The sequence below is a fragment of the Falco peregrinus genome, chromosome 10 (assembly GCF_023634155.1).
Source record: "Falco peregrinus isolate bFalPer1 chromosome 10, bFalPer1.pri, whole genome shotgun sequence".
NCBI lineage: Eukaryota > Metazoa > Chordata > Aves > Falconiformes > Falconidae > Falco > Falco peregrinus.
In genome coordinates, this window is record NC_073730.1 from 17,026,412 (window position 1) to 17,275,000 (window position 248,589).

The 248,589-nt window shown below is 40.1% G+C and overlaps 3 protein-coding genes and 2 long non-coding RNA genes across 17 annotated transcripts in view; 3 read left to right on the top strand and 2 right to left on the bottom strand.

Moving 5' to 3' along the window:
- Positions 1 to 47,054: 47,054 nt before the first annotated feature.
- Positions 47,055 to 66,791, bottom strand: CDC7 (cell division cycle 7). 2 transcript variants are annotated; one of them, XM_055815595.1, is made up of 12 exons: positions 66,710 to 66,791; positions 64,210 to 64,315; positions 60,466 to 60,549; positions 58,447 to 58,582; positions 57,701 to 57,794; positions 57,476 to 57,618; positions 55,368 to 55,614; positions 54,690 to 54,785; positions 53,673 to 53,851; positions 52,335 to 52,417; positions 49,239 to 49,388; positions 47,055 to 48,238 (listed from the first exon to the last, which is right to left on the bottom strand). In XM_055815595.1, the coding sequence occupies exons 2-12, from the start codon at positions 64,301 to 64,303 to the stop codon at positions 47,862 to 47,864; spliced, it is 1,683 nt and encodes a 560-aa protein (XP_055671570.1). In that variant the 5' UTR covers positions 64,304 to 64,315; positions 66,710 to 66,791; the 3' UTR covers positions 47,055 to 47,861. The 2 variants fall into 2 exon arrangements, with proteins under 2 accessions (XP_055671570.1, XP_055671569.1); XM_055815594.1 differs by having other exon boundaries at positions 60,466 to 60,552.
- Positions 66,792 to 92,183: 25,392 nt separating this feature from the next.
- On the top strand, positions 92,184 to 130,373 carry HFM1 (helicase for meiosis 1). The gene is made up of 38 exons (XM_027788299.2): positions 92,184 to 92,251; positions 92,680 to 92,778; positions 93,168 to 93,289; positions 94,729 to 95,050; positions 95,938 to 96,203; positions 97,734 to 97,781; positions 99,522 to 99,592; positions 101,721 to 101,853; positions 104,082 to 104,233; positions 104,585 to 104,662; positions 104,801 to 104,962; positions 105,406 to 105,606; positions 105,690 to 105,778; positions 106,629 to 106,672; positions 106,757 to 106,858; positions 108,926 to 109,071; positions 110,549 to 110,643; positions 111,456 to 111,589; positions 112,515 to 112,562; positions 113,103 to 113,183; positions 113,786 to 113,877; positions 114,560 to 114,666; positions 114,759 to 114,806; positions 115,017 to 115,114; positions 115,199 to 115,330; positions 118,174 to 118,259; positions 119,259 to 119,342; positions 120,367 to 120,524; positions 121,218 to 121,321; positions 123,393 to 123,488; positions 123,916 to 124,034; positions 124,880 to 124,962; positions 125,119 to 125,228; positions 128,343 to 128,441; positions 128,902 to 128,962; positions 129,241 to 129,340; positions 129,735 to 129,892; positions 130,176 to 130,373. Exons 2-38 carry the CDS (start codon positions 92,708 to 92,710, stop codon positions 130,240 to 130,242), a joined length of 4,167 nt encoding a protein of 1,388 aa, XP_027644100.2. The 5' UTR covers positions 92,184 to 92,251; positions 92,680 to 92,707; the 3' UTR covers positions 130,243 to 130,373.
- Positions 129,886 to 144,507, bottom strand: LOC129785274 (uncharacterized). The gene is made up of 3 exons (XR_008749064.1): positions 143,310 to 144,507; positions 137,432 to 137,531; positions 129,886 to 130,236 (listed from the first exon to the last, which is right to left on the bottom strand). It is a non-coding gene; the product is annotated as an uncharacterized LOC129785274 (long non-coding RNA).
- ZNF644 (zinc finger protein 644) lies at positions 142,327 to 223,628 on the top strand. Of its 12 annotated transcripts, XM_055815695.1 has the most exons (11): positions 142,637 to 142,794; positions 145,507 to 145,652; positions 190,857 to 190,908; positions 203,468 to 203,540; positions 204,682 to 206,731; positions 207,173 to 207,728; positions 207,926 to 208,531; positions 211,074 to 211,196; positions 216,851 to 217,006; positions 218,400 to 218,502; positions 219,026 to 223,628. In XM_055815695.1, exons 5-11 carry the CDS (start codon positions 204,713 to 204,715, stop codon positions 219,216 to 219,218), a joined length of 3,756 nt encoding a protein of 1,251 aa, XP_055671670.1. In that variant the 5' UTR covers positions 142,637 to 142,794; positions 145,507 to 145,652; positions 190,857 to 190,908; positions 203,468 to 203,540; positions 204,682 to 204,712; the 3' UTR covers positions 219,219 to 223,628. The 12 variants fall into 12 exon arrangements, with proteins under 12 accessions (XP_055671667.1, XP_055671669.1, XP_055671663.1 ...); XM_055815692.1 differs by lacking the exons at positions 211,074 to 211,196; positions 216,851 to 217,006 and adding exons at positions 147,915 to 147,997; positions 151,321 to 151,404 and having other exon boundaries at positions 142,327 to 142,794; positions 204,682 to 207,728; XM_055815696.1 differs by lacking the exon at positions 211,074 to 211,196 and having other exon boundaries at positions 142,642 to 142,794.
- A 16,918-nt stretch (positions 223,629 to 240,546) lies between these two features.
- Positions 240,547 to 248,589, top strand: part of LOC114012466 (uncharacterized) — a 14,400-nt gene continuing 6,357 nt past the window's right edge. The window contains exons 1-3 of the long non-coding RNA XR_008749082.1: positions 240,547 to 240,888; positions 242,527 to 242,688; positions 248,115 to 248,348. This is a non-coding gene — a long non-coding RNA (uncharacterized LOC114012466). The remainder of the gene's footprint in view (positions 240,889 to 242,526; positions 242,689 to 248,114; positions 248,349 to 248,589) is intronic.

Here is a 248,589-nt window from a genome sequence, read left to right on the forward strand (position 1 = left end):
GCAGATAGTTTGGCCGTGTATCAGCAGGGCAAGGATTTGGGTGTTTACTATCCTGCTTACTGCTTTGTTTCCTCTATTTCATGTGCAAAATGTTCTGTGTGGGCATGCTGCAGCCATATTTCCCTGGGTTATTCAGAGGCTGTGGTTAACTCACAGAGGAGTTCCCTAAGGAAAGGGATCTGAAATGTTCGATGGTCACTTTTAAGTATCAAGAATCCCTCAGTTCAGAAAAGACTATTAATTAGAAGCAATCGTAAGCCTGCATGTTGCCTATAACTTACTTACAAATCACAGAGGTGCAATAGATTAATTGCTTCATAACAACCATATTTCAGTTTCTGCATTAAGACCATTTTTTTTTTCTTTTGGAAGTGAGCTCTGTAGAGCTGACTCTCAGTGTAAAGCTAGTGGAGCTGTTCTTCACCTTCACCTTTAAGGATCTGTATTTTGACTGAAACATGTGGAAGCATGATCAGTGTTTCACAGGAGGAATTAATTTTAAAATGCAATTGTTAGGCAACAACTTGTGGTATATTTGTGTGGGTTTTAGACATTAAGAAATAAGAGTCTTGCTGTATTACAGAGTAAGCATCAGTGTTGCGCATGTTTGTTTCTTCAGGCATTTGTGAGTGAAGCAAAGATTTTGGAGAGTCAGAAACCACCAGCTGCCAGTTTCAGGAAAAACAGTTGTCCAGAGCTCTTCTAATTGAAACTGAATTAAATTTATCACAGCTTTTCCTCCAAGGCAATATAAAAGGAAAAGGAGATGATATTTTGATAAATTTTCACAACTATCACTTTGTAATTGTAAAGCCAGATATTTATGAGCTGGAAGTCTGTTTGCAGCTTGGCTTTTGTCATGTATTCCCAGATTTCCGGCCCTAGACCTGGCCTTGCGAACCTGTGTGCATTTACACTGTTTGAATGCTTTGTATGAGAAAGATCAAATTACACCACTTCACCTACCCGGAGAAGGTTATGGCTTAAATTACATTTTTATAGTCTCTCATTTGCTAGAAGCCTTCAGGGACTCGCTGCGACGTGGCCAGGAGGTGATGTGCCCCGCAATGGCCCATCCCGCCTGCCTGGCACACAGCGCTGTGCTGCAGCTTTGCTGTGTTCAGGAAAAGCGTAAAGAGGAGTTGCTTCATGGATAGTTGAGGAAGAAGAGCAGCACAAACATGTTACTCTCGCGCTTTCTTAAAGTGAGATTTCCCCCCCTCCCCCCCCCCCTCCAATTATTTTGGCACATATATCTGAAGAATTGGTTAAAAAATATTTGGGTGGAGTCTCCTTTTCGCTCTGCTATTACTGCTGCTTGTAAACTGCCAGCTCCAGTAAAGAACATACCGTACTGACAAAAAATTAACCCAGTATTTAAAAAATCAGAATATTGAGTGTTAAGCAGAGAAAGCTGATGGTATTTAAAGATGCTTTAAGTGGCTCAGCAAACTCACTGTTCTGTTGACCATGTAGATTTTTTATGGTATACCTGCTAAAATCAAAGTGCCATCCCTGCAAGTGTGACTGGTCTTCCCAGTTCCCCAGGCATTTAACTTCCAGATTTGCTTTGTAAATACGGTGAAAACATAAAAAAAGTTCTCGTCTGTCTTTTTAGTGCAAGCAGGCATATCCCATGGGATTGTGAGAGCTCGGGATGTAGGGAAAGTCTTTGCTCTATGCAATATTTTTATTAGTCTGTCATCCTCAAAGTGATTAGTAACATTAGCTGTTAAGAAGGGAAAATAAACAGGAAAATTTAAGAGGATCATACAAGCAGGGCATTTGCAGCAGGAATATAGAGGTTTTTGCAAAAATTGATTGCTAAAGTATGTCGTAGAAAATTTAAATCACTGAAATGAAATAACATGAAGGAAGCAGTTAGGAAGCATCTGGAAACGGGAGGCTGAAGATGATGGCCACGCTCCGGCCCGAAAGGAGCTGGTGGGCTGCCAGGGCTGCCGTGTGCCCCCGCTCGGCGCCGCATGTCACCCGCCACTGGCAGCTGCCACTCGTGAGGCCTCGGGCACCAGCAAACCAAGTAGGATTGTTACTGACAAGACTTGTGGTACGGATGTCGGGGTACAATAAAGACATTGGGGTGGCAAAAACAGACTTTTGCAGACAAATAAGAGTTTTGTGTCAGCTGAGTGGTACGCTTTGGCTTTTGCTTCAGGAAGAAGAGCTGAGGGTTAGATGGCATGCGCTGGCATTGCAAGGAGGAGAACCGGTAAAGCACCAGGCCTGCCTCCTGGGGAGCTCCTCCACCACTAAAAACTGTGCGCAGGGGTTCAAAATAAAAATCTCCATCGTGTCTGAGCAAGCTTCTGCTTTTGCCTGTGCAGCTGGCGCAGGAGCAGGCGCAGGCAGGCAGACAGGCAGCCTCGCCGTGGGTCAGGGCTTCTCAGGCAGGCTCAAAATGGCGGCATGGGGCTCAGCGCTGGCCCGAGAAGGTTTTGCAGTGGAGCTCAGGCAAACTGGGGGGAGGTGGCAGCCGGCGGGTGGATGCCAGGGGGACAGCTGAGGGGCGCGTGGCCGCATTTGGTAGTGGTTTTTCAGGAGAGGCAGGTGTTCAGGTATAGATTTGAAAGTGGACAGCCATGACAGTCCGTGTACACCCAGTGGGAGCGTGTGAGGTAAAAAGTGGTGCTGTTGTGAACCTTTTTTGGTTAAATACTGCTGTTGCTGAAAGATGCATGTGGGTTTTGATGGGGAGGGAGGGTGGCTCACAGTTGTAGCCCGATAGTTAAATTGCCATCTAACTGAGCTGCTGTGTGGGGAGTGGTGAAGGCCCCTGTGCCCTGCAGGACAGTGGGTGGCACCTGCAGGGTCGGGGGCTCTGGTCACAAAACAGACCTGTCCTCGCTCTTGTTTTAAGTGGAAGGAGACCCAAAGGTGGCGTTTGGATCCCAGTCCTCTGATGAAACGTGTCAAACCCTCTCTCTCTTAGAGCTGTACAACACGCTTGTCAGGTAGCTCCAGTGCACCAGGCGGCACAGAAAAAGCAGACTGCTGCAAGTGCAAGATGATGAAGGGTGCTGAGGATGTGGAGGATGGTCAGTAGAGAGAGACAGGAGCAGGTGTAGGATGACAAACGCCTACATAAAGAAGGTGGTGGGGATATATATCTATTTTACATAGACTAAGCTGGCGGTGCCCTCAGTCTGATGATGCAGGGAGGCAATGTTCGTAATTAAGGATGGAAAAAGGAGCGAATCCATGATGAGGTTATTGTCAAGTTGTTTGACAGAGAAAGTTGGATCAACACTGTGATTACAAGTATTGTAGCATGAGAAGCAGAGTGTGCTGGTTTTGTCCAGGGAGAACTGAGGGATGATTACACTGGAAAGCGTGTACCCTGCTGACATGCTTTGTACCATTACAAAGCCAGAGTAAGTACACTCATGTTTTTACTGGCAGTACTTAGTTAATTTTTCTGTGACTTCCCTCAAATGTGTATCCCTGAAGGGAGTCATGTTTTACTCGATGTTAGACAACAAGGGTCTGTCATAAACCAAGAGGCTTTTGCTAGGCCAGCTGCCTGGCCCTTCTCCTGTCCCCATGGGCCATGGGATGCACAGGATGATCTGCTCTGCAGACAAGGAGTGATTTCTCCAGGGTGGGTTGTGCCCGTCACCTGCATCATGGGATAACCTACCAAGGAGGCCACAGTTATATCAGGAACTTCAGAAATCTGGCCCTGGCAAGGTGCTGTGTACAGTTAATTTTGTTTTCTGGTTTAATGGTTGAAGTAGGGTTATGCCAAGCTAGTTCCAGAAGATTTCTCTGTTGCTTGCTTTTGTAAACTTTCATTTATGGCATTGCTCTTTCATTCAAAGGTAAAATATGGAAAGCTTAAATAAAAATTTACATCATAGGCTAATACAAGGTGTTGAAAGTCAGACCACATACTTCTAGAGTGCATACGTCTTAGTCAACATCTGGTTAAACAACTGCGTACCAAGAATAAATTTGCTATTGTCTCTTTTAGAAGCTGTTAAGAAATCTTAATTACTGTGTTTATTTGAGTAATGACAAATAGTATGGTTACATGGCCCCAGCTAATTTTTATGGCTTTCCTGTGCTTTTATTGAGCAAAGACAAAACTGTGATATCAAAAAGCTGGGTAGTCATGCATTTATGTTTTTAAATATAAATGCACACAGATGTACAAATACACATCATTTCATCTAGTAGTGGGAAAAGTCAAGAAGGGAAAGTGCCAGTGTGTGTGTTAGAGGACAAATGCACATGGACATGAATAGTGCAGAAAGCATCTAGAGTATGCAAGCCTGTACTGCTGCTAACAAGCATTTTGCATCTGGAAGATATGACTCAATTGTGCGCTCTTTCAACATCTTCAAGGTCTGGATTCTCTTTGCTCGGTTCAGGCAGTTAGGGGAGCCATCAGACTGGAGGCAGTCAGTCCCTGAGGCTAACTTGGCACACCTTGCCTGTCTCCTGTATAGGCACTGGGGAGATCCTAGAGCAATTCCTCTCCTAACTGAGCACCTGCAGTTGGCCGGCATGAATCTGAATGTCCATCTTCTCTAGACAGTGTTGCTCAGGCTGGGGAGCAGTTCTTAGAAAAATCATGTAGTTGAATAGGAATGAACTCATAAATTCTCAGAGCTCATGTGTGCTGGTGGTGCCAGTGCAGGAATACAATGAACTCAAACTGTCAGAGCTTATGTGTGCTGGTGGTGCTAGTGCAGGAATATGATGATGTAAATTCATTTTGACACAATCAGTGAAAGTAACAGTTACATGGAAGGAGGCTAGAGGAGATCAGGGTCACTGCCATGCAGGTATGCAGCTTCTCCCTCTAGGTGGGATAACTCAAATGTTGCCCTCTGCCTACAAACCTTCAAGATTTTTCACACAGCATGGAAAGAAACCAACATGTGTACAACTGGAGGCACTTGCCAGCATCCAGGCTCAGTGCCATATTTGAAGAAAAAAAGTTTGCTGTTATTCAGAATCCATGATTCATTTTTAGAGCAAACTAAGGGTTGGATTCTCAGCTGGTATAAATTTGCTCCTTTAACATCAGTCAGTCTGTTTACACCAGCAGAGCATCTCTCAAGTGTATAAGCTATTCTCTAGCACTGAATAACAGAAATATGATCTGGCAAGCAGCCAGTTTGAATATCTGCCAGGGTATGTCAGATCCAAACATGATTCCTTGAACCCCAGCTCTTCCCTCCTGCTTTAGACTTTTATTGAAAACAGGATCTATTCCCTAGTCTCTCAAGTCGTACTTCTTGCAACTTGAGTTCAGCATGCTACCCGCTTTCTCCAAACATCAGAATTTTACTCCGCAGCTGTAAAGCCTTTCCTCAACCTAACCATCATTAGAAGCTCTTTATTTCCAACTGAAGTTCTGACAACTGCGGTGCTGGTCCTCCTGTTTGCATTTAAATCAAGAAGGCTCACTTTTCAAATCAGTCAGTGCAAAATGCCATACTCATTTTTAAAAAATGTATGTGTTCTGAGCAGGACATGGAAGGTAGCAATGCACTAGGGTGATTCTAGCTTCAATGAATTGTGTAGGTTTCAATATAAGAGCCTCCAAAGAAGGTTGAAGCAGGCATTCTGGGCAGCGCACATGCAAACATATTAATAATATGTTAATTAGTCACCAAGATCCTCTACAGCAAAGCCCATAGGCTCTATCTGACACTGCAAAGCCCTTTGTGGTTCTGTACCTGATCACAGCACACAGAGGGTGACAGCTGAGATCTCTTCACTCATGGAGTGGTTGTGGGCTTGCTCAGACAAGTGCACCAATGATATGTTTGACATGTTGTCTTTGTGGGGCAATGTCACTCTCAGAGGGAAATGCTGCTGATGTGCAGAGCACTGGGCCGTGTTTCCCAGGCACTGTCACTTCTGAATTTTTGAAGCCAAATGGCTTCCAGGCTGCCGATGGGCTCGCTCCTGACAAGGGTGACAGCTGTCAATGAGCCAGTGCTGCTCTTGTGTCTCTTTTCTAAGCAACATTTGGTTAGTCTTCCAAGAAAAACGCTAGCGGTTAGTCATATGTGAGTCAGCTGTAACTATCCCACCCATTATAAACCCTATTCACTTTGCTTGTTTCCAGATGTTTTTAACTGGCCACTATTTTACAGCATGTCCATGCTCTGGCCAGGACTAGGCTAGTTAGCACTGCATGTGACAAAGCCCACTTACCAGTGAGGCTTAAAAGCTGTTTCATTGATCCAAGTTTTCAGGAAGGTTTCTTTCTCATTTCCCTTGAGCTCATTGCTATTCCTGCACTGAGTGCTGTTCATTCACACTTCGAGCATGCTTTTTGGACAAAGCAAGCACATCTCTAGCGTGGCACTTTTGCCTTTGTCTTCTGGAAGTGAGTTTGTAAGTTAAGTGACCTCACTGAAGACAAAGACGTAGCATGTGGTGTTTGATCTCTTCAGTATTAAAGATTTTTTTTTTCCAGAGAACAGTCTGCAAACAACATATAGACTGCAATTTGCATTCAAGGATCATCAAATCCCTTGGAATAGCAATTCAAATAGTAAAATCACACTGCTCTTAGACAAGCTGGGGGTGGGGGGTGGAGTTATATGGGTGAAGTACTAAGTTGGTTATGTTGAACTCTTTGGGGAAGATTTTAAGTTTGTGGAAAGACATTACTGTCCAGTTCTGTAAATACAGACCCATGAAGCTGTTGCACAGTGATAAAATAATTAATCAGCCATCAAACTTAAAGAAACCACATGTATGATGAGCTATGCTTTCAACACATTCTGTGATTCATTGTCCAGGACTAAGATATTGCAGGGATGTTCTGAGAACTTCTTATCTTTCCTAGGACTGACTGCCATAGAGGTACACACTACATGACCTCTTACAAAAGGCTTATACAATGTGTGATTCAAACTGAGATGTGACCAAGTCTTTTATGGGAAATCTTGCATTTTCCCTGAAACTTTTGCTTTATTTTCCTGAAGACTTCTAGTGCTAAAATTAAGCCTATTTTAAACTGCTTTACTGAATTACGTCACACAACTTTATGGCTCTGGCAGTGAACTCAGATACATACTGGCAGCCAGTTGAGGAAATTTCACACCTTTGTTTTATTCTTCTAAAGTACTTGATAACTTCATGTGGATGTCATTGGGATAGTAAAAACACACTCTTGGAAGGGTTGCCCATTTCTTTTTTCTTGAGGAAGATTGGTCAATCAAAGCTAGCGTATAAATCTTGTAAAAACATCACGTTTTACTCTCCATAACACAGTAATAAGAACGTTTCACTGGTTATGTTAATTAAGAAAAACATTTCTCTGTGGTGGTGGTTTTTCTTTGGTGTTCCTATCAGGCCAAAGCAAACAGGCAAATGCCAGAGAACTGAAACTGTATTGCCTACTAGTATGTCAGTAGTATCTAATACTACAGGTCTGTTTTCCAATCAAGGCACGTGGGGTTTTGTCTATAAATTGTTGGAACACTAGTGGGAATTCCCCATGTAAATCTCTCACTAGCAGATCAGTTGAACAATTGGCTCTTCATGTTGATCTTTATGCATCTTCCTCCTCTCACAGTTTTAGTTCATTTGGGGGGGTAAAAAAAAAAAAAAAAAAAAAAAGCAGCCTTTGCTTATTTCCTTTCTTTTTAAATCCTAGAAGAAACAAATAGGCCTTAGCAGCCTATTTCTTGTTAGGTTTTTCTATCTCTGCATACTCCAGGTACTGCAACACAGTGGAATTGCCTTTAGAATAAAAGGTTCACACATTGGAAATTAGACACAGAAAAGATCTGTTTAGGCCACCCTGCCTGCATGTCTGAGACATCTGGAGGTCTGCTGCAGATCTTATAGCAGAGAATTAGGGCTGATTTCTGTAAACCTGAGTGGGTCAGGTTCTGGTACCCAGGCACAGGAAACTCAGAGCAGATCTTGATAGGTCTAAATCCAGGGCATTAGGGATGTATTATTACATTGTTTGACGTGTATACAATCTACTTGAAGCACTTTGGGGGCAGCTCTTATATGCTCTGTTTCATTTAGGTATTTGTTCTGAAGAATGACATTCCCTGGCCAAAATGCCATTCAAGAAAGACAGCCTTGTACTTCCTATGGAGCGATGTAAACCACTCTGTGAGGCACAGCGCAGTGGAGAACCCGGCTCTGCCAGTAACACTGCCAAGGCTTTTAACTTTTCTCTGCCTCACTTTTGCATGAGGCTTTCACATCCACTTCAACATATCTGAGAGCTGAGATTCTAGTGGGGGAGGCCTCTGTAAGTGTTTTCTAACTTTTCTTGCTGAAAGGCACATTTTGCCAGGTGCAAAAAAAATGTAGTCCTTTACTATATTTTTAAAACATTACCTCAAGAAAATTTCCCTAAAATTTTGAAGTATGGATTTCTTGTTCCCATTGTTAATTTGTTTTCCCCATGCTATCTGCAAAAGTAAAACAGTCAAATACTCAGTACTGCTTCCTGTTGCAAATAACATCATGAATTAGAAATAAATGAAGCATTTTTATCAATAATAACAGGTATGTCCATGAAGAAGTGGAACTCAGGAGATGCTATTTTATAGGCACAATCCCTTTATTGACAAAGCTGACTTTTTAAAATACTGTTCACTTGAAAATACATAAGCTACATTAAAGGATAGTACATAGGATCTAAGTGGCTGTTCCTCTTTTCTGCTCCCAGTTATCATCTGGTGTGTCTACAGTATGGTGCATCTGTCACAACACACAGAACTTGTGGAAGAGTTAATCTGCATGAGTATTAAATGTCAAGCTGTAAACTAAACACTCCCAGCAATGGGAGGCATCATGAAGGGATTCATGTGGTAAGGAAACATTGTTGTCCAGGGTGAACTTGAAACAACCGTGTTTTGTTGACACCATATTTCAAAACTAATTGCATGTTCTGAGCTTACTTTGGCTCTAAGCAATGAATGCCATGACCTATATTATTTAATAAGCTTTTCACTCTTGTGTAGAGGAATGTTCTGTAGGTGATGGACGTAGAAATACCCCAGTTTAATAAAGTTGATTTCTAGATTAGGAGAATTAATCTAATAAACATCATAGGTGATTAAAGGATGTTGAAATACACTGGATCCCACACTTCCACCAAGGCTAGTTTATTTTAAAATTCCTTGTGCTGAAAGGATGAATGTTATATCACAGCTGGGTGAATCACACCATCCAACGAGAGTCAGTACCAAGTGCCCTCCTATTTATAGACCTGTGTGACCACAGCCAGTGCCTCTGATGTGGCTGAGGATCAGAACTGCTCTTCCTAGCTCCCAGGCTGAGGCTGCCCACCAGGTTGGGAGCTGGTATACCTCAGTCTGATCCTAACCTCTGTCTACTCTGTAATTTGGAAAAAAGTTTTCCTTTTTGTACCACTGTTTTCTTTGCTCAATCTTTGTCTGCCGTAAGTCTGAATGTTAGGCAGCAAGACCTGCCTTTCCCTTTGTGGGGCTTTGCACTGTGGTGCTGTCATCTTGCTAGGAATGGCAGACATCCTGGCCCCTCGGGATTTGTTGGACTCCTGACCACCATCCCCTGTTGCTGTAACAGGCTGGAGTGTCCTGTGGCAACTGTATTGCTCCTGCTCTGGGACATCTTCCTCCATCTCTAGCCAGACATATCCAACCCACAGAAAGGGCTCCTTCCATAGCCTGTCTTCTCCATTTGGAATTGTTCTTACTATTCACTCAGACTGGAGAGCAAGCACATTCAATAAACAAGAATGCTTGATCATGAAAAAGCCACAGACAGTAGTTTTACTGGGGGTGTGTGCTTTATTCATGATGATTTCTTTGAAATTAGGATGAGAAATTGGAAGAAGTGGCAAGAGGCAGCTAAAACTGTTCTGGAGATTTCTTGGAAACACAGATTGCTTTTTGAGACATTTCTTTTGTGTGATCTGATTAGTGTATGCTGGGTGCATTACAGAGGTGACTCACTCATTGCTTGGGTTCAGGGAGGTGAAAGAGAAACAAGTGAAGTTGTCTGTATCCTAGCAGAAAGCTTTGAGTTTTCTTTAGTAAACTGTCTCCCATTTTAACTTTTCAGAGTTACTCTATTGTCAGCCTAGTGATGCTTCTACTTGCAGAGGAAGACATCTCCCATCTGTGCAGCCAGCAAGGGAGATGAGTAAATAGCAAAAGAAGGATAGGTGAAGAGCAAAAAGGTTAATTAAAATCAGAACTTCCAATATATTGCAATCCATGGCTGTTTGGGTTGTATAAGTACTTTCCTACTATGTATTCATCCAGATATTATCCAAACAGAAATCCATCTAGTCAGTTAAATCAATAGGCACAAAAGTATGGTTCATGGGTTTTTTATTACAGTTAACTCTCTCATACTGAGCATGCACTAATATTCATGTTCCTACTAGAGTATCTGTTTACACAGAAAATCATGTTCATAAGCCTTAGTTTAATTTTGACCATGACAGTAAGAGCTATTGCCCACAGAAATCTACCAGGTACAGAAATCTGTATATGGAGATAGGATACTCTGCAGAAGGGAGACCACTTGTTTGAACAGTGACTTTGGTGAAATAGGATTATACAAAATCATTCTAATGCTTCTCCTGCCTCATCAGGTCAGGTCATTGAATTGACTTGAGGTTTCCGTCCCAAAAGTAGTGTTTTGGCTTTAAATGACTTGAACTGGATTTCTCCTATGTGCCTTCTGTTGCTGTTACAGGTAGCACAGCTTATTTCCCCAGCTCAGCGGAAGGGTTTGGTAAATGAACATCAGTGGGTCAACTGCCTACACCTGCCACCAGGCTCCTGGGTGTGTGGGCAGTGTGTCCCAGGTGGGGCTGTTACCTGGTACAGGATCGACATGGAAGGAACCTGCTCTAAGCTTAGCAGGTAAGTGTAAGGTATTATTACATTTACTGTAATTTAGAAAAATTAATGTGCTGGATTTTTATTTTTGAAACAGGCCTTTGAACATAAAATTGCAGAGGTACAGTAAATATGAACCCTACAGTGATTTTGCATGTAAAGCTATATCTAAGGGGGGGGGGGGGCAGTCCTTGAACTGTCTTTGTTTTACTTTTGTCAGAAATAACGTATTAAGGCTACTTTGAAAGGCTGTGTGGACAGATCTTGCAGATGCTGAAATGGAGGGATTGCTTTAGCTAACATATGGAAAATATTTACAGATCTTACACAGTGGTGATATATAAGAGTAAACAGAATGTCAGATAAGCACTGCATTCCTTTATTTTCACTTAAGACCTTAAGACTGAGGAAAAAAATATATGCCTCTTTGTTAGCAGGGAGAAAGGAATGGCTCAATGTTGGAGGGCTAACTGATCTGGGGAAAAATGTGCATGTTAAGCAAAGTGAAATATCAGCTTTAAAATCCTTAATAAATTCAGATCTCAGGATGTGTCCTCTGAAGTCTGTGGAAAAATGGACTTTTGTGGAGCGGCAGCTTGACTTATGCCTCAATTTTCTGTCCACTTCCATTTAACTTGCAATTAAAAATGAAAACATTACAATGGCTTTCATCCTGCTCACAGTGGCAGCGGTGTGTGTCGGTGCAGGCTGGGGAGAGGGGCAAGCCAGCCGCTGGGGCAAGTTAAAGCTTCTCTTTCCTTGGCCAACAAGGTAATACCAAAGGATTTCTTATGGAAGCAAAAGTCTGGGAGACTGAAAGCACCAGGGTCTCACTGTGTGGCAGCCCGGAAGAGGGAGCAGACCATGGCGTGCAACACTGAGCAGTGCATCCGGCTCTTGTCCCTCGTAGTTGTGAGCTGGAGGCAAGACTCGGATACTGAGCTCAGCTTCCCTGAGCTGAGCCCAGCTTTTCGAGCTTAGGTTCCATTTTCCTGTGGTTTTATACTATTTCAGTGTCTGTATTCATGCTGTAATGTGAAATCTCTATTTTCCTGCTCCCAAAGCTCCTAGGGATTCCCTGAGAGCATTGCACAGCACTGTGCCCTAGGGCCTGAGCAGTGACTGGGACCCAAATACCCCGGGGTCATTGCTCAGGAGGAGAAAGGCAGAAGGACGCTGACAGCCCGAATGGGATGCAGCACAGCTGGTGCTGACTGTACGCTGCCGTCCAGTCCGGCAGCCAAAGCGATTCCAACAAGCTTACAAATGCAGGCTTGAGTTACCAGAGTTTTGCTGTAGATTTATTAGTATGGAGCGGGGTCCTATGCAAATGGTTTCTCATCTACCTCAAGTTGGCAGAAGGCTGGACAGGTGATGCTTTTTTTTATTTAAAGGCATAAAAGATACCTGGCTTTCTAACGGAGGCAATGTTGCTAATATATAGGAAATTCAATACATTGCTAACTCAGTGAGGAAAAAATGCACCTTTGAATAAATGTGTTACTAAACCTGACATCTAAGAAATGTTGGCTTGTGTAAAATATTGGTGGTTTGAAACAATGACATTTTAAAAAGTTGCTGACCTAAGAATTTTTCTTTGACTTTTACTGTTGTTTCTTTTGGATATGCTTAGTTGTTTATCTAAGTAACTCTGGTCTTTGAGGTTTCAAGAAAAAAGGTAAATAGAGGAAAGAAAGTAATACAAAAAGCAAATACAAATAGCTTCTGCTATAACAACTACACTTCTTTAATTTTGCCACTCTGAAAATATATTAAAATGTATTGATTCAGTAAACTTTTCCATGTTTCTAAAAAGGGCAGGATCGAGAATACTGATCCATACCAAAACACTTAGGGAGTACCTAAGATTTGTTAGTTTTGGCACAGGCCGGCAGAGGCAGTCTAATGTCATCATGTTTGAAAAAGGAGGACAGTGGCAAAGGGTGATTCAAGTGCAGTGTAAACTTGGTTAATTTACAACATGATGTTGGTTTTAATAAAAAACAGGGGAATTGGTACACAGTGCTGGCAGAAAGTCTGAGGCAAAATCAGATTTAGCTGTAGATACCAACAAGGAAGCATAGCCAACGATTTCCATTGCTACATTTATTTACTGCTGCTTAAGCTTGTTAAGATGACTAAATCTGCATGTTGAGGTTGGGTTTTTTGTTTTGCTTGTTTTGTGGTTTTTTTAAAGGCCAGTCTGTAACTGTGTCTGAGGAACTTTTTATGTGACTGTGATGTCCTGGTCTGCTCTAAGTTCCACTGACAAACATGCACTGGATCACTTGCTGTTCAGTGCTCACTCACGTCAGTGTTGGGTCCAAAAAGAACCAGCTGTGAATGCATCTGAGCTGTCTCTGATACAACTCCAAGTCTGGAAAAACTAATTCCTCCCTCTCTATGCAGACGGTGTTGTGCAATGGCCTGAGCTCACTAAATACTTCAGTTGTACAATGGAAAGTAACCTAGGTACAGCATCTGCTTTAATGGCAACTGGTGTGTTGAAGTAGTAGATGTTTGGGGTTTGTTTTGGGGGTATTTTTTTGCAACCTACACTCTGTTTCTACCAACTAATTTTTTACATTGATGGAGTTGCAAGAGATTGGTACAACCACACCATCTTGGCCACTATTTCCACACTCCTTTGCCTGCTAAGCAGACCTGAGAGGCATTGTATTATGGCAGACCTCCAGCAATCAGGTTAATTCTATTAGTGCTGTACACACAAAACCAATGTTGTGGAGTTTCTGTTATCTGCTTACAAACTGCTTTGAGGAAACATTTTATGAGACAGATTTCCTAAATACGTTAAATGGTACCATGAACTACGGTAGTTAATTATTAAACCATATGTAAAATCAAATGATAAAGCAAGAAAAACAACCCAGGCACTTTGGTATATGGTTTCGTAATGTTTCCTGAAAGTGGTGAGCTTGGCTAGGAAGATTTCTACTGTCATCCCTGTCCTGTTTTACCCCCTGTATCCCTTGGCTCTGTAGTGCTCTTGCAGGTGGTGTTTGTTGCAAAATGCATCTAACCCCGAAGGAATCTTGATTGCTACTTCTCAACATACAATATGCTATTGGTGCCAACTGGTCTCTAGTTCTGCTTTTGGAGTTAAAGTTTGCCATATTTTTTCTTCAAGAGGTTTTTGCCAGCTGCCTTAATTATTTTAGTGTTTACAGGTCTGCAGTTGTTGACAGCATTGACAGTATTGTTTGTTCTCTTTCCTTCTGCAAGTAGTCTAATGTTGCACAGAAACACCGTCTCACCCACTTTCCTGTTTTAGGACTTCAGGAAGCAGTGTAGCGTTCCTGGGCTGTTTATTCTCTGGTGTCCTACACTGTGCACTTTTTTGCACAGCCTACCCTTCCCTCTGTCAGCTTTTGGGTGCCCCACTCCACCTGTGCTGCTAACCCTAGGAGTTCTTGTTTACCATAACACTAATCCCAGACGTTGGCTGATCCGTATAGAATAATGCCCAGTTATGGCCCAGGCAAATATGCCAGCAGTTAATTTTTTGTGTGGCTGAACTATTCTTTTGGTTGCCCCTTTGCATTCTGGCCCTGCCCTGAGCTGTGTCTCTCTCCTAACCCTACATGTGGTTTGAACCTTAACCTGTGACCACCAGGCATGGCCTGGAGGCTTTGGCTGAAATCCTTGCGCAGCCCACCACTTGCTTTGGCAGCCTTTTTTAATCCCTCAGCAGCTGGGGCTATTCTGTCAAGGTAATATGCCAGTTAGGTGGTGATTATCCAGCCCTGATTACATCACGTACCCAAGAACAAGTACATTAGAAAGAAAACATAAGATAAGACAAGAAATGCCTCTTCTCCAAGCCTATCCTATTTGGCAGCCAGACAGCTTCTATACTGGTCTGTACCAAGGCTTGACAGAGCCTCTACCAAAACCTCCTGGCCATGGTCCCAGTTTGTGTTGTTCTCAGACACAGGGCACACAGCCTCTCTGACAGGGCAGTTCGGTATGTCCTTTCTCCAAGGCCACCGTTTCAGAAGGTCTGGATAACTATAATATTTCAGGACTGTGATTCTGTGTTCAACAACTCCATTTTAAAGGCAGCCTTGCATAAATGTTTACTAACCCAAAGCTTTCAGCAAGGGACAGAATCGCTGTTAAGCCCATGGAAATACACTAACGAATGTAATGCTGACCAAATGTCTAGTACATCGTACCACATTTTTGAGAGTAATCACAAGGTAAAATACTCATTCTTTGGCAAGGGGAGATCTCAATTAGGAGGTGCCAAAGGAATTCACAAAGCTTTGGAAAGCTGTACGTATCCCTTCCTCTAGGGAAAGGGGGAACTCAAACGTTATTGCCTTAACCATTTACAGCTGAAAATGAAAGCTGGATACCCATTAGGGACACAAGAATTTCAACAGTTTTGTTGCCACAGTTAGCACTCTGTGGAACATTGATTCTGAAGCCATTTAGCTTGTCCTCAGGAGTCTGTTTTGTAATTTATATTGGAGGGTTTGCATTTTATAATTAATTGGAATTTGCAAGATTCTTATGTGTGCCAATTTATAAAAATCAAAGCTAGGGTATTAAGATTTTCAGATCTCTGCTGTGCTAACACAGATAAGAGAAGGGTGTATTCAACAGTCCGGTCACTGTTAACTCAAGGACAAGTAGACCACACTACTTGGCCTTGGACAAGGCAGCCAAGATCATATAAGATATGGAAGGTCATTAACAGCAACTTCTCCTTGAGCATCTCTGAGATAACAACTGTTAGAAACAAATGCTGATGTGAGAGAGTGCATTTTGTTCAGCAATTTTCCCTGGCTTATCATACTATTAGTATTATTGTTTGGTATTTAAAGAATCTTCCCTTACATCTGGTGGTGTGGTCAGTGTAAGCACAGGTGCATTGCAGAATAGCAGTGTCTAAAGCAGCAGTGTCTGAACCTTCACGACATTCCTGTTGGCAATGAAATTTGTTCTACCTTGGCAAATAAAGTGGATCACAGGTCTGAGACTCCTTACATATGTTGTACAGTACCCTATTCATCCCCTTTGGTGCGGTGGATTGGGGAGATTCAAAATGCACTCTCTGCTGCAACTCCAGGGAAGAGTTGTCATTTTCTGTGTTGGTGGGTTAGCCAAAACCAGGACCAAAAACTGGTGGAAATTAATTAGCCCAGATAACTAGGGAAGGCAAGTTCTTTTGTTTGAATTTGTTGTGAGCCTTTGTTATTAATAAGATGGCACCAATTCCCTCTGATTTGTTTGTCCCTAGCTGCTTTCCTCAGGTATTCCCACTCTTAATCAGGCTTATTTCCCCGCACTTCCAGATTTATTTTCTGCTAACCTGTCTGTCTTTTTTTACACACACGCACACTCTCGCTCTCTCTCTTTTTTTTTTTTCCTTTCTTCCCACAGCACCCCCTTGCCCTCATGACCAATTGGATATGGCATGCAGTTAATGCTACATGTCAGGTCTTCCAATCACATCTATTAAAATCTTGTGACTAAGTTGGGAGATCAAGCACTGAAGGTTGCTGAAGCTTTGTGGTACCATGTTCACAGCACGAAGCTCAGGCAGAGCATGCTGCTCTAGGTACTTACCCTTCTTCTCTAGCAGGTTTTGAAGCCTGTGCCATAGTCTATGCTAGGAAAGGGAAGTTACTGTTATCCATGCTAGCTGGCTTAAACTTGGCGTGGATTTCTGGTCTATCTGCATAGCAGTTACTATAGAATTAGCCAAGGTTTCTCTGCAAGGACAGCTACAAACTCAAGTTATTATTTTTAATGAAATCTGAGGTTTTTATTAAATAAATCCCCAGGACAAAATTGAAGAGTGGTTATAAAATCACAATAGTTGCCAACATGGACTTAAAACAAAACCTTAATCAGTCTCTTCCCTCTCCCCACCCCACCTCTTCATACAGCAGAAAGTAAAGCGGGGTGCCATTTCAGCTCTGGGGGGTTTCTGTCCATCAAAAAGCTTTTTGAAGAGGAGGTCTCCCCTACTTTCTCTTTCAAAGCAATTTGAAAACAGTCCACAATATTTCCAAAGTCAGATCTCCAGGACAGCACACAATTTAATATGCCAGCTCTGTTTATGACAGTCACTAATTTGCTCCTTTGCTGATTTATATCCTACTTGAGTGAGTAACGGCTTGTACACAAATTGATTGGCAGGCTGCTAGCTGTCCTTAACCTCTCATGTTACTGAGGATGCTGGATTTTTAGCGATGCTGGGAAGCAGTACAAGTTAGGCAGGAACTGGTATTTCATCATGTTGCTATGGTGGTATGAGCTTGCTGACACAGTCTGTGATGATGGATCCGGACAGTTGGCCGTGGAGAAAGTCTCGCCTGTTTAAGGACTAACATAATGAGAGGAAAGATAGCTGTCACGCCTCCAGACCGTTTCTGTATAAGAGAAACAGACCACTGGACTGTTTTGCTAGTTAGGGTGGAAAGTGTGTTTGGTTTATGTCTCATATAAATAATAAAAGTAATAAAAAGACACAAATGCCTTGCCACAAAAGAAGTGGTCAGGAACAAGTCGAAGAGAAAAACAAATAGCTGACCAAAGCACGTTAACCACTCAGACTGAAATCTGACTTCAGCCTGCAATAAAAGGCTTTATTAGCCTCTACACTTGATGTACCTAGTTGATTTAAGCACCTAAGTTTTTTTCCTGCTTCTGGCAAAACAAGAACCCATGAGGATAATTGTGTTCAGAAATGTTGTTAGCTGGGGAGGAGGAGAAGGGTGCCGGGACTCCTCTGCTTGTTTGGTCTTGCCCCTGCCCAGGAGACCAGTCAGTGCTTGCTCTGTTAGGAGACACTGGCAGGAGTGTGTGTTTCCTTGGCAGAAATACAACTTGCTCTATTTACCAAAAAAAAAAAGTACACAATGTCCTTTTTTCCTCAAACACTGGAAATAAGTATAATGGTGTTTTCTTGCTCAGAAATCCAAGACTGCCTTCCAGCAAGTGCCATGCCTGGGTCCCAGCCCCCAGCTCCAAGTGCCACCGGCTGGGCTGGGGCTCTGGCTGCCTCTGTGGTGTGGGCTCCCACGGCTGCAGCCCACCACTGCCCTGGCCTTGTGTTTGCGCTCTGTCTCCAGGGGAACTGCTGAAGCCAAAAGTTCAGGTTCAAATAGTCCAAGTCTTGCCATCTATCAGCCTATATCCTGGGCAGCGGCTTCTGGTGTCTGTTTCTATGAAACACAGAGCCATTAAATTGCTCGTTTATTTAGCTGGAATGCAGTTTTCTGATGTCGCACAGGTATGTGAAAGCTGTTGTCATCTCCTCATATTATCCTTTCGCTTTCATGGAAGATTTGTGTTGGCAATGGTCAACTTTGTGTTTATGAGGACCAATTCGTATTTAGGTGATGCTTTTTTTAAATGTTGTTTTTCTGCCTGTGCATTGTTCACGAAGGTCTGCCTTATTCAATGCTGGAAAAAACACTGTAGACATCTTCTGCTGATATAAGCTGCTATTAGCAGAAGCCTATCAAATAGATCAGCAGACAACAGGGGTTCTTAAGTGCCTAGGAAAGATTGTCATACTTATTCTACATATTTTAGTCATTACTACATTTCTGACCTTTATTAGATGATTACTTCACATGAAAAAACTTGCAGACCAGCTGTGCAGCACCAGTGTGGCACGTAGGGTCTGTTTGAACACTGCCACCATGTTTAGAGGGACAGGAAGGCAGAGGGGAGTACAGCGGAGCCGTTTGCTCTAGGATAAAACCCATTAAAACTAAAATCCTATCATTTATAAGCATTTGGTTGTGAAAGAAGCTACATGGGTTATTCCTGGGAAGGAGTGAATTTTTGGTCTGCAAAGAGAAGCAAACAATTTTCAAATCCCTTGGCCTGATCCATAATGTGCCAGTTGGGTGACACTGCAGGGTCACCACTGGCTGCGGATGCTCATGGAGAGAAAGCTGAGGCTGAGCAGACTACCAGGATTTGTCTGAGGACATTTTTTCCAGATACCAGGAACTATAATCTTTCCTGGCTTCCTTGAAATGCTGAGTCTAAAATAAGTGCAGTAGATGGAAAAAACTGAAGGAGAACATACAAACAATGGATCAAATGGATTGGAGGCACAAATTTTCACATTTCAGGATTCCTTCAAAAATGCAAGATTACATTAAAGATGTAGAAGATGACACATTAAGAAAAGCAAGATACAAAATTCTGTGTGATATATATTACCCCCAAAGTAAACACACAGCCCTTTCAAGAGCAAAATCATTTTTTCTGAATACAGTAAATTTTTCAGGATAGAATGAACAATTTTCAAAGTCTGAGGGAAGCAACAGTTCTGTGATTTGTAAGACAGGGCCAGCACAGGATGGCACAGCCTGCTCGCTAGGACAGAGCTTCCCAGGACATGTCTTAAGCCGCTGCTCAATTAGCTGTTGCAGTCTTTCCAGGAATTTCTATGTGGAATTTTTATAACGCATATTTTTGCAGTTTATACTATAGTTAAATAGGCAATTTTAATAACTTGCAATTACAATAACTTATTATACAGTTATATTCAGGTTTATGTTATAAAACTTTCAATGGCTGGGATACTGTTTGCAGAGGAAGTGCTGCCTCCCTGGAGGTCAGCAGCGGTGTTTGAGCTACAGTTCCCTGACACAAGCATGAGGGAACTGCCAGTGGGATCTTGTCATACCGAGTGTGAGGTGCTCTCTTCGGGAACGCGCTGCTCCAAGAGCCTGCTGGATGCTGGACATGTTAGTTCCCTGGGCGCCCTGCAAAGGCCATCTTCTCCCTTCTCTGCATAGCGTCTTGGAGGGTGTGTGCTGAGGTGGATATATTCATGCTGTAATTCTTACTTCTGTGGGATACATGTCCAGAGTACTGCACAGGCGCCTCCAGTTGCATCCTAAAAATTTGAAAAGCTACTAAAATAAAAAACGGGAAAAACTTAAACTCTACAATATCTCAGAGGAGCCTATTTAAGCAAAAATGTTCTAACTGAAGTGGGGCCTGGGAATGCACGAGCTGTTGAGTCACCTTCCACCCTGACATTCCTTCTTTCACTCTTACCGCAGCATGTTTCTCTCACATGTGGAGGCACACTGTCAGCGCTTCATTGTAATTAGCTTGCTAGTGCTGGGAATGGCTCTTAACGAGCCAGCTCGATGCTGCCTGGGTCTCAGGAGTGCAACTGGCAGCGAGGAGTTGAGCTCAATAGATGCAAAGATGTGGAGATTGCAGTAAAGTGTGAACTTCGCATAAATAATCACGTAGATCTATGTAGATGCATATGTTCTGGATAATGATTCATGCTAGAAGTTTAATTTGAAGTGAACAGGAAAGGAGAGAATTATCAGTGGCTTAAAACTAATAGTTGCCACACTCTCATTTCCCTATGGATGTTGCATAGAGCTTGAAAAGTTGGTTCCTGTTGCATGTTACTGTTCCCTCCTTTATTCAGTATTCTTCTGTGTAGTTTTATTGTATCTTTATTTATAGGCCTGTTTTTTGTCTGAGATGTTAATTGAAACCTTTTTGATAAACAAGACGTGTGCATGTTAAGTGGGGAGGCTGTAGACTCAGAAGGGCTACTGTGAGTTTTAAACAGAGTGGACGAGGGCCACTGCGGCCCCCTGACTGTAAAGCCCTGAGGGGTAGGGACTGTGTTGCGCATGTAAGGCAGCTCTCTTGGGGAATCTGATGTTTGCTTAAATTGATTTTTGAATGTTTCTAGGGAAAGAGAGTGTTTGACAGTATGAGACCAGCAGACTGCGTCGAGGAGAAATTAAGGGACACTTCCTCCCTTCTTTTTAAAACAAAGAAAATTTATCTTCAAAAGTAAAATCAACCTCTGGATGCAGGGGTATGCCCCATGGGACTGCATATTCTCTGCTCCCTTTGGCTGTACTGAGATGTCCAAAATGTTAACGGGTTCATAGTTTTATGTTGCTAATGCTAATGAGAACTGACAGAATGCAACATTTCTCTCGCTGAAAGCCTCTTTTAATAGCTTTGCACAAAGCTCTCTAAAGTCAGTGGAAATGTTCCAGCTGACCTCAGTGGGCACTGAATCAGATAATACATCACATCTGTCTTAGTCACCTGTAGATGTACATAAATAACATGCTGTAGAAGATGCTAAAACTGTGTAGCATGGTTCAGGAGTTTTGCAAAATCTATAAGATCTTCCTTGTAAGCACCAGAACACAATGCAGTCCTTTTAAAAAATAAAATAAAACCCAAACCCACCCAAAAAAGAAAGAAACCTAACGCCCCCAGAAAAACCAAAATCAAACACAAACACACACACCCTAAACCCAGAAAAAAACACAAAAATCCCCACCTGGAGGACTAAGCTACTGAAGCAAATCCTGAAGGTCTGCTTTGAAGAAACACTCTCTCTTAATATGTGACAGTTGTCCAAAAGCAGTCCAAAGGAGTTCTGTGATGTTAAAAGAAAGCAGAAATTCCTGTTGTAATAAAGCATACTCCAGAAGCCTGTGCACCACTGTATTTGGAAAAAACAGGTATATTAGCAAATAGATTACAATTGCTTTATAGACTTGTTCTCTTTAGTGTTCTGAAGTCCTCTCTCTGGGTAATAAAACCTCTTGTCAGTACAGATACGTAACTCCTGTTAATGTTAGAGAGTGGATGTTACTACTTACTGGCATAGGATTTAGCTTTATTTGTTCCTGACTAGCTCTCAAGTATGAGCATTTTGTCAGTAAACTTAAAATGCTGGATAAATTTGTTCTTCTCCAGCAGTAGTAGAAGTACCATGAAATGTGGTAGCTGTACCTCAGTGTTTTCATGTGTTAGTTTAATAGTGTGTGTATGTTTATATATACTGACACATGTGTGCAAAAATATAACTAATTTTTAAGTCCGAGCCAAGCAGCAGTTTATAAAACTCTTGTCCGGGTTGTCTATAGGTAGTTTAAGATTAATTTTAAGAATCATAACCTTTCTAAAATGGATACTACTTTTAGTACAGTGCAAAGAACGGTGTTACTTTTTATTTTGTGGCCAAGAAAGGTAAAAAGGGACTGGTCTGGTGGTTTTCTTCTCCTCCAGCATTCACTCTTTAAAACATTGTGCTTGAATTTAAAATTTTTTTTTTTTTTTTCAGTATCTTTAACGTTATTTCAGACCTATGGTGCAGAGATCCCATTTCATAAGATGCCTGTGACTATCACCTTATGAAATCCTTGTTAGAATGATGTCATCAGTCATCATTACAGATATCTTTTGAACTTTTTGAGGTTACTCTGCTGATTCTGGCAGATAAGGAGGCTGAGGGGGCAGAGGAGCAGCAGCAGCCCTGTTCTTTCAGCAGGAACTGAGCTCCTTTCCTGCTTATTAGTTGTGATAGCCACTTGCTTCAGACTTGTTTTCCTTCCACATGCTGCTGATCTTGTAAGACCTTTCTCTCCAGTGCTGAAGATACCCACTGACAACTTAGTCTCTTTAAAACCTCTTTGCATTCTTTTTCTGTGCTTCAGTGGAAAACTTCACCAAATTAATGACAAGTTCATTTTCAGAAACAAGCACATTTTACTTTCAAGCTTCTGTTGGGGGAGACTGAGAGTTCATATTTTCTTCAGCTGTTATGGTTGACTTTTGAATCTTTTTCCTAGAAGGTTTGATTTATTTCTGTTGTCAGAAATTCACATATTCAGAGATCTGGTAGTATGTACAAATATTTACAGATAGCATCAATAGTCTGGAGTAATGTCCTGATAAATAGCCCTCTTCACAGCAATTAGCAGGGTATCCAGGAAGAACCGAAACTACAAAAGGGTTTGCTAGCACAAGCAACAAGAGACAAATAGCCTAATCAGTGGAGATGGCTAATCTCCCTCATGATTTTGAATTTGCTTTCTCCATCTTTTATCATCTTATTTGTCTACATTACTGGAGATAAGTGTCATCTAAACCAATTTCTTTACTTCTGACAGAGCTTTTTGCAGAGCAATTGCTTATACCTTCTGGATTAGATCAGCTCAGGGTTTGAGGAGAAATTCACATTTCATGTCTCACCCCCTGTTTCAGGAGCTTTCAATATGATAGAATGGACATTTGTATGTACCTGATGAGGCTGCTTCTCTCCACAGCTAAACAAGTATGCACTTCTGCACATTGCAGCTTCTCCACAAGAAAGAAACAGGATTACTCTAAAGAAACTACCTTTGTTTCTGTCAGGAAAAACAATAGCATTGGCAAGATTTCATAGCCTAAACCAGATCCTCTTTCCTCACCTCTTGGAAGTCATCGGCTGCAGAAAACAGCATGGCCTCTGGATCAGTCCCTGTGGAGCTTGGGTCGTGGCAACACTGATCCTTTCATCAGATGAAAGACTCAGCTGCTGCGACTGGGGCAAACCTGCCCTTGTACTAGTGCCTGACCTTGTGCCAGGACTGGTGTTCATGTACATGACTGTCTGGCAAACCAGACCAGAGGCATGCACACAAATGAAAACTAAACTTTTGGGGGGAGAAGGAATAAGAAGAAAAAGTTAATTTTCAGCCAGATCAACTCCCTGATTTGTCTCATGGTTGCACTGTCTTTGCTAATGGTAAAGGAAGAGGAGAATGTAACATTGGCTCTTTTGAAAGCAGCCCATACTTGGGTCAGCATCAGGCAAGTGTAAAACCGCTGCCCCATCTGTACAACTGTCACTTTTGGCAGGATAATCAGAAGCACAGTTCTGTGTGAAGAGAACTGTGCTTCTGCAGCTTTTGGTTTGCAATTTTAAGCATCTGGCTTAGTCAAAAACAGTGAATGAAAAGTTGTCCTGTCATTAGTTGTAACTATGAAGAGCATGTAGTATGGAAATCATGCAAGATACTGATATTCAAAACAGCCTCAGATCTAAGGAACTAACATGCTCTGAGGCCATAGCTGTATTCTGATCGGGTTAGAGTATGTCCATAAAACACATGAAATGCCACAAACACTGCTTGATTACTGAGTGCAGCTTTTAAGGCTTTGCCCATTTACCTCCCCGGAGATTAAGTTATGAACAGATACTAACAAGAGCCTGACTGCTGCAACCTGAATGAGTCCTAAAAATATACCATCTCTTTCTAGGAACTGTAATGAGCTTCCCAAACAGGCTTCCTAAAATCAGGTAGATCAGTTTGTCAGGAGGAGGAAAGTGCCTGGCATATGGAGATGACTGGTTATTAAAGTCTACATACATTGTTATTTATCTGGCGGCTTCTAAGTCTGTTGTAGCATGGTAGACTTAACTTCTATAGACAGAGCCATGTTAGTCCGCTCCTTTTCCTTCTTTCCAAATGCTCCTTTGTTTGTTTCTTCCTTTGAGAAAGTCCATTTCAAGTTACTCTAATCCTTTTGACCTCCAATACGCCTGGACCATCAGTTTTAATTGTCTCACGGGCACTCAAGTGACTATACCTGTCCTCCCCTAACCTAGTTATAAAATAAATATCCCAGTAACTGTAAACACCGAGTATTCATAAATGATTGCAGAGCAGCTCCAATCCATCACGACAGGATCATGATAAGGCTCCAGCTTGTCTACGTGAACTGTGTTGTAGCAGAGTTTCTTGATTACACTGTGTCTGCAATCTGAATCAACCCTAGCATGATTTATGAAATTTTGTGATGTGGTTGCCACTGTATGCTCTGAAGTAGAAGCCACATTAGTACCTTGCTAGCATGAAACATGAACACATTTCATTTCATGGATGGCTCTTGTTGGAGCATAATACCTTCTGACCAAGTTCTTCTAGATATGCTGTATGTGGAGGGTTTAATGTTCATTACCAGTTTTACTTATCTGAAGTTATTTGACTTTACAAGTCATCCAAAAATCAATTGTAAAGCTAATCCTGTATTTCTCATGCATCCGTACCTTTGTGTGCAAAGAATGTATAATTGAGTTTCCATTTTTACAAAGAGAAGCGCTCTACAGAAGTCAATTTCAAATTCCTTCAGAAAAGTTAAGCTAAAAATGTTAATGGCTGGGGTGGTGCATTGTAACCGTGACTAATATCAGAGAGCAAAATGGTGCTGCATGGTAGGAGCTAGAGTTTATCTGTAAATGCTGCATGCAGCTGCTGCTCTCTGAGTAGTACAGTATACCCAGGTACTACTGGCTGGTAAACCCTAGAAGCCAGCAAGCGGATGACTGCAGGATGCACAGTAGTGTCTTACTGCCTTGTGTCTCTGCAGCACCAGTGCCAAGCTCTCCTTTGATTTTGATATGTACAAGTCACTTTGAGATGCTACATTAGGTAGCATGCCATGGGGACAAGGTGCTCTTCAGTGTCTGAGCAGAGAACAGAAGTCACAGCTTCTAAAAAGCTTTCAAAGATCAAAAAATAGTCTCTAAAGCAAGCTTTGGCATGGGGGTTCAAAAATGCATCTAGTGATCGAACAAGAAGTGACCATGCTGTTCTCCATCACAACTTAGTGGTAAGTTGCCGAGAGTGATTTCAGCTTTAAGATGTTTGTATAAAAGTTTTTTCAAAGAACCCTGGTCACTTATCTTGGCAAATCCAGTCTTAACCAAGCTATGAAAAATATTACTTAACATAAAGATATGAAAAAATTATTTGTGTAGTTAAACCGAAATGTGAAAGATTAAGTTATGGCAAATAACCATGTTAAATGAGGGTCAGGTTGCTCTCTTAATCAAATAACTTTGCCAAATATTTACTAAAATAGGACAGACCTTTGTAAGAGTATAAATAGTTTGTTAGTTAGTTAAATAAAAGATCCTTACAAACCTTATTTGGTATGATTCTTTGATAGTGTTTATGAGGTGGTTTTTAATAACAGGATTTTCATTGTGATTTTTCACTAGTAGAAAAGAAGTAACTTCTTTTTTCCTGGCAAAGTGGATTTTCCCTATAAAAATTTGATAGAAAGCATACTACTTAGTAAATTACGAGACATGTTAGAAACACTCCACATATGAACTTTACCACTACATATATATTTAATTAGAAAGGATGTTGCCGTTTGTGGGATTTGACTAGATATTTTGTTTTGTACAGCATCTTGTAATCAGCAAGTTCTGAATCCCAGATAAGAAAGTACTTAAAAACGCAGGGAGGAGGGGGAATGTTCTGGAAGAGAAAGATTGCAGTCTTTTGCCCAAACATGTTCTTCGTGCAAGCTTGTATTTTGCAGAACAGAGTATGTCCAGAACAGAGATGACAGAAATTTTTGAAAGGTAGTTTTAGAGAATATACCTGAAATAATGTAACATGAATATTGAGAGCAAATGTGCACATTTTCAGTCTCCCTGATCTTGTGAAGGTGACAGTACTTGTATTCATGGCTTGCTCAGTCCTGTTGTATACAATTCTCAGCACTCCTTTAAAACAGAAAAGGCTAAAAAGGAGTTAGAAAACACAAATAACTCTCTCACAGTGTAGAAGTTCTACATAAGGAAATCTAAGCACATGTGAAGTGAAAAGTAAAGTGTAATTACTTGGACATGTCTTAGTACGTGGGAAAGAGCAGTAGTATTTGTTTAGGTCTCAGTGCCATGGATGTTAACACTCTGTATCCAACGTAATTACAAAGGGAGTGGGAAAGTGGTAAACGTTACCAAGTATGAATGGATGGGGTTCAGAAAGCATCCCTGATGAACAGGTTCGGCAATGATGTTTCCCCAGAAGGTTAACCTGAATCTTCTCCTTGGTTGTCTGCTGTCTAGTATATATCAAGATTTAGCAACTGTAAGGCCATGATCCATCTTGGCTGAGGGGAGGGTTACTTACGACAGAAAATGTCACATGAAAATGTTGGGTTGTGTTGGAGAGAGATTAAAACAGACACTCAGCAATATTTTCAGACAGTCTGTGTATGAAAGGCAATTTGGCCTGAAATCTTGAAGGCTGAACTGTCTGGCTGAAGATTTGAAAATAATACTATGTCTGTGTAAGTTATACTGCCATTTTTAGGATTCTGATTGTGCAATCTGTAGTTGGGATGGTGAGTGTTTATGTAGGTCATTTCTTTGGCTTTGGTGGGAGCGGTTGTGGGAATAAGATTTATCAACACCCCCAACTTCCACTTTCTAGTTTTCCTATTTTTGTCCAACCTTGCTCAAAGCATCTATAGGAAGTAGATGCATATTGTACTGAGGCATAGATCACGAGCGCAGGCACATTCATTTCTTCCGTGATGTGAAAATGGCTTACTCTGAAGGGACTTTGACACAGGACTCCATAGCAAATACTGGAAGTATTGGAAGTGACATAGTCCAAGAAAGGATTGAGCCTGGTGCCCTCCAGGCAAGGTCAGAAAGCCAACCGGAGTCACAGCTGCCAGCCACCAGAAGCTAGAACCATGAAAAAAAATTGGTGGCTGCTCGCTTTATTTTACAAAGACTCCATCCTGAGTTCTGCCTGTCTGCACATCATAAGGAGTAACAGGATATAAAATTATTTTCAGCTGAAAACCAAAAAGATCACTGATAAGGCCATAAAAAATGTGGAGTATGCTGCATTCCTAAAAAGACTTGCAGTCACCCAATAGGAAAATGAAAGCAGCTAAGAGCTAGACTGCCATCTAACTCTAAGCATAATCTCCTGTAATACCATTTTAAAAGTCTGGAAGTCTTCCAGCTATGTGATCAGATGATTTGAGTCCAAATGATACCTAAGCAAGTGAGGCAATAAAGACATTAAGCATAGATGAAGCAACTAAAAACATGTCAAACAACTGAAAAAGGACCAGTAGAAATAGAAACAAACATAAGGGGTACAAAACCATAGCAACAGTCAGTGTTGCTGGCTACAATAAGCTTGTATTAACTGGAAATAGAACTAAGTAATGCAAGGGATTGGAGAATAAAAGATAAAGGCAGTTTCAGTATTTTCTGTTGTAAACCATGCCATTTATGGAGGGATACAGCAGAAAGCAGTGCAGTTTAAACAAGCAGTGCAAAAAGATGGGAATAGATAATTCTGTGAATGAGATACATTTTACATTTAAAACTGCAATGAAAGAAAATACAAAGCGTTAGCAGTTTGTGCTTAACACAGAAAATACTGCTGATGCAGGCAGATCGCACAGGATCTTGCCTGTGCAAATGCCTGCAGCACAATCAATCATGATTAAATGGCAATCTTTAATTGGTGACACTGTTTATATGAAAGGCGATTCCAGTGCTAAAGCCGTGTGAAATAAAATGGCAAAGTGAAATGCCTTTTTAGTAGGAGAAAGGAGAGACAAGCAATAGTAAGAAACTTACAATACTTGAAAAATTAGGAAAAAAAACTGAAAACAGGCAACAGGAAAGAAAGCGAACAGCAAGACTGTGCAATTCTGTTAATGTGTTTCAAGGGCTTGGGAGTTTGCCAGTACTATGTACTATATGGCTCTACTTCAGCAGATTTTAAAGCATGAACGTGCCTTATACCTGTAAGTATTCTCAAAGACTTGAGGTTATGCATGTGGAAATCCAGCTGGTCACTGATGTAATGCTTCAGGCTTTCTGCTCACAGGTTTCCTAGCACGCTCATGGGTGGATTTCTTGCTGTCTTATGCTGTGCTTGTACATATGCTACAGATGGTCCCCTTGTGGGCAGCAAATTTGGGTCTCTCTTCTATCTATGGGCCAGCTATTAACAAATCTTAGAGGTTTCTACCCTTAGGCAGATTTGGTAGAAAAGGTCAAAAGTGGTTTTGTGTGGGGGTAAACAAGTGATAGATGAACCAACAGTACTATCACCAAAACCTCCTTACTGTAGTAGACCAGACTAAAAAGCGAAGCCTACTAATTAATGCAAGGAGAAATGTATCAGTTGTTTAACTGAAGGGTGTGTTGACTTGAGTGAAAGAACATGTTGGACGGGGAAATGAACGGCTGGGACTTACTTGATTGTAACACTCAAAGTGCCAGACAATAGCGTCAGAATTTCTGCAAAGCTGAGAAATTCTCAAGAGAGCATGCTCATCTGCTGACTTGAATGAAATAGTGGGAAGAATAGCATCAGCCAAATGACTTTAATCTAGGTTTGCTTCAGCAAATACTATTTGATGAAGCAAATTCCAGAATATTCACTATAAATAAACTATTTGGACAGTGTTGATTCCTGTCTTCTATTAGTACTCTGCACCCAGTGTTCCGCTGGACACAAATACAAATATATGATGGACACACAATATGTTTTGACAAAAAATTGCAAAACCACACCAAACCAGCATGCTAAAACCCATGTTCTCTCTTTGGAAATGAGAGAGCACGCACCTTTTTTTGTTGGTTTTGCGTTTGGTTTTTTGTTTTGTTTTGGGTTTTTTTTTTAATTGATTGAAATCACAGTTACTGGGGAAGTACAGAGATGGGAAAGCCTGAAACAAACAGGAAAATGTAGAGCAATTCTTAGGCATGCTAGTGCCTTACAATGGAGGAGATGCTTCTTGCATATTTACTTTTATGTGGAAATCCTTACTTTATAACCTAGGTAAAACTGTTTTGCTATCTTTTCAAAGATGAGAATGGATGGGAAAGTGAGCTGCTTTTAAACCACTCTGGCAATGTTGTTATATTATCTGAAAGTCGAACTGTTAATCATCTATTTCTGATCTGAACTTCAGCACCAACACAGTTGCAGTTGTAGTACCAGCAAAAGAAAAATTTCCAGCAAGACATGACTTTGAAAGTATTGAGCAGAGCAGAAGAGATTATCTGTATTTTAAAAAAATACAAACAAATCTGTAGAACTGTGGTAGATATGTGTACTTTATATATACATGAGCTGGGATTTTTATGTGCCCTTTTCAGTGGCTATCTATTATCCATTAATTTGGATTAAATGAACTTGAAAGTATAGCATGATACTTTTGCTTTTCTAATAAAGCCAATTAGAAAAAAATCCCAGCTCTCCCATGCCCTAGTCCCTTCACCCCCCTGCACTCTCCTTATAGTTCACTATCCCTTTCATTGCATTCTTGCAATTGCTGTTGCAATTTTGTGCTGATCTCTCTCTCTGAAGCGATACGCCAAAGTTTCTAAAACAGTGGGGAGCTCCTTTGTTTCAATGATTCATTTTGCAGTAAGGTCGAAAAAGAAGCTGTGCCAGCATGACAGAAAGGGGGAGAAGGAGAGTAGGTGGTGTTCCTCTGGGTCCTGTTAAACCAAGGATGTTTCTGGAGGAAAGGTATTATTGTTGCATCCTTCAGGCATTGCGTCTCAAGTGTTGGAAGTCTGTAGATTAGCATCACAATCTAGAAGGTAAAGGTAATAAAACCTACAACTGCTCATACCATGATTTTTCTTTTTTAAGTGATCCTACCCATTTGAGGAAACTCACTAGAAGCCGTGTGCTGTGTTCTGGCCATAGGGATCTATGGCATTTCTCCCTAGGACATAGAGATTAGCCTTCAATTGCTACTTGAGTTAAGTTTTAACTTGAAACTGAACTGCTGTTGGGGACGCTGAATAGCTCAATCGAATCTATGCAGCAAAGAAATTAAGAGATTGGTCACGCCAGTTTGCCAGGAGGCTATTGCCCTATATGTAATTCAGAAATTGCAAAGAGGAACTTCTGAATTATGAAACTATGTGCAGTTATAGAAATACATTAATAGCAGCAACAGCAGAAGGCACAAGTGAGTCAATGTTGGAGTCAGCATTGCCCCACAAAGCTAGGAACTGATAGCTGAAACACTGTGTTGTTGCTTTGTACTTCGGATCGAAAATGTACTGTCAGGCAATACTGTTCTGTGCTGGCTGGATGGCTACGTGCTCTGACATGGCCAAACCCTGAATGTCTTGTTCAAAGAAAGGCTTTTATTCAGAAAATCCTTGTTTACGAAGACTCTATCATCTAAGAGGAGATGGCTTGCATATGGGAGACTGTACCTAGCCCAGGAAACCTGGACCGAACGGCAGGTTCGGTGGCCTAAGCCTGGGGATGAGACAGTGCTTTGCAGTGTTCGGACAGTGGTCCTGGCTTTTTGCGTCTTTGAAGTCTTCTGGTTATGTGACACCTTCAGGGATAGGAGGCTTCTGTGATGAATATGCATGTGTTGTATACATCCCATAGATGGAGTAAAGTAGCCTAGTCACTGAGGGGAATGGGGAAGCAGAGACTTTCTCCCATGGTAGCTACTGGCATGTAGAAGTGGGCAAAATGGGTTCCCTAATGTGTGCTGGTATCTTATTTGATGTAGATCAAAACAGTTTTAATTACAGTAGCAAAGGAGATAGCTAATCTGTAGAGCTTTCACTCTGATCTGATGATCTCTGCATGTTTCTTCTGCAGCCTGGACTTCTTTTGTTGCTGTTGTTTTTTTATAAAAGCATGGTCTGTGCTTTAAAAATGGACTTTAAATGATTGCTAAAGTTAAATTAGGAATAAAAGCTTGTTCTGTGTCTGCCTCAATGCCCAATGAAGTAAAGATATTCAAAAGCCTACAAGCCCAGATTCTAGTTTTTAATATCTATATTATTATTATTATGTTTAAATTTAGAAACACCAAGTACTGAAAAAATACTAGGTTTCTATGTTCTTTTCCTGCACAAAAACACCCATCATTCTCTCTGTAGTACAACATCAATTTCCATCAGGGCAACCATTGACAGGAACAAAAAATAAGTATGGCCAAGTATTTCCCACTGCCTCCACCCATTAAGGAGGTTGTTGGATAGATTTGATTTAACCTGCATGCAGATGGAAGCAGAATACTGAGTTTTGGTTTATCCTCCTTTTCATTGGTGTCTCAAAGAAATAGACTTCTTAAACTCAGAAAATCTATTTGTTTCCAGCTTCAGAAGCACAAGAAAAGGTCTAGAGAAGTACAAATCTCCCTCTCTCATTTTTCTTTGTGAAGACAGTAAATATAGACCTTTTCATTTAGTATTTCAAATTTTTGAATGCTAATTATTCTAAAAATAAATTAAATTCAGTCAATGAAAGTGTATATTTTGATCTTTTAAGCATGTTAACTAAGATCTCAAAGTGGATATAATGTTGAACCCAAACCATACTTTCTGACTTAGACAAACCCAATTTTGACATATCAAAGTTGGCTTTGAGTTTGGGATTTTTTTCTTTGTTGCTTTTTGGGGTTTTTTGATCAGGACATTTTTCAAAAACAGCTCATCCCTATGAGGAATTTTTGATAAATCAGGATTTTTTTTTCTTCTGAAATGAAAGCTTCCTGCTGAGGCATTCCCCAAAACTTCTCACTTCCAGGTTTTGGACTAGGGACTTAAACTATCCTTAATCTTACCAAACATCTATTTGACAGAACGCATCCTCAAAAGAATGTCACAAAATGAAATTAAGGAGATTTAACTGAAGTAGTCCATTAAAAAATTCTTTGATTAAGGGATAAATTTTCAGTGCTAAGGAAGATCAGCCTTGAGGTTTTGCAGCTATTCAATGGAAATCTTAGTATGATTCAAACAGATTTGGGTTAAATGCCAGACATATAACAGCTGTGTTGCTGGAAAATTGGGATATCTTATTTTCAATATTTTAAGGCAAAAGAAATGTTAAAAAAAATCTGCTATGCTTCAGAATGATCTCATGTGAACAATCCCATTATCTGCAGGGGAACGAGGACTATTTAACTGTTGCTAGATCTTGCCTTTAACTGGTGATATATTTATATTCTTCATTCAGGAAGAAAAAAATGGAGAAAATCCTGAATGCTGGAGAATATACTTGATGTTACTTTGGTCCCTTAAAAACACAAATTATCAACAGAGAAAAACAGAGCTGTCAAAAATCTGAGAGGGTTTGATTTCTAACTTTAGCATAACCAACAGCTCTAGCTTTTAGTTAGGGTTTTTTAAACGAATAAAACACATGGGGAGTGGTGGGCAGAGGAGCTCGTGTCTCTGGGAGGAGCTCAGGCAGGAGTCCCAAGGTGGTGGCTCCTGTGCCAAGTTAGAGGGAAGCAGCAGAGGAGTGGATGTGAGCTACAAGGGTCAGCGTGCTACATTTTGCTGACAGCAAAGGGGTGACTCCTTGAAGAAAGGACGGAATGTAAGAATGTTAAGTGTTAATCATCAACTCATCATCAGTGCTCAGCAGTGATGTTGTATCTACCAGTAACCTGCTGAGTGACAGAGTGGTGAAACCCTCCCACAATGAAGAAAAGAACACACCTTGATACTGCTACAAACACCTCAGCTGTGAGGAGCAGGTTTGGGTGCTAGCTCTCAGGGAAAGCCAGCCCTGCTGGGAGAGGCGGAAATTAAGAGGGTCACTAACACATGCTTACTAAATAACAGTTTGAGACAAGCAACACTGGTGGTAACTCAAGCACTCACTTGGGTATGAGATGGGATGGAATTCAAAGAGCAATGGGATTCAGGAGATCTGATCTCCTGGGAACAGCAGGTGTGTGGATTCTGCCACCAACACTATAGGAACTAGCTTTGCAGCGATGTTTGTATGGGTTAGACACTTCTATTCTGTCTTCTGTACTAGCTAAACTTACAAGAGCTTACTATTCTTGCAACTTTGCTTGTAAAATTTGTTCAAAACTATCCAACTAGCCTCCCCCTTCCAGAGTACCCAAAGGCGGAGATAATCCTGCCTTAAGTGGCCAGTATGAAACTTATCATCTCTGTTTTACTCAAGCTTTCATGCAAAAAGTGAACCACATGGATTGGGCTGGAGGAGAAGACTTTTTTCTACATTTCCACTGAGAAATGTAGCTGTTCATGTTTTGGTGCAGCAGTTCAGCCCAGTTCCTTCAGGGGCAGGAGATTTGCAAACGTTTCACGTATCTGAATTTAGCATGTTGAATCCTCTATGGAGTCTCTTTTGGCTTATAATGTGCTCCATTTCCACAGTGCTCCTGGGTGTTGGGAGAGAGCAGGTATCTTGCCCAGGTCAATGGGCCTGTCCTAACCCAGGACTCTAGGGCTGAGCAGCCTGTTCTGCAGCAACATCTCCTGGTGCTTAGAAACGTTTTGGGTGCTTGAACCCAGAGCCTGAGAACGAAACACCATCTCTCTTTAGGTAGATGCCAACACTCCCACTTGCCTTTCATTGCTCAGAGCAGCCACCTGATTAGAAGTGAGGCAGCTTGGAAGTATTTGGGGCATGGAGAAGCTGAGATAGGAGTTAGGAGAAGAGAAGGAACAGGGCAGGCTGACTCTTCTGAGTCATGTTCAGTTGGTGTCCTGCTCTTGTACGTTGTGGTGCTGCCCAGTGACTCACAGGTGATTTGACCACAGTGACCACTTACTCATACATGCAGTATGGTGTGCTGACCTACTTTGAAAGACTTGATTTCAGCTGAGTCTGGCTCTGCAGATCCGGCAGTAGGCTTGCATTGAGGCCTGCCTTATTTTCCTTTCCCAGACTAACTCTTTAGTGGAATAATTACTGTACAAACTCCAAAGCCCAGCGAGCTGCTCCACATTCCAGCTTCACAGGAAGTAAAATCTGAGCTTGCCAAGTTTGCTCACTCATCTGCGGCCTCTCGGCATCCCAAATTCCTGCGCCCGTTAGCAGGGGGTTACGTAACAGGCGCATGCTGGGTCTGTGACTTTTTTTTTTTTTTTTTAAATACAGAAAACCAGAAATGAATGAGTGTGATGTGGCAGGAAGCAGCTTGCATGAACGGCACAAATGGAGATCGAAAGATGACAGTAATATGTTTTCAATACTAAGTTAAAGCAATGAAACACTCGCTTGAGCAGCAACTCTGAGGTCCCTGAGGATGGCTTTAAAAGGTATAAATGAAGTAAATCTCAAAAATTGCATGGTCAATTTATTTGACAGCATGAGCTTAAATTACCCTAACAGCTGGCTTTAAAACTGTTCTCTTAAAGAGAGAGAAGTGTTGAGGCAGCTGTCTGTCTTTTTGGAAACACAATGATAAAAGCAATGGGGTTACAATAGTAACCTTCTCCTGCAAGGAGACAAGCAATTAAGGTTTGAACCACTGTGTCGGGGTCCCGAGTGCACCACCAGCTCTAACCAGCCTCCCTTAGGGCTGTGCTTTAGCCCAAGCTTTGTAAGCGTGCCTGTCTCCAGCCCTGGCCCTGCCTCCTGGATGGTTCTTGGGTCTCTGTTGTGGCCTTGTCTCCAGCTCTGTGTCCTTTTGCTACTGACTGGACCCTCTGCATAGACCCTGGACCCAGTTTATATCCCTTTTGCTTTATCAGGGGCTGCCAATGTGCCCACACTCAGCTCTGCCTGTCCTGTTCACATGCTGCAAGATTGTGTCTTGTCAGTGAGGGGGCTGCCTGCACTGGGGTCACTGTGGCTCCTGGCTCACATGTCCCTTCACGGAGCAGCCCTTCTTGTGCTGCTCCCTGCCATGCTACTCTTTACTGGCCTTCAGAGGGTGTTTCCTTGCTGCAGAACCGCAGCCGATGCTCATGCCGGGAGGTACCAGACAGCTGGCACACAGCAATACATATCAGCAGTGTGTCTGCTGAACTCTCCTATGCTTCATCGAACTGCTACAGAAGCTGGTAAAAATCAAATTAATCCTGAGCAGGATTGTGCCATTCATACATCTCAAGGGGTAACAAAACTTCTCAAGGTGTCTGGCTGCACATGTACTCAGACTAAGCTGATTGCCAACACATTTCCTGACCTCCCTTTCTAGGTCGTATCTTTTTCCCATGTACTGGGGGCACTGATTGCTTCTTGGGATGAGCTCAGACTTTTGTTTAAGAGATTTCCTGTTGTTGTGGGGACCAGAGCAGGGACGATGCTTTGTTTCTTCAGTGTTCTTCTTATGGTGTGTTACCAGGTTTTGGGGTTCTTCGCTGCAAGTCTGAACTTTGCTGATTTTTGTTGAGAAGTATTTTGTAGCCTGTGATGGTATTTGGAGTCCTTTGGGGCTCAATAGCTGTCATGCAGATATCTTAGACTTGAGCAAACAGAACTCTTAAACAAGATGTCTTGGTTTTCCCCAAAAAAAAGAGATGATACAAAGAGGAAGCTGTTTTCTTGATCTCTGATGGGTAGGGTTGGAACAGTTGTGATCTCCTCTGCTAGAATGCAAAATACAGTTCCTGCCTGCTTTTTCTGGCCTGAACAACCTACTAAATAATAAAACTACAAAAACAAACAAACAAAAAAAACCCAACCTGGCAAGCAAGCAGGACAGAGTAGGATCCTGCCTCTACCCCTGCTGCAGTGGAGGGTGAGGTTCATGGTGTGGGTGCTAAAGAGCAGGCTGTGCTCTACTAAAACCTGGGGTCTGTGCATGTTCCCTTCCCTCATACTGGCTGGCCATGAATGGCTCTGCCCCAGAAGGCAAGACCCTCCCCTGGCAGAGCCCACCTGAGCCTGGGTAAGTCCATGCGTACCTGTCAAGGTTGTGCTCATCTGTCATAACCAGGCTAACCCTACCTGAACCAAGACCTGCAGCTCCAGCAGCACAGAAATAGCTGGGCTTCACCTGGTTGGAAATAACCAAATATTATCTAAAATCAAACCTGTATTTTGAAAGGAATGTGTAGTAAAATCTCACTAAAAACCAGTGAATTCTGAACTGAGGTGTGAGGGGGTCCTTTCTACAGATTAACTAGAAAGGGGAAGGGGAACAGTGTGCCTGTCCTGCAGGATTAGAATCAAAATACAAAAAAGATGGAGGGAAATTGGGTCATAATTAATTTACCAGGACGCTATAGCCTTCATTTCGCTGTGCTACAGTAATAACTAAATGAAAATCCAGGTTGTGTCTGAGCACATGAAAAAATAAACAGTTCCTGTGTATTTCAGAGAATGAATTTCACGTTGCTGTGGTTCCCAGTGGTTCCTCAGTTTACTTGGAGGTGGTCATTATCAGGATAGTACATTCTTTAAAGATGAACTGAACTTGTTTTCGTTTTGAAATGACATACTTCTATCACCGTCTAACACCCTAAGCAAGACACTTTGTAAACTTTTCTTCTATTACAGTTTTATAATGACAAAAACAGAGTAAAATGTATGTATGAAATGTAGAAGGCCACAAAGTACTGCCTGTATCTTTTGGGGGTCAATTCTATGGTTCCTCTGAAAGGATTGTTAACCTGATGCTAGAGAATTCTGGTCCCTCAAGCAGTGCCCCATCTGAGAGATCACTTAGAAAGCGATGACTCTTTAGGGATGAGAAAAAGTCTTAAGCACTTCTAGTACTGTTTATTATTATGAAAGCTAATGGAAAAATCAGATTTGGGAAATATATTATGCAGATTCTGTGCTACTAGAAATCCAGCAATTTTATAAAGAATTTTAATCCTTTCTGCTACAGATCTTCTGTCCCTTTCCTTGTGCTTCACTGTGGGCTCTCTCTGTGTAGAGGTGGTGGTATTTGTGTAAAAACCCATGCAGAGCTTTGGTCCTTTGTGCTGGCCTGACCAGGCAGGTACAGCAAATGCTTACACAGGCTGTTGATAATTTTTAGATCTGATTTTAAAATAATGTGTAGAGTATTTAATAGAAGGAATTTCATAAACAATATAATTTTAAAAATATTTTCTAAATTTCATAAGTTTTTTTGCTGTTGAGATTTTTTTTTAAACTATAAATGAAAATGTTTCCTGGTACACTTAAGTGCTTCATATTGCATTTGTTTCTGTCTGGGGCATGTTCCTATTGTTCAGATTGCTTATACTTACGTGTGTGCACTCATCTCCACAATGGATGATCTTTTGTGTGGCTGAGGTTTTGGGGGAACCAGTCTTTTTGAGAGAGCTCAACCAGGTAGGAGAGGAAGAATTTGCACATAACACTGCAACTCTCATATGTGAAAGGAGTAAATTAGTTTAACCTTTTAAGAGAAAGGCTTAGGCTTTCTTCCATGGATTCCTCTTAAATGTATCATTTAACTTGCTTCTTCACTGTATGCTTCAGAAGCTAAGAAGGACTAGAAAATTTTGGGGGTTTTTTTGTTGGTTTTTTTTTAATTTGTGGCAAGACTTTGAGCATCTTGTGAACCTCTTACCTCTTCCTCCCAACTGGCATGTGCATCTGCAGCTTTTTGAAAAAGAAAACTGTAAGAAAGAGGTATTTTCAGTGTAACTTGACTAGCAAGTCAGTTGCTGTGTGTCTGGAGCACTAGCAAAGGATCTGTGTGCCAGTTTGTCTTCCTAGTCAATAACTTTTTACAGGAGTGCGCTCATTTATTCAGACTGCTTACGTACCTCTGGCATAGATATTTTTTTTTTTTAACTAGCAGATCTTGCAATCTATTTCACAACCTCCCTTGTCTTCTATATGTGTTGCTTGCCAACTGTAATTAATGGACTAAGTTTTATAGGCAATGCATGAGCATGTTCTCTATATATGTCCTAATTCTGGCAAAAGTTGCATTACCCAGGCCTCATTATGAACTATATTTCTGTATGAAATCGTATTGTGGGTGTGTACCGAGCAGGCTGTTGAGATGGCTGTTGGAAACTTATCTTTAAAGCTTTATGGCAAGCCAGAGTATTTTGAAACTTGGCATACTGCTTTTGGAGTGGGTGCAGTTCATTTAGTTAAATCTGGGTCTGTCTCCTGCTCTCTTTTTATAGTCCAGGTTCCCTAGGGTAGAGGGAAGTACCTAACTGCAAATCGGTCTTGCCAAGTACTTGGCAACTACAGCTTCCCCCCACAATGGAGTTTGTCTCCAAAGCAGATAACATCCATTTGAAATAACCTGATGCTTTAGGCTAGAAGAGGGCAAAGAGTTTTGAAGAATAGTTTAGAGATTAAACTCAAGTATTTGTAACATCCATATTCATTTTAGACACTGTGGACACCATACTTTTTTAACACATCAGTAGCTGAAATGAGTGTCTTGTAAAAGCCTTAGCTCTGTATTTTTCACCTTCTCTTGCATTTTCATCCTTGCCGCTATTGGTTTAATGAGGCATTTTAGGATATTTGAGTCAATAATCAGCATATGAGAACCTTTTGTACTAATGTAGCACACCAATATATACATATTTCATTTTCGAGAAACTTACATGCTTTATTTGAATCAACTAGATTGCTAGAGTTTGAGAAATACTTTTATGGCTTTGTGTATGTTATCTGGCATTTGAGTGAGTTTGAAGTATGTGCATACCAAGGAGCACATATCAGTAGAGCAGAGGTACCAGCAGAATTAAGGGCCTGCAGTTGCTGCTAGGCAGTCCTGTAAATCTGCAATACTGCAGAGTCAGCACAGGCCCCACTCGAGCAGAAACCTAAACATCTGTTTGACTTTAGGCATGTGCTTAAGCTTCTTTGACATGAACTGCTAAGTAAGGGGGGTGGTTTTGTTTTTAATCACTATTTTGAGTGCTTTACTTCACAAGGTTATGCTTAGGAAGCACTTTTCAAGCAGGATGGAGTTCATTCCCTAGCTTCAGCCTGCCTTTGCATAGCGAGGCAAGACGTAGTCATGCAGTCCCAAAATTTCTCTCTTCCTTTTCTTTCTCACCATATGCCAGGTTTGCCGAGGGGGGAACCTTGGGTGCCCCAGGCTAAGATTGCTGTAGCTTGTTCAGGTAGTGTAAGTCTCCAATCTGGAGAATCAAGGCATGGTGACTGCAGGGCTGCTGGGTGCACACTTGCCCCAGGATACAAATAGCTTGGAAAATGCTTAGCATTCTCATTTCACTTTCAGATGGGGTGGTGTGTTCAGTAATAGTTCTGTGTGTAAGCTGACCAGTATTTGTGTATTTGTACAATTATCTGAAGGACTGCGGCTGTGAAAACTTACAGTAGGCTTGTTCCTTTTACTCCTCCAAGCTATGAAAAAAACCTGCTCATCCTTTTGGATTGAATTCCATTAAACTCCCATTTAATTTTGTTACTGCTCTTTCTGTGTGTTTCCCCTTCATCTATTTTCTTCTGCTTTTTGCCTGTGAGACTGTTTCCATAAAGTCTATATATTTGTGTACGTAAATTCTGTATATTATTCTATAGTACAGTTCCAAATTAAAATTGCAGTTGTCCTAGGTCTTATGATAGCAGAGTCAAAGAGAACCTCTCGAGAACTGTAGCTGAAAATGCTTGGAGAAAATTATATTCTTGCCCTGACACTGATGTGATATCTGAAAAGCTACTAGCAAGGTAGCACTAGTCTGTTGAAGCCTTTTGGTTGAGCTCGGTTGTCCCAGACAGTGGAAACTGTTGCTTTGTCTCACCCAAATGAAGAAACATTTGGAGGCCTCTTCTGACTCTTTGGTCACCAGCAAGTTTGGAAGAGTTGTTGAAGGTCCCTCCTGTGCTTAGATCTGGTATACTGAATTACCTGTTGTAAATGTGATAAACTCATTTTGGGGAAGTGGAATGTAGAAGTCAAAGGAGTGGGGTGGGAGGGAAACACCTTTTGCTTATTGCTATTAGAAAGTCTTAGTTGTGAACCAAGGAAAATAAGGCTTAAGAAAAAATGGTGTTTCTGTTAACAGACCAACAGGAAGATCTCCCTCCATCTGAGTGGGAGGATGGTAATGACTTGTTACAGTTTGTTTGATGGGAATTGGAATTTATTGTGGTATCTGGTAGCATCCATCTTTCAGTTCTTTGTCTGTTTTGATAAGGAAAAAATCCTGGGCTGCTGTATCCAGCTCCATTCCTCCTGATAAATAAGCTGCATATCTTTAAAAGCCATCTGTTACCCTCTGTTTGTCAGTTTTATAAACTAGAAAAGATTAGCGGGAAGAGAAAGGGAGGGTTGCTGCCTGCGCTGTGCGCGGGGCCCGATGGCGTCAGGGAGGCAGCCGCTCCCGCTGAGCGGGCAGGGGGGCAGGGGGGGGCACCCCACCCAGGCACTTCCCCGCTGCTGCCTCCCCACCTGCAGCTCCTGCCCCAAAACCCTGCGTGCGTGGCTCCAGGCGCGATGAAATGCTCACGCCTGGCACTGTGATGCCCTGTGGTCGGGGTAGCTGCTGGAGCTGATCTGGGCCAATGTGAACTGCTGAAGAGTGACTTCTTCTGCTGGGCTGTAATTGGTGCCCTGGAGGAGCTGCCTGCCTGGTAACCAGCACCTCCAGAACCCGCGGCCAGGCCCATGAGCTGCCCCTGCCCCCAGCACTGAAACTAGCAGAGGTAGCTTAGCACTACATCCCCGCTTTGCTTCATCCCTTCCTTAGCAGGCTTCCAGAAAGCAATGGGCATGGGATGCCTCCATCCAGGCACATCAAGCCAAGAGAATGAGCACAGCCTTCTAGAGCTGACCTACCCCAGCCTCAGCACCTGACGGTGCTTTTTGAAACACGCATGCACACACGAATGAGGCCATGAGGTCATCTCAGGGCACTGCTGATGGGACTTGTCCTGTTCTCTGCGATCTGAGCGCTCCCTTTCCACTGTCTATAATGATTGCAGGTGTGTTTCTTGTTGTGTTGCCTGAATTTTTCTTTTGACCTTTTATTTAATGTAGTCCCAGTTTTTACAGAAGCCTTTTTCATCATTTCCAGTAAAATCATGAGGAGGAATTATTTTCCAAACTCCAGGTTGTTGCACTGGAAGATACAAAATAGACCTGCTAAGATTAACCCAAACAACATGCACTTGGCTGAATCATGGCATTGAATCTCTCCCCTGGATATTTTGAGACTTCTTTGAACATTGCAGATTAGCATTTCACTTTAGGCTAATACTAGCAATAGGGGATGAGTGACATTAATATTTGAAAGTTGAGTGGTAAATCTAATTTTCAGGTTTGCACACCAAAGCTCAGCATGACATAGAGATGTTGTAGCTACAATTTAAACGTTTGCATTTCATGGCCCTGACATACAAATATTACAGGGTTAAAACCAGTGAGTTGTCAGCACAGTGGTATGGCTACCACCTTTGAATAATTAGTACACGATAGAGCAAAACAATATGATCCCACAAAGTGTGATTATGGTCAGTCAGCATTTGAAAAATAATTGGTAATTTTAAGTTTTTACCTCAGTTTTTACTGGGAGGCTGTAGGCAGAGGGAAGCATGTCCAGATTACACTCTCATCTCCAGGGATCAATATGTAGTCCTAAAGGTGGTGGGAGAGCAGGAGCTGTGGGGTTCAGCAGCAATCAGCTGAAGTGGCACAGTAACGTCCTACCACATCCATTAGGACCCAAAATGGCTAGAAGCAGTAGGTTTTATTAATCAGTTTTATGTGCTCTATGAAATTTGTAGGTGGTGAATCTTCATGGGAGTGTTTCAAAGAAAAGCCCTAGATTAAGTCTCATTTTATAAGCTCTGAAAGAAGGCCAGGGAATGCAGTTCTGGAGCACTGTTGGTCCAGTATATTTTCATCCATGTCCAAAATAATTTACCAAGGATTCTGCAGCCCTTGTTTTGCTGGCTGTTAGGAGATTTACCATATCTAATGCATCAAATTAATTGAATCATTGTTTTTTAGCAAATGAAAAGCAATGCAATCAGGAGATAACTCCAACCTCCCTCCCCTCCCAGAACCGGCTGCCTGTAAGTGAATATTCCAGAATACTGTGATTTTTACAAAGACAAGTGGGGTAAATACCTATAAATTCAAACTACATACTGTTTTTTCATGAAGCAACTGTAATGAACGTGACTCAAATTACAGAGCTAGTTGCAAGCAGACGCGCAATGGAAAACATATGGCAGATTGCACATGTGAAGGATCCCAGCAGGCGATAACTGCTTTGCTATAAGCTGTGTGCACAACAGTTCTGTGCTGTGATGAACTGTGCATGGTAAACTACCCTAGTTCAGCCCACTGAACAAAAAGCACTAAAGGAACAAAAAGGTCCCTGATCTGAGGCTTGTACCCCCCCGCAGTAAGTCAGCTATCATAGTCCCCTCACCTCTGGGGTGCAGCCCCAGGAGTAGCTAAGGCATCTCTTGGGAGCGGGCTGGCAATCAGAAGGCAGAATAATTGGGGGGGAGTTTTGAAAGCAACTTCGAAACAAATTTTGTAGCAGAATACCAATCTGGTGGAGGAAAAAGACACTGATCTGTTTACAGAAGCAAGAAAAAGGCTGGCTACAGCATTTTGTGTCCTCTCAGTTCAGTGTTACTGTCTCACTTCAGCACTTTCCTCCAGTGCAAGTCAGACGTGCGTAGACCTGTAGTAGAAACTTCAGCAGAAGTTAGACTTCCTCTTTCATTTGAAATTGGTATGCCCAGATCAGATAAGACTCCAGAAAAGACAAATTAAATGCTACAGAAAACTCTAGAATTTTTTACCTACACCACCAAGTCCAAGTGAGTGGTACTGGTAAGGAAACAGGGATCATCGAAACAAGCAAATGGGCAGCAGAACAGAAGCAGTACTCGAGAGGACTTGTAGGACACTTGGAAATGGAAATAAGTGGTGGTTTGCATTTAATGTACAGTAATATTCAAAGCAGCAAAAGAATCATTAAGGACAAATGCCTTCTAGCAACACAGAGTGTTGATCCTGATCTAGTAGGATTTGGGGGGGGAGGTGCTGAGAGAAAACAGGCATGGAAAGTATGAGAGAGATTTTATCAATAAGCTGCCTTCTGCTAGACATGACCTGTGGCATTCATTACACCGAATTATATAACCTTTCTTCATAAAAAGTTAATTTTCTTCAAATATTCCAACTGTTAGCTACACCCCTATCTCTTCACATTAAGAAGTAAAACTGATTATGCATTATTTGTTACAAGTAATTTGTTTATGCCATATAAAATAAATTGATGGAATGGATACTTTAGGTAGAACGCTTCTTGGCACTAGTATTTTTGCAACAAAGGCGTAATTAGGGCTTAGATTAAAATCTGCCTCTTCTGAAAACCGTGGAAGAACTTTGTGCAAGAAAGCAAACAACATGTAACAAAACCACCCTCTTCCCTGCCATGTCCCCAAGGAGGATTTCAGTCTTTCCAGAAATGCAATGACCAATACTCTGGGGATATTCAGGAATGCTTATAGTGGTTAGTTTTTAACATGATACAATAAAGCATTGTATAGGGATAATATTCCTGCAGCACCAAAGGACACAAAAGTAAAAAGGGCCGAGTCATGGAGAGGCAGAATTAAGAATACAACAGGCACATTTGAAAACCTTGGTTACCTGGGTTATGCTGTACCTTCCTGATGCAACATACCCGATTTACTGGAACCTCACCTCAGTGGTACCTGAATTTTTTTGTTACCAGAGTAATAAAACTCTATATGCTGGCCTTTGTAAGCATATGATCAAAAAGAGTATCCGTTTTCCACCCACTGTGTGCAGGCTGCCAATTTAAATATTTACTAGCCCTTGAACTGGCCAGCCAGGAACACAGCAGCAGAAAGGGGTATGAACTGCATACATACTACCACCAAACTGGTACATGTTCTGTTTTCTGGAAAAAGTACAAGAAGAATTTGAAGTGAACATGCTGTGGCTCCACTAATAGAAAAATTCACTATGTGTTTTTTAAAAAAAAATATACAAAAACCAGAAAACACCAACCCCCAAAAGACCCATTTACAACTATGCTGCATTAAGAATATTGCTTGAGTAATGTCTCAGAGAATTGTCCTTGCTATAAGCCTACCCACTAAGATATATTGTTTCATTATAGAATAGGCATTCATGAAGCCATTAAGTATTAATTTCCTTTAAAATGCTGCTGTTCTATTAAATGCCTTCAATGGTTAGTCATTTTGTCCCTATAGCCAAAGTGTCTTTGAAATGCAGTGATAAATTGAACAAATGGGAGAAAGCTGGCTTTTTACTTGTGTTTTCTTGTGCGCTCTGTCTTCAGGAGGTACAAAAATTTCAGGTGTGCCCTGCTAAACGCACTTTCTTTAACATGTCTTCTAATTCAGAAGACCATACCTCTTCATCACCAACAAATATCTGAAGCAAGCTCCAAAGATATTTTTTCTTTGTGTTTTGCTGACTAGTAGAATGTTATGGTCCAGAAAGATGCTAGGAAAATAAATCATCTTTGTAAGGGCAGAATTTTTTTGCTTGGCAGTCATATTCAAAATAAGATATTCACTAGCCAGAACAGATTACAAAGCCCACCATGAATTTGATGAGCGTTTTATTGTGCAAAACCACAATGAAGTGATTGCTAGGTTAGCCGTGTCACAGGCACCCTGGAATTAAAATCTTCATGTTCTACCTAAGGTCCAACATAGCTCCTGACCGTAGGAACTTGGCTGGATATTGGGCAGTTATGGAAACACTTTAGGATCCCATCACACTTCGTGGCCTCAAGAGGCCATGCAAGGATTCAGAGGAGCCTTTTGCACCTGCACAGGAAGCCTTGGCTGCATATTGGTTCCACGTTGCTTTTACTTTCTGGAGAGCAGAGAGTATTAAACTCTAGATAAGGCAAGTACATAAAATAAGCAGGATACTGAATATTCTGACAGAATATTGATGTCCCATTTACTTTCTTATCCACATAGCAATTTGCTTTGAATAAACACCTCATTGAGTCCAATCTTAAAAGTGATAGGACTACAAAACTGAATAGAATTTAGAATTTCATTTATCCCTGATTATTAGTATTATCCAAGAAAAACTGTTGCTGTTTTGCAGGTGTTTCCTCAGGTACTCTTAATAAGATGCCATCCTGTTTTCTAATTATCATTTACAACCAGGAAAAATATGAACTTAATGCCACAATTTCCTCACCTAGTCTGGCTTGGTAGTGAGAATTAGCTAGTCTTCCTTATACTAGATACACAGATGTAGTTAGATTTGTTCTCAGGATTCTGGCTATCAGTTTCTCTGCCATTTTTTGTTTCTTTCCCATTTATTAATATCCTTGTCACAGCATGGTGTCCAGAACTTTACAGTAATCCAGCTGCAGCCTCACAACCGCTGAACATGTGTTGCAGCAATGTCATTTCTGTGCAGTCTCTTCTAATTGCAGCTCTCATGGTAGGAGTTTCACATTCAGTTTACAAACATCTCAAATCATGTAATTAAACTTTAAAGGAATATTGGTATTTGGCTGTTACCTACGACTTTAAGAGATACTTAGAACCACAGAAAAGCAGAAAACTCAGTGGCAACCACTGCTCAGGTCCAGTGTTTTCTCAATATTTTACTTAGTTTCCCCTCTCATTTTTTTCCCCCTCAGTATGAGCCCATTTTATTTGACATTTTACTTGTTTTCATTCTTTTGTAGAGTGCTACAAAAAGTACTTCATAAGCATATGCTTGTTCAAACACATGTTCACTTTAACCTTCTCCTACAAGAAAATTCTCCAGGTTTTAAAAAAATAGCTATCTCGAAGGAGTAACAATGTGTTCTTCTAGCTTGTCATGGACTATATTGAGCTTAGAACTGTTCCTGTACAGAGTTTTATTTACACTTAATGTTTTGGTAAAAACACCATTAGCAATGGTTTTCCTCTTTGGGCTATTAAACTTATGCAGTGGTTAATTGTCGTAGTGCCTGCTGCAAGGAGCTGCTCACTGCTGTGGTTAGCAGGAAAGCTTGAAAAGCTGAAGTAGTTCAGAAAGTTCACAATAGATGGCTGACACATTTTTGCTTGTTGTCAGCTAGTGCTCTCATAAGACCATAGCGTAAGTGGACGTAGGAGGAAACAATACATCTGCAGACACTGGCAGACAGCATTGCTTGCCAAATTTGGCCACAGTTCCTTTAGATAAATAATTTCTCAGTGACATGCTGTGTTGAAATTATATAAACAGCAAAAATTACTAAGACCTGGGCCCTAGGGTTTTGTGGGTTTCAAGGATTTCTGCAATCAATATTCTGACATCTGCAAATATTTTTCTCTAACAGCTGATGCCAGGAACAGAGCAACATTACCACCACTTTCTATGTATTCAAGCTTTTTAATATATTGATAAAATGTCTTTTCAGCCCCAGCCCTGGTCAGGACCTTTGTATTATCATGACTACCAGCTCATACGAGAAGGCTTATACAAAAGTTATCAAAGCAGCAATCTTTTCTCAGAACTGCTTGTAGCCTCTTACAGCAACAACTCCATTAGCATTTCAAGAAATGTACATGGAAAAACACTGTATTAAGTTTCAGTCTCCAGAATTATCAAGGGTTTTAACTTCTGTTGAACATAACGTACATTTACATTCAATGTGCAAAGGGTTAGAGGTTATTAAGGTTGTTTTTCCTACTCAGACCAGACAATAGCTAGCTTCTAACTCTGTGGTAAGACTTCCTTGATAATTAAGATACTTCTACTATGACAGTCATATATACTAGAGCTATCTGAGAAATGTTTTCCATCACCGAGGAATTTATGCAGGAAGCAAATGTGCATAATTCTTCGTGAACAGAAACATCCCACAGGAAAACCTTACCTGACTAATTTTTGTAGAAGCACCTCTAGACAATCTTCTGAAGTTATAAAAACAAATCTTTTATTTAACAGATACTCTTTAAAAAAAAAATCAGTTTCCATAACAGCAATCAAACTTCTGCATGTCACACAAGATATTCTTAAGGCAGTAGTTAGTGAATAGTGACAGTTACCCATGGCACTGGGGAAACATAGGCTATGCAAAATGTGTAACTGCATTTATTACTGTTGCATAAGTAGGAAAGACCAGACAGGAATAAAAAAAGTGCTTTTGAAACAGCTATACTTTTCTTTTGATGATATAAGCTCTAGCACCTGGCCCCTCCTCTAGCAACGCTCCCAAAGTAATACTGGTCTCTGAAAATAGCCTGAACTAAATTAACACACTTTGTTCTATTTTCAGTCCCCCATGTACTCATCAGGAACATACCCAACTATGGAAAAAAAGTCTCTCAAGCACTTTCTTATTTCAGTCGTACCTTAAGGCAAACTTGTAAATTTTAAGGGAATATCTCAAGAAATATGCATACAGCTTGTGAAACTCTTTCTTTGTAGTTTTTGATCAAAGCTAACCTTCTCAGAGAACAGGTATGCACAGCAATAACCCCTCAGAAGTGTATTAGGGTAAGTCCATGCTAGCAATGTTTATGTAATTTTTACATCTGCAAGTATTTCTTTAAACTGACATTTTCAGTCCAACTGTACAAGAAAAAATTTCAGTAGTTCCGTGCAGTGTGACGGTATTTCAATGAGTGTAAATGTTGATGGCAACAAGGTACAACTACCTCAGTACCTGATTCTCACATAAAACATATGAAAGCAATAATAGAATATGGTATATTCTCAGTGTCTCATGTCTTTAAAAAAAGGATGCAGCAAAGCCTCTTTTGCAGTTATTCTTGTTGCAGGGTTTAAGTCTAGTAGCTTATCAAGTAGGTCATAGGCTTCATCAGGAACCTGATCCCATCCTTTCATGTCTGTTGCCTTCATTTCCAAAGCACCATCACCTTCCTGAAAGCTCTTTAAGTGCTGAATTTTTTTCCCAAGTGTCTCAGGAGCACATGAGTTGTCTACTGTAACCGGCAAAGCTGCGTCATTTACAGACTGGCTGGGCACTTCACTCTCGGATCTCTCACAGCTGCTATTTGTTCCTCTCAGCCTCTCACAGAGGGTTCTTAAGTTTTGTGCAGGGACAACTTGAGTACACAGAATTGATTTACCTAGAAAAAAAAATTTACAGTAAGTGACATTATACTTTCTATTCAACTGTAACTTCTAAGTTTGTCTCAGAGAAACTTCATGTCCTGGAAGTGTAACCAGCATTAAAAAAAACCAACAAAGCAAGCCTATCAAACACCAAATGCAACCCCTGCGGCTCCTCCACACCAGCTGTGTTTTACAGCAGTAGCCCCAGCAAGTCAGAAGGACAATAGTCTCAGTTCTGCTCAGAACAAATCTGTTTGAGTTTGTTCATGAAGTTAAGTAGTGACAGGTTGTCACCCCTCCACACACACCATCTCTTTGCATTTCACTGTGATTTTAACAGAACTGAAGAAAATTATATACCCTGATTTTTACACCTTTGGAGAATGAAGACTGATGCTGTCAGTTACACTTCCAGGTAGCAAGTGCTGCAGCATTTGGCCGGTGAACAATTAGGGGAATGCTTATTTCATGGGTTTGTGTTCTGTGGTGGTGGTGGTTTTGTTTTTCAAACCAGCCTTCTGTTGTTTTTGGGGGTTTCTTTGGGTTTTTTTGTTGTTTTTTCTTTACTAGCCCTTCTGGCTGGGGTGGGAGTGGCAGCTTAGGGAGCAAGATTTACATCATTTAACTATTAAGTCATACTGACTTAAGCCTCCAGAGCAAATTTTGCAGAAATAGAAACACTGCCTCAAGAATTCTAACCAAATGCCAGTAGAAAACATTTAGTTGGTATATTTCACCTCAAGTGGCCCTGACTTAGTGAAAGGAAGTTGACAGGTTGGGAAACCTACAGCACAAACTATAAAACATAAAAAATACAAAACTTTCTTAAAACTCTGTATATATAGACTAATACTTTTACTGTTTTATATGCAAAAAGTGTGATTTACATCCAAAATTACTCCAAAACCTAAATTTTATATATATTTTAAAAAATCATAGATTGTAAGTCACTGCACTGAACAGCAGACCAAGCATACATTTTTCCCCTTTTCCTCATAATTAAGTTTTGCATACCAAAAGTTTTAGCAGCCTGAATGGTTTCTCTGGATCCACGAACTGTCATGATTTGTGCCAAAGCAGTTAAATCATCACTTGCTTTGTAAAATGGATACCGTTCACTGAGCAGGGAAAGGAATATGATTCCCGCAGACCACATGTCAATTGCTGCAATTGAAAGAAAACTTAGTAATAACTAAATGCATGACTTAATCACAAACAAAATCACAACTTTCTTTAAGAAGAAATTATGACCTGAAAAGTTTCTATCAGAATAAGTTATGTTCTGAAGTACTGACTTTGGTCACATAGATAACACTTCAGCAAACAGTGGAAATTACTATAATTAGACTGAAGAATAATTTCCTGCTTTGATGCAGAAGGAGTGTTTAAGCTTTTCCATAGAATTTCTCATATGAGTAATTCCATTAACTTGCTAAACTTAAAGTGTACCAAAACAATGTCTGAGGTTGTTATAATCAGGAAGATGAGAGGGGGCGAAGAACTGGCTAGTTTTGATACTTGTTTGCTTCATATAAAGAAAACCTGATACAAGGATCATAAATAAATAAAAAAAATCACAAATAAATGCAAATCAAATTTTTCTGGGACTGAAGGTGCCATAGATAGATAGGCAGTTCTAAAACCTTTATCTTACTATGAACTTTGTTCCTCTCCAATATGAAATCACTTGACAAGACAGCCAGTTTAAGAACTGTAATAGTTAGAAGTTATTCATCACTTTCATTGCGTTATGAAGAGTACAGAGAGTACTCTGGGGAGAGACGCCAAAGCATGATGGAAACTTTAATACTGAAAGTTATGAGAATACCTGTCTGCCATAATTTTTTGGCTCACTAAGGTGTACATTTTGAGAGATGGCAAGGAAAGTGAAGGAGAGAGTTTGAAGAATTCTCAAACTTTAAAGAGAAAAATTGACAGTTGGGAAATAAACCCATAGTTTACTTTTTTTGATTAAAAAAGTAGTAAAATAGGCAGTAATTAATTTGGACAGTTTAGTTAGAAACACTATTAGCACACAAATTTGGGGAAAAAAAGTAATAAGCTGGCTTCAGTTGCAAAACCAGATTTTAAGTCTTTCATTAAAAAAAAAAAGTCGAAGTTAATCATTTGGCACAATTTACAGTGGAAAAATTTTATATCATCTTCATAGTTTCTGTAAAAAAGTTTTCGTATTACTGTATCGCTGTTGAAAAGATCATACTGTCTGTTTGAGGTGTCATGCATCATCCTGACCATGTGGTTGGGAAAGCTGGAGTCATCAAGGTCAGGACCTTTAAAAAAAGTTTAATTACTTAACTCTTGCTGAAATTAATATACATTATATATCTGAATGGCTAATAAATCCTAGTCCTACAATTCTGGTAGGGCCAGGACCATCAGCAGACTGCAAGATCCTGTGCAATGGCATCAAGATCATGATTCCTGGCTATGCTTTTGTCTAGTGCTATCCAACTAGCGAGGCAGACCAAGGAAAGGGAAGCAGAGGGACAAACCAAGTTAAAGTGTAACTGGACCTGTGATGTGACCTGTGATACTGCTGATGTATCACATCAGCTTGGGAGTTTAGGGAGTTTATTCCCTGCACTGTGAACCTGGGTCAGGTGCACTAAGGTAGCTCTGGATAGTCAGCTGGATCCAGCTGGTAACTTGGTCTCAGCACAGACACCAGACCTAGTAGTAAGACTGGCAGGAATACAAGGTGACTGCAGCAGTCCCAGATGGACATCGACAAGAAGATACATTAGTTCAAATGCAACAATCTCATCAACATTAGTATTAGTCTATCCAGTTCTAATTAAGACCTTTGTTGAAATACTCCAGGAGCTCAGCACCACTGACTCAGTACTTCTAGGGCTGTCTGTGCCACACCTAGAGGTTTCCAGATTTACCCTTATTTTCTGTAATCCTCCTCTCCATTACCCTAGAGAATGAAAATCATCTAAAAGCATATTTAACACCAACATGTGTCCAAGCTTTCCTAGGTATGTCTTCTCTCTGCCTAAATTCTGTCTAGACAGATTCAGAGATTGTCTAAACTTGTCCTGGATTTCTGGATGTCTTCTAGCCCATAAAGCTGGCTGTTACAGCATAGGCACAGTAACTCCAAACAGGCTGCCATACACCTTGAAATCCCAGTTATACCACAGTAGAGATGTTGTTTCAAATAACATTAAACTATCTAGGGATAAGCTGATCAAATATATTGTTAAATCTGAGTGTGTACACACAACTAAGTACTGAAAATTGACTATTTTCTCAAAAGCTATTCAGCAAAAAAGTGGTGAAGAACTTATTTTAAATCCAATTTTTGAGGACATTTTTATTTATCCCCTTTTTTCATAAGTCAAAATTCCTGGTCATACACCAAATGTTTAACTTTGCTTTTACTGGTCCTCCATTCCCCAGGGTAGGCACAACCTCTCCCATCCTATTGCATCAGCTAATGCATTAACCATTCCTCTGCTCTGCCCTCATATTTACCCCGACTCCTGAAACTTACTACTTCAATATTTTTAACCCTGAAAAATTAAAAATGCATTAAGATAAAATCATGACACTCACAGACCAGCTATTTCAAGCACTAGCAAAAAAGGAAAAACTCTGTTAAGTATTGATCAACACTTTCAAAAACGTATTTGCAATTCTACCACTAAATATATGCCTCCTATGACAGCAAACTATGTGACATTCTGTCTAGAAAAATCTAAAGTATGTCCCCTCCCCAAGATTTATTCAAAATTTTACTTGAATAAATAAGCCAATAAGACAAGAAAATTGACAAAAATGACGGCTTCACTTTCTTTTAACACACACTGTATTCAACTCCTGCATACGGCACTATCCCTCAAATGAAATTAATAAAGACATATTCAAATTTCAAACACAGGGAAAATATCCCTAACTTGGTTTTACTCTGAATAGTAAAATTTTAATTAAAATCAGGAAATGCTTGTTAAGTCTTTGAAGGGATAATAAAATGAATTTCACATCTAAACAAAAATTCTCCCATAAAAAAGACAACATAATACACATAAATGAGAAGGGTCAAAAAGTGAAGAAAGCCTTTAGTTTCAGTCTGTTGTGCAGTACCTGTGGTCTGAGTGGGGCACTTTGTTAATACTTCTGGTGCTCTAAATCCAGGTGTCCCTGCTCTGGGAGCAACTTGCTGACACCTTATAGCAAGAGACAAACATGTTTAGAATATAAAAGTTGATAATAATTTCTAATAATAAGTTCTAATAATAATAATAATGCTTAGTATTATTTTTAGAATATACTTGTGAGAGTTGTGTAAACAGCCTTAACCCTGCCTTATTCAAGTTTTATGTAAGTGTAAAGCATCTTATAATTATCTAGCATGAAATTATGTTGCACAAGGTAACAGCCTTGCTATATTATCTATTGTATTATTATATTTTATTATCTAGCATAAAGTAATACCCCAGAAATACTTACTGCATACTTCACTCAATTACCTTTTTTAGTTTCAAACAACAGCAGCATCACTTTTGCTAAAGGCTTGTTTTTACAGGAAACTGTAAAGTTGAGAGTCATTAACCAAAGGCAAAAAATGCACCAGATTCTTAAAACGTGGATGCTCTGGCTTTGTATTAGTCCACAGCAAACTAATGTTCACTATTTCTGAGTGTTGAAAAGAATTTAATTTTCATTATTAACTAAGAGGTATGGGATTATCATTATACAAAAAAAAAATTCCAGAGCTTTCTTGTGTGGCTTAAAGTGCCTTCCTTCTATGGGCCACTTATCTTTTGAGTTTGGCAAATTACTTATGTTTCATTTTTCTTAAATGAAGTTGACATCACCATATTTTGACAGGCTGGAAAGAGAGGGACCCCACAGTTCCATGACTATGCCTAGAAAGCAGAATTCTCTGCATTACTCTGTGTTCCTTAATGTGTCAATAAATGGCAATAGTAGATTACAGCTGCAAAGGGATGGAGTTGAACTGTGTTAAGATTCTCTGGCCTGTCTGTTATTGAAACTTCAACATTATTTTTCAAATGAACAAATACAAAACAGTCATGTTTCCTTTTTATTCCACATTTCATGATTTCCAGAATCCAAACCTGGCCTAATTTAGGCCTATTAGATAACTACTAATGACAGATTGATGTATTGCCATCTTTAAGTGTTGTAATTAACTAAGTAATCTTCTACAACACATGTAGATAATTAAAAACAACAGAAATTCATTAACATTGAATCTTGCTGCAGAGAGCAGTGAACCAATTATTTCATGAATTCCATGAATTATTCTTGTTTAAAAAGAGCATACTCAGCATTTTAAGGGTTGCACAGAATAAATGCTATTTTTCACCTACTAAATCAGCTGTCCAGTAAATCTAAGTTTCTGACCTTGCCTGACAGCATAGCAGACAATTTTACAACTTTATCAAAGCTAATTACCTTGAAAGGCAAACACTGCAAACTCTGTCCGTTGCATAACAGTCACAGGTCAGGTTTGAGGGACAACCACTGGCAGCTCTCCTGGCTGCCCCATTGCTCACTGTTTTGGTAGAAATAGTCTTCTTCTTTGTTACTAACTTCCTAGATGAAACATCTATCACCTTTGATTGTTTTATGAGCTGCAACATAGATATTTTAGAGAAGGTGACATATTTAAGAAGCTTCCCTTTACATATAGATAGGCCAGTTCCTAAAATACTCAGACTGAACAAGTGCTCATGAGCAAAAAGCTGCTATTTTAGAACAGAAGACAGCAAACCTTTAACATTATCACCTCTATAAAACAGACACTGGAGCTTTCTAAATACCCTGATCTTCTCCCCTTCCCCTCTGGAAAACATACTTCAGTGTTTACTAAAAAACAATATACCTTAGATATTCTGAAGCTACAAGACAAGTATTTTTCAAGTTAGTATAACGTTTCAAGAAATCTTTTGGTTCAACGTGAGAATAAAAAAAAAGGTGTATGAAATGCCACAGCAACACACAGGTACTAAGTCTAATTCTACAATAAAACGATTGCTGTTGGCCAAACGCCTTAATGTAGCTGGGGCTTCCCCCTTGTCATATTAAATACTAAGCACAAAAAATACAGAAAAATATTTATTACAAGTTTTATCTCCAGTTTCAACTGCAAAGAAAAAAAAAAAAAAAGACATTTCACAAGCTAAGTGTATCTTTGTTGCACAGATACACATGTAGGAAAAAGATTTATTTAGCATACAACCAAGATCAGCTAGGGAGACAGCTACATAACCCGTTCTTTTAAGAGTTTAAAAAGGGACCAAAACAGAAATGAAAAATTCTTTGAGCCTTTCAGCAAAAACACACTTAATCTGCTCAAAAACTTCTAGTCCCAAATCATCCTGGAGTAGTGTCCAGTCTTACAGAACAACCAGTTCTGTAATTTTTCAAATATGTAAAAGATTGCTCTTACTGATGAGTCATACTTCTTACTTTTGTACTTGAGTTCTCCTGGTATGTAGAACTATAGACATTGAAATTCCTCTCCCCAAAGACAGAGCGCTGGGCAGAATGGTGCACAGAATCCTCCTACAATACCAACAAAAAGGACAATAAAGATCCTACCTAACACAGTCAGCTGGATACTGACAGTTCAAAAAAAAAATTGTGAAGTGACAGAAAACAAGAACAGCTGCATGCTAAGTCATTTTCAGGCATCAGTTTACCATGGATGAAGAAGAGACTGTCTAGACAGAACAGCAAACATGCTTACAAAACAAATCACACCTCAGAAGTGCCCCAAGACAATCCGAACATCATCTCTACTGCATTTGTTATGCAAGTAAGTAAACAAACATACATTAATAATTATTGGCTTGGGAAGGAGTTCCATGGTAATGTCACTTAAAAAAAGATTTAAGGCTGTCTAAATAGTAACCCATGCTAGGGTTTTATACAGCCTTCGGCACTGTATTGTATCCAACAGATAATGAATGATGCCAATAGGGGTACATAAAATTAGCCACTTTGATATGAAAGCTGTGATCCTGTGCATGCATCAGGGCCCTGCAAGACACCCACGCACAGCTTTTGTTCCAGTATTACATCTCCCCCTGTTGGATGAAGTAATACATTAAACATAAAACAGTATTAATGAAAAAGACTGAGAACCTTTCCTCCTCCTGCTTGTTTACTCTGTATTTTTGGAAGTGAGCTGGACCTTTTATCAGCTGCTTTCGAGGCTGACTGTTGAGCCTCTTTAGGTCCTGCGACACTGACAGAAACCCCGTTTCCCAAAGCTATGGTGGGATTATTTTGCGGGCAACTTCCCTGCTGGTCTTCAGAATGGGCTGTTTTGAGAAGTTCAATTTTTGTATCAGGGGTTCCTTGTGCCAAACCAAAATCTACCAAGGCATACCTGAAAGAGACAAATCTAGAATCAGGAGTCACAAAGTATCCATCAATCAGTTCAACTTACTATTCATTAATTGCTTACTTATGTATCTTTCACATTTAACTCAATATGTTGCTTATCTGTACTGTTGCCAGCGTCACAGCCCTATTTTCCTCCTCCTCCTCCTCTTGTCCCATCTTACTTACCCCCCAATGTGTTTACCCTATACTCATCTTATTTCACTGTTTATTGTCCCAAAACCTTCTCAAGTGCATACTTTCGCCAATGGTTAAAAAAATATTCCCAGCAATTCCTTTCTGGGGTTCTTCTAATCCTACAGGTCCAAACCTTCACCCAGTGGTCAAGTACAAGTGACTTGACCCTTGCAGGATTCCCATGGGCAGAGCACAAATGTAGCAACAAAGACAGACAAGCCTAACAATGCTGAGAGTTTTGCCAGACTTCAAGCAATACTATTGGAATTTACTTAGTCTTCAAACAGGTAAGACTACATTAGCTCACGCTTCAGATCTGTCTTTAAAAGAATGATCTTTTTGCTACAGCCAGTACAGAGCCAATCCACCTGTCTCTGGGTCTCAAACTCAGCTCCACAGCCTCCACACCCAGAGCAGCAATCAAGGTTCAAAAATACTGAAAGAGCAAAACAACAATACAAATTCATTTTGACAAATTGAAAAAAAAACCCAAATACCAAAACCACACCACCAGTATTTCTCAAATTTTTAAGCTGCTTGTTTGGCAAAATATAATCAAATCTCCCCTACAAACTTCCAGTGAATAGTATCATTTAGTTTGGAAAAGACCGTTAAGACAACCAAGTCCAACTGTTAACCCAGCACTGCCAAGTCCCACTAAACCATCTCCCTGAGCAGGACATCTATGCGTCTTTTAAACACCCCGAGGGATGGTGACTCAACTGCTTCCCCGGGCAGCCTGTTCCAATGCTTGACCACCCTTTCTGTCAAAAAAACAAAGTTTTCCTAATACCCAGTCTAAACCTCCCCTGGTCCAACTTGCAACTGTTTCTCTTGTCCCATCCCTCATTACTTGGGTGAAGAGACCGACACCCACCTCACTACAACCTCTTTGGAGGCAGTTGTAGAAAGCAGTAAGATCCCCCCTGAGCCTCCTTTTCTCCAGGCTGAACACCCCCAGTTCCCTCAGCCGCTCCTCATAAGACTTGTGCTCCAGACCCTTCCCCAGCTTTGTTGTTCTCTGGACACGCTCCAGCACCTCAGTGTCTCAGCTGCGCCTAGCACACCACTCACCCATACAGCCATAGGGCTGCCAGCACCGAAACTGTACCTTACTCTACCCATTTCAGCTCTTTACAAAAAAGCGGTACCTCACTTTTTACAGTCTTTAAACATTATAACTTGCAGGCAAAAAACCCAGCCCTACTAGTTATAAAGGTGAATTCAATGTAAGGCGAGAACAGCCCAAATCCAGCGATCTTTTCTGTATCAAGTTTTACTCTATGCACAAGTAAAAATTTACAAGTATCAGTTTATGCACCACAAGTCACTATTAAATTTCTTATTTAAAAAATACTGACTTTTATTTTTCCCATTCTTATTCAAAAATATAGTTCTTTTACTCAATAGTAAAATCTTCATATTTTTTTTCAGGTACTTGTCACCCTATGAGGCAGATATTATATTGTATGGAAAACCAAAATTCTTTCCCTCCTCAAATCCCTAAACACAGAAATACAAAAACCCAAATCTTCTTTAGCTTTATTACTTAAGCACATGTTATGCAGATGGAAGGGAAAAAAAAAAATCTAAAAATCTAATTTGACTCTGTTCTGCCAAGGCACGCCCCCCCAGATGAGATCACCGTGCAGTCAGCTGCACAGACTTACTCTTTTAGCTGCCTGTTGTAGAGGAAGTTACTGGGCTTGACGTCACGGTGAACAATACCAAAGTGATGAATGCGCCTCAACGCTTTAAACAGATTAAACATGTATTCCCTCACTTCTTCAAAGGAAAGAGAATTCAAGATGTCCTGAAAGATTATTTGGATACTGTAATTAGGTAACTGTTTTTAATTAAAAAGTTCTACTACACATAAAAAGTCTGGGACTCACCAAGAAGGATTCATGTTCCAGATAAGGCATAACAATAACCACATGATCATTTTTCCTAAAGCAGTATTTAACTCCCATAACGTTATCTTGTCCCCTAGACGAAAAGTAACGTAACTGAATAAAGAGCAGAAGATTGATGCTTATTTTCCTTTATTTCTTAAAAACTTCAGTCAGGCTTTTCTTTCATAATCTGATTTATATTTTGACAGTAGGCTTATCAGCGGTCAGTAATTATGTTGTTGCCACTCACTGCTATGTTCCATCTGAGTTCCGCAATTTGCAATGAGCGCTCCACAGATTGTGGGGCCGTGGCTTGTAGTTACTGCTGTAATTAAATGTAGGACCTAACCTTCATGATACCGATTACTATAAGAAGGTACTATTCAGCACACCTGGCAATGAGAATTCATTCTTAAAACCACATTTTCTGACGAAGAGATTATTTTTTCACTTTCATTATTTGCATTTCAGAACTGGAATTTTTATCATAGAGATACATCATATAACTTCTCAGATGGAAAATGCAGAACCATCCACAAACTGAGACTAGCGGAAAAGGGCATCCATTACAGGTAAGACACTCCATTTCCTATTTGCTCTTGATAAAAAGAATACACATTTCTGTGGTTAGAAAAAAAAAGCAGACGAAGTGTCAAAACTTTAAATAAATAAATAAAAAACAGTGAGAACAATGAACAATGTTCAGCAGTTTAGTCAAGACAACCATAATTTTTTTGTTTATGTACCCTGCTACTGTGAGGCACTGAAGTTCAGCAGCAATTCGCAGAGGGTGGCTGGTTGGAAGCAAGTGTTTCAGAGCCATTTTTTCCTCATGTCCTGTCTGTAGTTGTGCTGTGGCCAAGTAAACAGAACTAAAAGTACCTGTAAAGAAGGGAGGAAAGCACTGTCTTCAGCATTTTTAATTAGGTCAATTCAGATTTTTAAAGTAGTGATCTTACTGTTCACAATGCTGCAGTACACTTGATACTACATCAAAAGCAGATTCTGGAAGAGAAAAATGCAGTTCCTTTTTTCTGCTACTCAAGTCAGTGGTCTTGTATACAAGTTTTTTATGTCAGTAAAAAATGCAAATGTAACACTGTCTAACTTGCCTGGGACACAGAGCTCTCTCTGAATGCAGATCTCCTATCTTTGATTTGCTTTCTTGTTTAGGTAGCTTGCTTTCATCTGACATATAACTCTTCTCTCCCTACAATGTAAGTGGGCTATATAATGCTAATCTGGAAAGCGCTGCCTTTACTATTCAACACACTTCTGAAATTGCTTTATTTCTCTTAATTCTGCTACCTTATCTACAAAGTAAGACTTCTCACGTGATATGTAACTTTACTATTTGTCTGCCCAGAGCATTACTACATAGACAGAACACGAAAGATTCATTTGAAAAAGGGAGCATGCAGACTATATGATACACTTAACCCACCCACCTCAATTTAAGGGTATTATAATATACTTCTTGGGGGTTAATTTATCCTAATGATCCAAAATACCTGAACATACAAGTTGAAGCATTCTTCCATATGAATAAACAGTGCAAATCACTTTTGACTACATTTTAAGTGTTGCATTTGCATCATGCTAATTCAGCAGTCTGTAAGTGCGCCTACATACATCAAAATGGCAGCAAAACCACTAAATACTTCTTGCAGTCATAACAACAACAAAAAAATCTAGAGTCCCATACATTCAGTAGAATTTATTATAGCAACAAAGGGTTACCAAGTTCACCTAAGACATTATTTTTGGTGGTGAGAACTGCTAAAGCAGAAGTGTCTCCAGAGTGGAATCCCAAGTTGGAGCTTGTTTTCTCAATGCTGCAGAACTGCAAGTGGCCTTTTTTAAAAGTGTTGGTTGCTCCCATGAGCAAAATCAGAGTGCTATTCCTAACCAGCAATTCTGTTTAATTACACTATCTCTTTTTATAACAGGCAGAACTCCTTTTTGTTTTTAAAATTGTGTATTGCTGTCGTAAATGGAGCTGGGATTTTGGGGAGGGCTTTTTTTTTTTTTGAGACAAAAACTTTTAGCCATCTAGCCTGCCATCACAGGTATTCCACCACAGAACAGCCATAAAACAATCAGCTTCTCATCAACACCTTTGTTTAAAAGTGTGGAACGTCACAAAGCATTTCAGAGATCAAACCTTTTTGTGCACCAAAAAGTGCTGAAATCCTACACTCAGAAGTACCTAAGAATCTATTTATAGTCACATCTAACATTTATTGAGGGTATCTGTTGAAGGTAAGGTATATACAAGTGTTCTAGAATGTGATACCGTGTGTCTTAATTTATGTTTTTTTAATAATATAGCTATAATCGTTCAGTTTCCTCCTCCAATTCTGCCCACCCAGTTTCAGTGGGAACAAAGCCAACTTAAGGAACACCAGTTAAATATGTCAAAATGCAGCTGCATATAAATAGATTCCTTGTGTAAAAGAGAAACAGAATGGAGTGTTAAGACCTATTTACTTGAATCTACCTCAAAAATTTTTAGTTGTCAAAACTGGAATGCTAGTTTTTGAAAGGCTTTCATATACCAGATCTTCAATGATTTATCTTGAAAAGGCCCCTAATTAACAAACCTATAAGCTCAAAAACATACCAGAATTCCTACAGAGACCAAGCAGTAAATCCAAAAGGCATCTGGCTTAAATTGCATATATTGTGATCTTAGGATTTATACCTTTTAAGTTAGAAATACCAAAAGAAATCCAAGTCTAAGCACACTAAAATAAAACATTTACCTTCTCCAATTTTTTCCTTAATTTTGAACACATTCACAAGCTGTGGCACTGCTTCATAAAGCTTTTCTATATCCTTTTTTATTCCTGCTGTGGAAAGAATGGGGAAAATGTTAGGAATTTTATTGCTTGATACAATATCTGACCTATATTTGAGATCACTAATCACACTTCATAGGACTATGAATTCACATAAACACAGGACAAAACAGCAGACTGGTAGCTATCCCTGCTGCCATTACCATCTGCAAATTTGATATTATTGTTCTTCATCACACTCCCTCATAAGCTGCAGCATTTAATTATTTTTTTTTTTTACTTATCTGCCACTTAGCAGCTCCTGAGAGGGTAAAAAAGTCTTCTGGGTAGTAAAATATCAGATTACAGCTGACTGATAAATGTTTTCATGAGATTTGTGTTGTCAATTTCATAAGACACAACTATAATAGTTGTTTCTGTAAGCACAGGAGCATATCCATTGGATACAAGTCAAAAATGTAGGAAACTATTTTTTTAAAAGATCAATAATGCAATCTTTCACACTATTACTTAAAACAGTAAACAACAAAAATGTTTGCTCTGCATTTAAGTCGCTGCACTTTGTGCTGTGATCACTAGATGGCATGACAAGGATGTTGTACTGTATTATTTTTTAAAAAATTACAGCTTTCCATTCAGTTTATGAATCCTTGTAGTTTAAGTGCTCTCTGTACTCTATGTGAGAACTCTGTTTGAAGCTATGAAGTGTGTAGAGTCTGTGACTAATTTCTGTAAAGCAGGGGTGAAGAATATTTTATTAGAAGAACTAAGGACAAAGTGGTATTTGGAAAGTCAATCAAATAGAAGAAAAAAGTATAAGTTTTTCAGCCTAAAAATAAATAATAAATTAAATTTAACATAAATATACCAATTGTATTGCATACATAAAAATACACTATGTTTTACCACGACAGTAAGTCATATGCAATGAGAATTATTTTCAAAATATCACCAATATGCTAGAAAAAGTATGGATTAGCATCCATCCCCAACCTTTTATGTTAGCTCACTTTATACAGCAACAAAATCTGAAGTCTGCCTAAAGAACACTTTCTTCCTGGTAAAAGCTCAATAAATTAGTTGGCAATTCAAGGTACCGCTAACTTTTGGTTATAGAGGTGTTTTTTATTTAAAAAAATTATTAGAAACCAACATACTAAAAATACTTTTGAGAACTGAAGCCTGCTGCCTCTCTTACTACCCATTTACTTATTTTTTTTCCTTTAAATTGCCCCCTCTGTTTCTCCAAGTTATTTTGTTTTAAGTCATTTCAGGGGCAATATTTCAGGATCTATGCTACACACCAAAACCACTAACATTCTTTTAGGATACATTTGATCAACAAATACAAGTAAAAGGTTAATCAGTTTTGCTAGAAATCATATTTTAAAACTTTAAAAATATCCTAGGATAAAAATGAACACATTTGTACTAATAGTCAAGATGTACAGGACCCTGTGTCTAATAATCCCCGAAGAGGCTAAAGAAAATCGGTCAACTGTACAGTTATTCTGGTTATTCCCCAATTTTACAGAGCCAGATTAAGTTAAACACCTTAAAAAGTAAGAAATTGAAAATTTGAGCAATCAGCTCATTTTCCTGTCATTATAGTAAAAATTTGTGTTAAAAATAACACTAAAAATTTGAGAAGTTACTACATAATGTTTTTAATTGATAGCATTCATATCACCCATGTGCTCAGAACTTTAAGAAATTTACCTATGATTGCTGTAATTCTTGTTGTTTTGTCACTAAAGAATTGATGATAAAAAGAAAGTGGTATTGCCAGCTACTTTGCACAGCAGTTTTGACTTTTTTACGCAAATGCTCATGCTAAGACATTCAGGAAAGCTTTCTGAAATCTTCACAAAATACAGGAAGGGGAAAGGCTGGCATTTGCACCATGTTCCATTTTTCCCAGGAATACTCAAAGATGTTAAGAGATGAAACCTCGCAACAGAATTATGAAGAACTTAATATTGAAATGTTATTGCATCACTGAAAGACATAGGCATTTCCCCTCAGGAAGATAATCCTGCTATTGGGTTCCGAAACATCCTGCATAAACATCATCCCAAGAGGTCAGCAGCCACAGGACAGAGCTAGAAAATTGTTTTCAACAGTCATATAGTTTTAACAGGCCCTGTTAAGCAACATTGTTTAGAAAACTAGAATGTTTAGTTTGGTATCTAACCTGTTTTGTTCCAATACTTGCATTTTGCTCTGACTTCTGAAGAGAGTTGCTTAAGCTTCAGGTTTTATTGAAAAAAAAAAATATATATACACATACTGACAGTAACTTTACAACATCAAATTTGCACTGGAATTTCTCCACTGAAGTTGCTCAGTTAGGGAAAAAAAGGACTTTGGCAAAAAGAAACATCCTAACAAGGATGCAAAAGACACATCTTTTTAAGACTTTGGAAAATGACAAATTTCTACTACAAAACCATATCAGGTTTTGGGTTTTTTTGTTCCACCAAGCTAACATTCCTAAGGCAGATACTAGCAGTCATGAAAAGCTCTCTCAATACCTGCTCTAGAGAACAGAATCTTTCAAATACTGTTTTGCCTGACACTGAATTCAGGCTCCTGCCTGGACAAAGTTCACAGCTGTCGGAGCACTAACAGCTGGGTGACCCAGGCTGCAGATCTGAGGGCAGAGCAGTGCCTACCAAGGGGACAGAGAGCGTTTAGTAATTCAGCACAGCTTCTTGTACGACAGATCCCAAAGAGGGCCAGAAACAGCCAGTGACTGTCCTTGTTGAGAGACAGCAATATAAACATAATCTGTTTTCCTCCTGGAGGTCTGAATCCCCAGGTGGGTATAGAGAACACAGCCATAGTACTGACAGCGTATAGTAACATAACAATATCCAACATTTTCTGTGAGCAGATTTTAAAGTAATTTTTTTACTTCCTAGAATGAAAAGCATTTGTAAAGCAAGACGATTAAACGTTGTTCTGCATCACTCTATATAATTTTGGACACGAATGTGCAGGGGACTAATAGAGCACGATCTACTTCTAGGAAAATCAGTATCCATTAATATATATAAGCTGACTGACCATCCACAGTTACTGAGCAAGCATTGTACAGAAGGTCCAGGTTGAAGTATGTTCACAAAGAGACCCAAAAACGAGCAACAAAACCACTATAAGAACACATGTTCTTAGCTCAGCTTCTCTGGTAAGAGCAAGGAGACTGTTTTCATGCGCACTGACACGTGAAGATATTGAAGGATAAACTGGTGATTATAACAAATATATAATTTCTAAAATATTTATTTTATAAAATTATTATATTATATACATTTTTATTATAGCAAAGTTATTATATATATTTTTATATATAAACATATAGCAAGATTATAGCAAAAAATATAATTGACTTGTCTGGTCAGAGAATGTTATTCTCAAGGACTGCCTTTTTTGAATTCTGGTATCTTCTTATAACATATTCTGTACTAAATAAAGGGTAGGATTAGCAAACTCTGAAAAACTACTGCTGCTTAAGTTTTGCAATGCACAAAAACGAGGAATAAACTTAAAATCAAAAGCCACCTCAAATGTTTTCATTTCATTATTTCTTTATACAGTAGGATCGTATACAGAAAGGCTTACAGCTGATTCTGAAACTTTCTGAAGCGATGAAGAAGCATGTCAGCAACAAAAGGTAAAGTTAGCAATCCCTATTTTAGCACATACCTGAAAGCTTGCTGTTCTGCTCATGCTTCCCACAGAAGTCTTCAGCCTGATGAGGGTGCTGTTCATCATAGTGAGACTTCAACACTGTCTCCATCACAAAACAAACCTGAAATAAAAAAAACCCCAAGACTCTGAGGACTAGTTCTGGACATCTGGGGGAACAAGCATATCCAGTAAGACACTTCCTGGCCCTGCACTCAGTTTCTGTGATGAGATTTAGGGAATCTGAGGTGAGGAGTTCCTCTTCCTACCTAAAACAACAAAGTGTCACCCCTCATCCCAGAGCAAAACTAAACCGGTAAACCCACTCTATCTCTGGCAAGAGGAAAAAAGGGGGAAGGGAATGAAGACTGCAGGATAAGCTTAGACACAAGTGATTTTCTTTCATCTCTTGTGTGTTTCCTCATTCACATTAAAGCATTAAATTTTCCCTGAAGTTTGCTTTGAAAAGCCAGGAACTGATGCACGCAGAAATAGCTGTATTGCGTACTACAACACCTGTACAAAGACAGAAAACCTGAAAGAAATTGTAAGGGGCAGGGGGGGGGGGGTGTCTTCTCAATATAGGAGATTTCTCTTTCTTCTAGGCAAGATCAACAAAAGGCATAATTATTTGTTGCCCTCCACCCACGACAAGAAATAATAGTACATGCTTCTTCTGAAATGCCTCTTCCCAAATCTTGGAAACGCTAAATAAAACTGTAAATTAGTAAAGTATACTCATATTGTACAATCAAAAAACCCTGATAATCCTATTTCTTGTGGAAATGAAAGGCAGGGAGACCCAGGGCAGGATAACCAGTGATAAGTGAGCCTGGAATCACCACCTCTTACAGTCACCCAACACTGGTTCCATTCAAAGATCTTCCTTGCTTGTAACTTTGGCAAGCCTTCGAAGTTCTGGCTAAACTTTTCCACACAGGAGAAACATAATCTGAAAAACTTCAAGTGAAAGGATTCATCTGTTTCAGCACTGGAGCTAGAAATATATTTTGCCCCCAAAGAATTCAAGCTACTTTTAGTCTGTCATCCTCATGCAACAGAACAGGAACAGGCAACAGCCTCTTTATTTTTTTTCTTTTAAGGGAGCTTTGCTGGAGTGTGATTTGGAAACTAATTGAATGAGATTAGAGATATTCCTAGTCCCTTAGAGGGAGAACTCCCTCTGGTAACGCTAAGTAGGCTGATAAACCTGTTCCAAACCTGAAATAACATGGCCTTATTAACAAAATTAGGAGGGCAAATTAACGCAGACATCCCCCACCGTTCGCCATGGCCTACTTGCTCTGCTTCAGCCCCACGCCAGCTCCAGCTCTAGGCTCTTCCAACTCAAGGCTGGCCACACCTTGTTTGGGAAAATAAAATTAACATTTCTGTCTGCTCGTAAATGGCATGGGAAGATGCTCATGGCTCGCTGGCCATGAGGGGGGTGAAAGGGGCTCAATAACTTGGGGTACTGTTTCCATTCATTTATGTTGAATACACAAGCTGCTATCTGCAGAACTGAGTACCTTGAATTTTTGAGTATGTTTAAAAATGGTTTACCAATTTGGAAGTGGCCTCAACAGTTATAAAGTAGAGCATCAAACAAAGCTTGATTCAGTTGGATATTTAGTTTTCACATTAAAGCATGCTCAAAAGACATCAGTAGAGATAAATTAAGAGGAAGACCAAAATGACCCAACGTTTCAGCTGAACTTTCTGGCAGTGAAATCCAATTTAAAAAAAAACCCAAACACACAAACAAGAAGAACATGAACATCCTCCAGAATATCAAAGTAAAGAAAAAAATTTAAAAAAAAAAGACCAAGAGCAGACAGCAACAGATTCAAACAGCCCACAGTTTCAGGGTCTTCCCAGTCGGGTGCGTGAGTCTCGCACGCAGGAGTTAGCGGCACTGCTGCGGGACCGCAGCTAACGCGGCGCTGCCGGCCCCGCACGGCCCCCGCAGCGGGACCCGCGGGGAGCTCGGCGCGCCGAGGGCAGGGCTGGCCGCGCTGCCTGCGCGCCGGCACGTACGGAGAGCGGCTGCCGCGGCCGGGTGGCCTCGCAGCGAGCCGGTGCGCTGCGGGCACACGGCACAGCGTCCCGGACAGGGGCGAGCGGCGCACCGAACCCGCGCACCCGCCGGCAGTGCGGGGCCGAGGGGGGCGCTGGCACCCGGCCGCCTCCGCAGGGCGGCCCCGCCAACAACCCGCACGGCGGCGCGGCTCAACCGCGGAACGGCGGCGCTGCCGGCCGGCGGGAGCGGAGCGGGCCCGCCCCGCCGCCAGGGGCCGCCCCTCAGCGCCCCGCCGCCGCGCCGGGTGCCCACGGCCAGGCCGCCCCCGCGGGGCCTCCCCACGGACGAGCAGGCCGCGCCGCGCCGGGCCGGGCCGGGCCGCCCTCGTCCCGCGGAGGGGCAGCGCGGCGGGACGCCCCGGGGCACCCCCGGCCGCGGCACGGGAGGGGGTGAGGGGGCCGCGGGCGGGCACGGCCGGGGACTCGCGCGGGGACTCACGCGGGACGCGGGCTGCCGCGCGGCGCCGCGGTTTTGCCTGCTGCCGCCTTTCGCCGACCGGCTCCCCGCCACCAATCCCGGCCCTCGGCGGAAGCCGCGGCCCCGGCCAATGGGGCCGTCGGCCGGAGGAGCGAGCGCTGCTATTGGCCGGCCGGCGCGGGGAGGCCCGCCCAGAGCGGCGGGCGCGGGGCGTTCGGCGGGGCCGGCTGCGGCCGGGGGGGGCGCGGCGTGGGCTGCGGGCCGGGCCGGGCTGGGCCGGGCCATTGGCCCTTAAAGCGCGTCGTGCGGGGGCGGGCGCCGCTGGGCCGGGCGATGCGAGGCCGCTGGGGTCGCAGCCCCGGGCGGGGTGGCGCTGGGGCCCGCGGGGCGGCCCGTCGCTGTCCCCGGGGTCGCAGGCGCCACGCTGCCGTGTCACCCGGGGGCGCGGCAAAAGGCACCGCGCGGAGCAAAGGTAAAACCGAACCCGCGTCTCGGCTCTGTCAGCGCCGCAGCGCGGCCCAGCCGTGAGCAGGCCTGGGGAAGGAGAGCACCGGGGTTGTGGCCTGCTCCTGTTTAAAGCAGTTGGTCTTTACCGGAGCCAGCGCAGTTGCATGTTTGTAAATAAAATAATTCAGTGCTTTTAGTCTGTTATCCATTTTGGTCATTACTTCTTTCTTATTTTAAGATAAAGTTGCTCTTGTTAAAGACTAGCTGTCCTGCATTTGGTAACGCACAGATCTCTGTTCACTAGAATACGAACTGTAACGCGCCGGGTTTTTGCGTACTTCACACAGAGCCCCAGCTGCATCCCGAGCCCCAGCTGCATCCCTTGGCTAATGCCAGCCACGCCCGGGGTGGCCAGAGTTCCTGAGGCAATGTGGTGACTTGTCTGTTGCCTTACAATAAGCTGCGTTTTGGTTAAAAGCAGAAACGGGTTCTGCCCCTCCTTGCTGACTCCTGTTGGTTCCTCACTCTGCTCAGAGGGCGGCTGCAGAAACCGGCTGCTGAGCCGCCTTGGTGTTTTGGGGAGGGGGGTGCTCTGATGTGCAGTGGGTTTTTTCCCAACAGTTCTAGTTTGCACTTTCTGTTTAGAGCTCTAACAAGCCAGTGCACCACCTTGAGAATTAGCTAAATACACTGACTCTCGATAATTTCAGTTAAGGGTGACAGTATTTGAAAGCAGATTATAGCAAACATGAATTAAGAACAAATTCTGTTCTCTCTTTAATCCGTGTAATCGTACAGAAGTTAGAAGGGCAGCATAAAGATTCTTGAGTGCATGCTTGTCCTAGCGCTAACGACAGGCAGTGTCGTTCTGTATTAACCTCTCGGGACAATCTTATCTGCAGTCATTTCTGAACACTTTATTGAACCATGAATTGCTTTTTCAAATTAATAGTTGCAAAATAGCTGGTGATTATTTATGGGTTGCATCTTTAGCTCTGCTGCCTCCTGACCAGGCCAGGGCTTCAAGCAGCCTCCTCGGCCTCCCTGCCTTGGAGTTGTCATCACATGGAATACCGAATAACCAGCGTTTCTATACAGCTCCCACTGCTGGCGTTTATATCCGCCAGTTATATCCATCCCACCCTTCTCCCTGTCACTCAGGTTGCATTCATAGGCATCGAGAAATCAGTTTCATTATATCTGCTGATCTAGACACTGTCTAGCTGGTTTTTCTTTCCCCGTAATATCTCAATTTATATTGGTTCCAACACCTAAAATCATTTTCATTTAGACCCAGGTCATTTATTTACTTTGATCACTTGTTCCTCTCCATTTCCTCCTTTTCTATTGATCCAAACATGTTGTGCTCTATTGTGCTGTCTTCCCAGTGACTGGGGTTCTCCATCACGTCAAATTGACATTTATTTGTTCTCATGAGCATAACTACCCTTGTAACGTAATCCAATATTGTCTCTTATTTTATGGTCCTACTCTTTTTAGTCTTACCAGAAATGCCAGCCTTGATGCTCGCCTTCATTTATCTCTCTAAAAAAGGCTTTTTACCTTCTCACTTCTCCTTTGCTTAAGCAGGAAGTTCAGTCAAATTGGCTCTGACTCTCCTTATATAAATATCTTCTCAAAAGTCACCTCTTCATCAATGTCTTTCTTCATGTAGACCTTCACAGGAGAGTGACAGATTATGTGTACCGTTTCCACCATTATTTCCTCAGTACTTGCTTAGGTATCTCTAGCTTATTTTCACTTTATTCAGAATGAGTGTAGACTAGGTAAAGGCACAGCTTCTGCTTTGCTTCTGCACAGCTGCTGCGCCTTCGCTACAGCATGAGACACTCCTTTTCCATCGGCTTGGGTAAGCAAAAGCCCCTTCTTCGCTGTCGGGGCAGAGAAAGCTCCATCTTCTCATTCAGGGCTGAGCTTCCCGTTCTAACAATGCACCAAGGTAAGAACTTCTCAGAAGGAAAGAGAAGAAACTATACACAAACAAAGCAGCATGCCTAATGCTCCGCAAGCTAAACTGCTGCGCTGCCTTCCCTCGTGCCTTTATCCCTAGGCTGGATCTGAAGGATGAGAAGCCAAATGGCAAACCAGGCCCATGCAGAATGTTCCTTAACGGCTGACAAGCAATTGCCGATGCCCACCTCTGGGAGCTTGCCAGGAACGGATCCAAACATTGCTGTGTGATTGCATCCACTGCTGCCAGAATCAGCAGCTGAATCAAACTTTTTGTATCTGCTGACAGATCTAAAAGAATCCGTGCTGACACCAGAGTACATCTATTAACCTCTTCCTAGGTCAAGTAAACTGGCAGAAGTCTCCCTGTGTTTGTACTGTCCTTCAGCCTTGAAAAAAAGACAAGCGAGATCCAGGAAGATGATTGATGAACGTATCCAGCACAGCGGTAGGAGATCCTTACATCCCCCTGCTGCCAAGAACATCTGCTCATAAATTAGAAACTTAGAAATCAGAAACTACTTAGAAATGAAGAAATAAAGGTGCTGGTTATTGCCCTGGCAGTATTTAAAAAACATAGACATATACCTATACATAGAAAATTCCATTTTAATGACAGCATAGACTGTTAAATGTATTATCAGTCTCCATTAGCCTAAATGCCACATGCTTTCCAACTTTTAATTCCTCTTTTTGTTAGGCAATACAATTTTATGGCAAAAATTTGCTCTCTTTAGCACCAAGTTGAGATAAATCTCTTCATGCTATTGTGCCCTTTAGGAATACTGTCAAATTCAATCATTCAGGACTCATGAGTCTTGCACTAACATGAAGAGATTGATTTGAAAACCATGGGGCTAAAGTCCTTTTTTCTGTTTTTCATTTTCCATTTCCATACCTTAACCATTTTACAGGAAAGCTGAGATTGCCAGCTTTGCTTTCACATGCAAATGAGTACTTCTCGATGATGTGCAGCCCTAGAATAAGCACTCGGATGTGGCAGTGACTGTCTCTGCCAGTATTTTCTCATCAGTGATATCTAAAATCTCAAGAATTATTGTGGTGTCAGAAAACGGACCAGAATATAGCGGCCTCTATAGCCTATTTAAAGGGAGTTAAAAATAGATACAAAAATGACCTCGGGCAAAGATGCAGAGGAATTCTTGACCTTTTATAAACTGGGTCTCATTCAAACAAAGTACGTTTTAATAAAATCAATAGAAGACTTATACCTAAGAATAAGGAATGCAGGCTCTCCTACACAATAGAGAAAGTTTGAAAAGGACTGATGAGTCAGCTGATGAGTTTGCTGTAGCAAAAAGGGTTCGTGCAAACCTTGACTTACAGAGTGCAGAAGTTAATGGCGTCAGTTTTTACCTGTATGTGCAACATGCCGAGGATGATTGAGGCATGATGTGCACAGTTCTGATGCTCACATTGCAAGATGGATGCTGGAAAAAGGGTGTATAGAGAAGAGCTACAAAATGATCTGAAGTCAGAGAAAATGCCGTGCAACTGAATAACTAAAAATCTTAACCTATCCACCGGATCAAAAAGATTGAAAGGTGGGTTGGTAACAGTGTATACAATGCACAAGAAAAAAACAAGTGAATATAAGGGTCACTTGAATCTAGCAAAGAGTGAAATAAGAAGGGGTAATACCTAGTAGCTGAAATCAAGCAAATTAAAACAGTGCAGTCTTCAGTACCTAGTTCAGTACCACTGACAATAAATAGTCCTTGGAACAAACGGTGAGGGGCTGTGGTTGATTTCTTGGCTCTTGATGTCTTCAGACTGAGACTCAGTGCCTTCCTGGAACACACAGGCTAGCCAAACACAGGCGGTGTTGCATTCAAGTACAGCAGGCAGTTCAGCGTTAAATACAGTTGCCTGTAATTTTCAGGAGGTCAGACTGTATACTCCCCTAGTCCCTCTAATTCTAGACTTCATAAATACATTCCTATGCTTTATAAACTCTCCAAAACCTCTCTAATAATTATTTTCCTCTTACTGCTCCAGGTTTAGCTCTCCTTTCCATGTACGCCTTTTCGTATTTGACTATCCTGTCCCACTTGCACAGCACTGTAGACAGAAAAAGATAATTGACAGTGATGGGGAGATGATGGCACCCACTTCTTCTTCCAGCTGCCGAGACTGGTCAGAGGAGTTTCTTAAGCGGTGCCCCTGGCCCTTGCCTTTACTTGTCCTCCAGGAGAATGCACTTCGTCTGGCCCAGCTCTCTGTAGCCAGTCTGGGGTTGAGCTTCAGAGACTTTTTCAGCCTTTAGAAGAAATCGAAATAGACAAAATCACAGCTTTCCTCAGCAGCAGCAATTCGGTTAAAGTTCATTTAAATGTTCTTATATTTGCTGCAGCTTTGGGGATTGCTTACAGCCAAACAGGAATATTGGGCTTGGCCAAACCGGTACCCACGTAACTGAAGGGAGAACTGGCATCTTACGCGTATTAGCCGAGTGCTTTTCCTTTCCCCACGTTGTATATTGTCTTTACTTGGAGCATCTGTTTGAACGTAGAGCTACAGTTTTTGTTATTGTTCTCTATATGTTACCAACACACAAGGTTTTTTCTCATGGTTAAATAAGAGATTCTGTTCTCCTAATAGATACGTAGATAACACCGTGCTTTTGCTCCACTATCTGACACAAGGCTGAATCTGGTAACCTCACTTACTGAATAATTGTGTTGTCATTGGGAATACTCACACATGTAAAATGAGCAGGACTTGGCCCTTTGGTCATATTTTTCTAATAAAAGATAAAATGAGATTTTTAGGAAACTGCAACTTATGACCATAATATTTATGAGGCTGTCAGGACTGCACTGTAAAAATTCATATTATTTAATTCTTCACTCTGACACTAAAGCATCTTTTCATTTATATGCAAATAAGAATATACTCTACTGCTGTTTCTTCACTGAAGAAGCTGTTTGAATTATTCACATTTTATTAATAAAGCTTCATAAATAAGTATTTTTTTCTACTCAATTGGTAGTGGCCAGGGGAGAGAATCTATTTATCAGACTTGGTTATTATGAGCCTCATAACAAAATATGAAGATTTATGGAGTACATAATTAGACGTTATGTGAGTGTAATGGAAACATTGGGTTATCCAGATGAAATACTCTTTCCTTTATGCATTTCTCCTTGATAGAGGCACTTTCTGGAAAACAGACTAAACCCATCCCCATCACTAAGTTCCAAGAACTGCCTGTGAAAGGAACAGAGCAATTTCATACATTTTTTGATCACACACACTGAAATAAGTTTGAATAATGAAAAGATGCCTAAGGAAGACTATAAGGAATGCCAGGGAGAAGCCCACAGGGAAAATGCTATGCCTCCTCTGGGCGGAGGTGCTGGTCTGCAGGCTGAGGATTAACTGCCTGAATAGGCAGTACAATCCACAGCTTGAAACTGCCTGGCCTTGAAACCATCATTTAAGTGTCCAGCACTTGTCCCCTTCAGGTGCAGATCATAGAGTACTCCTGTGGTGGACTCAGTTCTACCTGTTCTGTGAAAGACACTGCTGATGGGGCTGAGCCCTGGCACTGAAGCCTGGTTCAGGACAGCCAGGTCTGCCACCTCCCCAGGGACGCCCCAATACTCTCCTCAGGCAAGGCATCAGCTTTTTCATGTGTGCAGCACGGAGACTTTAGGCACCCAGGTATTTTCTTCAGCAAAAATCAGAGCAAGCCATAGAGACTAAAGTGGCTAAAAGAAGTTTCTGTAAATTGCTTTGTCTGAGTTAGGTCCGTATATTGCAGTTAAGGTAGGCGCTTTTTGAAATACTGAATTCTCCCTGTGGAGCTGAAGTATGACACATATAGAGCAATACACTCATGAGATGTCCAGTGCTATTGCACAATAGCACTTGGCTGCCTATAGATAACTTAAAACAACGAAAATTTAAGGGAAAAACACTGGATGTGAAATACCTGCTGAGCATTATAAATCAGCCCGCAGGGGTTTATTACTGTATGCTGTAATCCAAGCAGAATTTTAATCTCACCCACAGTACCTCTGACATTCACCACACCAAAATGACTGTAAATCAGAAGTAGTCAAGTACATTCTTGGACAGAGAGCTGAAGAAGTTTTGTGGGGAAAGTTGCTGACTTGTATTTTGGCGTTGTCAATTGGGTATGGACTGACGGTTAGTGTGTCTCTTGAAGCACATCATGTGGAAGTCTCTCAACATCTCGAAGTTATCAAGACTAAGAAATTAGCCCGTAATTGTATACATGATTGTTCTTGAACCAATTTTTTTGCATGTGAAGTAAGAGTCTGTGAGCCACTTTATTGGGCTTCATCCAGCTAAGCACTGAAGTGTGTACATAACTTTAAACACATACAACATTCTTGAAGACACTGAACTGGGTTGTGTGCTGCTGTTAACAGCACATGCTGGATGGATAGGCATGTGTGTGCTCGGAAGAGCAGCAGGGAGCATTCCTCAATAACAGCTTGCAGCTACTTTGAAGGATCCTGGTTTGGTCGACAGAATCAGGGAGGCAAGGATGTTCCGAAAATTTTCAGCTCTGCATAGTCATTATGGACCTAATGCTGGTCAGAGCAAAATGTAATCACGTATGTTAATTCTGTGCCATTTTACACACAAGCAGGTTTTTAGAATTACAAAACTCCTCATTAAAAATCCCACTTTTTGTGCTAGTTTGTACAACCAGAGATTTTATTTTCATATTTTTTTTTAACATTGAGTAAGTCCTGAAAGTACTACACCTAAACTACTCACTGCATTATATTTTTTAAGAAGAACCAATATTGTAGCTCTGTAGCTTTCATTTCTGGAGTTTAATTTTGAAAGAAATCATTACACTAAGCTTTTTTCTGGAGGCTCTTTAGTCTTTTGCATGTTGAATGCAAGCTAAAAACAGAATGCTGTCATTCCTTTAATATTTGCTTAATATTAAAACTTAATAATTGCTGACTATTCACAATATTATTCACAATTATTCACAATAAGCGGAGTCAAAACAGGAAGTAAACCAAGTATAAATATCTGTTTTGCTGGGATGTCTGTGCCAGCATTGTAGCCAAGAATAACAAATTTTTAAGTCTACAGACATTTGGTATGCCAACAAATTTCTCTTTGAAATTAGACTCAAATTCTAGCCCCTGGGGCTTTTTATGAAGCTTTATTTACAAAAAAAGAGTAGTAAAAGGAGCAGAAAAAATTATTGAAGCACATGCTAATTTTGATATGTTTGATCCCCCACAGCTGAAAATCGAAAAAAAACCAGCTTGTATATAATCTAGAAAGTAAACTTGTAGACTATTTGCAATATTCTAGTAAGACTAGTATTAAAAGTACAGGTGAGTTCAGAAAATGTGCATAAGGTATTCTTCAATTACATATTTTCACCCAGAGAATTCAGTAAATACTGAATTTGGAGGCATGAGCTGTCACTTGCACATTGCATCATTTTGTGGGCCTGAGTGGAAGGGATAAGTTACTGATCCAAAAACTCGTAAGCAGTTCCTTCCTCCCCACTGCTGGCAGAGGACAGATGTTAATCTTTGCTACTGAAATGAATGGAAATTTCACTCCTAGGTCTCCAAAGGGAAGAAAACCAGGCATACGAATACAATGATTCTGTTTCCGTCTTTTTTTTGGAAGTGGTTACGTACATTCAGACTTGCCAGGGCCCTGGGGGCACTGATCAGGCTGGATCAGCCCCACCTGGGGCCTCTCCCCACCCTGCCCAGGACCCTGTTTCAGCCCAGACGGGGGTTATCACTTTGTTCTTTGGTGATGCTGTAGCAGTGCTGGCTTCCAGTTCCCTGCAGCCCTGCCTGGTCACAGCCCAGCCTTGGGCTGTCCTTGGCTTCCCCCTGCCCAGCTCCCTGGCTGGTGAGGTCCTGCCCACCCTAGGGGCTCCCTCCCAGCACTAAGAGCTGCTAGTCTTTGGTGTGCCCTGACAAGAATATGATTGTAGCTGGGTTTTACTAAGGAAGAAATCCAGCGCTCCTCTCAGCTCTGTGTTACTTCTCCATTACAGGATGTACCGCAGAGACTTTCCATGAAAGCCTTCCAGGCAGGTAGGTCTTGACCTGCCTGTCTCCAGCCTGGCAGCTCACTTTGCATGTAACTGTATGTGCTTCTGGTTCAAACTCCCAGGCTCTTTGTCCAAAGGCAGCAAATACAACAATTTAAATCAGGGTCCATATATCCTAGTCCAGGCAACTAAGTAAACTGGTTTTTAGGCTCTCCCAGCCCAACAGTAAATCATAACAATTACTTAGTCTGAGTTGTGATATACTTGTGGTTTGCTTCTGTTGCCACTTCGGGTTTTTCCTTGGGGCAGCAATACTAAAATCTGAGAAAAGCAATTAATTTCTTGCAATCTGCTCAGAGGTATGACTACTTTCAGAATAAGTCAGCTGTCTCCAATACTATTGAAGTGCCTACCAGCTACAGAAAGGATAATAGTTATTGAACTTGGATAGATTTTTTTTTTCACTAAGAGGAGAGGATAAGATGCCTTGGAAAGGCATTATTTAAAGTGTGTACTGGTGCATTGCAGAGCTTGTTCTGTATTAAATTTCAAGGATTAATTCTCTTGTGAGTAGTTTGCTGCAACTTGGCCAATTCATTTATTTTTAAAGAAAACTGTCTATGGCTTTTTTCTGCCTTTTTTTTTTTTTTCTTTACTCTCAGCTACAGGTAGTGAAATGAAAACTAGCTTCATTGTTATGATATGAAAAATGACAATGAACTGACTTTTCTAATTACATGAAAAGGTGATAACTTCTGTGAGCTGGTAGAGGAAAGTATTGAAGTTTACTGTGGCTTCCATCCTGCGTGACAGGCACAGCTCTGTGTCAGGACACAGTAGAAAGCCCTTCTCAGGAGCACAGTGATATGGTGGTGTGAGAAGGCTGTTCTGTTTCTCCTCCCTGCATGAGAAAGCATACCATGTTTCTAGTCTGTTGTGGCCTCTGGCAAATAAGTGGGAGCCATGCTTTCCTTGTTAGCAAGTTACATGTTCTGGCATATGAGACAAGTCCTCTCCAGATGGATGAGGTACACTACCAAGTAGTACATGGCTGCGTCTGGAACAGGCAGGACAGCCATTTAAAATCATTTTTGAGCCCTGAAATGCCATAATTATCTAATGTTGTGCTAAGCATAGAAACTAATCGCGAATACTTCGTTATGTCACATTGCTTTGCCTATATCTGATTGCCTGCTTTCTGCCATAGTATGTTTTTGCAGGGTGGCATGTAGTACATCAGTTTTTCCAGAAGTCCACCCCCACACCTTCTTTGGAGTTTGTGGATCTCTTTCGTATCCTCTGTGAGGAAATATTTCAGTGCTGTAATTTGGCGTGGGCATGCTCCAAGTAGAGGGTTTGGCTGCACATGAGCTTTCCAGGGCAAAGTTTTGATGATTATGTTCTGATTTTTATTTTTGTTCTTCATTCTCTGGTATGCAAACCACAGGACCATATGGCACAGCTACAGAAATGTGTGAGCTGATTATGCAACTGCTTCCTACTATAGCTACAGAATATGGAAATAATGAGTTAAATGGATAAAAACCAGTGTCACCATTCAAAAAAGCAGCAAGCCCCAAACACTGTCTCTGAAAACTGAAATACTGTTGTCCAACAGACATTTCTAAAATATCTACTGTTAAGAAGACTACTGAAAATCAAATTCATGAGTAAAACAGGAAGGTACTCCAGTTATATTACCTAACTGGAAATGGACTTGTTACTAGCATCCCTGGAAGGGGAATGAGGGAGGCAATGGTGGCTGCTCATACCTTGTCCACAGGAGTTGTCAGCTACCTAGTGGCTAGCATATGTGCTCAACAGACATGAAGTGTTGAGATGTTACTGGTTTTGGTACAAATGTGGTAGTAAACTGCCACTTGCATAAGTCTGTGGCACTCTGGGTGTTGTTCACTGTCACAGCAATCTCATCTATTCTCTCTTTTGTCCCTCTGTTAACAAGTTTGTAGCAAAATAAAAGGAATCACTCAAACAGGTATTATCATATGAAGTTTAAAAAACAAATGAGAAAGCAGTAGGATCGGATGAAGGATTGAGGAAAGTGGGGTTTTTGCTCCTAAGTTGCTTTTGCTGTCTGAAGTCTTATAAACAATGCCGGTAAAACTGTAACAAAAGACAGAATGGAGAATGGTGCTAAGCGGGGTGGGTGTGTGTGTGTGTGTGTGTGGATGTGCAGCAGAACTCACAGGAACATTACAGCTTTACTTTGGACTTGCTGAGGAAAGCTGAGAAGTCTTCATGTTTGTCCTAGTTACGAGGATCTTTAAGCTGTTGTGAAAGCATACAACTTAGCAGGGTGTCTTCCTTCAGAGATTTATGAGTAAGGGAAAATAAGGCAACTCTTATGCCCCTATCCCCTCTGAACACTGCCTTTCATGCTAGAAGAGAGGCTGAGAGGTTACACCATTGCAATCACTGTTGTATTCAGTATTCTTGTAGCTATAGGCTTTGTGTCCTAACCATCCCCTCTTAACTCTGAAAACCCAATATTGTCTTGTTTTTGTCCAAAATATACCCTTTGGACATAGGGGTATTCTGTGTCATAGATGGTCTTTTTATCCCAGGGCACTCTTGCATAGCACTGACCCATGGGACCTTACTCTCCACTGACTTTTATCTGCATTTGTATAGATACAACACAAAGCTGTGTGTAACACTGTCCTACCTGATAGCATTTGGTACCCACACAACTCTGATAAAAGTTAGTTATTTCCTAAGGAGAGGTAGACTGGAAAGTCAAGCCTTTAGATGAAAAGGTAGTCTGGAGAAAATCCATGGAGGAAAACTAGGGAAATGTTTTTTAACAGATCCTGAAATCAATGAAGACATGGTACGAATAGCTGAAGCTGAAAATGGTCATATTTTTACATTAAAATTTGCCTTCAGTGGATTAATTTTAATGTTTCTGCTGGGTATTTGTATTGAGAACCATTAAGGTCAAAATACAAGCATTTCAAATTAGGAAAGCAAACAGCTTCAATGATAGCTTTAATCAGATTTCTTAATGGGAGATTTCAGTGAGGATGAAATTATGGTAGAAAAATAGATGACTAAAGCAATGAGAGCAGTAATACACAGCCACAGGAGATACAGGGAGAGGAAGAAAGCCAGGGTCAAAGATGAAGTCAGCATCACAGACGACAGGCAACCATTAGGTCAGAATGGAGCAAAACAAAAGAGAATGAGCAATGCATGTATAATATATGTGATAGGCAAGGCCAAATTCTGCCTGAGCTTACATCAGTACAACTTCATTGGCTGAATCCTCTTAACACAATGTCACTTTCAATATGATCTAACAACATGCATGCAGGCTTTTATTTAAATCAATGCACAAGGCTAAATTTTCCACTCTCTTATGCTGTTTCTAGGTAATTGTAATTTCACTGTTCCACTGTTGCTACCATTATGGTACTTTAGATGCTGCTGAATTTCTTCTCCTGCGTATCTTCTATGAGTAAAGGTTACTGTTTCACATTGGTGTTCTGCTTTAGCAAGATTAAATTCTTCAGATTTAAAGATTATTTAGGAAAGCATGGTACTGCACACTATTGTTTGACAGTATACTCTTACGCACATTTTAAAACTATGAATTCTGTGTATGTTCTATCCATCAATGCTCATTTAAAAGTAATTGGGTTTTTTACAGTGTTAGTAGTCACATCTTCCATATTTTGGCATCAGGGGTGTGAAAAGCTGTGATGAAGGAGAATCAACTCCCAGAATCAATAAGCACGAAAACTGACTTTGCTTGAAACAGTTTTCTTATCATATCTTTTATACTTGTAGCATTTATATTATTTTTTTTAAGTTCTCACAGTTATTTCAGTCTAACACCTGGTGTTCCGTATAAGCAAAACTGGGCCCACTTATCTGCTACTATAGTTTGTGCATGCACACAAATCTTTACTACTCTAAAACTAGAAGAAACTACAGGTACTTGTTTTTAAACTCTAGCTCTTTTATTCTTGTTGTTTGGCAGAAAACCCCTACAGATGATTTTATGAACAGCCAAACACAACCAGCAAGCTTTTCTAAGCCCACCCCTCCCATGTGACTGGTGTAGCTTCAGTCTTTGCCCCTACTCATGACCCACAGGAAACTTTTCCTCTAACTTCTACAGTTTAAAATAAAAACCTAAAAAATTTAACTCTCTAAAAGTTTCCAACCCCCTGCCCTAAAACTGCAGGCTTTAGCTACTCTTTTACTAAATTTTATCTTAGTTTAGCATTACAGACAAGACTGTATTTACTCCTTGTTTGTATTAGTGTAAAAGAGGTAGAATTAACCACTCAGTTCATCGATTAACAAAGAGTAGCAGTGGTACCTTCTGGTTGTTTTCCATGTGCCTACCACACTTTTGGCTCTGAAGAGCTACCAACATAAGAACAAAGAACCACAGTTCATAAGAAGAGTGTTCCATACCCCCACGCAGAAGAAGAAAGCAATACATACAAAGAAAACTGTGTGGTACCCTGCATGGCAGCATCCCTGACAGAGAGATGCCAGCGTCCCAGCGGGCTGAGGGAAGCACTTTGGAGCTCCCAGAAGACAGCAGCGCTGAGGCCCCCCCAACCAAAGCAATCTGTCAAAGAAAGAAATTTTATACTGAAAGGAAAGTAATACATATATCACTTAAGGCATCTAGCTTAAAATATTAAAAAGGAGGACAGAACTATGGAAAGGGGGTTTCTTTTAGAAAATTGCCTGTGGACTGTATTTTAATGTTCTGAAGCTGTTCCCTCAAGCTATTTTACACAATACCCAGTTTTCTCAAGTTTCAGAAGTACTAATGATTCGATGGATGCAGAATCACAGAAAGCTCCTGAACTCATCTTATGCTCCCTTCCACTGCCTTGAAGTCCTATTTCCAGCAAGTGTATCAGAACTACAGAGCATTGCAAAGAGGCAAAAATCCCTCTGCAGTGTTAACTGTTACCTTTTTTGAAAGGAATTAATTTTAAATCAGAGAAATTGGATGTGTATGATTGAAATATTTTGTCTTTTTTTTCCTGAGAACTGGTAAATTATTAACCTAGAAGCTTGCTTTAATGCTACAATTATAGTGATGAAATGCAGCATCATCTTTTGTGTTTAATATTGGGGGTTTTCCTCTCTTTTCCAATATTTCTGTCACTATTTCTTGTGGATTTTAATGTTTAAAATAGCAGTTACTTGACATATCATGGATATCAAATAGAAAATTTTAAGTAGCAAGCCCGTCTCCCCAGTTTAATGTGAGTATAGTGCTTTTTATTCCTTTCCAACATATGGTCAACTGTTCCTTCTATAATGTCAAAATCTAACATAAATTTGCATGAAATTATATTTTTCAACTAAATGTGACTTCAGATACATGCTGCATACTGTCTAGCTGTATAAAGTCATCGTGGTAAAGATGGCTTGTTTTTATGACAACAGCAAATAATGTTGCCAAGATTTCTGCTATTAAAATAGAACTAGGGAAAACGTAGACAACACAAAAATATAACTGAAACTTTAAAAAAAAAAGGAAATTCTGTACCTACAAAATCTCATTTTAATGTATTTTTCTACAAGACTGTCCTGAATGAATTAGAAATATACTGAAATGTTGAAGCAAAGCCATGTTCTGCTGAAATTTCACCATAAGAAGAATATTTCACATGGAGATACCACTTTTGCCCAAGGTTTTGATGGAAAGTCTCAAAACAACTGGATATTCTCAAAAGGAAGCAGTCTGAGGTATTAGAATTTTACCAGGATGAAAACTATTTTTCAACCAGCTCCAAGAGGAAATGCCATCCTTATTCTTTCATTTCACTGTTTTAATTCCTGCATCATATTAATGGTGACCATGGAATTTCGCTAGCTTTCACTTATCTGTCCTCTGTCATCAATGAAAACTGTTCTCTTGGTCTGGAGAATAGACTCGATTCTATCCTACTTCACCACACCTTCCGAAATGGTCTTTAACAGAAAGATGACAGCTTTAACAAATTAAAGCACAGTGTTATTAAGCTAAATTTCTCAAGCATCGCTTTGAATCTGTACCAAATTGTCCAGGTGTAAAGGCAAAGCAAACCAAACCGCCTACCACAGTATCGTATCTCTTAAAATCTTACACTGCTCCTACTGTGATGATAATGCCTGTGGGCTTCCCAAAAATCAGCAAAGGAATCACTAGTTATAACAATTAAAAATAAATCTATACTTTACTACCAGAGAAGTGAGGCAGCAGTTACTAGGAAATTAGTCTGCATCCCTGAAATTCCTTGTATTTCAGTGGAACATTGCACAACTGTTTAACTGGCAGGAATAATGGTTAACATGCTTATTTTGGGCTGGACACGTAGCAGTGGTGGTCTCAAAGTGGGAGTTTTGCTCATCCCTTCTTCCCTAAGATAATTGCTGTAGGTTAGTTTTTGCTTTTAGAGCTGTACATTCTAGTCCATGTATGTGCTTGTTTTTCTAGGTTTCCAGTGTATGATGGTCTGTATTTAGTGCTGGAGGTATGTTTCATGCTCTCAATGTCAGTTAGGAAGGACCAGGTGACACCCAACCTGTATTTTTAACCCTTGAAGTACACACAACACACACCCCATGAGCTAATGGCAAAGCAGAAAGTGTCTGTGAAAGACCACTGTGAATTTCTTTTAGTCTTCGTGACACAGATGACAAGAATCTGTAGGAATGGCCCTGTCTTTAAAGCTTGGAATGTGTTTGGGGAAATAAAAACTTACTTTTGAAACATGAAATACCTGTGAGTAATTGGGACCAGATCTTTCTTTGGGAACTGACCAAGGCAGGTGCTATTGAAGTTGGGAAGTCAGAATCCAGATGCCCCTTCCAGAAGTCTCAGCCACTCTCTGAGCCCTTCCCTATGCTTCTTCCTGTCCCCCCCTCCCCACTTTCTTTTGCTGAGTAAATCTTCTCCACCAAGCTGATGTCTACTGTTTTATTGCACAGTTGTTACTGTGGTGATAGGTCTCAGCTCCATCATGATAACTGCCTGGTGTCTCTGCTTTCCTTTGGCATCTGGAAAGCAGTGGTTAGACCCACCTGGCAGAGCTCTTGGCTGCAGCGTGCTGACTGGCAGCACAACAAATAATGGGCTCTACAACTGCATGAACATTCAGCTTGTGTCTTAATACTTTAGTGCATTTCTTTTGCTCACAATTTTTTTTTAATTACTATTATTTATAATGAATACTGTGAGTTTAAGTTAATTCTGAAGGTCTGTAGACCTATATTCTGTACCTCATGGGCTGGTGATTAAGATTCTTCCTCTTATGTATATTGTCGCTGGGAAGAATAGCTTGGCACTGTGATATTTTATCTTTTTTTTTTAGAGATTTATCCTAACACTGTTTTCCCTGGTACTTCTGCTTTTGCCACTTTTATTGCCCAAGGAAATGTTTCTGCCTCAAATCCCTCCACTTCCACAGTGTATGCACAGATTGTGAATATAGGCCAAAGGTCAGACTTTGGAGAAAACAAAAGGGTGGAGAGAAAAGGAAAACTTACAGGTCTCAAAAAGGGGTGACTTGGTGAAATTTAATGTTTTTTTACATGAAGGTGCTCATGCTGGAGCTTCTTATTGCCTCCCTGGTTTTACAACTCTGTTTTCTAGAAAAAAAGCCAAAAGAAAAACAAAAACTAAACCAAGGAGATGGGATTTATTTTTGTATATAAGTTTAATTAAAATACTGTCTGACTATCGAGAATGTTACCCATCAGCAACTTCTCAAGAAACAAAATAACACTTCTCTTCACAAATAAATGAATTTTTTTCACACCAGGTATTTTGTAGTCAGCTTATGAAGACCAAATGTTGAAGTCATTTGCCTACGTGTTGCAATTCTAGCTTGTTTTACAGAAAAATACTTCTTTGTACTCATTTAAGGACCTTATTGAATGCTAATAAACACTTGAAACCCACACTTTCTAACATTTAGTGATGCTGCAGCAACAGTTTAGGTTAACCTAATCTTATTAATTTTTTTGTAAGTTAGTATGATTTGCAAAAACATTCTGTTAAGGCACAAGTTTATAATCCTTAGTTTCTTTCATACTAAATTAAACAGTTTTCAAAGTTACATAAAATCCATTCCTGCAATTCAGTGTTATTGGAATGTGAACAAATTACATTTTCCACTTTTAAATATTGACTTGACCTTTTGGCTCTCCTTGCAAATGTGATCCAGACATTGCTGATGTCACTAGAAGTACTTTGCTTGCTTATAGTGGGTATTTGGCTGGATTCCTTTCCATGAATTAGATATTTGGACAAGAGTGCACATGACTGTAATCTCTTGTAACCTAGAGGAATGCAATGATCTGGTGGTGGTGGGGTGTTTCCCAGCTCCTGGGTTATTTTTCCTGAGCCATACAGTCATGTTGGCACATATGCACTCTTTCTACATAAGGTTTAATTATTCTATACCATTTCTAATGGATTTTCCCTGAAAGAGCTGAGACAGGCCTGCCCCACAAAACCCAATAATTGAGTAACGAGTTTTCACTCAGAAAGTGGGAGATGCAGATTGAAATAACTTCATAGAAAGGGAAGGGATCTTAAGTGAATGCTGTAACTATAACACTGTTTGGAAAAATGAGAAAGGAGAAGCCTACCATACTTTATAGTGATTTGTTAGATTCTGTAAGTTCCCAAGTCTTGCCCAGAATTACACAGGAAGCCAAGGGTTTCAACTTTTCACAGGACGGTCCAGTAAAAAGCACATATACCACATTCCAGCAGAAGACAGACAAAACTCAAAGCATTATGGCATCCTGAGTTCTTCTGTAGATACAGTCCACTGACCATTCCATCTTTTCTTCATGTACTTGAATGCATGTGTTCTCTTCTGAGTATCTCATAAGAAGTTAACCAGTAAGTCTATACGGTCTGAATTAATACATGAAAGGGCTGATTAGTAAATAGCTGGACTAAATATGCAAATTGCAAAGTTTTCTTCATGGCTTTATAGAGGAAGATATTTTAAAAACTTTATCAATATGTCAGCCTGCATTTCTCTGTGAAATCTTGAAACTGCTTTCATCTATGTTGTAAACACATCAACAAGTATGTAGAATGTCTTGACTTTGAAATGCTGTCACCTACTTTCTGTATCGTTGTCAGTAGTCAGCTTGTTAAAAAAGTGTTTCATATCTAACTCTGTTTCTTTTGGTAGTGTCGACATGTTGCATTTTCCAACTGTGTTCCTTGCTGCCTCTTCCATTTTCATCAAAAATTCTGTGACAGAAATTTTTCTCTTTCTTTGCAACATGTTGATATCTTGGGTTCTCCACTGTCACCAAAGCAGCTGTACTATTTTGAGGATAAGTTAAGTCTCTGTAAACCATCCAGCATTTTGTGCCAAAGTGCAGTGGGATTTTGAACTCAAATGTTGTTGTGATGGTGAGAAGTCCCCAAGCTTCAGTCATTGCCTTTACTACTTAGTTTGGAAATTTCCCAGAACATGTTCAATCCAACACAATACCTACTCCTGACATCCTCTGCAATGTGGAGTCCACAGTTTGCTTGGAACAAACCTACCTGGTGATGGACCACTTCTTAAATGTGAGTGTACTCAGGCTTTCTATTCTGCTGCTTCTCATGTAACCTTCTGTTTTGTTTTGGGTTTTGTTTTCAGAAGATATGTAGCAACTGGTACAATTGCCTCAAGTCCCAACTTTTTGTCCCAGCTGAAAGCTATGCATCTGTACAAGTTTTGCATTGCAGATTGTAAGACACTCACTGTTTTCAAGTTTTAAATTATGCTTTTTTCACAAGGATTTTCAGTCCAAAAATATAACACTGCTGAAGTTTAGAGATACAAATTTGGTTAAATTGGAAAAATATTCTGTTCAAATGCCTTCAGGACTTGTGCAATAAAATTTCATAGATCTGTAAGTGAAGGTTAGTGAACCCAAGAACTATGATGAAGTACTCGGCATAATAGATACTTTGATCATAGAATCATTGAGGTTGGAAAGGACCTTTAAGAACATCAAGTCCAACTGTTAACCCAGCACTGCCAAGTTCACCACTAAACCATGTCCCCAAGCACCACATCTATATGTCTTTTAAACACCTCCAGGGATGGTGACTCAACCACTTCCATGGGCAGCCTGTTCCAATGCTCAACACCCCTTTCAGTGAAGAATTTTTTTGTAATATCCAATCTAAACCTCCCCTGGTGCAACCTGAGGCCATTTCCTCTTGTTCTATTATTAGATACTGGTAGATGCAACAAGATGTTGACATTCCAGTACACCCAAGAATGATACAACAGTACAGTTTCCTCACACCTTTCAAAGGCCCACATCATGTTAAGATCCTAGATCGATATGGTCCAAGTGCTGTAAAACACAAACACATTTTCCTGGTATCTGATACGGAGTCAGGAGGGTTGGCTTATGTCCCTTCTGTCATCTGCAAGGGTATGTAATACTGCTGGACTTGTACTTCCTGTTGTTTATTACTTGCAATGCAACAACATCCTAAAGCTCCACTCAGGATTAGACCACGCTTTGTTAGCTGTGTACAGGAGACAGTTCTGCACTTAACCTTTTTATGATGCAATCAATAAATACTATTATATTATCAAGCATCACATTATTTAAGATCCTAAGGCTCAAGGCAATGTTCTTTATGATCATAAAAGTTAGAATAGGTAAGTATGGGAGAAAATACAAACTGTGAGGAATGTACGCTTTCTACCTTACCACAAGGAGAATAAATTTCGTTTCTGAAGAAAAATCACTGCATGAACTTTTTTCCCCTCTATTAGTTTCCTGATAGAGTAAACTTTTTACCCCCACACCCCCCTCTTTCACATTCCTGATAACTAACATATCATAAAGAAACATTTTCTAGTTACGGTATGTTTCAAAACCAGGTTGACATGAACCAGAGATCAAACAAAATCTGTATACATGGACCTACTTTGAAAAAGCTAAGGATCTGTAGGGTATTCAGATCATATAGTCTACAGAAATTTAATTGGCATATTGTTGCTGTTTAACTTAAAATGCACAGCATAGCTACAGTAGAGAAGATTATTAGAAATAACTGAGTAAGCAGGCTGTCATCCTAAGAAAGACAGTTTAAAATTATCACAATTATCTCTAGTATACATATGTGCCTTAGCCCTGACTACATCAAGCCATTAACCACATTGGCTGGACCCCATTCACTTCATGTGTGAACCACACTGCTGCTTTAAACACTGTTTATGTGGCTGAGTTGCTTTATTCCATCTTAATCAACATGAATTTTGTAATTAGGATGGGACCAGGGAAGGAAGAAAGGAAGTGAGGAAGATGAGCTTTTCTAGAAATCTTTGGACGAGCATTTCAAAGAGGACAATAGCTAAAATATTTGCTGCTTTTTTTTTTTTTTTTTTACTTGACAAAAAATGTAATGGACACAAAATCAAGAAAATAAATTCCCTTGAGGAAGAATCAGACATGCAGAAGTTAAGTGGCCGTAGTGTTACGCAAAGAATCAAGATCTCTGTACTTCTCAACTGCTCTTTAAACCATTGTCTGCCAAAATAAAAAAAAAACAAACCACCCAACATTTCAACAGATATAAACTCTCTTGGTGAATGCAAATGCTGTGTGTGAAACAAAATATATTCTAAAAATTCATCTTATATCAGACCTGTATTTTGAAAACTCACAAATTTTCTTCTGTCCCTTGAATGTGGACAAATACCCATTCCCTTCCTACCTTTAAAAAATTACATTGTTGGAACTGACATGATGAAAACAGCTGAGTTATTTTCCAAAACAGTAGTTCCAGAAATAACTTTCAGGTTTACTTGTCATTTACACAAAAGCAGATTCCATGGACACTGTAACAGTGACAGATACTTTATGTTTTGCTTTTAAGGGAAGCAGTAATGACTTGCCTCCTATGAGGTACACTCCAAAGGAGCAGTTATCACAACAGCATTAATCTCATTTTCTTTCCTTCTGCATATGTCTCATTTTATCAACTGAGCCTATGGTTTAAACATACAAGAATTAAGTATCAGCTACGTGAACTGTAAAATCTACACTCAATAATATATTATCTCCTTTGTCTATGTGCAAAATTGCTAATGCCTCTAGTATGACACAAATATATTTTTTTTATACACGATGAGATTTATTCAGGATGGAGTTGTAAATTTGGCATGTGCTCATTTTGTTAACCTGGAGCAAGAGGCTAATATTATACATAATGAAAATAGTCCTTGGTGGTCAGTCTGTGCTTGAGGGGTTCAGTGGGAGGAGTTCATCTCTTAAAAGAAAAAAATGTACGGGTAAGAAATTGAAAAAGGAAACAAAGGTAAAAAACTACAGAAAAGAACATTTTCCCCACTTCACCATCAAAAAAACCCAAAAACCAACAAAACCCACATTAAAAACACTTTGCTTTAGCCACATAAAAATCAAAGTTCAAGAGCTTAACTTCCTAGGAAAGCATACGTTAGGGCACAGCAAGAGCAGGCTGCTTGCTGCAGCCCTGGGGAGCAGTGCCTTGTATCAGGTCTGGGAGATCCCCTCCGGCAGACACGCAGAGCAGTATTGCCAGGCCCCAGTGGGAGCTGTGTTTAGCTCTCTTAAGACCCAATCTTGCAAACACTTATGCACATGAGTAATTTCAGCTGCCACAAATCAAGTTATTCACCTGTTTTAAGTTTGTGCAAGGGTGGTGCAGCATCAGGCCCCCATTTGTAAATGCTGGCCAACGGGATAAAATGGAAGAAACTCCCCTTTTCTTTTTCTTGTCTAAGCAACCTGTGTTTTTATTTCCCAGCTGTGACTGGGAAAGCTTACAGCTGCAAATATTTTTTAAATTATTGAATTTTACAATTTCTTTATTAAAGGAATCACTGCAACCCTCTCAAGTATATGGTAAAACTCATACAGTTCAGGGGTTATCTGTGTTTTTAAGACCTTCTATAATTTCATAGTGATTTCTGTTACCAGGTTTTTAGAAACCAATGGTTTTGCCACGTCTCTGAAATTGTGGATGAAGCCAAACAAAGGAAACTGAGAGAAGACACCGACCACTGTCATCCCACTTACATCTTGATACTTTTCTGCATTTAATTTGTTTGTAGATGATATGTTCAATTTGTAAGTTCTGGAGAAAACTGAATCTTCTAACAGCTTTGTATTTAGTAAGTGTGAGTATTATTCTGTTATCATATGGATCACTGACCAATGTCTGGTGTTCGTGATTTTTCTAGTTGCATTGCTCCAGAACATGCAGGTTTATGACTTAGTATGTGATCTCCACGAGCTGGAAAGACTCAAAACATATGGCAGATCAGATGTTAGGCTTGGGGAAAATCAAAAATTAAACTGTCTCAGAGCAGCTGAGAGACTGCTTTGCTATATATTTTATGTGATTTGTGTGTGTGTTGAAGGCAATGTCACCTAGGGAAAGGATTTGAAGAAAAAAATAGCTTTAAAAAATGAACTGTTTGTATTATGGCTTTAAACATTAAAGTCTGGTCAGCTAAAAGCAGATGTTGTGAACTAAGATGGAAACTTGCCTGAGGCCAGAATCGAAGAAGGCATTCTCTAATAGTAAGAAGTAAAAATGCCTTCTGGTTTCAGAATTCATTGTAAGCAAAAAATGAATGCTTATTGTATGCTTATAAGCACAAACATTTCCTCACTTTTATTCAAATTACTGAATAATATTGGTGGCTTTGGAATTTAATTTCAGACAATGGGTTCATTAGCAATTGTATTCTAAGCTCTTTATCGTAAAATCTTTTGTTAGTCTGTGCTGGCCAAGATCCTGTCATGTTGGAAGTAGGAATGAAGGCTTCTTACCCTTGGCTGTCTGCCCAGTAATTAGATGGGGAGGTGGATGAAAGCATCTAAACATGTGGTGTAAATTTTGGAATTTTGTAATTTGACACATTTCTGATGCCAGTCTTTTTAAGGTAAGAATAATAAAGGAGAGACCTTACATACACAGAATTGTAAAAACAAGCATAACCTTTACTTTATGGTTTTAACTGACCTAGGCTTGCATCGTGTGAGAGAACACACTGACATTATGGAAATATACAATGTCTAAGAATTTGAAATGGAAAGTTAAAAATTAATCAGTATTTTCAAGAAAGAAAAACAAAAAAGTTGATTAAATAAAAATTATTTATGTTAAAATCAATCAACATTTGAGAAAATCTTCTGTCTCCTTTTCATCTATTTATGTATGAAGAAATACATATTTACAGTAGCTGCCTCTATAGTATTTGTTGAATGGCATGAAGCTTTGAACCAGCTTAAAATTTAGTTTTTCTGAGACAGTTCTGCGATTTATTTTCAATTTACTAGTTCAAAAGCTATGCTCTAATGGCAAGTCCAGAATCATAAGTTGCAGTCTTTGTGGGGAAAAAAATGGCAACCTACTACTGCATTTTACAAATCCTTTACATGATACTGTTTCAGTTCATATAAATAGAGATGGCTTTGTTGCTGTGGTTCAGCAAGAAGAAAAAAAAAATATGATTTTCAGAAATCCACTAGAAAATTTATAAGGATCGATATTTTAAATGTATTTATTTCATCCTGTAGGAACCCTTTTGATAACTGAGTTATGTAGTGCAGGAATCGGGCACCTTTCCTGATTTGTAGCGGGGTAAATGTGAGTGAAGACTTTTCAACAGAGAACAGTAATTCCCAACAAATCCATGTTTGGACAAGTTCTAGATCTGGCACCAGTGGAACCCCTCCACATTCCATTTTTTTACAGAGAAGGTTGCCCCTTGGATTCCCACTGGAGCCAGGATCCGTGACTGTGGGTGCTCTGTCAGGTGTGAGGCCAGGCCGCACCTCAGCGCCACGGCAGCTGTCGCCGAGCGCCGGCCTCCATTCCCGCCGGCTGGGCCGGCCCGGCTGAGGGGCGCTGGTGGCGCCGCCCCTCGGCCCCGCCGTTGCCGCCATTTTGCTCGCTGGTGGCGGGAAGCGCTCTTGGGCAGGTGGGAGCGGCGCTTCGGGTTCTACTTCCACAGTCGTGGGAGGAGGACGAGTGAGGGAGCCCGGCTGCCAGCGGAGCCTTAGGGGCTCGCATGAGTAGGAAAGGAGTGCTGTAAGGGGTGGGGGGTGTGTGGGTGGGGGTGTGTGCACCCTCAGCCCCTTCAGGCACCTGGGTCACAGCTGGGAGCCAGCAGTTGCTGTTTGGGTCGGCACCCCTGAAGGTTGCAACCTTCATTTTGAGGTCCCTGGAGGGGGCACTGAGTAAAATGCTGAGGTCTGAGGAAAGGGTTTGGTTTTAGGAGGGAAGTGAAGAGCAAAGGGGCTTCAAAACTAAGCAAACCCCCTTGTGGCCTGCAGCGTTTGTAGTAAGTCTGTCGTAAGTCTGTCGTAAGCTGTTTCTTAAAGCAGATACATCAGACATCTTTGCTTACAGGAGGTGATAAACATGTCTTTGTAAGTGTGAATTAGTGGTCTGAACTGCTCCAGCAAGCACCTACTCATCTCCCTCATTCTGCCATCTTTAACATGCATTTCCCTTGTGCTATCAAACAGCATTGAGAGTATGGAAAAGACCCTTTGATTCCTTTTCATCTTGGTGACATGTTTTGTCCTATTTTTACAATTATTTTTTTCTTCCTTTAAAAGTCTGAGAGACTTTTCAATATTTCTTGGTTGGGGATTTTGAGGGGGACAGCCCACCCAACGGCCAGCAAGCAGGTGGATGAATGCAGGACCACATAAAGGAGTGTTGTGTCATGGTTTTCTGGTCTTTTAGAATAACCATGTCATCTCCTATTGTTATTTACTTTATCAAGCAACTGGACTTAATGGAGCCAGTCAAAGAATAAGTGGCATATAGAAAGCAGGGGCCTGAAGGGCCTGGGAGGTTAAACTGTGTATAACAAAGACTGCTCAGGGATGGGAATTGTAAATCCATATTTACTTAAATAGAAGTTGCATAATCATAGATTGACAGTTCCTCACCTGAAGTATGGAAACCATTTCATGCTGGTGTGCAGTGTTGGCAGCTCCTTGGAGCTGATGGAGAGGTGGTTATTCAGCTGGATAAGCACTTAACATAGATAATTACTACTTGAATAGTAACAACTTGATAGTACTCCTGACAGATGCTTTCTGCTGCCACACTGATACCCAAAGCTGAGAACTCCTGCTTTGCATTACTGACATTAAAAGCACGTGAAAGCATGATGGCAAAATTAACCAGTTTTGTTATATTTATATATATATATGTTATATATAGTGTGATTTCTAAATTCTAGATTTATTAGTGTGAAGGGAAAAGTGGCAGAACCTGGTGGTGGGGGAGTGGCAGAAATTGGAAGAAGTGGTGTTGTAGACCTACTCTGAGAAGTGGTGTAAAAGGGGCATTGATGGATTTCTTGTTTGAAGTTCTAAAACCTGTCTTTTCACTGTTCACAGACAGTTAGTTTTGATTACATGCTCTATATTCTGCCAGTATTGTGAAATGTTTTCTGTTTTAAATTTGAAACATTTATTTGGAATATTTGAAGTTTTGTAGCTTCTGTGGAAGAAAAATATTTTTAACATTTTTGATTCACAGCTGACTATACAGTAAATAAGTAAACCTGACTCCTATTTGCAAAGCACTCTAAACCATATATTTATTTATTTTTAATGTTACTAATGAGATGCTAGAGAACAAAAGAAGTGTCACCTTTGGTTTATCTCTAGGAAATAAGTTAGCTTTGTTTTGTTATTTTATCACCACATTTGACCTTTATTGAGTTTTATAAACTCTGTTGAAGTTGATTTGGTATTTTGCCATTTGTTTCAGTGTATCTAAGATTTTTGACTCATAAAATCCTTTCTGTGGTATTCTTTTAGTGAGATCTTTGCTTTTTAAAGTTGTCTTTAAGCAAAATTAAGAGCTATGAAACTTACCAACACAACACATAAAGAAAACATGTCTAATGCCTAGATTGGTGCTAAATGGAAAACATTTAAATTAACAGGAGTATTTTTAAAAGTGGTGTATATGATGAATAATTTACATACTGTCTCTGGTCCTGATGTTTCAGAACAAACCTGTTAAAGAGTTGGGTCCATATTCCAGTTACCCAATCCAGGTAAGCAATTTGTATGTAGGTTAAAAAAAAATAAATCTGATTTGCTTGTAAATGAAAGTAATCATTGGGGTTTTTCTAGATACATAGACTGCAGTTGTATAAAAGAATCTTAACATTATTCTTAGAAACTGAATATCCAGCTTTATCTGGATCTTCATTCTTACCCATTTTTTCCCTCTTGATATGATACGGTAACGTAAAGGTTGTTTAAAGTGCTGTCCTATAGGATTTTTTGATCATAAGTAACAGGAACCAAATTTTATCAGGAAAAGTATTCTCTGTTTGAAGAAGAATTAAGGATGCAGTTAAGAGCTGCAAAAGGAAAAAAATCTAGAAATTAAGTATTGTCACTTATAAGTCCTTTATTGCTTATACAGGTTCAATTCCAGTAATTTCAGTTTCACAGTTCCTTCTGCTGCCTTTTGCAGATTAAGATACTTCACATCTGATCTAAAAATGTTCAACTCTGCAGACATGGTCTTTTCATTGGATAATTTATTTTATGAAAGACCAGATACAAGACAAAGGTAAATCTTTATTGTTAAATATATATATAATTGTTTTTTAAGTTTTTCCACACTCTGAATCATTTTACAGCAGAATTTTTTTTTAACTCCCTTTTTTATCCACCAATAGAAATGTGGGGCTAGAAATTTCCAGGTTTCTAACCCATACTTTGAAATGTGTTTGCAAGCACAATGGAGTTTGAATGATGCAGGTGTATCTTAGGGCTATTAGAAATACGTGTTAGCAGAAGTTTTGCCCCTTAAATTTTCTGTGAACACACAAATTAAAAAAATAAGAATACCTTTTAGCAAGAGAAACAGTAGGTTATTTATGATTACTGATTTTGAGCTGGTTGTTGTGGAGGGTGCTTAAAGAAGACTTCTACCTTACATTTTTGTGTTTAAAATAGGTATCTAGAAAATGAAGAGCCTAAGATTTGGTCTATTGCACCTGCTCCAGCTATTGCTGAAATTCCAGCTGCAGAGGACTTACAGAGGGAACTGGAAAGAAATACAGCCAACACTCATACGGGTAAAATATTACAGAATAGAATCATTTCAGTTGGAAAAAAACTTTAAGGTCATCAAGTCCAACTGTAAACCTAACACTGCCAAGTCCCACTGAACCATAATATTTGACATTCATTTTGAATGGTTTAACAAATAATTAGCATGACGGATGATTCCTTCTCTCTCTTTTAATGCTGTGAAATATGAAATATTCTAGCTATGCAAATATAGACAAAGCATGTATATTAGTTGAGAGTGATGGTCTTACATATGTTTGGAGTATTAGCAGTCCTCTTTAGGCATATACAGGCTACACAGAGGGCAAGGTAAGAAGTATGATCAAAATTTCAGCTACTCCACATTGTTCCACGAAGAATCATAACACAGTGGGAAGCAGCTGTATGAGCATAATGCAAGACATGGATCTGATGACCTGTCTCTCACCCAAGGACCAGAGAGTTTATATGAACATAACTTTCTTCTTCCCTTTTGGGGCTTTTTTCAAAATGCTATTCAAGAGGCCAAATTTGAGTCTGGCCATTGATTGCTGCTAAATGGAGCATTCCTTCCACCTAGACATTCAGGATGACCTTAAGGAAATTTATTATAAAGAGTTCGGTTGCTTTATCTCTGCCCACTAGATGTCTGCATTTCTTAGCTGCTGTGCTGATTTATGACTTTTTTTTTCAGGAATTGTATTGTTAAGACAAAAGGGTTTTTTTCTACTTTGTGCAAGAGCAATTCCATTAAGAACTACCCATTCAAATAAGCTTTCTGGTGTTTGTAGAATTAGGACTGTTGGGGTTATGTCACAAACAGGCCATTGTGATTTTAAGTTTCTAAATGGATAAGACTGAAATTAATAGGCTGCAGAATAGAGCTGTTCTGTAATCTTATTGCATTCAATTCCTTATTTCTGGTCTTGCCTTCCTTTTGCTGACAGCAATGCTTGTATGGTCAGCCAGATCAGGACACCCATCCTACTGTGAACTAACCCTGCAAAATGTGATAATTAAGCAAGATGAATATGAAACCAGCCTGTCACTGACATCATTACAGATTTTGACTGTTAATATCACAGGGTTTATCTCACAGTTGTTTGTAGTAGGAACTTTAAGCTTGGTCACTGTATAATTTTTTTAAACCACAGTCTTTATTTTGGGACAGGGTGAAGAGTTTCTGTCTTACAAACTAGTTTGTAGTTCTGAGGAATAGTTTTGCTCCATTACTTTGTGTAGGAAGCATAGAAGGTGACCCATTTTTTCAAACTTTAAATTGACAACAGATGCATTGCATTCATCAGCATGAGTCATACACTGAAGTTCTTGCAATAAGATGGAGATATCAGCTCATATAATATATGTGAATTGGGCTTATTCAGTGTGGAAGATCTTTAATAAAACTACTAATAATAGGAATATGAATATTAGTATAAATTATAATAAACTGATGTTTTTCTAGGAGGGAGAAAGCACCAGAAGTTTATACAACAATGTAAGAGTAACAGTGAGGAAGTAAATGAGAAATCACCAGCACCTGCTGATTTTGGCATAGCCTCTGAAAAAGAAGTGCTCCAATTAAGTTTAGGAGAAAGAGAGAAAATTAGTTTTCAGCATGAAAGTCTGAACATGGTTTCATCGTTTCTCTCTCCTGATGAAGATAAATCTAAAACAAGAATAAGGGTTTCTCAGCATCCTGGTGCAAATTTTTCACAAAACAAAATATTAAGTAATTTTCCAGAAAACAGTGATGATGAGAGTGTGCATTCCACATTAAGAAAAAGGTACATGTCTAGTCAAATGTGATAATTTATCAAGAATTATATTACTATCATTATTATTATTTATATATTATTATAAATTATCATTATGTATAATTATTATACAATTATTATATGTACAACATTATATATTATTGCTATTATCAGAATCGTATTATTATTTTAGCTATACATTAGATACATTTGTTAAAGGCAGTTTTGGATCCTTCAGTTGAAGGTACTTTAACAGGGCTTCAGATGCTAAGTCTTTTCAATGTAAGCAAAAAAGATGTTTCTTTTTGGCAATATTTTAGTGCTGTAATTAAATGTGTCCTAAGTTCAGCCTCTTTTATGAGAAAAGTAAGGATGAGGTTTGTTGCTTTAATTTTGAAGAAATTGTTAGGTAACAAAGGTTTTTCAAAATACTGTTTTGAGTTCTTAAACCACATGGTAACAAGCAAGAAGGCTAAGATCATTTGCTCTTCAGAGCAGAGGTCAGCCAGCCAGGAATACCTTGAGCAGTTCACAGCTTGATTTCAGCGCTGCCTGGGATGAGAGGTTTTAAAGATCAACTCCTCTTCTATGCCCAACTCTTCTCATTCTTCAGAACCTCTGTTTCTCTACTGATTTTAGTTATGCAGAGATTGACAGTTAATCTGCTGTTGGGATTCAGAGCCCGCCTAGACAGGCAGTTTATTCTTTCAGGTTCTTCCTGGAATGAAAGTGAAGTTAAAATGTATCTTGAAAGGAGTTCTTCACCTAGAAGAGTGTCAGCTCAAATGACATTAGATACTTTTCTTATGATTGTATCTTACTAGTTGTGCTTATAATATAAGCATACCTATTTTTCAAATATTAGAGAAACTGTGTAACACTGCAACAAATTAATGGAAGTCCTGGATCTTTTGCAGCTTATTTAAAATGTCTGGTTGTATGTACAAAAATACAGAATTTAAAGATCGTTCTATTGATGTGAAAGAAATTGATACTTACTTACATACAAGTGAAGGCATGGAAAAAGCGAGGCAAGAAGGGTTATGGAGAAATAATCATCATGCTCCAATAACTAAGGATTCAGATTTTACTCTGCATAGGCTAAATGATGGGGACATTGCATCTCAAAATGGAATTAAAATGAAATCATTTTCTAATGCTTCAGAGATTCTGGATATGACAGGTAATTATTATTACTCTATTTCAAGAAAAATAGCCCACTGTCTGTCTTTTGTATATCATAAAAATTGATATCCATGATCTGAGGTAGAGTGAGGAACATTTTCCCACCAGCTCAAGGTGAGATAATTTGCTAAACCTGATAGAAGATATTGCCATTCTGTGAAACTTAATTGCACTGTTGTTTAGTATGAGCTGGGTAAACAGTTTATGAAGAAGAGTCACATTTTCAAAAGTGCAAAGTCTTGTAAACCTTTTTTAAAATGTCACTTCAAATCAGTCCCCTAAACAATTTGAGAAAGAGCAGCCTTGTCTCTTCATGTGGTAAGTAGTCTTGTCTTCATTTGAAACCAGAAATTGAAAATATGATTTGTGATTTGTGATGTGGCTCATACATCTGTAGAAATAGATTTTAAATAGGAAAATGCTGAAAAATGGAGGAAAGTGGTGAGAATTTTGATGAATGATAAAATACTTGTTTTATAAATTATTTTTTGTTTTTAATAATTTTTGGACACGTGGTTTATTTCTAGATTTAAGCTTTATGGGACAGGGACTCGTTGCATCTGTGGAATGTGCCTTCTGTACCTGGCTAACTGGCACAGAAACATGGAACAGAAAAATAGTTCTAGCAGAAAATTGTAAGGCAGAGCTGTGGCTTAGGATGGGATTTGAAGGCTGGTCAGGAATGAAAACATGATTCCTGTATGATTAGCTTCTGAGCAACAGTGACTACATTTGTGGATGAGGGAAGAGCAGTGGATGTCACTTACTCTGCCTTCAGCAAGGCTTTTCATGGAATCATAGAATGGTTGAGAAACAGTGTCTTCCATAACACTCTTTTATCCAGTGTAGGACATTAAGAATGGATGGACAACTGCATGGGTAGAAAAATGATCGGATGGTTAGGCTCAGAGAGTGGTGGTTGTTAATGGGTCACACTCTGCCCACATGCCTGCCACAAATGGAGTACTGCACGGGGATCCTGGAGGAGGGGGCTGCCAGGGTTCACATGAAATTCAGCAGGAATTAATGCAAGGTCCTGCCCCAGGGAAGGAGGAACCCCTGGGGTTCCCCTGGGCTGGACTGACTGGGGGCAGCTCTGCAGAAGTGCCTGGGGTCTGGTGAACAGCTCTCTGAACGTGAGCAAGCAGTGTGTCCCAGCAGCAATGAAGGCTGACACCATCCTGGGCTTTGTTGACAGCCAGGAAGCTGAGGGAAGTGATTATCCCCTTCTTGGCACTTTGGAGACCACTTCTAGATACTACATCGAGTGGTACTGTACCAGAGGCTCAAAGCAAGTCATATTTAAACTGGAGTGAGTTCAGCAAAGGGCCACCAAGATGGTCCTTTCAAATTATGAGCTTATGACCTCCCTGTCCTAGCCTGTCAGCTCCTTCTATATCACCTGGACTTTGCTATAGCCTTGCAGCTTCCCCACAGAACACATAGCTTGGGGTCAGGAACATATTTTTTATGGTGATTGGTTGAAAACATACCTGGTTTTATAAATTTACTACTTTTATTTCTTTAGGAACTACAGGAAGAAAACTGGAAATTTTGAGGAGTGTTACAGAAATACGTATCCTTGTATTTGCTGTATCTGATTTACTGATTTTATTACAATACTTTCACATTTACAAAATTACAACACTTAATTTGTAGCCATAGGTACTCATGCATTTTGCTGTAGTAGTTTTGATTTATAACGTAATGCTGGGAATCAAATGACAAATAGGTGTTTACCCTTTGGACGTCCAAAGCTAAAATGAAAATGGGACAACTAATAGATCATTCATTGCTAAGCAAATGTATTCTTATTTCAAACATTCAAATTCTCAAAACTATTTTTAAAATGTGAAGTTTTTAGTTTGCATAATAGATATTTCAGGCAAGATTTTATGTGCAAACACACACATATTCTTATACACCTTAAATGAAGGAAAAGTGAATTATTATTTAGTCTTATTAGGAAAACTGAGTATTACTTTTTGTCCCATTTTCTCGGGAGAAAATAAACTTCACATATTCCTTATAGGTCTATATTTAGTGTATACAGTGTATTTCCATTCTTTAAGCAGATTTTACAATAATTTTCCTTCTTCTTGGCTCTGCCTTGAATCCATAACAAAATTAACATAACATCTATTTCTGTCAATATTAATATTTTTTTTGCTTTTTGTACACTGTCTTTTCAATATTTTGTTTCTAGTAACCTCTCAAATGGTAGGTTAAATATCAGGAAGAGGAAATGCCTAAATTTAGGCAACTTAAATTAATGTGAATAGCTTTAAGACGTGTAATACTTTCCAAAATGAGTAATAACTCAGTTGTTCTGAATTTGCCAATTACAGATGGTCTTCTGCATTTTGAAAATAGATTATTTATTTGGAGAGGGAATTCTAGAGAAGTTTTTTTTTTAACAATCCATATTTTCTTTAGTCTAATATTACTTGCTTATCTTTACTCATATTTTAGTGTTTATATGTAACTACTTCTCTTTCTTGTTTTACTCCTTTTTCTTTTTCTCTTTATTTAGTCTGTTAATGTAACATCAGTCTGAGGCCTCAGCAGTTCACTGTACTTGTTACTGTTATGCCTGACCGTGTGTACCGCCTCAGCCTGATCAGGTGGTTACAGTTAGTCTGCTTGTGTGGCTTCAGTGCAAGTCCAGACAAGTTTCAACTCACTCATTTGGATTTGTAATGTAACAATACTCTCTTTTCCTCTTACCTGTATTTTAGATAAGAATATTGTTGCCTGAAGAATACACAATATTAGCAATTGAAAATATTTTTAAAACCACTGTCAGCACTAATAAATTTTAGGTGAATTTCTTTGCTGTTGTTATGACTGGCCATACAATATTATGCTATTTAGGTTGTGTTATAATACAAATATAATGTGACCATTGACACTTTAGGTATGCTAACAGCAGTGCTCTGCTTGCTCTTGTATCTGCTTTACAGTATAGAATAAAGCTTTTGTCCCTTGCAGTTTCGCATTTCATAATTGTATGCCATTCCATGAAGCCTGTGCCAGGGATGAGATTCTTGATTATTGGTGTAATCCTAAGACCTCTTAAATAGGTAGTGGGGTTTTTTTGTGAAGTGGAATATATGTCACACCAAGAATCTAAATAAAGCTACTAAATCATTGAATAGGTTACTTTTTGATAATTTCTTACAAGCCTGTATCAGTAAAAGATTGTTGCATATGTTTTAAGTTTGCATTTAAATTACAAGAAAGAGATGCACTTAAATTTCTAAAATAAATTTTATAATTTTCACTCAATTGTTTTACTTTCCTTAATGCTATCAAGCAACCCAATTTAGAAGTATCTTTAAGGAGTTCCCATATTTTAACTATGCACAGTCTAAAGCTTTGGATGATGTAAGTATGAAACATTAGCTGCAGCTGCAAGTAATACTTTGTAGACAAATTTAAATGGTACCTTGAGATTCAGAACTAAAAAGGGGTTAGAAAACTAGTATATCTAGAACCTCTGCCTGGAATAGTTGAGCAGGGTTGAACTTAACTTAAGGAGGAGAGACCTGAAGAACTTGTAAAAATGTTTTTCTTGTGTTTAGTACTTTTGTGTGGAGATATGAATTGCAGGTGTATTTATGTGTACAGATTAGTAATATTTTTTTAAGAAAAACAGAACTTTAGAGAATATTGTCCTTTTGGAGAAGGTATACTTGCCTATGCCCTTTTTATCAGCTATCTCTTTCTTTAAAAACTGAAACTTACTTTGAAAGCAACCAGTTTAGGAAGATTGTATTACAGGTTCTGCTGCAGAGAGGAGATACAGGTTCCATCAGACTTCCAACACAGCATTTGAAATTTTTATTGAGCTCTAGGGGAAATCCCAGTGTCATTCACAAACATTTCTAAGCATGTTTTTTAAGCTACTTCTGATGTTGCAAATGTTTTTGTTTGAATTTCTTCTCTTTATAAAACATTATTCAGGAGATATTTTAAGAATGGTGTTTATATGAGCAGAATAATCTAATATTTAAATTATATGGGGAGCTGTATGTTTGCTTTTTTCCCTTACTTTTTTAGTTTTATGCATAGATTTGGTGTATTATTACTTCCAAACTGGTGTTTATTTTCTGATGATTACATCATATTGGCCTGTAAAATAATCTTATGTGACGCTTTGCTCCTAGACTAATGGAAAACCACAGCTGTAAGCAAGATTTACTTGCATGAAAGTTGCAAAAACAGGGTTCTGAAGGCAATAGTTTGTAAAAAAAATGTTTTTGAATTATTCATGTATTCACATTCCTTAATTCCTGGTACCTTACAAACCTTATGTGTTTGTAAGGTACCAGGAAGGACAAGGTTTGCTTATCACTCATGTATAAGACATGACATGTTGTTGAATATTAAGAGAAATCAGCATATTAAAAAGATAATGGTCTTGTGCATTTTTTTTTATTGGTTAAGCTTGCAAAATTAAACTTGGTAGTAAGTCTCTTGATTCTAAGAAATGAGTTGTAAGCATTTGACTTTGTAGAACTTCCCTGGTTGAATCACAGTGAATGTTGCAAAGGATTATTTAACAAAAATCAGGGAAAATTTTGTATTCCATGCAGCATTCATCTTTCACTGATGTTTTGTGAGCATTGGAAAACTCAGAATGGTAGGTGAAGAACATGGGTAATTTCTGCAACTGTTCAGCAGTACTGTCAGTGTCAGTCATTGCTATAGTTAGTTATAAATCAAGTACTAGATAATTCCTGTTCATCCTTGTGAGCTCCTAGCAGTTATAGAATAGTTTTAAAGCATTAAGAGCTAGAAGGAAAGAAAAAAAGAATGAGAATAGTAGAATCCATGAGGAGTTGGGAGGGAAGGAAGGAGGTGAGGCTGCACAGAGCGTGCTGCATGGAGGGAGAGTTGGTAGCACTACGGAGAAGAAGGAGGGCAGAGTCAACCTGGTCAGAGGGAAATGAGGGAACCTGACATGGACATACCTCACTTCTGAGATGGTGGGGGAAGGAAGGAAGGAAGGAAGCATAGTCATACAAAACCTACTTTTGTCATTATTGAAAATATTCTATTAAACTTAGATATTTTCAACAATGGTGGAATTTTAAATGCTGATTGAATTACAGAAGGAAAACCAATTGCACTTTGAATATGAGCACAAAATACCTTTTTCTCATGAGCCTATGTTCAGTTGCAGTTGGACATTGGCAGTGATTCTGTATTATTGTCATCTAAGGCTAGATAACTGATTCTTTTGCTTGCAGAATGGTAGACTTCATTACGTAATAACTTTAGATGTACATTCTCTCATTTACATTTCTGTGGCAGATGTGTAGCAGAGGATATTCTTTCTCTTGCTGTAACTTAAAAGTTCACATGCAATACAAAAATTTTTAGATAATTACTTACATCAATGTAATAGTAATTTCCTTGTGTTGTTTTCCTCTAGATAACGCTTTTGGAATATATGAATAGGTACAATGGATAGCAGTGTTATATTTACTACTTTGCAATTCTTTCCTAGCTTCTTTATACAGATAGGAATTTTGTGATTTGTGCTCCGACTGGCTCTGGAAAAACTGTAATGTTTGAGCTAGCTATTACCAGATTACTCATGGGAGCCCCACTGCCTTGGTTTAACATTAAAGTTGTTTACAGTAAGTATTATGCAACTTCAAACATTTTGGTGACAGCAGTATAAAATATTCTGTAAATATGGAGATCTGGAATGAGTGATTTAATAATATTGAAATTAAATATGTTAAGAAATTGTGACCTACCTCATTCTTTTAGAAGTTGTTTCTTTTAGGGTTTGTTTATTCATGATACCATTGTAACTATGTTTGGTATTTAACAGCACTGTGTAATTGAGTGTTCAGCATTACCTATACAAGTAAAAATTTTAAAAATCTTGTCAAGAGCTTGTCCTCTAAGAAGACATGAAAAGGAAGAAGAAAGCAAAGGAAACTAAAACAAATTCTTAGTGGCAGCGCCAGAAATCTTGCAGTATCTTTTGCATGCCTATCTGTTGCTCTGACATGAGGATCAAATTTTCCACTAACCTGGTAGTTTTATGCTGTTACATTCTGTCTACTAGTTCAGAGGCAACAGAACTGTGATCTTTGTAAGTTTAATTGATCTGTATAGGTACTAATGAAAATACTTGAAGATAGTCACAACAATTACACTTTTTCTTTCCTTCTTGGAGAAATGAGTTCATATCATGTAAATCAGATTAAATTTTTTCCCAGTTTTTATTAATTCATGCTGTGATTTATTTGTCAGTCTTACTATTAATGATTGATCTTTACATATACAAAAGTTTCAGCCTAATTATTTTTTCTATTTTTTAATTCCAAAGTGTTCAAATTCTTACAATAAAGCTAGTGTTGATTTAGCGTTTACTGTATATTGTAAACAGATTTTTATGAACAGGCATGTATAATTTCTATGTCAGTGGATTGAGGTGGAGCATTTCAGTGTACTGTAATGTTTTTGTTTGCATTGGTAGAATTGATACAAATTGGCTGGTTGAAACGTTCAGTCAGGAAGCAGTTATTAGATCTGCTGACTTTTCCAGGTTCAACAGCGATGGAGGAGACATGTCAGTTTTCTGCATGTCAGAACAGAGGTGTCAGTCAGATTATGTACTGTTGGAGTGTGATCTGGTATCTGATTTATCAGTCGTCCAATGTATGTGAATTAGTTTGCAGTAGTAGTGTACATCAGAGTTGTTTCCCATAGCTTTAACAGAAGCTAAGGATTGGTGACAAGTTCTGGGAGCAACCACTAGCTTCTTGCATTCTTGCATAGCAAAAGACAATTACTTTTGCAATTTTGTGAGTTACTTGCTGGTAGCTTAATCAGTTTTCTGGAGCAGTGATTTCCCCTGCTTTATAGGCCACTGATACGCTTATGAGATTTTTATACCTCTTCCAGAAATAGAAACTGGTTCTTTAAAACCCTTCATCTTACAGATCACTTGTCAGCTGATATGCAGAAATGGTTTGTATTCCAGTGGCTCTAACTAGTCTAGAATGTAATCACTGTCAAGATCTATTTTATTAGTACTGCTTTTGGATCATGTGTAGATCACTTCTTTCACTTAAATCACTGCATTCTCCTCATAGATTACCTATCCAATATAGACTTACATGTGTTGCTACTATCAGTCTTTGTAAAGAATTACTTCTGATTTCTAGGAATCAACCTCCATCTGCAAAAGTATAGTATATATCCTCAGGGAGGAAAAAAAAATAAGAAACAGATTGTTTTGGGAGTCTGTTTATGAGGACCAGCATCAGAAATGCTACCTGCTGCATTAGCTGCTACCTGCTGTTCGCTGCTTGTTATGACCCTGACTACACTTAACTATACATTTGGTTTAGATAGATTTTTATTTCTTCTGGCATTCTGTTTCCTGCATGTGGATGGTTTTTCATTTATAACCCTTTTTTCTCTGAATACAGAGTGCTCAAATAATTCAGAACTGGAAAAAGGTATGATATTCCATTAGAAAAGATGTATTTCCTGTCGTTTATTCTGTCCGTGAGAAAACCTTTGATAGCTGAATGATTGTTTCCATGTGGGATTGAGGAAAAAATCAGGATTAAGAGAGGGCATAAATAACCCCAATTAAAGGGTTCTGCTTCTGATTGCTGATAGGGAAGAACAGGGACCCAAAGCTCAACATGGATCTGTGCACGTGGAATAGGATAATAAGGATGATAATATCTGTTACAAATTTTATGCTTTGGGGAGCAAAGCTGAAAATTAGGGAAATTAAATCCAGGAAGACATCTTAAAAATGTATGCAGTTAGCATCTTTAGCAAAACAGTTGAAGATTTGGTTTACCTGATATAACTCTGTTTTTTGTATTTTTAGTGGCTCCAATAAAAGCTCTATGCAGTCAGCGTTTTGATGATTGGAAAGAAAAATTTGGACCTATAGGACTCAGCTGCAAGGAAATAACAGGAGATACAATGATGGATGATTTATTTGAAATACATCACGCTCACATTATTATCACTACACCTGTAGGTTTCAATCACAATTCTTACAGAAACCTAGAATAAGCAGACATTAGCAGTCTGCTAATTGTATGCTACTAGGACTGCTCCTTTTTTTGCTAATAAGTAGTAATTTTATGATCGCTATGCTTGCCTGCACACTGCTATGCATACTATTAGGCCACATAAAGAACAGTTAGTAATATAACAATGTGCCAGATGAAACATACATGGCATTGGCTTGAATTAATTTAACTTATTTTGCTTAAAGTTTTATTAAAGTTTAGGCATGTCTGCTTGTTCCGTACTTCTGGCATATGTTGGCCTTTAAAATATCTTTCGCTTTCTGTTGTTTTATTGTGGTGGTTTTTCTCCCAGGAAAAATGGGATAGCATGACTAGAAGATGGAGAGACAACTCTATAGTCCAGCTTGTACGACTGTTTCTCATTGATGAGGTAAGAAAATTAATATTTTATACGTACAGGTTTTGTTCTTGAAGATAAAAGGAAACTTAAAAAATATAACATTCATTTAACACATGTATAGATTGTAACTGGAGAAATATTTAGCAAATCTTTTAAAATTCCTAATAGGTGCACGTTATAAAGGATGAAAGTCGTGGTGCAACGTTAGAAGTTGTAGTCAGTCGGATGAAGACTCTTCAGTCTTCTCTTTGTCATCTTATAGAGAAACATGACACTATTCCTCCCTTGAGATTTGTAGCAGTTTCTGCAACAATCCCAAACGCTGAAGATGTAAGAGTTACATTTTAACTGTATTTTAATCAATGTAGTTGTATTTTATACAATTTACCTGGAGTTACAAATTTAGGTTGATAACAAAGTTGGCATTTTTAAGCTGTCAGCTGGAGACGGCTGTGAGGTTGATGTTCATATAACAAAGGACCTACAACCATATGGAGCTATCAACCAAGTGTGGACATGATTCAGTTTTAGACTTCTGTCTGTGGTATTTGTCTCAAAGTACAAATCACAACAGACTTGAGATTTCAGTCTGAATGATATTGGTCCTGTAGAAAGCAGAACTTCACCTGTGATTTTAATGATAAAAGCAATGTCAAATATGTTAATAGTTTACATGTGACAAAAGCTAACTTATTATTTTGTGATGCAGTTAGAACAGAGCATGATTAAAAGCAGAAAATTGTCATTTCTATTCCATTTCTTCTTTTTTAAAGATTGCAGAATGGCTTTCAGATACCAAGATGCCTGCTGTATGTCTGAAAATAGATGAGGATCAACGACCAGTGAAGCTACGCAAAATTGTTCTTGGCTTTCCTTGCAGTGACAATCAGACAGAATTCAAATTTGACTTAACTCTTAACTACAAGATAGCTAGTATTATACAAGCCTACTCGGAACAAAAACCAGCACTTGTGGTACCACAGCTTTTTTTAATCACATTTGAAGTTCTTTCTTTCTTAAGAGTGTTGATTAAAAAAAATAAAATCTTTTCTTACAGTTTTGTGCCACAAGAAAAGGAGTACAGCAGGCCGCTTCTGTTCTTGCAAAAGATGCTAAATTTCTACTGAGTATAGAACAGAAACAAAGGTATTTTTACATCCAAGTTGTTCTAGCAGAGGAGTGTCTGCAACAAAGTCATCATCATAGTTAACATTCTTTTTGGTAAACTGGTTCTGCTTTTGAGAAGCTTTATTTACTTCTCAGATTTTTAGGGTACTTTTCACAAGCATAAGTTGTTTCTAAAAGCTGCTTTCTAAACATACAAATGTTTATTCCTATGGTCCTATAAGGCCTTATAGTGTAAAGATTAAGCATATGAGTAGTTGAATTGGATGTGGTCTTACTAGTGTTTTAAGTTAAGCCATTAGAAGTCTTTGCATTATCAGATACCTTTAATAAATACAGCCCTAACCCATGTTAATTATAATTTACTTCAGGGTTGCCCAGTCATGGCAGCTGCAGAAGCTATTTCCTGATTTTGGACCTCAAACACAGTCTTTGCCTTATGTGAACAACCTGTCTAGATTTTAGGTCCTGACATGGAAAGATGACTGGGCTGGAAAGGCTGCAACAGCTACCCCAGAGAGTCAGTTTGTTCCCTTTGTGAAGATGGGAAAGGTGATGGTTGAAAATATCCAAAGAATATATATTTTTAAAATTATTTTACAACTATGTCCTTTTGATAGTCTAACACATAGTTGAAAACTAAGAACATCCTTAAAAATCACAAATACAGTAGAACGATGGGAAAGTGTGTAAAAAATGTACATGTCAAGGCATGCATCTTACAATCTTCCCTGAGGTAATTGTGTATCTAGTTTCCCATGAAGCTTTGTTTTCGCATTTTAAAAACATACTTGCATTTTTTTATATTCCACTTACATTAGTGAATCTGTTTTGTGATTTTGAAGTTTTGGGGGTTTTTTGTGTTGCACAGATTACAGAAGTCTGCAAATGCATTGAAAGATTCCAGACTGAGAGGTAAATATAACATCTCTGCTCTGTGAGTGAATACATGCTTGAGTAAACCTAGTCAAGTGATGAATGTAATTATTTCGTTATCAGATCTTTTAATGTATGGTGTGGCTTATCATCATGCGGGTATGGAGATATCTGACAGAAAAATAATTGAAGGAGCTTTTACTGTAGGAGACTTACCAGTACTTTGTAAGTAAATTCAACTTTGAAAGTTAGAATGTTGTTGACATATGCTGAAAAGACTGCAGTTTCAAAGTGGTAATATTCTATGATTCTATAGTTTGTTTAACCTTTGGAATTACTTTTTGAAATCCAGATGAAGATGTGTTTGTGTTTCACATGCACTTTTACCCTGTGAGTGTACTTACACACTATTACTAAAGACCATAGAACTTCTTTTCAGCATACGTGGAGGTCATAATCCCTCATATGTCTGTACAGGTCTGGCCACATCCATTTCCTTTTCATACCTCTGAGCCATCCTGTTGAGGTGGAACTCTTCTAGTGTGTCTTTCCTCAGAGTTCACGTGACGTTTTCTTTGTTTGTGTGCTTTGCAGCAGGGCTTCTTAGATGGGTGGAATATTATTTTCAAACTCCCATGCAAGGTGTTTTGACTGATGGGGAGGTTCCTAAGAAGTATTTCATTTTGTGTTACCTGAAATGAGAAAGTGTCTGAGACATAATGGGCTCATCTCATCCAGGCTTTCTTTTTCTGTAAAAAGATTCAGACCCTATGGGGAGAATTGTTTGTGTGATTCGTGTACAGCACTGAAAGATTAATGGATTTTTTGTCTTTCCTGTATAGTGGTTGTGGCTCACTGTGAAAACTTAAGGTAGATACCCTTACTGTGTTCTGGTAACCTTGCTAGACTCGCAGGGTCCGTGGTATTAAAAAGTCTGTGCATCCCTGCAATCTACTGTACTTTGGCTGCATGGTGCACTGTGAACAGCTTTGCCAACTGCAGTGCCTTTTCTGAAATCTCGGGAGACTGTGGTTCTTTGCAAAAATAACTTTGAGACCCTGTGCCACAGCTGAACACAATGTGAACATACATATGAACTACCACTGAAAGAATACAAAGTTGCTTATTGGTACTTAAGTCCTTTGAAATTTATAGTTTGTATGAATATTTCAGAATCATCTGAGATACTAGAATTACACGCTAGAATTCTACAGCTGAGGGGGGAATAAAAGACTATGGGGCATATTCCACTTTCTAGGTCTGTGAGTATGATGGGGGTAGGGTTTTAACACACCTTTCACAGATACTGCAAAGGGGGAAAATTCTTTGGTCTTGAAATACAGTGTATGTATACCCACTGTGTGTGTATGTGTATACATATGGACTGAAGCTCTGATTGTGCTCGTAAGTAACCTTTCTTCGCAACATTTTTATGGTTAGATCATTTTGCTTTGACAAATTTCCCATTTTGCATACCATCACAATATGAAAAACAGTAATATTCTCAGAAAATGGTGTGGATATGCCTTTAGTTTAGGTTGGATTCTTCTTTCCTGATGTACCTATGGTTACTTATTTCAGTTACCCTTTCATTTCAAAAAAGAACTGGAAAATCATTAATACTTTGTTTTCCTAGTGGAATAGTTGGCTTTTATAGCTGGCTTTCCATGTTCAATTCCTGCCACCCCATATATTCCTTAGAGAAAGTAAATTAGAAAACATGAGTGTGAGATAATTTGCCACAAATTTGACTGGTGTTTTCCATGTGAGAGTATGCATTGGTAAGGTATTGTGACAGTATTGGTGGTGATTCTAGTTTGGTACCATGGATATAAACAATGGATGACTTAAAAAATAAATAAATAAATCTATCTTAAAGGTATTGATCACTACAAAGCAAGATGAAGTCATGGCTATATTCAAATATCTATCCATGAAGAAACATGAATAATGTTTCTCAGTGTGTGTCTGTTAAATTGAAGACGGATTGGATTCTGGTTAATATCCAAATGTTAAGGAATGTTTAAATAAAAATATCTGGCATGTAATTTGTTAAATAACACTTGATAATAAATGAATACTGGTGATCAATCAGATACACAGGAATTATAATGCAAATGTATGTCTGTAATCTACATCTAATTCTTTGTGGTGCAGAACACCCACTGACTTCACTAGAAAATAAGAGCTTTTGGGAATCAAGAGTTAGTCACTTATTTGCTACTTATTTAGTGTCTGCCAGACATTTTGATGGTGTTCATCTTGCAATCGATATACTTTAATCTAATGTAGTTACTACTAGCACCTTAGCTATGGGAGTCAATCTACCTGCACATCTGGTGGTTATAAAATCCACAATGCATTATGTTGGAGGAGTGTTCCAAGAGTACAGTGAAACTGATATTCTGCAAATGATTGGAAGAGCAGGAAGGCCTCAAGTAAGTTAATGCTATATTATATTGACACTATCTATAGGCAGATCAGTAGAAACTATTATTGGCAAAGAAACTACACCAACAATTTTACTGCGGTATTTGATTTTTTTAAAGGGTTGTAATTAATAGTTAAATGACTTCTGGGTAACCTCTTGATTGACAAAGAAATGTTTGCTTTTGTATTGTCCATTAAAAAGTACTTCTTTGCTTTGCTGTGGAAAAAGATCTAAAGTTTACATTTGGCATACATAATGAATGTGGATTAGAGAAAAAGTAGGAAGTTGGCACACAACTTATAAACTGCATGATAAAAATTCTGGGATATTGAATAGTATAGAGAGCTATGTGCTTTTGTCCTCATAACATCAGAACAAATAACTTCTAAGTTAGAAGTGGAGTAGAGGGGGAGGGTCAGAAATACTATCTCCAAAAAACTATAATTCATTGTGCTTCCACATGAGGTTGCTGATGCCAAGAATGCTATGTATTAACAAGGCTTTAGACATTTATTTGCTTGTAAAAAGGAAGAGGGGGATTTAAAAATGGCTATTTTAATGATACCTCTTTAAAGTCTCCAAATAATTTATGTTAAATCTTAACACTTTAAAGTCTTCTAATTTTTAGATATGCAGATAAAGCCTAATATGGGAGATAGCTTACTTAACATCTGTCTCCAGAGGCTGCTTACGTTAGCCACTGTGGTGTCTTGCGTATATGACAGTATTTTATCTTGACCTAAGATCTAAAGTAGTGCAGAAATTCAATATTTGTAACTTCCTTAACTGATTTGGGTTTTTTTGCTAGAAACTGTAATTCAGAAAGATTTTAAAAGTTGTGACTCAGAATCCTAAGCCACTTTAACTTACTGAGTCAAGAACTGCAATTACCAAGATCTGCCTTTCAGTATTACATACACTAATCTGATCTTAAAAAATGCAAAAGTCAGGAAACTTCTTGTACGAAAACCAATAAATCAGTCTAACTATTTTTTCCATTACAAAAAAAAAAAACAAAGTGAGGTGACTTGAGAGTAGATGATGAAAAAATTTATTATAAAAGGCTTGACTGTTCTTTCAAGACTTTCTAATGTTTGGGGATTAGTAAAGAGAATTCATGTCAGTAAATTATTTTCTGTAGTTGTGCTTAGGAATCCTTTCCTTAGCTGTGGATCTTGTAAAGAGGTCAATAACAGTTCAGATTTGTGCTATTTCTCAATATGTCTCTATGTGCATTATTAGCACATATAGGCTGGTGCACTGTCCTGTCTGCCAGCAGTGGCAGGAATCACGGATCCTGCTTGCTGCCCAAATGAATTAGAACTTGCAATTAAGTTAGAGAGGCCTTGGCATTCAACAGCCATTTCAACAAGGATTTTAAGAAAACAGTTTTAATGGTTCCAACAGATAAGTGATGCATATTCAACTGCAATTTTTTTGGTAAGAGCTAGAGAGCAATTTTTGTTTGTGGTTTTAATTTTCAGTTTGACACTACAGCTACAGCAGTTATTATGACTCGCTGGAGTACAAGGGAGAAGTATATACAGATGTTAAATGGTGCTGATATAATAGAGAGCAGGTAACAAAACATTTTTGTAACACTATATAGATGTTAGCAATGTTTCATAGTTTCTACAGAATGTGGTTTTTTCAGGTGATTTGGGGGGTTTTTTTGGTCTGTTTAAAAGAAATTTAAAGAAAATCAAATCAAGCTCTTCAGAAGTTAACAACCACTGGTTTATCCGCTAAAAACATCTTTAGAACATCTTAAACAGAACAAACAAAAAAGAAACAAAAAAAAAGTTGTAGATTCCTGCTAGAGAACTGAAGAAACTGAAATAGTATATATTGTGAAGACAAAAATCAAGAATTGAACCCAGATTGTATCTCTGAATTTTCAGATGATAGAATCCTAAAAATACCAGAATACAGAATTCACTTCATGTGAACAGAATATCGAGAGAAATATGTAGGAAAGTTAGTACATTAAATGGTTAACCAGAAAATTTTGCTCATGCAATTTTGTTAAGGTTTAATTTTTCAAATATATTTAAGATATCAACATTGTGCTGTAACTTTTAAATGTAGGTAGCTTTGTTTTTGAAATAATTGTGAAACTTCGCAGTAGACAGGTTTTTTTGGTTTTGCTTGCTGCACCTTAAGCCATAATAAACAAATTACATTGTTGATTATTTACATATTCTTTACTGTTTTCTAATGATTTCACTGATTAAAGTTGACAGTAAAAAAAACATTAAAAAATAAAAATTGTTGTGATTTTGGGTGAAGGGGGAGGGGTTTGTTTTGATTTGTTTTTTTCCCAAACAGTAGTTTTAGCACTTCTTGTCCTACTGATAGGTAAATACGTTTACCTTTTTTTTTTTTTCTTAGTTTGCACAAGCATCTTGTTGAGCACTTAAATGCAGAAATAGTGCTACATACTGTCACAGATGTCACTGTAGCTTTGAAATGGATACGATCAACATTCTTGTACATTAGATCCTTAAAAAATCCAGCTTATTATGGTTTGTTGTTTTTTTCTTTTTAATTGATCTAAATTACAATACTGGGTTGTGTTAGATCCATATTATTTCTTTCATTTTCTTATGGTCTATTGTTTTGTAAGGAGTTGAAAACAAGATGTGTGATATGGCCTGTAACATTTTTAGGAGCAACAGTTTCAGTTGCTTTAATATAAGTAATAGGAGTTTCAGCATAGTATAATATTTAAAAACTATGAAGAAGCCATTTACAGCTTCATAATGATTTATTTCTTTTGATCTTAGTACACTGGACCATGTATTAATGCAGTATCAAGCCATACTGTACTTTTCAGCATGAATACGTAATCTGCTGCTATGAAAAAAAAATAGTCTAATATTTCATAGTTTTTCTAAAACAAATATTCAATAATCTTAATGCTGGTGTCTTCAGTTTGTCTTACCCAGAACAGCCTTTCAGTCCCCAACCCTGACCATAACTTGGTTCCTGGCTACTTGCTCTGCACCCGATTATGAAGTCATTGGTCGCTTGCTGGAGACTTTTTTTTTTAAGGATTTGTAGATGGGACTGGAACATAGGACATCTAGTACTTGAATGGATGTTACATCATTTTAGGTGGCTTCCTATATTCTAAAATAGGAAAACTCTACATGTGAAGTTGCTCACTGATATTTGTGCAACTTTTAGGACTCTGATATTTTACATAGGGGAATATCTGCAGCTTTTACCTTTGCACATCAGTTCTAACAGTCACTCACTGATACATAGATACTTACATTATGTAAGGATTTTGACTTGTTCCCAATGTAATAAATCCTTACAAATTTTTGCCTTTGGGGTATCTGTCTGGCTCCCAGAAAATCAGCAGATCAGTTTTGATGGGTAATGATATTGAGGAGGAAGTATGTCATTGTATTAGGTTAAAAAGCCTTTCATCTTTTCATGAAGGTTTTTCATCTGGTTTGGATAAAATTGGAATTGAAGCAAAATTACAAGGTAAGTGGCTTTTAAGCTTTTTTTCAATAAAATGTTATGGTTTAGGGCAGGTTCACCCATTAATTTCAATAGATCCATTCACAGAACAAATGTAATTTACTATGTTGTGCTGTTGATTTTATTTAATTATTAATAGTTTTGAAACACTATCAATACATTTTGGCTGGTGGAAAACTTTTCCTTGTATAGAGGAAAAAAACTAAATGCCTTTATCTACCTCATTGCCATATACATACTTAGAAATAGGGAGCAGAGCACTTTAATTGTGATGCTTGTCATTCTTCCTAATTTTCCTTTGATTGATTTCATTTGCTTTCATTAATTTCTGTTACTATACTTGCAAAAACCTATACTTTTCAAGGCAGAAGTTAACCTCCAACTTTAATAGAAGTAGGATCACATTCTTAAACTCTTGCTTCAGTTCACTGGAATTACTTGGGTATACATTCATTGCAATCTGATGGTGATGTTTCTGACTTGTACATTGATAAGGTTTTTTTGTTTGTACTAAAAATGCATATGTTGTCAAATTGTTGACAGAACTGTGTTTGAAGAACTTAAATGATTTGTCATCTTTTGATTTGATCAGGATGGATGAAGCAAATAATTTCAAACCAACAGGTAACACTTAAATGAACTAATTTTCAGAAGTGACGTTGAGGTAGTAGTGAACTACAAAGGGTCATAGGAGTATACATTAACAGGAGTACACACATATAGTAGAGAGTAGAATCTGAGAGACTGTTTGACTAGAATATATGAGCAAGTTTCTTTAACAATTCATGGAAGTTCATTTGTTTAATATTGATCCATGAATAGATCTTCTCTTGTTGCTGGAAATTTTGTTGTGGTTTAGGAGAAAATTACAGAATGTTACCACAGGATCATTGGATGTGACACAGGGCAATGAAGGACACATTTTATCACTAACTCCTTTTCCCTACAATCCTCTGCTAGAGGTGGTTGGCTTCTCAGCAACCACAGTTCAGCCTGGCATATTCGTATGAATTTATCTCTATTGGAGAAAACTGTAACTGATGCATGTTTCTTTCTGGCACTCTATGATGGGGTTAGTCTTATCCATCAGACAGCTGGGGGCAATAACGTGCTGAGTCAGTGGTGGTAAATCTCATAGAGCCCTGTAATAAGAAAATTAATTTGATTTTGCGACTTAAAAAAAATACTTGGCATATTTTTTTTTAAGTTATATTCTTCTTTTACAGAGACTGGAAGATTAATGGCCTGGTATTATATTGCATTTGATACAGTGAAACAATTTTTCACAATGAAAGGAACAGAGACATTAAATGAATTGGTAATGTTAACTTTTTCAAGAAAATTTACATATGTTCAATTGATTTTGAACATATTCAAAGATAAGAAGCAGAAGTTCTTATTTCCTTTAAAGAGCTCAGGCTTTGTTTATATAAAGTTTTGGAGAATACATCTAATTAAATGTCACATGGAGTATTTTTGAGGCTTTGTACTTTCAGATCTTTTCATTTCCAACTCTTTCTCCCCTCACTAACCTTGCTTATAAAGATGTAAAGTTACTGAAGCTGTTTTGTCTATGTATTAAAAACTACTGGTTTGTGGTTCAGTAGTTATTTCTTATTGCAAAAACCAGCTACATGGAGAGCAGATTTTACTTTTAAAGGAATGTTATTGTCTTTATGTTTTAAGTAATTTTCCTCTGTCAGATAACAGGTTGTTACTGCCACTGTTAAGTCAGAAAAGACTTTTTTTTTTTTTTCAAACAAATACCATGGTAGAACAGATTGGCCATGAAAAAAAGGAATGCCTGTTCTCCTATGGCTATCTTTGTTACTGAAGTATGAAGAAAGTGCAATACATAACAGATAGTAAAAACAATTTATATTTGTCTTGTACGCCATGAAGTGTTAGCAGTGTGGTTGATTTAAAAAAAAAAAAAAAGTTGGAAGTGGAAGAAAAAGTGGCAAAGAAAAACAATTAATAAAAAGGTTAAATTGTTACAGATTACAATGATCTCCAAATGCACAGAATTTCTGGATGTCAAGTTAAGAATAAATGAAAAGAAAATACTGAACACTTTGAATAAGGACAAGGACAAAATAACTATCAGGTATAAAAAAAATAAATACATTGAAAAAGGAAAGTATCTTTTTAGCTATAAATAAAATGAATAGCAGAAAATATGTATATTTTTGTGTATAGGTTTCCATTGGTGGGGAAGATAAAAACAAGAGAAATGAAAATAAACTGGTAAGTATTAGATTGTGTTGTTACTTTTTATTGAAAAGCTGTCATTTTATGGCTGTTGGAGTCCCTGCTAAAATTTGTACTGTTTTATAGATCAGACCTTGTATTTCATTGTTTCTATTCAGAATTTTATTTTGTTTTCCAGTAGAAGCTTTTATGTTATTATACTTTTCTCACAGTATGGCTTGTATACCAAAAAAAATTTTTTTTCAGTCTTATTCAGGCTCAGCTAGGATGTATTCCCATTCAAGACTTTACTTTGACACAAGATACTGGCAGAATATTTAGAAATGGCTTAAGAGTTACTCGATGTATGGTAAAATTTAATACTTTTTGTTCTTATAATAACAAGCTACATTTTATTTGATTAATACAAGTCAACCTTATTTTTACAGGGTTATCTGACTTTTTGGCATCATGTAAGGACAACTTTTCTGCTTTATTAAACTCTGTGATTTTAGCAAAGTGTTTCAGGTGCAAACTGTGGGAAAATTCACTTCATGTGTCTAAACAATTGGAAAAAATCGGTAGGTACTAGTCAGAAATTAGAAAGGTGTAATCTGATAGAGAATCAAAACTCATAACTAGCCTAGTAATTTCTAGGATGTCTGCTTCCATAATTAAATGGGTTTCCTAATTATGCATTTGCCACAGTGAAGTACCACAGTTATCAGAGTAGTCTGTCCTGATAAAAGATAAAAGTAATCAATTTAATAATTTTCTTCAGGCTTTCAAAGTATTTCACAGTTGTTCTTTTTTCGTAATGTTCATCTCAGTATCTTGGGCATATTCCACATTTGTGTGATTGCACGTCTCTGACTAGGCTATGCCTTCCTTTCCAAACAGCTGTCACTGTAGGTCCTGTTACTCATATCTATGAAAGCTCTTTAACTTGCATTGACGTGGATAGGAATCATGAAATAGAAATAAATTTACTGTGCATGGAGTTGTTATACACGAGGATCACAAGTTTCTAATTATCATCTTCCTTTTACTGTATCCTGTTACTGAATGAACTTCTAGCTGGAAATACAGACTTGTCATAATTACTTGAAAAGAAGTTGAGAAATTTTGGAGTCCTCTGTATTCCAAAAATGTAGTTATACTTGTTTGAGATAAGAGTATAGCTTCCTGCTTTGATGTCTGGTCTGATCATACCTTCATGCTTTCAGAATTCACTGCAATGTTCTCTGTATTTCTTTAAAGACACATCTGCTCTGTATGGAACTTTATAATACAGAGGTCTGAAAGTTTGAGAATACCTAAACCAGAGGATCCATATGGTGCAGTACATTACAGCCTTGCCAGCTCAGCTCAGAAGCTGTATTGCTTCATTCATGTGGATTCAGAGCAAGGGACAGGGCTTGTTAGCTTGTGCACAGCACAGTACAATGTGGTGGGAACCCATTTCCACTGCTGGATCTGTGCCAGCGTGCACACGGTCAGCTGAGGGATCTACTTTATTTTCAGCATTTCTAGGGGGTTAGGATAAGTGAGATAGACATGGCATTTGCAGTATAGACAAATCGTTTCCTGTATGTTATATTCAATAGAATAAAGTCAGGTTTAATTTTTCACTAATGGAAGTGCTATAGATACACATCTCTTTTTTTATTTTTTTTTCTTATGCTGTTGTTGCTTTTGCAGCATATATTACAAAGAATTACTAACTTTAAAAGTTCCATTTGTTCCACCCACAGACTTCTTTTGAACTGTCTGCTGGCAGTTCACTCTCTTTTCCTGAATCACATGTTGCACTGATGCCTCTTCTTGACCTCCATGATGCTATGGCTGCTAAGCCTATTCTATGTCTTTGTGAAGTTAAGTGAATTGTTTAAGCTCACAGAAATTTACTGATACCATGTAATGTATTCAGAAGTCCCAATTTTTTAAACTTTTATCTCAGTATGTTGGTTTTTTAATTTTTTAAAAAAAAGCCTTTAGTGATCAGTATTTCCTTTATAAGATTGACTGTTCTTTAACTGACATTTGTCCTTAACTGAGATTGAGGATTCAGTTGAATTCTTACTGCATTTCTACAACTATCTCAATTTTTTACTCTTGTCCAGTAATGATGCTTCCTCTTGTTGCTGTATGATATGCTTGATTGTCATTTCTTATTCTGGCACACAGGATAATGATCAGTTGCTGTACAGGATTTTACCACCTTTACTACTTTTTCAGTTTGATTTCCACCTCTGTTTTTTTCTTGTTCAGAAATAGATAAAGACAAAGAGAAAAAAAATCTTATTCATATTGTCTTCGCTTGGTGGAAACCCTTCTGCCATTTTAGGAATTATGGCAAAAGAACCAGTCTGCAGTTTCACTTACAAAGAAACAAGGCACCAACCTTAACTAGAGTAGCTGTGGAAGTAGTATGTGAGAATCTTCAGTCTTCAGATTGTTTGCAGAGCTTTTGCAAAGGAGAGGGGTGATGGCAGAAGATGCTTTTCCTAAGTCAACCCCAAAAGATGTTCAAATATACATAAAAGGACAAAAGATCATCTGTTTCTCTAAATTATTAATTCTTGAGTTGGAATGAGTAAGATTGCTTTAGTGTCTTCCAAGAAGCAACCCATGAGTCTTTTGAGAGGTTTTCCACTTAATTTTCAGATCTGTTTTACTGTTTCTACATAATTATGTGTGAAGAATCCACATGAGTATTGGTACTGTCTTTTGTCTACAATTTTTGCAATTATTGTAGTAGTCTGTAGTTCCAGTTAAGGGAAACACCCTTTCATACGCTGTGATGACAAAGTCTCACTGGAAGTTTGAAAGAACTGGGAATCATGAAGAGGAATAAGATTGTATGTGGAATTCTCTGCCAGTCTACTTTTGTGGCAGATAGGGCATAGGAAAATTTTTTGCTAAATCTGCAGACTCCTAGAAAATTATAATAAATATTTTTTGAGGGAATTTCACTATTAGCTTGCTCACAACACATTGAGATCCTTGTGACTTGAACATACTTACAGTTTCTTAGGTAGGGAAAAAAATTCTGAATGTTGTGTAACTTGATTTTTCCATCATGTATATGCAGAACACGTTTCTTGACTTTTGTAGAAAGTGATCTAAAATCTGTTTTACTCTAGAAAATGTAACTAAAAATTTTCAGTATTGAAATACCAAATGTTTTCATGTTTGATTTGTATTGCATTTCTTTTTCTCTTTGCTAATGGATAAGTGAAATTAAATAATATTAAATATTTCATCAACTGAACAGAAATTTAGTGATTTGCTTTGCAGAAGTCTGGGACAAACATACTGCAGAATGATTTCTGCTTTGGTTTTACCTGTTATAATGCAGTTGAGAATAATTTGAGGTTAGTGATTGTCATTTAAAAGCATAAAAAACTTAAATTTTTCACAGGTGTATCACTGTCAAACATTATGGTAAACGCTGGGCTGACATCATTTAAGAAAATAGAAGACATAAATGCGAGGGAACTTGAATTGGTAATCTATTATATAATATAATATACTATTTAGTAAGGAAAATATTGATTATTAATAGTGTTACCAGTAAAAGCAGCATTGTTAATATAGGTCTGCTATATGATTGTCAGCAAAATTGAGTGGTTTAAGTCATTTATTCATTTATACTAGTAAATTTAAAAAAGTATGTGGCTACTGCTATTTTTCCTTGAAAATGTGTGTGATGTTTTGTTCTAGCAAATTTTATGTGGATGATTTCACTGATTTGGCTGGTTTTGGAAAGCAGTTGCTTAAGTATGTAGAATTTCATCATTAACATGCTTTGAAACAAAGGGCAATATGCATTTCCCTTTTAGGACTTAGAAAAAAATTAAAAAGGCAATATGTATTTATAGTTTCTCTTAATGTATGTTAATGATAACAATCCTGAATTTCCATTATTGCTAGTTTTAGTTACAGATAGTAATAGAATAAAATTCTTCTGAATCATCTATAATGCACTTCTTATTTTAGGGAAGTTAGCTTTTACCCCAGGATAAAATCTTTGGCTCTTGGTTCCTTTTCTGAGGAAACTTTTTCCTGTGTTCTGGAAGATATAGTGGATTTCTAAAGGAAACTGATTTTACTTGGGTTTTTCTGTTTTGGCTTTAGGAATTTGATTTCTGTTTTCTGCCTCCTTTTGCATTTTTCCTGTCATTAATTTTATTTTTGTTAGTTTTGATTGAAGCTAGGGCAACATGGAAAAGCCACCTCATATAAAACTTGAGTAGTCAGGTTTTGAGGTCATTGGATAGTTCGGTGGCCGTTACCTGAACAGAAGTGGTAGCAATATGAAAAAGTATTGGAATTTTCTTTTGGTTATGTTGCTGTTCTGGACATCTCTAACAGTAAAGAACCAGGAGTGATAAGGGCTTTTGTTGATAGTATCATTAGTACAATGGCTTTGGTTCCTTAGATTTACATTTCTGTTGGCATCTCTGATCAGCTGGATGTTTCAGAAACAAAAATAAATCTTTGCAGATTTTAAACAGACATCCTCCTTTTGGAAACCAGATAAAAGAATCTGTTTTGCACCTTCCAAAATATGAACTGGACATTGAACAGGTAAATGTTTTTTTATTTATTTTATGTTTTTATGCTGATATTTTGAAATGAAAGAGCAAATACTAACTATAAGAAATTTTGAGCCTTCACTGATAGAAGATCACACAATATTTGTTGCCTCCTTCCACCTTAGTGTGTATAACCAAACTTCTAAACACTGAAGGAGAGCCTTGGAATAGACATTTCCTATAACACAATAGTGTGTCTCTCATTAATAGCGGTTTATGTTACAGATGTAAACCAGTATATTCCACATTCTAGCTTTGTATGTGAGTCTAAGAGGTCTGGTCTATCTTGAATATAAACAAATACTAGGGACAGAAAAACGTCCATATAAAACTTACTGAAGAAGCATGAAGTCATGTTTATCTTCTACATCACACTTAGGAATATAGAGAAACAGTAAATTATGACATTAACCTAGCTGGTGCCCTTTGAAAAGAAGGGTGCAATTCCATATGCAATCAGGAGCTTTGAGGTTCAGGTATGCATTTTGTCTTTAAACAGGTCACATAGCCACCGTACCTCTCTGAAATGCAAAATCTGAAAAATAGCCTTAAAGTGTCTCATGAAGTTTGTATAAATAAAGACACCTTTGAAGTTAAAAACTCATTAAATGTGTGAAATTGTGTTATAGCACAATATATATCTATTTTAGATCTCTAAAGTTATTCTCAGAAGAAAGTTTTAACAATTATAAATGTCTTACAGAGGAATGTTGGGATGCCAAAATATACCTTGTTCTCTTCTTACATCGTTTTCTTTGCATTTAACAGAGGATGATTTTTCCAAAGGCTTAATGTAGAATGCCTTTTATTTTCAATACTTTTTCAAATGTAGGATATTCAGTTATGGACAAGTTTTTCTGAGACACTACTATACAGTAATAACAAAAATTGTATCACAGATTGAAATTGAATTGAGCTTTTGTGCTTGTATCAACAGTTAGGAATTTATGGAAGGGCGTATATTTTACTTTGCATATTTTATTAGTTATGTCATCTTCTGTATAATTTTTTCCTAGCTTCCAAAATACAGTGATACATTGGCTGAAATCTTAGTAACTGTCAAATTAACAAACTATGAGCAGCTACAGACAAAGAGAACCGCAACAGACTTTCATTATGTTACGTTGGTCATAGGAGATGCTGACAACCGAGTCATTTTTAATCAGAAAATTATGTATGTATGATCAGGTTTTTTGCCTCACATTTCTTAAGGGTATTGACTTTTAATCCTTTCTGTGACTTGCAGTTTTTGCAATAATTTCTACTGATGACAAATGGTACAAAATTATTCTTTATCCTATAGTATTTTCTAGTCACTGTTGTCATTTAAAATGCTGCACAAGATTCAGACACCTGCAAAACATGCCAGTGTGCTTGTCAGTAGAGTGTACATCTTTGTACAACACTGATGTCATATTATAGAAGTCATAATAATTTCCACATAAATGCAGAACAAGTAAAATACCTGTTAAAAAGATAGATTCTCAAGTTGCTACTTACTCTTATTGGCTATATTTCTTTAACTATATCATATTGTCAATTTTTTTTTCACTCAGAGATGGAATTAAATTCTCCAGTTGGCTAAGATACTCTTTGAGCAAACAGGAAAGGAGAAACAAAATCTTTTCCAACTGTGTGACCTTTACGTGAGTTCTGGCCAAAGTCTGGCACTCTTGGCAGAACTGAAACTGATCTGCAGGATCCTGGCTCTCTGATGGCCATAAATCATATATTATTGGAAGGTTATTCTTAGGCCACTTATCAAACAAGAACTAAAACCAAATAAAAGCTCTTTCACTTGGTTACAGGTGCCATAGCATACAGTCTTGTGTTCATTGTCTGTGTCTAACAAAACTTTACATTACAGGGATTCTGTGCTGCTGAAAACTGGAAATTGGACAAAGAAAATTGAAGTGAAAAGAGCTCTTAAATCAGAGGACATTAGTATAAATTTAATTAGTTCTGATTATGGTAGGTTGATGGGTATGCTTATAATTTTAAAACAAATACAGTAAAATTTTGAATAAATTGTTAGAAGACTATATCAGGATGAAAATATAATAAAATTAACTGATCTGGAAACAAAACTATATTACATGTTTTTTTACTGACTTGAGTATTATCTAGAAGTCCTAATTGCATCTGTTTCATTTACTAGCATATTAATGAACTGGGAAACATCAAAACTGCTACTAGGAGATAGTATCTTTCTTTGTTGATGCAGATTAGAATTTTCTTTTGCCCTTCACCTTCAAGTTGAATTAACTTTCAGTAGTGATAACCTATTGATAGGTTATTTATGCTGGGAAGAGCTGTCTTTGTGAATGGTTAGGTTTTGCATTGCGATAAAAAAGTATTAGATATGGATTCATCTCTACTACTAGCAAGAAATTTCTACAATGGAAAATTTTGTGCCTTAACATGTGTAGATTTAAACATTGGTCCCCTCAGTGTCAATTTCCATTGAATTGGAACTATAGCAGCAGATGAGGAGAGACAGTGGTGACCTTGAAACATAGAACTTTGAAATACAATTTGAAAATAGACTGGCTGTATTACAGGTGGGGCATGATGACAGAATTTAAAGAAGATTGCTGTGTGCTAGATTAACTGAAGTGTATTTGCTGCTTTCATGATAAACATTGAATATTAAGACTATTGCAATAATCAAGTCTGGAATAATCTGTATTCCTATGGCTAAACTTGTGGCTCAGGAAAAAGGAGTTTTTCTAACCAAATAAAGATGAAGAAAAAATAGTCCTTTTTTTACTACTTAGCTGTCTACATGTTGTACTGAGTTCATTAAAACTCAAAACAACAGTTAATTTCTCTGAAATTGGTAACAGTGAAGTTAGATTAAAAGCAGGTCTCCTTAGTCTCTACTTATTTTAAAATCTGATTCTGTTTCAAACTTGAAGGAAATCTCTCATTTTTAAAAAGCCTGTGTGGTTTTCCAGCAATATTTGCCTAATAAAAGACAAAAATACTATTTTATAAATGGTCTCTTATAGCCTGATATGAATCTTAATTAGAACTAGAACCATTATTAGCATCCAGCTTCAAAAGAACTATCAACATACTCAACTTTGCCTGTGCAGAGCTGGTGATACTCTTTTAACACAGACTGTAGTACAATTTTAAAGTTAAAATTACATCAACAGTGCAAAACCATAGATAAATGTAGTTTTAAAACAATACAGAAAAATTGTGTTCGAGGGCCTAATTTTATTACTCATCTGGTAACCATGTCTTTAATTCTGAATGTTTGGATTCATTAATCTCTGTCATAAAGAATCTGTTCATATGATAGTGTGCTTTCAATGCTACATTATCTTAACAAATTTCCATGATCTTTTAATAACAGTTATACTTTCTTAAACTCTTTAAAAAAACTGAAGGTAATCAGTAGTTTAGAAACAGTTAGTAGCAATTCTAAATATGTTTCTCTTTTTTCAAAGTTGGCCTTGATATACAGCAAGCATATAAAGCCTTTTACTTAACACCAGAAAAAGTGGGAAGTAAAGTGATTACAAATCAAAAACTGAAAGCTGAGTCTTCACTTGATATGTATTGTGGTTCACCACAAAGTCTGCCAGCAGCAAAAGTAGATTCAGGTAAATGATCAGATCAGAACATCTGGTTAATAACAAAGTCAACAGAAAATTGAATTTTGCTTTCAGTAGAGAGCTAGGTCTTTATTTATCCATACTGGTTTTATCTCAAGTATAATAAATACGATGATGCTGCTTCCGCTTGTCAAGTACTGCAGTGCAGTTCTTTGATGAATTTGAAATTAAGAAAAATTGTGGATGTTTGGTATCTAATATTACTGTTTGAATTTGAGCATGTCATAGTGCCTCTTTTTCAATAGCATTGATTAATTTCTTTCAAATTACATTGTTTGAGCAGCCCAAAGTTTTGTTGAAGGCAACAAAATTCTAGTGACCCAGATTACTTCTAGCCCATCTTTTACTGCATGAAGTACTCCCTCAACAATACACATGAAATAAAAAGTGAGCATTTATGTATTATGCTTATCTAGGAGACAGATCTAAACAAGGGATTACTTACAAGAAATATGGAAACAGAGAATGCAACCATCGCTGTAAAAATAAAGATGCATGTGGACATGACTGCTGTGAGTTTCATTAAATCTACTATTTCTATTACTTTTAGACGAATATAATTTAGAATAGCTTAATTTACACCAGTAGCTACATTAACAGAAGCAATGTAAGCCAGAGAGTCTGGCCTGCATTGTTGCTACGATACAGTCATAAAAGCAGTAATAAAAAGCTTTTTCAAAAACACTTTTATGGGCACTAAAATGATCAATAATATTTTTCAGAACCTCTAGCATATGATTTAAGATCAATGTCAAAGAGCAAATGTTACACTTTTATATAAATATTTGTGCATTAAATCTTTTAATTAGTGTGTTAAATCTTTTAGGATCTTTGAATAGAAGATACTAAGCTTGATGGCAAAGTTTCCATTGATCTGGAAAGATTTAGGATTTATCCTTTCTAAGCTAAACTGAAGATTATTTTAATTCCATTTCTCAGGTAAAACTGGAGTACCTCAAAGGTCTGAGACAAACGGAGATTCAAAGTTTTCTTTGTACCTAGCTGATTTAAGGAGCAGAAACTCAATTTCATCTGTACCCCCAGTAAAACGGTTAAAGGTTCGTTTGAGTACAGTCAGCCGTTGAATAGACTTATTTTAATCTGTTATGTATTTGTACACATTGTTTGCAGAGATAGTTATATAACTAAATATGAACATCCAAGTTTGTCTTTTCTGTGTGGAATGCAAAAAGGAAAGAAGTACAAAAGTAAAGGTCTGTGAATCTTTTGAGAGGTTCTGTTGCTGTTTGGAGCACTTCCAACGGTCCACTTCTGTGCATGTGCTCTTCAGTTTTACTTTTATGGCATTGGATAGATTGTGGTGGGTGAGGTACAGAGGCATCATTGGAAGGTACTGTACTGTGACTTGGTTTTGGCAAAGTATGACCCAAATGAAAACAAATAGTGGTATTTATCAGAGTAATGCTACTAAGAGATCTTTTTGCATTGACAGGTAGATCCAATTCTTTATAAAAAACCCAACCATGTTAGCTTTTAACCTCTGAAAGATTCCATGGATTATACTTTATCCCTTTGAATCTAGTACTAAAATAGCTCTTTCTGCAGCAAGAATGGCAGTTGAGATGTTGGAATGTTTTATTTCCTCCTCACAGTTTTGTTTGCTTGTTTGTTTGCAATAAAGAATGATTTAGCCTATAGCTGATACAGATGAGAGTGATAACCAGTCTCACTTTGCCAGGGTTCTTGAAGAACTCCACTAGAAGCATGTAATTCAAGCCTCTTTAACTGATTACATTAGATATGCAGACCTAAGAAAGATTTTCTATGTGATCTTTAAAAATTATGCTAACTGATACAGTATAAATTATGTCATTAAGACTGTTAAAAAAATTGTTTTCAATATGTTTATATCTTACCAGTTACAATAATCTGCTTTCTTTAGATGCAGATGTTAAATCAAGCTCAAAATGTGGATCTCCAGCAATTTGTTTTTACACCTAAATCTTTGTTGCCAGCATTGCCAAGGTACTGAATAACATAAGTAATAAAAAAGAAATCTGTCTTATTTTAGGTAGTATGTGAAGTTGTAACAACTAAAAACTGTTTTCTGAACAAAATTATTTTGCAACTTTCTGCAACTGTTTTACTGACATGTCACTGATTTTATTTTATTTTTAATAGGTCTAGCAATAAACAGTCATCTTCTTCACCTTCAGTGGACCAGGTAGATAATGTTAATAACTTAGGAGTACCTCAGCAACAACTGCAATCCTGGAATTATGGAAAGATTAGTAAGTTATTGCTAATGTTTGAAATTATGATTTTCACTATTTTGATTTGAATATACTTGTAAGCTCAAACTGGCTGAAATCGCTACAGCAACAAGTGTAGCATTATAGAACACTGAATGTGTAGGGAAATGTAGTGGCCTTAATTGGCTTTCTTTCTGGTGTTGGTAAGAATTTCTAATGTAGATCTAAGCATCTAAAAGTACCTTTAAATAAAACATTAATGACTGAATCAAAAATAGCAGGGTCCAAATCTACAAATACTTCCTGAAAGGTATGACTGTAATGTATTTCCACTGAATCCACTTGTAATGCAGGGGATTATACATATAATTATATCTATACATTTTCTTATTTTTCTTTTCTGCTGGAAGAAGTTAGTGAAACATGAGCTGTTGTTTGGTAGTCGATAAAATGTGACCGTTCAGTAACTGAGTTCATAACTAGCAAAACATCTCCGTCTGGAAGCAAATTTCCTCTTTCTGTTTCTTTTCCACTGGAAAGGCCACAAATGTTTTTACATTTGGTGTTAAATGATCAGTCTTCATTATCAGTATATAAATATGATGTTCTCCTGCCGGTATTACTTTGCTATTTTATTTGTTGACAACAGATTGATGTGAATAATGTTTTGTTTAATTTGGCTAATAAGTAGCAGTTCTGATGTTAGGTCATACTCAGACATAGAAGGAACACTGAGCTGAAATGAATTGAAACATTACCTTGTTCATATCTCCTTAAGTGTTGTCAGCTATACTGTGTAATTTTAACATCTTTATCAGTGATGTGAACAGTGGGATTGAGTGCACCCTCAGTGCACCAAGCTGTGTGGTGCGGTCAACATGCTGGAGGGAAGTGTTGCCTCCCAGAGGGACCTTAACAGGTTTGAGAGGTGGGCCTGTGCGAACCTCATGAAGTTCAACAAGGCCAAACGCAAGGTCCTGCACATGGGGTAGGGCAACCCCAAGCACAAATACAGGCTGGGCAGAAAATGGATTGAGAGCAGCCCTCAGGAGAAGGACTTGGGGTGTTGGTGGACAAGAAGCCCAAGATGACCCAGCAATGTGCATTTGCAGCCCAGAAAGCCAACCATATCCTGAGCCGCATCAAAAGAAGCATGATCAGCTGGTCAAGGGAGGTGATTTTCCCCCTCTACTCTGCTCTCGTGACACCCACCTGGAGTACTGCATTCAGTTCTGGGGCCTTCAGCTTAAGGAGGACATGGACCTGTTGGCACGAGTCCATAGGAGGGCCACAAAGATGGTCAGAGGGCTGGAGCTTCTCTGCTATGAAGATAGGCTGAGAGAGTTGGGCTTGTTCAGCCTGGAGAAGAGAAGGCTGAGGAGACCTTACAGCTGCCTCCCAGTACCTAATGGGGGCCTACAGGAAAGCTGGAGAGGGACTTTTTACAGGGGCATGTGGAGACAGGACAAGGGGGAATGGCTTCAAACTGAAAGAGGGTAGGTTTAGATTAGATACAAGGAAGAAATTCTTCACTATGAGGGTGGTGAGGCACTAGAACAGTTTGCCCAGAGAAACTGTGGATGCCTCATCTCTGGAAGCGTTCGAGGCCAGGCTGGATGGGGCTTTGAGTGACCTGGCTGAGTGGAAGGTGTCCCTGCCCATGGTAGGGGAGTTGGAACTAGATGATCTTTAAGGTCCCTTCCAACCCAAACTGTTCTATGATTCTATAATTTCATTTTTACTTAATATTTTGACGATGACATTGTAATCCTATTCCTTTAATGCTTCATATTTTCCTGCTGTAGTTGCTATGTAGTCTTAAGATGGAAGACCATAGCATAGCCATACCATCAGTTGCTGGTGGGGGTGCAGGGAGGGGAGCAGGCAGTTAGTGTGTGATACGATTGTGTTAAAAGAGTAAAGTCATGGGAAGACAGATAGATGTTCCAGTGTACCAGTATAGCTGTAGTCTGTGCTCAAGCATGTCTTGAGGCAAATCATACAGGATGAAGAGGACATAGCAGATACTGCTAATTAAAAAACATCTCCATTGAACAGTAGCAGAAAAGGTAACCCAGGACATATTGATTGGGCTGGCTGCATTTAAAAAAATGCACCAAATATAGTTCTAATGAAGGCATCAGTTTATATGATTTTTATAGCATTAACTGCATCTGTAATATGGTATCTTGCCATTCCATAAAAAAAGTAGGTACTTAAGAATATACTGTGAAATTGTAGTCACCTAAACCTATAATTTATTTAAAATCTGTATGTCTGTGACATAATGCGCCATGCTGACTGTGCACATCCAAAATTACAGTAGCAGTACCTTCCTGATGTTGCCAGTGTCTGTGGAACGGGATTTTTGATTTGAGCCTGTCCTCCTCCCCCTCTGTTGAAAGGGAAACCTGGATCTCTTAGGAAAACCTGGGTTTCTTAGGCGTATTAGAGCCATGAAAACAGAATGAAGATTACAGCACTGTCTGATGCTGGAGGATAGTATGGCAGAAGGCAGATAGGAAAAAAATAGCAGAGAAAATTGTATTGATGATGAAAAAAGAGAATAGAACAAACAAATGGGAAAGAAAGAGAGTAAGAGAGGAAACAGGAAAGCAGTCTTTGCACCAGAAAAAAAGTATTTAAAAACATTAACTATCACATTTTAATTAAGAATTCTAACAACAATGCTTAAAAATGTGTTTGTCATGATTAGTTCTTAGGCATTAGATGTACAGGAAGAAGACAGCGTTCAGAGTGTTTTGGAAAACTGGAGAGAAGAAAGGACTGAACCAGAAGTATTAAATTTGGATCAAACAATGCTTCTGACAAAGGCAAAGAATGACATTGCAGTGATTTTTATAAGGCCTGTTTTTCTAGAATCTACATTGAGACTACCTTTTCTCAAAATAACGCTGAGGAAAAAGTGCATATGTGACAATCCTCTTTTCAATAGATTAAACAATTGGTTATAAAAGAGAAAAGTTTTTGTTGTGCTTGTCTATTACAAATGTGTTGCAGCTTTCTCTTGGAAACATTCAGTGTTTGTGAGTGAGAAGAAGCAAGAAACAATGGCATAAAAAAAAATAAAAGCTTAAAAATCTTTAATGTATAACTTGATGGATACTCATGAAAGCAGATGTTGTTTTTCAGATGGTTTGCATGTGGACTTTGAACTGAGAGATGATGTTTGGGATGATATTGATGACGAGAAATTAGTATTTGCTAGCAATTTTGCCAGTAGAGAATTAGGTAAGGTTATTTTAACAGAATTCTTTGTTTCCTATGTACAAATTATTTTACAGGCTATTCTTTGAGAATAATTCATTACAGTATGCAATGAATAGAACTACCTGAAATTTTTTGGTTAATTGACTTGACCCCCAGATTTATTACTCTACCTTGAATGTCAGTTATATTGAGGCAAATCTAATATGGAAGGGAGAGTTGAGAAAGTCATACTTAAGAATTTTTTGATGGCCTACAACTGCATATTTGTTATGTTATCTGACTTCTTATCTCTGCTTATGTTTACATTAGTCCAAAACCCACAGAAGAAATATTTCATCTGTTAAAGATATTTGAATAACTTTCAAACTATTATTTATCATATAATGTAAAATATTTACAAGGGGTTTCAGCTGTTTTGTGACTCAGTTTTTAAAAATTTCATTCTTATATGAACATGGAAATACCTGCCTTCAAATTCCAGATAAGTGTGAACCACTTTGGCAGTATACGGGAAGCAAAGCCACAAATGACATTTCAAAAGAGTAAGCATTATATAATTTATTACAGTTTTGTTCAGTTAAAAATACTGTCTGTATTTCACATGCATCTGTATAATTAAATGTATAGAAGGTTGTTCACTCACAAAAGTGAGTGAAATTTCAACTTTTAAAAGGTATGAATTGTTGAATGTTTTGTTGTTTGGTTGTTGGAGTTTTTTTATTTAAATGTGGTGGGAAATAAAAAGAAAATCCTGAACTGGATAATAAATCATTGTGCACATCTTTAAAAATACTTAAATTATTCAACTTGATATTTTCAGTTCATGCATATTACAAGATGAAACCAATATTCAGAACTCTGTTGTTTCTGTGGTTAGTAGCACATCAGAAGTGAATTTATCTGTACAGAGTAGAAATATGGTGAGTAAAAATATTTTTATAAGAGGTTTTCCTATAGTTAGAGTATTGCATGTGTAAATATATTTACTATATCTGACTTATGAATCAGTTTGGACATACTGCATTTCTGAACCTTTCTGTGTCATCCAAACACACATGTGTCCTGTGTTCAGTGTGATATTCATGATATGAAGAACTAGGACTTGAATTTACTTTATATAGCATGACTTCAAAACTATTTACTAAATCTGATTGTGATTCTGCAAGTCATCCAGTATATAATTATATTTATTATGTGATTAATCCTTGTCAAATATCATAATATCAATATAAATATCTGTATTGCATACTACAACAATCTGACAGTTCCTTTTTGTTAGTTAATCATATAAGCTTTTTAACATTTACATTGCAGTTCACTTTTCAAGAAAAAAAGCATTCAAATCCTTCTCAAGAGCTGAAAAATGTACAGTGTTCTTCAGTCTCAAAATTAATCTCAGATTCTTCTAAATCCACTAGGAAAGAGGATTTTTTTTTTTTTACAGAACAACAGGAAAAAGAAGTGGATCCAAGGTAATAAAAAGTTATGTATGTTTTCCTGTTGCCTCAGTGTTTTAGTGCTTAGTCCTTCATGGAACACAGATCTTTAAGTGATGTGTTAATTTATAATATTAATTTTAGAAGACCAATTTTCACAAAAATAGTATCAATTAACTTTTCTTAGAAAGGAAAACACTTTAAAATTATTTTGTTTGTCATGGTGTCTCTTGGCTATACTTTGTACAGTGTTCCTGATCTCATAGGTTTTGATGTATTATACCTAATTTAATTTTTTAATTTGTTTAATCTTCAGTAGATATCTTCTTGATGATGAAATCAATGATGTTGAGCCCTTTCTTGGAATATTTGATGACCTTCTGTAAAACATATAAACAAAATTCATTGTAAGTGCTGGGGGCGGGGAAAGAGTTACAGTCATCTTTAAAGAGTGAAGCCTTCAAATCCAGTTAAGAGAATTTAATTTCTGTTGTACACTTACTTACCTGTAGCTGGCTTGTGCATAGAGTAGATAACATATCTAGAATTCTATAAAATAGTCATAAATTTTGTTATTATCTTATTTTGAAAAGTACTTAAATATTTAGTTGTTGACCTTGCTGTTTTCAGGATTACAAAGAAAAATATTGGAGTGTGTCAAAGGAGAATAGATCTCAAATTTAAGGTGTTTTTATAAATAAAGTAAAAATCACATAAGGGAAAGTAAGCTATTTATTACATGCCCTGTTCCACAAGTATTCTTTAAATGAATGAAAGACTCTTTCCACAGAATTTCTTAATGCTTTTTGGTTTTGTCTTTCAGTTTTCTAATGCTGTTTTTTTCATAGCACTGATTCAGTAAAATAATAAAATTTACAAGTAGAAGTCATAGAATGGTAAGTTATCCTAGACTATATTCCTTTTGACCGTGCTTTCAACTCATTAATGAAAAAGGGCAACTTCCTTCAAGTAAATGTGTTTCCAGACTCTCAATAAACCAGGTGTAAAATGTCTATAAACAGTATTCTAAACTTGTGTTTGGCTGTTCACTTTGACACCCAAGGTCATAAAATGGACATTTTTGCATCCTAGTACAGATTTAGGCAACCAAGCATTGTATTTGGGTATCTTCTTGTAGCTCTAGTGTTTGAACAGTAGACCTTGCAAGTTCAGTGTTTAGAAAAATACATAATGTTGCCTAAAATCCAAGGGAATGTTAGTTTTTACTGATAATTATTCAAAATGTGTGGAATTAAAGTGTTAAAATTACACATGGAACCTTAGTGGTCTGTTCTTGCAATACTGTGGTGCAACAAAATGCAACCATGTTTTGCTGCACCACCTGGTTGTATTTTTCTCAGCTAATAACAATGTACTTGACTCCAGTGTTTCCATACACTTTTGACTTTCTGGTTAACTCTTTCTCCATATGAAAGAATGGCCTAGCACAAGCAGCCTCAATACTCAACACTCAATATTTTTTTGACTGTGCAAATTCTAGCAGGCCCAAACTTATAGCTCATTTTGCTGTACCTCAAATATTTCACTGCATCTGATAGTAGTACATCAGATAGCTTTTTGTCTCAATTTTTTTTTAAACTTCCAAACTGAGGTAACTCAGAATACTATACTGTTATTTAGCCAAGCAGTTCTAGTCATGTACATCCTAGTCACCTTCCAGTTCTGTGTCAGGGTGAGACGCAAGAGTGTCAGTGTCAGTTTAGGTGCCCCAGAGAATTTTCCCTTGGCTCCCTCTACCATGCCAGAAGAGCATTGGTCTCCCACATGGAGATGTTCCAGGTGCTCTAGGGCACCCAAATTGGTACTTGATGCTGATGTTTAAGCACCTGACTCTCTCCCTACTGCTTGAAATACACAATTTTTTTCAAATTTATAGTTCATATTTACATAGAATTCTTTAATTGCCTTTTTATCCTGCCTTGCCCTGGGGTTTTAGCTTGCAACAACTACTTGAGCTGTTCCTCAGTTTCTTCAAGTTTGACAAAAGCTTTTACGCAGCATCACAAAGCTGAGCTTCAAATGTGGAAAACAGGGGAGGAAGGAGACAATTAATATATTTTTGTGATTATATAATTTATATAATTTGTATAATCTCATGATTATACAACTACACCTTTCCAAAACCTCGCTTATCTGCTGGTTGCTCAGGCCTTGCCTGCAAACCGGGAATGCTTTAATGGCAGGTGCTGCACTTTTTCCTGCTAGTCTGCATGAAGCTCCTTCTAAAGGTTCTGAACTGTGAGGTAGTGACCATAGTGGAAGTTGACTGTGTTTAGGTCTTCATAGAAATTAATAAGGTAAGCTTCTATATATTTTTCTGTACTAAGTATCTTTGGAGGATATAATTTGGTCCTATTTCGCCACTGAAGGTGTGTTTCCATTTTTCTCTGAAATGTTTTGGTGGTTTATATGATGTCTAGAAAGTAATTTACATTATTGCCATTTTTGTTTCATTTTTTTGTATAGTCTAAATATAACCACTTGGTTTTGGTTAGTTTATAGGAGTAGGTTTATGTTTAGATTGCTATAGATAATTGTCCTTGCAGGTAGCTATTTTATTTTATTTTTCTCTCAGTTTTCCCCTGTGAAGGAGTTCAGTAGTTATTACTTGGTTTCTGCAAGATTCAGGCTGATTAATTTTCTGATACCATATTCAGATTTTTTCCTTTTGATTTTTAAAAGGCTTAATTTCCAATTTGATCCATAGTCACAACACATGATAATAAATGCATTTCAGTACTTTCTAGACTATTAAGAATACTTAGCAGATGGTTTATAAGATGGTTTTCTGTGTTTTTCACAAGAAATAGGCATCCTGTATCATCCCTGGAAAATTACAAAATTGTGCTGTTGCTGCTGACAGCATTTCACAGATTTCAGAATATAAATCCTTCAGTACTGCAATGCCTTTGTAGTAATACTGAACCTCTGGTACAAAAACATTTTTCTAGAGATAAGTGCTTAATTTGGCATTGTTGTTTTGCTTCATTATTCATATTAGCTCTATGACTTTTTAAAGTCTAAATCACTTTCAGAAAACCAGTTCGGAAGTACTTACATGCTGAAGCGTTCTCTGTCTTGGGAGAAGGAATGACTTCTTGTGTGGTGACATTTGTTATTGTTCCATTTTTCAAATCATAGTAATTGAAGGATCAAAAGTGATAACCATAGTAGGTCTCCATGGCAATAATTAATTGCAGATACACAGTGACTATACTTCAAAAAGAATACAGGCAGAAAGAGCAAATTGACTGCAGAATTAGAAAAACCTAGTAAAATCTGAATTATTTCTTTTGAGTTAAGCTTCAAAATTGAGGTAATTAGAATTAGTATACTACCGCTATGTTTAGCCTGGCAGCCCCAGTCATGTACATCCTAGTCACACCCCACTTCCGTGTCATGGTAAGATTTAAGAATGTAGAACTTGCATCCTGCCCATCACCATCTTCTGATTTCTGTGGACAATCAGATGGCTCCCAGGAAGGAACGGTGATGTTTCTACAGAGATGGTTTATGTGAATGACCAGAGGACCAAAATCCCTGGTCATGCCCCAAGAGGTAAGTATAGACATAGCTATGAAGAGCTGTAATTTTAGTCGTTTAACTGAATCACCTTAAGTGATTAAACCTAGTTTACTTGGACTCCCTGTGTAGTCACTAGAAATAGGCAGACACTGTCAGATGATTCAGAAGGTAAGGGGGCTGAATTGCTCTTTGATGGAACTCACCAAATTGCCTATGATTAAAGTGACCACATGCAGTTATTATGGAGAGGCTGGTGTACTGTAACTTCACAGCCAGGCTCGCTGAATATTGCCTTTCTTGTGCACATGAGACACCTGAGTTCTTTTATCCACGTAAGGATCCAGCTTTCCTAAGTTGAACAGTCTTATTTCTGCACAGCAAAAGATGGCTGTGCTCTCCTAATGTTACTGCATGCAGCTTCCTTTCAGGTGCTGCCCAGAGAAAACAGATTAATTAAATTCAACAGGATAACAACAGACAATTTCACTAAGCTACTACCAATAGATAAAATACAGACTAAAATACATAAAAACATTGTTAAAAGTCTGAAAGGATCCTTGGTTTTAATTCTGCATAGAGTTGTAACATTAAATGAGTGGCTTCAGTTTGAATCAGTGGGATTGTGTAAGTAATTCATTGTTAAAAGTCTGAAAGGATCCTTGGTTTTAATTCTGCATAGAGTTGTAACATTAAATGAGTGGCTTCAGTTTGAATCAGTGGGATTGTGTAAGTAATTCTTTGGGGATACAGAAGAATGCCACAGAGTTTAGTCTGGGGATGATTCTATAAAATTTACATTATAAAAATACTGTTTCCCATAATGGAGTAGTGAAAGAAAATTCAATGTGACAAGAAGTCAGATTTTACTATCTTACTTGCCTGATTCTCCATAATAAAATACATGCTCATACCTGCTTTTAATTTAACTTCAACTTCCTTATATGCTTCCTTGTCCTATCACATATATTGGTTTCAAAATATAAACTGAGGTCAACCGTATCTGTGCCTGAAGAAAATGCAATACACACTCAAAAACCATGATCTTCAAAAATTGTTAGCAGGAAAATAAGTATAGTGTTTAAACATGTTGCCAGACATGTTTGTGTATAAGGTACATTTATAGCATATAGAATACTGTAAATGTATATTTATTGTAAAATTTAAAATTACATAATATTTAAAATTACATAATTTTAGTTGTACGCAACATTTGTCATAATTTTAATTATGTAGACTTTTTTCATGTATTTGAAGACTTTAATGAGTAATTGTTAAAATAATAACGGCAGTTGCGACAAGTCAGACCCTTGTTATTGGGGTGTATTTTTACTTTGATACGCCTTCACAGAATAGTTATGCGAGGTAAAAAAGTTAGTGCTTTTAAAGGCAGTCAGTATAATAATGAGTGAACAGAAGTCACCGTATGGAACCAAAATGTACCTGCAAAACAGTTAAACCCAGTCATTTTGTAGACCACAAATGATAGGTCTCTAAGCCATTGTCACAACAGAATCTGTGGCATCTCTTCTAAACAAAAGGGTATCTTGCATTACATCTTTGTCACTCCTGCTTTCTATATAGATGCAAGAAAGCAGTATCATGTCAGGTGTTTTACTGACAGAATCTTTAAATGATATCCATGAAATGAGATCCATTAATGCCTCGGGGGGGTTTCTAGCTCCCTTGCTTAATAAGGAAATAGAAAAGAAGGTAATAGTGAGGTAAAATTTACTTCCTGCAGAGGACTAACACTACATTGAGTTTACTGAAGCTTTACATGACAATAAACTGAGCCACATACAGTGTGCTGATAGTTTACAGTGATCAAGTTCAGCTTGACTGAAGAAAATCAGATGGAAAAAGGGCAGTGGTTTTTTGGCTGCCACTGTTCAGCTGAAGTAAGAGCCACCCCAGGTGAACCATGTTTATTTGTTCTTTAAACATGTATGAGACAAAACTGTATCTGTCCAAGCCCTCGCTTTTCTCCCAGTGTTAGTAACTCTTGGTCTCTGTGTGCTCTCAACTGGTATTTCAGATGGAGTGGGCTGGGGTAAGGAGTGCATCTTCCTAAGTGGTAGGGGCCCTTCTGTCCTTATCGTTACGTGGTGCTGACCACTGTTGCTTTTGCCTGTGGTGGTGGAGTGACTGGAAAAGCCGTGCTACTGTTAACTTGCAGTCCTGCACTACGTGTCCTGTTCTTAACAAGAGGTCCCCATCCAGACAGTTTATACCAGTTAGGGAGAGTTGTTGCCCAATTAGCTTTAGTATGCTGTCTACCATGCTAAAACACTACATTTTCATTCTGGTCTTGTGGGATGCAAAAGATGTTCCTGGGTCTGTCCTCCTGTGGTTTTTAAATGGATTGTTTCCATGTGCCAGGACTTGAGGGGCACATCTGATTGCTGGTGTGTGAAAATGTTACACATTTTGCAGAAACGCAGTAGGTTATACTGGGTGGACATACTTTATATAAAGATGTATGCTCTTTCAAATATAATGAAAGTACATAGATACAATAACAAGGAATTTCTTCCTGTATTTAACATATACTATGTACAGCTGGCATGTAGTGACAATACAGACTGTCCTTTTGATAGATGCTACATGGCAATTTCTATGTTTTAGATAGGTGAGCATAGGGAAAAAAGCAAAACATTTTATTTTGAAGACTGTAAGGGTATTTTGTTTATATAAATAAAACAATGTTTCTTTTGCAACTGTGAAACTTCCTATTAAGGGATGCATATAACTTTCAAAACAAAAAGATGCTTGTAACTGTAAATGGCTATGATATATTTGCTGCTCCCCCACCCATTTAGAGGCAAAACCTATTTATGAGGCTTTATTAAGTGCAAATAATTCCCACGGCTTCAGCACAAAAGAAACAGCTGCAGAATATAGTCTGATTTGCATATAAATGACATGATTTCTGCTCAGAAAGAGATATTGAAAAATATATGTTTCTACAGCGAAAACCTGATAGTCACACATATTAAGGTCAGCTTATGTAACTTTTTTTTAAGCTGCTGCATGTTGATACCTGATCCCACTTTCAGCTAGATTCAGGCTCTATCAGTTGTGCCTACTATGAAATTGTGAATTTCTTCTTTTGAACTAATTAAGCTGTCATTTGTAGAAATAGACTCCAAAACATTTATCTCAACAGTTTACACACTTAAAAGTGCTCAGAATATTTATTGATACAAGTGGACAACGCCAAACTTGGCACTTTTAACTTGGCACTTTTCCTTATCTTCAGTCCTGTTAATTAGCAATGCAAGGGAATTCCTATTGTTTGGGTAAGACAGAAGAAGTCCTGCTAATTTGCTCTAGTCACTTTAATAAATGTTAGGATATAGTTAAAGCAGACACAACAATATTACTTTTTCTGTCCCAAATAGTTTCCTCAGGTAGTGTCTTCTATTAAAGATAAGTCTGTGCTTCTAAAATTTCTGCCTGACATAGGCCACCACTGCTTAGCCAAAACAAAAAAAGCAAGCATTTCAAAGCTAAAGCTATATATGCCATTTTATCCCAGATGTTCCAGCTCACTGCACAAATTCTCTGAAATATATTTATTTCAGTAAAAGTATAACTCTAGATGATTTTGATAATGAACTGTCCTCAATATAGTAATCTAATTGCAGAATTTGGATGTTAGGCTACTCGGCATGGCTTCGGCACCAATACTGATCCAGAGGTTAGGCATCAGCAAAGCCAGGCTCTGCAGAACAGACCCCTACCACTCGCAGGCAAGCCGGCAGAGCAACCCTGGATCCCTGAGGAATACCACTGAGAAGTCAGCTAGCATGAGAGAAAGCGAACACAGTGTTCCAGTGTGGACTAGCCACTTCCCGCCCTGAAGGGCCGTGACAGTGAGTTTGCAATGGAGTGTTTACTGACAGGCTTCTGCTGCTGCCTAGATATAGCCCAACATAAAAGATGTTGGAAAGCCAGGCAGTAAGGGGTTCGGAAAAGACCTGCCAAGCCTTGGTTTTCAAATCCTTGCTTGGCAAAGGCCTTACTGACCTGAATGCCGTTGCCAGAAGCCGTAGGTTGTCCACTCGGAGAGATTGATTGGCCGCAGTGAATTGTCACGAGTCTGAATGCCTCTTGGAGTGGCTTGATACTGTTTAGTAAAGAAAAAGTGAAAGTAGTGCTGTCTAGAAACTTAGACGTGCAGGTCAAAACTTTTTAGCAATTTCTTTTAGTTTATAAAGGCTATTGATTTAACTGAATGAAAATGAGGTATTAGAGTTTATTACTAGGGTTCTGAATTACTTTTTTTTTTTTTTTTTGGTTGTGGTGTAATGTTTTAACTTGTCCAGACTTGTTAGATTACTGGGTGCAGGAAATAAACTTCTTTTATCTCAGGGCTCCATTCTTGTGTCATACATGTTATGCCTAGAGGAGTTTTTTTTCTGCCAGCTGGGAATTTCTACTCAAAGGATAGTCACCCAGCAGCTGGATCATTAATATTTTCAGTATCTCATGAATTATAAAGATTTTAAGCTCTGAGGTCAGTTGGGTGGTTTCTGAAAATACATAGATTTAAAATAGATAGATTTAAAGGAAGCATTCACCAAAGCATTCAATAGATGTAAAAGGAGCACTGAACATATTATCGAATAATTTTAATTCAAAAGTATGGCGGTAGAAGTCATTAAGTAAGTGTGGGCCAAGAAACAGATGTGCTTATCTTGTGATACACCACAGATGTGCATTGCAGAGACTGGAGGCTTGCTCAGCGAGGAAAAGAGCCGGTATTAGGAAGATAAGAGGTACAAGTGGATCTCCCTCCCGCTCTTCCTCTCGGGTGCGATTGTCTCAGGCAACCATATTAGCAGAAGCTTAGACGCATTCTTAGCTTCTGGAACAGATTTACCAAAGTGACAGTGCATACTGAGGATGATAGTAATAAAATGGGCAGTGTGTTCTGGAAGAAAATAAAGTTGGCAGCTTGCAATGGTGGAAAATGGCTTCGGATAAGCATGTGGTTCAATAGAAATTAGTCTCTGTCCATAGACTTCATAGCAGCCAATCAGAACTGCTTTTTCAGTTCAAGCAGTTAATAATACCCCAGCTCTGCAGCTTAAGGGATACAATTTTCAAAATTATTGTAGTGTGGGACCGATAAATTTCAGCACAAAGAAGGCAGTATTCCATATAATTTATTTTAGATTTCCATCTAGGGTATGTTCTGACACTCCACATGAAAGTCAAATTGTCCATGTAAAATGGTTTTCAGGTGATAAGTTGACCCCTGGGGTTTTAGTAAAATAATAGATTCAGAATTCTATCTGACTCTCCAATCTATAAAAGCTAGTTATCAGCTGTTTGAAGGATTTGATAAGAAGGAGGGGGAAAAAAAGAGCTTTTGTATAGTGACATTTTTCTCATTAATGGGGACAATGTTAGAATCACAAACTCCTTCTGGATTTGGTAGTAAATACTCTGCTGACATGTGTTTTGGGAGGTGGTGGTTCTGTGTGAGGAGTGTATGTGTCTAATCCTCTGTGATATGCATACGGAACAAGAAGTATTTCTAATAGACAAGCACAGCCCTTCAAAAGAAGGGCGTTTACTGTGCCACCATCTGGCCGTCATTTTTATGCATTCTATCACCAGAGCCTAGCTCTGCAGAAGTTTTGCTGGAGAGTGACTGAAAACACTAGAAGAGTAACAACATAAACATTTTTCCTTCTAGCACTCTTCAGTATTTAAATGTAGCGCAAAACCAATGGTAACCTGACAAGAAATGAGGTATTCGTTTAAGTTCCTGTCTGAGCACTCTTACAGGACCTGCTGTAATGTTTTTTCTAGTTGGCTATTTAATTTAATTGTATTTTCTTGAGAGTATTTACACGGACTTCCGAGTGTACCGTGTGGCTTCACTGTCAGTTTAAGCAGATCCAAAGTTGGGTAGAGGCTTTGTTGCATTTTGTTTTAATAGATGGGTGTGCCTGCATGTATATGCGCATGCAGCACTAGTGAGTAACAGGGGAAAGGTGACAGTAAGATGGACTAGTCATAGTAGTCTACTAGACAGTAGAAGCTTGCCTAATAAAATGCTAAAAGTGTGTTTACGTTTAGTGTAGGTGCACATCCCTTTGAATTTTGAGCAGAGAAAATACCTCCTGCTTTTTAAAATCGACTATGCTCAAGAAAACGTGACTTTTTCTAGTCTGTGTAAATGAACAAGATTGTCTCAAAGAAAAACCCAAGTCCCTCTTCAGCTGTTCCTCATGGTAACCACTGTCTTGGATTTTCCCTGCTTCTGTCTGTGCTGAACATTTAGTTCACTGCAGAAGTACTGCCTGTCATATTCTGTTGCTGGGACTTTTGCAGGGCATGAAGAAGGCTGTGGGGAGGGCACCTGTTTTCCTCCTGCATTCTGGGTGACTGGGGGAAGAGGCAGCTGTCTCCTCCTCTGAGAGGCACTGAGCAGTGCTCAGGCGTGGGGACATCGGCACCCTCACGTTGGGTAGAGAAAGGAAATACAGCGAGCCAAGATCTTGTAAGCAACATTGAGGAGCTGGGATTTTGCTTGCAGGATAGAGACAAGCTTTAGAAGTGACAGGAGAAATGAGAGTTCCCTAGAGCAGGCTGAGTGGTGCCTGTGGTGCTCTGTGAACCATTTGGAAATTTTCAGATTGGAAGTAAGACTGGAAAAAAAGATACACCTCTGCAGTGACACAATGAGAAGAATAATTTTCAAGCTTTTTTATTTAATCTAGCTCTCCAACAGATCAGACTTCTTATGAGTAAAGAATAATTACGTCCTGCTATTCTAATAACACCTTTTAGAAATCTGGATTCTGCAGGTGTGCTTCTCAGAAGGAAAAGCTTCTACCTAAAAACAGCTGCTAATTCAGGGTCCCTGCGGACAGGATCAAAAAGAGCTAATTATTCTTAAGCCTGGTCTTTTTCTGGTTTTATTTGGTTGGTTGATTTTAGCTTTACAGAGATAATTAGGTGCTGGTACTGCAAGTGGGTAAGTTGTAACCGATGTGGGACAACCCTGTCCACTCACCTGTATGAACTCCTGCTCGCTCAGGTGCACGAGCTCTACCGAGCTCCGCTGGAGTGTGCACAGAAGTGTCTGTCGTGTTCTTAAAGTGCTTTTCTTCTGGAAGAGCAGATCTGAGGACCAGAAGAGTTTACAAGTAACTCTGACTTCTGCTACTGACTGGATTTAATAGGCATTAAGGCTTTCCAAAGTAGCTCTTATGTTCTTTGGGCTGTTTGTCACTGTGAGACTGATAGTAAAATGTGTCATCCAATTGCAAGGTTTCAGGTGGTGGCATGGAAACATTTACCTGTCCATTGCAGGCCACACCTTTTGCTTACTTGAAGCCCTGTGAGAAATTGTTTCCTTTCCTGGGGTGGTATGATGCACAGAAGTAAGTAAGTATTTATCTGTATTCCTTCATACCCTTCATACCTTTGGGAAGCGCTAGGCTGTCACAGTGTCAGGTGCTGTAGCTGTGTAAGTGTTCACTGAAAAACCTGTGACTGCAGCCATAGGCAGAGCTGGTGTTAGACATGGAAACACTGTGATGCTTGGGAGGAGAGTCCCCAGGCTCTGGATCAGGGAAGGCACACAGAGCAGCCACATGTCCAGCGTCAGCCTCCTCAGAGCGGCTTGCCCTGGGACAAGGACAACAAGCCATTCCTCCAGCAGGGTAAGAATACAAGAAAGCCTCTCATAGATGTGTTTTTATGAACAAGTCCCTCGCATAACTTTTAATGGGGCATCTGGCCTAAGATTTTTAATTCAGTTCATCTTGTAACTAAAAAAACACAGAAGGAAAAAATAGTGGACAAAGTATTGCCTTCTTCAGTGGCCCACCTTTAGGAGCCATCTGTTGTCTATATGAAGCGCTGAGACTTCTGGAGCAATGTAGGCATGTTGAGTTAGGGACATTGCTCACCTTCATTGCCTGTATTTCGCCCTGTCTCTCCTATGGACAAACTTTATGCAGATGCCACATTTTCTACTGCAAGACAAGGTCGTGCTGACTGGCCAGATGTTTTTGGACATTAGTATGGCTGGAACGTGGTTGTGAAGACACGGGAACCTCACCAGTAGTGAAAGTACTCACAGAGTAATTCTGTGTTAAGCATGTTCTGGCAGAAAAGCTTGTTGGTGCTGCTGAGCTCCGCTCCTGCCCTGTGCCAGCCGGATTTCTGTAGGCTTGTGGTGCGAAATCAGTTAAAACAAATGCGTAATCTCCAGCCCCCCACTCCCCTTAGCCCCCTGCCACCTTTGAGAAGCTTCTCTTGTATCACTTGGTAATGCTGTTATTGCTAGAAAAAAGTGCATGTGTGCAAAGCAGACTAAAATGCCATCTTCCGTGGTTGTATTTCACTCATCCTTAAATTGGTTAATAGCCTTTGTTTCACATATACGACAAGTGAACTACATAACATTAAGAAAACAGATGCTATTGGTGGCTATTGGCGTATTTTCAGTTGTATTTTTTGTCTGTAGCTTAACTCACCAAGGCCTAGCTCTGCTTGTTAGCTTTAGAGGAGGTTGAGAGTGCTTGGGATGCTCCAGGATTCCATCCCAGCTCCACAGCTCTCCACACCGCCTGGGAGCTGCGTGGGGTTTTGTAGCTCTGGTGCAAGAGCTGGGACAAGAGCAGCGCTGTGCTCGCATTGCCAGTTACTACGTAAATACATGGGGGAATGGGGAACAAGCAGAATGGGTGATATATATCCGATATAATACGAGCGCTGGCTGGCATCTGGGAACAGCTGTGCCTTCCCGCTGACTCTGGCAAGAGATTTCACAACATATTTCTTTAAAAAAAGGTCACCGAGGAACACAGTCCCCAGGATGCACCGCACACTCGGTGCTTCAGCGCGTCTCCCACACGGCCCCGCACGGGCCGCTTCCCCCTCGCCGTGGCGCTGGCAGCCGCCGCCCCGGGGCACCTCGGGGACCGACCGACCGCCCCGCAGAGCCGCGGCGCGGAGCCAGCCCGCGCGCCGGTGTCCCCAGGCGCTGCCGGGCCCTCGGCGGCCGCTGGGCCACGTCTCGGGGTTCGGTAGTCGCCGCCCGGAGCGGGGGGGCGGGCGCGGCCTCCCCCGCTCAGGGTCCGGCGGCGGCCGGGCCTGGCGCTGCCCGCTCGGCTGCGGCGGGGCGTTGGCGCGGCGCCCCCTTCGCTGCCCCCCCTTCGCGCGGCCGTCGCCATGGAGACGGGCGGGCCCGGCCTGGCGCGCGGCGGGCGGGGCGCGGCGGCAGCCATCTTGCCCGCCGCCTGCCAGCGGGCCCTCGGCCCGGCGGGGGCGGCCTGTCAGTCCCGCCCTGGGGTTAAATTAGGCGATGGCGCTCGCGTCTTGCCGTGCGCTCCAGCTTGGTGTTAAGTAGTACCGAGTGCAAGGTGAGTGAGGTACTGCAAAAACCGAACCATGGCGTATTGCACTGTGTGTGTCCAAAGCCCTCTCGAGGCACCTCATGATGAGGGGCAGAGCGCGCGGGGGAAGGGGTGCCACGGCGGCTAGGCCGCAGCGACCCCGAGCCGCCGCCTACCCAGGCCTCTGAGGGACCAGCTGGCTGGGCGCGCAGCCGGCCTTAGACAGGTTTTTGTGGATGTAAAAGAGGTGTCTGCCAATACTGAACACTGGTATGAAAATGTAATTTAAAAGCCAAGGCACCAACTTTGCCGTAGCACTGGCGAGAGCTGTAATTTTAAATGGGGGGGCAAGCCTAAGTAACAAAATGGCCACTTACTGTGGGCTTGAAATGTGTTTCAACAAAATTATTAAGTAAGGGACAGATGTGCTGCAGAGGGAAGGTTTAACACACCATCCTCTCGAGTTTTTCCAGATGAGGGAGTTGTGCGACCCACCTCGGAGCTGGAGTTCCCTGATGACTTTTTCGCTTTGTCATTCTTACCGATCGGGTGCAAGCCGAGCCAGCCAGGAGGCGAGGGCCACCATTTTGTCACCTTCTTCCCAGCTGCTGCACTAGTCGGTGCTGCTGCACAGAGCCGTCTTTGTGTGTGTTTCCTCCCTGCGCAGAGCCCATCTGTGTGCCTGCCTGCACCCAGCCAGCTGATCGTCCTTTATCGTGTGGAAAAGGCAAAAAGGAAAAGTGCCTTTTCTTTAATGCAGAAATAGGTTATGTGACTTTTTTGGGGGGGTCTCAGAATTTACTATCTCCTGAAAAGGAAACTGCATGCCCAAAGAAGCTCTTGGGCTGACCTCCTATCTCTACGTGTGCAGCCCCAGTTGGATGCCGGTGGGGGGAAGGGAGCAGTGGTGAGACTGCTTTGCTCTGCTCTGTCCTGTCCTGACCTTGCTGGGTTTGGCTCTGCAGCTGGGGGCGGGTGGCCCATGGTGACTCAGCCTGGGGAAGGCTTGGGTGCCCCTGCGGTTGTGGGGGGGGGGCTGCACACAGACCCTTCCCTACAGGAGAGCTGGGTCAGCATGTGGACTGGTGTCTATCTTCACATTCCCTTTCAGAATTCATAAGATGTTAACTTTCAAAAGGGAGGTCCCCCTTGCGCAGTTATGTCAGTGATTTTTGGTTTTCAGCTATCCATGCATGAAAAATGGCTGTAGGAACTGTATACTCCCATGTATGAGTAATGACTACATGGGAGCACGGACTACAGTAGTTTTGCACTGAGACTGCTGCAGTTTACATGCTCTCTTTGGGAACGTTATGAAATGTTTTTAAATGCTGGTGCATGTTAATGCATTGATTTCAGTCAGGTTTTTTTTTGTCCCTTTTGGATTTGTTCAACTTAACAGCTAGCATGTCTCATGTTTGCTCTAAGATACGCCTAGCAAATTAGGCAAATTAAAAAATGCATGCAAAATATGGTGCTACGCACATGTATCAGGTTTGCTATTTATTAATAGACTCCAATTTCCATATGATAGCCTGTTTTTTTTTTTTAACTTTGGCTCAATGGAGAGTTTATGCCAATTACATGTAGTTTAACAGCTTTGAAATCTGTTTTTTGCTTTTTTTTTTAATGCATAAAGGCATGGATTCTGTTTCAGGTTTTAATTAAACTCTGCACTGACTTTAAAGATTCTATTGTCCTTTTCATTTAAATAGGACTTTTGTTAGATGTTTAACAAGACCACAGTGGGGTAATAAATCTAAGCAATTGTCCTTATTAGGAGTAGATTATCCTCAAGAGATGGAAAGTCACAGAAGTAACTAAAACCATTTGTAGAGACTGAACTAAGGCTTTTTCTTCCTGAACATTAAACAGACTTGCGAATGACTTGCTTGGGCGCTCAAATTAAATTAAATGATATGTTGTTTATTTTTCACATTTTCAGTGTAGGCTATTTGCATTTACTTAAACTTTGAGTTTCATTGAGCAGAATTCACTCCTGGGTTAGGATCTTTACTTTCAGTATACAAGCTGTAAGTGAAACTCAGTATACCCTGCAATTTATTTTGTTAGTAACCCTTGTAACACTTGCAGTTCACAGGACCCGCTGACCTAGTGAGTGTGTTCTTAATTCATTTTATGTGCCACAGTAGATGAGTCCTGACTGAAGAATTAGTCTCGCATTTGTCCCACACCTCAGCCAAGCAGAAGAACTGCAGAACATGTAGCAGTGTGCAGCTTGGCCAAAGATCTGGACTAAGATGCGTGTTTTTTGTCAGAGAAAACTTGCCACAGAACCAACAGTTCTGCCTGTTTGGCCTTTGGGTGTTTACACACTGCTAGGAGGTGAAAGGGGATTTGACTCTAATGGTTCTTTTTGTTTCAGCTGTTTGCTTCATTTGAGTGCATTTTCCATTCTGTAGGTGCTCAGGCCTTGCTCTGTTGCTGATTTTATTCATAGGTTGGCTTTTGATGGGACATCTTTACACACAGTCAAACCCTTAATTCGTGCCGTAAGTTCAATTCCCAACTTTGTTACACACATTGTAGTACATTTTTTTTAAGCCTCCAGGTATTTGGAAGCTCTGTTTTGTGGTGCCAGGTTCGAGACACTCATTTATAGGACTTCGTTCTACCCAGAAACCAACAGGCAAAGGCAGAATAAGACGCGTTGTGAGACAGGCGGGTCTTTTTCACTGGCTTCAGTTCCTGTGCTGACTGAGCTGCTGCCCTCTGCAGAGCACACTGCAGGAAGCTGGACTCCAGGGACACAGCTGCACGTGACCCACCCACGTCCGCCTCCACCGGGAAGGAGCCCACAGCCCTGCTCAGCAGATGAAGACAAACCCTTGGTTGCTGCAGCTGCACCAGCTTTCAGCCACCAGGTATTTAATGTCTTGAAGCTCTCCTGTCCGTGGGCTCCTCTATCCCTGTCCTGCAGGCCGGCGACTCTGTAGAGGCAAGTACTGTCAGCCCCCAGTCTGCTTCTGCTCCCCACATGGTACTCTGCTATATTTCTCTATTATGAGACTTGACCTCAGCTTTTCTTGTCTTCTAAGTGACCCTGTAGTGATACTTCGGGGCAGAACAAATTGTAGTTGAGGAACATAGCTCATGAATTTTAATTTCTTAAATAGACAGTTGCTACATATTCTAGACAAAAGTGCAGATTTTGAGTTGTCTTCTGCTTTCCACATTACTCAAATGGCAAGGATTTGGGGGCATGGTAAGTCACAGAGGGAGGTGGAAAATCTGGTGCAAAGTGAGATAATGTTCTTCAGCACCATGGCTTCTCTGTGCCTTCATAGGAAACTCAGAAAAATAGGAGGTGCTGAGAGCAGATAAGTCACCTGGTTGCTGCTCTGCTTTTGGTATAAAGCCAGGGGAAAGCAGGGGGAGGAAATGCACACCCTGGCTTTTAGGGTCAGATTGCAACTCTTCCTTCCTCCCAATGCAGTGCACATTCATAGAGTGGCAAACCAAGCCGGAGTCCTGCTACTGACTCAATATGACTCAGTGCGCAAGATTATGAAGTGGCTAAGAATGCTCAGCCTTTGGGACAGATTCTGTGGAAATTAAGTGATTCTCCATCCCGTATTGTGTGGCAATTAGGCCTGATTTAGGCAATGCTGTATCTCAGACAAAATCCATGGGGCATAGTTTTGCTCCAGATTCCCATCAGCATGCGGGATTTTTCTTCTGTTTTCTTCAGCAGCAGGGCCAGGAGATAACCTGTTCTTCGCTCTGCAAGGTGAGATCAAGAGCCCAGCTCTGCACCTCGCTGAGAGATGTGTCTTGTCTCTTCCTTCTTCCCTCCACCGCTGTTTCTGGGGCTCTAAGCAGTAGTCAGGCAAGTGCTGGGGCTCTGTGCCTGCAGTATGAAGGTGATGAGGTGTGTACAAGAAATGCAGGGCTAGCTAAATGGACTTCCACTGCTTGCTGATGTGCATGATCTGACAGGATTCCCTTCTTGACTTGCACTCTGAAGGAATGTGTTTTTTTTCCAGTGCCAAGTATATACCACAGCATCAAATGTGGCTAGATGCTGTTTGCACATTGGCTGTGCAGTGAGCCAGCAGGATTCTCCCATGTCTGCAGCAGGCTCCCTGGAGGGGAAGCAGGCTGCTCAGAAAGTCAGGGGGGTACCTGTGCATCACAGGTGTGAAAAGCCCTGAGGCACAAGCTTGCTTTCATTCTGTGAAACAGAAAAGCTGGGGTCCAGCAGTGGTAGGTATCCCTGAGTATCTGTAAGATGAAGGTGGTGTGTGGGTATGAGAAATCCAGTTTGCTTCCCAACATGTGTAGGTGAAGTTTGGGTGGAAAAGTAGTGGGAATGCTAAATGATTGCTGCTAACACTTACTAAGATGACAGCAAATCTCCTCTATATTAATGTTCAACTTTTGAGACTAGATTAAATCTTATTTTATTAAAGGAGGTAGGAAGCCTAGAAGTAGCTCTTTAATCTTCAACTGGAAAATACAATTTTGAAATCCATTATCTTAGGAATGCAGTAATCAAACAGAGTATTAACTGATGCAAAGCCTACTTTGAATGTTATTTAAAGTACTTCCCAGATGGAAAAAAAGTTGATAGGATAGTGTCAGGTTCACTTGGACATCTGCTTTGCGTATGCAGTTGCCCACACAAGGAAGAGAGGTTGATCAGCATATATTTTCTGGCTATATGATTGTTTGGGAACTGTCAAAGGCTAAAAAGTAATTATGTGATTCATTAATACTTCCATTTGCTATTTGTTCCAACAAAAGGCTGCTGGAACTGTATCAGTGTTATTTTATAAGCACAGCGCTGCCCATGAGGACTTCATCACAATGGGTACCCAGCATCATGCATCTTCAGGAATCTTGAATATTAGAGAGAAAAGACATTAGTCAGTGTCTCCCCCACTACTGCCGACCTGTTCGCCTTGGCACAGTTTTGATCTCCCCTGGTCAGTCTGCACCTGATACCATGTATACATGTGTCCTCCTGTTCCCCAGACTGCAGCACTCACCTGTTTTTCCCAAAAACTAGTGTCGCATTTCCTTTCTCCTTCCCATGTTTTTCATATCTTTGCCCATTTGTACAACATACCTGCTCTCTCTGTTGTTTTCAGCTTCTAATTTAATACCACTGGTGAATTTCTTAGTCTCTCTGCAGATCATTAAAAAGAAGCTATATGGGACTGCTTGTGAAAGAAAACACTGCATTCCCAAGACAGGTTGCAGACTGGTGTGTATCAGTATTGTTTCGGAACTTTTAGCTTTGTTTAGTTCTTTAACAGACGCAGTGTGATCTCTGGATCTCTTGTTTGCCACTTCAGTTTGAGAATACAAGGAACACAAATTCAAAGTTGCAGGACTTGAAAGGACCTGTGCAACCCTAGGGAAAGGGCAGTTTGCCATGTAAGCAAAGCAAAAAACCAAATTAACAAAATCTCAGGCCAGTCACAAAACCAGTCTTTCCCCAGCCGGTGGGCAGGTAAGGGAAGCCCTTTCTTCCTTCGGGCTCTCTGTACAGTCTGTTTCAACCCACCATTGTGCTCAGTGGCAGAAATGGATGTGTGCCTGAAATACCGTCACATAGTGAAAGGCTGAGCTGGCCTGCCTGTGGTGTAAGGTGAGTGAGGGAAGTTCTGCTCGTTGTTGCCATTTTGGTTCTGCTCCTGAAAGAAGCCAGGAGACACATGATTGCTTTAATCCAGCAAAAATCTCTGGCTGATACTGCCAGGAGCATTGGTGTGCTGTGGTGGGTGGCAGAGTTCAATGAGGGAACAAATCCAACTGTGAGCTAGCAAGTTGCCTCATCAGGCCAGTACGAATATCGGCATTGACACAAAGGAGGGAGTTTGTTGGGGCAGGAAGGGAAGATGGGCTCACACAGACTGAGCTATGTCACCACAGTGTCAGTGGAAAGTGAGGCTCTTGGTGCATGAGTCTCTCCCCAGTTCCTGGGTTTAGGATGTGGATGGCAGTGGGCAGTGTCAGGCAATGCCCAGAGTGAATCTGTGCCCAGGCATTAGAGCAGCACTGGACTGACAGACTTTTCCCTTAATTTCACTTGTGCTCCCTGCTGGAGTTTCTCACTAGGAAAGCTCTGGTTCTCAGCCCTGTGTTAGGCCAGAGGACATGGTCTTGTAGTTGCGCCTCTGGGTTAAAGGATGGCCTTGGGTAGCCATAGGATCCCTGGAAAGCACCCTGCAGGCTGCATCTGCTGGTACAGGCTCTCTTCCTCCTTGGTCTTCCTCAGCTGCAGTGCAGGAGGCAGTGCAGCATTACCTGGGTGGTAACTCTTTCTTAATTGAAATTCAGACAGTGTCCAAGCAACACAGCAGTAAATAAACCGCTTGTCCCTTTGTATAGTCTCACATGCTTCATGTTGCCCCTGCCCTGCCCCTTGCCCTGCTATTAACTAGTGTTAATAATGTTGTGTGCAACTCCCCAAGCATACACTGGGAATTGGGGAGTGTAAAGGGTGTCTCGGAGAGCTGGTATCAGCAGTGAGTGTTTGAGGCTGGATAATACCCACTGGTGCTGCATGAATTTGCTGTCAGGTAACTATAGATAATGTTTAGCCTTGGTCAACAGCAGGGCTGTAAACCGAAACAAATAGCTCAGTCCTGATTACCTTTCCTAGAGGGAATGATGCAGAAGGAAATTGATTTAAAAATTAATTTTGAAATGAGCTCAAAGCTTTTTAGCAACAAGTTAGAACTTTAAAACATCTGATATTAACAAAAGAATCTATTTAAAATAATGGTAAACTGCCACCTGCTGGTAAAAAAGTAATGCACCTAATGAACAAGCAGACGTTTGAAGTGATAAACAATTCTTTTGTATTTGACATGCTACAGTCAAATATATACATGACATGGAAGCTGCATATGTTTATTTTACTGTTTTCCATCTTAATTTGCATTTTCATATAGAATATGCTAAACAGATGCCTATAACATAACTAACTATAACGACAAGCGCAGAAAACCAAAGACAATAAGAATAAAGAATGAGGACTAATAAAAGCAGATGAGCGATCAGGATGGTGACAGCCTCCAAATGTGTCCTATTTACATTGCTAATAATGAATCACAAGAGTCACTTCCTTTTTTGATCCCCCTGGTAGACCCTGCAGTATGACCAGAATTGTAGCACTGAGAAACATTTCCTGGCTTCTTCAATTTGATGTGTGTGTGTGTGGTTCCTTAGTCAAGCTTGTAAATAGGAACTGGGTCTTTAATTGTTCCTGATTTAAGTAGGTCATCTTCACCAATACACAAATCTCTTGTCTTTTTGTAAGCCAAGTCAGTTATTGAAAGGACATGGAAAATACTTATTACATAAATATGACCAAAGAAAATAATTTAACAGAGGACCACTCCCAAATTGTATGGCGTTACACAACCAGTTTCCATAAATCACAAATATATGTGCACTACAGGGGAGAGACTATCAGATTTTGTGTTTGTATAGTGCTTACCAAGTAGGTGTGCTGAACATGACTGGGTCCCTAAGGTGCTGCTGCACTATGAATAGCAGTATTAGCGTGAATTACCTCCAATGCAAACATCAGGCCACTTGCCTTTTTCATACGCATGCAATTTTCTTTTATGATTGTGGTTATTCCAAACATAGCCCATTGTTTTAGCAAACTGATCTCATCATAGGAAAAGTTTAAAACAGGCAAAGAAAAAATAGGTCAGTTCTTCCTTTGAAATCAGAGAGAAGTGTGTATTTGTAATATTTCCCAGGTTTATTTCCTTGGAGCAGGTTTGGCAGGTATGAGAGGAAGTTAAAGATTTATTTTTGGTGCTATGTACCAGATGTCATACCTACTCTTCTGAGACAGTTGCTTTTATCTCCAGCAGTACCTGCTCTAGTAGCAATGAAAAAAGTGACTTGAATCCCATTTAAAGCATGTAGTGTGCACTGTTCACATGACACTAAAGGAAAGGGAAGGCTTGTTTGGGAGACTCTAGGCAGAGTCTTTATGCGTCATCATAAAACAAACATGTTTGCATCCCTCTCAGCAGTGTTTTGTCTTTTTGAAGAAGTGATGAATTAATGTGTCCAAATCTAGAGCTTGCAACCCCAGCAGAGGCTGAAGGTCTATGAAGAAGTCCAGTTTGAAGTGACGTATTTATGTGGATGACTTTGTAGCATCCAGATAGTTCTTTGTATGGAACCATTTCTGGGGAATCTGGTGCTGTGTGTATTCCATTCATGCTGGTCTGAATCAAATGCTGCTCAGTATCTTGCCTGATGAGGCCCTGCTGGGTGGCAGAGGAACACAGAAAATGTAGGGCCAAATCCGAGTTCAGGAAAACACCACAGCTTTTTTTTACTTTTAATCTGTGGAGAATCTAGGCTGTGGTGCCTGGTCACAGAGGCATATACCCCCTGGGCCCTGTTTACTGAAATGCTCCGATAGCAACACAACATGATCAAAGAGAAACAGAGCCAGGGGAACAGTGGTGCCCATGGATACCTGTTAACGGGCGGGAGCTGAAGCACACAGTTGCCATCAAAGACACTACTGTCCTCTGCTTTGCTCTGCAGCACTTCAGTCTCCCTGCTAACGGGGCTCTGCCTTCCAGCTGAAGCGTGACTGATGGTTGAAGTGACAGTCCCAGTTTACTCCAGGTATGCCACTGACCTGCCTGACCTGTAGGAAAGATAAGGTAAAGGCAATTAAAGCAGCATGGTCCTGTAGCCTCTAAGGGCTATAAAAATGGAAACATGGGAAACAAGCTACATGAAGGAAAGAAATGAGGATGGGGGTTCACTGTTCCCTGCTAATAGGCTAAATCAGGAGTTCAGTGAGACTGAGATTTGACCCAGCAAGAGAAAGGAGATGAATAACTCATGATCGAAAGATAGAGCTGATATGTTATGCTAGAATCACTCTGTTCAAAAAGTCTCCTGAGCCATGGAGAACTGGGGTGGGCAAGGGTGAAGAGCAGATTATAGTGATAGGAGGGTATTGTCATTACATAAATTGGAGCGGTTCAGGTTTGTTTAACTATTTAATGTCATATCCCATTTGTCTTTTCTGAGCTTGCTTTGCTGTGGGATGGGGGAGATCATGCTGATAGCACAACTGGTGGTTTGTCTGTTTACTCTCTCTCTGTGTCCAGAAAATTAAGCACTGTGTCCTGCCTATGCTATGTTCAAGGTTTGGCAAAGAGCTTTTGATGGGTTTGTCAACCTTTTGGCCAACGCTTAATCCTGTTTCCTTTTCATACTACCCCTCCTGTACTAAAATGGGAGTGGTCAGGCTAAATAACAGTTAAGCTACTAGTGATTTGCCAAGGAGCAGGAGTACCATTAGTCAGTGGCCAGTTTCTAGCAAAGTGTAGTTCTCAAGATGAATTGAGATGCTTGTCTTTGCAAGGATTACTGTATGGTGAACTCAGAAATATGATACCTATCAGTTAAGTGCTGTTCAGAAAGCAGTAAAAGATTCACTTTAAAAATCAAGAAGCATGAAATAGATACTATTTCACTGGCACAGAGAAGGGGGAAATGCTAAGAGAATCATGTAATGGCTGCACAGTTGTTAGTTTCTGTGAATATAGTGACATTTGGAGATGTCTAGTATTCATTTGAAATAAACAGCAAAATAAGACTCGTATGCTATATAGTTGTCAAAGCCAGGCGCAGCAACCGGCTAATATGCTTATCAGTCAGGCAGTGTATACAGAGATATTCTGCTTTCACACTGTCTGCTGATTGGAGTTGGGCCCGTGAGGAAGCCAGGTGATTAATCTGCAGGGGTTTATTTTTTCTGAACTGTTAATGTCCTCTGTTTCAGAGCAACAGCCCATGGCTCATTAAGCAGGGAAGATTTGAATGCAAGTGTGAAGGGCAGCACACAAAGATTCTCCACACATCTCTTGTTTGAGCCTTGGAGATTAGAAAAGTGAAGTATTGGAGAAAGTTTGTCCTGTGCTGGGGCTGAACCAGTACTTTCTGAAAAGCAATGGTACTGTTAGAAAATACTTACGTATTTCCACCAACAGGGATAAAATCTAAAGCCACAAGGCTCTTGTAAGGTGGTAGTGGACACTTGGTACTTGCCCAGAAATGCACAGCTGCCACTTCAGCTGACCTGCTGTGAGAATCATGCTCTTTATAAATCTGTTGCTCCATTTCTTTGGTGATTACATCTCTCTCTCACTGCGTTCTTTCCACCCATACTGTTGTGTCCTCTGGCATCAGATGCTGAGAAAGCAAATGGGGCTGCTGAGTCTAACTGCCTCAACAGAAATGCAACAGGGGAAATAAATACTCAGCCTGAAAGATTTTGCAATATTAGATTAATCTTAAGGGGATCATCTTGAGGTTATTACCCACCATTTATAGGCTGTGTTGTACCTGTTTCTAAAATTAATTTCTGCCATCAGCTGAAATGTTTGAAAACATGTTGATTTAGAGAAAATATTTTTTTCTGACAATATGGTATTAAGCATTAATTTATTAACACCAGTAACTTTCTTGAGAAATAGGGAAGTATTTCAACATTGTTTTTGTAGGTGGGGAAACTTAAGGCTCAGATGTATAGATTTAGATCTGCATATTCTAGTGTCTGCTAATTAGGCCTTTGGCCCTTCTCACTTTCACTCAAGTCTTTTCCTCACCTGAATTCCTGGTCATGGAGCAGATGTGTCCTACACAGCTCCTGGCACCTCTCTGATTGCATCCTGTGAGCAAGTCCATGCTGGGAGGTAGTCAGAAGGATGGGTTATAGAAAAGGGGCAAGGAAGATGAGTGAATGACCATCTTGCTTCAGGCTGTAAGAAAGATCCGCTAAGCTCCCATTTTAAACCTAGGAATCCGGAGTGGAGGCTGGCTGCACTGGGACCAAGGCTCTGTGCTTCCACTCACACATGTTCAGATTGGACAAAGCAAAGACAATAAGCCAATATTGGAAATACAGACTAGAGTTGCAAAATCATGGGCTCAATCTAATAATTTACTGGCTCCAGAAACAGGAGACTGTTGTAATTATCATGGACAACAAGGTCATTGGAAACAGGAGTACCCAGTATAACAAAACAAAGCCTCCCCAAAAGACCTCTCAGTCCTATGGTGCTCTGTAGGCTGCTCTATAGGCTGCTCTACATGTAACTATTACATTATTAGATATTAACCCATGATCTGGACTCCCACTGAGCTGTGGAGGTGCAGTGACAGTGGGAAAGGATTGAGGATGCTTGTGAGAAGGAAAAGCAAGCAGCTTTTAAGGGTTTCTGGGCTTTGCTCTCTGCTGAACCTCTACTGTTTTTTTCTTTATTTTTCTCTCCTGTTATGCTTTAAAGTTCTACTGTAAACAATTAGAGGAAATTTAGCAATAATATTGCCTGTGGAGACTAGGAAAGTAAGAATACATTCTACATCACCACTTCCCTTTGTGTTTTTTATCTTGTTTATCTTTGATCAGCTGCAGATGAAATAATCAGCTAGCTGATTTCCCATATAGGGCTGCCATTCATGCTGATGAAACTCTGCTGACATGGGAGTATGCTCTGTAGCAGTCTAGCAGTATCCTTTTCTTATTCCAATACGCTGACAGGTCACTCAGGGAGACTAAAAACTCTATTCTGAAGTGGAAAAGAAACTGCAATTTCAATTTTGTTTTGATTTAAAATTTTCCAGCTACCTATCAAGACCAAATCCATGAACTATTTACTTAGAGTAACTGAAATACCCCTATTTGAAACAGTGGATATGCAAGATTTAGCCATTAAAGAGTTGGGGTAAAATTAAAATCCCCTTCAATAATAACTAAAGTCTGAGAAAATCTTTCAAGAAAATTAAACACTTGATCAGAAAGAGAGAAGGGTAATTGTCGAGAGCATAAAGATTAAACAGGAGAGTTGTCTCAGAGAATAACCATCAATGATAAGTAGCAGGCAGTTAATAATATCCCCTCAGGGATCTTCTTTTACTCATGTAGGTTTTTGGACAAATACAATATTACATTTCTTATAGTTAAAGCATGAGAGAGCTTCATGCCATTCCAGAGTAGCAATAAAACTTTGGTTAAATAAGGACAGCTGGAGAGGTGGGGAAGGGGGTGACCCAGAAGCTGAAACAATGGGGAACCAGTGATGGTTCTCTCCAAATAACTCCTTTTTAACCCTCAGATTCTGAGACCTGTTCTTAGTCTCCCTGACGTGCCTCTTTTTTCATATCCATAGCACTGTATTAATTCTGAGATTTTGTATGGTATTGCCCCTCATTATATAGCAGCTGAAAATGAATGAGAGACCACGTAGACTAAGGGTGTGATTCCATGTTGTAATTCAGAGCTGGTTTAAAGCTTGAACATAAAAATGGTTGAATTGGCAGAATTAAAGGGATGGTAATCTGCAGCCAGGGGAGGGTGCATAGGATGGAAAGGATGGGAGCAGGAGGGTCTGGGGAACCTCTCAAGCCAGCTCTGCAGCTGGAGAAACTGTAACATGAAACAGCTCACTTGATCTCTCATTTTTCTTCTCTTACTCTCTCCTTCTATGTAATTACAATAATAAATCTTTTTGTTCCTTAACCATCTTTTGGCCATTGGAAACATTTAAGAATTAATGCAGTTCTCACACATGATGCACATGTTCTGCATGCCCCCTTGTGTCCCTCCATTTATTCATTTATCATGTACACACAAAATTCCCATAAAATATTAATCTGAAATACAAATATTTCTTTGCATCCTGGGAGCATTTGCATATAGTAATGTTAACGAGATTATTAGTTCTGCATGCACAGTCTGTGGACTGCATACAGGGCCAAATCTTTCTCAGCAACTATGCTGAAATCGGTGACAATTTCAGAAGCATTGTTTTCGTATTAAAAATGCTGAGTGGAAAGTGACAGTTTCTAGAACTGAAGTATTGTCCTTAAAGAAGAGGAGTTGAAGCTTAGTCATCTTTTTTTTTTCTTCTAAGAATTCCTCTGTAAAAGGAATTTTATACTGTTCTATATTTCTGCCCAGTGGTTCCTAGTAGATTATTACAGTCTGGAAACAAAGGGATTTAATTTTTATTTTAACAGTGCTGAAATCCATGGGGAATCTGAGCATTCTTTTCTCTTTCTTCCTTGTTGGGAACATCAGGAGTAGGTACCCATCTGCCAGTTGGGGCTAGGTTGTCGTGGAAGGGTCAGAATGTGCTGGTGTGGGTGGACCAAAAATAATTTAGTGAGGCTGGAGAAAGCATCATTTTCTCAGAGGTTACAGAGTGAAAACTGTCTGAGCAGGCACTCGGTGACATGGAATTCCCAGGAGGATTCTCCTGTGGTGGCAAAAATCTCTGCACCTCTCTCATGGGTAGGGCTGTCCTGCCTTCCACAGAGGCAAGCCCTAGGGCACCTTGGAGGCCTTTGGAAGCTGTCGGGGGTGGGAGGGCAGCCCTGGCAAAGGGACATGTCTCCTGGCCTAGGCTTTACTCTGGAGGGAGGCAGGGAGGGAGCCAGGGAAGGACAAAGGGGAACAATTTTGTCTGAGCCTGATGATACTGCACTGGCCTGCTTGGATCCTTCACCTTCCAAGGCAGACTTAAGACAAAAAGTAGTAACAACAATGAAAGATGTGTTCTTTGGACTGCACTTAAGTCCCACCAGACACAGAAAAATCAGGGCACATTACATGTACCCCCTTCCCCAGGTTCAGTTCACCCCCTAGCAAGTAATTTTGTTCTTGGTGGTAGATTGGTAAAAGGTTGTCTTTCCCTCGGTGAAAGCCACTTCATTGGAGATTTCCAAAAGAGTTTTACTGGGAAAGGCCCTGCAGCTGAAGTTGGAGTTTTCCTTCTGCCAGGACAGGGAGAGGTGAAGAGGTGGTTGCCAAAGCTGAGCAGGTCCCTCCTGCCAGGTGTCTCACCCCTCAGGGGAAGCTGGGGCTCTCAGCAGGGAGCATGTAATAGGTCCCTGGTTGCTTCTTCTGGGTCTCACAATGCTCTGTCTGTGCTGCAGTAAAATCAAAGCACTTCTTAGTGTTTCAGCAAACAATGTATTTTCAGTTTGACTTTATTTCTATTCATATTTAGATGTTTGTAGTTTGTAAAAACAGTCAGTGCTTTACTGTCTACAGGAACAATGCCATTGACCCCTCAACTCTGAACTGTAAAGCATTCATTTGGCTATACAGCTTTTAAAAATATTATAAACGAAGCATGTGAGACAGCCTCCACAGCTGGAGTTAAGCACTTCCACGTGCTTGCTGAATCAGGGACCAAGTTGTTAGAAAGATCTTCAGGACTGACTGGAGATCCATAAGAAATTGTCTTAACTTAACCAAGCCATCATATTTCTCTTAATCACTACTACTACATCATCTTTTTTCATTCACTCCTCCTTATTCATGCTTAAATGAGAAACATCTGTTTTCATTTTTCACATTGTTCTCACACATGTGAATAACGGTATCAAACATTTTTTTTCCCCCGCACTGTGAAAGAATAAATTAGTGTTAAGTTTTGTGAAGTGCTTTAAAACACTAAAGCAAAACATCTGTTTCAGCTGCAGGTCATTAAGATGAAAAATCCTAGTGTGTGTGCAGTGCAAAACTGCCAAAAAATTTATCAGCCCAAGCACATTTCTTCACCTGTCTTTTACTATAACAACTGAAGATGGTGAAAGGACAGTAAATCTTGTCCTCAGGAACAGAGCAATTAAAAGTCCTCAGTGCTGTAATCCACAGAAGTACCTTGTAGTAATGAATCCTGGTCTGATTTGGAGATGTCTGGAGGTTGTTCCAGTGTCGTCGTGGTAGACTTCAAGCTGAGACTCTCCTTGACCTCCACATCTTCCAGCCAGGCACAGCATTGTGCAGGATTGCCTAATCCCCTGTAGAAGTTTGTGTTACTGAACTTCAGCTGAAACTCCCTCCCTGTGCCCCAGTCATTTAAGATTTGGAGATTGTTTCCAGAGCAAGTGGCCAGAGTAAAGCTCAACTGGCAAATCTACTTTACAGGTGAACTGAGATGCTCTTTACATGCCAAAGCCCAAATGTAGATGTCTGTGTTCCTTTGTTGATAATGATCTCCTTTGTAAAGCACTTTGAGGTCTAGAGATGAAAAGCCAATAACTACCTAAGAGCTTGGCTATTAATAAATAAAATAATATTAGCGAGTGCTTTCCCTGAGTTCTATAGGAAATGCCAGACCTTTTGGGCAGGTCCTGGCAGGCAGGTAATAGCTTACTCCTACAAGAGGCTGAGTCCACCCTTGTTCCCCTCTGTCTTTAATTAAAAGGTCCAGATCCTTCGTAAATGTAAAGGTGGTGTTCAGCATCTGGCAGGAATGGGCTCCACAACTGGATGGGGGTTTTCTAGCATCTTAAGAGGAAATAGTTGTTTGTTCTTCCAATCTGCTAAAGCAGCAGCCAGTGCAGTGTTGAGCAATTCTATTGCATTGTGCTCACACCCTCCCTGGAGCAAATGAGTGGGATAGTCTGGGGTCTCTGGCGGCCCTATACACTTTTTTAAAGAAGTGTTGTGGCTCCCATTTCATTTAAACCCTGAGTTTTTGAGACAGGAGACGGTATACATGTTGCTGCACTGAATCTGTTCACCTGCAGCTCTCCCCACCCCCAGCTTATGAGCATGATTTCCTTTTATGCACTGCTCTGTCACAGCTTGGCAAGTTTCCCAAGACAATCCATACCAGAAAGGAGAATATGGCTGCTGAGCGACGTAGACAGGAAAAATGCCTTATGTAACAGATTAATTTAAATACTATGAAATGTTGAGACAGGCGAGACATAACTGAAAGCAAAATGCAGCCCTTAATCTTTAGCACCAGTTCTTTTGCTTGTCCTTACCATCATCGGCATCTAATAGTCACTGACTCTCTCCATTCACGTCTCCATCTTTTTCAAGAAACTGCCTGCGGCAGAATGTACGAACAGCTTGGCAAGCGGTTTTAGGGGCAGGGTTTTTATTTATTTATTTTCTACTAATTCCTCATGAGCATTCCCTACTAATATGCCCGTGGCATCATTAGGTGTTTAATGAGAGTGACATTGCCTGAATATTATTGTTTTTATAGCTCATTTTGTTTTGACAAGTCTTCAGTTTTGTGGCAGTTTATAGTGTGCAGGCTTCTCCTTCCTATATCTGACTTACAGGATTTGTAGAAATATTTATCACAGAGGTATTGTCATAAAACCTGAAATAATTAATTGTCAACATTCATTATGTACAAGTGCAATATATGTTCAACACCACAGTAGTTTAATGACATCAATTAATTATTTTAGTATATTTCTTTGGTATAACTGAAGCACCAGGAGTAGTCCAATAATGGCCATGTCTTGGATAGCAGTTCAGTGTAATTCTGCAGATAACAATCCTATTTGGCTTCTTTCAGCAGTTCCTCAAAAGATCGGCATGAACACCAGCAGGTCGTGGATCACAGTCCTGTTCCTCACATCCAGAATCTTGATCATTCTATGTTGTGCTTAGACAAAAAATGCCAGCATTGTACCTGCAGAAAACAAGACTGCTAAAATTATGTCTTAGATAGGTGCACATAATGTCGTTTTACCCCCTGCATTTTGTCTGCACGTTGGCTGTGCCGCATCCATTTCTTTACTGATTAAATTAAATGGATGCAGGTTTTGTGTACAGACAGGACCATAATTCTTACTTAGGAATATGCCATCTTAATTTACCATGTCGTATGGATGATCAATGCTGAGCAGTGCATTTATTCAACAGCTGTGTCTATGCAAGAAAAATGATATTTTTAACACACTGCCTAATGTCCATTAAGTTCTCACTTTTATATTATTTTCCAAGTGATTTTACCTGGTTTAGGATGCCAGTGCATGTTGTCTTACTGCCACAGCAGCAGAGCCTTTAAAACAACTAGCTGCTGTCATGAATTTAGCTTGCTTGCCTTTACTAAGATGAGGAGAGTTGTTGAGAAGAAGGACAGTGAAGGTATTCTTGCTGCTTCCTTGTGTAATGTGCGTCCTGCATGACAGTAATGGGGAACAAGCTGCCAAGCTGCACCTCTCTGCAGTCCCTTTTCTCCTCCCTCCACACCACAGCATGACTGCACAACTGTTCTGCTTCTGGGTTTTCCCATTGCTGGTTAGATGCTATAGGCCACAGAGGTCTACGCCTCTGTTCCTAGCACAGCCACAACCAGTGGAGCTGCACAGCGCCAGGAGCAGACGATGTTAACAAAACTGTAATTGTATACATAGCTACTGTTTCAAATGTTCATATCCTGGCTTCCAACATCTCTATTTTTATGTCCTTGTTTATATTTGATAGCAGTTACAGTGGTTAACTGGCTTTATTTTGGAAACCTTGACATTTATTTTGCCAGTACTGAAGCTGTGAAGATCAGAAACAAAGATGTGCTTTTTTTACTCTGTTTCTTCTGATAGATTTTGTCATTTGGCAACCATTGTTCTATTACACTTTGCAGAATTTGGACAGGATTCTGATCTCCTGCAAAGTGACGCACACTTATTAGAATGCAGGAGCAGGTTTGGGGCCTTTTTTCTGATACATCATGCTGAGTGCCATGCAAGAGAAATTAGAGTCTGTCTCTTACTATGTGACCAAACAGCTGCAGGAACTTCTAGTGCGTGCTTTTAGATAGTAGTAAAATAAAAATCGAAATAATATTCCAATAAAGCAGAATGTAAAGCACAGGCTCTCCTGCAAGACTCCCAGGCTTTAGAAGAGAATGATCAAATCTAGACCAAGCTAGCCCTCTTACACTGGTAGTTTCATTGAAATAAAATAAAAAGGAGACATTTATGACTCTTCTACAAGCTCTTTCATGACAGTTTCTATTTCCATAGTCTCTTTTAAAATTCAGCCCAGTGTAAAAAAAAAAAATTGTAATTTCTAAATTAAATGAAACACAGGACTTAAGATTTTTTCACTCCCTGCCTCAAAGGCATATTTTTGAAAATCATATAACCTTTGGGAGAAAGGATCCCATAGTTAGGATGCATTGCAGTTGACATTGATACATACTACATTCTGTATTAGGTTATTTTTCCTTTTAGGTGCACAGGTAAGCACTCACATGGCATTTCCAAATAAGCACTGGGGAATTCCCCAAGCCATTTAATTTTCCTGCGCCTACTGGGAAACAGGATTTGTTCAGTCAGCCTCCCTGCAAGTAAAATATCCTCATCCCACTCAAAATAAAAGAACTGCCAAATGTAGGGAGGACAGCTAGCTTTGTTCTTCTGTCCAATAGAAGTGCTCCTGTGCTACTGTTAAGACTCTATTGCCTGAACATCGTGTATCCTCTGGGGCTCCCTGGGAGTGCTCCAGCTAGCGTGTTGTGGGGAAATCCCTCAGAAACCTTCTCTGTTTCCCCCCCACACACACATACAGTCTGGATCATCCCCACTCCTCAGTGCCTTTCCCTGAAGCACCCCTCCACCTGTCCAACAGAGCCATATGGCTTGGCCTTTACACTACAGCTCTGCACCTGTACACATGCCATACCTGCCCAGACCTGTTCAGCACCATCTGGCTATGCGGCCCTCTGGTTTACAGTGCCCTGATTGCCTCACCAGCCCAGTCCTCTCCACCTGGCCCTGGGTTGCCATCTGCAAACACTTTGGCCTTCTCACAGTCTTCCTCCTTGGAAGGATCCTTGGGAGGCCACAGTTACAAGCCAAGCCTTTCTTGCTTCTGTTAACCCAGAGAAGGATCAGCCACCTTCCTTCCCAGAAGGAAGAGTGACCGGTTTCTCCATACTGTCTGTAAAGCCAAAGGAGAGCACTACAGAGTCTGTTTCTGAAGTGAAGGCCTCAGTGGACCATCTCAGAATGGACTGAGAGACCGCAGAGGTGCTAGCTGTCCCAGGAAAGGGATCAACAGGTTTGCTGCAGCAGCATCAGAAGGGTGGTGATCGGTGAGGCTTTTTATATAAAGGTAGGGGTGTGCAGGTTGCAGGTTGTATGTGGTATGAATGTCCTGATGTCACGTGAGTGCTAGAAAGGCCTCACATGGTATCCTGCTGATGTTGTGGGATAGATGTGCCTTGTTTGCTGTGCCATGCAGCATGTAGGGGCAGCCCCTGTGCAGCTATCTGGATTCCCAGCATCTCTGCATTCAAGGGCTCTTCCACTAGCTGTTCCCCCCCAAGCTGTACTTTACAGTGACCCTTTTCAGCAGGAGGAATGTTAAAGGGCCAAGGTTAACATAAGCCTGGGGTTAGAAATGATGGCTTTGTGTCCTGAATGTTCACTATCATTTCCAGCCCTGCCTTCTTCCTAACACCAGGTATCAGCTCCCTGAACAACTATGAAGCACTGTGATCTCCTGTTGGTGGGTCCTGCACAGCAAAAGCAGTATGTCCTCTCAGATGGTCTTTTCAGCCTCTCTACTCTCAGTGTGCTGGAGAGCTGTTTGATCAACACAAGCTTTGACAGTCAGGCATCATTAATTTTCCACAGCCTACTACTTGAAACTCCTGAAAGGACGGGCTGTCACTGTTCCTCATAGCCCTTGCTGGCCTGAAATGCCTGCTGCCCTGTCCTGCTGCAGCACAGGCGTGCTGCATGCCTTGAGCTACTGCTGTCCTTCCTTGGCCTGGGATTTAAGTTCTGTCAGCTCTGTCAAGAAAAGAAAGTACTCAAAATATATAATAATCTTTTTTTAAAGGATGAGATAAACTATAATGCATCAATGATGGAAGTGATCATATACAATTCATGCTTAGTGAATACCCATTGTCTTAAATTAATCCTAATAAGCACTGGTTTCCCCAGCACGTGCCATTTTAACAGTCATTGTGAAAAGCTGTGCAATCACAAATGTGATGATATGCTCCTCTTTTTTTTTTTTTGCCAAGAAAGCATAATTGATAAAATGTGACAAAAAAGTGGTTATTGCTTATTCATAAATGGGATACTTTAAAAAATACTCTCAGTCTTGCATAGATTGGGTTAAATGACTTGCTGATTAAGACATCTAAGTGAAATATTAAACCACCTTTATCTGGCTCCTGTTAAGATTCAAAATCAGGATTCTCTTACGCAGAGTGAGTAAAAACTGTTCAGCTGTTTTAAAGCAGAATATAAACATGGTAACTCAAAGCCAGAAGTATACTGGAATGACAATTTACACATAACTTCTTAAAAAAGAATTTTAATAAGCTCGGGATGGAATTGGAGAGACACATCTGATACACTAGTAGATAGATTTGAGTGCTTCCTGAGAGTGTTCAGACATAGCTTCTTTTGCTGAAATTCCCAAAGTGAAACTACTCTGCTGACTATTCCTGCTTTTACTGATACCTTATTTTTACTCTATGAATTATCTGCATGGCCTAACTAAAAATACACTTTCAAAGCCTTGCCTGAGTCCATTTCCACACAATGACCTATGAACACATTGTTGGAAACCAGAGCCAAGGGCTGTGAAACTGGGACAAATTTTAAAAGTGAACATGACTGTTCTAAGTTTCTTCATTCTTTCTTTTGTCTGAGAAACTTCTACCCAGCTTGCATTTCAGGATACTGAAAAAACTATTTTACAGTTATTTTAAATACTAGGAAAATTAGTGCTAGAATTTTTTGTCTTTGAGCCTGGCTGGCTGAAAGTTTTTGCTGCTATTTCACTCGGCTTACAATAAGACATTATATGTTCCTATGAGCTTCACACTAAAAACAGTAGTATTATAATACAAGATCTGCCTGCAGATCCCAAACCTAAGACACTATTTCCTGTATGGGATAATGGCAACGGAACTGCTGTTCAAAATAATTCATATGAGAGTTTAGGTGGGGTGTGATCTGGAAATGCTGGCTGAACAAGAGAGAAGCAAAAATTTTAATACAGCTTTGATCATTGAACTGAAGATACTTTTTGGCAGATAGAGTGCTAATGGATGTGGCCAAGCTGAGGAGCTAGATGCTTCTCCCCTGTTGGCATAGACAGGGTCCGGCAGGGAGGTTGGAAAGAAGAAACTTACTGCGTAACAAAACTCGCATTGTAATGACCCTAGGTTGTAAATTGGTCTTTTCATTTTTGTCAGATTACCATGCCATATACTGACTCTGTGCAACCACAGGATCGAATAATTTTTCAAAATTGCATATTAACTCTAAGACTGTGTAAAACTGTCACAGTTTTATATGGTTGTGTGTGTGTCCCCCTTTCCAGGATTCAATTACAAAGATGTCAGTTTTCATGCCCTGAAGATATATACTTATCTATACAGTACAATATACTCTAAAAAAGCTTTTGTAGTTTTTTTAAGCTTTATCTCTGATGTTGGAAAACTGAGCCATATTCATAATTAATTGTCTTGATCAAAACCAAACTCCTTACAATTAAGAAACAAACAGAAGGTATGGCATATCAGACTTTCTGCTGCTGTGATCTTAATTAAACACAAAATAAGCTCCTCAGTACTTCTACATTAATAGTAATAAAGTGGTTTTTAGCTTTCTTTACTTCTCCCTTAAATATGATTATTATGTCTTCCCATACACAAACCTCTGGTGCTTTACAAACAAACAATAATAAAGATTTACTTAATTGTTTCTTTCATGCATAAGGACAAGAGGGTGTATGTCCATCCAACTTAATGAAAGAAATCTGACGTAGCAATTGCCGACCAGGCAGAACAGTAGGAAGTTGTGGGGAAAAGAAGGTGGTTTGAAATCCTGCCTGGTATGTATTTACACTAATACACTGGCAACGATGTTGACAACTGAAGAGATGCTGTTCATTTTTCAAGTGCTGTTAAAAATGGCACCTGCTTCTAAAGGCAAAGGTTTTTGTGGAAGATGTCTTCACTTGGACCCTTGTCCTGACTTCCATCTAGCCAGATGGCTCTGAAGTACAGAAATGGTGGGCGTTGGCTGGCAAAACCTTTTCCTTTCTTTTCTGTGAGGGTGCTGAAATGGTGTTCAGTTGAGGGAGGTGACTTTCCTTATGTTGTGCTACCTGTGTCCCTCACTGTGACATGTAGAAGTCACAGATTTGGAGATGGAGTGTGCCTGAAAGAATTACTGTTACTAATTCCCCACATTAACATTCCTCAGGTCTAATACATGCTGTAGACATGGGTGTGACCCTAACACTAGTGGGTGTAGGGAGAAGTGGGGTGTGACACGACTGGGAGACCTGAACATGGCACTCAGCAGGGTCTAGTGCAATTTCGTTCTCCTTACTAACTTTGCCGGTGTAGGACAGCCATGGCGAAGGTCAGGCATGTGGTCAGTAGAGGTAGCAGCTGGACCCTTTTTATGCCCTGTGCTCTACAGGGATACATTAAGCTTGCAAGTGTGACACCTGAAACAGAGAAGTTGAAATTACTGTCTCTGTCTTCTCTCTGTGTGTCATTTTGGCACTGTAATGTGAACCGAATCATTGGACTGCAGTTAAGCAGAGCTATGAAAATTTATACCTATTATAGCTAGGTCCTTTCTATCATCTGCTGAAGGCCAGTTTATTGCCACAGCTTTCTTCCTCTCCCACTGAATTATAATTCATCAACAGACTCAGGAAGAAATCTGTTATGGTTTTGTTGCTGATAGCATATTTTCATATATTAATACTTCCTGTGCGTGATGCAAATGGCAACCCTCCAAGGCAGTACATTGTTTTTAAGAGGGTCAGTGCTATAATATATGGTGGTATTTTCCTGCACTAATCTGCTTTCTTGTGATCTTCGAATTCTGCAAGACTTGAGCTCAGTAACTCGGGCATGAGAAGACAGATGTCAGAGCCTTCTGAAGGGGACAAAGATGTAGGCTTAACTACCATTTTTTAATGTGGGATGAATTAGAATAACAAGAAAAAGAAAATAAGCATCAAGACCAAGGTTAATTAATTTCTACTGATAATAAATCAAGGATTTGTTGATTGATAATGCTTATTATGGTGGTACCTGAGGAGCAGAAGACAGTGCTGCCCCAGCACCTGCTCCTCTGATCAATGGCAGATGACAATAACACTCCTTAGTGGTGAGACTGAAAACAGGAGACAACTGTGGGAGGCTGGGTATGGAGCTGCTCTCCTGACAAAAGCTGTTTTGTAATTGCTAGCACAGGCCTAGCCAAGGGGGCAGGTCGACGCAACAGACCCAGTATTTCGTACTGGTGCCTATGGACAGAAGCCTAGCAATGGGAAACAGCGTGCCAGTTGTCTTTATTATGTAATGTGAGAAATCTTTTCCTAGCTGGGAGATTTAAAACTCTTGTAACAGTACAACGGTTCTAAAGTCATTTCACAGTGGCAGGCAGTACTGTTCCCCTAGGTAGAGTTTCTAAATGTCCTTCCATTGCAAAGTATTTTATTTCACTGTTAAGAGAGCCATAGGTTTTAATGGCTACTGGCTTTAATTTTAGCTATACATTCTTACTGCCTTTTTCTTGTTTTACTGGCAATTCTAAAAGTTTAATGGATAATGACAAATATGGCTAGAATATCTTGATTTATAGCAGAGACTAAATTTATATTAAATTTTTTTTTTCTGTCTGAAAAATAGATGAGACCAGACAATCCTCTTTAATTAACGTTGACAACTGTATTTCAAAAGAGCCTGTGAAACAAGCAAGCCAACAAAACATGAATCAACAGCTCAAACAACAAAAAGTTAAGAAGTCATTTTTCCTCTTTCAATTTTTACAATGCTGAAATAAATCAAATTGCTCCAATTCATTTTTATTAGTTCTTCTAAAACTCCAATGGAAATCATGTTAATTACTGTTTGTTGAAACAACCAGTACATTGAGTTCCTAAATTTGTTGATATTGGTGAAATGAGTACTGTATTTTTGTAAGGAAGGCCAAGAAACCAGAAACTTCTCCGTAGGATGAAAAGCAAAACTCTGTGGCAAATTGAGCAATAACACACAAATATCTTTCACATCATGTTTCTGGGGCCTTGTTTTTGTAGTTATAAGGGCCTGAGGTCAAAGACAAGACAAACTTTATAGGTAAAGGTAGGATATTTTATTAAAACGACCATCTTTGCTGGAAAAAAAGCATTATGTCTTGGGTACTCAAAAACTTCTCTACTTTTTCAGTTTATAGTAGTGGATTTAATGAAAGATGCTACTTTTTCCTATAAACCCCACTTTTGTCTGTAATTCAGACATCAAGGATCATTTCAATTTTGAAAATGTTATGAAAGACAAAATTTTCTACCAAAGGCTACAGTATAAAGATGAGATCAAAGTAGTAAATGGAGAGGGGAAATGGATGGGATGAATGCAATGTATCTATTACATGAGTGCATTACTATTTTGAAAATCATACAGGCTTAAATTGTTCTACAACTCAAAACTATATAATTTAATCTTTTATCTGTTGTTGTTTTGGTGGCTATATACAGGATAAGCAGAATATTTTGTTATTGAAAGAAATGTGTCAACTGAAAATGAAATTTTCAAAGAATGATGCATATAGTGGCTATATTTCCATGGTGAAGCTTTTTGCATAGAGTTAATGAAGTGCTTGGGGTCCTAGGGAATAAAAGGTGCTATATAAATGTAAGAAATTATCATTAAAAAGTTTTTCCCTCCAGGCATTTGGGATTTTGCTGTGTGTGTTACAAGGAGGCATTTGCAGTCTTCTTTCATTCAAAATGCTTCAGCTTAGACCTGCTCCAACTCTCCCTCTGCAGCTTCAGCTACTAAAATGTTTATACGAAGAAACAGTTTCTAAATTGGTTTCAGTTAATCATACTTTGCTGGTAACATGAAAGAGCCTGTCTTGGTTTAAGCTTTCTATAACCATGTTGAAGACCAGGAGGAATTAGGTAGTAACCTGCTCTCAAGAGTTTTTTCAAATGCTCTTTTAACCATTTTTAGGCCTTGTCTGCATTGGTGGAGAAATAATACAGGACACAGCCAGAATTCCTGGAAACAAAAAGCCAGCTGTGCAGTATCTGGCTTAATTTTCAAGAATTGTATTGTATAGTCCTTTACTGTCTGCACACGTTCTTTCACTGACCTTGGAGTGCCTCATTTGGGGGCTGGTCCTAAAATTTCTATTTTGTGCACACACGCAATCCCAATTTTGCATCATTTTGTGTATATTTCTCAAGTCTTCTTAATCCAATGTCCAACCTTTAAGATCATACTACTTTTCACATATTATAACTGCAAAGCTAGTAGAATTATAAATCAAAACGAGTTCTGACACTACTGGACATAATCTTTTCCCACATTGCCATTTTGATGAAATGTTGCAGTTATGTGCTCCATGAATTCACGCCAAATGTCAATTTTTCTTTGGATCCACAGATTGTGTGAATCATAAGCATTTTTTAGAGTCTACTACTGCCCATGAAATTGGGCCTTTTAGCCCAAGTAGTAAGTCAAGGGATTAAACAAAGTGCTAGATACCTTTATACCATAGTGCTAGATACCATAATAAAATTGTGAGATGTGGCAGCATTAGAACTAAAGTTGAGATTTCCTTATGCTAACCATTTTATTTTTTCACAAATAGATGTGAAATATAATAAAACACTGCATCTTCTTCTATAAGTTAATGCTTGTATAAAATTTGGTGTTTTCCTTAAACTATGAATTGAAGGAGGAATTGCGGTTACTTAAAAGTGATGTGCTAGGGGACAAAATATGTGTAAGTAGGTGTGATGACCTTAAAATTATTTGGTACTATAAAAATATATGATAGCATATGAAGCATAGGGATAGTACTAATATTTGCTTTTTTGTGTTTTTATTGTTTGTATTTTGGTTAGTATAGAGCACATATGAGCAAAAATCTTGGAAGAAATCTGTGGATTATTTTTTTCTTGTGTTTCAGAGCAGTGGAAAACTGTCCATACATGCTCCAGAATGTCAGAACTTGATTTTATAAATGTGTCTTTTCAGAAAACAAGCTTAATTCTCAGAAGAATAACATTATCACTCATTAGGGGACTGAGTGCTTTAGGGTACTATTAATGAAATTCATAGCCTTTTGCCTGTGGGCTATCAGTTTGAATTCAGTCTAACTGAGTGGAGATTAAAAATTGGCCTATTTAATGGCCTTTTAGTCATCTCTAATGAGATGAGTTTGGTGGGTCTAAGTCCCATAACATAAACCATTCACACTGCCTTCTGCTAACCAGCAAGCTCCAGAGAAACCCCAAAATTTAATGTATTCTGTGAAAAATTAATGTCTGGTACCATGAAAAAAACCAAGTAAAAGCAAAAACCTTGATTTACACTAGTTGCATGAGCACTAACAAACATATTATGTTTAAATATAGAATGTATAGTGATTATAATATAAAGTTTATAAATCAGCACATTAGCTGAGCATGTGACATATGTTGCTGCACAGCTCTACAGAATGTACCTGACAAAGACTCCCAAAGGGGATATCTACACCTGTGCATAAGATCACACCAACACATTAAATGTTTAAATGTCTCAGGGATTCATTTCTATCAGAAAATACAGGTTCAGAACAGAAACCTGGATAGTAACTGAAGTTATAGAAAATTATGCTGAAAACAATGACTGCTCCATTACTTCACAGCAGAGTCAAATGCTTCTAATCTTTTCTTATGGATATTTAACTTAGTCTTAAGAAAATATTAATGATGTTTCCAGAATCCTCTAGAGAATAGATGCCAGGTTTTTTCACCCATACCATAGTAAAATGTTTACTGATGTCCAACCTAAAATTCTTTCAGTGCAGTTTGAAATTGTTAAATTTTGCCCTGTCTGCAATGGATTTTGTGAAAAATGTATTTTTGTCCCCATGGTCTTTTCTTCTCTAGACTAAAAAATCTCGAGCATTCCTATTTTCAGTTAGGGTCATGTCTATTAAAAATGTTGCCCCCCCCCCCCCCCTCCTTGTACTCTCTCCTATTGGACTTTTTTGAAATATTTTTTTTTTTAAATTCAGAGCCCAAATCTGAACAGTACTACAGATAAAGCTTTACCGGTATTAAATATGATAATTTCTTTGTATGTCTTAGGTATGATGGTTCTGTCTACACGTTTCTCTGTACTTTTTTCACAATGGTGTGAAATTGTCAGTGCATTGTCTGAAATTGTCTGTGATCTGCTCTGATCCCCAACCCCTTTTCTGAAGACCCAATGTTTATTTGTCTGTTTCCAGTCCTGAAATTGTGCAATTGTTATTTTCCTGTTTAAATGCTGAAGTTAGCACTTGTATTTATTCCATTGCATCCTATTTCTCCAACCAATTTGTCAAGAACGTTTTTAATTATTTTCTTGTCCTGCCACATGCTTCCAGCTCTGCCAGTTTGGGATTGTTGGCAAATCCAACCAACATACACTGTACTTGTCGTTCACATAATTAGACTTTTTACCAAACTCAGGACATACCCCCTCCAAGGAAGCGTATTTGCTATATCGTGCTGTTTGTCACAGGTGGAGCATTGCTGATGTAGTTTTGCACCACTGCAGAGTCATTTCATTACGGTGAGTATTTTGCTTGCACAATTGTAGAGTTCTCTGAGATGGCATCAAGAGCCTTACTTAAGTCGAGCTGTAACAGATCTACTGCTACTCCCATCCAAGGCCCGTTACAGTCACAGCATGGGATGGGTTTGGCTTGATATGATTTTCTTGACACATCCGTGTTGGCTCTAACTTATCACTTCATTAACTACCATGTACTTAAAAGACGTGCGATTATTTGCTTCAATACATTTCTGGGAATAGAGGCTGGAATGATTGACAGTTCTTGGCTCTACCTATTCCCCCCCTTTTGAATTGTATGTGCTGTGTTTTTCCTTTTCCTCTCTCCAGAAATCTCAGTTGTCTTCCTGAGCTCTCAGTGACGACTGCTCACACCTCTAAGGCTGCCTTAATCAACTTCTCACTCTAGTGTGAAATCCTCCGGGCCCAGCAAATCTGAGGGAAAAAAATCTAATTTATCAGAGCAGTCTCTACTTTACGCATTTACTATTCTCCCCGGAATCCCTGCCCTTCTGAATCAGGGTTTGCCATCAGCAGCATTAATCTGAACAAAAAATGGCACCGGCCGCTTTCTCGGCGTCGCCTGGCAGCCCCCGGCCCCCCGAGCAGACCGGCAGCCCCGGGCCGCCCCCCGCTCAGGTTTCCGGTACCCTCACGCCGTTCGCCTGCCGCGGCTGGTCGCGGAGGCCGGCTTTGCCCGCTGGCACGGCGCCTCGGTACGGCTCCGCAGCACTTGACCTACTTTTCCACTTTCTGTGGGAAAGGCGCCGCCGGGCAGCTGGCGCGGTGCGACCTCCCCGCGCCCAGCGCGCTGCGCGCCTCGGCGCAGGTGAGGGGAGAGGAGAGGAGCGCAGTCCGCGCCGGGCGGGCACCCGCTGCGCGGGCGGCCCACGGTCTGGGCAGGTCTGTCAGGCAGCGGCCCGTCCACCCGTCCGCCGGCGGGGCATCGCCTTCCCACCCGCAGCGCGCTACCGGCAGCGGGCCGCGGCGCCCGGTGGCTGCCGCGCGCGGCCGTGACTGTCACACACCTGCCCCCGGCCGAACGGGCGCCGCGGGAGGGGGTGGGGAGCTGCGGCGCGGGAAGGCCGCGCGCATGCGCGTTCCGCCCCCGGGACGCGTGTGCGCCGGGGGCTGTGTGCGTGCGTGTGTGTGCGCGCGTGTAGCCGCGCGCGGAGTGGCCGGGGGGTCGGGAAGCTTGCGCGATGACGTCACGACGCTGCGCGCAGGACGTAACCCCGGCGTGACGCACACCCCGGCGAGCCCGTGAGTTTCCCGTTATGCCTTTTTTTTCCGCCCCCCCCCCCCCCCCCCCCCCCCCGCGCGCTCTCCCCCGCCTCCCCGCCGGCAGCCGGGAGGGGAGGGGAGGGGGCGCGCGCGCGCCGCTCCGCGCGGCGCCGCGTGGGGTGGGGGCGGCGCGGGCTGAGGCGGGCGCGGCGAGCCGGCCGCCCTAGCGGCGGTTGGCGGGGAGGGCGGCTCTGCCTCCATCCTGCCGCATCGGGGAACATGGCGGCCGCCTCCGACCTGGTGCGGCACCGCGACTCGGCCGCAGCCGCCCGCGCTGCGGTAAGTGGCCGGGCCGAGGCGGCGGCGGCGCGGCGGAGAGAGAGAGGGCGGGCGGGCGAGGCGCTCCCCTCCCCGGCCCTCCCCTCCCCGGCCCTCCTTGTCGCCTCCATGCGTCCCCGCCGTCGCCCCTCACCCCTTCCCCGAGCCGGCGAGCGGCCTCCTCGGTGCCCCCGGCCGGGCAGGACACAAAGGGCTGTGCCGAGGAGGGTTTTGTTCGGTCACATGAAGCGGCGCAGCCAGTGAGCGCGGAGCTGGGAGGGGGGAGCGGGGCCGCCGCCATTGCCAGGCGCGGAGGAGCTGGGCAGCCCGGTGCCGCCGCGGCGGGGCCTAGGGCGCGGGGAGAGCCGCCCAGGGCCGGGCCGGCGCGGGGCCGCGGGGAGCCAGGTAATGCCCCGCGCGGCGCCGCCGCGGCCGGCTGGGGGCCGGGACAGAAGGATGCCGTCGCTCGGGGGTGGCCGGGGTCACCCTGGGGGGCTCCGGCAGGCGTCGGTCCCCTCCCGCCGCCTGCCCCGGCGTGTCAGGGCGGCGCGGCGGGCCCTTCTGGGCGGACCTGCGCGCTGCTTCTCGCCGCTTCGCTGCCGCTTGCCTCCCGAGCGCGGTCGCCACGCATGCTGCCCACCCCAGCTGGCGGTCGGCCCGGGGAAGGCTGCCTGCCGCTGTCCTGGGGCAGGGGGCACCGTGCGGTCCCCGCCCTCCCCTGCCTTCCCTTCCTGCTCGGCGTGAAGCGGGGCGGTTCTGAAACGCACGGTGTAAGCCAGGCCCGCCGCGGGGCTGGCCAGTGTGCCCTGTAACGGGGCCGTGCCGCTGCAGCCGGGTTCTCGGGGCCGGCGGAAAAGTTAGCAGTTAGGGTATGGGAGTGTCGGGGCTCCCAGCTGCTCCGGGGTGTAGCTGTTTCTCTGGCAAAGTTTGTGTTCCGTCAGGTTGCAGAGGTGAGCATCATCTCGAGCCATGTAATTTACCTGAAATCTAGAAAAATTTCTTACGGCTTATACGTAACCTTTAGTCTGTCGGAAGTACTTCGGTTGGGATCGTGTGGGCTATAAACTGACAAGTCACAGTGGTAATGAGAAACAAGCATGGTATATCAAAGTAGGTTTCCTTCCAGCAGTGTTGTACAACTCTGGCCCTTTAAGCAAAATCTCAATCGCAGTGATACCCTGATTCCTGCCCCCTCCCGCCGCCCCCGGCCCCCCCCCCCCCCCCCCCCCCCCCCCCGCACATAATTTAATTATGAAGATTGTGTCATGGAACTTAGCTTTCAGACGCATATGGGGAATGAATGTGCACCAGATTTTAGAGTAAGAAGCCATTTCATGTTGTATAGATCAATGAATTAACACATGGGACGAACACTCTTTAAGAGGATGATAAGCATCTCTGGAATTCCACCATAGCATTCTGCCTTTTACTGAGAAGTTTGTGCAATATGTTATTTTTTTTATACAAGTTGCAAAATAATTTTTCATTCAAATTACTAAACAGATAGCTCAAGAGAAGATTCTTCATAGCTAAGAGTGAAGTGCTTCAGAGTTTTTGTAACTTAATGTGATTCTTCTGCATAGAATTCTTTGCTGCCTGTCTTGTGAAGGGCAGGTGATTTGAGGGCAGAATAAATGGGCTGATTAGACAATGCAAAATGGATCTGGAGAAGCTTTTACTGGGTCACTTAGATGCAGAGAAAATGCAGCAGTTCTCTTATTGGAGAGGAGTTCAAGCAGAGTGTGTGGAGGAGCAGTGCAGTGTGACAATCCTATTACACTGACTTATATTCAAAGCTGATGGTGCAGACCTGTCTAATGTAACTGCAGGGGAATGTGGTGCAGTTATACAAGAATTACAGCGAGAATTGAAATTACTCTTCAAAATAGTGTCTTAGAATTGTTTCTTCTGACATCTAGCATTCATTCAAATTAGATTTTTTTTTTTTCATAAGAAATCTACCCAAGAAACTGGAGTCTTTCAGAGGAAAAAAAAGTTCTTGTTAATGTCAACCAAGAAACTTTGTTTTTATAGATACATTTTATTCTTTTGTTTTCTCTAACCTGTATGGTATTTTTTATATTAAAAAAAATTAATCCTTGACAAGTATCATTGTAACAAAATCAGAGTAAAGCTGTACCACTTTGACCTTTTTCTTTTTTTTAGTTTCATAAAGTCCAGCATCAAGTTTATACCAAGTAGCACTAGAAGGAATATGCCTAGGAAAATGTGTATGAAAGTTATTGAGTGAACGTTAAAAGATAATACTACTGTCTTGAAATCTGTACAGGTGACCTGGCCAGTAGGAGGAAAAGGTACTGATCACTTAGAGCATCCTTGTGTGGGTTCTTTAGTACAGCAACAATTGATTGAAATAGGACCATCAGCAACTGAATAAACAGGACGTTAAACAATAGTGGCAATGCCTTCCACTTTAAAATAATAGTGTAGGCTGAATTTCAACATGGGCACTGAATTCAGGGGTTGTCAGTGGAATTTCTTGTGGAATAGTTTGTGCTTACACTTGCAGATATTAGCAGAACTTACTAGCATGTATAGGGGTTTTTTTTGATTCAAACCTTTTGAAGTCACTTCTGGAGAAAACAGAACTGAAAAGGGAATAAAGTTCTCTGTAATAATAAAACACACGGGTACGAGTACACAGTTATTAATTTCAAACACTTTGAGACTTCTTACCAGCTTGCAAAAGATCTGAGAACTTCAAACTGGAAGAAACATGGAAACTTGCAGTGCAGTTTCACCTGAAGTTGGTTTGAATTAAAGGTCTTTGAGCACTTGCTGATTGGCTGTGTTTGTTTGGCTAGTTGGTAACTCACTTTCAGATGTTTTTACATTTTCAAGCAACTTTTTGTCAATGAAGTTCAAGTCATGTAGCTATTAGAGGACTGCCTTAAGATACTTGTTTTATTATTTTAATACCAAATGCACTATAATGATGCAGTTGTTTTAAGCCAAATTGAATTATTTTCCTCTGCCCTGGATTGTGACTATACTGTATTATGTATTCAGAGTTTGGGAGGAAAATTGTCTAATAAAATTAGGTTATATCAGAACAGTGTTGCACTCACTTTAAGTTGGCATAGCCTCTGAAGCCCAATTCCTTGAGATGAAAAGTGTCCACTCTACTTCAGAATGTAAAGAAATCCCTGATGAAATAAACCAAAACAAGTTTGTCTTTTCTAAAAATGTGTTCATTTATCTTCTTGAGCACTCTAAGCTGATTTTTGATAATTAACATTTTTCCTTGCCACTCTTTTTTTTTTTTAATGTAAGTGCAGACTTCATATAGCTATTGGGAAAAGAGCTTAAGTTACCCAAGGGAAATGTTAACGGTCATTCTGGCTTGTATACATAAAGATACTACTGGGCTGTCTGTCTGGGTTAAAGGATTACATGTAGTTCATAGCATCGTGAAAAGATTCCCTTTTTGTGCTTAATTAAAAAAAAAAAAAAGGCACATACACTTCCATGCCTGTATACATTGTGCCCCTTAAATCAAAACTTGTGTCGGTTAATAGGAACCATTCACACAAGCGGTGATGGTAGAAAGGTCATGCCCACGTTGGGTAGGTGAGGGTGTGAAATGGTCACTCCATCTTCCCCAGCTACGTGAAAATGGACATAAATACAATGCATCTCTGCAGTTACAGTAATACTGTGAGATGTAATTTGATGCTCAAATCACAGCTGTCTGTCAAGAAAGACCATGTAATGAGTTTGCATAAACTTCTAATGTGTGTTTTTTCAAAAAAACAAGCATGATAGTCATGGTATCAGTCATGTTACCTAGTATGCGGTGCAGTGGCATGTAATGAGTATTTCGTCTTGGTACAAAGTCTACCCAAAATTCTATGGTATTTACTCATAAGGGGTGTTGCTTCGCTAAAGGAGAGCAAGATTTTTTAAATTGAAAAGTAAGGAAATAATTTTTTAAAAAATAACAAGTTGTGCTGCATTTCTGTCACTGGTCAGCTGTACACAGCAGCTGTTATGTTGATAAAATGTTGCAGCAATGCCCTTATATTGCCAATGAGGTTGAAGGGGGGGAAGACAGTGGCTTAACAGTGAGTGTGCATTTTTTTGGTTTTGGTTACACCAAGTATTAACTGATGTAATATTTCTGAGCAAACTTGGTGATACAGAGAACTCTCGCTCCAGTAGATGTAATTGTGATACTTCTGGTTTGGGAACTGCTCGTTTCAAATGTGACTAAATCCAGCTATTAGAAGTGGTAAATCTCTAGTTGACATTTATTGATTGATACAGAGTGCTTAATCTTACATATAATTGACTAGTTGAAGGACGATGTGATGGGATATTTGGTAATTCAGTATTTCTTGAAACTTAATCCAGAGGATGCAGAGTTTGTGCTTAAATCGGCGTAAAGGTCAGGTTGTGGGGCTTTGGAATACTTCAGGCCTATTGTTAGTGTGTAGTAACAATTTTCAGTATGCTTAACATTGCAAGTTAAGTACTTAGCATACTTACAACAGCTTTGGAGTTTTGGAGACTGGAGTACAATTTTACTCTCTTCTGAGTGAAAATTAAAAAAAGTAGAAGTTGTAGTCAGTTGTTTTTTTTAAAGGGACATTTGTAGCAAGTATTTGAATGATTATATTTTTTGCTTGCTATATATGAAGAACTTGATAATGTTACAGTCTTCACAGAGCAGCGGGAGTGGGGGAAAGAATGCATCTTGGGAAATGGGATGGAAGGAATTACAGGTGCCTTATTGATTTGCCCAATTGTAGGTGAAGACGGGGATTGAGATGATTGCAACTTTCCTGTTTTCCAGGCCAACTGTTAGCACTCCCTTGTAAAAATACTTTCCACAGCAAAGTGATAGAACACAAGCAAAAGAAGGTGGAAGGTATATGTCTTGTATAATTTACCCTTATTTACAGGATTTACCTGATGCATCCTTTTTTAGTTTGAGTGAAAGAAATGAGGAATTCCTTATGTGATCGTTGTAATGGTGAAAAGTAGTAATGAATCCCTCTTTCCTGCATCTTCACAGAATAATAATTTGGTGTGTTTATAGCATGAGTTGTGCTTTATCCCATCTACTTTCCCAGTGTGGCTCTTTGCACCCAAGATTTCTTTCCAAAAAAAGCATACAAAGGAAGTCAGGGAACTGCTTTTGGAAAACTGTTACTTAAGTTTGCTTTGAAAGTGTGACAACTCCAAAGCTGCTCCTTGCGGCTGCTGCTAGGAAGTGTTGGGTATCTGTTTCTTGTCTGGCTGCAGTCAGTGGGGTGATGGGTAGCAGTTATGGTTTGTTGGGGGTTGGGGTTTTTTCTGGTTTGGTTTTCTGTTTTGTTTTGCTGCTTTTCATAGCATGTTCTGGGTGGCAGGTTGCTTTTTTTAAACTTTGTGTTTTGTCTTCTTGAGTGGCTGTCCTCTGAATATTTCTGCTCTTTGCTTCTGATTCCACTCGGCTCTCCTAGGAGCACTATGTGAGACAATTCTTGACTACTTTTTCAAAAAAGCCCTTAATATTTATGTTTGCTGCCAATATCTTTCTTCATCTTCAGATGTAGGCACATACAACAGTTTTGTGGCAGTAGAGTTTCAGAAACTATCTCTAATATTAACTTAATTTTCCAAATTTATCTTTTGAGTCAGAAGTAGGAACTTTATAGAATTTATATCCTAAAATTAGGCTCCAAACCACCAAAACCGTGGTTGTAGGTTATTGAAGTGTTTGTTATATTTATGATTATTTTGTTTGCAAAGAAACTGTGTATTCTTATGGATGTTCTTAGATGTCTTCACCAAAGACACTAGATTCTGTGTTCCCCTGTGGTAATTGATAGGGAGGATAGAGAAGGGGAGCATTTTTTCAGTTTGTTGCTGTTCCTACTGTAAGTTGGCATGTTATTTGAAACTGTATTTTCAGCAGAGGACAGACTTTGCCTGAAAAGTTCCTATATAAATGGCTTTGTCTCTTCACAGAGAAGTGCTGCTTCTTCCAACTTAGGAATATTAATACTAGTACCCAGGGTGATTTTATGCCAAGTAACCTCTCTGTGAACTTCAGTTTCATTCCACCAGACCGTGTTACCTTAACTTCTCTTCCAGTTTAAGTAATTTTCTGGAATGCTATTTTCAGCAGGAGAAAGTGCACTTTTTTACATTCTTGAGGTTGTCCTTGTTCTTCATGTTTCCTGTCACTGTAGATTCATTAGCATTTCTTCCTGACCTTAAATGAGATTTTAGCATTCAGAAATGAAAACCAAATCTGTATGATGTTAATCAACAGCTTATTTGAAAGAGTGCAAAAATATTAAAGTGTAACCTTTTGTTACCAATAGTTTTCTATTCAGAATTCACACTTTGTTGTTAATAGGGCAGTCTTATTAGTGTAAAAAAACCACCAACACCAAAACCAAAAATGAACCCCAAAAAACCCATCCCAAAACCAGAAATCAACAGAAAAACCACCCCAACTCCCCCTCATTTTTTTTTCTCTTACCTTCAGTACAAATATGAAGTATTTTATGACTGGATATACCGCATAAAAAATTAAAGACACGAATACCATGTTGTTTTCTGCTAAGTACTGTAAATTCCCAGCAATTTTCTGATAGGCTTAAGTATAGTCAAGGAATAGGTTTGTTTAGGGTATTCTGAAGTCTTACTTCGGAGAACTTGATCTGTTCTGTAACTTCGTTTTCCGGTTTATTTGTTTTCTGAATTTTCTTTAGTTTTGTGAACTTGGGGATAAGGGCAGGTTATTTCTTAAATTTGTAATAATACCTTATGTATTTCTGTATTTTTAACAGAGTTCTGGAGAAGAGTTCATGGCTCTTATTTTTTCTGAAGCTGTTTAAAATTAAGTGGGAACTGAGTGAGTTCTGAGCATTTTAGTCAGAACTGCTGTAATTAAATATGCTTCTATATATCATCCAGGAACTTAAGGAAAAGTTTCTCTCCTTTAATCCATTTAAACCAGAAGATTTCACATTCATAGATACTCTCTCAGCATTTGGTGTTGATTATAGTTTTTTCAGTGTTATGGCGAAAACCAAACGTGAAATACTGGAGCCAACCTTGAAAGATCTAATTTGTATGTTTGCAAAATTCCCAGTAATGAGCTAAGATAGTAGCTCAGGGGCCAGTCAGTTGGCAAATAGTCAGCTGTACTTACAGCCCTAAAAGTAGGCACAGAACCTCTGTTGATGTAGGCAACTTAAGATTTTGGTACATATTAGTCAATATCTGTGAATTTATGAAGCCTTTGCAGGAGGTATTATGGCGGTTGTTTTGCTTTAACCGTGGGTATCCAAGATGACAGTTTCCTTTATCTTAGGTGCTCACTTTCATTAGTTTTAAGAAGCTTTGTTATTAGTGCAAATAATGTACGCTGTTCACTTGCTAGAAGAAAATATTTCTGTTTCGGTGTTCTTTATGGTGAAAGGGAGGCATGGGAGACGTGCAGGTTTCTTTGCCTCAGTTAAAAAACTGGCATTCGTGTCTATATTCTGAAATTGAGTCATTATGAGAATGGTTTGTGCCAACTGACTATATATTTGTTTTATACTCTTGAATTTATACAACCTGAGCCTATGCAGATGTGGTTCTTTTATACTATCCCTGTAATCCATTGTAAAGTGTCTGAAATGAGCTTAGAGTGTATATATCTTGTCTCTTCTGTTTCTTGGGCTACTTTTTGAAAGTTTGGTTGGAAAATCTGTTTTGGTCAGGAAAACTGACAAACTAAGTGTATGGTTTTTTTGTTTTTTGGTTTGTTTTTTTTTTAGCTCCAGCCAGATTAGGTGCCTAAGGGACAGCCAGTGGGCTGGTTATGCACAGGTGAGGACAGACAACGTGGTGTGCTTTTTACTGTTGTCTTTTAGGACTTCTTTGGACATGTACCAGAAGGATGCTTTCCTGTAGGCAGAACAAGGGTATTCGCTGCTGTAATTTGTCATATGATGGAGACATCAGCACTTTTATCATGAGATCAGTATTTCATATGAGTAGCAATGCATGTCACATGACCAGATCCGTGGTGATAAAGTGGCCAGACACATGTGATATAAAGTATTTTGGTTTGTGGTGTGGCAGTTATTTCGTGACCCTTAAATATACCTGTTAGAATCTGTATGCCTTGCCTCAGTTTATTGGTTGTGTATCATCATAGCTAGCGGAATCTAGGCCACAGAATACATATTTGCAGGTGTGAGAAGGCAGTAAAACCCAGCGTACTTTACTGTGTGTATGCAAGTGAATGGAGGTAAGTCTCTGCATGAAACGCTGCATGCTGACACCTGAAATCCCAGATATTACTGAAAAAACACAAGCTGGAAGAACTCGGTTTGTCCATTGGTTGTCATGTGTTTGGCAGAATTAATTCAAATAGTGAAGGAATCAAAGATAGAAAGCTTTTGCGCAATTGATGGCTAAGCAAAAGGAAGTGAACAGTGGGACAAAGTCCATACGCATTTAAAGGGTTCAGGTTTGAAGAGAGAAAGATTAATGAAGCCCTGACCTTGAAGCGAAGCCTGCCTAGGACTGTTAGAAGTCCTAGGTGTTGCTTACACCTTGCAATCTGACATGAAGACTCCGTAGTAGTTTATTAAACAGTGTAGAAAGTAGATCTTAAGGTACTGCATAACTTGGGTAAAGAGACCTTGGGGAAGATCTTGAGAATATCTGCTTCATAGCTTAATGCTTTTCATAGAATAATTTTTGAGCAAAGGCTCGACACAACACTTGAAAATACTATAGGAAACAGACCAGTATGGTGATTAATTGTGTTAAACTAAGTGTGTTAGTAATAAAACTTGTGGACACTGCCTGACTGAACACAGGGAGCATGAATAGGAGCTTGCTGATGAGACATGGATGTTGTGCCAGAGCAGGTCTGTTGCGGTGGTGGTGTGTGAATGATTCAATGGAGTCTTCAAAATGGTAACTAGTGGTCTCAAACTACGTTTCAGAGAGGTGTGTGGAGGCTTTTGCCTTGGCTTGCTTGTCAGGTGTGGTAGTATAATCTGGGTTGTGAGATGTGGGTTGTTCCCATTTAATAATAATAAAAACCACTAAACCTTACTGCAGCTATCTAGCATAAAGATGTAAAAATAAGACACAGTTGGTTTAAATATGTCACATTGCTACAGCTTATCTAAAATAGGAAATGGGGTTTTTTGCTATTTATGTAGGTGATGGACAATGTTGGAAGCTTAAAGTGCCACCAAACCCAAGAGTGAACACTGAGTAGTTCAGTGAGGAATGGATTTTTACTTATTTTTAAAAACATTTTCAATAGCTATTAAGGTGGTAGCATTGACAGCATTCTAACTTTACTCCTTCAACAAAACCAATCCTGTCATCAAAAAGCAGACTCCTGAAAAATGAAGGAAAGGCTTTACGTTACTGGTTGTATGTATGCGACTCTCCAAAGTGATCTTTCATAGATCATGACTAATAGTGTGTATACAAACCCAATTAGAAAGCAAAGTATTTTGTAGCTTTACTTCAGTTCTGATAATCAGTAGTTGAATAATATTGTGTAAAATATATGTAATTTTATTTGGAGAAAACTATTGCAGGAAAAATGACAGTACTGGAATGTATATTTTTAGGTCATTGTTTTATATGGTTATTTTCTTCATACTGGAATGTTCATTGTAGTGACAGCTTAGTCCTCTGATAAGCTGGCAGGCTCTTTGGGAGTTAGCAGTGGTGTTTAAAGACGCTAATACTCCAGAGCATCTGCTCTGTCCTCTGCTGGACGTTACCGTCATAAGGATATCAGAATAAAATCTCAGTCACATCAATTCAGAGTTCAGCATAAACCTACCTTCATTTTAAGTTTAAGCCCTTACATGCGAGGTATTTATTACTAGTTTATAAGCAGCGGTTTATGAATACTTAAGGAAATGTAAGTGTGCATGACATCTCCAGGAAATTTTTGTTAGATTTTACATTTTCACATGCATAGAAAATACATTTCCTCTGAGACTATGAACAGATTCACTTTCCTGCCGTGGTCTACGGGAAGTGTCAGAAGTGCTGTCTAGACAGACAACAGCAGGCATTAGAGCTCGTGATCCCAGCATAGCTACCCGTTCAACTGGAACAAACTTGTGAGGAACTGAATTTGGACTTAGGATCCTGTTTTGTAGGGGGTACTTACGCCCCAATACCAGTTCATTATTTCCCTTCATTGCTGTTACGAATGTTTCTGTATTTTACTTTCTTGTTAGTGCCCTCCCACCATTGCTTTCTTCCAAAAAACTGTTGTGATACAAGGAGGTTTTTTGGAAGAACAAAGTGAAAATAGTGTCATTTATCACTAATTTTGAGCTGTAGGAATTTAGGTTCAACCCTTTTTAAAAAATGCATTGCAGTCTTAAGAAAGCCAGGAAAGTTCTTCAGGTGTTGTCATTTTCAAGACTGCAGAAACTGTTTTCTAAACACATAAAATTCAGACTGTGTTCTTGGAGCCTGCAGGTTAAAATAGTGAATTGCATCGCTGCAGTTCTCTTCCAGTGTCCTGCAAACTGCTTAGTCTCCTAAATGTAGGCGGGTTTCGTTGTTTTCGGGTTTTTTGAAGTGGACTACCATGCTGTTATGTTTTCATTAGCATAAACTGAAATTGTGTCGGGTCCAGGGTTAGAGAATACTGTTAGGTAAGTACGTCAGATGAAGTAGACAATCTAGAGGCAGATGCCTGAAGTATGTCAAGAAAACTGCTGAGCACTTTGCCGCCATTGGGTTTAAACAGAGATTGCAGTAAGGACTGTTGGCTTTGGAACAGTGTTAAAGCTGAAAAGAAAATGGCTACCAGAAATCATTGTTGCTACAGTAACAACAGAGCTTGACTATTAATGTGCTGCTTTAACTACTACTAGAAATGCTGTGCGAGGTACTGCTTTTAAGTAAGTGTCCTTAATGGGAACAGAGATTTAAATCCATTTAGATATTAATGGATATCATCAGGCTTCTTGTTTTAAAATACCAATCTATTTATTGGAAAAACTGATTTCTAGTAAATATTTTTTAAAACCTAATTATTGCTTTTTCTAGCCAAAAAAAATGTGTAATGGTTTAAAATTGTATTAATGAACATAATGTCCTTATAAAACAACTTGCAGGGGAGAAAAACCTGTACAAAGTATTGATCTTTTTTGGTAGTATTTTTTTAAAAAAACTGTGATACTGTTTCACAAACTACGCGGTCTCTGGTAACATAATTCTGGCTTTCAGAAATTAACCCCTTATTTTTAATATGGGGTTTTTTTCTTGCAGCAAAGCTTTTGTTTAAGATATTTCTGTATTTTGAGATTAAAAAAAATATATGGCCAACTTGAATCCTGTGTGAAGATTTATAAATAAGGATTGGATTCTGGGGTGGAATCTGCTCAGGGATCTGCATTGTATTTTATTTTATAAGGATGTAAGTGTATGTATTGTGGAATAAACTTTTTGCAGGTTTTTTTATGAATAGGGAAGGGTGCAGTTATGCTGAAGAATTTGAGGTGTGTAATGCAGTACATCAGGAAAGGGATAAGTGAAGTGCAGTGAATGTGTGAAGATTAATTGATGCATTTCTGTGTATATCAGGATTCCACAGGTAGCAGATTCCATGGCAGGTATGGACTGATAACAAACTGTGTCTGCTCTTCTTCAAAGTCCCGTATGTGTGATGTGTCCTATATACCTATAGCAGATGGCATTTTTCTGTAGTTCTTTCAGTTTTGGGGCAAGGTTGGTGAAGTCCTCTGTCAGATTTCCTGGCTGAAAAAGGCACTGGATTCATTCAGTAGATATGGAGCTGATAAACTGTTACCTATTCAGGAGAGTTATGAAAGATTATTCAGGGGTCATTGGTAAAAATTAAGGTGGCCTTTAATTAAAGTCTGCATCTAAAATACATGGTTGCCTATGACTTGGAAGGTAAGTATCTGTATTTAAACCATGGTATTTCTCAAGTAGCACACACGCTTTAGTTATTTTGATTGAATGTATGTATTATTTTTATTTTACAACCTTATTTGATACCTTCCTTTGGTATCTTGTACGAAACAGTCTTCTGACTGATTTCAGTGGAATCCTACCTCATTTACAGGCATATGTGCCAAATACATAAAATGCAGCTGTTAAGTTGTAGAAGAATGTGTAGTATGTAAAGACAGTGATTTGGACAATAGAATGTGGCTGCTTGGTGATACACAAAAGGGGATGTAGTAATTTGGCGTACACAATCTTAACCTGAACTTTTTTTATTCTTAATACTTAGCTTTGCCTCCTTGGTGTTTTTATTAAAATTCTGTGGGTTTGTAGAAAGCAGAGGATGACACTACAAATGTCTTAACACCACTGTACAGTTAGGTATTTTAAAAATACCTTGAAATGTGACAGGCTGTTTTCTTAAAATGAGCACATGGAGGGTATTGCCTCAGATATCTGTTTCCTTGGGCTTTTGGTTTTGGTTTTTGGTTTTTGGTTTTTTTTTAATTGAATGGCATTTTTTAATTAAGGCTGTTGGTTCTTCAGGAAGACACTTCATTGAGGAAGTTTTCTGTTTTGGATTTCTGATTACTTCGTTTCAGCTGAGAAACTGGTTATGCAGACTTGGACTAGAAATTTGTAAGAAACCATAATCAGTTCCTGTGAGGTAGGCAAGATCTCATGTAACTGTTTCCTGGAGTGCATTTGTGCAGTGTGTATAGTCAGAGAGTATGTCACTGTATTTTGGGGTGCTGGATGTAAAGCTTATGTGACAATATGGTGAAGGAATATATGGTAGTAATTCAGACTGGAGGAAGGAATGATTCCATAGCTGAAGGGTAGAGGCAGTTCCTGCACACATAATGTATTGATGAGATTTTGCTGACAGCATAATGAATGGAGAAGTGTTCAAGGATGATGCCAAGGTTATGTACAGTGCTATTAGTAGTTTGGAGTGGAATGGAGAGATGATGTCATTCTGTGCTTTAAGCTTTTCCTATTTGAGAAAAGCTGTTATATTTAAGGTATATAAATGCAGCTAGTTCATGTGATCAAGATAAATAGGCTGACGAGTGACTGAAAATCTACAGGTGTTTTATTATGCAAGTGGTATGTTGTTCTGTAGCTTAAACCAGTAGATAAATGATAAAAGAAGGTGAATTACTTCTCTGCAGCTTATTGCTTATGGTAATTCTCATTATGAAGCATGCCATTCAATTTAGTTTGATATTGATGGGCTGTAAACTTATTATTAAATGGCAGTGGTACTTAGAATGTTACACCTAATCTTAGATGAAGGGAAACTGCATTAAGTACCTTCAGAAACAACATTTTTTCTCTTAATGCCTTGAAGTTCTAAATGTTTTCAGAACTCCATCTTTAAACTGATGCTTCAGTTTAGTGCTTTTATGATGCTTTCATTTGTACATTGACTTTCATTTGTATATTGATAGTTACGTATTTGCTTTACTGGATAACGTATGCCCAAAGTAAAGAGCTCTTAAGTTCTTTTCCCCTTTTCTGTAGACACCTTTTCATCTTTATTGTGTGCCTGTTGTGTATACCTTTAAATGCTTGCTTCTTTACTTGTTTAGTGATGGAGAAATTTTTGACCAATATATGTTTTGTTAGTCCAAACACCAGTCTACAAAGAGTATTTTTCCCTCTGGTGGCTTTTCAATTGTTTTTCATTTACATAACACAGATTTTTGAAATAATTAAATCTGTTGTTTGATTTAATTGATGGTTAAAACACCAGTTCTTTTCTTCCATTCAGTCTACTCTCTCGACTACTTTTTTCCCTGTTGTGATACTCCTATTAATGTTGCATTCATCTACTTGTAATCTTCTTGTCTGGACTGAAACAGCATCACAGGCTGAGGTATGATTAGTTGTGTTCATTTCTTATGCTGTCACATAAGTGACTTCCTTGAAGTGCTTCACTGTCCCATACGGGGTGTTGTCAAAAAGCAAAACTTTCTCTGAGCAGAAAAATGAGAGATTTCAACACTTCCACGTGAAAGCCCTACCACAGCTTTGGGAACTGTGCATGTGGCTTTTACTGTGATAAATAGACAAAGGAAGAACTGTAACTCCTTTGAACTATTTTTCAGATAACTCTCAAAATCTAGCAGGAGATTCAAAATGCAGGAGGCAGTCTTCTCTCTTGCAGTCCCTTGCTTGCTTGCTTTTGTTCAGTCGCTGCAGATTCTTTGAAGTCAGAAACATCTCCAGTAAAAGGACTTAAATTTTGTCTCTTCATGTTGTGAAGTGTTAAGTTCTTGCTTAATTTGACTTGTGGATCATTCAGGCTTCAGTAGGGTACCTGCACTTAAATATTGTTTTGCATTAACTACTGTAAGTAGATTGATATTTTTCCTTCGCAAACTTAATTTTGATAAATTTAATTATGGCACTTACAATTCAGTTGGTTAAACTAAGGTTGGAGTAGTATAGATTGAGAGAAGTTTTAGAAATTCTCAAAGGGAATTAATTTGTGATTTTAGAAAACCTCATGTTTAAATTCAAGTGATTATTTAAATTAATCTACAGTGGATGTTAGTTCTAGGTATTTGTGGGTACTGAATGTAGATTGTTATTTTTACACTTTTTAATAGAAATCAAAGACTATCAAAGCTCCTTCTGCAAACAGAAAGCAGGTAACTACATTTTGTACAGACAAGGTTATTGCTGACTACTTGTTGGGAAAATGGCAGTATAGGCTTGTATATAAAGAGCTTTTCAGCTGTATTAACTAATTTGGGAGACTGTTGTCAGCTAAGTTTTTGCTTTTTCAGTCCTGTTCTGAAATTATTTTATCCTTGATAGTTGCATGTACAATTTTAGCTGGAGCTTCGTCTGGGCTTTTTCTTAGAGTAATCTCTGCTTTCCAGCACTGATTCTTAGGATTATTAGATTTCTGTAAGATTATGGATGTTTTCCAGAGCTGCATCAGACACTAGAATGAAATTCTGTCCCCCTAGGCCCTCTCAACCCCTGACTTTTGAATTTAGCGTATTTTAATGCTGGGATGGCAGTATCCTAATAAATGTAAATGCCACACCCAACCAACTAATCAAATTTTGTAAGTCCTGGAAACTACTTGAAGTCAAGACTACAGTTGCAAGCCTTTTGTTGTGTCTTTGTTAAGCTGCTGAGATAGACTGCTTAGCCGCAGCTTATACCAATAAAAGTAGTTTGTATAGTATAGTTTATTCCAGCCTTTGTTTCTTGCCCTTCCTTCCTTCCCCTACAAGCATAATCAGCTATAGGGGCAAAAGTTAGTTTTGTATTACATTACAACTCTCTAAAAAAACCAAACAACAACAAAAATAACCCAAGCAAACAGAAGAAACTACTAAAAAACTTGTCCATGAATTATGTTCCTGACTGCAACTGGAGAAGGTGGTGGTTAAAAGATAGTTACATGTCTTTTCCCAGTTAGATTTATAACATCTGTTAGGAAGTAAGGGCTAAGTAGTAGGTGAATAGGTCAAAACTCATCAGGATTACTGCAGACTTTATTTATTCGTTGTGTACCTTTGCATTCTAGTTTCTCAAACTTTTTTTTTTCAGAGAGGGGCAAGTTACAGGAGATACTTGATTACAGCAAGCAGGGCCCTAATATAAGTAGAAAGTGAATAAAATTACATTCAGTCTTGACATAAGATCCAACTCTAATGACAGGAGGAGTAGTTAGGCAAATTCTGTGTAGTAACTCACATTTTAACTCAGATTAATTGTCTTTATATAAACCTTGTATTATGAATGGTTATGAGCTTGATGCAAGAGTCATGGATAAAGCCTTTGCTCTCTTTATGGGTGTGAAAGTTGTTCTCTTGGTTGTTCTTTATGAACCTGAATTTTGAAGTAGCAACTGTAACTTGTTTACTTGGGAAAGCAGTATTATAGAAGCTTTCGTAGCTCTTCTCTAGCAGCCAGAAAGATTAAAAAATTTAACTAGTCTAGTGTGATTATCTGTAGCAATTACTTTACAGCCTGTATATACAGCCTTTTAAATTATTCGTCAAACAAATGCCTTTTGAGGATCTGTGTGTCTCTGTAGCTCAGATACACTTGAGGGGTGGTTGTGTCGCTGAGCAATCCCACAGATACAACTCTGTCATTGCATACAGACTGGAGAACTTCTTGTGCCTGCTTTGGCCTTTTTCATGTGTTGCGTGAAGAGGAGTATCACTGGTATGCTGCTTTTTTTTGTGTCACTGGGCAGGGTGATCATTGCTAGCACTGAACCAGCCTTAGATGTTCACCAATCAATGAGAAACACTTGTGCTTTTAAAGCGCTGTCCGCCCCTCTGTGTTTCTGTAGTATCACTGGGGGTACACTTGAGATATCACCCATCTCCACCATGGCAGTTTTCTTCCTCTTCCTGTTCTCTGCCCTTATCGGAACAAGCAGCTGTTTATCAGTGATCAGAAGCTTAACCACTTCACAGCAGTCCTTGTACCTGCTGTGGGCCCCTTTTCACTCTTGGAATGGTGAGGCCGCAAGGTGAATGCTCTGTAACTACATTTCTTACTTGCTTCTGAGTCCCTTTTGATGCTGCCTTTATTACCTGGTGATGGAGAGCGGCTTTCATTCTCACTCCTTTTCCTGGTATTGAGAATTAAGACAGGAAAATCAGAGCCAAAGCATCTGTGATTTTGACATCTTTGCCTTTGCTTAAGAGGCTTGGAGAAATACCTCTCTTGGATTTGCTGCTGAAAAATTTCAGGTGCTCAGTTATTCCAAATGCCAACACCCTTGAAATGAATCGTAGGTGTTAGAGTTCAGTTGTTTCTGCTGGAGTGAGAGGAGTATTCCTTGACAGCAGAAAGACCTTTGAGAGGTGAGTGTTCTTAAGTACTCTGAGTTGAGTCACTTAAACCAGTGAGAGTCTCAATGCTATCAGTAGTTTGGGCTAAAGATCTGGTGTCTTGATGTGGATTGCATTGCCTTCATCGAGATGTTTGCATGCTGCTGTGCCTACTGTTTACTCTTGGGTGGAGCTTGGAACACTAGTGGGTTTGAAATCCAAAAAAAGGTGGTTAATTCTGCCGGGCCCTTTGAAGTTTGGAACACAGGGCTGCAGTGGTCAGACTTTTGGTCCTTCAGCAGTTTGCTTGCTGATGATTTTGTGAAACTTGTCACCTTTCCTTCAGCTGGAAAATATCCAGAATATGATGGCCCATCTTTTCTGTTCCCTTCTCTTTTCCTCTGTGCCAGATGTAGATACAGAGTAACCGTGGATTTATCCCCAAAGTGGTCTGTAAGCTTCCTGTGAACCAAAGAATAGTTACTACATTCAAGAGTACTTGCATTTAAATTCTTCCAAAGAGCACATTCAGTGAACACAAGACTACCTGCCCTCCAAATAGGTGGTGTAGGGTAAGACTTTCCATTTTATGTCAACAGAGTAAATTAAATTGGTTGGTCTGAAGTAATGTGTTTCCATGGAAAAGCTGTTAGGGTAAGTCATGGGTTGTACGGCAGCCTGCTGTATTACCACAGTGATCTACAGTTGTTTGGCTCAATCCTTTGATGCAAAGATCCTGTCAGCACTTGAATCACAAACCATGAAATCTATGTTGAGAACAGTTATTGCTAATGTTTAGCTAACTGCAATGTTCAGAAGATACAAGAATTGTTACAGTGGTGGTGTGAGATCATTTCGCACAGGGGCAGAGGCATTGGTGTTCTTGCAGTGAAAGAAGGGCCAGCCAAAGTGCACAGGTTTACTGAGATGTCTGGGTTAGTGCCCATCTTAGTGTTTGGTAATGTAACGCCTGCATAGACCTTCTTTCCCATTTTTTGAAAGGTGTTTTGGGTCTTCGTATGTGCAGGTGTATTTTGTGGGCATTTTTAACTGTAGCTTTACATTTATATTCTGTAACATACATCAAGGCTCCATTGCTGTTTGAAAATAACACTTTTGCTTCTCCAGGCACATGATTATCTACTTTAAAACCCGACTAAAGAATTTTAATTTTTTTCTGTAATACACCTTATTTGAGAAATGAGCATGTGTTTTGAATAACATTAATGCTTAAAGGCTGCAGTTTCATGTAAAGTTAGGAAATTATCCTGGAGCTAGGGAAAGGAGCTTGAAGACTTGTCTTCTGTTGCTTTGTATTGCCCAGAAAGACTTTATTGAAAGGTCTGCCTTTCCTTACCTGTCTGTCTTTGTAATTTGGGCAGGTGGCTTTGAGATAGTTACGCATTGACTAGGGAACTCAGAATCAAAAAGCTTGGTGTGAGTAAATTGAAGGAAGGAATCTTAAGCAGTATGTGAGGATAGGTATTTCTTTCAGAGTTCATTTTGGTGATGGATACATTAGTTTAGATATGAATAGGCCTCTCTGTAATGCTGTATGCTAGTTGCTGTGTCCTCGTTAGCAGTCCCAGTTCTGTAGAGAGCTGTGCTCAGATTCATTCTTGGTTTTGTGCAGCTTCAGTGACTTCCAAAGTCTCTTCCAAACGTTATATAGTCTGATATCTCCCAACTAGGAGGTGAAAAATCTTCTTGTATAGTTAGTTCTGTTAAAGATCCATGAGCAAAACTGATATTAGAGCATTTAATCTGACATTAATCAGCTTTCATGAAGGCAAAGAAAATTATGTTTTTAAAATGGGTGGACTAGCCTTAAAAATAATAAATGCAACTTTGTCCTAGGAAAGGCAAGGAATTAGTGAGGCCTAGGTTTAAAACCCTCTGACACTTAATCTCAGATATGTCAATTGTTTTTGCTAGAAAGATTTAAAAAGCGCTTTCATTTGTAACCGTTACCTCTCTGTGTTTCATTCCCCGTTCAGGGAACTTAAGGTGGCTGACTTTGAAGGCACTAGCAGAAAATGCAGCACAGCTTTTCTTGCCATGCAATGTTTTTTTCCCTGTTCTGCCCACATAGTTTAATAGCTTGTGTATATTTGGTATGATTTCTTGGTGGGTTTTTTAACTGAAGTACCAACATTTGAAAATTACTCGTGTGTTTGAGAGACGACCACTGGAATTTTGATATTTCTACCTTGAGACAAAACTGATAGAATACTTCTGTCGCTGTGGATTTCTTGTCTCTGTGCTTTGTCTGTCTTGTGTGGTAGTCTAGAACACAATCAGAGAACAATGACATCTGTGTACAGTAAGTTCTTGTTTTATTTTGCAGGTTTGTTTTCATGTGGAAGTGGATCTCACAGCTTAATGTAAATCGAACAAAGGTGAGAGTAAGCTTTGTGGGTTTGTTTTTCTTGTCAGATTCCTTGGATCCTTGGCATATACTGCTAAACACTCAGAAAATGTGGTCAGTGCAAGTTGTATAGAAACATGTATCTTGATTACTGTAATTTATGAACATAGTGTTACTTCTGTGATACCAAAATAGGAACAAAACACACACCCACCTAATATTTAAAGATTATGATGATAATTATGCTTTTCTTCCCTAAAGTATTATAGTCAAAAAGCTATCAAGGCATTCTGCTAGCTGTTGAGACTCAAAATTAGGAGTACTTCAAATGAATTTCATTCTCTGCATATTATCCGCCTGGTTTCAAAGTACTGAAAGTGTACTTTGAAAGCGCGTTGTCAAAGCAGTGTGTTAAACTTGCACTTAGTCTATTAATAAATAACTGTGTGGGAAACTTGACCAGCTACCAGAATAGTATTTCATATTTTTAATAATGAAATCCTGTTGGGGGTCACACACACACACCAGCCTTCCTGTCCTCAGGAGTCCTTTGGGAGCTACTTGGAAGACAAAGTATATGAAGATTTACTGCTGGTACTCATGAGCTGTAGAACTTGTGTTCATTTGCAGTTGCAAAGTGTCTGTCTAGGAAAAAATTTCTGTAACTTTGGCATTTCTTCTTCTCTACCACCGCCCTCTTACCTGGAGAAAAACAATTTAGCTAAGCCCAGATTGTTTCTCTTCATGTTACTTGATATTCTCCGTCAGGAATACTTTGACCTATAAAATTAATCTCTTCTCCATTAAATGATGTGAAACATTTAACAAAAGAGCAATTTGCTTTAATCTGTTTTAGCTTGAGTCTTTCAATAGTATCTTTAGGTAAGGCCCCACAGTTTGGTAAATTTTCTGCTGTGGAGACAGAGCACAATGGACTTGTGTACACAGGCTTCCATAACAAACAAAAGCTGGCTGCTCAAGTTTCCTGCTTGCTGTTTGACTAATATGCCATCTCAGAATACAGCTGCTTGTGGTGACTTGATATTTTGAAGAGGTGAGAAGGGAGATCCCACTCGCTCAGATGAGCTTATTCTTCATTTCTGATCTCCAATTAATATATAGACTTAATGTAGCTTTAAAAATGTAGTACATGCATTTTAAAATAGATATGACCTGCTTTGTTTGTATCTTTGCTCTGCTAAGACTTCTTTTAGAGCTGCTGCTGTAAATTTTAAAATACTGATTACAGCAGAATGCTTTATGGGGAACTTAACTCTTCCGTTCAGTGTTGTTCCTTTGTATAATGTGTAACTGTTTCAGGGCTTTGATTAGGAATTGTCTTCTGAACTATGAACAGCTAAAAGTAAGCTATACTGCTGTAGTATGTATATACTTATGCATAGAGGACGTTTACTGCTTACCCTGACTTTGCAGGTTCCTAGAACGTGCTGCTTTGAGAAAAGGAATTAATATAACTCTGCAAAAGGCAATACTTTATCTGAGGACGAGTGTGAAACAAGAATTACAGCTAGGGAGGGGACTTGAATTCACAGTAAGATTTAGATTGTTCTCTGTGTCTTCTAATGCTTTCAGTACCTAATGCTTACAGTTTTGTCTCTTCTTAATTTATGTGTTATCTCGTTACTGGTTTAAATACAGAAAAATAGTTGAGACGTCTAATATATAAATAACTGAGTGTGTTCTTTGGGCATGAAATCTTCTGAGTGAAACTCCAAAGACCTTTCATCTTAATGGTGGTTAGCTGTGTAAAATGGAAAAAAGCTGGTCTCTGAGGAGAAAGCCTGTGCTCTTGAATGCATAACAAGAGAACAGAAAAATGTGTAAAAGAATACATGGAAACAGTGTGATGACGTTTGATCAGTATTGTTATTGCTTGGAGGAGATCTTGAGGTTCTGACGATTCTGTAAAAATGACAACTGAATAGTCAGTAAATCAATGAAAATACTACGTATTATCAGGGAACAAAACAAAAACCAGAATAAAACAAAAACCGGATCCAGTTATACAAATTTGTGGTGTACCATAGATGCATTGCATTGCAATGTGTATTGCTTCTTGGCTATTAGTGTAGTCCTGTGACTGAAAAACAACGTAGCAGAGTTGAAGAAGATTCAGAGAAGGGCAGCAAGGATGATTGAAAGATTTCATTTTAAAGAACAACCTGCATTTCCCCAAAGCCTCCGTCTTCTGTCTCCACTCATGAGTGTAGTGGCTGCAGCATCTTATAAGTGTCTAAACAATGAACTTAAGTCTGCACTGAGTTGTGGGAGTTGTCCTTTTGTGTAAACTTAGGTCATTTAAAGCAATAGCTGAAAATGTGATTTAAATACTTGCTTAAACATTTTTCTTGTGCTCTTGACCAGAATGCATTTCCTAATGACTCTGATAGTGTGCTTTCCATGTAGGTTTTCTTTGAATAAAGGATTTAGGCGTTTCATTCTTCTAATTTCAGATCCTTTGCTTTCCTAAGGCAAATGTGAAAGGTATGATACCTTGACTTCTGGAAAATAATAAATATATATATATATATATCTTGCCAATTAAAATCCCACAGGTGTAAGAGTATTTAAAACAGTGAATTTATTGGGATAACTGTAGTCTTTGTTCTTAGGTTTTCTGACTTCCAGACTGCATCTTCTGAGCCCCATGGGAGGACCTGTCTTGTTTTAAATACGGGGGAAAGTTAGGAGGAAGTAATCTTGGTTTCAGTGTGTTAACAGTGTAATGGGTCACACTTCTGTGTAAGAGGAAATGTCATAGAAGGTAGATGTTTATGCTGAATTTCCCTGTAGCAGTGTGTAGTGTGAGGCCAGATTTTAAGCATTTGAGATACTGGGCAAAACCAGACTTGGTTCCAGAAACTGCCTTGAACATATTTAGTATTGCTTTACCTAAAAGTGGAGAATGTAATAAATGAATAATGGCATCACATATGTTGAAGAAGCATGAGTTATATACAGAATTCTACACAGGATAAATTTGAGTATGTGGGATTTGTGTTTCTTCGGCTCAGACAGGGATCTCCTACAATGTTCATCTTGTTCATATTATCCTGGTAACATGAAGTTGAGTTTTCTGCCATTAAATAAATCACTTATATCAATGACTTTTTTTTGTTTGTTGTGTGGTTTTTTTTACACTTTTAAACAACTGAACAAAACCCAGTTATCAGGGGAGTGAACCCTATCTTTTCTTGTCACTTGGAGTTAATGAGTTTTGTCTTCATCTGGTCATATACAGAGTTATATAGCTTTAGGTCTTTTAAAAACTCTCATTTCATTTGTTCATCAGTAAGTATGATAACTTTCTCCAATTTGACAGAATTTTTCGTTGTTAATCTCAAAAGGTACAAGATGGGTTTTTTTGGCCTTATTTGACACTGTTACCTACAATCTTACTAGCTTTTTAACCCTGGATCACTGAAAGAATGTAGAGGATGATGAGAGCCAGTTTGCTGGTAAGGATGAGTGAGTATCACTAATGCAATTCATTACACTAAGGTTCTAAATTAAATTAGTAAAAGCATAGTGTTTGTTTCAAGTAGTTTTTTATAATTGGGAAAACCAGCATGCTCTAGGAGTTAAGAAGTCTCTCTATATTAGCAGGAGAGACCATCTTAAAATTTGTGAAAGTATTAAAACATGTACAGCGTGTAGTAACCAGCCAAAAAAGCAAAAAGCATGAGAAATTGCTAGGTATGTTTCAGGTAATGCTGGATAAGAATAATTACAACTTTCATTTAATATAATAGGAAATAAGGTCAGAATTAAGAGGTCTTCTGCTTCAGTTACTGAGTTTACCTTTGTCTGAAATTTGGGATATGTTGAAAATAAGACTTTTGTGGCCATGTAGTTGTAGTCATGGGAAATTTGTATAGAGTTATGGAAAACAGCTAATTATTAGAGTAAGTTCGTTGATACATACTAGATTTTTATTGGAAAATAAGGGTTCTTTACCCAGCTGCTCACAAAAGGTGTCTGAACAAAAAGACTGAATTGTAGGAAAAAACTTTGTTTTAAATTGAAAGTCAGTTTCAGATTTGGATATGAAAATTCTGTAGGTTCTGCTTTGATTAATTTTAAATGTCTTTGTGTTAGTAGACCATCACTCATGTTTGGTGGCTGGGGGAACGTTTCCAGCTCCGTGTGCTTTACACATGGAGAGTAATTAGATTTGCATACGGAATTTCACCACCACTTGGTGGCAGTACCTGGCTTCAAAAGGCCTTGTTTCTGAGCAGATGAAGTGACTTTGATTCTGTAAAACTATAGGTTAAGAGACAGTAGATCTGTTTTAAAATTTCTAAAAGTTAGTGATGTGGTTTAGAAATGAAAGTACTGTTTATTAAACCTACTGGAAGGATTTGCATTTGGATGTCTCTATAGAAATCCTAGCTATCATGTCTAATATGTAATTTAAGAGCACTTCTTGTGCTAATAGTATTCTCAGAAGATGTATTTAACATTCCCCAGTTGAATTATTTTGGCATTTACTTCTAGCATTTTACTTCAATTGAGTAGTGTACTTCAAGTAATTTTAGAATGTAGAATTTGCTTCATGGTAGTATTCTTCATAATGTTGTCTTTTGCAGCTAAATAGAGGACTGCCAAAGCTTCTTTTTTGCATTCTGAAACATGCTCTGCATTTTCACTTCTTTATTTATTGATATTAATTTTAGGAAAAGCTTCCCCAGTAGATTTTTCTGTCAACAAATCTAGTAAAAGTTTCTGCCCTTACTCATAGTTGTTGCCTCATGGTTGTGCCAATTCAGCAGTGCGTGGGTCCCAGCCTTTTAAACTAGGTAAAGAAATTGTTGATCAAGTGTGAAAGAAGGAACCTGGGGGAGTGGAGGAAGGCAGGAGTTAATTTAAATTGGCTTTGCATCAAAGAAAAGCATAATTCCAATGTATAGCACAGTAATTTGACAGCATATGGCTCCATGGTGAGACAACTTCCTCTTCTCTGCAAGCCAGAGTCTTCTGCAGTGACAGCAGATCTTTCATGTTAGTATTATCCCCCATGTAAGGACTGTAGTGGTGAGACTAGAGCCTGGAAGAATGCAAGTACTTCCCTAAACGTGTGCTCTTCGTGAAACGTCTTGCTCACTGTGACTGGAATTATAACAGAGCATTGCTAGTGGGAGTGGGTTCTGTGAGGAGGAAATATTTTTATTGTATTGCCTGAAAAGCTGACACTGAGGATCCAGCGTCCTTCGGCCCCTCTGAGGCGTGACATATCAAGAAGGCTTCTGATAAATTGTGACACAGAGGGATTCATCCTGTGGGAGTCCTGAATTGTAAAAATACTAGTAGAAAATGAGGTGGGATGGGGAAGTGCATGTTTGTAAATTTGGGTGTGATATTACTTTACTGACTGATAATATTACTTCTTTTAGTGAGAGCGCTCTGGAAAACAGGAATGCTGGCAGAGAGGTAGAAGGGAAAGGGCTATCAAATTACAGTTTTGCTGTGAATATGTTCAGCATAACTTGGGATATGCACTTTTGCTGTATACCTAATCGTTTTTCTGTAATTTTCTTAAGCTGCCAGAACAGTAAATCTGAAGTCAGTAGTTGGGAACTTTTTTTATTAAAATACTCTTGTGCCTATATTGCTAATGTTTTGAAATGAAAGGAGAAAGTGGACAGTCTGAACATAGGAGCACTCTAAAAAGGAGTAAAGTAAGTGCGAATTGGATACTGTGTGGCAAAGTATACTAAAACAGAATCCCAGAATAGTAGAGGTTGGAAGGGAGATCCTTGGGGATCTTGTCCGGTCTTCTCTGCCATAAGCAGGGTCACCTAGAGCAGCTTGCCCAGGACGGTGTCTGGACAGCTTCGAATGTCTCCAAGGTTGGAGGCTCCACAACCTCTCTGAGCAGCCTGTGCTATTCACTCTCGCAGTAAAAAAGTTTTCCTTGCTTTTGGATGGAAACTCACATACTTTGGTTTGTACCCGTTGCTCCTTGTCCTATCACTGGACACCACTGGAAAGGAGTCTGGCTCCATCTTTTTGTACCCTCCTTTCAGATGTTTGTACGCTGACGAGATCCTACTGAGCCTTCTCTCCTCCAGTCTGAGCAGTCCTAAGTCTATCAACCTTTCCTCATATGAGATGCTACAGTCTTTTAATTGTCTTAGTGGCCCTTTACTGGACTGTCTCCAGTAGCTCCATATCTCTGTTGGACTGGGCAGCCCAGAATCAGATATACTGCTCCAGATTTAGCCTTACCAGTGCTGAGTAGAGGGGAAGGGTCACCTCCCTCAGTGTGCCGACAATGCTCCCAGTGCAGACCAGGATATTGTTGGCCGCCTTTGCCACAAGGGTGCATTGCTGGCTCATGTTCAGATTGCTGTCCAACAGGACCCCCAGGTACTTCTCTGCAAAGCTGCTTTTCAGCATCTACTGGTCCATGGAATTATTCACAGTGCAGGACTTCATAATTTACTTTGTTGAACTTCACAGGGTTTCTGTCACCCCATTTCTCCAGCCTGTTGAGGTCCATCTAAATGACAGTACAACCCTCCGGTCTGTCAGCCACTCTGCTCAGTCTCTTAGCAGCAGCAGACTTGTTGGAGAGTGTCTTCTGACCCATCATCCAGGTCATTAATGAAAATGTTGAACAGTGTTGGACCCAGTACTGACCCCAGGATACAGTGCTAGTTACTGGCCACCAACTACACTTTGTACCGCTCATCACAACCCTTACTTTTTTGGCAGCATGATAAAGACAGTGTCACAACAAGGGTGGGAGCAGGGCTTTTATTTATAGACTGTAATGAGGAAAAACATCGTTGTTTTGAGATGCTGATGGTTACAAAATAAACTATTCATTGTATTGTGTCCAGATAAAAGCAATTTTTGTTACTATGCTTGAGGCTTAAGAAAACATTTGACTGAAAAACACAGGTAATGGTGATGAAAGAGATTAAAAGTATTTTCTCAAACATTAAGTTTCTTTAGAGAGGGAAAAAAAGGTGTGAGCATGTGAGATTGACAGGAAGGAAAAGAATTTATCTATGCATGCAGAAGTATGTAAGGGAACAGTTTTGGAGAGAAATAACGTGTGTTATCATAGAGCATTAAGTCTGTATTTTTCAAACTCCTGTCTCTCTTAGTGGAGTGCTGCTAGTCATTTGTCTATGTATGTCTGCATTTAGTGTAACAATCAAATATTGAATTTTCCTCATCTTTAGTAGAAACTAATGGCAGTGCAATTCAAACCAGATTGTACTACTAAAAATCCAAACTAGACAAAGAGCTGCAGGAACACGGAGACTTAGGTACTTGGCTGTCCTCTGTGAACAGGGCTGTGGAGTGCTGGGGGGGAGTTATGGAAGCCTGTGGAGTTGCCAGAAAACATGTGACTGTTCTTAAGTTATCACATTCAAAATCCTGGGTTTTTTGTACTTGCTAGGTGTCTTTTAGAAATACCTAATTCACTTTGAAAAGTCTTTACCAATGGTACCATCTTGAACGGCTCCTTTAACACTTACAACTAGAGGAGTATTTTTTTAAAGTCATATGTCTGCTTCTTGTGACACTTGTGTTGTCATTTATTTTATTGATTTCAGTATTGAATTTTAGCATGATGCACCCCACTGTGACAAACTGGTTTTATTTTCCCAAGCAAATCAATATTAGAGGAATAAGATTAAGAATGGTCGGTGGCAGTAATGGTATTCTCTTCCGTGATTTCTGAATTGTAAGGTGGTTATTTTTCAGTTGTGTCTTGTTTCCTTTCACATATGAAATGTTAAAATATCACTCTTAAACATTTTAGACCAGAAATAAATCTTATGAAATTTTGACATTTTTAGGGAAACACTTTTTTTTTTTCTCCTTACTACCTAACACACAGCTTTTGAATAAACTGTTTCATTAGAAACAAAGTTTCAGGTAAACAAACTTATCAAGAAGAATGGTTCAGTTTTGATGTTCCAGAGTATAATCTTACAGGCAGCTTTTGTGTGATGACTCTTCTGTAATTTATAGTTTCTCTTTGGTCAGCTTTTTCCACAGACGTATGACAACTCAGTGAATCTTTCAGCAGTATAACAAAAGGTTATACTGTGGGTGGCTATAACTGTATTTCTTTACTTGTGTTTTTGTGTGAACAGCTGTGGATCTGAATTGAAGATAACTAGTTTTTAGTGGAAGTCCTTAGACTCTATTTATATTAATAACCATATACTTATATGTAAAGTAGGGAGAGCATTTTTCATTACGTTGTGCACATTAAACAAGCTGTCTCTTAACTACCGAAGTTAAAACAAAAATCCAGAATTGTTCAGGTGAATTTGTAGGTTTCAAAGCTGAGTAAGGAGGTCTACAAATAGTGTCTGCTATGTAGAAGGGAATGTATTTTCAACAACTTAATTTGCAAACATAAATAGAAACTAGAGGAAGGCAAGGTGAGTCACTGACTCATTCTCTGGTTGTCAGGCTTTGTGGTTCTATTCATCTGAAGGGTGGATCTGGATAGCTTTTTAAGATGGCAAAAAGTGGAAAACAAGTAGTAGGTATTCTTCTAATGATTGAAGTATTGTGATTTATACTGACTTTAGGTATTCATATTGCTAGATAACACCCAAAGTCAGGAGGTGTGAGCTGTGTGCATTGCTGTGTGGATGAAGCAAAGATACTACACAGCTATCTTCTGAGTAACTTGATTTTTTTTCTCAAGATGTGGCTGGTTTATGCTAATACACTAATAGTTCCTCTATTACCCTGTACAAACCTTCATTTTCCAAGGGCTCTTAAACATTTCACTTTTGACGGAAGCTCTGTGCTTGATGTTTGCTGTGATTAAGTCGTTAAAGTAGTAGACTGCGTAATGGGGCAGAGTGGAAGGAGACACCTCTTTCGTCCTGTGCCTAAGCTCTCTCTGGTCTGCTGCTTGTTGCCTAAAAATCTGTGACTTTGGTTCCATCATCTTTAATATAAACTGTCATTTAAGAAAGCTTTATTACAGGACTGCTTGTGGATAAAATGATAGATTTTGTTAGTTTTCTCTATTTACATAACAGAGTCTTGAGGAAGAATCTAAATGGGAACAGTGCAAACCTGAAACACTTTTCCTATATCTTGAATATTTGGATAATCCCTTGAGTGTCCTGGTTATTCACATATTTGCTGAAAGAACTTGACTTTTGAGGAGTTACTTAGCACAGGACAAGTGTATTTTTGCCTTCATTACAGCACTGCTGAAAGGTAGTGTATTTCTTTAGTTACTAACTAGGCTGATTAAGTCCATTTAGGAGATAGCTTCTAAGTTTTTTGAGCCACTTAATAGTCGCTTTGTGCTTTTAGCTCACTGGCTTATATTTATGAATTTAATGAGAACTTGATATCAAAACACATAAAAGTACTCCATGCTTTTCACAAATTCAGCCGAATTCTTCCATCTTAATTTTTCAGCTCCAGTGTGCTTTCAAATCTGTTAAATCCTTGTAAAATAACATGGCTTTTGTAACAGAAACTGGCAAATCTCCAAGTACAACTGCTAGCAGGCAACAACATAGTACACTTAGTGCTGGAGTGTAAGCTTTAATGAACTAGCATTGCATGAAGGCAATACTCTTTATTTGGTGTGTGACCCTATTACATAGCCAAAGTTGTCATTATGAAATAAGAACTTGAAAATGTCATAAACTTACTGATAATAAATACAATTAATAATGTACATAGAAAATGGAATTAAGGACATTCCTATCAAAAAGAATTATTAATGAACAGAAAGTGGACAGCATAGATCTGATGACAGGAAGGTTGCATCTAATCTGAATTACTGAGTGACCTAGGAAGCTTGCTCAGAGGGATTATGGAATAATTATGTTAATATGCAATTATCACCTCATTTCTTCTGTAGTAACCTCAAGATGTAGTGTAGTAAGGGTGTTATAGCAAGTGCTGATAGTTTGCAAAAATACTGATGTTCAAGATTTTTGAGACAATAAGATTAGCCTAAGGCATTTAAATTATGATCTGTCAGCTTGAAGATAGATCTGACCTTACGCTTTTTTAATGCTTAGACTATCTGGCCACAGGCAGTCATATCTGAAAAACTCATGATTTTAAAACCTGATATTTTGTGAAGAAAAACAATAATTTGTAATAGTAAATTTGAAAGTACTTAAATAGGGGTGGAATGTAGCTTAGTTGGCTAAATACCTGGTTGTTTTCTACTTCTAAATATGAAATAATTTCTATTTAATAAATAGTGTGTCACGTAATCCAGGAATATCACTGTTAAACTGCATTACAGTCATTCTAGGCTTAACTGAAATACTTTAATTGAATAAGTATGTTTCAAAGGTATGAGCCTGGGTTTGTGTACGCTTGTGTAGGCTTTTTGAGCATTGCCATTTTTATACTTACTTATCTCCTAGGTATATTGCACTATGTGATTAAATAAAAATTACCTCAACTGTATAGTGTTTGCCCTGGTAGAGGCTATAACAAGCACTATTTCCAGCAAATTTAAAGTTTGATCTCAACTTTTAACTTTTCAAGTACACTAGGTAAGGATTAATTACTATATATTTTGACAGAAATAATACATTTTTGTTTCTGATCTGGTATAGAGAAGATAGTTTTAAAACTGTGATGGAAACATCCAAAGAATATTGCATGGCCTTGATTACATCTTGGTTGTTCCAATGATATATTCCCCCCCCTCCGAGTGTTCAGACTAAGTAGTGTTTCAGTTTAGTGTTGTGCTTCCTGAGTGGTCCAAGTTAGGTGATAACGTGTCCTCAAAATGATGGCGTTATGTGGAATGTTTTCTTGTGTGTGTCTAGTTAAACCTAGCACTGTTACTGCATACATTTCTACATGTGGAGTATACAATGTAAATTAAATATTGCATCTTGACTCAGTGTCATCACAAGACTGTAATTTAAAATAGATTTTATATTTGTCTTTAATTTCTTTTAAGTTTTCTTTAATACAACGCTGTTAAAACTGCTAACTTTCTTGTTGTCCTGCACATAAAATAGTAAATTGTACCACCCTGATAGCTGGAAAAAACTTGATAATTAGCAGAAAATTATTAAAATGTAACAGCGATATTATTGATACAGTAAGCATTTCAGGCTTGATTCAAAGACTGAAATCTGTAGGGACAGCTGTATTACCATAGAAGACTTCAAATCAGATCCATATGGAATAGTTCACAATCTCCATAAATACACAATATGGAAAGGAGTCTCTTACATGATAGCACAGTGTAATGTTTTAGATATTTTTCATGGTAACTCAGGAAGAGGCCCAGTTGAAAGGTGATCGTAGGGTGCCCTAGCCACCTTTTTAACTTAAGCTTTAACACTAGCATTTAGCATCAGTATGGTTTTGTGTGTAGAGCAACATGGTTTTGTCTGCATCACATAAACCTGTGAAAAGTTTTCAGGAGCCATTCTGATAATGAGGATTGCAATCTCCAAGCAGGCACGATATTCTCAGTTTGCCTCCCCGCTGTTTGGGGGGGTACCAATGAGGTTGCTTTAAATGGGAAGCGTCTGTTCTTCCTCTAAACCCCTCACACCAGAACAGATGGGTGGAACTTGGAACATGGAAGGTTTTACCTCAGAGGTGGTAGCAGTGAAGCCACTCATTAACACTGAATTTGCCACTTCGTTAGCAATGTTGCTTCCTGTTGAGAAAAGCTAATCTAGGTTCTCAAATTGACTGAGCATACGTTTGCCTACCTCTGCAGTAATAAAATGAGGAAAATGCACGACTTTCAGGCAAAATTGACTTACTAAATGTCTTCTAAACTTTTTGTGAAAATTTTTATACTTTGCTGCTTGATATTATGTGAAGCTTGCACTATTCAGTTGTAAAATTGTTGGAGCTGTTGTGCATCCGTGGAGGTTTCACTTCTTTTAATTGACTTTTGCATTACTGATTCTTAGTGTATGTTTGCACTGTCCACTTCTAACTTGTGTACGTGACATAAAGACTCCTGCTGGGTGGTGCATTATCACCATTTTAGGGTGATAGCTTTGAATGTGATCTTATTGGAAGTCTTTATTATGGTGGAAAATGACCCATTTCAAAACAGCAAAGAAATGCAAAACTCTTAAGGTGAGAAACTGGGGTGTCGAGTAGAACATTCACATAAGGGTATGTTATAGATAAATAATACAATGAAATATTTCATACACTTTAAGCATTTATTATGCATCTGATATGAGTGTTGTTGTGTTTATAAACTAGCTAGATCAATGATTAGGTAGCAAAGGAAACATTTTTAGTGACATTTTTTATTATATTTCTCTTCAAATATAATTACTTTTATCTTCAAAATAGTAAATAAGTCCTGTTACATTAAGGTTTGTTTTTTACAAACTCAAAGGAAGTTAAAGTATTTGTTTTGCCCTTTTGCTGATCTGAAACAAGACAAGCACAATACAGAGAATTTCCATGGAGTTGTAGCTATGTGGATCATGTGGATAGCGTACCATAATGTTGAACTGAAAAACTAATAGAAATGCTGGACTCATTTTAGAGTGTGACGTATAAAGGTCAAAGTGGTGTCATTTAACCGGGTTGTTTTCTCTCCTTAGGAAAAAAGGATGTCAAGAGTGGTCTTCCTTGATTTCGGTGAAGGACTGTTGCAGGGAGCCATGGATATTAGTTGTGAGTTATAACATCTTAATTCAAAGAGTCATTCAAAAGTAATGACTCCTTTTACCTGAGCTCTATTCAAAATGTTAATTAGTAGCTGAAACTTAAGTATGTGATGGCAGGAATCAAATCCCTCAAAAGATCAAAGCAAATAGTGCTCTTTAAGGGTAAAATATGTGATTTCTGTAAAACCTAGATAGATGTTTCTGGCTCCTAGATGGGTGGTTTAATGCCTTATGCTTACTGCGTTCTGAGGTCCCGTATAAGAGGTGAATGCCAGGGTAGGCTTAAGTTCACACTCATATTTATTACACACTGATTTTACTGTGTAGGCAACTCCTTTGTGCTCACTAAGCATTGGGTAGATTGTACCGTGTATGAATGAAAGTTGCTTGTGGAAAGAGATACATACGCACAAGGCCTCCCAGAGAGAATGAGTACGTAGTAGTTCTCTGTACTAGTAGATACTATTATTGTCATGCTCTGGATTCAACACTGTGATTTCCTCTGGTAGGTAAATGCTAATTCAGTGTTTCTTTCGAATTGTGGGGGTTTCCCCACCTTTGAGAAGATGCTGTTTTATTTGCTGATCATTTAATATGGCCTTATAGCATCAGCAGGATCTTAAAGCAAAGAGAATCCTTTTTTAAGAAGGGAATGGGAAGACATTTTATTGCTTCAGTGAGTTTGATCCTTTGCTGTGTCTGGTTTTTTTTTAAATCATGAAAATGGCTAGCAGATATCTGAGTAGCCTTTACTCCTAACTTGTTTTGCTTCTAGAAAACAACTAAAGATAAACTTTGTTTATGTTAATGTACATGTGGAATGTATTTGCACAGGTTTTGACAGTCTCATTTCCCGTGCCTTGCTTGCGTGTTGGTGTTTAGGCTTTTTTGGTCTGGGATACTGGGCAGTGACGGGTTTGCTGTATGGTTATTAACGTAGCACAGCAAAAACGTATGTTTTTTTAATTGCTTCATTGCTTAATTTTTAACATGTTGAATATTCTAAATAAAAACAATACATTTTTAACAAGTTCAAACCATACTTTTAAGTTACAGTGTGAAGAAGAGTGATCCTGAAGAAAATGTAAATTAAAATTGCCATTATTTATTTCTGTGATTGCCTGATTCTTTTCTTGTTTGTTTTTTAGTGTAAATGTACTTAATGGACAGACCAGCAATATGGATGATTTAGAGATAAATACTGAAGTCACTGGTGCTAAAGAAGAAGAAGAAATCCTATGTGGTGATAATTTCATATCTGAGGAAGAAGGTGGCATTCCTAAACCACAAGAGAGCGACACGTCGTTTCAGAAGAACAGTACATTGACTCTGCCTGAGGAGTTATCAAGGGATAGATCTGAAAAAGCCTTAAGCGGAGGCCAGACTTCTCTATTTATACACGCTGGTGCTCCTACTGTTTCTAGCGAAAACTTTATCTTGTCTAGAGGAACTGCTGTTAATGGACCAGTTTCACACTCCACCTCAACTAAGACTTCCATTATGAATAAAGGCAGTGTTTCATTAACCACTGGACAGCCTGTAGGTCATCACACAGATTCCTGCTCAACTTTGACAGTGGTTCATGATCTTCAGCTGCCTGCAAAGAGTGCAACACAGAAATCAAATCAGCACCAAGTTTTATTTTTGTTACCTGATGTAGCACATGCTAAGAACCTGACTCATTCCATTAAAAATCTACCTACCTCTGCTTCAATTGGTTGTGATTCACAGAAATCAGTAGGAAATAGTGTAGATAGCACTTTAGTAGGCCAAGTAGAAGTTTGTGAGGATGATAAAAATCTACTAGTAAAAGACGACTGTGTTGATACATTAACAGACATTTCCTCAGGTACAGGTGGTTTCACATCGGGTTGTGATCCCAGCTGGGATCCACAAAAAGAGTTTATACAGTTTCTTATGACAAATGAAGAAACAATGGAGAAGTCTCCTATTCACTGTAAAGTAGGCTTAGAAAAAAAGCGAAAAAGGAAAATGGATGTTAGTAAAATAACACGCTATACTGAAGACTGTTTTGGTCATACCAGTTGTATTCCTAGTAAATCGAAACTATTAGATGTTGACTTCTTAGAGCAGAATGAGGAGTTACAAATAGTAGAACCGCAGAAATATTCATTGAGTAAAGTAAAGCCTGAATCCACAGATGAAGAGCTTGAAGCTGTTGATGCTATCCAGCAGCTCATTTATAGTCCCACTAGTAACTGTGCAGAAGATACTTCTCCTGTTCACACTAGCACTTTTCTTTCCAATACTTTAAAAAACAAATGTGAACAGAATGATTCTGAATCGCCATCTACTTTCAGTACTGATGAACCATCATTTTATCCCTGTACAAAGTGCAATGTGAATTTTAGGGAGAAGAAACATCTGCATAGGCATATGATGTACCATTTAGATGGGAACAGTCATTTCCGACATCTCAATGTCCCCAGGCCCTATGCATGTAGGGAATGTGGAAGGACATTTCGAGATCGTAATTCACTTCTTAAACATATGATAATTCACCAGGAAAGAAGGCAGAAACTGATGGAAGAAATCCGTGAGCTGAAAGAGCTTCAGGATGAGGGTAGGAGCGCACGGTTACAGTGTCCACAGTGTGTATTTGGTACCAATTGTCCCAAAACGTTTGTGCAGCATGCAAAGACCCATGAAAAAGATAAAAGATATTATTGCTGTGAGGAATGCAATTTCATGGCTGTGACAGAAAATGAACTGGAATGCCATCGAGGGATCGCTCATGGAGCAGTAGTCAAATGTTCCATTATCGGTAGCGATATGTCCCAGAGGAAAACACAGAAAAAGGCATCCTTGAAAGATCCATATTTGGGATCCTCAAAAAAATCATCAACGTATGTGTGTAAGATGTGTCCATTTACTACTTCAGCTAGAAGCATTTTAAAAAAACACATGGAATATTTGCACCCAGCATCGTGCATTGATCCCTTTGGTAGCCATCTTAGACTAGAAAAAAGAAAAGGAAGCATAATAGAAGAATCTTTAGATTTTGGTAGCAGGACAAAACAGTTGATCAAACAATCTTCTACTTTTCCAAAGAACTCTGTTTTAAAACAGGATGTAAAAAGATCATTTGGCTCTGCTTCACAGTCCACTAGCTTCGCAAAACTTCACAAGAGACCCTACAGGATACAGAAGGCTCGGAAAAGCGTTTCACAGTCATCTGTAAGTGTGTGCAATCTAAATTCTACAAACAAGACCTTTTTGATTAGAAATAGCATTGACCAGAAACCTAAATATTTTCATCAAGCAGCAAAGCAGAAAGCTAGTGTCAAAACGAGCAGTAATTATTTATATAGACACAAATACGAAAACTACAGGATGATTAAAAAATCTAGTGACTCTTATCCTTTGCATTTAAAAAAGGAAGAGTCCAACTCTGTCAGTTCTTTACATTTATTTTCTTCATCAAGTAGTCCCTGTAATAATTATTTTGTCATGGATTCAAATAATCTTGGTTGCAAAAGGGCAGAAGGCTGTAAAGATCGTAGGCATGTAGCTGTAAAAAGAGTGGTTAAAGAATCCAAGAGGGAAGGCTCTGTTACAGGAGATGATTTGGATTGCTATCCAGATTTTCTGCATAAAATGACTGTTGTTGTTTTACAGAAACTTAACTCTGCTGAAAAAAAAGACAGCTATGAAACGGAGGATGACAGTTCATGGGATAATGTTGAACTATGTGATTACACTACACAGTCTGTGGAGGATGAATCTTACAGTGATATTAATCAGGAGCATGTAAACCTATTCCCCATATTCAAAGGTAAAATGGAAGATCATGAAGCTGGTGATAAATCTTCACTTAGTTATGAGCAGAATGATGGCTTTTATTTTGAGTATTATGAAGATGCTGAGGGTAGTAACTTCCTGCATGATTTGCATGATCCTCAGAATTTAGAAAATGTAGGATCAGCATTGCCAAAGCATAATTCAGTTTTCCACTGGACGGATTTGTCGCTTGAAAAGAAGTCCTGTCCGTACTGTCCAGCAACCTTCGAAACAGGTGTTGGACTGTCCAATCATGTCAGAGGACATCTTCACAGAGCCGGACTGAGCTATGAAGCCCGTCATGTTGTTTCACCAGAACAGATAGCAACAAGTGACAAAATGCAACATTTTAAAAGAACTGGAACAGGAACGCCTGTTAAACGTGTTAGAAAAGGTAAGTTGGTTTGGGTTTGTTGTTTGGTTTTGGGGGTTTTATTATTAATTTGTGTATAAAGGGGACAAAGGGATTTATTGAGCACTAAACAACTAGCTTTATCTTGTTATAAATCCTCTCTTACCCTTGTGATTTTCTATGGTAATGTTTGACTGTGGATAATTGTAAAAAAAAAATGGTAATTGTTTTCTTTGTAGCGATCGAGAAATCTGAAACAACTTCTGAGCATACATGTCAGCTCTGTGGAGGCTGGTTTGATACTAAAATTGGATTGTCTAATCATGTGCGAGGACACCTGAAAAGGCTTGGTAAAACCAAGTGGGACGCACACAAGTCTCCGATCTGTGTTCTGAATGAGATGATGCAAAATGAAGAGAAGTATGAAAAAATCCTAAAGGCTTTGAACAGTCGCCGCATTATTCCCAGACCGTTTGTTGCTCAGAAATTTGCATCAAATGATGACTTTTTATCTCAGAATGTTATACCTCTTGAAGCATACCATAATGGCCTAAAGACTGAAGATACATCTGTGTCTGCATCGGAGGAAGAAGGGCTGAATTTCCTAAATGAATGTGATGAAACAAAAGCAGTACTACATGATGAAAAAAAAAATCAGTCACTTACACTGATAGAACTCCTGAAAAATAAGAGGTTAGGAGAAGAAAGAAATCCTGATATTTCTCCACAAAAGATTCATAATCAAACTGCAAGAAAGAGGTTTGTTCAGAAATGTGTTCTTCCATTAAATGAAGACAGTCCATTGATGTATCAGCCACAAAAAATGGACTTGACTATGCAGTCAGGTAAGAAGATGTTTCTACCTGTCTTGACAACATTTCCAAAGAGTCCTTTAATTCGTAGAAAACGTACAAGTGCAGAGTATTTTGTTTGGGATTCTGTTCATTTCATTCTTGTTTCATTTCCAGAGGACACTGACTGCAAGAGGTAGCACAGCAAATTTTTCTGATATGTTTTTCCTGAAGTGAAAAAAACCCTTAGCACCACTGAGGGGTTTTTGCGTGGAACGTAGTTCCTGTTCTGCATGTGGCTGGGCATACAAATTCAAAGCGGACTCCAAATGAGCCTCAGTAAGGAAGATGACACATCCTGCAATAACAAGTTGAAGTGTCTGTGCATCTTTGGTAGACTAACAGTTCTGAAATGTTTGGGCTTGTAACCCTGTTTCTGGGCATTGAAACAGCTGGTTTGGGAGCTACTTCATTTAAATCTTTGAGGTTTGTGCAAAGCAACATTTGCTCAAACTAACAGAACTGTTGATACCATTATAAATGCATAATATTCCAAATTGGTGAATCACTGTCAACTAATTTGGATGGTTTTAGGCAGATGTACTCTTACAACATAGATTAATTATTGTTTGTTTCGAAATTGCGGCTGCTGTGAGAAACATGCTTTCTTTAGGGCCTGTCTATCCTGAGTGAAGACCTGTGCTGGTTCAAGCTTTGTTGGAATACAGTTGTAGCCAGCAGGTTTCTAATGCATAGCCCCTGACCGATACGGACAGAGTGCCCCTCCATTGAGAATTGTGCTAACTAAACAATTCTATAGGCAACTTCCTAGATACTCTGTATACTAATGGAGCAGGTTTTTAGAGTGATGTTTTTAGACCTACTTGTCGTTATTTCTAGTCTTGGGGAATTCTTAACAACATCCTTTTTAATGTGTATGTAGAGCTTGCATTTACCTGTTTCTTGTTTGGGCACCACCTTATAATGCTGCAGCATGCTTTAGATCGAGGAGCAGGATCTTATTTTTATACTCCTGACTTTTTGGTTCTCTTGGTTTTCTTGTCATTACCCAGTGCAGGTTAGTAAAACTGGCAGTGCCTAGTACTTTTTCACCTATATTCTTGTCTTCAGTTAAACAAATAAAAAAACCAATAGTCTGATGTGCTCAGAAGTTCTTTTAGGGGACTACAAAAGTGTGCTAGTCAATTTCTTAAGATTGATGACGTTTAAAATGACATAGTAGAGGTGGAACAGAATTACATTTAATGTCTTCTGGACGTCTGTGGTTGTCCTTTAAGATGGGAGATTGCTTAATGAAGGAAGTATATCTCTGACAGGCATAATGATTTGAAAAACAATGCTAAAGGAATAGCTTGCCAAACCTGACACTGTGTATTACTTTGTTTAATATTTACCACTGAATACTAGGTAGCACCTCTTTGGTTGTGATAAACAACCAGGTAAAAATAAACATATGCTTGCATAGTACTAACAATTACAAATGGGGCCTTTATCTGTGGCTGAGGTAACAGAATTTGACAACTAACGCACTGTGCCAGTTGAGTTAATACGAAAATATTTAACATCAAGTTGAAATTCTTCTGTTTTCCCTAAAAAGGCAAATATTCCTAGTTCTGGATTTAGTTTTTAAAAAGGTTTTTACCAACCAGGTGTTCTTCTTCTGTAACTTGCCTGAAAAAACAGCATGTCTTCTGTGGGCTGCTGGAGAATAGCATTCTTTCTTTCCTGCAAATACAGGCTTTCCAGCTGAGTAGTTTTAGCTTTTTTATTTATTCTTCTAATAATTTATTAGTAGAGAACTTGGTTAGTTGACCAAAACAATATGTCTTTGGTAAAATAAAGGGAGAAACATTATGGTAGAGTTGAGTAGGGGATAAGTTATAATGGTTTTCTTTGTCTGGTAAGTGAGGAGGTCAGTATTGTTTCACTGTTTTCCTGTGATAAATAGCATGTTGCTTTCTTGATCATTTATTTAGCACAAAGATTTTGGCAAAAAACTTCAAATCGTTATCTTTCATTATTAATTGTGTAATGAACAGAAAACACACTGAACAAAATGTTTTGTCTAACAGCTGTTCAGTGGTGTGTTTTACCACCTTTTTCTCTGAGCCTTCAACAGCAGCCTAATTTAGTATTGAGCTCTTCAGTCTTATGGGTAAAACACTTTCAATTACTGCTTTCTCGACTAGACTTTTAAAATTCTCTTTATTGGAAATGTTGCAAGCTCTGAAATTTCTCAACAGAATTGTGCTGTTCAAATTGCAGGGTTGAATTTGGGATTAGAGCTTCATAATGTGGAGATCTGTAGGAACTTGATAGCAGGTATTAAACACAGAGTAGCCTAATGGGCTCAAGTTGCCTCCTTTCTGTTCTTTTCCAAATAACATGGTTTGGCTTAAAGCACTACATGGAAAACTAATAACGGTTAACTTGGATCCTTCTAATATACTAAACAATTGCGTCAATGCAGTGAATATATTTTAAACCATCTTTATTGCAGAAAACTTTTTACAACGCTTTGAGAATTTCATTTTTTGAAGAGAGAACTGGATTATAGTTTTCTTTTGAATGATAGGTATGCCTGTGAAGCTTAGAACGTGTGTGCATTGCAATACGACGTTTACAAGTGCTGTTAGCCTGTCCAACCACTTACGCGCTTATGCACGAAAGAAGAGTGCTGGACTTTTGACTGGGACAGGTATGTTTTGTTACAGATGTAAAAGCAAGTCTGTCTATGATACATTTTCCTCATCAGACTGGACAAAAGCATATGTTAATTCAAAATAATAATGAAGCTTCTGCTGGTAAACAATTTATTTGCCATAAAACTTCAGCAACTTTTAAGAAAAGGTATGTTGCTGTTGTCCACTCTCATGTCTGATTTTCATTCTTATTTATTTTGGATCCAACACTTAAGGTATGTAAGCAAAACTAAGAGGTGGTTGCTTAAATTCATTCTACAATATCACAGCTTCCAAACCAGCTAGTTGACCTTCTAATGAAGTGTTTAAAAGTACCTCAAAAATTAGAGGAGGGGGAACCCCCCCCCCCCAAAAAAAAAATCCACACAATGAACCAACAAGTAATTTTTACGATCCAGTGCATATAATTACTAAGAATACTATAGTTAAAACAGGAAAAGCAAGTAATTTTACAGTTTGTGTATTTCTAACAGCATATTCTTGTTTGGCTCACAACCCAGAAACTACCTGGTCTGACATGGAGTGAGTGTAGTACAGCATTTGGCACTGCTATTAATGTTTTTTATGAAAACATACTTCATTTTGAAATTCCTATAATATTCCATATTTCGACTTATTTCCAGACACTTGCAGTTTGCTTGGCTGTAAGCAATTTCTGAGTTTACTTGGATTATTGCTGAAATTAGTGGAGTTTCATATGATCAACAGCAAATAGGGGAGCAGAAATGAAATACAATGAGGAAAATCTGGAGATATGAAGTCTGGAATATTCAATAATTAACAAGAGCAACCATCAGTTTTCTGTGTCAACAAGCGCAGACTCCTACATAATGCTTTAGAAAACCGCATAATCCTTTTTTTAATCTGCAGATGTAATTCCTTATGATAAGAATGACAAACTGAGTTTCAGGCTTTCTCTGCAGAAGGCTAAAAGAAATACTTTTACAAACTGGGCCTGTGGCTGCCAGGTCTTACGTTATACTAAGTTAATGCTATAACAAAGTAGATTTAGAAGGAAGTCAGCAGATGCAATAATATCCAATGTGTAGGAGTGTATGCCTTCAGTTAGTGATTCTGAAAGTTTTCATATTTACACAGTAGAAAGGTGATGATAGCGGACTTCATTTACCACTGCTGTGATTTGATAATAGCCCTGTGGTAAGTTACTTTGCTTATATACCTACTGGTGAAATATTTTTCAGTAGCTACATATTTAAATTGCATGCTGAAATCTTAACAATAATTCAGTGGAGGAGACACTGTGGCAAACAGGATAGTACACAGATTGGATCCTGGACAAGCTCCTTGTACCTCAGCCTCCCTTTTGCTAAATGGGAAAAGTGAGGGTAGCTTGTGAAGGTGCTTTCAGGGATTTTTAATTATTTTCTTTAAGAAATGTATTTTGCTAGTGAAGCAGTAGCATACTCATCAGAACAGTTGCCACTTTCTTTAAAAGAACTGAAAGAAAACTCTGGAGTCTTGTATCATTGGACCTAGAAGTTTGTTTAAAATTAGGTTAGAAACAAAGCTTATAAAAAGGGTTAGGAACAAAACTTTAAACAAAAATGTCTTTTGATCTCAGAAGCTGGAGCTGAGCCAGACGAATAGCCTGTCCCATGTCGATAAAGGCCTTTCACTGAAACTGATGACTTAGAGGGGCTGAACTTTTAGCTATTACAACATTGTGCAACCAATGTATATTTGTATTAACTTAGTCATTACCATTAAAACTGTTGTAACTGCAAAGATTGTAAACTTTGCCCAATTTACTTTTTGTTCAAGCAAGCTCAATGCAAGGCTTGTGGACCAAAAAATACGCTTTTAAACAGCGGTTTTATTTGATATTCGGCTTTGTAAGTTTTATTCCAAAATTTCAGTAGCACTCGCTAGTTTTAAACTTTGCTATGAGTGTCACTCTTGAGGAGAACTCATTTTTCTTACTAAAAAATGGTTGCAGTTCAGGGCAATTTTGAGATGTCTTCAGTTTGGCATCAGCCTGGATCCTGTGTGGAGACAATGAAGATAGTTTTATACATGTTCTTCTTGTTTTCACAAAGCCTTTCTTTTATCTTCTAAAGTAAACATAACTACTGAAAAGAAATCATATTGGCTCAATATTTGTCTCAGTTTCTTGCTGCAATTAAATAGTTATGTGTAAACATGAATGCTGTAATTTCTGTAATTATTTGCCAACTGTGGGAGCTATCTAGGCATTACTGTTTAGTAAGAGAAACATAGTAATGTCTGCATGTCACCAAAGTGAGACCTTTCCTAGTGTTACGTTAGCTTACATACTAGTCTTCTGCTCAGTTTTTCAGTTGTCTGCGTGTTTTTGATACTGTTACCGTATTGCTTTTCTATCAGATGCCCTGCTTCTTCAGAGTCAGTAATTTGATCAAATCTCACCCTTTTTTTGTTTTGTTTTTCAAATGCACCTTGAACAGTTTTAGCAGTAATAATAGACGTAGTTAAGCACAATGGTAAATTTTGAGAATAGACTCAAGATCCTAGAAGTGAAACTTTCTAGGCTGTTGGCTGTTCAAGGTTAGTGTTTATTAAACTTAATTTGTGCCTATAGTTATGCTGTATGGATCCACTGTATAGCAAACGCCTGTCTAGGTTCATTTTGATAGTGACTGGCTTTTGTGTTAGTGCTTGTGTGATGGTCTTCAGAGGTCTGACTGGAACATTAATTTTTTTGTTTTGTTATGCAGTCCAATTTTGACCAATGTAATGATTTAATTGCTCATCCTGAGTAGATGCGACTTTCCTTCTATACTTATTTTGATGAATAGCAACGTGTAAGTGTTTCTCAGAGCATGTGGCAAACTTGCTTGTTTCTTCGGATTATCTTTAAAGCATTAGACAGACCTATGCAAAATCTTCAAAATGCATCTTACTCTTCTTGGCACAGTTGTGTATTCAGCTTCCTTCCTTTTCTTCTCTCCAGGCTTCTCTTCCCCCTGCCCCCAAAGTCTCTTAATACTCTTTTGCACCTTGGCTTTTTACATCTTTTCTTTGTTCACTCTTTTCACATACTCAGTCTCTTCTTACTGGCTGTCATCTTCCGGGAATCACCACTTTTTTCTTTGGTCTTTGCTTTTGTAATGGAGCCTGATTTTTCAGAAATTCGAGACAGAACAATAAAATACAGAGCAAGGAGTCTGGCCTTTGAGCCAGTGGTATGGCTGAAGTAGCAGTTCATGCAGCTGCTATGCTTCCAAATAATTTCTAATACTGCTTTGCCAAAATTGTAGCTTTGGGAAGTTTACTGTGGAAGCATATACAGCTACAGCAGAAATCAGATCTGCGGGCTTTGTGTGTCTTTATTCTGTGCTGTTACAGTTATAACTGATCAGCTGGCACAATGAGCTAATTTTTAGTGTCCTATAAAATCCTTCAGGGAGCAAATTACTGGAGGGTTTTTTAATGCATTTTACTGTGCAGTAATGATGAGGATAGATAGCAAGTGATAGAATTTGAGAAACTAGTGAATAAATATGCAAGAAAGATAATTCATTATTTTTTACTGGGTGGTGTTTATAAATGGTTAATTAGATCCATTTGTGCATTCAATTATTCAACTTGCGTTAGCTTACATTCACTATGACAAACATAATGAAGTCTGAATAAAGACCTAGCTTTGGTCTTCCTGAAATGAGAAGTATTCTATGTTGGGGGACATCAAGACAGAGCGTGCAAAGTATCATAGATGTACTTGACATTTGGTGTGAGGTTCAAAATTAATGGCATGAAGGACCTCTAATGGTGACTTTTCTAATTCATGTTCTCTTAGGCATGCACATTTCAGCCTCCTGTCTCCGTCTGCTTCATGGAAGCGGTCATGGAGGTAAAGAAGGCTTTTATATCTGCCTTTTTACCTAGCATGTATTTTTCTAAGTAGTGGGCTCTGAAGTTGAACTTGAGTGCCTCAAGGAGACTTCTCCAAAGTTTGTTTGTCTTTTGGTTTATATGGGTTCTTTCTCTGTCATGCTGTATCAGAAGTTTGATGAAGTGGTATAATTGGTTGTTTACTAAATGTTTTTGGAATAGCAATTAGGAAACACCAGGTGGCCAAACTTGAAGGAAGGAGGCTTCTTCCAAAAAGAGTTGGGCCTTTACAGGAAATGCAGGGTGGTAGTCTGGGAGCTGTGATAGCCACAAAGCAAGCGCTAATGGTAGGTAGTTCCTGCTTCTCTCTGGCAATTTGTTGCGATTTCCATGCAGCTTACTAGAGCTAAATTATGCTTGGTCTCGTCTGGGAAGTGCTAAAAACATACCTGCTGAGGAGGTCATGCTTTGTTACAGTAAAGGCATCAGAAGAGCAGTAACTAAGTTTTGTCAGAACATGGCTATGCTTTCTTACGGGTGGGGCAGTGGTGTGACTGATTTAATGCTTGCAAGCACTTGTAAGCATCATATGAAAAGAGTACTTCGGTGTATGCATGTGACTTCATTTAAATGTGTTGCTCTCTGGATAGACAAAAATGAAATTGTGACAGTTACCGGTACATGTATCTGATAACTCGTTTACGAATTACGGTTTTCCATCAGCTTTACCCAGATATTGCTCTTTCTCCACTTACATTCCTGCTCCATTGGAGTAACTTGAAAATGTACTTGTGCTGCTTTGTGCCCCATTAAAATGTGAAGGAATATGTTCACCAGATCAAAAGACAAAGGGAACAAAAAATACCCCTTGCAACAGCATCTTGCTTGGGCAAATCGGCTTCCAGTCTTAGTTAAGCTACTCTGAGAATGCATTGAGTGATCTGAATTTTTTTTCTTGACGTCTTTTACTGTGGTATTTTCTGTTCTTTGTTTTGTAGTTTCTTTATCTAGAGCCTCTCATAAACGGCTCGGGGAAGATGTCCATTCTTTTGTTTTCCTTGTGTTCTCATTGTTCTTGGAAAAGGTACCTTTCAGGGAAGTAGAAACTACCCCTCCTGGTGCATATGGCAGTTTCTGTGTTGCTGTCTATTTGACTGCACAGTAGTTCAGAGGGTTTTTAGAAGATGACACACAGGCACAAAAAGCCATTAGGTTTCAGGAACTCTGTTGCAGAGGACCAGTTCAGGTCTAGTTAGAAAGTGAAAGATCTCTGAAATGCTTGGGATGTATGTGAGTAGAATCTAATTTCTTGAGGGGAATGGATGTCTTAAGTTTGCCAACATGAAAGAAATAAGCCTGTTCTTGTTTCAAATGCATGTAGGCTTCTCTGGGAGGAGGAAACTGTGGTCTACTGCTTTTTTTTTTTTCTCTCATCTCAACTGACATCAACTAACTGACATCAGCTGCAACTCGTGGATATGTCTGCATTCAGATAATACTGACTTCTGTTTCCCTCCTTCCCATGATGTTCTGCAAAATCAGCAATGGCAAAGCTTTTGCTGTAATAACTGCTTCACATAAGCCACAGCTCATGCAAATAGTTCTCTTCAGAGAATGGGTTCTGGGTTTCAGTATTTTATCTGCTTACATTTGTGGTGATGTTGTTACTGATGTTGCGGTATGTAAAATATTTGTACTACTCGGTAGTTGCTACAGCCTGAAAGATGGTTAGCAGGTTTTTTCTTCCTGATTATATGAGGAATATGCTTTTGATGAGACCATAAAGCATTAAGAACCCCTTACCTATTCACTTTTCCAGAAGTTATCTTGGCCATTTCTGTCTCTCTCCCCCCCACCACCTTGGGTTACTGCCTTTATATCCAGACTGCTTTCATTGTTGCTGTCAGAAAAAATGCTGTTGAGCCTCATCTTCCTAATGATGGTTTGACCCAGGGTCTGAAGGAATTCTCTTTAGGTTGGTATCTGCTTTCTATTTTTATGATTAGTTCTCGGGTACCTTCAAACATCAAAAAGTCATTCTAATTTTTCTAGATATACTGTAGGAATCTTTAAAGCTGGGGATGGAACTGGGAAATGTCTCGTGTACCTACAACTTAAAAGTTTGGCTACAGGGTAAGAGCATGAGAGGTGCTCATCTGGACGATGTGAGAAAAATGAAGGATGCAATCAAGACTGTGTGTTCTTTAAATCAGCATGTTTTGCCTCACCAGATGATGTCTTATGCTTCAGAATACTAAGAGGTTTATTCTTCTGTTTTATATTACAGGAGTCAGACAAGTGTAACAATTTTTTAAGATGTTACTGCCAAGTTGCTTCAGTAGCATAGTGTTATGCCTTTTTGGTATCAAGTATACCACTTATTACTGTCTTTCAGGTTCTGTGGAGTTTTAGCGTTGGTGTCTTGTGTTTTGGAGTAGAGTAAAGCTAGAAATACTTCTCAGTTCAAGCAATCCCAAACTTACTGTTTTTTCTTGAGCTTTATCAGCTGTATTCATCATAACAATATTAACTTCGCTTAATCCCCTCATTCCCCAGCTCTGGCTCCTAGAATCTCCAGGTTTTGTTACAGATTCCTATTACACCTGTTTATGGGAGGTATGGACCTCAGTGCTAACTGAACACATTTGCTATGTGTTTCTTGTTCATACACATTTTCATACATAGTTTCAAATGCTAGACTGAATTTAAAAAGTGGCCTTGCCATCCCCATTTATTGTCCAAATACAAGCTCCCACTGCCAAGGATTAATACATAATTTTTATAAGGTGCATTAGAATTCAGGCAGGAGTAAGGGGGGAAGCTTCATATAACATTCTTAAATTAAAAGGACAAACTTTTGCTTTATGTTTGAAAATAAATGGCAGGTGTTATATTCAAACTAGCAATTCTTGATGGTATTAGCTGAAAGCTACAACTTCGTGAAATTGTAACTTGGTTGAACATGAGTCGTCTTATAATGGTACTTGAACTACTGAACAAATTCCAAGATTTTGACGGCGTTTTATACATGAAAGGGAGTTTCCAGTGGTGCTTTGCTTTTATATAATTCTGCAATAGGTTAGTAGGTCCTTGCTGATGCTAAAACAACAGTTTAATGCTGAATGTCAGTTATCTAGTCTTCTAAAGAGCAAGCACTGTGCTAAACTAAAAAAATAGCTTCATGTGTTTTGCCAGTAAGTTTCTTAGAGCATGCTGTAATTGTTTTGGATTTACATTATAATTACATGTAGAATAACAAGGAGGTAGATGTCTTTTCACTACTGCTATAGGGGATGCTTACTAAATATCTCTGTTTAGTTAACACTCGTTGAAGTATCACTTTCACATATGGAAATTTCTCTTCTTAGCTTTAGACTGTAAGCAAAAGAAGTCAAGGTCAAGATCCGGAAGCAAGAAAAAAATGCTGCCTTTACCTCATAGTGCTGACGAAGTTTACATACTCAGATGCAGGTACATAGGCTTATTTTAATTGAAAGAACACATTCCTAAAGGCTTGCTAATTTTAATCCTGAGACTGTATCCTGTGAATGTTTGTGATTAAATTGAATAATAAGAGGGGGGAAGCAATTGCCTATTTTCATTAATTTGAACAAAAGAACTTGAATCAGTCATATTTGGATATTAGGTTGCCAGCTGTTTTCTCTAACTAAAATCTTACTGGTCATGTCTGAGTAATATTCTCTCCTTCAAAATAAACCTTACATAAGAACAACAGATTATTATTGCAGCGTTAAAAATGTAAGAAATGTAAAAAGAAAAAGTAAGAATGTAAAAAAAAAAAAAAATGCAGTTTTTTCATGCTGACGTTTCCTATAATATAATATAAATGAACTCAGTTACTAAGGTTTTCAGCTAAAATACGTAAAAACAAACTTTAAAAGAAAATCAGGACTTCCCACTCAATGTCTTTTATGTTATAATTTTACAGTAAAGCTAGATATATCTTGATGGAATAATTTTAATATTTGCATAGGTTTTGTGGTCTGGTCTTTCGAGGACCTTTGTCTGTTCAAGAAGACTGGATAAAGCACTTGCAGCGACACATTGTCAACGCAAATCTTCCACGGACTGGAGCTGGCATGGTTGAAGTCACATCACTACTTAAAAAGCCTGCTTCAATTACTGAAACTTCATTTTCTTTACTGATGGCAGAAGCAGCATCATAGAACAAGGAAACGTTTTAAATTTTAATTGGATGTAAATTTGAAATTCTTTGTCATTTTTTAAAATAAATTGCTACACTAAATTATGTTTATAAATGCTAAAGACAGAAAAATAGAGGAAGTGGATTACAGTAACATCAAACTAAATTGAATACTTAACAGTTACAGTAAGTAGTCTTTATATTTTATATAGGGTGGAAGATGTGTTTTTAAGGTTTATTATGTTTTTGTCAGTTACTGTGTTCACTATCAATACAAGACCATTACATGTATGGCAGCCATTTTTAAATTGTTGCACATGGGTACTTAAAAGACAGATTTTAATAAAGCAAAGAAACCATGTTCTCTTCAGTGTTACCCAAATCAAGGCTCTGTTTATTCCAAAAAGAATTACATAGTAAAATAAGATATTATTATATTTTGTTTGTATGTATGTAGTGTTTTGTATAATACCAAGAACTGCTAATACAATTTACTCAACTTAGGGCATTAAATATCATGTACTTCATAGTTCAAGAGACTGTTTCATTCAAATAGGGCAATTAGTACTCTTCTATCTAGGTGTGTACGTGTTTTTTTTAAATCACATGAGGCTTTTTGTACTAAAAAGTGGAGGGAAACTTGTTTAAACAAATTTCTAAGAGAAATATGTACATAATACTGGAAATTTGTGGTAAGGAAATATTCTTTACTTCAGTTGCATTTCTCACTGACAATAAAGTGGTGCATCCATGCTACCTCCTACTTGTCAACAAAGATGGTATTTACCCTTAAGTTTTTGTATCATAGTAGATTCAATCCAGCTATCTTTATTACAAAGCATCTTTTTGTTAACAAGTTTGTTTCTTTATGATGATTTACTTAAAGTCTGACTTGCTTACAGAAGTTTGCCTCTCTACTATTTTATTTAACACTGTAGAAATGTACTAATAAGCATTGCTCACTACACGGTTAGAGTAGACTTTTCATTTATAATTCTGTTTAAAAGATTGATCATTTTAGAAAATTTGAACACAGATTGAAATGTTTCTACATATGAAGAGAATGTTTACAACTTAAATTTTAGAGCTTGTTTTGGATGTGATTATATGTATGAAAACTGTAACACTATGCTCATGCTAAGGACCTACTTACAGAATTACTGAAATAAATGTGCTGTGAGGATGGAAATATGGTGCAGGTGTCTTGGTCATGCTGAATTGTGTTTGTTCATTTAAACTGTTTTCAGAACATGATTTTTGTTTAAATCAAATTAGATTCCTCTACAAATCAATTTTGTATGCAAGTAACATTTCATTTTACTCATATAGGGTAACCGATACTGTAGTTAAGCCAAGGATATGCATTGATATTTTCTTTATATGTAAATAAAGTTAAAAGCAGTTAAAACAAGAGGAGTATTTTGGTAGAGTATATACATACCTCACTGCCAGTGAAATTGCTTTCCTATGGTATATCTCCTTACCAGAAAAATCTCTAAATAAAAAGGTTTAAATAAAATCTAAATGTCTATAATGTGAAGCATTTATTTGCATTGTGTGAATTAAGTTTGTGAAATTGATTTGTCTTGCTTGAGATTAGAATCTTCTCATGATCTTAAGTAAAAGTACATTTACTTGCAATAAACTGACTTGTTCACAGACACATTACATTTGATTGGTGGAAAATATGAATAAATGTCTGTCTTCCTGTATGTGCATGGTTCAGAGGTAACACACAAGGCTTGTTAACGGTCTGGTAAAAATAGGTGGGTTAGAAATGCACAGCTGTACAGGACAGTCCTGAGACAAAGCCATCCTCGCTCTGTCAAGGCTATCATTAAATGAGTGATATTGGGCGTTTTACTGTACACGTTGCTACAGATAACTTCAGCTTTATTGACAAAATTTATTCCCTTTTTTTTTTTTTAACTGGGAAAGCTGTATCGGTTCATTTAAAGGCTGGAGAAAAAAATACTTTAGAGATTTTAGGAAAGGTAACTGGGATGTTGAAGTGTATTGCAGACAAATTATATGTATGCAGACTAACGAATTTCTAAATTTGTGGATGATTGTGGGGGGGGTTTATATGCTGTGAAAATGGAAGAGTAGCAGCAATGTGTGGAAACGGAATAGAGGGAAGTGATCAGATCACCTTGAATGTTTATAATGCTTTAATAGAGTGCTTGTTTACCTTTCTCACCAAAAAGGGTGCTTGTAAGAGCACCGTATTTTGTGGCTGTTTAACAGATGAAAAAATCAATTGAGTGCAAATGATATTTATCTAGTATTGTTAAGAAAGCTTGTGAGGTGAAGCCATACCATGCAGAATTCTGCATTAGCAAAAAAACTCTATTAGGTTCATAATAATAATAAAAACTAGTTAATTCTATTTAATTCATTAAACCCCAATAGTGAGCTGCTTTGTGTAACACTAAAATGCAAGGTTGTGTCTGCAGAGCAGGGAGCTAGCTCAAGGCCTGATTATTTTCCAAAATGAGATTCTTTTGATCAGGAGCAGCAGTTTGCAGTGGCAGGCTTTCTGAGTGGGTGCGCTGGAGCTGTGTACCCTGCTTGCATCAGATCCTTGGCAATACAGTTTGAAATAATCAGAAGAGTTCTACAATTTCTGTATATATTAAGTTAATTGCATATATGGTTGATACAGACTGAATGATCTTCTTAAAACAAAACTGACTACCCTTAAGCTTTCTTTAGCCTCCAGTCCTCAAATGGGGCTCTTCATTTTCTTGGTTTCTGTTGTTTGGAAATACAGATCTTCTGTCACTGCCTGCAAGGAGATACAAATTCCCCTTTCCAGAGTGACAGAGATTCTAAATAATCTGATGATAGAACAGAGTTAATTAAATCTCTATATTATATGAATCTCATGTTTTGAGATGTGTGGCTTGAGAGGCAGTGTGGCAGTCTGTGCTGAAGAACTGGGCTTCCAGAACTGCACGTATAAACACGAGTGTTAGTCTGTTCACGTTGGCTAGATTGCTGTGGGGTAAAGGCTAGCGTAGTGATTTTTATTTGGTTGATTTTGGTTCATTATCATAATCTTATGTGTTTCTGGAGTTACTCTAGTGTCTGGTAAAGGTCTCTTTAAGTAGCAGCCTCTGGAAAATTATGACAAAATTTTGAGAATGCTTAGAGAAACCTGGAAATCATAGAAGACCCCACCTCCCACATTTTGTAAGATGGCCTATATCCCTTAGCTCCAGTGATACTTCCAAATCATCTTAAAAAATTAAAACTCTGTTTGCATTCCTTGAAATTATGTTTCTGCAGGATCTCCAAAAGGCGATTTTAAAGTGCCTGTGGTAGCCACTGCCCAGTGGTAGCATGTTCAGGCTGTATGCATGGAAAATAGGAGATGGAGGCAAGTGGATAACAAATGTTGGCTCACAAAGATCCCTGGGCATTTGCTTCTGTTTGCCATATACTGCTTCATGTGGATTGTGTGACTTGTATTAGGCGGGCTGCTCCCGCAAGCCGAGGTGGTCCAGCTCTGCCTGCAGATCAGCTCAGACCTCCCCAGGGCTTGCCTCACCCGGCCGGTGGCGTCAGGAGATGAGCTGCTGGCTCTTCTCAAGGGGAGAGGAAGCACAGGCCAGACAGTAGGTAACGCTAGCTACTGGGGAAGGAGAGCGGGCACCTAACGTGCCAGAGATGGGCGACTCTTAACGGCTGGGGCTTGTGCCCTGGGCCAGGCTGTGTTTGAGCTGTGTGCCGGTTCAAAGTTCTACCTTTTCAGCCACACTCAGGGAGATCACCAAGGTCTTTGAGGTAAGTGGCTCACAGGAGGAACGCGAGTGGTGAATTAGGGCTCAGAGAGGTGCATCCACCCAAAGTTTTCCAAAGGTCAGCGCCACAGGATGGGGGTGGCGAGGTCGGTTCCTGCAAAAGTGTTTTGACTCCAGTGCTTTGTCTGGGCCGGTTGTGGGGCTGGATTGCCTGCATGTCACTAGTGCTTTAAAGAAGTGTTATTCATTAAATCTACCAGATTCTGAAAACCTACAGAAGATATAAGTTTGTTGCGCAAATGTGGAAAAATTAACAGCAAATAACAAGTACTTTCTTCTAACTCCATGTGAGGGCTGTGAACAAAGCCTGTTTAGTTGAGCACCGTGGTCAACAGACTTCCACTTTTTATCACAGTAGTTAATGGCCTGGATACTTAAACACCAGTTTCATATTAAAATAAAAAAAAGGGGTTTATAGTTTTGACTTTGTTTTTTTTAAAAAAATCTTTTTAGGGTGGTACGTACTTAAAAAAGCCAACTGCATTATGATTTCAGATATTTGAATCCACCATGCTTTGTAGGTGCTGTTGCCTGATACATGGGTAGCAATTTTGATGTAATGGAAACATTTGGCCGTAGTGCCAGGTCTGTAATCTCTTGCAATAAAATGTTCCTTTTTAACACCACAGGCTTCTTGGTGTTCTTCCCGTTGTTCGGAGGTGAGCCACACAGCGTGTGTCACTTAACTGGGGGACTTCCACCCTAACGTGGGTGTGTGGCAAGACAGGGCGGCTTTGCTGGCTGTAGCCGCCTGAAAATGCAGAGGTGAGGCAAGGAGAGGGTGGTTACATCCCAGTATTGGAGACCAAGGGTTGGTGGCGAAGGGAACATCACCAGAGCCAGGGGCCCAAATCTGGATCCGAATCACAAATAACAGCAGCTCTCATTAGCACACATCCTCCCGCTTCTTGCTTTGCACAGTCTCATTTTGCTGATGCCTTCTTTCCCAGTTAGAAGCAGTTTTTCCCTACAATGCTCGCCGTGCGGTGGCTTCCACACATACTTGGACCCAGAGTATTCTGGAAAACCCAGTCTGCCTGGCACTCCACAACAAATTCCCCACAGTCTCCTGCTGCAGCACAAAAGGATTCATTGCCATGCCGCAAGCAGTCACACACACATGCTGTAAGAACAAAAATGAAGAGATAATAAAATTCAGCGTAGAAGAGCGTTGGGGTGGTTGGTTGGTTGTTTAAACAAGGGCTGGAGTGGGGGTTCCCTCCACACTGTCCTACTAGGGCTGATATTCCAGTGCTGCTCGTTCTCATTTCTAGTTGCACTATAGGCTGATAAAATTGTATTTGAAAAAGCGAAACGAGGCAGCCCTCTGACTTCAGCACCCTATTCGCCTATTAAGATTTGAACATGTCAGCAAACAGCTTTCTCATAAAACGTGGTGGCACTCACATGCATCAGGTGGAAGAACCTTGTGGTCCAAGTAGCTGCGAGTGGCTGCAGCGCTTTCCCTTTGGGAGCCATTCTGGCTGCCTTAGCTCAAGTGCGGGCAGTGCCAGGGTGCCAGCACGGGGAGGGGGGGCTGTGTGGGGTGGTGCTGGTTATGGAGGTGGTGTGCCCATCTTGCCTGAAGGCTAACATGCTGTTATTTTGGCTAGAAATAAAAAATGGATTAACTGCACCCCTGTTGGGGTGCGCTTCTCTAGGTGGAGGCAAAGTTTGTTACAAAAGCTGAAAGACCTTTCTTGTGCAGGCTCTGCACGCTCCTTTTATTACAATTAAAACCCAACAAATAGCATCCTTGGTGACTGTGAGCCCACAGGCCTCAGAATTACAGCTCTTGCTGTCCAGTGGGGGAACGAAGAGAGCCCTAGAGCCTTCTTACAGATCCAAAGTGCTTGTACCATACATGTTGTATAAATCGCAACACTGGTGGGCTCTCTGTCTGTGCTATATTTTCACTTATAAGTACACTTTCAACTTGTAAGCTCTGAGCTTTACATACCAGGTGATGATAATCTCTGTACTTTTGTGTCAGAGACCTGCAACATGAAACATGTTTACGTGATGTTTATGGTGCATGTTCCCAAACATAATCTACCGCTAGTAAAAAATCTGTTTGTTGGAAATGTGAAACTTCATGTTTAAACATTTGATTATGTGTCTTCAAGCCAGCAGTAGCTGTGAATCATGTTTGTAGCTCTCTGTGAAACTCATCCAAATCCATCCTCACTGCTGCAGCAACAAATGCTGAAGCTTCGAATCCCATTGTGCTCTTTGAAATGGCTTCAGAAAAGAAGTGACTGATAAAGCAGAATGCAAGCTAACACCATTAACCTGTGTTCTAACCGAATAAGGCACTGTGTGTCACCCAGGTACAAGTCTTGCTGACAAGAAATAGTTCTTTCATCTGTCTCTTCCCTGAAAAAAAAAACAATTGTGTGGAAGCAGGAGAAAGAAAATAGCCTTATTTGGATAAAGAAGCAGTGGAAACAATCTTTTAAAAACAAACAAACAGACAAAAACCCCATAGGTTGAAACAGAAACTGCAAACAGGAGAAGACAGCGTAAGCCTGAGGTTGACACTTGTTTTGTAGTCCCCGAAATCCAGCTGATGGCTGCGTTTGCTGTGCCTCCAAATCTTCGGGGGTGCGGTTGGGCTCCTGGCACAGAGGAGGTTAGGGCAAATATTATCCTTAGCTGAACAGTCAAGGAATAAGTTTTAACCCCAAACCGTTAAAGAAATAGGCAGTGACAGGGAAAAGAGGCTTTAAATCTGATTTCTTGTGTTGAACATCAGCCATACCCATTCCCTTTGCCGTCTGGAGTACATTTACTGATGCTTTTTAAGTGCTGTATATAAATCCATAGACGCTTGGTCCAGTCATGAAGGAACATGAGCTCCTCTTCCCACATCTGGCCTCACTCACAACCTTGTACAGAAATCTGAATTTTCCAGGTTCTGTCCGTGTAGGGACTACCATTCCCTGCCTCCAAAAAAATCTCTCCTCTTTACTATTTGGTATGCAGCATTTTATAATGTTCTCTTCTCACTGAAATAACCTCCACTACTAAACCCAGTGTTCTCTGGCTGCAGCTGACCGTGAGTGCTAATAAACGACTAAAGACCCTGACCCAGAATGCGAGTGTTCTTCCAGGATCCCAAACTCATTTCTGTGCCCTCAGGCCTGGGTTCCCATCTGGGGACAGTACTTAGCTGCGTCTCACTGGGCTGCTAACCTGACCGTTTTCATTATCTTCATTCCTAGCTTGGTTTGTTTTCCCTTTCCTCAGTTTTTGCTTATATCCACATTTGCTTTTTCTTCCTCATTTTTCATCTCTATTGTTCTTTAGGACTTTATTTTACCACTGACTACCAGTGATGAAGCTTTTTTGGGGAAAATCCTATAAGCTAGATCCCTGTGAACACAGACAGAGTACTGCTTAATATTCTTAAAAGCATAGCTAATGGCCTGATTTGTGATTTATTTTATATGGCCACAGTAGCTATCTGTACCTAAGTGGTGGGAGGAGGAGGAGGAATTTTTTTGATTTTAGAGTGATTTTGGAAGAGGAATTACACAGAACAAAAATCCCAAGTTACAGAGTTGGTACCAGCCCAGGACTCCGGAGCTGAGGCTGCTGTTGGGAGCTGAATTCTCACCTCACGAGTTACCTTACCTGGCATGAATCCAGCTGGGGAAGTAAACATTTTGTGCTCTTTCTGTTTTGTCTGCATAAAAGCAGATTACTGGCTTTTCTTACTTTTTTTCTTTGTTTTCTTTTTCTTTTTTTTTTTCCTGACAGCCTTTCTGAAACCATAGAAGTATTTAGAAAATTGAGCATTTGCTTGAACAATTTTTATGAACAAGCAGCTGGTTAGCTTCTTTGAGCAAAACGAAACAGGGATATCTATTAAAAACTGGTAAAAACATATTGGAGGTAAGAATCTCAGCCCAATTACGAGTAAATTACAAATAGGATAACATTAAATTCTTAGGAAATTAAACTGTGATTTCAGATTTAGATGCAGAAATGCGCCAGGAGTATGTGAGCAGCCCTCTCCACTGCCAACAGCAAACAAAATCAGCAGCCCACAGGTTTCGGTAATTCCCTGCAATATGCAGCAGCTGGCACAGAATTTCATAAAGGGTGGGGAGAACAGAGGGATGCCCTGCATTCCCGTCACTCCTGCTCTAACGTGTGCTGGGCTGTGGAAGTTGTATGGTGGCCTGGACTACCTTGGAAACTGAAAGTGGCAGGTGTGTCACACAAAAGTACCTGCTATCATAGCAGCCAGGTTTACAGTGGACACATCTGTAGCCTTTTTCTCCGTTGAAGCAGTAGATGCTTATTTTGCTGTTGCCTTCCAGGCTTCAGACATCCTCCCTGCCTTAACAGGCTGAAAGTGTCAATCCTGGCTATCTAGTGCTGGACACTTGGCTAGTGTCCTGGTCTTGGGTCAGTCCCTGAATGGCTGGTGAGAGCTCCCCATCCTTCAGCAGTCAAGGCTGGGTTTGGATTTAGGTGCTGTACTGGGTTTGCGTGGCAAGGTTTGGTAGTGGGGAGGCCACAGGGGTGGCTTCTCTGAGGAGCTGCCAGAAGCTTCCCCCATGTCCAATGGAGCCAGTGCCAGCCGGCTCCGAGACAGACCCACCGCTGGCCGAGGCCGAGCCCATCAGCAATGGTGGTAGCATCTCTGTGAGAAAGTATTTAAGAAAGGGAGAAAAACTGCACACCAGCCAGAGAGAGGAGTGAGAATATGTGAAGGCACCAGCTCTGCAGACACCAGAGCCAGCGCAGGAGGGACAGGAGGTGCTCCAGGCACTAGAGCAGAGGTTCCCCCCCAGCCCATGGTGAAGACCCTGGTGAGGCAGGCTGTGCCCCTCAGCCCGTGGAAGTTCACAGTGGAGCAGATCCCACCTGCAGCCCAGGGAGGTTCACAGTAGAGCAGATCCCACCTGCAGCCCAGGGAGGTTCACAGTGGAGCAGATCCCACCTGCAGCCCAGGGAGGTTCACAGTGGAGCAGATCCCACCTGCAGCCCAGGGAGGTTCACAGTGGAGCAGATCCCACCTGCAGCCCAGGGAGGACCCCGTGCCAGAGCAGGGGATGCCTGAAGGAGGCTGTGACCCCACGGGCAGCCTGTGCTGGAGCAGGGTCCTGGCAGGACCCATGGAGAGAGGAGCCCAGGCTGGAGCGGGTCTGCTGGCAGGGCTTGTGACCCCACGGGGGACCCACGCTGCAGCAGTCTGCTCCTAAAGGACTGCAGCCCATGGAAGGGACCCACGCTGGAGCAGTTTGTGAAGGATTGTCTCCCGTGGGACGGACCCCATGCTGGAGCAGGGGAAGAGTGTGAGGGGTCCTCCCCCCTGCAGAGGAAGGAGCAGCAGAGGCAAAGTGTGGTGACCTGACCACAGCCTCCATTCCCCCCCATCCCCCTGCACCACTGTGGGGAGGAGGCAGAGAAATTTGGGAGTGAAGTTAAGCCCAGGAAGAAGGGAGGGGTGGAGGGAAGGCATTTTAAGATTTAGGTTTTATTTCTCATTATCTTACTCTCATTTGATTGGTAATAAATTAAATTAATTTTCCCCAAGTAGAGTCTGTTTTGCCTGTGATGGTAATTGCTGAGTGATCTCTCCCTGTCCTTATCCTGACCCATAGATCTCTCACTAAATTTTCTCCCCCGGCCGGTTGAGGAGGGGAGGGACAGGGCAGCTTTGCTGGGCACCTGGGGTGCAGCCAGGCTCAGCCCAGCACAGGTGCTTTATTCCAGCTGGCTCTGAGGATCTGACCCAAGCTGGCAAATCTGTTCTGCTTGTTGCTGTTACTACTGTGCACAGAGAGAAAGCTCCGGCCAGTTTGGGATCACAATAAAAATTGAGCAGTGACTGAAAATTGAACCAGATGTGTGCAGAGCTACAACTGCTTCAGGCTCCGGCTTCCAACGATTGGCAGCACGTGCTGCCCGCAGCCAGCGCCGGTGTTTGCTGCTGTTGAGGGAAGCTCATCTACCACCAGAAAAAATCTGAACGCTTTCCCTACTTTTTTTTGAACTTCCCCTGCATCATGTACTTTCTGTCCCTTTGCCCTGCCCCCAGGAGACTGCTAGTCATCTCGGTTTTACCTAGAAAAGTTCTCATTAAAAGCCTGTGTTAATTCTGGAAGGCTTGCAAAGGTGAGATTTCTTACCCCTCCTCACCCTGCAGATCTAAACTAATTCCCTACCCGAAGGTGGTCTCTGCCTGCACGGGTTAATGAGCCCATCTCCAGTTCTATACCTAGGAACCAAATCAAATTAAATAAGTATAAATGCAGCCTTTCACCGCATCAGTGCTTTTCCTTGGTTAACAGTCAAAATTATTTTGATTTCCCTCGACAAGGAAGCCATGAAAACAAGCTCAGCAGTCGTGTTTAGCCACAGTTGGTGCTGCTGCGGGAAAATGGGGAATGGCAAAGCCGTGGCCAAGGGTGGTGCTGTGGACACACTGAACAAAGCCACGTCCTAGTCCTTCAGCTTTCCTGAGCATTAAGTTTTCCATTAATGTCCTCGTGATCTCTGACCTGATTAGTGCTGGGAGCTAATTGGATAGGAGAGAGGAATTGTGTCTACTGCTAAAAAAACTGCTCAGAAAAAGAACTGGTGTCGGTCATCAGAAGTTAGTGAAATGCATGTCCTTTAAAATACTCTATTTGAGAAGCTAATTGGTGGAGAATAATAAATGCAAACATAGTATCTTTGAAAAACAGGTGCAGCTGATGTCTCACATGGAAATATATATTGATACTTCAAGATCAGGCGTTATGTAAGAAAACAGCGTAAGTGATTCAACTACTTCAGGGACCCAACAGATGTACCTGCTGTTTCCAAAAAACAAATGCATGTAAACCTGAACATGTTGTTGTCTCTCTGCCACATAAAAAATGGCTTATGCTATAGAATGGGAAATGCAAGATAAAAAGGAGAGAGTTATCTCACTGCAGTATTTTCATTAGGATTGTGCAAGATAAGTAATTTCCTACAAAATGGGAGGGGGAGCAAGCTGTGGAACCCGCATGTGCTGCAGCAAGGCTGGTAATTAGAATGTAGCTAGGCAAAACCACAAGGGGGTATGTAATAAAAGAAAGCTTTAATGTGATTTAAATACCGTGACGGAGTTGCGTTCAGTGACAGCCTGGTCACCCAGCGCAGCGCGTCGTCCCCTGCTATAGAGATGTGCTCCTGCAAGAGGCTGCTGCACCGGCCATCTGGCTGGGCGGCGGGAGCGCAGCGCGGGGCGGCACGCCTGTCCCGCTGGGACACACCGAATTTGCTTTCATGTGGGCACAGCATCTTCTCCTAACAAAAGCTTGAACGTGGCCCCGATTTTGCCTCATGTGGGAGTATGTCATTCAAAAGAGATTAAACCCAAAGATATAGTGTATTTTGGACACATGCCTATAAATGTCCTTCACGCACTCGTATTGCTCACGAGTGTGGCGGGGAATGCGTGGGGCACGCGGGCTGCGAGGGCATTACGCCCTTGCTCAGGAAAGCTGGTAAGGGTGTACGGTGTGCCCACAGCTACAGAATTGCGGCAGCCACAAGGACGTGCGAGCTGGGCTTCCTTTCTCGATCACTTCCCTTTGGTGGAGCACTTCTGCTTCCAAGTCCTTTAAAAAGGCACGGGTTTTCCCACTGTCTGTATTTTAATGGGGTTTTTTGTTTTGTTTTTTGGGGTTTTTTTGTAATCATCTGGTTTCTTCTTGGCAGCGTGTGATGGATGTGATTATGGGTGTGGGGTGATGTATTTGCTTCCTCTTCTGAACTTCTTGTGCCATCTACTAACTGCTCCCCAAGTCTGGAGTGGGCGTGTGTTGCTATCCTTTAAAGCGTAATGGATTTATTTACCTTCTGCTGGTCCTCAAACAGCCACTATCGCTAACAGCAGGCAGGGAAGCTCCTTCTTCTGAAGTCCCAGCCCAAGCCACCCTGTGCTCCTCCTGGGAAGCAACAACTTTGAGAATGGATCTCAGCTACTTGTCTCCCTGCTTTTCCTGTCAACCCTTGTCTTGGGTCTGATGGGAATTTTCCCCTTACATCTCCCTCCCTCTGACAGTACCATGTTTAAAAAATAGGCTTTTTCCCCTTGCATGCCGCAAATCCATAGGCATAATGTTGCCTGTATTTGTAAGACGCTATCTGGGCCACACAGTTTTGTTAGTCAAAATTATTCTGTGAAGTAAACAAGTAACTGGATAATTTATACACATAACAAACAATTCTATAAACAGTTTCTGTAAGTTAAATATTTTAAATTTAAATATTTAAATAATTTTTTTTTCCCCAGAAAGTGGGTGGGTTTTGGATTGTGCACCCATGTAAAGGACAAACTACGTGGACAAAGGCACAATTTAAAGGCAAAGGAGATACTGGAGTTGCAGAAATCTTAACACTTCACCTGAACAGAGAGGAACGCCCAAATATGTCAGCAAAGCAGATATTAGCTAACGCTGGAGCTCTCTAGAAAGATCTTCTCAGCTCTGCTGTGGTCAGTACCAGGAACAGTTATTCCAGCCAAACACACTTGATTTGTATCTTCTGCTTGCTTGGTCGCAGCATGAATAAGGCAAAAAGGTGTTTCATGCCCTGCTTGGGCTGATGCAGCAAAAGCTTTCACCATGTGAAATTCCTGAAGGCAATGACTCTTGGTCATGGGTGATACTGTCATAATGAAGAATTTTGGGAAGTGAAGTGGTCAGACCAGATCAATGGCCCAAAGACGCAGTGATCCCTACACCAAGGGCTATAATGTCCATGTATTGCCATGTGCTAAGGCAACACTAGGCAGAGCAGAGTCAGGGACCTGAAATTCTGCAAGACTGGTGATGCTTGCGGAGCAGGAAGTACGCTGTCTTTGTCTTGCTCTTGTTTGCCCCAGATCCTGTTTGCTGAATGAACTATTCTGGAACAGACATGGATTCTGGTGGAGTTTAATGGGTGGCCATGCTGCTGCTCAGATTGTGATCTTGGTTTCCTCATTTTAGGTTGTGCTTTTTCCTTTAACCTGCATTTCACTGGCTTTATATGTTGATTTTCAAGCATAATGAGTACTCTGAAATGAGTAGCATCAAAAGAGGAATCAGATTAGCTCTTTAAGTTTTACTGTGTGTGGCTTGGAGTGAATGAGAGGGCTGACACCAAGTGTGTTGAGCTGCGTGTCTCAGTTGATGGAGATACTGACGTTCTGTCTCTGTGCAGCTGAGATGTTCAGTTATTTCTGAACAGTCACTCATCATGTTGGATGTTGCTGCTGCTGTTCTCAAGGAAAGTTGGTAGAAAAGTACTTCTCGGGAGGTTTTTTTGTACTCAAAGAGGATGGAGGCAGGCAATGATACAAATATCAGCTTTGAGAACAAAACTAGATAATCTGGAAAACTGTCGGTGATGGATAGTAGGCCTCCAGGCCACTGGATTCCTAACTGTCCTGGGCTGTGTTTAAACATGTCATCAGCGTTAAGGGAAAAACAACTGTTCTCTATAATATTCCAATAAAATATCTTGCAGACCTCAAGGTCCTTTCCAGCACCTGTATATAACCAGGGTAGATGAATCATTAAGAGATGGTGCAGATACAGTAATTTGGATGCTGGATCGAAGTTTCATTGGGACGGAGATTGTATGAAGCAGGCTGGCACAGGTACGGGCTCTATCTGTGACATACTGAGCAACAACTGTGGCAAAACTGGAAAGCAACAGCTGACCACCTATAATTCAGTCACTGTGTTCTGCAATAAGCCTTACAGAAAAATTTATGGAGCAGATGGGCAAGAAATGTTCATGGCCTTATGTGCCTGCAACTTTTTGTAAACAGATACAAGTGAATGTGTCTTAGGAATTCCTCACTGAGGCTCTTGGGTCATGTAAAAACATAAAATGGGCCGGCTGGAGAGGATTCTTGAGCTTTGAAATGAAACCATCATGGATGTGATTAAAAATAATACTTGTCACTGTTACAGATGTAGCATTTGTTTGTCTAATACACCTTGTAGAAGATCAGGATGATGTAATTAGAGCATCTGGTGCTCCAAGTGAGACTAAATTAAGAGTGCCCCATATGGGGTTAGGAATAGGGGAGTTCTTAGCAGGGATTGTCACTAGCCAATGAAAGCATTAATGTTTTACACTTCACTTCAAAGCAGGATGCCAGCAGGATCACACTAATGCGTTCCCTGTGATTCTGTAGATGGACTCCTGGGCCATGATCCTGAATCACATCAAAACTCTGTTTGGGCTAACTGGTGGGCAAGTAAGGGAGCAGGCTGAGCAGAGCTTTCCTGCCTTCTGGATCTGTTTGCCGGGCAGCTTGCAGTGCAGCCCAGCACCGCTGCCGGAGCCCTGCCCAGCACCCCGCGGGCCGAGGGTGAGCGCAGGCCAGCGCGGGCAGCAGGGCGCTGGCAAACCTGCACCGTGCCTCCTCAGCACCTGTGTTTCTCCTCAGCGAAGAGGACTCGTGAGAACAAGGCGTAGGTTTGTGGCGGGTTTTGCAGACCAGAGCAGAGCACCATGCAGGGGCCGTGGGCTCTGTGCCGGCAGCTGGGTGTGCACCTTCCCCGTGCCGGGCTGGGGCTGCGCCTCTGGGCTCCAGGGCACCTGCGCTGCTCTGGCTTCCTCGACTGTTTGCAATCGGTGTGAACCTTCATTACAAAAAACCTCCTCATAACTCAAAATAGCATAAGACCTTGGTTCTTTCCTCTCATGCACAATTTCAAATTAAAAATACCATGAGAAGAAAGACCGTTACTTTTTCTGCACCATTTAATATATTTTTGATTGATATAAAAATTAAATGATACAAGGAGCATATATTTATATACAGTTACTTACACACCCATTCACACATGCACATCAAATGCAGGTAATTTACAGTAGCATTTCCCCACTGACTTAAGTGGGTATAAAGATCCCAGGTGTTTATTACTTTTGAGATGAAGGTCTAAGGTTACCTTAATAGATTGTTATTCATGTTATTCCCCAGAACAAGCCATTCACTCACTGTTTTAATTTCTGACTCTCATAACTCCACAGTTTTTTGTTATTTCTGAAATCAGTGCAAAGTTAATTCTGGAAGCAGTGGTTTCCCTTCATTTGCACATGCAGTTGGCTCTGTCGTGACTGCTTGTAAATGCCCTGCTCCTCCCTCTCACCTCCTATCTCTTTAGAGAATCACCTCTCTGAGAAGGAAAGCATCTTAGTTTTGTATCTTTTTCATCCTTCGGTACTAGGGATTTCATCTGAAGTTTTTTCTCGGTAGTACAAATAAATAGTAATAATCAGAGTGATGGTTTGTAGTAGGCAACAATTAATGATCTGCGCAAGAGGTGTGCTGGGGGGAACTGGTTAACTCATGGGGACAGAAGTTGTCACAGGGATATTCCCAGCCAGTTTTGTGCCATAATTTAATTCTTGTGTGGGAGCATTATCAGAAGATTTATTTCATTTAGTGTATTTGAGACTATTAGCTGTGAGAAGTGAGATACAGTAAATTATATAGTGTACAGAGCATACAAGTATGATACAAGGGTCCTGTTACTGATGTATGAGGAGAAAAGGCCTGAAGCCCTGTTTTATTATTCTGTAAATATGCTGTGCTAGAGGCTCTTAAAGCAAGATGAAAGTAGAGGGGTTTTTTTAATGTTGATTACAAAGGAGTCCTTCTCACACTCGGACGGGTGAATCCCCTTCTCCCACAGTGACTTCGTGTGGCCGCTTGTCTGGAGAGTCGCCAGAGGTCAGCTCCAATAAAAGGTTATCAAATACTGAGAAATTATGGCATTCTCAGTAATCCAAGTCTGCTCGTAAGAAGTGCCAGATAATTTATTTACCTTCTAGAAACAATAGAGCAAAAAATGAATAGAGGAGGACATTCTTTTCAATAGAAATATGTAGTAGAAAATTATTTTAAATAGCATTATTAAATGATGAAAATAACTTAAAAATTGGCAAAAATGTAGCACTGAGGTGCCAAATTTTCCTTATTAAATAAAGGACTTCATCCAATCTCATTGATGATATGAAAATTATGCATGTGGACTACTGTGTGCAAAGCTTCCCAGCAAAGCTATGCGTAAGGCTGAAGGTTTGACATGGTCAGTTCTGTACTCAGCATTGTACAACTAATTCCTGGGCTAGTGTGAGCTGCTTATGAAACTAATTATGGTTAAAAGGTACAAAAAAAGATAACATGAAAATAATAAGTTTATATTAGGAAACCCTTCTTTACATCAGTCCTTCCTAATACCACAGGCAATGGACAATAATAGACAAAAATTGATTAGGGATGTAATTGAAAGTTGTAGCAAAGTGTGGTTAGAGAAGTGGGAAGAGATTTAGGCTTAGAGAAATGAAATATGTACCTGAACTAGAGTTTTTTACTTTTTTTTTTAAAAATAACATATTTCTTATTTACTGGGGGAAAGCCCTGGCATTGTGATATGTATCTAGGGAGGAGGACTCACATTCTGCCTTAGGGGATGGATACCCAGACCTGAGATCACCTTGGTGATCTGGTTATGGATGTACCTTAAACGAGGTGATATAGTGTATCTGAGAGTTGTCTGACCTCCCAAAACTCCTCCAGCTGGCACACAGCATCTCCGCACCCACCGAGCCACAGGGCAGAGGCAGAGGAGGAGCTGGGCCCTGGGAGCTGGGCTGTGCCTGGGCGAGATGGATCACCCGATCCAGGAATCACCTGTCCAGGGAGGGACCGAGCTGGAAGGAGGCGGCAGAGAAGGGCTCCCTCCAGCACTGCAGCTCTAACACTCTGCTTGGAGATGAGAGATGGAGGTTCAAATCCCTTCAGGCAGAGAAAGGATTAAACATGGATCTCCCACATCCTGGGTCACTGCCCTAATTACTGGGTTAGTGGATAAAAAGGGAATGACAGCAGCTGTGGTGAATCCAACCTCTTATTTCCTTTGTGGGTTTGGGTTTTTTTTTCCTGTTGCAAGTGCCCAAAATGAAACATTTTGGATGAAACAAAGCACTTTTCTCGCTGCAAGATTTATGGGATTTGTTTTATTTCAGCAAAGAAAACTGGAAAACATTATTTCAGATTGTTCTGAACATGGGGGGGGTTGCTCATTTTAGTTTCATTGACTTGTTTTACAGCAGAATCAATTATTTGCCCAAACCTATTTGAAAATATTAAGAAGCACAACTTCGGCTTTGTTGGACAGTTGCCTATGAAATCTCAGCCCATGCTGGTGGACTGCAATCCTCCCAGCGACAGTAACGCCCCAGCACAGCAGAGCTCACTGAGGCTTGGACCTGAGAGCAGACAGGTAGATATGTGTATGCGCTATTGAATTATTGAACACTAAAAAATGCATATTTACATTGATTGAGAAACTTTAGTAAAAAAGCAGCAGTCTACATTCCATCAATGTCTTTCATTGACAACAAGGGGCAGCTGGTCCCATAGTGAGTATCTTTGGGAAGTGCAGTTAGGTACGCGTCGCAGTGGTCTTTCTCAAGGAGGGTAATGACTTGGTATTACCAAGTGGCTCATTTTGGATGACTGTATTTTTTGGTGCTTTCTTGGTGGCTGGACGAACCAGCAGGTTCTAACAGTACTAAGCCTTAGTTATTGGTACTCACTGGAAGGAGGAGAGGTGCACTGTCAGGACAGGGGGGGGTCAACGTCTCCGGGCAGAGAGAAGCTGAACCCCATTGTGAAGTCTCTGCCAAGTGAAAGGGAACTATAGACATCTTTGCCATACTTTTTAAATATTCAGGATTGTGTTTCATTTTTATTACTCATGTCCTGGTTGGGAATGGGTCACCACAGCCAGCTTAATTGTAGGAAGCAAATGTACATGGTTACTCTACTTCTGTTATTCCCTTCTTTGGGCCATTGTGGATTCCAATATGTCTGTTAATTGTATTTTATAAATGACATAAATGTACATGGAACATTACAATAGGGAAAATATGACAACAGTAATACTACAGAGCATAATCCCTGCCTCAGGAGCTTGCTATCCAAAGGCCTGAATGTGTTCGTTGTACTTAGGGAGGGAATAGCGTGGAGATGTTATCTGCGCTTGGCTTAACATGAGGTTTGGGGTTGTGAGAAATGGGCAGGAAGAGGAGCTGAGAACTGCACTGAGCTTCTCCAGGGACAAGACATCTGGGTTTGAGCATCACCCACAAGGTTCTGGTCTCTGAAAAACTCTTCTGTGAGATGGATAGGAGGGATTTCAGCTCCTCGTTCGAGCTAATGGAAAATGTTGGGGGGGGGGGGTGTTTTGGATAAACAATACAAAAATCTGCAAGTTCTTACATTTAATTTAACTCAAAATTATCATTAAAAAAATGACTCAAAGCATAGTCAGCAATTTGCACAGCCTTGCTTAACACTTCTCAGGTGTAGCACACTTACTCTCACAGGATCAGGCCCTGGGGGGACACCAAGAAGAGAAATGCTTGAAAGCAACATATGGAAATTGAACACGAAGTAAAAGCTTGAGTGGAGGTAGGTGGTTCGGGAGCTGTCTGCAGGAGAGGGAGCCAAGGCTACGCAGTGGGAAGTGTGCGGAAAATGAAAGTATGTAGAAACTGAAATGTATTCAGCTGCAGTCATGTTAACGTAATCCATGCTGTCATTTCCCCTTGACGAGTGTATGTAGCACATCACAGAGCTGAGCCTGTTGTCAGAGGAAGGTAAAGGCAATACATACATGTGTGCATGTCATGGACAGAACAGCGATGCGAGAGTTATGAGGCACGTATGTGGAGAAATCACTCAGCAGAAGGCTACAAAAGATGAAAATACATTCAAGAAGAGCTGGTATTTTTGTGATAAAACTGACTAGTTGTTCATAATTAAAATAAATGTTTCCTCAAGGTCCTGAATTTTTTCTCCAGAATCACAAAGCTGTTCTAATCTCTGCTGGTATTAGACCTTGAATTAAATGTGTGCTGGCATCTGCCAGGGTAAGTATCTGTTTTGTCCTCCCACCCCTTGTAGAAAACTTGGTTAATCTGGAAGAAGCAAGTTCTGGAAGGCTCCAGGCCCTACAGAAAGGGTTTGGGACACAGTGCAACATCTCCTGCAAGCACCTGGTATCCCACAGAAAGCCAACACCTGTCTGATCCCAATTCCCATAGACCTTGTGCTGGTGTACATCCCACCAGCTTCCTGATGTGCCTAAGTGCTGGTGAAGCTCAAGCTCTGCCAGTCAGCTACAGAGACATGGAAGTGACGAGTGCTTTATCCAGGTGGAATGATCTACTTGGGAAGGACAGGCCATGCTTTGGCTCCCTAAGACCAAAAACATCAATCTTTGAGCTATTGCTTTTTCCCCAAAAGTTAAACTTTTTCCAAGAAGGCTGCCATGCACGTGTCTCTTCCTCTTTAAATTTATATACAGTATTGCTTATGGCAAACGGCCCATACAGTTCTGCAAATCCTCAAATATTCATCTCCCCCCTCCCAAAATTTCAATTGGACTCACAGTACTTTTTTATCCATGAACACCTCAACTGTATGAGGGCTGCTGTACCAATTTAAAATTTTACCTTGCATTATCAGATTTTTATTAACTAGGATTCATCATTATTACCTAACATCCTCTTCAGCCCAGAGCATCTGTTGGGATGCCGGATGAGGGTGTGACCAGTTCGAGCATCATGGGCTTGTTCAAGCTTCTTTGCTTGCCTGCAGGTAGGAGTTAAGCGTGGCCCCTGCTGGGCTACATCTCCTGGCAGCCGTTGTGCCTCTCTGGAGGCTGGTGGGTGCGTGTGGAGGTCAATGCCACTCACCCACCTACACGCTGCTGCTTCTGCACCAAGTGTTGCAAAACTGCCACAGGCTTCCTCGGTTAAAGGGGCAGCTGGAGTCCCTGCCACATCTGGGCTGTCCTTTACCCAGGCATTGATTGCTCATTGCTTATTAAGGGGGAAACCCAGAGAGGCCACTTCATTGTTTGTTTGTATCCTGCATTTTTTTTTTTTTGCAAGTAAATTGTCAGGATAGCCAGCACGTCTTTGATACTTTGTCTCTTTATCAGAGTCCAAGACGGCTGATGACATTATATTGGGCATTCATTTCAAATCTGCTGAGCCCACGGAAATCAATAGTTTTCCATTATCGGGTCCGGCTGGGTCACTAGTCTGTCAATGAGCTGTTACAATCGCTGTACAAGGGTGAACCTGACCAGTCAATTGCTGCTGACAAGAGGAAAACACGCTGACAGCCACTGGAACAAGCCGGAACACAGATTTGCACTTTGGTTTGCCATCCGAGGAGGCTGGAAGCAGGGCCATTTCCAAGATGTAGGGCACGCACAGTGGGAGAAGAGGCCCCATCCCTCCCTCCCGCACAGCAGGCAGCCTTCCCTGCATGGGGAATTCTGCTTATTTTTCCAGAGTCCCAACCACCCGAGAACTCTCTAACTGCAGATGAAGGAACCACCTTCCTCGGCACTATGTTTTTCCAGCCAAAAAGGGACACACTCCAGGGGAATGCTTCTGCTGGCCAGGCCAGCGGGACCGGGATTCTTTCTGCAGTGGCTGTCGCTGGGGGATGCTGGGCTCTGGGGCTCCTCAGCCGCAGCAGGAGCCGATGCTTCGCCAGGCGGGAACGCAGACGGCTGGGTTAACTCCCGTGTTTCAGCACTGACTTCCTATCAAACTTGAGAGCTGAGCAAAAATAAATAAATAGAAATTATCCCAATATTATGATTTTTAATTTTCAACTTTATTAACTTCTTTCAAGTGTTAAATCCTGACCGTTTTATTTACGCCTCCGGTCGTCTGTTTGATTCTCGCAGAAGTCAATATTCACTTGTGTTCCATCATCAAACAAAAAACTGGTAATCAACTTTATCACTGGAAGCCAACTAGCCGGGTTTTAAAAAATACACTACCCAAAAGAAGGATCATTTTCTGTAAATGAGAAGAGAGGGAAAGTCTTTTTAACAGAGAAGTGCAAACCTTCTTTTACTGGTAATTAGAAGCACCAGTCTTAAATGACTCGCAGCATTTGGCAGCTCAAGCAGCGTCAGATCTCTTACAGCATTAATTAAAAAGAATTTATGTTTTTTTAATAAAATGCTTCATGTTTTAGCCCCTTTTCTTCCTCCTACCAAATGTGATTACGGGGGCTGAAGGGAATTCAGGTTAATATGTTGACACACTTAACAATGCGGGGTCATGTTGCACAATCCGCTCGGCTGGTTGGGAGCGGCGCAGCCCCTGACAGGTCCTCATCAGCCGCTGCCCTGAAGGCAGAGCCAAGGAGAGGATTTTAATTACTGCTCTATACGCGAGTTTGCCAGCATTAAATTGAGACATAATTAGGCCTCCGAATTTTAATAATTGTCCTAGCTAATTGGGCAGACAAGTACGCTCTGCAGCGTGGCGTGATTAGATAATTAGTGTTTCCAAATGACAAAAATTGGGCTCTTGATTGCGGATTGCAGATGGGGGGGTGGGGGGAGCGGGCGGCTCCCTGTGCGGGCAGAGCCGCCCCGAGCCGAGCCGGGGGAGGCGGCTGGGCCGGGCCCGCTGCGGTGCGCGGGCGGGCAGCCCGGCCTCGGGACGGGGACGGGAGCGGGCCCGGGGCGGGCGCGGTGGCTCCGAGGGGCAGGGGCGCCTCCGGACGCCCGGTGCCCGACCCCCGAGCCACGGCGGGAGGCGACTGACTCCGCAGCGCTACTTGGCCGCTTCAGCCCGGGGACGGAGAGGCGCAAGTGACGGCCATCGACAGGACATCGGGGCTCGGGACGGAGGGACGGAGCTCGCCTCACCGGCGCGGCGCGGACACGCGCGGCCGCTCCCCCCGCAGCCGCCAGGGGGCGCCGCTCCCGCGCGGTGGTGGCGATTCCGCGCCCCGGCGGTGCCCGCGCCCGCTCCGCGTCCCACGACAGGGCCGGCCGCGGCACCGTAAGTACCGCTACCCCTGCCCTGCCCTGCCCGCCGGCGCGGGGCCGCGCCCCGGGGCCTGCCCCTCCGCCCACCCCACCCGGCCGGGCCCTTCCCCGCGGGTGCGGAGAGTCCCCCCCGCCCGCTCCGCTGCTCGGCGCTGAGGCGGGGCTCGCCGCCATGCGCGGCCCCCCGACCCCCGCAACCTGCTAGGGAGGTTTGCTAATTATAAATATATATATGTCTCATTATAGCCATCAAATATATATTTCTATCTGAGCTACACCGGGGACGCGAATGGCCGCGGACGTAACCCCGGCAGCCTCCGGCAGCCGCGTCGCCGGAGCTGGCGGTGAGGCGCGGGTGCCACCGTGCTGCTCCCGTCGTCTGCGGGTTTTAGTCCCCGTGTGTTTTTCCCCATTAAAAATTTTTAATGATACAACCGAGTGCATTAGTAATTTTATTTAAAAAAAAAAAAAAAAAAAAAAAAGCGCGGTATTTGGGGAGGGCGCCGGGGTGAATCCGCAGCGGAGTGCCGAGCGGCGGGGCTACGATCCCCGCGCCGTGCTGCCGGTGCTCCCGGGCCGGGCGCTGCCGCTCGGTGGGTGCCCCGGCGCCGAAGGACGGCGTGTCCGTGCCCGTGGGAGCAGGGCAGGGCAGCCCCCCGTGCCCCTGGGGCAACGCGCAGCGGTTCCCGGTTAGGGCAACGCGCGCACGCCGGCTCCCTCTTCCCGATTCCGGGAAAGAAAACGGGGAGGAGGCGAGGGGGACCCTCCGGAGCAGCTCCTGGAGAAGAGGGTCCTCTCCCTGCTCCTGCCCCCCTCCCTTGCCCGTGCCTCGTCCAGCGAGAGCCCGGCTGCCCCGTCCCGCCGCCGCGCAGGTAAGCGGCACCGCGGGGCAGCTCCCGGGCGGGCAGAGCCCCCGCCGCACGGCGCGGCCCCGGTGGGTGCCGGGCCCCGGGCTGCACCCGCCGCCCGGAGGGAGCCACCCTGGCAGGCTGCAGGCCCCCCGGACCGGGGCTGCCTTTTGTTTGCGGTTGTTATTATTTTCTCCGCGAAGAAGCAAGCGGATTCACGCAGCGATATAAAGTTGAATGGCTAATAACCGAAAGTTTAAATGCAAACGCTTCGCTAGGAAGCTGCATTTCGTGCAGCTGGTGCAAAATTGCTTTCATTTTTTGTCTGCAGGAAAGGAAAAACAGTTTTATGAATGTCTTTTTTTCCCTGTGTGTGATTGCACCATCATTGAAATACAGATGCTTTTCGTACGTCAATGGTTTTCACTACAGCCTAAGGGTTTCTTGGATTTAAAGGTCTAGTTATTTTTGCTAATATTTCAAGATTTTAACTCCTGACTATCTCATAAATCAACTTCAGATGCACTGTGCAGTATTTATATACTCATTTTCAGAGATATACTCCAGCTCTAGAGTGCCGTCTCACCATTTCACTCACTTTGAAGCTATGGTGTTGGGAACTGTCAGCTCTGAAGACAAGGTTAGCTCACAAGAGCAGGCTGCGCTGTGTAAAATGCTGATTTATAAAAATGTTACAATCCATATATCTTGCAGGTTGAATTGCATGCTTTATGTGATCAGAAATACATAGAGGATTGATCTGCCAGTGCATATTTAAAGCAAAATTCATGTTGTCTTCAAAGGTGAGGGTGCCAGAGATGTACCGGAGCAGAAGCTAGAGGTAGAAGGCACATCTTACAACCAGCCTCATCCTGGAGAAGCTGTGGCAAAGCCCTCCTATATTCTGATAACAAACTCCTGCGGCCTAACGTGCGCAGTCCTCAGCCAAGCCCTTGCTAGGAGCGGTAAGCACCTTGCCCTGCTGAAAGTGAAAAATGCCTCCTGCCAACTAAATAGATGCCTACTCTTTTTTTAAACTCTTTTCTGACTTTGATGGGCTCTTGACCACCAGGTGACACATCCTGGGGGCCTACGAGCCGCGAGGGTGTTGCTTTCCTGTAATCGGCTGCTTTCTGAGCAGGCTCAGTTGCCTCTGTGCCCAAGGGGTCTCCAGGGGGTGGCTCGGCAGGCTCCATTTTGTCATCCTCCCGCCAGCGTGCTGCTGAGGCTGCCAGCAGACGTAGGAGGCTTGCGGTGCCTGTGCGAAAGTGATATCCAGCTCCAAGTTTGCAGTTAATCAAGTCCACTTGGGGAAGCTGAACAATTTAATCAGTGTCTGATGAAGCCTTGGGTGTAATTTGTCTGCCCTGTATCAAACTCTCTTCAAATGTAAAGCAGTCGTCAGGGGTTAGATGGGGGAACCTCAGGACAACGTAGCTGTAGTTCCTGCCCTGATCCTGCAAGAAATGCTGTGCAGGCCCAGCCCAGCACAGCACGGCCTGTAAGCACAGCAGCCTGTGCTGGCGTGTGCTCATTGCAAGGCCAAGGTCACAGTGAGGTTCCCGTTCTTGGGACACTTTCATGCTGGTCACTAACCAGATTACAGCTTGGGTATGCTATTACTTAGCAACCCTTGCCAGAAACACTTTTTTTTTTTTTCTGCCCGGTGAGAAAGCTGGGACTCTCTATTCAGGGACACGGCTAAAAATAATGGTCCTGTCACTCGTGCCCAGAGTTTTCATGATATGGTGGCAGGGTGATGGGAGCTGAAAGCCACTTGGATGTGGCACTGAATGCAGCTGTCTGAGTTTGTCCTGTTTCTTGCAGGGAACACCTTCCACCTGTGTTTCATGCTCTGCCTAGCCTGCTGCTTCACCTCCAGGTGCAGAGGAAGGTATTTTTTGGCTAAGATGCTACTATCTTGAGAGCTGGGTATTTTGGAAGGTTTCTTTCCAGTTCCAAGTTAGTACCACGATTCTGATGAGTTAAAGTGCAGAAAGTGGCATCCCTTTCCTGTATGATGCCTTCTTGCTCAAGACAGGCTGTGTTTATTTCTTCTCGGGTGGTAGCTGGGTCTTGCTGGTTTTGCAGATCTTCCCTGGGGTGAGAGTGCTGACTGTCCACAGTAGAATGGACAGGTAGAGTTGAAACGATTTATTTTGTGAGTAATATGACATTTTTTTCTGACTACCGATTTGATTGAGTAGGGTTTGGGGTTTGTTGTTTTCTGAGTTCAATGGTGCCGAAAAAATGTTAAAAGTAAATAATTAGGGCATAGTAAAAAAACCAGGGTATATCTTTATTTATAGTGGTGTAATTGAAACTATTCCACTTGGTAGTGTTAAAATAGCATAATCTCCTTAACGTGCATGCAGCTGTGGAAGTACGAAAGCATTTTACACTAGCAGAGGAGTTCTCACTCCCGCGGTCTTTGCGCAGCGCCGTCTCGCTTTTGCTCCCCTCCGAACTACCGCTGCGGAGTCTGGCTCGGCCGGCGTCCCCGCTCCTACCGGCGGCGGGAGCGCGGCCGGAGCCGGTGCCCGCTGCCACCGGCGGCGGGGGGCAGAGCCCCGCTGCTCCGGCGGGCTCCAGGCCGTGCCCAGCCGCGTTTCCCGGCGTCTCCCGGGTGCGGGAGCCCCCCGATCCCGGGCGGACCGGCGGGGGGCGCGGCGGGGGCGCTGAAGTTAATACCTCAAAGAAGCCGTCGGTGGCGGGAGGGGGCGGACAAAGCGAGCGCCCGGCTAACGGCGCGGCGCTCCGCCGGCCAGTTTTAAGGCGTTTTAAGCTTAAAGAAGTGACAGGGCAATCATCTCCCCGGCTCGGCTGCGGATGGGAGGGTGAAATCTTGCTAACAGCTCGTGTATCTGTATATTTAATTGCGACCTGGCTGCATGTTCCTGTTGAGGAAGGATGCAGATCACAAGCGAATCTATAAAAACACAGTTGACAAGCCCGGGAAAGGGATAAGTGACAGATGAAACGACAGCCAGCGCGGAGCTAACTGGCAAACGCATCAGTACAAAGTCATATACCTTCTGAGAGGAGTAGTAGTTTGTTTTATTCCGGTTCTCCAGAGTTTTATCTACTGTCGGTGTGATGGGGGAGAGAGGAGCTAATGTGCCCTGTTTAGGATACAAACATGCAGATTAGATCAGACTTCAGACACCGTGTTTCACTCAAGACTTAAAACGGTTAGAGGAATAAACCAGGTTTCCCCCACCGAGCAGAAGGAAAACAGAAAAACATGGATTCTTTTTTCTAAATGTTTTAAAGGTGTTGAACTTGTTTAAACACAACCGTTTCACATACAGCTAGAGTGAGCTACCGGGGGTTCGTGGGGCTGGGAGCTGGGGCCCGGCGCTCGCCACCGCTGCTGGCCGGGGCTGGGGCGGTGGGCGAGTACCAGCCCGACTCCCGTTTCCTTCACTTTTGTATTACTTTAGGTTTTCAATGAGGCTGGTGTAATTACGAGGCGTTTAACTTTTTGCCAGGCTCTTTCATTATGGCTTTGCATTTGCACCTCGCTTTTAAGAGAAGTAATAACATTCACAGTCAGGGGCAAATCCTGTTAATGAACAAATTAAAGTTCAAACAGTTATTCAAGTTCACAGCCCCGCTCGCTGCTCCTTTAATAAGAGTTATACATGTTACTTTCTCTCGGGATCACTCCCCCTTTTATTACTTTTTAAGCTTTTCATAAGCACTGGCGGGCTATACGAGCAGCTCCCAGCCTCTTAAAGAGCCCACAAATCCTGAAGGGAGCCCTAATCCGGCCTTAATTTGGCAACTTTTGTAAAAGACATAAAAGCTCGGGTGCCACCCTTGTGCGCTCAGATTATTATGTCGCAGGGAACAAGCCGGGGGAAGCCCCCCCCTCTCTTTCCCGCACCCACCTATCGGTGCTGGCAGCCTCCCCTCCGGAGCTGTGCAAAAAGCCTCCGTTAGCCCCTCCCGGGTACCGGGGGAGAAATGAGGATGTCTGATCGACAGCTTGGGGATTTCTGCCCCCTCCCGCGGTAGCTCTGCCCGGCTCCGCTGGCCGGGGCTGGGCGCGGGCTCCCGGGGCGGCCGCTCCCCCCAGCCCGTCCCGCAGCGGTCCCGGCCGAGGCCCCGCAGCGCTGCCCGTGGGCCCGGTGCCTGCTGCCGGCGGCTGCCTGGAAGTGTTAACGGCGTGCCGTGAAAAAAAATAATCCCTGCGCTCTTTCTGTCTCCCCGCCCCCCGCCCCCGCTTTCTTCTTTTCCTCCAAACCTTTCGCGGTTAGAGTGTCTGCGCTCACCTCGGCATTTGCATAACATGAATCTTAATTCCTCTTGTCAGGGGCTGCCCGAGCCCGGGGGAGCTGCGGCTCCCGGCGGGGACGGGCGGTGAGCGGAGCGGCCCCCCCCGCGGTGCCGGGCTCCCCGGGCCAGGGGGCGGTGGGCAGAGTCCAACAAAGCCCGGGGAGTTTGACACTGGTTCAAGGCAGCGCCGGTGCAAAAGCGCTGTCTATGTACAAATACAGGAGATCACACTCCCCATTATCTACCTCCTGGCGAGTGTTTGATTTGTGACATCAAAAGCTTATCAAGGCAAGCTTATACAAAAAAAAAAAAAAAAAAAAAAAAAAAAAAAAGAGAGAGAGAGAGGAAGAAGAAGGAGGGAAAGAGCACCTCTCCATGGAGGGAGACCGCTCCGGTTTGGGTGATGCAGGGGGAAAGCGGAAAGGGTCGGGGGTCGGTGCTGCCAAAGCGCCGGTGCCGGGGGTTCTGCCCCGCCGTGACCCCGCTGGCCGAGCGGCGGGGTCGGGGCCGGTGCGGGGCCGGGTGCGGGCGCTGCCGCGGGCTCGCAGGGCGGCGGGCAGGCCTGGCTGGCCCCGGCGGAGGGCTGGAGGGAGGCCCTGACTCCTCGCAGCCATCCGCACAGAAGTGGTTTGATATAATCACCATGACAACTGCCGCCTATGAGCATACAAATAATAGAGATGAAATAGACAAAAGATTAGCATGCCATGAAAAGTACAATAAGTTTCTTATTTAGCATTTAGATAACTGTCTTTCCTTCGGAGCAGGCTTCAAAGTTGAACCCAGTTTAGACCAAGAGGATTAATTCTTTCTCCCGCATGCTTCATTGAATCTCTCATTACCAAACTTTGTCTGTATTGATGTAAGATTTGATTGAAGATTAGAGCATTTAGCAAATCTTGCTTTTCTGCATGTATCAGGCCTTTTCAAGCACAGACCGCGCTGCCCAGTGGTCAATACCCTTACTTTTATCCAGTGTCTGCTTCATTTAAACTTAATCAACTCCCTCAATGAACTGGAACAGGGAAACGTCCCTGCGGTAAGAATGTTGTGCTTTTCTTAAATAATTCTTTGCTCCCTCTCCCAATCCGCTGGCGTTAAACCTAAAATTGCTCTCTGATGAACTTAATCAATATGATAATGACGATTGGGGCTGAATGGCTCGGCCCGGGCTCCGCTCGGAAAAGGTAGGTGGCTGCGCCCACTGCCCGAAAGCAACTTCTCCTTCCTCGCCTCTCCTTTTGTGTGCGCTGCTCCCACCTTCCTGCCTCCCTCCCCTATCCCTCTCTCCTCCTCCCCCCTCTCCCCCCTCGGTGACACCGACCGCTGCTCGCGCTGGAGAATGATGCTTCTTTGTGCGGCAGGAGGACTCGTATGTCACCGCCCGGAGAAGCGGAGCGGAGCGATTGGCTGGGTGAATTATCTGCCTTGTTGCAGTGAATTATTTGCGCTGTTTCCTTTCCTAGTCAACAAGTTTCTGAGGTATAGTGCAGATCAATCAAAGCTGACAGAGCGCATGTGAAGCTTTTGCTGTGTAAATCTGGACCTCTTGTCCCGGCTTCGTTGGCACTGGCATCTGTATATCATTTTTATACTGCTACCAGTAGAGCAATTTCAAAAGTATTTGCAAGGAAAATGGATGTCCCCATCTGTTCCTGGAATCATAAATGTGCCACTTTCGGAGGGTTTTCACTGGTAATCATATCTTTAATGATGAACAAACTTGTGATATATACCTTTCCATAAAATGGGGTTTTCTTCACTTTATTGTGATTGGCTGGGATAAATAGCTTTTCCATATGTTAGGGAGATAAAACATAAGATTACCAGAGCTCGTTTGTTTGATCATAAACAAAAGAAACAATCCGCTCCAAACACTCTTAAACAGAAACAACTGCAAAATTAAATTGTATTAATAGGCTATCGATGGGTCAGGAGGCAAACAACTGTCCCCGTGGAAAAGACGGCCGTTTTAAAATAGGAATAGACGGTCCTTCTCGCTGTTCGGGTGACCTTAATGCAGACGTGGATTTTAAATACTCGATGCTCACGTTAAATATTTTTTCCTTTAAAATTATCTTGTCTTTGTCGCTCTCTCTTTTTCCTCTAGCTTGACTTTGAATATCTGTAAGTGAAGACCGAGGACGCGGTGCTGGGTAGTGGATTGCCGTGCGCTATATTTAGAAAGCAGCTGGAAGAGAAAATGTCCTCAGGAATCCGGGCTGGTTTATTGTAAATGTCCCTCCAGCCCCAGCACTGTGAACGTAAACGCTGGCTCCTCAGACGTGCCAGCGCTCCGCACAGCCGGGGAGCGCTGGATGAGGACGGGCCGGGGCAGCCCTCGGTAATTCTGCGGCACTTCCCGGCGCAGGTAGCGTTAGAGCCGTCACAGGCACATCAGCAGTGCCGGTGCCGGTGCTGCCCGGCACCGCGGCTGCCTGACCAAGCCCCGCGGTGGGGCAGCGGCACGTCGGGTTTGTCCCCGCCGGCGGCACCTCCATGGTTTCCCCGTGCAGAGCACCCCAGCCGCGAGGGTCGCTGCCCGGGACCCCGCAAAAAGGGAGACGCCGTTCCGGCGCAGGCGG

Excerpts from the sequence above, each read along its gene's own strand:
- ZNF644 (XM_055815692.1), top strand. The coding sequence starts at position 204,713 with ATGGATGATTTAGAGATAAATACTGAAGTCACTGGTGCTAAAGAAGAA. Across the intron at positions 208,532-218,399 it reads GGACTTGACTATGCAGTCAG|CTTTAGACTGTAAGCAAAAG; the intron begins GTAAGAAGATGT and ends TTCTCTTCTTAG. Across the intron at positions 218,503-219,025 it reads GTTTACATACTCAGATGCAG|GTTTTGTGGTCTGGTCTTTC; the intron begins GTACATAGGCTT and ends ATATTTGCATAG.
- HFM1 (XM_027788299.2), top strand. The coding sequence starts at position 92,708 with ATGTTCAACTCTGCAGACATGGTCTTTTCATTGGATAATTTATTTTAT. Across the intron at positions 124,963-125,118 it reads TTGTTGCCAGCATTGCCAAG|GTCTAGCAATAAACAGTCAT; the intron begins GTACTGAATAAC and ends TATTTTTAATAG. Across the intron at positions 129,341-129,734 it reads CTGTACAGAGTAGAAATATG|TTCACTTTTCAAGAAAAAAA; the intron begins GTGAGTAAAAAT and ends TTTACATTGCAG.
- CDC7 (XM_055815594.1), bottom strand. The coding sequence starts at position 64,303 with ATGGAGACAGTGTTGAAGTCTCACTATGATGAACAGCACCCTCATCAG. Across the intron at positions 60,553-64,209 it reads GCAGAACAGCAAGCTTTCAG|CAGGAATAAAAAAGGATATA; the intron begins GTATGTGCTAAA and ends TTCTTTCCACAG. Across the intron at positions 57,795-58,446 it reads CAGTGCCTCACAGTAGCAGG|GGGACAAGATAACGTTATGG; the intron begins GTACATAAACAA and ends CTTTTCGTCTAG.